Consider the following 271212-nt stretch of genomic DNA (forward strand, 5'->3'; position numbering starts at 1 on the left):
ATACTTGATGTTATCCGTCAGCTTCCAGAGCATTTTCATGGGTCGGCGGGAGAGGGTCCGATCCCCCCGGCTCGATGCTGCGGAGCGCGGCTGAGCTGTGCAGAGCCGCTCTGCACTGAGCGCTCGGAGATCTCCCTCTAATGGCAGAAACTTTTCCCTTTTGCAGCGCTTTACCCGCAGCCGGAGCGCCTCATTAGCATAGCGACCGCGGCCCAATTGCTCGCCGGCTCCGACCCGCGCCCGCCGCAGGTACGGGGCCGTAGGGACGGCTCTGCGCCCGTGTGCGCCCACCGCGGGGGGGAAAGGGGCCGTGCTCTCGGGCGCGGGGCGTCCTCTGAGCTTTTCCCCCTTTTACCCCCCAAAACCAGGCAGAGGGGAAGCGAGGTGCGACCGTTTGCAGCCTGCGGAGGTGGCTCCTGCCCTCGGGGTTCGATGTCACCTTTTATTTTTTGACGGATTATTGAAAAGCCGCGTTCTTTCGAGAACTGTTCTCTTCTCCTCCGGTCCCGGTGGCTGTTCTCCAAAATCCAGCCCCAAACCCTACACGCCACACCCAGACAGAACGGCGAGGCAAAAACACGGGCAGCCAAAAGCACACTTCTGCGAACGCTACAGCGCAGGGACGGAGCGGTGACACCAGCGAACTTCGTCTGTTCCCTACGCGGAGCGCTCCGTCGGCCCCGCACGCTCTCCCTCCCCCGGGGCCCCTCTTCCCTCCTCCCCGATCCCATTCATTTCGCTCCCCGAGGCGCCATCCGCTCAGACGCTGCGTCCTGCCTCGAGGAGCCCCGGTTTACCCCCAGCGCCCAACCCCGGGGCTCCCCCCGCTATGTACCGCCCGGGGCAGCGCGCAGCGGGCTGCGGTGGGGGCACATCTGGGGCAAAGAGAGCCTAAGTGGGGGTTCGTAACCAAGCCTAAGCTGGGTTAGTGCGAAAGTAATACAGATGTGTACGCACACACGTATCTGTCCCATTTAGATCGCTTCTACTCACCGACCCCCCTATAAAGGACGCCAATTTCAACTGTAAAAGTGATTAAAAATATATTTGTGCTCACTTTTTTTTTTTTTTTTTTTTTTTTTTTGTCTTTTCCTCCAGTAAGGAATAAAGCAGCGAGGAGAGAGATCGGAAAAGTCAGGAGCAGCACAGGCAACCGAACCCACCCAACCCTTCCCCCCTCCGTGGTCGGATCACGCGTGGGAGCGTCCCGTCCCGTCCCTCGATACCCAACTCCCGTCCCACGTAACAACCCCCCGACGAAATGGGGCAGCCCCCCGTTACCTGCCAGTCCCCCATCTTGGCGAGGACGGACATGGCGCTGCGGGCTGCGGCTCCCGCCGCTCACGGGCTGCGGGGAGCGGCGCCGCCGGCTGAATCCTCCCCTCCCCTCACCTGCACCGCGCTCACCTGGGCCAGGAGGGGCCGGCAGCTCCTGCCCGCGCCTGCGCGATGCCGCCCGCTGTTCCCCCCCCCAACCTCCCGGCTCCCACCCGTGGATTTTTTTTTCCCTTTCCCCTCGAGGATTCAGGTCTGATTTCACGCCCCGAGGGAGAAGGGAGAAGGAAGGGGGGAAGGGGGGGCCGAGATTTCCGCCTCTTTACGCGTAGTTAAAATGTGACTTTTTTTTCTTCCCCCCCCCCCTCTCTTTTTCGCGCACCGCCAAAGTGTATCCGTGGGTGGGGACACCCTTCGGACCCATCCCTTCGCTTCTTTTGCACCGGCCCCGCGCTGCGGTGTCCTCCTCGACTGCCCCGCAGCAGCGCCGGTGAGCGGAGCTCCCCGGGACGTAGCAGGAACCGGGCGGGCAGCGGGGCCGCAGGGAGCGCAGCGGCTCTTTCAAAAGACACGTGCGGCTCTTCCTTCTTCTTCTTCTTTTATTTTTTTTTCCTTTTTTTTTTTTTTTTTTTTTCTCCTCTTTTTCTTTTTTTTTTCTTCCTTCCCCTCCCTCCTTCCTTTCCCTCTTTTTTTTTTTTTTTTTTTTTTTTTTTTTTTTTGGGTGCTTCCCATGGAGATGCCTCTCGGATGCGCACCGCCCGCCCTTTATTTGCCTTCCCCACCCCATCCCATTCCCAGCTCAGCTCCGTTCCGAGACTCCATCTCTGGGGCCGCATCCTTCCTCTGAAATCGGATGCGCGGTGTTGTGTTGTGGGGCTGCCCCTGTTCGGAAAGGGGCTGTAGGCTGCTGTTCGCTCGAGCAGAGAGCGGAGCAGAAGGAGGAAAAACTGGCCGGGCATTAAAAAATAATAATAATAATAAAAGCGTAAAGAGGGATAATTAAGGGAAAAGGGAAAAACAAACAAACAAACACCCACGTAACCCGGGAAGTTCTGTGTGCATCCGATGGTGCGAAGGAAAAGGCAGAAAGGATGGTGAGAAGAGCCCTGCCGCCTCCACCTGCGGCCGTTCCCAGCTGTCAGCTCCGCCGGAGCTTCTTCTCAGAGCGGCCGTTCCGCTGCGCGCAGCGCCGGCAGTGCGTAGAGACCCACGCGATGGGCAGCGGAGGGACGGGGCGAGAGGAGAAAGACGGAGAGGAGGAGGATGAAGATGAAGATGAAGATGTGCTGCCGGGGGTTAACGGGGTTAAATCTGCATCCATTTTCTTTGTTTCAGTGTCAAATGAAGAGCTTTGAGGTGTGACTGGAACGAAACTTTTTTTGGAAGTGAGATGAAAACTCTTTGGGAGAAAAAAAAACAACAATTTTTGTTTGTTTGTTTGTTTGTTTGTTTCTTCTGCACGTGGGTCCCGTCTGTCCTTTCATATTTATTTGCCTGAACCAAGCAACCCGAAACAACCAAGCAAGCGAAAGCGGGACGGAAAGCAAAGTGAAAATGGAGCGCAGGGTTCAAGCCGGGCGCACGCTGAGGACCGCCGTAGTGGCGCTGCTGAGGACGGTCGGGTGTCAGCAGGAGACGCACCGCACAGCGGCGGGGACACCCCGGCCCCGCACCACCCTCGCAGTCCGGGCCACCCAGGGGACAAACTCCTGAAAAGGGCATCCCGATGTGCCATAAATCCATCCTAAAGCCACCGAGAGCGTTTTGATTCCAGAAGAAATCCGGCTGATATTTATTGGGATCCTGTTGCTTTTCGAGGTTTTGCTGTTGTACATTTCATTTGTTAAACACGAAGAAGCCCCACAGAGCTCTAAGAGAGGTGCTGCACTTGCAGTTCAGGTATAGAAACTGCAGTGTGGGTCATTCCAACTTCTCACACGTCCTCCAAAATGGCTTTTGCACCTGAACTGCAGGCAGCTGGTTGGCCATCCACCTCACGGCTGTACCAACCATGCCACTGAAAAATAACTTCCAAATACTACTACTACTACTACTACTAATAAAGTTTTAATTTTTAAAATTCTGCTTTCATTTTTCATCAGCAAAATGGTTTGTTGAAACGATCAGAAGGCGGTACGGGGCACAGTCACGCTCCAGCATTATTAGGTCCCTATGCAGTGTTGTGCTTGGATCAAGATTTCAAAGGTATGCCATAAAACCTCAGACAGCCCTCCTCCCCCAGGGATATTTATCTTACACATTTAATTGCTCAGTAAAACAAATTCTGAATGCGTGTGCTTGTATGGAGAGGGTTTGGATCGGTTAATTTCAGTACATCCGCTGTTCTGCGGCAGCTCAGCGGGTCTCTGCACCAACATCCCTGGGACTTGGGATTTTCCATTGGTCCTGTGAGGAGGCAGGAGTCAGTGATCCTTGTGGGTCTCTTCCAATTTGGGATAGTCTGTGATTCTGTGACTGTGGGGAAGCAGAGGCTGTGCCCAGCTGTGGGCTCCCATCCACCTGCTGAGCAGCCCTCCTCATAACGCTATCTCCTGGCTAGACATGAGGATTCAAGAAGAAAAACAAAAGAAAGTTGTTTAAGGATAGGCCAAATCCCTGCTCTGCTGAAGCAAATCACAGCACTCCACAAACCTGCAAGCAGCAGAATAGGGCTCCTTCATCTTGCTCTGGTATCACATTCAGACGGTCATTTTTCTAATGGATTCCCTCTCGTTAACAATGTGCAACAAACCCTCAAGAGATGCAATGCTATTAGTTTATCTGCCTTGCAGATAAGTGAAAGATAAGTAACACCCCCAAAACCTGGCAGCTGATTTGGTTCAGATCTAGGAAAAGAAACCATAGGTCCATCCTAAACTGACCATTTTGCTCCCATTGCCAGAAAAGCAATATTCCATTAGGTGGTCAGAATCCCTGCAAGAGGTCCCTTCCATTCATTGCCTGACAGTGCTCTCCCATACCCAGCCCTGTGCACTCCCATACCCAGCCCTGTGCTCCCCCATACCCAGCCCTGGGCACCCACTCATGAAGCTCCAGCTTCCCCTTCCACTCACACATTGACTGCATCCACCCCAGCGTGGCACAGTGCACTGGAAGTGGGATTTCATTCTTTAGTGCATTGAATAAATCATCCTAACAATTCCAAGACGTATTTACGAAACAAAGCCTGGCATTCAGCATGGCAGATTTTAAATAAAATCTACTTTGATATATCTAAGCTAACACGAGAACTGCTGTCTGCAAGGCATATATTTTAATGCGTCAAATAATTACAAAAGGGCCTATTACTGGAAAATGGCTGTTGGAGGCTCTGATGTCCATAACAATATTAATCTGCAGAAAATACTCTGAGTGACTTTTTCAACAAGGAGCTTCCAAGGCTGGAGCCTTTAATCCAGACCAGCTTGCGTGCAGCTGCAGAGCATTCAGCCTTTACCATCAGGTCTCACCATTGTCCCAGCACACCCCACGACACTCCATGGCATTAAAGCACCGCTGCGTGGCCGGAGCGACTTGTCACTAAGATGTATCACTTGGCAGAGAGCAAAACAAAACAAAACAAGAGAACAGAGTGCAGTCTATACCACGGCTCCGGTTTGCTCAGCTCCGTTACGCTTTGTGGTGTTTGACACCAGCTCACTGCCGAGCCCCCACGCCGAGGTCTCCTTTCCTGAGGCTCTGGCGCCCCGGTGTGTCTCGGTTTTGGAGGACTCAGCAGCACCACACAGCTCAGTGCTGGGAACGCAACACTTGGGCATGCGAGATTTCTATGAAGACAGCATGGAGATGGTGGGCAACAGTCTGACTGCACACCCTATCCACCCTCCTTCAGATCCAGCCCTGTCCCCTTGCAGCTTCAACCAGAGCCTGGTGACAAAGAGGCTCATGTCTTAAAGCAACAATTAGAATAATAGAGTTTGAGTTGGAAGGGACCCTCAAGGGCCATCTAGTTCAGCTCCCCTGCCATGAACATGGACACCTACAGCTCCATCAGGTTGCTCAGAGCTTCTGAGTAACTTACCCTGAGTAACTTACCCTGAGAGGCATCCACCGCCTCTCTGGACAACCTGTGCCAGTGCCTCAGCACCCTTATGGTAAAATACTTCTTCCTTATATTCAGCTTAAATCTCCCCTCTTTCAGTTTGAAACCATTTCCCCTTGTCCTTTCACAACAGACTCTACTGAAGAGTCTGTCCCCTTCTTCCTTACAGCTCCACTTTAGATACTGAAAAGGCACTTTCAGGTGCCTGGAGCCTTCTCTTCTCCAGGCTGAACAGCCCCAGCTCTCTCAGCTTGCTCACGTAGGGGAGTTCCCATCCCTTGCATCATTTTTTAGTTCCTTCTCTGGACGTGCTCCAGCATGTCCACGTCTCCCCTGTACTGAGGACTCCACGTCTGGACACAGTGCTCAAGGTGAGGCCTTACCAGCGCACAGCAGAGGGGCAGGATCACCTCCCTCGACCTGGTGGCCACACAGAATACAGAATCACAGAATCACAGAATAGCCAGGGTTGGAAAGGACCTCAAGGATCGTGAATCTCCAGCCCCCCTGCCACATGCAGGGCCACCAATCTCCACACTTAATACCAGACCAGGCTGCACAGGACCCCATCCAACCTGGCCCTGAACACCTCCAGGGATGGGGCATCCACCACCTCTCTGTGCAGCCTGAATAATGTAGCCCAGGATATGGCTGGCTTTCTTAGCTCATGAGGGTTATCATAATCTTTTCTACATCCTCCCTTGTATCTTTCAGTATACATGAAGTACAGATTTGAGCCTAAATAAAAGAAGTAAAAATAAAGCATTACAACTATCTTATACTCTTGAGGGGTCAGATTCACACAGTGGATGGGCATTACTGCCCCTGTGGGAGATGCCTATCTGTATTTCTCTAACAATGACTGGAACATAAATCCCAGTGTTCTTCAGGAGTAAAGGCAGAGGTAGAGGAAAATCAGTTAAGAAATATAAGAAAATCCTAATAGTATTTGCTGTGATGTCCCGCATAATTATTGGCTGTGGGTGCCCCATCCCTAGAGGTGCTCAAGGCCAGGTTGGGTGAGGCCCTGGGCAGCCTGAGCAGGTGGGTGGCAGCCCTGCCCACAGCAGGGAGTTGGAACAAAATGTGGGCTTTAATGTTCCTTCCAACCCAAACCATTCTATGATTATATATCCCTTATCTTGAAGATAAGTTGTACACAAAGGAATGAAGAGAATGGCCTCAGGATACAGGTGGGCCAGCTGGACACAGAGGAAGGAGACCAAGACAGCCTGAGTTCTGCTGAGATTTACTCTACCAGAGGTCCTGATATCAATGGGCTCTGCTGAAGAGAGTCCTCTAAGCTTTTGCTTTCCTGCCTTCCAGCTGCTGGCACTTGCTTCAAAACATGCCAGGGATGTGCATGTCTGAGGGGCACGGTGTTTGTTTGGGACTATTCAGAAAACACACGTGCTTTGCAAAGTGTCACTGGAAAAACACAGCAGCAAACACAGGCAGGTTATCGCTTGCCCTACAGTCAGCATCGCCTGCTTTGCACTTAACCTCACTAACCTGGAACAGCCCTCCCTGACACCTGCCTTGCCCTTCCCAGCCATTAGGCAGATGGCCCAGCTGTAGGACACGTAGCCCTGCCCTGCCTTTATGTATGGGTGGGTGGTGGTGATGCCTTTGTTTCCCACCTAGGGTGCTTAGCGCTCTTTTCACCAGCTCTTCTATGGCAGCCTCCCTTGTCCCAATACATCTGGTCCCTAAGGCTGAGGGGAAGCCATCCCAAAAGGTACTGCTCACCCAGCCCTGCCTTCTTCTGCTCTCACAGTTCGTAGAATATCGAGTTGCCTCCCTCTGTGAGGCATCCTACTGAAGATAACCAGATTAAAATAACCCTGGAGAGGGTTGCCTAGCTCAGGGGCCTTGCCTAACTCCATGCTCCCAGGGTAGGGAATTAGGGCACTTGCCCCACTGCCCACTTCACCACTGGGGATGGATATGGGCAGGTCTTAACCCCTGCCTCTTGCAATGTGCTCTGAGATATGTTTCAAAATAAGCTGCTACTTGCTTAATCCTCCTCCAGACCCGTGGAGGAACCTGAGCTTGGCTAACAGTCCTGTGCTCATGTGGAGCCTCCCCAGAAGGAGAACCTTTCCCCATGAGCATGGGAGCCGTGCTCCCAGTTGGTCCTGGTGGCACAAGTGATGTGAGAACGTCCCCATCTGAGCACACTGAAGCTGTTCTGCTTGCCTCCATTTGATGCTCTTCCTTGGCAGTGCGAAAATAACTTTATTATTATTACGATTTCATTTCAGAAGGCAAGAGTTGATTGCAAAAGCTCACGGTTTATCCTGTGGGTGAGTGTTGGCCACACTCAGCAATGAGATTTTAAGCCCCAACTTCCTATGTTAACAGGCAATGCACTGGCTTGTCTCTGTTTACAGGCAGTCGATTGAGCACAAGAACTTAGAACAGGAATGAAAAATCATCCTGTTTGCATCTGCAACAAAATTAGCCCCATAGTGGATGGCCTCCTCTGCTGAATTACAACATGACTGAGCCCACACTGGGGACTGAAACGGAGTCACGTGGCTGGTTAAGAGCAGCATTATTAGGATTATTATCGGTGGCTGGATCAGGCCCAATATCATGCAATTATTCAGTACCTTTAAGTTACAAATAGGTGTGACAGAAGCAGCCTGAGTGGCTGACAGCAGAGAGTGTTTGGCCTTTCTGGCCACCCAGCTCCCTGCATGCAGAGCTCAGAGCACAGACAGATGGTCAAGGTGAAGCTCACCGCTTCATCTGGTCGGAGGGATTTCTATCTCAAGCCACTCACTCCAAAGAAGAGCTGGCAGAAGAGGTTTGGTTCCCAAGCTCCAGATGCTGTGGGGTGAAGCTCAGCACCTCGGGCTGTGATTTTGCATCAGGGAGTTCAACAGCAATAGCAGATTCACACCCTATTCTCCAGCCTCATGCCTTCTTTTCTCTTCTTTTCGTGAAGACCTGCTGGATGGATTTGCTTTGGGGAGAAATAAAAGAAAAAAAGAATGCAGCCCTTTGCCTTAAGCAGATATGTCCCTGAATCTGTTTCCAATCTGGCCCACCAATCGTGCAGCTGAAGGACTTGGGGACAGCCAGTGCTGCTGAGAGACAGTGGTTGAGAAACCACAGCCTTACCTTATACAGTAATGAGCTTTTTGTGCCTCCTTCCATTCCTGCACCTGAAAAGCATTGCTGCTTCTCTGCAAGAGGCTGTCCTGGCCTCCTGCAGATGAGATGGGCTCTGCTGGATGCTGGGCTGCCCCACAGGGAAGGAAACAGAATTCACGTATGGAAAAGCACGTGTGTACACATAACATTGTACTACACGTGTCTTCAGCTCTGAATTTGTCCCACCAGTTTTACATACAGCAGAAAACACTGCCTCTGTACAGTGAGCGCCGACCCACCACGTACTGGGAGCGAGCCGCTGCTGCACACACAGCTTAGCAATGCGTTAACACGTTGTAAAAGGCCGTTTGATCGCCACGGAATTGCAGACGAGCTAAGGACAGAAAACAAGCTGTGATTCACAAATGACTCATTTCAGCGCTTCTCTCCATTGCAGCAGTTGCAGCAGGCCCTGAAACGAGCCCGGCGCGGTCCCCGAGCCCGCAGTGCCCCGATCACTTTGTGCAAAGTGTAAGTACTGTTCTAAGGACTAAATGGAACGCGTGGGTCTCGGTCGTTCCCATCAGGAATTCCCGCATTTAAAGTATAACATAAAAGTGAATATTTCTGCCGTTCGGCCCTCACAAGGAGGGGGTCCCGAGAAATCATCGCGTGTGTGAACGGGCAGATTGAGCCTTCGTGCTTTTCCCGTCGGATTTAAAATCGCATCGCTGATGCAAGCTTAAAACAGCCCTCCCTGGTGCGCTCCCGCGGGCTGGACGCGGCCCCGGCCACGCCGGCCTCACCCCGCAGGGCTCACGTTTCGTCCCGCAGCGGAGAACCGCGCCGATGCTCGAGCCAACATTGCCATCCAGTGGCACCGCGGACAAATGACACGGGAGAGGCTCGGCAGCGGCTGGCAAGCGTCCTGCATCGGGTCAGTCGCTACAGGCAGCAGTAAGACAGGATGCCCCGCATCACTCAGAGCACACTAGTGCAGCTGCATCCAGTACGCTGCTTGCCAGCAGCTCGCAGCTGTACAAGATGTATTGTATTGCAAACAGCGTAGCGTGCAGGAGCATGAAGGTGATTGTTCCCCTCTATTCTATGCTGGTGAGACTGCACCTCTAGTACTGTGTTCAGCTTTGGGCCCCTCACTATAAGAATGATATTGAGGCCCTGGAGTGTGTCCACAGAAGGGCAATGAAGCTGTGAGCACAGATCTTATGGGAAGCAGCTGAGGGAACTGGGGTTGTTCAGTCTGGAGAAGAGGAGGCTCAGGGGAGACCTTATTGCTCTGTGCAACTCCCTGCAAGGAGATGGTGGTGACGTTAGGGGTTGGTGTCTTCTCCCAGGTGACTGGTGATAAAATGAGAGGGAATGGCCTCAAGTTGCACCAGGTTGGATATTAGGAAAAATTTCTTCCCAGAAAACAGTGGCGAGGCACTGGAATAGCCTGACCAGGGAGGTGGTGGAGACACCATCCCTGGAGGTGTTTAAGGAAAGAGCAAATGTGGCATTGAGGAACACGCTTAGAGGGCATGGTCAGGATGGATTGGCAATTGGACTGGATGGTCTCAGTGGCCTTTCCAAACTTAACAATTTTATGATTCTATAAAAAAAATGTAAGCTTTCTTTTCTAGAAAACGGAATAAGTTGATTTGGTCTGGGCTTTGGGACATATCCATCATCTGCTAGATCTCTGTGTCTTGGCTGTGCTGCCATTTCTGCTCCTCCAAATCAGCTGGGTTCCTCTCCCAGCCCAAAGGAGCCAATGCCAGACATTCTGCATTGTTGTAACTTAGGGGAGAAATCAGTTCCGTTTTAAGTAGTTGCATAAGAAGAGTCAAAAGGACTGATTGCTTCCTGCCAAAGCTGGGAGTACAGCAGTGAGGTTACTCCACCTCCTCTGAAAGGCATCTGTATGCCAACAGCAGGCCTGGTTGGAGGAAGAGAGCAAAAACCTACCTACCTTTGTGTAGGAATGGGGACATCAACAGAAATGGTGCACCTTTAGACCCAATGTAATGGCATGTAAAACACCATAAATTTAATGCGTACACACAGCAGCATCGCTAGAGCTCAGTCCCTAAGCAGGCTGGATATTAAACTGATCAAAGTGGTAATGAAAGTGGGAATTACTCCATCTCAGCTGACACAAGGCAGGTGACCTTATTAAAAAATATGCCAGTGTATTTAATGGGGTAGGGCAGTTTCTTGGGGAATTAATGATTAATGTGGCTATAACTTTGGAAATCTCATAGCTAACGCCCCTATAGTGGAAGAGAGAAAAAATCTCTCTTCCACTATAAGAAATGGATGAAATTCTTGGGCTGGGACAGTCTGAATGCAGGTGCATGGATTCAGCTGAGAGGTGTCCCATGCAGATATTGGAAGCTGAGGTCTATGAAAAAGCAAGGAAGCAGGGCAAGCAAACCCAGCACATTTCCTCACACTCTTCCAACCTCCAATCACTTGCACTTCAGTGTCTTCCTGTGATGGATGTGCTTGCTGTGTATTCAGGAACAGTCCTCTCTCTTATCAATATCCCAGCTACTTCTTCAGTGCACCTGTGAGTAGAGGGAGCTTGCTGAGATTTATAGAATCGTTAAGGTTGGAAAGATCACTGAGCTCATCTAATCCAACCACCAACCCTTCCCTGCCATGCCCTCTATCCATGTCCCTCAGTGCTACATCTACCCTTAAACACCTCCAGGGACGGTGACTCCAACACCTCCCTTGGCAGCCTGTGCCAGTGCCTCACAACTCTTCATAAGAAGAAATTTTACCTAATATCCAACCTGAACCTTGTCATCCCAAATCCAGCAAGAAAATTCTCTAACTCCAATGTGGTGTTAGACAGAAAGAATCCTTTATTCCGCATGATACCTACTGGGCGACTTGATAAACAAGCACACTCTCAGAGTTCAGGTTCTACATTTAAATGTAAACAGTTAAGACCTACATATGCAGTACATTGGCATTCATATTCATTATTTTCTATTGGTATATGCTAATGTCCCTCTGGGCTTGCATGGTAGCATCCAGGATGGTCATACCCCCACTTACTTCATCCTCATTTTTGTCCACCATCAGTTTCACCACTGAGGCTTTTGGCTGACATTTAGCTGTTTTTTCCCAGCTTGGCAAATTCCCACTACTTGTTAGGCCATAATGAGTAACTTCCAAAGCAGTACATGTGAAAATCCAAAGAAAATGTCCTTGTACCTGGCGAAATGCAGAGATAAGTATTGTATTATGATTCCAGTGCTTCTTGTGAAGCAGAATTAGGCTGTTCACACACCAAGCAAAATTGAAACAGAAAGTTTTAGAATTAGTACTCAGTAGTACTTGATCATTAGTACTTGATTCTTCTTGCTAAATTAATATATTGGTCTTTAAACTAATATATACTGATCCCTATTGCTAAACAAACCAGCCTGTATCAACTTCCCCTGGCACAGCTTGAAGCCACTACCATTCATTCTGTTAGGAATATGCTCTGCTGCTGCTGCTGCTTGCTGTAGGCTTGGGGAAAACAGGCTTTTCCACACATTCTTTGCAAATAAAAAGGAGTATAGGAAAAACTATCCCGAACATAAGCTAAGGGTTCAGGCCAAGGAGCATTAGGAATGTGAGCAACAGGCAGGAAGCTGTAAGTAAGAGAATTTGTGCCAAAGCAGAACAGGAGAAAGATGCTAGGAGAGTTGTGAGACAGCAAAGTGGAGCTACATGTTAAATGGGATCCAGGCAAGCTGCAAAAAGATCCGAGAAATTGCCATTAACTAACTCATTACAAGACTTTGAAAACCCATGTTGGGGTTCCAGCTGCCAGGTGTGTGTGGTAAGTGGCAAACCCAACAAGAAAATCCTGGTCTGAGAAAGGCAGTTTTGCTGGAAGGGACCAGACAAGAGGAGTCTGGCTGCAGAAGCTGAGAATCATAAAATCATGGAATGGTTTGGGTTGGAAGGGATTTTTAAGAAGCTAAGGAATGTGATGTTGTGCAAAAGAGGTTTCCAGTACTCTTCTAACCGTCTGATAACCTCTAGTGACCCAATACAAGGAGACCAGATTGTCAGCGTCAGAAATACCATCAGGGGCTGCTTTGGACCTCATGGGGCCTGGCAATTGCAGTCACTGCCCTTCCCATAAGAGGGCCATAAAATGATTGTGTAAGCTGCAGAACAAGAGACAAAATGAGCACTAGCCTCCACCCAAAGCAAGGGCAAACAGAAAGGTGCTTGGGAATGAGAAGCATCTGGGAGCTGGTGGCTTTAGCTCAGTGCTGTTTTGGGTGTAAGACAGCAGAACTAGCAGAGAATTGGGAAAAAGGCTTAAGAATGGATGTGATATAGAGCCTGAAGTAGACTGGTTCTGAAGAGGGTGATACTGGTTAGTTGGTGTGAATGGCAAAGACAGTGGGGGAAAAAGGAAGACTGTCTTCAGGTCAGAAGCATTATGAAGCACAAGTTTGATGCTTACAGTGTGAGATTACCAGCAGACCACCAGCACAGTTTGCTTTACCCAGACTCTTGGTTATATAGAGGAGACCTTGACATACAGTAAAGCCTCTGAAAGGAAAATGAGGCAAGGGAAACTTATAAACCCAAGACAAGCCTTAAGAAAGTGATACTTAGGTGCAGCAAAAGGAGCTGTTTTCACTTCTGGGAAGAAAAATGCAGCTGTGTCATACAGGCCAACTTCCTCCACAGTTTGACAGCCAGCCTTTGTCACTGGCCACAGAAACGTTTGCCATTTGCGGGTGGCTCATCATGACTCACCAAGAAGCTGGCAGGCTCTAGCAGCCATGGCTGTCTCCTGTGCAGAAATGGAGTGGAAATATCTGAACTACAGAGAAACCCAAGAAACTCCCCAAAAATCCACCCCTCAAAGCTTATCCTTTAGCTACAGAAAACTTGCAGCTTCTGAAACTGAGACTCATAAGTATGGCTTGTGCAGGAATTTCATCAAGTTCTTTTTCAAGGCTTAATAACGGGTCTGACCTGGTAAGAAAGACTCTCAAAGGTCAACAGGTGCCTACCAGGAACCTCTGAAAGATAAGTCACTGGAAGAGTAAAAAGATGAAACAGGCATCAAACTGTTTTGTGTGAAAAGATATGAGAGGTGGAACACATGCCAAAAAGTCAACTGCCACAGATTTATAATTTAAGTGCTTTTCCTTCCTATTTAGGGTCAATCACAAAATTATTGCACAAGCACTTTTTCCTTCCTGAGTGCTCCTGGACTATTTTGAGCTTACCAAAGTTGCAGTGTAATGGTAACTAGAAGAGATGACAAGCCTATTTCTAAATGATGACAGAGTTCTTTTGTTAGTGTTTTCTTACAATTCCTGGGTGTGACAGGATCCCCAGGCCAGCTAAAGCCAAGCAAGGTGATACAGTAATAGAAACAATCAGAGGAAATAGAGAAGGAAAGGAGCTAGAAAATCACCAGGTCTGGACCAGTATGACCTGTAAAGCAGCTGAAAAAGCTGTGCCCAACCTGCTCCTCAAAACCATCAAAAGAAAATTCCAGCCTCTTCAGACCATCTAATCTACAGTCACCTGCTTAGCACTACAAAGCTTCTCTAATGTCTGATCTTCACCTCCACTGATGCTATCTATGCTGATTAGTTCTTCTATCCACAGAGAATGCGGAGAATCATAAAATCACTTGAGTTGGAAGGGACCCTTCAAGGCCATCTAGTTCAGCTCCCCTGCCATGAACAGGGACACTTAGATCGGGTTGCTCAGAGCTCCATCCAGCCTCACCTTGAGTGTCTCCAGGGACGGGGCATCCACCGCCTCTCTGGACAACCTGTGCCAGTGCCTCAGCACCCTTATGGTAAAATACTTCTTCCTTATATCCAGCTTAAATATCTTCTCTTTTAGTTTGAAACCATTTCCCTTTGTCCTATCACAACAGACTCTACTGAAGAGTCTGTCCCCTTCTTCCTTACAGCTCCACTTCAGATACTGAAAAGGCACTTTCAAGTCTCCCTGGAGCCTTCTCTTCTCCAGGCTGAACAGCCCAAGCTCTCTCAGCCTGTCAGAATCAGCTACTCCCTTTCATATTTGCATCAGGCTTTGCTCCAAATTTTTATATATATACAAATTATATATATATATATATATATACAAACACAATGTTCAAAGACTTTCTGGTTTTTCTGATTTTTTTTTTCCCCACTAGATAAGTACATATTATTTCAGTCATTCCTGACAGATATTTTCCAGATCTTCACGGGCTTTCTGCTTGTTCTGCACCCAGCAACAAGTCGCAGAGCCAGAACTGTGAGCAATGCAGGCAGCAGGCTGTGGGCAGCTGTGCTTTGCAGATCAGCTTGCTCGCAGCCTGCAGGTGGAGTCGTGTTCTTCCTGTGACTGCTGGGGCACCTATAGTTGAGGACAGACTCCCAGTTTGTGCAAACAGCTGAGGCTTAACACTATGCATCTTGGAATTAATTTTCCTCCAGCAAGCCAGGCCTGTTACTGGCTTTGGATTACATCTGTAAGTGGTAGTGCTCAGTAGAAGACAAAATCTGAAAGCCCCAGTGGCCAGACTTCATGCTCCCAAAGGTTCATATTTGTTAAGTTAGTAAACACCCAAATCCATTGTGAGCCATCTTTGGGCACTCCTCTAGTGCAAATAATAGTAGCATGAGTACATTTGTGCTCTGCTGTTATGCACATCAATCTGCATTATGAAACCTTATCTCCATGCCTTGTCTCTACCAGTATAATCTATAAAATGCAGTTGTATTTAACAAAGGAACACCAGTTTCTCCGTCACAGCTAGCCTGTCCTCTATTGGAACATATTTAATTACAACTCACTTTTCCTGCACAAGAGGATAGATGAACAGTGAGGAGGATGCAGCGCTGCTGCTCCTGAGCAGCTGGTGAGGGGTGGTTTTTCACACAGGTAAGTACAGGTCCCCGCTGGAAATTAATTGGAAAAGGGATCAGAAAAGCACTCTGCATTGGAGCAGTCGTGTTTAAGTTGAGAATTGTGTGCTCTGCTGGAGACCAGAGAACCTGACACGCTTCTGCTTTCTTTGTATTGAAAAGCCTGCTGCAAATTCAGGCCAAAAATGAAGTTCCCGCAACATCAGAGGCTCTGTGTTTGAAGCCTGGGAGCACTGCAAGATGATATCAGATGCGACCGTGCGCTGTCTGGCCTTTGGTGTTTGTGCAGACAGATGTGCTCATGTGCTGCATGTGATTAGATTACTTGATAGTTTTAGTGAACCATGTGAGCTGAGCTAGCATTTCCCTCGATGTGTCACTTCGTCTCTCCTCCCACTCGCTGCAAGCACTGCCGCGATGTGACTGTCCGGTGTCAGCCCTGTGCCTGCCTCGGAGCTCCTTTTCAGGTAGGTTTGTGCTTTCTTCCTTTTGAACAGCCACTTTATTGCTGGCTGGCAGGTGTGGGAATGCTCTGAACAGCAGAGAAGGGAGGGCAGGAGAGGGCAGATAGAAAGAAACTCCAACTGTTCCTCTGCCTGACTCTGCTTTCTCCTTTCCTGTGGTACACTGTGGATACACACCTTCTAGCTCAGGCAGGGCATATAAGGCACAGGATAGAGGAGTACACTGCCAGGCAGAGCTGTTTCAAGAGCTTTGTGGAGACTGTGCACATTGCATGGCACTTAGGAGCAGCACAAGACTGAGGGAGTTTCATTCTGATGCGAGGAGCGAAGGATGGGGAGTGCCTTTATGTGCAGAGGATGTGGTTACCCGGTTCAGAGGATCTGAACCAAAAAAAAAACCTGAAAAAAAACCCCCAAAACAGTGAGGAGAAATTGCTTGCTTGCAGTAGCCTCTCTAGATTTTTAACTGGTGCTGCTTCAGTCTGCCAGCTTTGTGTATGAGGGATGTGAAAATGAATGTCGTGATACAGATATTTCTGTCCTAACAACATAATAGAAAATGCCAGATAACCCCAAACAGATGTAGAATATGTAATGTTTGTCACTACTAACCAGGGCCAAATAGGAATTTGCAACCATGATGTGCAAAGCCCATGCACCTTGCTTTTTAATTTGCTAGCAAATTAGCTGAAACCAATTACCTATATTGATTAAGCCAGAAGCATTTTACTAAATGCTAACTATATTCCTAGGATAAAAACCCTTGGTGACTGGAAAGGTCTGTTCCCATTCATCCCCAGGGAAGTCATTTCAATAGCTAATCTTACTGCTGAGTGTGTTTCCACTGTGTGAACTGTACTAAAATCTTCTTTAATGCTGCAATGAGAATTGCCACAATGAAGGTCCAGGGAACAATAAAAAGAAGCTGCGCTGCAGATCTAATTCAGCAGCAGATTTAGCTCTACCAGCACTCCTCCTATATAGCCTCTTGAAATGCATAGTATAGTTGATCTCTTCTGCCCAGTAACACTGTTTTTGCATTCAAAATATGCCAAGGTCGAATACAACCCACGCCATGAGAAAACATAGATATCATGGTTTTTTTCCATTGCAGTTGCTCACGTGGCTTGAGTGCTTTACTTCTTCGTTTCCTTCCTCTCTGTGTGCATGAACATGTGTGTGATTTCTGCCTGTAACCCAAGGTATGGCTATTCTTTCAGAGGAATCATCACAAGGTAGAACTAGTTAGAAGCAAAAATGAAACAAACAAAGCAAAAACAAGACAAAACAAATACTTTTGATAGCTTGGATTTCCACGGCAATTATTTGCATATATGTTTTCAGATTTTCAGATACATGCATATACATGTATACATAAATATACATAGTTCTTAAGTCCTCCTCTTTTAGAAGCACCTGAGCTGAGTTTCAACAAAACCCAAACACTCTGGAGGATCTCAACCTTTGGTACTTTGGAAAAGTTGCCTGAGCTCTCTGCCATAAACTGAGATATCCCCAAGGAAATCCTGACTCCTGCAGAACAACTGACACACCTTCTCCCCGTTTGTGTTACTGAGGTGTTTGTCTGTGTTTACTCCTATAACAAATTATTAGGAAGTAGCAGTGTTTTGAGGTCTGGGCAGGTCTGTGCACCCTGGGACAGCATTCACTAATCATGTGTGAATTTTCCTTCACGGTGCTATTTGCTGTGTATTTCTTTGCTAGAGTTGGACAATGATGTCAGCTAAGTATTCACCTCTTTGAATCCTCCCTTAACAAGCTCTACTGTTGGGCTGTGATGGCATTTTCCAGTTGACTTCTTGGCAGCGTCTGGCTGTTCTCCATTATTGCCTGGGACTTTTGCACACCTCCATTCCAGACCTTTGTCTCCATCAGAGCCAAGTGTTGGTGAAGAAGACTACACTGGAAGAAGCTCAGCATGACCATGACTGCTCCTACTCATTCTTGACTCCCCAGAGAGAAGTTGCTCTTGAAGAAACTGCAATATATGAGCAAGCTTAACTTCCAGTTCTGTCCAGTGTTCTGCATTGGTGAATCTTCTGAGGGACATTCTGGGCACAAGTATCTTCTGTTACAGCTTATCACTGGACCTGATGGGGCTGAAGCCACTGCAGTCCTAAGTAGCTTTGAACTGAGTGTTTGGGATCAGGATGGGAAGAAACAGCCCCAGAGGGCACCAAGAAGAATCTGCCAGTGCCTGAGATAGACTGTGTACACAAGTTGGATGGTATTTCCACCTTTGCACTGTAGCACATTGGATTGCCTAATCAAAGCATTTATTGGTGCAATCTCAGATAATCTAACATTGTTGCAGTGTTATCTGATGTTGGATAAAGCTTAACACGATGTTGGAAAAAGCTTAAATCCCCAAGAAGTGCTGTTTTATGTCAGGAGATCCACATTAGCAGACTCACAGTTGGGAGTGTTACCAGTCATTTCACCTCAGGCAGAGTCACGCCACAATCTCTGACTGCATGAGTATGGCAATGTACCCGATGCATGCATGGCTCTCAGAAACAAGAATGTCTTGTTAGGAAAACAAAGGTTAGCTTAAATAGTTTCAATAGTAGGAACCAAGCCTGGTTCCTTGTAATGTGTGTAAGCCAGGAGCTCAACACAACTAATACACGACAGAAAAAATTTTGCATGTTTCAAACGTACATATGAATAAAAACATTGCTTCAATATTGTTCTGATGTAATTCTAGACAGAGGCAAAAAGATTCTTAGGCTTCATGCAAACGAGTGTTGATAGCCTTATATGGTGTGCTGCACAAACCTGTCACAATTCTTGAGCAGCAATGACTGATGAAACAGAAAAAAAGTTCCTATAAGTGAAAAAGAAATAAGTTATAGAAAAGGTAAATCTGAGGGTTTTTTTTCTGTTATATTGCACACATAGGTGTTTCATGGCTGGTTAATTCTTAAAAGGAGAGGGAAGAAGGAGCAATTAAGAGCAAAGCCACAAATTGTATTCAGAGGTAACAAAGTACATGGTAATTATTTAAGTTGGTAATTATGTGATATGTCTGTTTAATCTTTAGGGTGCTGTGGAGGAACTTCTGTCAACAACACGGTCTTTACTTGTGGTGCTCCCACATCAATGATGACTACAGATCTATATTAAAATCAAGACATCAGCTGGATACTGTGCATTGACCTGATGGATGCATTCTCCAGCATGAACCAAGAACAGAAAATGAAATTAACTCTTTGGGGTGTCTGATCTGACCTTCTTGTAGGTTTTCACATGTGACTTCTTTTTCAAGCAGCAATGAGTGTACTCAGATATTACTTCTTTGTCGTCCTGATTTTCAGTGTTTCCCTTCCATTTGTTTTCTATGCCATTACTATACATGCACAAAAATCTCTCAGGAGGCTCAAGTTCTCAGTGAGTTCAACTTTAGTAGAAGACTGTAAAGCACTTACTAAAGATAAGGTGTCCTTTCTGAAGGAAAATGCTTTAAAAACATCCTTCAGAATACTCAATTGCACTGAGTACATCACACAGAATCACTACATCACCCGCGTGCTGTCAGCCGAGGAGGCGGCCTTCCCCCTGGCCTACATCATCACCCTGCACAAGGAGTTTGAGACCTTCGAGCGGCTCTTCAGGGCGGTCTACATGCCCCAAAACGTCTACTGCATCCACGTGGATGGCAAGGCGCCGGCCGCCTTGCAGCAAGCGGTGCGGCGCCTGGTGGGCTGCTTCCCCAACGCCTTCCTGGCCTCCCGCACGGAGCGGGTGGTCTATGGCGGTGTGTCCCGCCTGCGGGCCGACCTGCACTGCATGAGGGACCTGCTGGCCTCGGCCGTGCCCTGGCGCTACCTGCTCAACGCCTGCGGGCAGGACTTCCCCTTGAAGACCAACTGGGAGATCATCCAGCATCTGAAAGCCTACAGGGGGAAGAACATCACTCCCGGAGTGCTGCCACCAGCACACATCACTGCACGCACCAAGTATGTGCACCGGGAGCAATTATATTCTTTCTTTTCCTTCATGCTGCCGACGTTTGTACGCAAGGCTCCTCCACCACACAACCTGACCCTCTACTTTGGTTCTGCGTACATTGCAGTCACCCGGCCCTTTGTAGAGTTTGTGCTGCAGGACCCGCGTGCCATCGACTTGCTGGCGTGGTCTGAGGACACCTACAGCCCCGATGAGCACTTCTGGGTGACGCTCAACAGGATCCCAGGTGAGCACACTTTCTGTTTAGTTTCCTGAGGATACATGCCCACAGTAATGGGTGTACACACAACATACACACGCACTTCACACTGACTTTAATTAAGTATACATCGCTGAATAGAATCATAGAATCATCCTTCCAGTTGCCGGGAACAGTATTGAGAGGAACAGGCAAAGCCAGCTGATCCACACATGGCCCTGAGGCTGATATCATTGGCACAGTTTTGGGTTTCTCTATCATGAGATGATCTACACAATATCGGGGCTGCTGGCAGCTGATGGGATGCATCTTTCTTAGAGGGGGAATAGGATTTCTGCACAAGAATTAACTGGGCTGACTGACAGAGCTAGATTGACAGAACTAGATTTGAAGGGGGAAAGGGATGAAATCAGACTTGCCTGTGATAAGCTATGGGATGGCATTTCAAAATTTGAGGGACTGCATGCCGGTGAGATCCTTCAGTCTGCTCTTGAAGTGCTGGGTACAAGGAAGAAAATTTGAGATGTTTCTATACCAATGAAGAACAAACAAGAGGAGTCAAAGCCTTGTTTCAGTCCACGAGCAATGATATCATTGGCATAAGCAAAACCTGGTGGGCAGAGCCCTGTAACTGGTATGTCGTGATGGACAACACTGAGCCCTTCAGTAGGGACAGGCAGGGCAGGTGATGCTGGGAATGACTGTGAAGGAGGGGCTGGGCTTTACTGAGCTCGTAGCTGACAATTGCATGGTTGGGAGCTCTGAGCAAATAAAGTGGATATCACTTTTCCCCTGCTATAGGCTACCCAGCCAGGATGATGACACTGATGAACTATTCATTAAGGAACTAGGATATAGCTCTAGATCAACCACCCTTAAGTTTATGGGTGACTTCAACTTCCCAGGTGCAATTGAGAATGCCACACTGCTAATACATAGAGGTCCAAGAGATTCCTAAAATATCTTAATGATAGCATCTTAATGTGCCGTTTCTTTACTAAGGGTGAGATCTAAATGTTTACTGACCCCAAAAGAGGAAATTTCCTCTGCTCTTTCACTTCTCTTCAGCTTTACATGAGAAAACGTATACACAAAATGTATGAATTTAAAGATCTGCCACTTTTGAAATAGAAGTGCCTGATATGAAAGCCTTTACTTCTAGATCTTTGCCTGAAAGAGGCAGACTAACATCTGACCTGGAACACCCAAGGCTGGGACATCCCTTGGTCATGTACATCCTTCCACAGAATTGGTGAATGGTCACCTGTAGTAAGGGAAGTCGGGGGGTTTGCAGGGAAAATGCTAGGCCAGAATCGCTTTTATTCCTCATTTGTGCAAGAAGCTTACAGCTGTGAGTATGTGTCCCAGAGAGAGGAAAGAAAAAAAGAAAGGCTCCCTACGTCATTTTTGCTCATATATCAATGATTGGGATGTAATGAAAAGGATGGATACTTTTATTAGCAAGTAGTGTTTTAAATCACTCTCAGATTTCAAAAGTACATCTGCACCATCCTGACGGCAATATTTCAGTTAGGAGCTGAATAGCAGACAGAAAAATAAGGACAGTTGGCATACAGTATACCTCAGGTAATGGCAGACATGTGGCAGGTAATGCTGTGAGCCAAGCTAAGGATACAACCAAGGCAGATGGGAGTTCTCTTTGTGCAAGCAAAGTCACATAAAAAATTTAAAAACAAAGAACTGGTTGATGTGGTTCATTAATGTGTTAGCATTGCTACCCAGCATTTTCTGGTATTATTCTTGTCTCATACCCACAACCAAAGGACATGAACAAGATGTTCCTTGAGAGCCACCAGCTCTCACGTGACTCTGGAATTACTGCTGCAGATAAACTGAAGTTTCAACAAATAGGCCTACTTTGTTGTTGTGGTTTGTTTGCTGTTTTTTTCCATCTCTATATATAATTTATCACACACCAAGCTTCTCACTACAGCAAGTTAATCACTCATTACTACTTTGGTAACTCTCGATTCCTCCATTGTTTCTAGAGATACTCTTGCAATGACCTTTTTAGCAGTGCATGCATCATACTAATGTGCCACTGTGGTTGAGTTTTGCCTCCCAGAATTGTTTCTTTTCTTTTCTTTACGTTAATGCCCACCCTTCAAAAGACACATGTAGACAGAAAGGCAGAAGCTTTTTGTATGATTCCAGTCAGTGACGCTAGTTGAATAAGCGATGCTCTCTAGAAGGAAGTATTTTGTATCTATGTCTGCAGCATTACTCATATAACTAACACTTGTGCTTTTGTTTGCATTTTCCGTTCTTTAATGAGGTTTCCTGTTTGAGCAAACACTTCTTGTAGAAATAAGGTATAAAAAAAAGAGATTTTCCTGTAACTGTTATTGAGTCTTATGCCCACAAAGCTGTTGCAATCTCATAATCAAAACCTTTGTCTCTTGCCAGATCTGCTTAAGGAAGATGTTGCAATGCAGCAAATACACCTGCCTTATGGCAGAATTTCCAGAAAAAATATTCTTGTCCTGTATCCTCCATTTAGGCATTACAGTTTATCACAAAATATAGGATTAAAATATGGTTAAGTCTAGATGCAGTCTTTAGCTGTTAATTTAAGTGTTGCTTTAGTGCAAATTTTCTCCTACTGAAGCCAAACTGCTTTACAACCAATCTTTTGCTTTGCACTAGAATACTACATAGTGATGACAGAGTAAGGAAAGACATGACTTCAAGGCTTTCTGAAAAGCCATCAGCTAATAAATGGACTTGCACTCCTTTGCCTGATTCCCCAGTATCTTTGTATCTATCACACACTGGTGTAACAGGGTTCAACGGGCAGCTCCTTGGAAAGCAGAAGCAGAATTACAGCACTTTAAAGAAGTGTTTTCATCTAAACACAAACTCATCTGACCACAATGAAAGTTGTGTTGCACGTGTTGAGAGACAAACCCTGCAGCCAGCTGCCAGCCTAGGCAGCGGCACTGGAAGACACCAGAGCCACGGATGCTGGAAAAAAGAGCAAGTCCTGAACAGCAGTGCCTTAATTCAGACCGCTGCCTTGAATGAAGCAGCTTTCAACATGCTTCTGTTCCCCGGGGTTTAATTTCCTTCTCAACGAGTTGTGAGGTCTGCTTTAAAGCTTCCCAATCTTGAGTTCATTTTAAATCCCACCCTTGCCTACCAAATTTACTGTTCTAGAGCCTAGATGGCACCACAAGGACAGACCTCCTCCAGGGTCAATGAGCTGTTAACGGGCCTTACCGGCCCGGCCCCTCGGGCTCACTGCCTGCCGCCCGGCAGCAGTTCCAGCCCGCAGGCCCCGGCCCGCGCTCCCCGTGTCAGGGCCGTGCAGTGCCGGGCGGCCATGCGGCGACGTCGGCTAGCGATGAGTCTGACGGTGGCTGTGGTACTGCTGGGTGCCGCCGCGCTGCTGAGGCGCCGTGGAAGGAGCGGGGCAGGCGCTGGTAGCTCTGCTGAGGGCGCGGCGCTAGAGCGAGCGTGTGGCACGCTGCTGGCCGGGCAGGCTCCCAAGCTGCAGGATGGGGGGCTGCGACCTGCGGCCAGGGACGACTCCTGCAGCAAGTACGTGTCCCACAGCCACTACATCACCCGCGTGCTGTCAGCCGAGGAGGCGGCCTTCCCCCTGGCCTACATCATCACCCTGCACAAGGAGTTTGAGACCTTCGAGCGGCTCTTCAGGGCGGTCTACATGCCCCAAAACGTCTACTGCATCCACGTGGATGGCAAGGCGCCGGCCGCCTTGCAGCAAGCGGTGCGGCGCCTGGTGGGCTGCTTCCCCAACGCCTTCCTGGCCTCCCGCACGGAGCAGGTGGTCTACGGCGGTGTGTCCCGCCTGCGGGCCGACCTGCACTGCATGAGGGACCTGCTGGCCTCGGCCGTGCCCTGGCGCTACCTGCTCAACGCCTGCGGGCAGGACTTCCCCTTGAAGACCAACTGGGAGATCATCCAGCATCTGAAAGCCTACAGGGGGAAGAACATCACTCCCGGAGTGCTGCCATCAGCACACATCACTGCACGCACCCGCTTCATGCACCTGGAGCAGGGTGGGAGCAACGTCTCGGGGCTGGTCACCCCCCAGGTGCACAAGGCTCCTCCACCACACAACCTGACCCTCTACTTTGGTTCTGCATACATTGCGGTCACCCGGCCCTTTGTAGAGTTTGTGCTGCAGGACCAGCGTGCCATCAACTTGCTGGCGTGGTCTGAGGACACCTACAGCCCCGATGAGCACTTCTGGGTGACGCTCAACAGGATCCCAGGTAGGCTGTGGGGTCCTGTCTAGGCATCCAGATGGTTTTGTTACTAATCTCACTAAAATAGACTGATGGCAGAGTGTCAGCTGATTGTGGTGGTCCACCACAGCTCTCTTCACCATGGAAGTACTTCTCAGTGACGTTCACCACTAGGTTGTCATCACTCCTGCAGGTTTATGTAGAAGATCACCCTGATGGGTGATAGCCTGTGTTAGCAACACTAGTGACAAACCACGGATGATATACTGAGCAATCCCAAATTTATCTTCCTGGGGATTTCTTCACTTGGCCACACTGTCTTTTGGTGGGAATGGCACCTATAAATGGGCAGCGTGGTGAGTCCAGTGAAATAATAGCTTTTCTGCTCAGCCAAGCCTTGTCCTCCAATGGCACAGGCCTGAAATAGGCTTAGGTTATAGCAAGCTTCATTGATGTTTGAGCTGTCTATGTTAAGGTCTTCCTGGTGTCCTTGAAGAGTGGAAATGGACAGTCCCTGCTTTGAGGAATGACTCTGTTTTGTCATATTGGCTCTTTAGTCCCACGTGTATTTGCAAGTAATATATTTGTGCTTCAAAAGCCACTGTAGGGATTTGTGAATTTTCAGATCCAACTGCACACCTTTGTTCATGGAAGAGAGGGTGTGCATATCTTGCACCAAGCCTGGAGTGTTTCCCAAACATAAATATCTGGCCTCAGAGTCCAGCACAAGTTACTATCATTTTCAGTATGTTCTACAGAATCACCAAAGGTGATTTGTGCACTGTTTCACTGTTTTGAGTGGATTTATGAAGTGTGTCTTGGTCAACCTGATGTGCTGGGTGAGGGTACAGAAGGATTTTCTGTTCACCAGCCTAGAAAGCACAAGAGAAAAGCTTAGATCAGTTGATGGTGCAGAAGTGTAAACTCATCTCCTTCCGTAAAGAGAGCTGCAAATGAAGAAGCATAAATTGCTATTGAAGACTGACTACCAGCTTGGCTTTAATTGGGTATATCCTGGAATTACAGGTAAAGGACTTAAAATTTCAGAGTAAATCAGGCAGCCTTTTATCCTATTGTATTTCCATCTGAATATGAGTTTATGTGTGATTACAGAAATGCAAAAGCAGTGGCTCATTTTGTGTAAGATAGAGATGTCTTTCTTGATGATAGCTGGTAGTTGGTGCAAGAAGGAAAGGGAGTGGACTCCTTTTTTGAGCCAGCGCATGCAGATCAACTCTCATTGGGATTTGAATGGCAAAAAGAAAAAAAAAATGAGGAAAGGAGAATCTTAGTTGAGGAACATATTTTGCTGTGCCCTGTGGTTGTGGTCAGTGTTCAAAACTGGAGTGTGTTTTTCCTACCACCACACCTGTGTCTGTGTGCTCAGCACAGTGAAATGCTACTCAGGGGAGAGGACTGGGCTTTGCTTCCCAAATGGTGTTTTGCAGCCACCAGAACTGCACTGGTGTGTTGTGAACTCAGCCACAGCTGACTGGAAAAACGGGCCAGCCCCTCCAACACTTTTACTTTCATTTCTTCCCTTGGCGCGTACTTCAAATTCACTTATTTTGCTGCAGATACTTTCAGATTCCTGTCACATACATGGGTGATCCAAGCCGTGTGAGATGAGAGCTGAATAAAAGTAGAGTGAGGAGCTCACACCTGAATTTATATTAATGCTTACCACCAGCATAACTCTTCAGACAAAGTGTTTTATTAAAAGGTCCTGAGAACGACTTCTGAATATGAAATCAATTGGTAAGGATTTGACAAAGATATAAAGGAAAATGTGGTAAACCCATTTTTTTTTTTTTTTTTTAAGTGCTGAGCTATGTTATTCTTTACTCTTTAATTAACTTACAAAAATGCCTAGTTTACTTAATTTGAGAGCTGGTGAACAACCTGAAGTCAGTAATTTTGTATTCCTAGAAGGCAGTGCCTCCCATTGTTGTTGTGGATGTCCCGAGGTTGTTCCTGTTTTGTCAGTCATCTTTCTTCCTTCCTGCAGCCTCAGCATTTCCCAGAGTTTATCATCACACCACGCTTACTGCCAGCTCTTGTGAGCAGGTTTCTAATTTGGAATGACAACGCATGTCCCAGGCCGTTTGAAGAGCATATCCCCTGCCATCACTGCCTCTTTTTGTCTTTTATCAAGTGTTGTCTCTATGTGAATGCTTTCTGCCATAGAATAACATCTTCTGAAATTTCCCCGGGACAAAATCTCACTTTGGCATGTTATTTTATTTGATAATAGGCCAGTACGCAGAGGAGGAGAAACAAGATTGTGATGTTCTGCTGGCAGGTATCTCTGTTTATAGAAAACTGCTGCAGTGTTTCTGCTGTTGGATCAAGTGGTGATATTTGAAAGCACCTATCCATAGTTATGAAGAAATCCCTACCTTATGAGGAACGCGCTATCCTTAAAAACCCAACATAGAGAAAGAAAAAGGAAATAAAAACCAAAAACTGATGCTTAACTTTTCTCCCATCAAATCTCTCAAAAACAGAACAACAAGAGTGAATAAACCCTTGACAATTACACAGTGCCTTTCTTTGGGTTCACTTTTGCCCTTCACTGTGCTCTCTTCAAGCTCACAGGCAAAACAGTTGTTAGGTTGCAGTTACTGTGAAGATATTGTGCTTAATGCCACTGGGGAAGGAAACAAAAGAACCAGAAACTTCCTCTACTTTCATCTTTCCTTTTCATAGAACACTGAATTATCACTGGTTTGATGAGCATTTCAGTTACCATTTCAGCACTGAACGTGGCTTCTTATTTGTTCTCCCATTGCTATTTGAGATTATGGTTTACAGAGCTATTAGCAGATCACCTCTGTTAGGATTGCAGCTCACTAGCAAAATGAATTATCTAGATTAATACACAGTTTAAATGACACTATGAAAATCAGAAAGAGGGCTAATTGCTACTGAAGAAAAAGGGCAGAAGTGAGGATTAAAATACCTGCTTTACTTTTCTTAAAACTGTATTTGGTGGACTCAGGTCCTACAATTCCAAATCAAGGTGTTTTGTTCAAGTTTTAAAATGCTTGCTGTAAACTGAGGAAAATTACTGTGTTTTTGGTATGTATGTATGATAAGTATGTATGAAATAATATTGCTGCTACTCAAGAGACTGCCAGGGGAGGGAGCTGCAGCTGCAGCTTGCAGCTGCCTCACAGTGCATGGGGAGCAGCCAGAGTGATGTAAATCCTCTCCTCCCTGACCAGCGCTACCAGTCAGTGCTGTTACTTCTACTGCATTTGTTAAAGCTCCTGACTTGCAGGTACTCCTACGCTAAATTCTTTGCATTTGAGCAAGTTACTCTTTTCGTCTTGTAGCAGAAATGCTGTCAGGGCTTGAAGCACTGATTGAGCACCTGCTGAGAAGGCAGGGCCAACCCAGAGGAGCTCAGGTGCAGGCAATGCACTGAGTGGAAGGGGTGGAACCAGGATCCACGCCTTCCCAGATCTCATGTTAAAGGTTGATGGAAACAAGGGTATCTTGTTTAGAGGTCCTTGCCTACCTGAGGTCTTCTGAAAGTAAGTTGTTTCTTTCCTTTATTTCTATGCTGCATTTGCACAAACTCTCCCTTACTGCAGCCTGTGACCTTGCTGTCATTGCTTCACTTTCCATTGTGTTACATGCCTGTTTTCAGCCTCATTAGAGGAATGCAAAAGCAGCATCTGTGTTTTTGTACCTGCTGATGTACTTCTGGCTCCCCACATGTTGCCTCTTCTGCCATTTGATAACTTAGGTGCAATACTATGGTAATTACTTGCTAGGCAGGAAAGAATAAAATAGGTTGAGCTTTTTGTTATAACCAGGCAAATAAATTATAGGCAAGTGTTTGTGTTACAGTGAGAAGTTGGTGCTTTTCCAGCTTTCCTTAGTGAAGTGTTTTGTGTTTTGGAGATCTCCCGTTACTGACCTGAATTCAGTATTGCAGTGCAGATCAGGTGCAGAGGTTTTCCTAGCTGGAACTATCCAACTATCTCTTGTGTTCAAAGGCCAGTGCTTCATTCTATGGCAGCCATCTCTTTGTTATAGCCTAGAGCTGAAGGTACTGCATTTTATCCCAGTTCCATGGAGAAAAGTCCTGGAGAGGAGAGGTAAAACCAAACATACAGATGTTCAAAAGAGTGACAGTGTTATTTTCTGTTACCTAACTGCAGGTGTCCCTGGGTCCATGCCTAATGCATCGTGGGAAGGTGAACTGAAAGCAGTGAAGTGGATTGATATGGAAGATGTCCATGGAGGTTGTCACGGTAATGCATATATTCTTCCTCAGTTTTCTTCTTGTTCATCTAGTGAAAAACTTGATTTCTTCCTGTAGCCCTACATAATGCAAGTCAGTTCTTAAGCAGCAGTTAATCAGAAGTAAGACGTTGAAAGCTTTGTCCTTAGGTACTGAATAACAGTAGCCACGTTAAAAAAAAGCAGTTAGAAATCTAGAACAGTTACTTCTTCATCAGGAACATTTATAGAATACATCAGAAAGGAGGGTGTGTAGCAACGCTTAATGCTTACAAGAGTTAGCTGACTGTTTTCTTCTAAGTGTAGGGGAATCATCTCGTGGGTGATGGGGAATAGCCCATGTATAATTGTAACTCACAGCATGGGGACACAGAACCACTGATGTAGGCACTGATGCCTGCTGGAGCCACACTGGGTAGGGAACCTCAGGAACTGCAAGCTGACAATGTTTAAATATTGAGGTTTTCCTGTTTCATATTGCTTCATGATGTAACATTAGTGAGTTATAATTTCTATGGCACACTTAATTTTTTTGGTCACTGATTTGTATTTTCTACGATGCTACTACTTTTGACATGTAAAAGTGAGAGGAAAATAGATAAAGTATTTCATAAACTTTTAATTCGTTGTTTGTGTTGAGGAGGAAAAAAAAGTATTGATGATTTCAGTCAGCTTAAATTGCAGCGGTTTCACGTTATTGTGACTACACCAAAATAAGTGACATTGCACCAGTATCGACCCATGTTATTTAGTGGAGAATCTTGCATAAGTAAAAGGATCAGTTCCTCTTCACTGACAGAAGGAAGTTTCCCTCTTTGCTGTGTCTCAGCCTTGTCTCAGAGTCTCAAGTAATAAAACTTCTGGCCTATCTCCTTATTCAGGAATTATGCTTATTATTTACTCATAAGCAATTTCCTTCATACCATTTTGTTGTTCATACTTACACTGTGTGTCTAGTAAGCCTTTTAGGACATGGTGTAGATTTATAGTGGCTTTGCAGATAAAACCTATCCAAAGAAAGTTTTGGATCCATAAGCATGCCTGTAGAAAGAAAACCAGGTTCTGACATTTCTTTTGTTTCTTTTTAATTTTGCAGGCCATTATGTCAGAGGCATTTGTGTATATGGAACAGGTGACCTCGAGTGGCTTTTAAACTCCACCTGTATGTTTGCAAATAAGTTTGAGCTCAGAACATACCCACTGACTGTGGAGTGCCTGGAGCTGAGACATCGAAAGAGAACCTTGGCACAGAGTGAAGTTCAGGTGGAACCAAACTGGTATTTCTAGCTAGTGAAAACCCAGGATGCATCAACAAAAGTGGTCGGAATTGCACCAGAAATCTAATTTCTGTTTTGCTGGAAGAACACATTCATCCAACAGGTTTCTTTAGGATGTGCAATAGTTGCAGCTCAGGTCAGCTTGTCTCACTTTGTCTGCAAATCTATCTTTTCACTTCACATTTGGAGACCAAAATGTGGAAGATTCCAAAAAGAAGCAAGTGGGCACAGCTCTTTTTACAGCTGCCCTGTTTGTACTTTTGCAGTTTTTATGGCCTGTTGCCCATCCCTAACTTTTTTTTCTTGCTACACTGACATTGCTGCCTGTTTCTATAAAAATGTATATAGAATCAGGCATCCTTGGGACTTCGCATTACCTTGAAGACAAGTAGTGTGCATTGGTAAGCAGAAAGATAACAAGTCACAGTGAACAAGACCTTAAAAAGAGGAACACAATTGGTGGCCATGCATGCAGCTGCTGGTCAAAGATACACAAACTTGGCTCACCAGGGAAGTACTGGGAATGGGAGAAAGGTGCTGAACTGCTGTTCTAAAGTCTGTTCTTTAAACATCTGTTGGTTCAAGGTTTGTAGGAGTATAGCACCTTTTGCTATGCAAATGGTTGTAGATAGAAAGGTCTGATAGGCTTTCAGGCACAAGAGCTCTTTATGAAAAGTGAAGTCTTATTTATTTGTTTCGCTTGGCCAACTAATAGAGCTGGAAACCGACTGACACACAGATTTTGGCCTGCCAAGTGTCCTCAGATCATCATAGATAAGGACACAAAGGGAGGGGGAGAGCAGTGAAAAGGGATGCCGGGACTGAAAGATCAGTAGTTGAGCTTTGGCAGTAAGTCTGTAACTTTGTGTCATGTTTTGACAGGGGCTGAGCCTCCTTCCCAAGCTTACTTCTTTTGAGTGGTTGATAGGTGTAGGTAACATTGAGCTTCACAGCCCTATTTTTGTTTCCCGATTGCAGCCACCAGAGGGAGGCAGTCAAATAGCCGAGCTGATACTCGTTCCTAAGCCTACCTAGCCCTTCAGCATGCAATCTCCGAAGCAGAATTGAATGGTTCTTCCTGCAGTGATGACAGGCTGTATTCCTGGGGTTATTTCAGCACGTTGGATGACCCGGTTAGCAGCACGGTGGAGCACCTTGGCTCAAGCAGTGGGTCCTGAACAGCATCTACTCCCAGCTCCGTTAAACCACCGCTAACTTCTGTGTCCTTTTCTTTTCCTGACTCGCCACCATTTACAGCGTCGCTTCCTTTTTTTTTTTAAACGAATGTTACGCTTTTCTGCAAATAAACCCTTTAGTTATCATTGTGCGACTGATTTCTGGGCACGGCCGGTGGCGGCGGCGTTGAGCTTCCCGCCCGCGGCCGGAACTCCGTGAGGCGCCGCTCCGCCCCGCCGCACGCCGGGAAGCGCCGCGCCAAGGTCAGAGCGGGCCGTGGCCAACCGCCCCCAGGCTGCAGCGGGCGGCGGAGGGGCACCGCACATGGAGTACGACTGGGTCGGCTTCGGGTACGCGGCGCTGGTGGCCTCCGGGGGCATCATCGGCTACGCCAGGGCAGGTAGGCTGCTGTTAGCGGTGGGCGAGAGGAGGGAAGGTCGGAGCGCGGGGTTCTGCCCTTTGAAAGGGCTGCCTGCCTGCGCGGGGACGGAGGGCTGCGAAGCGTCTTACTAATAGGGAAACAAATGCAGGTTGTGATTTGTGTTGCTTGCTTTCTTGAAGGCAGCGTCCCGTCCCTCGCTGCCGGCCTTCTGTTTGGTGGCCTGGCAGGGCTGGGTGCCTACCAGCAGTCCAAAGAGCCGAAGAACGTGTGGCTTTCTCTTGGTAAGTGCTTGGCATCCGAGTGTTGACACTGACGGCTGGAGCACCTCCACTATCAGGGCAAGCTGAGGGAGCTGGGCTTGTTCAGCCTGGAGAAAAAAAGGCTGTGGGGTGACCTCATTGCAGCCTTCAGTACCTAAAGGGAGCCTACAAACAGGAGGGAGTCAACTCTTTACAAGGGTGGACAACAGCAGGACAAGGGGAAATGGTTTTAAATTGAGGGAGGGAAGATTTAGGTTGGGTGTCAGGGAGAAGTTATTTACAGAGAGTGGTGAGGTGCTGGAACAGCTGCCCAGAGAGGTTGTAGATGCCCCATCCCTGGAGGTGTTCAAGGCCAGGTTGGATGGGGCCATGTGCAGCCTGGTCGGTATTAAATGGGGAGGTTGGTGGCCCTGCATGTGGTAGGAGGATTGGAGCTTCATGATCCTTGAGGTCCCTTCCAACCCTGGCCATTCTGTGATTCTATTCCAGCTAGCTTGTGTCCCTTTATTTGTACAAGTGCTGTGAGCGTTGGCAGGGCTGCCTGCCCATAGCTGGGAAGCATTTGTGCCAGAGCTCTAGCTCCTTGCTGTACTCTCTCTGGGAGCCATGCTGGGTGGCAGCTACATATCCCCACTGCCAGGTGAGGTACTGTGTTAAATTAATTCAGGCACAGGGGAATCGTGTGGTAAAACAGCTGCAAAGGAGCATTTTTAAGCTTAAAAATGTTTTAATGTATGCTGTGGAAAGAAATCTTAAATCTACAAAAGGAGGGAAAGAACTGTTCTCTATTGCTTGTCCCACTTCTGTTGCTTACAATAGATGGGACAAGAAGCTGTAGGCTTAGCTTGCAGCAAACCTTTTGAGGGAAGCAAAAAAGATGAAATGATAGTGGAAGGTGTTGGGAGGCATTGGAAGAGATCAGGTGAAGCTTAAGGAACTTCCATTGCTGCAGGGCTTCAGTAAATGGTCAGGTCAGTGCCTGTGAGGAATTGATCACATCTTTGTGCACTAGGTTGAACTCTTAGAGCTCTGTAACCACATCAAAGTTTTATTAGCATTTAGATATTACAAGGATTTAAGGCTATTTACAAACAACAGATCTTGGTCATTTTGCAATGTGCTGAAGAGCTTTATGGGATCCCTGGCAAACACTGCAGAGGACCAAACTGTGTGGTGAGTAGAAAACGAGGTGCAACACACACAGCTCAATGTGAAGCACAGCTGGTTTGTGCACTCTCTCTTCCTGTGTGATGTGTACTAGGAATGGCCATGCATCTCCCATCTCCTGCGCTAGTTTTTAGACAGTATAGTGAGAGGAAGATGAGTTGCTTCTGTACTTCTTGATTTTTGGACGTAGACATAGTGGGCCTCTTGAAGGCAGCATGATGTCCTGGCTTAGTGTAATTCCTTATTCATCTGTTCTATTTTATGAGGTAGTGAAAGGATGAGGGGAAGTAGTTTTAAACTGGAAGAGAGTAGACTCAGATTAGATATCACAGTTTTTTTTCTTGTGTGAGTGAGACACTGGAACAGGTTGCCCAGAGAGGTTGTGAATTCTCCTTCCCCCAAAGCCTTCAAGGCTAGGATGGATGAGAGGTTGAGCAACCTGGCCTACTGGGAGGTGACCCTGTCTATAGCAGGGCGTTGGAAATGGATGCTTTTAAGAGGTTCCTTCCAACCCATACCATTCTCTGGTCATTCCATGATTCTGTTTCTCTGCAGCCTCCTGTGATTTGCAGTTGTGGTTCCAGCTGAGCTTTAGATTGCTCAAACTGCATCAAATAGGAAATATAATAATATTTGACTTCCACACAGTAATCTTTATCAACCACCCTAGCTTTCTAGCAGTTTTTAGGTTATCCGTATTCAAGGAAATAGTCCTCTTCCTTCTGCAAATAAATGGATATTGAGGGAGTGTTAGTGATTTGCACAGAGGAGTGGAGGTTATGGGTGATGAGGCAGTGTTAGTAGCTGGTTAGATGTACTCATTTGTAATTGGACAGTGGAGCAGGCTTACCAAAGCTGCCATAAAGCTTACAGCTGCTCTGCTGCTTAACAAAAATAAGTAAAATATTTGCTTTTGAGGGGAAGAGAGACACATAGGCCTGTTGGCACTGGCAAGTGTGTCACAGGGTTATAGTGCCGCACTGGCACTTCAGACCCACTTCCCTGAAACTGTTCTGACTGGGCTTCTCTTATCAGTGGCATCTGGAACCTTGTCTGCTGTCATGGGGATGAGATTTTACAACTCCAGAAGAGTGATGCCTGGGGTCATTGCTGGTGCCAGGTACTCACATCTTCTGTTCTTGTCTGTGTTTTGAATAAGCATTTTATTTAACTTACACATTGATTATATTGTGTTCAAGAAGTGTTTAGATGTTGTACTGAGGGACATGGGTTAGGGGAAATATGGGTGGTAGGTGGACAGTTGGACTGGATCATCTTGGAGGTCTTTTCTGACCTTGGTGGTTCTGTGATGAGGATTTTTTTAATGTTACTTGGTAAGTTGTGTGAGAAATGAAATCTTGTGTTGTAGTCCACTAAATGAATCATAACGTTTTCTTCTGTGGTGGTGTTTGAGAATTTTCCCCTATCCCTTTCTTTTGTTTCTTCGTGCTTTCTTCCTTTCTTTTAACAAATATTCTGTTCAACAGTTTATTGATGGTTGGAAGACTCATGTTGCAGATGATGGAAAAGCCACTTGAGCCATAAGTGAACATCACACCACTTGAAAATACATGAGTAAGAAGCCTGAAAATGCCACTGCCTGAATGCACTATATAAAAAAATGTAACAGACACTGCTGTCTGTGCACTGTTTTTTCATATCCTTATGTGTATGGGTCATGTCTTTGAATGAGAGAAATTGAGAACCCTTGTTATGTCTTCTGAAGTGGTATTCGTCTCAACAGCTGCACTGTGAAGTAGGAAAATGAGTATAGGACTAGTTCAGCTTCTTGTCCTGTAGTTTATGCAAAGGTCTCTAGGCCCTTGTGTGCAGACAGTTGTAGGAATGAGCCTTAAATATACATCTGGACTTGTGCTTGTAAAACCCGTTAGACTGCTGAAACAATGGGACACAAGTTGGACTAGATGAGCCTAGATGAGCTTGGAGGTCTTTTCCAGCATAGGTGATTCTAAATTGCCAATTTATCATTGATATTTCCTGTAACATGTCAGCTTTTTGTCACCTTTCCCTCCCACTTCCCTGCCAGCTTATCTGGTCATCGTGTTTGTCGATCAGGGACTTCGTTCTGCTAGCACTGCGTTAGAACCTTGGCCTAAAAACACAATCATGAAGTAGGGGGTTAAGTTTCTAATGTAATGCAATGAAAGTAAACCTGTTACTTGAAATTATTTATAAGGAAAAGTGCCCAACTAAATGTAATTAATTTGACTTTTACAGATTATTCTTTGTAAGAAATAAAAAATGTACTTCATTAGGTAATGCTGAGTCGCAGTCATAGCACTTGTATGAAAATGTTACTTTAAATAAACCAGCCAATGTAATATTATTACAAATTTCCTTTCTGCACAGCTATTTTTTTCTTTAATCATTCACTTGGACTGATACATTTAGTGCCTCTTCTGTAGGTAGTCTGGATATCTCTGTGAACATGAATTGTCTGATAGCCCTGTTCCATTCCTGGGCACACGCACCTATAAATATTACTTGAACTGGGGAGAGGAGAGACAGAAAAAGCAGCATACGGTCTTATATATAAGACAAGTATTACATTAAAATCTTAATTTTTATTTTTCTGAGAGAAATGTTCTGTTTCAGATTTCGAAAGACTCTGTGAAAGTTTATTTAAAGACTAAAGGACTCAGATGCTTCCCTGAGAAGTGCTCTGTTGCCTGAACTCATTCTAAATATAGACTTAGGATGCAGAAATAATCCTGGGAGTTATGCATGGATGGTAATGTATCCCTTTTCTGGTCTGGTTTATCTTGTGTCTGTTTTTGCACAGGACCTGAGCTTCGATTTCTTCAGCCTTTGTTTTGGTGGCCAATACTGTGAGTCTGAAGCAGGGGGGTTGATGTGTTGGAATAGTAAGGCTTTGGGGCCTCGTTTGCTCAGAGTTCTCTAAACATCTGGCCAATACCATAGCAGGAGTGTGATACCTTGTGGTTTGTTTCCTTTTTACTTCCTCTTTTCCTTCCCTTCTTGTTAAATAACTTTAGTCTCTGGAGATGGAGGGGGAAAAGCACCTGGCAGGGAGCAGCTGGTTTCCTCACAGGAGAAAATGATCTGGGAGTCAACAACTTCAGCAGATGGTTTCTTTGTAAGTTATCCTTATAAGTGTCTAATTCCAGGCTCTTGACCCAGCACTGGTTATCAGGTTGTCTGAATGTGTTTGCTATAGCTTGAGAAGGCTAGTAAGCTTTGTATTAGGAGAGAAAAGCTAGAGACTTGTGTGCTTTTCATCCACTTGGAACTCCATAAGCATTAGGTGCATTTCTGCACTGACAGTGTGTATCAGTGAATCAGTTATAGTGACTGTACAACACCTACTAGTGCCTGACTGCTGTTTTGTCTTGTTGCTTGCAAGAAGAATTTCTTAACTCTAGTCATGCTTTGATCGTAGACATGTCAAGGCAGTTACAGTTACATCAGAATAATTTCTATGTTCACTAGCATGTTGTAAGGACAGTGTGTTTCTTCTAGCTCTATTTAGTACTGCCTGTTCCTTTTTCTGCTCTAGGTGACTTAGCTTTGGACACATCATTAGCTAATTGCTTGGTTAGTGTGATCTTATCTAAGTTACTGGCATCTACTACCAGGGATGAGTGATTAATTTCTCCTGGATTTCATTAATAAAACTAGTGTATTTATGAACCAGAACTGTTCTAGAAAGTGTGAGGGTGGTCTTCATTTCTACAGTGAGTTACAGATATATTCTACAGCTACAATAAGATATGCCTAAATAGCATATGAAGATCTGTTAGTACTAATGGAGTGACAGGTATCTGAGACAAAACCAATAGTAACTGAAGTAAGTCTTCTAGTGTGTTACTAACCAGTTATCCAGCTCTCTACAAATCACTTCCAGTATTAAAGTAACATTTTCTTTTGGTATTTGTATTTTATTTTTCAATGCTACTGCTTCAGTTTAACTTCCAGTAGGTTATATAGCCCAACTATTACGGCACGTTAGGTCAACAGCAGGAACTGAGAACTTTATATGCAGTTTAGAAACAAAAAAAAGTTATCAGCAGTTTCACATCTTTAAAGAACATACTCGTTTTGTATTTTAAAATGGCAGGTTTAATATTACTACCAAAACATCTATTCTAAACGCAGCTGTGAACAGAAGTAGCCTAGATCAACATTAAAAAAATATATTTATTGTACACTGCAATGCCCTTTGCAAGATATTTCTGTAAAACTTAGCATAGGTGCCAAGGAAAGTATGACGTGAGCATATAAACATTGAGGTATTGCATTGTTAAAGCTTGTATGTGGTCTTACATACAGGACTTAAGCTGGCTTTAAAGATCTAAAAGAGAAAGTAACTTCTTAGAAAAGCAGCTTTATTTCCTCCCTCACATGATTCACAGGGCTTCTTTGAGTTATGAAGAAGTCTGGTTCGTGTCATCACCCAGTAAGACGGTTACCAACCACTTAGGCCTTTTTAAATTCACCTTTAGAACAGCTGATGAGACTGGGATTGGATTCCTTAAAATGTTGCTGTGATATACCTTTGACAAGGGAGATGTAATTCTCCACAGATCTTCAACTGAAAGTGGTCATAAGCTAATTTTAACAGTACAGTCTGGTTTTAAGTTTCACTACAGCTCAGTGAGGTAAGTGCAGCATTCAGTACTTGCTTAGCTGTTTTCCAGTGTTGCTACTGGGATGTATTTTCAGAGCTTCCAGGAGCAGGAATTGTCACTATATTGCTTCTGTCCAGCTACAAGGAGTTCTCACTTTATTTACACATTACAGACCCTGAGCAACTCTTTAGGTACAAGCGAGTTCTGAAATCCTTGGAGGACACTGATGTTCTTCACAAAGCCCAGTCTGTGCTTTCACTTTGATATTTCCCAGAAGGAACCAGTGTATCAGCTGGGAGCCTGGAGCTGTTCTGCTTTAGCCCCAGTTCTAGCTGCTTGTGACCTAAGCTGCTTTCATGTACAGTGGTGGACTTTTGCATAGGGCAAGAAATTAAAGCTCTTGTTTTTAAGACTGTGCTGATAGGAAGTCTTCTATAGGAAAGTGCCAGGTGAAATCTACTTCTCATTACTTCTAAATACGTGATAAATTTGGCAAGATGTGTTGTACAATACTTAATGAAATCCTACTTAATAGCCAGTATTTTAAATAATGTGATTTTTTTGGTGTGTGTCCATAGATAGTAGAACACAAAGTTGTCTGTTTCTGTCTTTACTGTTGCATAGGTCTTAGGAAAGATTAGAGCAGATAGGCATTTCAGGCAGGAGAACTGTGCAGGTATCATGTGAGCCTCGTTCAAGATGGTATTTTCTATCTGTGTCCTCCATACTTAGCCATCCAGTCTGTTCTTCCATGGACTGGCTGAATTGTTGGTGCATGAGTTAAAATATTCATGCTTTTTGCTGAATTGTAAGTAGGACCTGCTAACTGAGCACGAGCAGCTTTGGTTTTCCAGGAATAATCTGAAAGGAACAAGAACTTGGAATTAATGATGACTAAAGTAGTATTTTACTACTGCACAGATGTGAATGAGAGTTGAAGGATGACTTGTGGTACTCAGAGCTATTAACACATCAGAGACCAGACTGTCCTTGTTTTCAGATAAGGCTGATGTTTCCTAGAGTTTACTTATCTTACTGGTAATTCTCACTTATTGGATACCTGTTTTGCAGCAATTCCTGCAGACAGCACTGAGACAGTTGTGGAGCTTTTTACTGAATTTCAATCTCCTATCGCAAAACTGCTGTAGAAAGGAAGTATTCTTTCTTATTTTTCTCTAGCACTTGAATAAGCACACAGTAACAAACCCATGTTGTTTGGCTTTTACTTCCTATAATGTAGCGATGTCCACACTTTCACTCCAGAAAGCACTCCTTTCATATTTCATGGCTACAAGAGTACTGTCAGCTACTGGGGTGACACTCAGACTTGCATAGCTAACAGTGGGATGAAACAGTGAAAACCTGTCTTAAATTACCACTACTAAAGCTGCAGAGCAGCCCCGTAGAGCTAATGAAGAACAGAACAGTTTATTTTAATACAGTGCTTGTACTGTATACATAACACTACTTGTGGATTTACTGAGTCATCTGAGGGAAGTATTTACCTTTTCTGGGGTTGTTTAGCATACTGTAAGCATGGTTCAGCATTATTCAAGTGCATTAAATGGCATTATATTTAAAGACTCATGATTGTCGCATGCTGCAAGAAAACCTCTGTCAAGAAAATGCCTCTAAACCAATTTAAATACGAATATTTTTCTATTTAAACCTGAATTTATCTACTTTTCATACTGGTGTTAAGAAACATCTTGGCATACACATTTTTCTTACCAGATACAGATGGAGCAATAGGAGCCAGCTGTATCCGTTGTCCAGCTGATCCAACTTCTTTCTTATGAAAGGAAGGGATGTATCCTCCTGATGGGTTGTAAGCAGCGCCTCCCACAAAGTCAGAATTTCCTGTTGATATTACAGGAGGTTTTAATATTTTCAGTTGCATCCATGAAATATGCATTTTCATAGTCACTTCATAACACACTTGCATGATCACAAGAATAAAGAGTGAGTGGTGTTCTTCCCCAGTGCTTGTCTGTAGGGAAGAAGTATGTATCTGCAGTGCAGCAGCAGTGAAGATAACAGAGTAGTATGACCAGTTCCTTAATACTTTCATTAAACTTACATTGCCTAGCAAGAGTTTGCACTAAAATTCAATATAAGACAGGATCTTACCTTTTATTTACTGGAAGCAGGTTTTAGCACTTCAGTCTTGAAAATCAGCATGCAACAGTACTCTTGTGCTCAACATGTATGACCTACATCTATCTAAAAATGGAACCACAACTCCTCTTGTGGTGCATCACTTGAAGTTGACTTAGCCAGTTCCCTGGCTAAAGGCCTGCTACAAAAGTAAGATCTAGTTCCCCTTTGTTTTGAAGTCTGACATTTGCTGTGCTTGGCTTTAGTTCACAACTTTCTCTAAGGGAGTGTTGCCTTGGGAAGATGAACATAATCATCCTTTCCAATCCATCATTAGGAAGCTAAGAAACATTATGCATTTACGCATGAAATTATTACTGAGGTTACTGTACAGCGGTGTGAAATCAACTCAAATATTTAGACTGTTCCAAGTGGATTTCTTGTCTGTCATCACCTAGACACTCTTAAAAAGCTGTGTGATAGCACAGTGTTTGAAGAGAAGTGCTTCCATCAGGATGGTTCCAAGAGTGGTTGATAAAATATACAGTGTGATTTGACAGTTTGTTCTCTTAAATCACTGGCCCCAGTGCAATCCCAAAACCCTCCTCCTCACACTAACACCCTCAGTCTTCTGTGCTAATGTCAGAATTAGTGCAGTGGCTCTATAAGGTGCAGAACTGATCATCTACAAACCACAAAAGTATCCTCAGCTAATTACAGCTGTTTTGGGTCATCATGTACCTCTTCTTGCCCATAACCCCACAGTCCTGTCAACAGGTGGGTCCCTAGGTGGCTTCTGATGCCAGGCTTCAGTAGAATAAAGGATGACACAGATCCTGATGAAAAATAAAACTTTAATAAGGTACTCAAATTACAACTTCCTTGGAGTTGTAAGTTCTTCTCCACAATTTTGCCTGAAAAACAAAAGCAACAATTTTGGTGTTACATTCCCTTGTCTGCATAAACATACATGCATGTATTCCCCCACTTCCTGATCTTTTCACTGGGACTGCTTCATAAGGTATAATACTGATCTGTCAGAGGATATCTTAAAATTCTGAAATCTGAGACCATGACAAGCCTTAATATAACCTCAAAATGACTCGTTCTACATGTTTCTTAGCTGCAGCTCTGCAAAGCTGCCTGTCAAAAGTTTTTCAACTGCTTTTTTTTTCTTCTTCTTACCTCTTCATATCTGACGTTCTTTATGAACTCTTCTGCAGAAAAGGGATAAGCACAGTCCAGAGGAACAGGCTGGGTGAAACTGAGAGGACTGAAGGAATTGTCTTTTCCTTGGACAGAAGGAAAATAAGAAATTCAAGGCAAAGTTATGACTGCTAACATTTCAAAACCACGCATTGAGAGGTATGCAGTAGGTCATTCCTTACCTCTGGCAACTGCCATGCAAAACAGAAGTTCTTGCTGTAGAAGTCCATCAGGCATCAAGGAGGGCTGGCAGCAGATGTGTAAGCAAACACAGCTGTGTGCCAGCAAGTGTAAGCATGGTCTGGGCAGCATAGCTCAGTGCATACCTGATTCTTCTCAAGGGATGAAGCCATTGAATCCTTCATGCTGGGCAACAAGTTGAGAAAAAACTACAAGTAGTTGCAAAGGGATACAGTACACACCTCAGGTGCCAAAACGGAGGGAGAGGTGAAACATTACACCTTTACAATGCTTGCAATGAGGAGTGTGTTCAGATATGAACATGGCTGCCTGGAAACCCTAGTTTCCATCTGTTTACACTGAGGTTAATCAATCAAACCTGTGCAATCACAATGTGTAAATAACAATTAGAATGCAGTCAGTGGTGCGAGTGGCAAGCGATATTAGGAGCAAGCATTCCTTCAGGGATGCATGTTCCTCCTTTAGGATCAGTTCTTCTCCAGAAGGAAAGTTATGAAGTCACTTACTGGAACATTCAGATGTTATTTAAAGGCATTTGTAAGTATACATGTAGTCACTTCATTCTCTCAGGTTTCAAAGAGTGTACTGAAACAATCCAGGTTAACATGAATGAGTTAGTCTACATGTGATGAGAAATTATCTGCCCTCCTTCAGCATAACACCACTTAGTTTAGGTGCAGATTCAGAAGGGAAACAATTTTGCCAGTATGAAAAACAAACAGACCTTACTTATATGGCTATTTTCTTACTTTGTCTACTTCTAAGAGTAAAAATCAAGGTAGAAGCTGTTTTTCACACTACATTACACTGTGCTAACTAAGATGGACCTCTGCTGCTTCCCTGCTGCTGCTGCATATCACTGCATGAGTTGCTACCCCCTAACTCATAGGGCAGCAGACCCTGCTTGGTCTAAAAGCAGACATAAAGAAGAGAGCAAAGTTGGACAAAACACATTACAATTGAAAATGAAGGATGTGATCTTTTGGAATCTGCACTGTAGGTGTATTTTTGGGGAGAAAATGTAAAACAAATATGAAATGTGCAAAAAGCCAGGTTATAATTGCTGTAAGTTACCTTTTGGATCCTCTAATTTTTCATTCAAACTTTCTTTGCATGATAGCTTTTCAATGGGTGTAATTAAGTTCTCTTCTGTAGATAAGGAGAATGAGAGAGAGAGAAAAAGATGGAAAGACAGAATTTTAGAGAAAGTATATGAAGAATCTGGTTAGGTGATACCAAAGAAATGAGGAAAAGCAGAGCAAGAAAGAATACCTGACACTGACGTAGCTATAATTTCATGTACCCCTTTAAGTAACATCTCCTGCTTTTAAAACTGTTTTCATTCATTAGAAAGTAGCTCAAAAAGTAACTAATTAACCAACAATGCAGTCACATTATAGTCATACCAATGCACAATTCACAAGTTCAAGCATTAAGGCATATTTGCAAAGTTGGTCACAGCTTCACCATTCCTTACAAATAAAGCTTTTGTAACTATTTGTTCTTATGTTATTTCACCCTAGAGCAGCATTGTGAGTAAAGAAAAAATAAAAGCACGTGAAGAAACTAAACGTAGTTATTTAAACACCAAGCAGCACAGTGCCAGCTTTCAATCCTATCAGCATGAAAAAGGAATACATACATCTACCATATTACTCTGGTCAGTGGTCCAACTACCACAGTTTCCTCTGTGTCTGCCTTAAGCGCTGTTGCCTGCCTGGTACATAAAACCTTAGTGTATGTTATTTAAGATATCAATGGAAATAATGCTCAGTGTTTTCAAACACTTTTTGTTAAAGATGATTTTTCTTTAGCTTTTCAGTAGATAGCCATAGTAAGACAGAAGTGAGGTTTTACCACTGGCATTGACCTAAGTTTGTTTATAGCCCAATTCAGTACATAGCTGTCTGGCTTACTAATACATACTTATGGAAACAAGCTCTGCCTTTTTCTGTCTCTTCCTATGCAAGAGTATTTTGTCAAAATCAACTTACTTTAAGGCACACAGATCTAAAATTTCTGAAACCCAGAAAACATTTATGATTACTGTAAAAAGTGTTTTATTCCATCCTTCCAGTTGCTGCTGTTATTTTTCCATTTCTTAAGTGCTCTCCATGATTTCAAATGAGCAACTTAAACTTCACCTGACTTCCAAAAGGAAAATGTTTTGATAACAGAGCTGGGGGGCTACTAAAGTTTTATTAAAAAAGCATGCAGCAGCTGCATATGAACAAGCCTCCTGAAGTTCTTGTACAAACACATTAGGTCAGATGGTGTAACACTATAGTGTACAGAAACACAGAAGAAAGACTGCTTACCTTTGGAAGGCCTCAGGTAGGCAGGGACCTTCAAATAAGATACCTTTCTCTCCACTATCAACCCTTAACATGAAATCTGGGAAGGCACGGATCCTGGTTCCACCCCTCCCAATCACTCAGTGCTTTGCTTGCACCTTGAGCTCCCCTGGGTTCCCCTGCCTTCCCAGCAGGTGCTCAATCAGTGCTTCAAGCCCTGACAGCATTTCTGCTACAGGTGGTCATTAGCATTGATGCTGGCAGCGACTCGCGCTGGCTTCAAAACTGTTAGAGTGACAGGACTATGTAGTGTTCAGAAGGTAGATTTCAGTCTCAAGTCCTATGCTTACCTCAGTGAAATCTCAGATAAGCCATTGTACTTGTTTAAGCCTTAGTCTTCACTCTGTAAAATGCTGATAAGAGCATTTTCCACAAAAGCTAGTACAAAAGGCACCTCACTGCAAGCTCCTTGCTGAAAGTGAGGGGACTTCCCATCTGCCAAGCTGGTATCTCTAGCTGATGTTAGGCAACACCTCATTTGTTTTCATATGTGAGACTGCTGTTTCATAGTGTTCCACATCACACTGACCAGGCAGTAGTGAAATCAAGCTATTTCCTTAAATTATCACAGTGAGCTAATCAGCTTAAGAGGATTACAGATAAAATTTGTCCTGACAGAACTGTATTCTAACAGCTAGTCTGTGCTTCCTTTATGGTCTGAAAGCAAAACACATAGCTTAGGTATGAAAAGATTACTTTGAGTCTCTGTTTAAATTAAGAAAAACAAAGTTGGCCTATAAGCAAATTAATTAAATAAAGTATGATGAAAAACAAGGTGACTGCTGTTTATTACACTTATACCTGTATTATTTCTGTTGAAAGGCAATCCTTCTCCAACATGTGTCAATGGCTTGGAAAACAACTGGTTGTTCCAGGTTCCATGAGATCCTTCTTTATTGATTGCTACTAAAGAGACAGTCTTAGGGTTTACACCTTAAAAAAGAAATTATGGCAGATGTTAATTTCCAAACATAATTCAACCCATGAAAAATCAGTCATTTCTAGAACAATAAAACAAAACTCTATTTCTCACATAACATAAACATTATTAGTGTAAGTCAAAGGACAACATCCATTGGTTAGGTTATATTTCTCAACTGAAAATTAGATACAGTGATTTTAGAACTCTTGTTTTCGTGCATTCAAGACAACTGGTAGTTTTACTGCAGTTACTTGGTGTCTGTAACATCATAACCTTATTGATATATAAGACCCTCAAACAATTAGCAGAAATGAAATAAATATATTGAAAACAAAAGTTCTCAAGGCTAAAAATAAACTTTCTTCAGAGGATAAGTTTAAAAATAGGACAGAGAAGTTCTTGTTACTTCAGCATGTCATGAGCATTAGTGAGTTAATGGGATTACACAGCATGAAAGCAGCTCACATATCCAGTGGTAACAGAGCTATATTGATATGGATAAATAACAAATATGCTCCTTGGAACTATTATTAAGTGCAGAAATATATATATTTAAACTACTATGCCACTCTCATTGAAAACTAATAAAAATAGGGAAGTATTAGAAGCATACTTCAAAATATAAGAAGTGTAGATTAACTTTCTGTTTGTTACCTTTAGATAGGAAAGCTTTTTTCCCCTCTTTTGGGCAAAGTGTTGAGTCTTAGGGCATCCAATTAAGCACTGAAGAAGTGATTTCATACTTAGAAGTTATCGCTGTGCTTACGTGGGCATCTTTCTCACTTCTCAGATACATTGCTTATGGTCAGTCAGGATATATTTCCAGGTGTCCAAAAACTGAGGGTTTTATATGTTGCTGGTCATAAGAGCTTGTGTGAACATTTACACTGCACAAGCAATGTTGATCTCTTTTCCACTTATGCATAGCCAGGACTTTCTGTATTAATAGTGGAAAGATATGTTCTTGGAAAGGCATTTAGTCCAAAATTTTAGCTTGAGTAGGAAAAGAGAATTACCCAGTGTGAAATCTGAAGTTTAAGTGTGCTATATATAGATTGTTCACTGTTTGCATTTTCCATGACATGTTGACTTTTCCCCTTACCTGGCAGGTATCTTGATTGTCTTAGATAGTACTGTTTTGCTGTTGTATTGGATCTTCCAGAATCATTTCTCATTACACCTTTATTTTCTGCTCCTGGCTGGGTACAGTGTGAAGCTTTTGGTTCTGGCACACTGAAAAAAAATCAAAATGTTCAAGCTGTGTAATCAACAAGTCCACCTTAGAATGCCATGAGCTGAGGCTGGCTTAAGGATGCAGTGCTCTTCTCTTATCCTGCTTTCATCAGTAGACTTCATTCCCACAGAAAGTAACAGCTAAATCTCATATCTCATGAGAATTTTACCTGACAATATGAAAGTGGAAGAAAAGAAGTGTATACAATATATAGACTTAAAAGTAATTAAGTAACTGTGGCAGAACTTCCCCTAGCCTCACTGACATGGGAAATCAGGTACCACTTCAGTAAAACACTGTTAAAAACAAGATAGACACCTATGTGATGGATAGAATTACAGATATTACTGGTGCTACATCAACACCCAGCTCAAAGCTGGCCTGTTCACAGAGCCCTCTGCACTACTGCAGAGTTTCAGCAAGTTAATTTTTAGCAGATCTGTTTTAACCAATCTATAAATCTGCTGATCACTGTGTACTAAAACACATTTTCTATAAAAGTGATTTTATAATGCCAAGACCTACCTAAAGAGACATTCCTTGTTTTTCTTTTCTTTTAACAGTGCAATGCTAGGCTTCTTTGAACACGACATTCCAAATTCAGCATCGTCCAATTCATCCCAGCTGTCCACAGCCTTTGTCAAAGTCTGACCCCATCGTCTCCTGCAACTTTTAGCACCCACTGTGCCATTCTGAGCTGCTTGTTTCTATTTCAAATACGAACAGAAGAAGAAAAAATACAACTCTAATTAAATTCTAAAACTTTATATTTTACATATAGTTGATTACTACTGCTTAAGAACATGGGAGGATTTTTTTTTTAAAACCATCGCACTGTACCTATTTTGGTCATAACCTTAATGATTTTAAGCACAAAATATATGACAAAGTTGGTAGGTATTTTGGACTGCCAACTTCCAATGGCTCAAACCTAGCTGACATACTCAATTAACATTCTGTTTGAAGGCCCAGTTCAGCACTCAAGCTCTGTTGCTGGTATCCTGCTGAACTCACACTCTTACTGGTGGTACAGCAATTGTATGAAGCTAAAAACCTTACTTTTAAGAACTAAGAAATTGCAGGTCCATGTGATTACAGGAACTGCTCTGTTTGCAATCAAGAAAATGAATGCCATAAAAAAGGCAGCTTGGATGTGTTTAAAAGCAGTTTGGATGTGGTGCTCAGGGACATGATTTAGCAGAGGGTTGTTAGAGTTAGGGTGATGTGGTTAGGTTGTGGTTGGACTTTTCCAGCCTGAGTGATTCTATGACTCTAAAAGTTATTATAACAGACTGCAAACTGCTGTTAGAAGGAAAGCAGGTATGTCTAACCCATGGCCCAGCACAGCTCACAGTGCAGTCTATGTATAAGTGGCCCAAGACAATCCCACTTCTCTCAGCACGGCTCAGGCATGCCAAGAAGTCGGACATCCATGAAGTAACCTATTTTTCTCATTTGCTGACAAAATTTCAGTATGTGATCAGTTACATTCTCAAAGTCCTTAATTATCTGACTGCTTTTTTTTTTATTATTATTATTTTATTTTTTTTAATAAGTATGGTGATTTTCAGAGAACAGCCACATTGAATACATTAAGAATTTGTGAAAGAACCACCTGTCTAAGTTAGGTACTTACTGAAGACAACTTACCCCAGATGAGTCTTTATTGATAGCTGGAAAAAATGGCTGCACCTGTGTCTGCTGCTGTTTTGATACTTGCTGGTTAGCTGTATTCTGGGGCACCTGAATTTGCTGGAGAGGCTGGTGATTAGCCTTTGACAGAGACTGTGGCTGTGTTTTGTCAGGTTCCTCAGGTGAAGACAGAGGCTCTGGCTTGGATACAGCTTCCAGTTTGGGTAAAGTTGGCTTTGGTTCTGTTGGCTGCACTGGTTTAACAGGAGTCTGCTTCTCCAAATTTTGTGGGGGAGGTCCTAAAACTTGGCCAACTTGAAAGTAAGGGTACTTCAGTGCCTAGAGAAGAAGATATGACACACTAACTGTACTTCAAAAAGTTGACTTTGGTAACTTCTTTGAGGATGTGAGCATGTTTCTGAAGCATTTGAGTGATCTCTACCACAGTAGTGAAAGACAGATGCATAAGGAGTTCATGTGTAAATGTTGTATTTATCCAGCTGTCAGTTCTGCACTTTTAGCTTTCTCTGCCATACAGTTTAGTAAGATGGATCCACCTGTACATTTAATAGAAGTCTTTTTCTTCCTTCTGTGTTTGAAGTCTGTTTTTTTATGTGCATTTTGCATTTAACTCCATTCTATATTCACACAGTAACAAATTACAACTTAAAAACAGGTTGTTTCTACTATAGTAAAAAATTCCCTATTGCATGCTTTCCTGCTAACTATATTACATATCTTACAAATACACCAGTTCTTCCTGTGGAACAAGTTCTTCTGCTATCTCTGGGTCAACTCCTCTTTGTTAGTTCTCAAAGAGATTTCTTGCCTCAGCTGTTCTTGAAAATCACTGCCTTTGTACACCCTTCTATGAAAACACTTTTGGTTTTTGGTTATGGATTGCTGCTTCCTTGCCAACTCTCTTGGGCAGAACCTGGTTGTTTGCTGTCATAACGTGCCATGCAGCATTCTGCATAGAGATGTATAGCACTGCACTACAGTTTGATCTCAGTGACTGTAACAACACATATGCTTTATAAAGCAGACAGATATGGTTGCTGTGCTTTGCACCTCCTCCTTAACCACTTCTGGATCACTTTCATCATGTCCACCTATGATAAACTCATCACCTTCCTTTTGTTTCTCAACTGCACTCTCATACCTTCTAAACAGAATTGCATTAGCTATACATACTCAAAAACAAGTAGAATGTATATATCTTTGAAATATCTATACCTAATTTTCTAAAATTAACCTAGGAAAAAAACCTGTGACCTTGGTGACTTACTGACATGTTCTTCTCAAAGTTCTTCCCTTATCACTCAGTACATTGTACAGCCCATTTCCTAGTAAAAAAAAAACCACTATCCTGCACTCTCCCTACTGCATTCCATCTGCAACTTCACAAAAACAAAGCTTTGTTTTCAGTGTCTCCCAATGAAGTGTTCAAAAGTGTACTCTAGCCTTCATTATGATGACAATCAAATTGTATTTCTGCATCTACCAATTTTTGCCAATGCAAGACAATGCAGTCTTGTCCTTATAATTTAGGTGCTCAGACCTGGCTTGCTGTAGGTCTCTTCTTTGGATTCCAGTTCAGCATATCACTCATAAGCTGTATGGCTTCACTGCTTGCATTTGGGATGAGAGTTTTTAAACTGATAGGGACGCACTGTGGGAAACGGAAATTCATGGCAGAAGAGAGGTGGTATCCTTCTGGCCAGTCACTCTGTTTAAAAGGAAAGAAGAACAAGTTTAAGAAAAGACTAAGTGTTTGAGGGATTAGATCAAGTTATATTTTTCTGTAGCTTGAGTCGTGCTTGGCCTGTGTAGCTCCTTCCTGTACAGTGAAAAACAAGCATTACTAGTTTTCGTTGCCATTGCTGTGGCACCAGTCAATTCAGCATCAGTCTCAAGTGGCAGTCCTTCTTCTGTAGGTGAAGGGGGAACTGTCTTTGTGCATACAACACTTGGATGTACACTCTGAAGGAGAAGAGACTGCAGTAGGTATCAGGAACAGCTAAGCACATCCCATCCATTACAGAAATAAGCTTGAACAGTTGATTTCTATGTACTTCCATCATGATAATACCAGAGGTGAGGCCCTTCTACCCAGCTGCATGGAAAAAATACAGATCACAGCCTGAACAGGTAACTTGCCCATGAGAAAGGGCTCATGTTTGGTTGGGAACACAAGTAAACAGCCTACAGTTTCTGCATGCAGCTAGAAGAAACCTGCTTGTGAGAAGTTCCTTGGCAGCTGTGACCAAGTATCCTTGCTTTCCACAAAGGATCTTTCTTACCCTGATATATGATGCATTATTGTCTCCTGCTGTTATATATATGGCCACAGTACTGAGGGGGTTAGGCTGGCTGCCACCATTATCTGTTGGGGGGGTAATCCTAGGGTGGACTTGCTACAAGCCTGCTTCTCTTACTAATGAGGACTCAGCAGAGACTGACTGGCTGGCTAACAGCCCCATTAACACAAGTACTCCCTATTAAACTGATGATTATTAACTTGCACCTGTGTATTTTCTTTGGGATCAGTAAAGTTTATGCAGAAGCACTGGCTCTTTTGCATTACAACACTACCATGTTTGTGCAATCATGATGTGGACAGATGTGCAACCATTCAATCTATCACTGACTACACCAGTAAGACATTCGGTGATTTAACTATAACCAGACATTACTGCAAGAGGAAAATCATGATCATAATATGAGAACTTAGTGGGTTTTTGTGTGAGAGTGTTAAACTTTCAAGAAGTAAAACCTGAAGTCCTTGGTTGCTTGATAATTGCACTGTTTGAATACAGAATCCTAGGATTGGCAAAGATCTTAAGAGATTATCTAGTCCATGCTCCTGCCTCTTCTTCACAGGTATTATTATCACAGAGTCTGCAGTTCCACAGCCATAACTGCTATAGACAGTCTATTGCATAGACTAACTGCCCTCCAGAAAAGGAAAATACACGTTTCTGTCGTAGCAATACCAGACCATTGCTGAGTATGCTATCATCCTTGGATACCAAGAAAAACTACTGCTTTTGTCTCTAAAACAGCCTGTTTATAAATTAGGTGTATTTCTTGTTCTTTCTTTCCACCTTCCTTTTCAGAGGCTAGAGAAGATCAAACAATTGATTTCTTGGATCTTGGATTTTCAGGTTTTTCTCCTCTGGTCTCTGAAACATAGAACTCTTCATTGAAATGCAAAACTTATAAATGGAACAGAAAGATTAGCTTGTATGTCAATGGACTGTACTTCTTTCTCTACGCACTGATACGGTATTTGTTCCAACACAACACTGATGTACAATGTATTATACAGCTCCTACATCTTCTTCTGAAGAAATATTAGCTGGGTAGTTATCCTCAACTATTTAGTCAAGAATAATTAGAACTGCATAAGTACAGCACTCAAAAATCTTCGGTAATATGTAAACTGCAACTAGTCTTATAGGAAATTCTGAATTCTGATCTTGTCTTCTAACATACTCAGTCCTTCCTTGCCTGTTATCTGCCAATTTACAAAGGAAAATGTATTCCATCAGTAGGCCTTCAGTCCTGCTCACCACACCATTCCTGATCCAAGCCAGGATGAAATAGAGCAAAATAGTTCCTGTCACTACTAAATATCATTAAACAAAAGCCAAAAGCAACCAAATCAACCAACAGAAGTCATCAGCATGGTATCACAGACTTAAACCACTAAAAGGAAGGCAATTTGGAACAAAGACAGCTTCTGGGCATAACTCCTGTCATTCCTTACAGCAAGTTAATGGAATAAATGAGTCTACATATAAATACTCAATTCATTAACCTTATCTGCAAAAACAGAGTACTAAAAGAACTGCTTGTGTTTTTCATAATACAGATAACACTTCACCATAAACAAGTCATTATTTGTGGTGATCAATTGTATTATAATATTTAAATACCCTTGTTACACAGCGATGTCCCTGAAGAATGCCTCGGCATTGTCATAAAGAGATAAAAGTTCCAGGACTGCCCAACAGACGACAGAGGCACAAAGCAACTAATTACAGCTTTCTGATCTTAAGAGGGCTGACTTACAGCGTCTCTAACCCGCGAGCTCTTTCCAAGAGGCTACAATTTTCTCTGAAATATTCAGACTCCTTTCTCAAGCAACCAGCTACATGCTTCTTTTCAGCAGCCAATAAAGTTACAGAGCCACACCAGTGACCTCAACGCTGCTCGGCTACACTTTGTTAAGTCTCCCTCTGATCTGCTTGCATGCCCGCAAACTGTGCTATGCACTGAAAATGTTCCAGAAGCCCAAGTGTTGTTCTCTTTCTTAGATAATTTGATGAGCTGCTAAACGTTCTCATCCTAGTCTTGTGAGCTGCTCAAGAAAGAATTAACATCTGGGTTTGAAAACTCAATTCTTGAAATACTGCTACATATTACACATTACTCCTGATGCATGATTGTCACAGAAAGCACTGTTTTGTATGTAACAGTTTTCACTTACTCATCCAGTCTCAATTTTCACTGCCACCAGTTATATGTATCTCATATACAACTCCACCTTTGACCTTTCATACTCTGCTCTCTCATGAACTTGCACCTGTTCCCCAGAACATTCTCTTAGATCTTTTCCCATCACTTTAAGCTCCTAGCTAAACTTTACTTTAGTTTTAAGTTTTCTGTTCCTCAATTCTCTACTGACAAGAGCTCCTCTACTGTATGAGAGCTACACTTTATTTTATATTAGCACAACACCAGTGGTTTTCCACAGCTAGAGACTTCGTTCAGTCAGTAGTTTCACAGGTATCTATTTACCTCATAATACATCTGTCATCTCTGACCTTAGCCACCACAGTTTTCTTCTGTAAACATATTTTTATTATATTGCTTTTTTTCTTTCTTTCTTTTTTCCCAACTGATTCAAAATTTGGAAGGTAAGCTTATTTCCTTTTATTCCAATTGATTCTGAAATCTCCTTACTGTTTCATTAGACACTGCAGTGTCATGATGTCTGTCCCTGCTTACACACTCCCTTTTTCTTCATCCTACTTTGCTTTCTGCCATCACATTCTTTGACTTTTGTCAAGCTGCAGTGTTCATTTTCTCCCATTCTTGGTTTGCACTTGTTTTGAGCACTTCTTAGGAATTCATTCTCTTTTGAACATTTTTTGACCACTCCTACAAACTCACCGACTCACCTTTCCAATCTGTGTTTCTGTGTGTCTCTGTGCATTTCAGCTGTTGCATTCTGATTAGTTCATGTCTTTATTCAGTACAACTCACAACACTTGTAATTCAAGGATTAAGCATATTTAGTTGGTACGAAAAAACCCAACACGTCTTGCAGGTAACTTGCAGGAAGTATTTGTTGTGCAAAACAAACTCATGTTCATATACCCATTTCCTGAAAACTTTAACAGAAGTAAATACAACTGTACACATTTTTACATGCACTACCCAAATCTCCTGTGTAGGTCTTAATTAATTTCTGATAGAGCTAAATATCTTGAGAAATCATTCTCCTTCATTGCTTTGTCGTTAAGGACTCTATACAATGGATTTGTGCTTGAGATCAAGTATTTCTTCTATGCTTAAAAAATAAGAAAATATCACAATTCAACTTATTCAGAGCAACTTCCACAAGCCCCAAATTCTAGGTACCAGCCTTGAAAAACTGGAGTTTTGGCAAAGGAAAATTAATCAGTTGTGGCAACATGAAATCCTAAGACTAGGGGGTTTTTTTTTTGGTTGTTTTTTTCCAGTTCTTCTGATGTGCATGTCTTTAGTTAACTAAACAGCTTTATCTGACTTTCATCACAGAGCAGCACAGGATTGCACATAATAGCAGGATATAAAACAGATGCTTATACAGTACAGAAGTCCAGTATTCTGTGCCTTAGCAGATGTTTCAAAAGACAGAGTTGAGAAAACTTAACTCTGCAATAAAATTACTAAAACAGACTACATGTATGTTCTGGAAGTGCAACAATAAATAAATAAAGTGATTATAAAATATTGAGTAAGTGCTATTGCATGAGTTCTAGAAGTCTTACCTTCTTTGGAGTCCCTAATACTTGGCAAATCTTGAAAATTTCATCTACTTCACTTGTGCCTGGGAAAAGGGGTCTCAGTGTGTATAATTCAGCCATGATGCTGCCAACTGCCCATATGTCAATAGGTGAGCTGTAGATGGATGACCGCAGCAGAACTTCAGGAGCACGGTACCTATGAGGATGGGAAAAGGAGTACATAAATTAAAACAGTCATCAGAGAAAGGTAGTTCATTAATGCAGTGTATTAATTGCATCCTGTACTTACCACCTGGTGGACACGTAATCTGTATACGGTGGCTGAGATCTCAGCTCTCTAGCCAAACCAAAATCAGCTATTTTTACAAGTTCTGGACCAATACAAAGAAGGTTTTCAGGCTTCATGTCTCTATGAAAAAATCCTGCAGGAGATTAAGGAGAAATTATGGTAAATTGTGTAATTATTTCTTAAATAGCAAGGTCCAACAATCATCCAAAATTTTGGCTTTTTTTTTTTGATTCAACATAACTGAATGACAACCCCTCTCCCAATGCACACATTTAACCTCCGGTGATTATTACACCACATATTCTTTAATTAAATTTAAAAGATGTCTGTGTTGTGCTCAGGAATGCTAATATTAGTAATTCAGGCACATTACGTTTCTTGAATGCTTAGTGCTGGGCTGGCTTTAGCAGCTGTGTACCTGGAAAGCAGGTAAGTACTTGAGCAAATCAGTTCTGCTGGTTAATTAGTAGGCAAGATCTCTTTATAAAGCAAATTGATATTCACTTACTACACAGCATACTTACTTACAGCACAGCATACAATTTCTGCACGCAAAAACTGACAACCACTGTGAGCAAGTGGCTGAAATTATTACAGTGAAATGCAACTGCTTGAATTTACCATCTCTCTTATTGCTAGATACTTGTGTAGAAAGCAAAACACTAATACAGTAACTTAGAAATGGCAGTTTTACCATGTATTTTAGCTTTCTCATGTATTTCATGGAGAAGGAAGGAAGGAAAAGAAAATGCTAATAATCAGAGAACAACACATGACCTTGATCAGAAAGACAGAAGCCATCAATTTCTGGCTATCTGACAGCACCAAATGGAACTGAACCCATCAACAGGCTGTGCCAGAATAAGTCAAATCCCATCAGAAATCACTTTGAGTGAAACCTTAACTCTCTTTGGAAAGCTTTAAGGATACCACTGTCATGTGAATGACACATACAAAATAAGAGTGAACTAAGAGAATAGAAAATAATTTCTGAAATGCAAAGGAGTTCAGTGTCAGTGTTTCAGAATGCAGTTTCCAGATGTATATTACACATGATAATCAAAAGTGCTGTGAAGCTTTTGTTGATGCCACCACACAGCACCTTTTTTTTTTTTTAATGTGCTTGTAATTGCTTGAATAGTCTCAACTCTTAAAATATTTCAATGCAAAATGTATTTGATAAGGAGATTATTTGGATTTTTAGTGACCAAGTTACAGTTAAATATCTTTTATGACTAAGGATGCCATATTAGTTATGATATCTCAAGACAGGTAAGAACTGCCATCCATGAGGTATAAATGCTCTTTAAATAGATCTTTCTGGAGTAACAGATATGCACAGCACAGCATTTGAGCTTCCTCAGTTTGTTTATTCATACAGTATCTAAGAAAAGCTAAAAGTACTAAACGTGGAACTAACAATATCCAGTGTTTTCAAAAAGAAAGCATATCTGATTATAAAAGAGGTAACTTAGATGTTGTTTAAAAACACCATATTTGAAACAGTCTGGAAAAATTTTTACTAGAGATAATTAAGAGCCTTTGATGAATATTTTTATTCATTTTATTACTGTGCATTGTCTTTTTTTTCTTATGGAAGCGTTATACAAGCAAACTCCAGTGTCAAACCTACCGTGTTTATGGATGAAAGCTAACCCTTGCAGTATCTGATACATCATGTTTCTGATGACTGACTCAGGGAACAACTTGTTTCTGCAAAGAAAGATTAATAATTTCACATAATTAAGAGACTGTTTTTTCCTGTGAGACAGAACACACATTTCCTCATTTTGCACAGTGTGTCTCAAACAGATTAAAACAGACCTGTTAAGTTTTACATACATAGACTCACATAGCATATGTCAAAAATACTGCTTCCAAGCCATAATTTTGCTCACTATCTTTACTGCAGAGTGACTTCTCAGCAGAGATGTCTACTTGCAGATGAATCTGGCTGCCCTGTACTATGCTTGACTAAATGAATGCACACACTGTATCAGAGCAAGCAACTGCATAGCACCATTGTATATGTGCTACCCAGTGGTGCTCTTATGGAAGCCTGAGCAAGAGCTTCCATAGAAGCTTCCAAGAGCTTCACGTCAGTGAGCATCACACTAATGTTGCTAACAGCTACTGAAAGGCTTTGTGCACAAGGAGATAAAGGTACATGACAGAACCTGAAGGAAACACAGTAAAGGCAAAAATAATTTGAAGAAAAATATTATTAAAATGGCAAGTCCTAACCTACAGTCCACCTGAAAGCATTGCTTTGTGCTGTTTCTCCAAGACTACCACATCATACAGCACATGTAATGATCTTCATGTGCACTCATGCATGTTCACGAGAAGATGATCACCCCCACCTTAAGCCAAACCCATTAGCAAAAGCAGAATGAATGGCATTGGTCCAATCCTTCATATATTAATGAAGGCTAATAAAGAAAAAAGTATTTGGAATTTCTCTTTTGGCTCAATAAATACGAAAGACATGCAAGTTATCACACGAATAACTTCATAAAGTCTTACTCCCAGGAATATTACAATGTGCAATGCTGTTATGCTAAGCAGTGCAGAATTTTACCCTCAAATAAGCAGGTGCAGCAGATTCTGTTCACATCAGAAGCACTGCAAGAGCCTCAAAAAGAAATTCCAGTATGTTCTTCAAAACAGGCTAAGAAACATACATAAAGGATGATAGCACACTACTTGTTCTCTGAGAAAGACGTACCTGTCCTTCATCAATTGATAGAGATTTTCCTTCATGTATTCAAACACGAAGTAAAGGTGATCATTTTCTCTTATGACTTCTTTCAATTTTATTACATTGGCATGATTTAGCTTCTTCAGGGACTGTTTCAGAGACAAACACAGGGTTTCAGATAACTTGACATTGACTATCTCCTTACCTGAGCCGCATGTGTACAATGTAAAAGTTTCTAGTAAGGAATTAACAGAACATACCCATCAGGTAGCCTCTAATTATCTTGTAATCTCTCTTTTCCTAACAAAATAGCATTTTAAATTAATTTCAAAATAAAAGTAGCAAATATTAACAGCTTAAAATTCTCTTTGTGGGGATTACATCATAGCTGAGGTGAAGAATAACACAAGAACTTAACTGCCTAGAATGAAAGGCCATTCTGCACCTGTAACAACTTTTGCTTAGAGAACTGAGTAAGAAAGCCTAGCAATTTTTTTGTTTGGATCATAGAATTACCAAGGTTGGAAAAGACCTCCAAGATCATTCAGTCCGACCGTCCACATACCACCAACACTGCACACTAAATCACATCACTCAGTACAACATCTAAACATTTATTGAGCACTCCAGGGACTGTGACTGTACCACCTCCCTGGGCAGCCCATTCCAGCACTTGGCCACTCTTTCAGAGAGGTTTTTCCTAATATGTAACCTGAATACCCCCTGGCACAAATTAAGGCCATTCTCTCTAGTCCTGTCACTAGTCACACAACAGAAGAGGCCAATCCCCACCTTGCCACAACCTCCCTTCAGGTAGTTGTAGAGGGTGATAAGTTCCCCCCTGAGCCTCCTCTTCTCCAGACTGAACAATCCCAGCTCCCTCAGCCACCCTCATAAGACTTGTGCTCCAGACCCCTCACAGCTTCGTTGCCCATCTGTGGATGCTCTCCAGGGTCTCAGTGTCTTTTTTGTAGTGAGGGGCCCAAAACTGAACACAGTACTTGAGGTGCAGCCTCACCAGTGCTGAATACAGAGGGATGATCAGTTCCCTGCTGGCAATGCTATTTCTAACACAAGCCAGGATGCCGTTGGCATTCTTGGCCACCTGGGTATGCTGCTGGCTCATGGTCAGCCAAGTGTCAACCAACACCCCCAGGTCCGTTTCCTCCACCCAGACTTGCAGCTGCTCTGTCCCAAGCCTTCAGCATTGCGTGGGGTTGTTGTGGCCACAGTGCAGGACTCAGCACTTGGTCTTGTTGAACTTCATACCATTGGCCTCAGCCTGGCTATCCAGCCTGTCCAGATCCTTCCATGGGGCCATTCTACCCCCCAGAAAGATAGACTGCCAACTTGGTGTCACCTGCAAACTTACTGAGGGTGCACCAGGTCATCAATAAAGATACTGAACAGGACAGGCCCCAGTACTAACGCCTGGGGAACATCACTCATGACTGGTCACCTGCTGGATTTAACTTCATTCACCACCACTCCCTGGGTCTGGCCATCCAGCAAGTTCCTTACCCAGCAAACAATGTACTTGTTCAAGCCCTGGGCTGCCAGTTTCTCCAGGAGAACACCATGTGTCAAAAGCTTTCTGTTTTTATGAATAAGGATACTCCCCCTTGCGGGTTTCATTTCTGGAGACATTATGTCCTATTTCCGTTAAGTTAAACCTAAACTGTGGGTATTCAAGTTATGGACACTCAATTCCTCTGTTAGGGAGTTTTGTATTTACAGAAATTCAGAGGCCTGAAACATGGGACAACTTGAAATTTAAAGCAAAGTGTTCAAGGTCAGGCTTTATTCTGTCACTTGGGTAGCCAAGATTTCCAGTGTTTTTAAAAGTGTCCCAAATACATGATATGAGGACTGCCTAAACACCTAGAAACACATGCTAGAGTAGGCTGGTAAAACACACAAAAAATGTCAAATTAATTGTCTTCTCTCAAAGACAAGAGGCTTGGCTACAAGACATGGCCACTGCATGAGAATGGCAGGATATTCCACAAAGCAGAAGCAGCTCTAGGAGTTCCAGAAACCCACAGCTTTTGGAGTCTGTGACTCCCACTTAAAAAGTTCACTGAGTTTGGCCTGATGCTTGTGCGTAGTCTAAGCCCTTTTCCTTCAGACAGACCTAACCAGACACTTATTTTCAAGTGTGGTATGTTCACCATTTTACCTTGACTTCTCTCAAATTCATGCACTCATCCCATGAATAGAACTTCCTTTTCATTCTGAAATAAAAGTCAAAGAAAGTGTTTACAGTAACAGAGGATGCTTTGAGAACAAAACAGGATCCAGCTATGCTATGTTCTTAATACAGCACTACCTCTTTCTTGGACCAAATTTAAAACATTCCACAATACCTTTCAGCAACATAATCAAAGCAAACACAACTCTTACATTTATTAGAAATTTAAAATATTTCATGATTGACTGTTGCAAACATTTGTAGTTGAGTAGTTAACAGGAGACAACTTATACTATAAAGTATTTCTAAAAGCATCGAGGATGCACAATCCTGTTGCATCACTTGAATTGTGCCCCTAATAAGGAGGACAGCAACAGTGACACTGAAAATAAAACATGCATTTTGAAACAAGAAAAGCTATTTCTTTTTGCCCAAGTCACACATTCTAGGAAAACAAGAAAACTTGAGATCTGCAAAGTATCTTAACTGCCTGAAATTATAATTAGTCAACTGTACAGATCAGTCCTTTTTTTTCAAGCCTATTCAAAGATATTAATAGTGAAAAAATAATGTCATTTTTTTCAAGCAATATCTATACATAAAAGTATTACACTTGTACATAGACTGTTGTATTTATTTGGAAGTCTTAGGTAAAAATATGGGTAATTAGGTGTTAATCAGATTTTGGGACTGGGTTGTGAATGCCATGTCCTTTACTGCATTTCTGTACAGTTCTAGATCCTACAGAGCAGCTATTTAAAACTAATATTTCAATTAAGAGGCATTCATCTTCATTCAAAACTATTCCCTTTCTAAATCCCCAACCTGAAAAAAATAATTAAAAAAAAAAAAAATCACACAAAACAATTCCAAATCCTGAGATACCAAGAATGGAAAGCATTTCTCATAAAACATTGCTCCATTTGCCTGTGAGTTATACAGATGAACGCATCTCCAGATGTATTAGAAGGAAGTATGACCCACACTCACTCACTTAAGCAACTGATTTAAATATTTTTTAAAAGAGATTCTTTTTTTCTTGTACACAGACTGCACAGAGCAATAAAGTCAAGATCTTACATCTTTCCAAGTATCTTTACTCTGTGCAGACGTTACATACCGTTTGATGGCCACAAGCTCTCCTGATTCATTGCTCTTTCCCATCAACACACTGCCATAGGTGCCATCACCCAGCTGCTTCATGATTGTGTAACGGTTCATTTTTTCTTATCCAACTACAATTACTAATTTATGAAGTTCTGGATGTCTTCTGTATTTTTGAAGGATTTTTTTGCCTTTTGATTTTTTTTTTTTTTTTTTTTTAGAGAAATCTTCTTCCAGATAGCCTGAGGTTGCTGGATGTTTCCTCATAACAGAGCAGGATGGTCACCGGTCTCCTCTGAATTACATGTATTTTGAGATCCACTGAGAGGTAGAAGAGCATGGTAATTCTCAGCAGACCCTGAAGAAAAAAAAACAAGTGATTAGGCAAATATGTAATTTTATGGTGTTTTAGGCAAAAGACACCCTGTAATTTCTTTATAACAGTGACCTGAAATCTATTTGTGTTCTTTAAAATAGAACACCTCAGTATGACTAGTTACTTTAAATCCTTCAGGTGCTGAGTCTAGGATTAGGGTCACAGTAAGCAACAGACAGGCAAGATTACTGTCATCATTCCCTACTCCTACAGAATAGAAGAAATTTAACTAGACCCAGGAAAATCTAACAACTGCTCACTGCAGCATTTATTTACTGTAACCTAAATGCTTAAGTACCATCTACTGTTAACCTAATTCCAGCATTATCTCTATGTATCTGGTGTTTAAAAATCCAGAATAACTCAAGTGAGTTGACATGCACTGTCAGCCTACTTCAGCAAGAGATGCAAAATTCAGCATGCAACTTTATCCTCATGCCAGAATTAGCTACAGGTTGGTAAGGCTGTCCAAACAGATTAAGGCACTCAAACTCAGTAGGTGACAAATCTCAGGCTTGAGATTTACAGGTCTGGCAAAATGCAACAATAAAATTGGCCCTTTAGGAGCGTGAAGCCAACAAGCTGGAGCAGGCATCTGCTCAGTAAGAGAAATGCCTGCCCGGAAAAAGCACTGAACCACCTCTTCTGGTTGATGTACCAGATGTCAGGTTGGTGCAGAAGCCTTTCTTTTACTTCTTTGCACCCCTTTGCCAAGTCCAGTTCCAGCTGTGCCTTGTCCATCCGCACACAGCTTAGCTGTGAAACTTCAGGATGTTCCTTCAGAACTCAAATAGAAATGTCAAAATCGCTCTGTGGAAAGGCATAAAATCACACAAAAACTACATAACTCGACATCAATATTTAAGAACCATAATACACATCACATACATTCACCATAACATGAATGCATGCCAGGCTCTTCTACTGATGACTCTCATGAACAAGTTGACATAGTCACTTATGTTAATAGTCTGATAGTGATAGGACAAGCAAGAAAGGTTTTAAACTAAAAGAGAGAAAACTGAGGTGAGATGTTAGGCAGAAATAATTACTCAGAGGGCAGAGAGGCACTGGCACAGCTGCCCAGAGAAGCTGTGATGCCCCATTCCTGGAGGTACTCGAGACCAGGTTGGATGGAGCCCTGGGGAGCAGAGCAGGGGGGGCAGCCCTGCCTAAGGCAGGGGTTGGGACTGGGTTGGGTTTTAAGGTCCTTTACATTCTAAGCTGTCCTATGATTCCACGTTTCCATGCTCTAGACAACCAAATTTTGCTACAATCAACATCTGCACGCTTTGTAAAGTTATCATAATAGTTCTGTCTCCCAACAGATGGGAAATCCTATTGCAAACAACAGCTTCTTTTATACTCTTAGTGACATGCTGCCTATAATCTCCTCACACGGGATTACGGACGGATGAAAGCAGAGGACAAATAGAGGACAAAATGCAAACACTGGAAACCATCCACTGCTTTGTGTAAACTCAGAAAATCTGAACTACTACGTATTTTCTAATTTTAAGGAATACTACTAGTGATTTTAAATGCCTGCCTTTCAGTTTATATCAGAATTAATAACAGCCAACTATCTGCATTTCTGCCATACCTGAAATAGCCACAACCAAACGTTCCACCTCCGCACATTAAACGGGCTGCCCACATTAAAACACAACCCGAAATACACCACTCCAACAGAGAGCGCGGGCAGGCAGGGAAAACACAACCCGGTTTACACCAACCTGTCTGCCAACGCGGAGCTCAGCAGCCCGGCTCACAGCGAGGCAGGGCGCATCCCACACACGTCTCTAAGCGAAACATCGCTCCTAACCCTCACCGCTGACCCGCGCCTCCTGCCCCAGCCCCGCGCCGCCCGCTCACCGCAGCGCTCCGGCCCGGCGCCGCCAACCTCGAACCGCCGCCCCGCCGCTTCGCCCCGTTGCCGGGGCGATGCAGCGAGTGAGCGGGGCCTATGGAGGGACACGCCCCTCCGTGATCACGTGGGAGAGCGGGGGGTTAAAAGCCTGAGCCAAAGGCTGATAGTGGCTGTTAAGCTGTGATGCAGCTGTTTGCTCGCTCTTCTTACACGGGAATGTGAGCACAGTCACTGCTAATTTCCTGTTGAAAGAGTCCTCTTTGAGTGTTGATGGTTGGCTGGAATGCTAAGCATCATGGCTTGGAAATGGCTTTGCAGGCAGTGACAGCGGGTGTGCTGTAATTAATTGGTGTTGTGTGAACTTCATTTTGCTTTTGTTTAGGTTATTTTGGATTAGGTTATTTTCCCACTGATGGCTGCGTTGCCTATGGATTCCTGCAAGCCCATGGAGGTGCCGTATTGAAATACCCTCCCCTTTTTGTTCAGCTTTAACCGTAGTACTGCATTAACAGCAGCTGACTCCTTCTCCCTTTGTTCAAGAGCTGGAAGACCTCAGAGGTCCAGGGCTGGGACAACACCATGTGCTGTCCTCACTAATTCTCAGGTAGGTGGGCTCTAACACCCCGGGCTAACTTCTCGCCCTTGGGAAGAACTGTGCCAATCCTAAGGCCTTGGTTCCTTTATCTGCATGTTGCTGCTGCTGATAACGATGGGAATCACAGATTGGAAGGCACCTTAGAGTTCCAACCCTGTGCCATGGGCAGGGCTGCCCCCCACCTGCTCGGCTCCCTAGGGCCCCATTGAACCTGGACTTGAACACCTCCAGGGATGGGGCAGCACCTCACCGCTCGCTGAGTAGAGAATTTTTTCCTGATATCTAATGACATGAATGACACACGAGCTTTCAAAGGTGTATGGCTCGTCTCCTCAGAAGATGTACCCCTGCAAATTTGTTGCGTCCGCCTGCATGGCCCAGCTTTGTGAATGGGAGTAGCTCATTTGTATTAGATAACTCCCCCCAAAAAGACACAGGGGAAAACCCTACAAATCCAGAAAGAAACCCCAGAACCCACTCAGGAAAAAGCAAGAAGCAAACTCAAGAGTTCTGCCCCGCTGCACCATTAATGTCTCCAGAGGAGCCCTGCTTCCCGCTACTGCCTGTGGAGATGATGAAGGCCTCAATGGGTGCCTCAGCAGAGATCAACTGCTGAGATCAACAGAAGCACTTAAAAAATTGTTGAGCAGCCTCTTGTCTCTGGGAAGGGATCCTTTATACACCCAGGCTTTCAAGCCTTGCCATTAAAAGGCTGCTTTTTGATATAAAGGACATCCTCAGCCTGGGGACAGCTGGTGCTTTCCTCAGCAGGGCTCTTGTTGTTGGTGTGAAGCTGGAGCCACAGGTGGCTTAGTTCAGAAAGGGCAATTCTTCCCTTCCACAGCTACACTGTGACAGCAGGAATTGGTTTGATGTTAGGACATCTGTAGGCAGCCCAGAAACCGTGCTTGAGGAGCACAGTGAGTGGAGAAGCTACTTGAGGACTGAAGGGAGCGCATCTTTCTTCAAGGCTGCTGCTTCACTCGAGAAACACGCTTTTAAAGTCAATTCCACAGCTCTATAAACCAGCAGGGAGGCACTCGATTTCAGCTTTTTGTTACAGGAGCTGGCATTGCATTCCAATTGCTGTATTTTGGACAGAAAACTATGTACGACACCGAATTGAATCCATCTGCTCTTTTATCTGGAAAGGTTAAGGCATAGGTACATTGTCCCAGACACTTGTAGATGAAAAGCAGCAGCACAAAGAGAGGCTGCAATAATCTTCAGTTTTTATTTGAGGGCCACAGGTGATACAGTGAGCTAATTGCTACCATACCTTTGTATTGTGCTTGAACAGCTGCTGTGTTTATTAAATCTACCCCCTAAAAGTAGCATTTTAACAGTTGTCTGCATTTACTCAGCTGATGTACAAAGTTCTGCTTAAAAGGCCGTGTTTTGAGAGCATATAGCATAACAGGTACAGCAACAAGCTTTATACCGGTATATTAACAGCACAAAACCCCCACAGCTTCTCCTGGCATTTTTAGCACATCTGAAGGTAGAGTCACAGTCATCTAATTTCCCCAAAGCCACAAAATGGGGTACCTTACATCTTTAAAACTCTTTGACTTTGAGATCTTCTATGAGTCTCTTTCCAGTCATTTTGCTGGACCTTAATTCCTCTCCCCACCTATATCCCTATTTTTCTTCTAATGTTGGGCAACTTTGTCTTAATTTTTCTTCTACTCCCAAACCGACTTGCTATGTTTGAGAGTACAGATAAGAAGTTTCAGTTCTGTGTATAGGTATGGTGTGCATGTTTCTGAACCCAAAACTTGGTTCAAATTTTCTGGGCAGCAACTTGCCATTTGCTTAGCTTAGTGTGTAGGCTAATTATCTAACTAATGTTGTTCACCTGACTCATTTCTGTAATCTAAACCACCTTGTAGAACTGCCACAAAAATTTAAAACGAGCCTGGTGAGACAGACAGCAAATACACTAGAAGTACACTGACGTAAGCTTGATGTAGATGAATTCATTTAGTCACTTGATAAATTCCAGCTTCAAGGGACTTGAGCTTTTAAAATGCTGATCAGTCCACTGCTGAATGTTGTTGGTTAATCTGCTGTGCAACTGCATTTCAAGTACCAGACTATGTGCACTGTTCTCATAAAAGACACAAGGTTTAAAAAGCTGTACACCAAATACAATGACTAAAACCCAAGTGTTTGTACACCATACCAGACAAATAAGTTTTTGTTATTAATTTGAAGACAGCACTGGAAGGTTCTGCACATTGAAGCCAACTGGTGAACCACTTGTGTTGGATTATGTGTTGTTTTGTGCTTAAAAGCATGTTTATTAAAAGCATACAGTAGCATGCTCAAAAAAGCAAAAATGTACAAAAATATTTTCCAAAATATTTGAGTGCCTAAAAAGTTAAAATACTCAGTAAATAATAATTGATGCTGTCACCTCAACCAAATCCCTGCATGCACAGCTTTCTTGCAAGGCATACTGTTCTGGTTTCATTAAACAGCACTAGACAGCAGCTTCCAAAATATGTAAATTGAAACCAGCAATGCTGTCTTCTTCTGGGCCTACTGGAGAAGGGTTTCATTAGCTGAGAGCCAAGAGCTGCAAGTTCTCAACTTTTCTTTGTTAATTTTGGTTTTTGACCTCTTGCTTTGTCGGTTGCTTTATTCCCAGGAGAACATCACTGCTGGGGGAGTAGGGGGAGTTAGGAATTGCTTGTAGAAGTCCCTTGGAGGAAAGAGAAAGACCTAATGGTGAGGCAGGGAGAAGAGTAGTAGTAATTGACAAGGTTTGTTCACACTGACCTGCTGCTTTTAAACAAAAATGCAGTTTCCATGAGGGTTTATCATTTCCCTAGCCCACTAGTTTTTGCATTCCTTACATAGATCACAGCAGGTGGATAGATCATTCAGATAAATTATCCTGCAACTTGTCTCACTCTCTTTCTGTTGGTTGTAATCTGTAGCCACTTCTATTTTCTTTTTCAATTGCCTGGGGTGTGTTTTCCTTTCCTAGTTGGAGCACTCTCTCTCCAACCTCTGGCAGGAACAGTGGCTCTAAACAGATCACAGTCTCCATTAGAAGAGTCTGCTTTCTTCCTGAGGTGCTTTGTCTCCACATCACCGTCTCCCAGTCATGTCTGGACATTTCATACTACTTTAGAGGTACATATATTGATTTTTTTGGGGGGAGGGGGATGGGGGCATGGGGAATATGCTTCAGTTCCAGAAAGCAACAATGCACTGCTTTCTCACACCTCCTCAAATCTCAAACAACATACCATTAGCGCAACCATTGATTTCTCAGTTGACCATCCCAATAGAATGTAGGTAACATTTAGTCAGTATTCACTACTCTCAAACCTTAAGGCTTGTCCTTCATGCTCAGCATAGCTGTTCCCCAGCGGTATCCCGTACCGATAGGCCTCCACGCTCTCCACTGGTTCAGACTTTGTGGTGATTGGGTCATGCTGGTAGAGCAATGCCGACTTGATCATCCCAAAGTCTTCCTGAATCTTCATCCCTGAATAGATAGTGCCTGAGACATTTTCAGCCACATGTGTATAGCTCTGAAGGTTTTTCATGTCGCAGAGGTTGTCGCTGTATTTCAGCATGGATGGCTTGTAGGCCTGGTAGGACACTTTTGTGGTGGTTGTGATGACAGTCTGTAGCGGTGGGGCCATGGGAGAGGGGCTGGGACCGTATTTGCTGGAGTACTCACCACCATAATAAGGGTGGTTGGTGTTTGTTTGCATCTGACCATAGTCGCTCCTGTCTCCACTACCAGTTTTCCCCCAGATTGGTTTCAGTCCATAATGCCTACCAGTATGGTCAAAGCTCTTGTCAATGCTGGTCAAGGAATTATAGTGAGATCCATTCAAACTGATAGGGTCTGCATCAAGGGGAGGATTTGCTGGATCTTTATAACATGATGGGTAAGGGCTGGAGCTAATGAAGGGAGGAACTCCAAACTCGTAACTACATGGCCTGGGCACAAAGATCCTCGGATTGGGGCACTTCTGGTATGGCAACAGCTGATCCTCTTGGAAGCTGGCCGAGTCATAAGACATCTTGTAGAGGTCGGTATTTTGCGGCAAAGGGTAAGACTGAGCTGGAATTGAAAAACTGGTGTCTGTGACAATGCTGACTCTTTCTGGGACATCTATGGAGGGCAGATTTTGCATGTTACTGACATAACCACTGCTATCATGGTATCTTCCAGCCTGGAAAGGATAAGAGCTTTAAGATTCAGGAGTGGATTCTGCCTACAGTGCATATCCTGACACTTGGACTACTGATCATTTCAGTCCCAAATAAACAAATGTAGCATGGTATAAAACTTTGTGTTGTCCTGAACTTCCCAGTATGTCCTTCTGACAACTTTTTAACTGACTCAAAACCTTGACTTACCTCTGAGTTTAGAAGTCTCTTTTTCTGGGAATGCTGAGAAGACAACATATGCTTCTTAATTGCACTTCGTCTTGCCTCTGCCTCCAATTTACTCTCTGGTCTAGGGTGGTCATGGACTCCTTTAGCCTAAATAAGGATAATCAAAGAATGATATGTGAATTGCAAGTGGGTAAGAGAAAAAAATGCAGTAATAAAATGAGTGGTATCCATGACATATCCGATAGTCTTGCACAAGAGAGTTCAGAGGAGAAACTAAAGAACAAGGAAGGATTAAATTTAGAAATAAATTAATAAAACTCAGTTGTGACTTGCAGGTAGAGAAAAGGAGGAACTGATTTAGGAGAAGCCAGTGATTACTGCAGAGCTGCGAGACAGAATGATGAAGGAGCAAAGGCTCTACCCATGCCTAGGGATTCAGAAGTAGCTGATCAGAACCAAAGGGGTGATGGTGGGGAAGTATTATAAATTGAGTTTTATTGGTTTTCTGCACTCAGTTCTGCTTGATAACATCTGCCACTAAAATGACAATTTTAAAGAGGCTGAGATACACACCCTGGAAAGCCATCGAAGAATGAAATATCTATTGCAATATTTGTGAATACACAGATGTACCCAAAGCTATATTCACATATGATAAAATGTATAATGCATGCCGCTATTACACTTTTCTAAGTGGACCTTCATGTAGTCCCTAACACAAACTAGGAAACTTAAAACTGCTTTTAAAATGCCACTGTTTCTCAGATAGGTGTTAACTTCTAAGTGAGGAAGTATCAGCAATTTTGATAAAGATCTTTTCAGTCTTTGCATCTGTACAACAGCATATCTCATTAACAGGAATGATAAATAACAGGTGAGAATTTGGAAACGTCATCAGTTTGCTTCCATTTACTGACTGGAAGAATAGAGTTCACTGGAGTCTGGGTCAGGGAAAAAAAAAAACAACAACACATTCAGCAGAGAATGTCATCCCAAAACAGAAGCTTTTCTGAAGTTTTTGTCCTCACATGGCTTAAAAAGAAAAAGCAAGAAATCAATATGAAGTTTCAAAACAGTTTTCTGAATATTGTTTTTGTTTTTTTTTTTCAGCAAGTTTTAAAATCCTTGTAAGAATGTTCTTTTCCACGTAAAATGAATTTTTTACATTAGGTCTTAAGTGAGATTTTTCTCATTTTTTAATCTTAGCAGAAAATAAATCCTTGGGCCCTTGTTGAGATTCGGTCATCAGACACACGCCGAGGTGTAGGGCAAACCCTGTGTTCCCATTTGTGTAATGCCATCAAAAGAACGTTGGACGTCTATGATGGTGTTACAGCAAAGATGGAAAACATTAAACTCAAGTGTTTTTAAAAATACACTGCTTTTTTAAAAACACAGCCAAGTGCTGCCGTTTGATTAGTTGTGCCCATGTTTATAATGCACAGGAATCCATGCATGAACTAGAACTCCACCATGCTCACTCCATCCGTGCACTTATATGTGTATATAATTTGAAATGTGTGCTTTTTACCTGGAAAAATATTGCTTTGCCATCCAGTCTCCAGAAGTTGGTGACAGGATAGCCACTGTGCCCGCGGCAAGGGATGAGCTGCAGGGCTGCATTGCAGTTCGGACAGGCTTTCTCTGCAAGTACAGATAGAGAAAACACTGGTTTGGAGGGAAGGCAGAGTGCAAGTACAGTGCACTTCACTGAGATTCACATTGAGGTATGATGCTGAATGAATGTATGAAATAAACAAGCTGCAGAGTTCCAAACCTAACCGAATGGTCAGGACTAGAGCTGAAGACTTAACAAAAGCTAGCGATGGAGAGCATCATAGGCCCACTTGTCCTTAGTTATTTACAGGCATACACTGACAAAATTGGGAACTAAATACATCCCTCGCACTCTTCACAACGCAGGCAAACACACGCAACCCGTGCAAAGCAGACTTTCAAGCAGGCAAGGCCGATCTGTGTTCAGAAATCAGGCCCAGCCGAGGGAATGAGGTCCCCCGCATCCCCTCTCACTTTGCTGCTTCTGCCGCGCCTTGTCGCAGATGGCGGGCCGCAGCTGCAGCCTGGCCCCGCCGGGCAGGGCACAGCTCCCTGCACACACCACCACTCCCAGGCAGGACTTTTTCAGGATCTGGCAGTTGTGGTTGTTGGTGTTACGCATGGCCCAGCCGCTCAGGTGCCGCTGCGCGTTCTTCTCCTCGCTGGAGTAGATGAGGCGCACGTAGCCGTCCGGCCATTCCTGGAAGGCATCGAAGCGCTCGGGCTCCTGTGACAGGGAGAGCAAAGGAACATGAGCAGAAGGGGAGACTTGATGGCGGCTGAGTTCTGCTTTCTGATGACAGTGACAGGACCCGAGGGAATGGCATGGAGCTGCACCAGGAGAGGGTCAGGTTGGGTCCTTCACCAGAGGAGTGGTGGGCATGGAGCAGGCTGCTCAGGGCACGGCCCCACGGGCTGGAGGTCAGGGAGTGTATGGGCAGTGCTCCCAGGCATTGGGCTGGATTTGGGCAGTCCTGTACGGAACTGGGAGTTGGACTTCAGGATCCTCCAACTCAGTCCCTTCCAGCTCAGCCTGTTTTATGATCGTGCCACCTTGGGGTTTTGTCCCAAGGCTTCTTTCTAACACCTCTCAAGCAGCAAATTTGGAAACAGCGGAAAAGTATTTTTTAAAGAATAGCTTATTCAGAAAGAGCCTGTAACAAGTGAAATGCAGCCTAAGCTTCCATGCCTCGAGAGTCAGGAGCCATTCTCTTTTTGCATGATTTCTTCTCATAAGGAGCAGCGAGGCAGTGGCACAGGCTGCCCAGGGAGGTGGTGGAGACATTGTCCCTGGAGGTGCTCAAGAACCGTGTGGATGTGGCACCAAGGGACATGGGTTAGTGGGCACCGTTGGGATGGGTTGGTGGTTGGACTAGAAGAGCTTAATTGGTTTTCCAACCGTAATGATTCTATGGTGACCAGTAATAAGAGGGTCTCTTGCCACCAATGCCCCTGCACAGTGAGGCTTGCCCAGCTGTTGGACACTGCCTCATTACCAGCACCCCCTGGCTGCCCACCACCTGTGTGCTCGTTGTGGAGCTGTGCACCTGAAGACTGAAAGCTTCAAGTTTTAGTTGGACAGCGGTTGCTTGAAGTGCATCCATAGCAAGTAGAACAAGGAAAGAAAAGAGCAAACAAAAACCTCCCAAAACAACCCACAAACACATATGTTCCACTATATCAGTAGTGGCTCAGAGAAAGAATGCTCCCATTTGGGATGTCACCAACTTGCTGGCATTCCTCATCAAAATGTAGTTGCCATAAAAATTAAGTAACGCCTAATATTTTCAACTCCAAACTCAGCAAAAATAACAATTTCCTGCAGCGTCCCTTTAACACACATATACAGCACATGTGAGCCATCAGGGGTTTGCAGAATTAACCCATTCTGTAGCTGCACGTTATGTGTAAAATTAGATGAAAAATAAGTGGCTTGAAAACATATTAGGAGCTTACAAACAGAGGGAAAAAAAACAATCATTTCCAAACACATTCAATCAGACGTGAGCAAACAGGTACAATATCCAGATGCCTTGGATGATATCAGCAGAAAACAGTCAACCTTAGATTCTTTGGACGTGCTTAACAGGGGAAAGACAGAGAAAGGAGGTCGTTTTAGGAGCTCGCACACAGCTGGATCAGACCGTGTATTAAAGCACTACGTCCCACCCGCAGCCATACCCCGGTACCTGCGGTAGCTTGGGGTCGTTGATGTCCCAGGTGAGCTTCATGCTGGGGGCAGCGGCGGGAGGCGGCTCCCGCTTTTATCGCCTCGGGGCGGCCCGCACCTCCCGCCCGGCCCCCGGGGGCGGCCCTGGGGGTGCTGGGGAGAGGGGGGCTCCCCGCCGCCTATGGGGGGAGGGCTGCGGCCCCCCGATATCGCCACAGCGGCGCGGGGCTGCTTGGAGCGGCCCTGGGGGCTGGTTTTGCTGCAGGTTGGGAACTCTCCCTCTGAGAGAGCCATCGTGGGTTGCAGTTAATTAGGAAGTTACACACGGTGGCTTTTTAGGGGCGAAAAACAATCGATGCTTCTTCTGTTAAAAAAAAAAAAGGGGGGGGGGGGGCGTGTTATTTGTTTCAGTTCTCAGAAACAGAAAGGTTAAAAAAAAAAAAACACAACGCTTTTGTGATGCTGTGGGGACGCTGGGTGCTTCGTGCTCCCGTAATGCTTTAAACGATCCCACCTGGCCAAGGGCTTTTCTTGTTAGCTCCTCTCCCCTGGGAAAGGCACTCCGTTTCCCTCTCTAACACGAAATAGAGCCGGCCCTGCAGCCGCACCGAGACGGGATGCAGGTACGGTTTTGGGGAGAGGTGGCTGCGAGCGAGGAAGATTTTAGTTTCAGCCCTTCTCTAGCGGTGCTGGGATTCACGGCACTGCGGAACGCCGACGGTCGCTTCCCCCGGGCGGTGGGTGGGGGAGCGCAGTCCGGGCCGGGACTCTGTGGGTCTTAGAGGTCCCCAGAAGATGCTGAAGTTTCGTTTAGGAAGTAGAATGAGCCTTGGGGGGAGGATACGGGGACTGAAAGTTTGTCGGGTTTTGAGCAGAAAAGTGTTTTATTTTTCTTAATTGTTTGTGCTTCCTCTTATTTTCAAAGAAAGGAAAACAGTGAAGGACGGAGTAGAGAGATAAGGAGCAACATGGCAGCCCATGCAGAAGACTACGTAAGGAGTCTTAAGTACATCTTTAGTTTTATTTTGCGAATGTCTACCTGCATATAGTTACTTACAAATACTTGGTTATATGAATGCAGCAGCAGAGCTGTCAGTTATTTAACGGAAGTAAATATAGACAAAGTCTTCAATTCTCCAACTTTATAAATGGCACTGTGAGTGTTTTCTCATAATCAGTCCTCCAGTGCTTCAAATGTTTGCTTCTGTTAAATCTCTGCTGTGTTTGTTTCCTTTATCTCCGCAGCTCGAATCACTGCTCATTGATGCCTTTAAGGGGAAGGGGTACCAAAAGATAAGTGACCTGCTGCAAGAGAGAGAAACAGACACGCTGCAGAAGTACAGCAGCTCTCTCCTTAGCCAGCTCGACAAAGCACTGAGAAGGGTGAGTACCACAGCCCGTGTACCAGAGCTGATCTTACCCACCCTGTAATGCTGCCTCTGCTCCCCACGGACTGGGATGGCAGAGCGCAGCTCCACGTCTTTCCACAGGAGCTGGACAGGAATGACTTCCACAACGTGTCCCTTCTGCTGAAGTGCATCCAGCTCTACTTCAAGAGTGATCTCCAGCAGGGGACGAGCTTGTTCATTGAGCAAGGACTTGTAGAAAAGATGAGTATAACACCCTAAGCAAATTGCTAATGTGACCTAAAGTTGTTTAATATCAGGGGAAAGGATTTGTAGTGAGAGCTAGAACATGGCTTATATGGTTCTGCCAAAAACGTATATATATTTTTTCCAGATATATTTCATGAGCTGAGTGAAAAAAATCTTCTACCTTCCTGACACTGTTTTCAAAGCAAAAACTAATATTATGGTTATATCTATCACCTGACTTAAAAGGACTGTTGTTTCTTTTTTTTTTTTTTTCAAGCTGACAGTGAAGGGAGAGAATGAATTGATGAAGCTCATTTATGAAATAGTAGAAATATAATAAAGAGTAGAAACATAATATTTAACATATATAAATCATATAATAGAATAAAATAACTTTAAAAGAAATATTCTGGTTAAATTTCAAGTGCTGCAGCAAAATACTGTGTTAGTAATGGAACTAATGAACAACTTTGTGCTTTTATAACTTCAAATGCTGGATATGCTCTCTAAGCAGGTCTGCTTTAAAGTTTAGTGCAGGATCTGCATTTAATTTGTAATCGTGTTTTCTCTAATCAGCACAGTGCTGCTTTCAGCTGGCATCAGTTGTAGCAGAAGAAAGGCACCTGTGTTTGAGACTAATGATGCCAGGCTCTCATAGGCTCTGTTAGCAGGGCTGTGTCCTCAGCCCAACTCACTGCACCATTGCTTTGTAGTGATGCTTTTTAGGGATATGGTAGCTCAAAATTTCTTTCCAGATAGAACATTAACCAGTTCTTGCTTGTCTGATCTCTGTACCTCCAGAGATGCATAGATTTGTAGCTGCTCCTAGGTGTGTGATGCTGCTCAGTGTCTTGGCTAGCATGTATTTGTAACATCCAAAATCAAAAGCTTGGAAAATCTCTTATGTGTTATTTTACTTCCAGAACTTTTGGAGCAGGTAACTTTGTAGCAGCTGTGATGCTGCAGAGCAAAAGGACAAGGGGTCTCAGGCACCAAGGGCAGGTGCTTTGTGACCACAGAGGAGGGCAATATGGGGAGGAGAAGTGGTACAAGTGCTGCTGAGTGCTGTGAGTGGCAGTGTGTGCAGGTGGCAAACAAAACTCAGCTCTTTCACATCATGTGGCTTTTAACACAGTATGGGGCTGTGAAATGCAGGCGTTGAGAGCAGTTCTGTGTGCATAACTTTTGTTGCAGATACGTGTAATGTAAGGTTTACTAGCTTGTCTTGCATGGCTTTAACTGATTCTCTTAATTTTTACATGGTATCCTGGTTTGAAAGAGCAAGAACATTTGTGATCCTCATTGACCCAACTGAAAATAGTTTTTTGATGGTACTTCTGGAAGACTTCTTTGACTCTGCATTGGTATGTGCATGTATTAAAGGGAGTAGAAGGGCTGTCTTTTACTGTACAAGATAGCCATCATTCACAAACAGTTTTCTATCAAGTGCAAATGCTTTTGCTGAGGTGGTTCTGGCTGTTTGTCCCTGTGCTATTTGAAACAAATGATTTACTCATGAAGACTGGTCTGTCATTTAGTACTTGTTTACAATATTCACAACTTTAACCTTACTATAACACTCATTCCAATAAGGAAAATACTCCAGATCTCACTGTCTGCACACACGCTCTTGGGTATGTGTGTGAACTACTTGTGTGTGCAGGCATCAGCCTAGCTGGTTATCTTATTTACTAGAGCCGTGTATGATCTGATTGCAAGAATTAGATCAACTGCTTATGACTTGTTAGCTGTCCCTGGCTGCAGCTTGATTTTCTTTTACCATCTCCATATATATATAACTTATATATGTATAAGCAAAATCGGGCCTTTTTGTTTCTCCTTGAAATTATACAAAAAGGCTCCATAGATAAATTATTTGTCAGTTTGATGCCTTTGTCTTTCTGGCTCATTTCTTCTGTATGTTTTCACTGTGGACAAGGTGATGGTTCTGTGTTTCTTTTTGTTATCTTTGTTATTTCTGACCATTTTTTTTCCCCCAAGTGACTCCAACACTCTTCAGATACTGCCTGCAGCAATACTTGTGGTTGAAGTGTGTAAACATAAATAGTGTTGTAATGCAAGGGTGCCCATATGTGCACCCAGAACGTGCTGGGATGTGGGTTTTGCAAGAATCAGAGGGTGCTGCTGAGTTCCCTGTGGGACTGGGTGCCCTGCTCCTTTGTGCTCTCTGTGATGCTGGGTAACCATATGTGACAGCTGTCCTGGTTGGCAGTGCTTTAATGGATGTGGGTGCAGCAGTGTTTTAGGCTATTTCAGCCCCTGAGAGGTGGGATGGTAGGGACACGAGCACTGAGACACTTTGGCTACTGCTGTTCTTGAGTTGCTGTATGCTAATGAAAACTTCCCTTACTTCTTCATTAGGTGATTTGCAAGTGCAGTAACGAAGGTCAGTATGTGTTATCTTTCCTATGTCTTCTGAATCTCAGCCTCAGGAGCACATTTCTTAATGCTATTTGAAATCTATCCCCTCCCTCCTCTCCTCTTCCTCCTCCTCCCTGTAACACGTACTTTAAAATCTCCTAGTCTCCTTCCAGTTCATTTTATTAACATATATACCAGAGCACAAAGCACTTTCATTTTTAAAAAAATTTTCTTACGCTAAACATACCAGCTGTGGTACCTTGTTTAAATGGCCATCATCAAGTATTTTGCTCAGCAAGAGGTCCTGCTGAAAGGATGCCAACCCACATGCCATCCCTTTGCAGACCAGTGTGGTAACTGTTCCCCCTTCCCCCCCCCCCATAAGCTCTGTTGAAAGCTGAATCTGTGACTGGGGCAGTTTTACTTCTTCATGAAAACACTGCAAACTGATGTTGTTTCACTTATCTGTAATGCAGATGTTCTGCTCATTGCTAACTGCAGCCTTGCAAACTCTTTTCGTAGGGAAGAAGCAGTTGGTGAACTTGTTTCTGCCTGAGCTAGGGCGTCTGGTGACAGAAGCAAGCGTTTGCTGTGCCCTGCGGCAGGAGGTAAGGCCCACGTGTTGAGAAGAAAACACAGGTGAGTGTGTGTGACTGAGTACAAGCGTGAGAAATACCTAACTGGCTTCTTTCTGTCCCTGCTCCATCCTCTGCTGGGGGAGAAAGGCTTTGAGGACTCTCAACTCTATACTTGATAGCATCCCACGTGAGAGCAGGAAGAAACTCCCGCTGTCGGAGGAGGTGTGTTTCCTTACGTAAGTGTTCTCCAGCCATTGCTGTTGCAGGGATGGTGGCATTCAGTTGGGCTGCAGCACTCTCTGGCTGCATGGGCACAGATGAAGTTACTGAGCTTACTATTGTGTTTCATACATGATTTTTTTTCATGAAGTGATGTTCTGTAATGTTATGCTTCTATTTAGTCTGTTAGTCCAACTTTAGTGTTTTAAATCTTGTTGTGTTCGGTTCTTTCAGGAAGGATCTTGCCAAAACAATGCTGGAGGCTGGTGGTAAGAAGTACTTAGTGGTTATTCTTAGCAGCAAGGGTTCTCTGCCTTCATCTGCTTATTTAATGCAGATGGGTTATGATTTAAATTATTTCCTTGTAGGTGGTTGATTTTAGGGGAGGAAAATCTGATGGTAATTTCAGAAGTCTTATAAAAATGATTAGATGCAACAATTGTGGTTTTTCTAACTAGATTTAGTGATTCTTATTTCCTAATAGGAAAATCTAACATGATACATGTAGAAATGTAATGATGAAGGTAATTACAAAATGTGCTTGCAGTTATTCTTAAACGAAACAAAAAACAAAGCCAACAGATCCAAACTTTAACCACAGACCTCTATGTGAACAAACTGCAGTTAAAGGAGTTTTATTAGCTCTCAAATCAAATCTTCATTTAGTTCTCCCCTAGTCACAGCACTTCTGGGGCAGTGGCTGAGTCGCATTGCATGTGCCATGATAAAAGCGTGGTGGCAACAAGAGTTTGCTCTCATCCTCTCCCTGCTGTGCAAGAACATCCCCCAGTGCAGCTGTGTGCAATAGCTACTGCATTCTTGCCACCTGGACACCCTCCCTGCTCACCTTTACAAGAGTTACTGTCCCTGGCTACTCGACACTATCATTTGCCTGGGTAAACCCAAACAGAGCTGAGGAATCAACTTATAGAGCGTTAGTGTAAAAGTAGCAGTACTGATCCTCTGTGTTGCTGGAAGGGAGTATATTTATCCTGTGCTTATGTTTGCCATGTAGATTATGACCTTCAGGTTGCCCTTTCGGAAGCACTCTGTAGGCTAACGATAAAAAAATGGAGAGATGACCTTGTTAACCACTGGTTTGAAGATAAATATCTTGCTGAAGCTTTCAAAGAGATCAAGGATAAAGAATTTGAGACGGTGAGGGTTCTTATTTTGAAAACAACATATTTGACAAGACTGCATAGGGGCTGGTTTTGTTTGAGTTCAGTCAGGATGTCCTTGGAAGATGTTCCCAAAGAGCTGATTTTATAAATATGAAATTACTTAGTTATTTGTGGAAGGTATTTCTTTCTAGCCTGACAAATATAAGAGAGAAGATCTCTTCTTTCCAAAGTGCTTGCTTGTATGTTTTATGTTCAGAGGCTGACTGGTTATACATTGGGTTGAACCCTCAGTAGCAACCTGGGTTTCTTTTTGCCAGTGGCTTTTGTTGCCACACCAATGAGTTAAAAGCTTTTAACTGGAGTAGAAGCTATAGATCTCCAATAACCTATCACTTTTTCCAAAGGAAACACAGCCTGATTTTTATTATTATTTTTTTTAATACAATGTTATTTGTCTTGAAGGACTGCAGGAAATTTCTTAACCAGTTAAATGAAAGGCTTGGGGATAAAAGAAGGTAAGCTGTGAAGCAGGAAACTGAGCTGCAATCCATTTGAAAACTGTTGGGAAAAGTTGTTAACTTGTGTTATGTTCCACAAAAATGATTTACATCACAGGCATGAATAATTAAGTTGTTCTTAAGAAAAGGATTTTATTCATTCTAGTCGTGGTTCTTTGGAAAGCTGAAATTCATGAGGTATCACTTTGTTTTTCCCCTAAGCTTCTCTAAACTTCTTGAAAGTTATCAAATTTTTTTTGAACAGTAAAATTAGTAGCCAATCTTAATGGATTCAGCTTTCAGCAAGTTTGACTGATGTTGAATGTGTCACATGAAGTCTGCTTTTCTTCCAGAGTCTATTCATTTCCTTGCCTGTCTGCTTTTGCTGACGTGAGCCAGGTAAGAGGTAGTAGTGCTGGGTTGCATTATCTACAGCGCTACTGCGGTTCTTCGTGCAGAGTATGTTTCTTCATCTGATTTTTTTTCATTAAAGAACTCTATTTTCCAGAGTACAGCATGTAACTCTCCATTCTAGTTCAAAAGTTTGCTTGTTTGTCAACCAACTCCTGACTTACTGCTGCTGACTTTGCTTTTGTGTCAGCCAAATGACAGAGGCAGCACTTCTTTTCACGGTGATGACTGAAAAGAGATCTAAAATGCATCAGAAGGACTCTGATTCCTCTGGCAGGGCTCCTCCCAGGCTGCTAGAAAACAAGATCAGCTTGATGCCCATGTAGGAGAGGTCACAGTTGCGGTTATAAATTCTCCAGATTGCTTTCTAAGTCTTCAAGTAAATGTACATATTTGTGGCACTGTTCCTGACAGTTGTACCAAAACAAAACAAAGTCACTAAAATGCTTTGTTGAAAGCTGGTACTGCTGCTTTGGCTTATCTAATGTGCTCAGAAATCCAGAAGGCTTCAGAGCCTTTACTTGATGCCAACACGCAGGCATTTGCACGAGGTATTTCCTTTCACTTAGCTGATGTACAGCCCTGTTCTGACTTGTTGGGTATGACTAGATGAGTGGTAGGCTTGCAACTCACAGGTTGATTCCAAGTTAACTTTCTGGGAGGCATACGTATGTGTATATGTAGGGCAACTTTTTTCCAATTTCATCTTGTTAAAGAAAACTGAGAATGTCAGTTATGTCAGAGGAAGTGACAACACCACTGCCACATTTTCCCAGGTAAAGAAGCCATCAGATGAGAAGCTGGACAAGTTCTGGATTGACTTCAACACTGGCAGTCACAGTGTGACTTTTTACATAGATAGTACTGAGGTAATCAAAAAGCCCTGGCAACCCTGAGTTAGCCTAATGCAGCAGGTTGATGTTCTATTGCTGATGTGTTGGTTTTGGTTCTCTAAGGGTGTTCTTTGGGACTCTGTAAGGCTGCAGAAAGAAGCAGTCAGCTGTTACAGTCTGAAGGGTAAGACTTGTCTGCTTGCCTTACCTTCTGTTTGTCCACAAGTCTGCAAGGCAAAGGGAGCCAATGTAAAATATGGGAACTCTTTGGTGATAGTGATGCCTTCCCTTCTTTATGCTGAGTAATTTGATCACTTTGCACCAGCACTCCCTATGCTGATTTATGGCTTGTGCTTATGTTGAAGATTGGGTTTTCAGTGGCCTTTCACAACGGTTGATTGACTGGTGTGAGTGAACAACTTCACTAGCCACGTCAGGCTCTACAAAAATTCATTTTCTGGATGATGCTGGGGGACAGCTACATTGCCATTAAAAGCAGAACCAAAACAGTGACTGAATGCTTGCCACCAGTGCTTCTCTGAGCCTCACTAAGCTACTGCATGCATAGATGACTCTTCCATGTTGTATCCTGCAGTGGCAGTAGAGAAGGAAGAAAGGTTTGCCTGTGTTGTTCAGTACTGTGCTTTTCACATGCTTGCTTGCAGTAAGGCTCTGTAAGTTACTGAGGTGGTGAAGGAAGCAGGTTGTTCCTTGCACCCAGTCAGGATGTATTGAGGGATCTCATCTGTAGCTATGAGGGTAATGGATGCATAATCACCTGGGCCCAATGAGAAAGAAATGGATGGGCAATGTAACTGGAAATGCCACAGGCAAGGTGTGAAAGACACTGCCTAAAAATTAAAAGAAAAAAACCTCACAAACACAAGTATTTAGGATGATAGACTGAATGTCTTGGTCTAAAAGAGATCTGACTTTTGCTTTCCCTACAGAGGATGGTGGAGAAAAGATAGTCAAAATTTATATGAAGATACCTGCTACTCTTAACAAAACAGAAGTAACAAAAATCAAGTTACATTTCAGTGCTGAGTATGAAATCTTTAGTATACTTAAAAAAGTCCTTGGAGATGAGAAAATGATGGTAAGCTCTTAGCATTAAGTTTCTTTTTTTTTTCTTTACTAAACTGTGTTTTATTGATATATGATTGGTGAAAACACCAAGTGGCTTTTTTCTGACCTGTTTGTTATGTATTATTCTTCCCCTTGAGATTTTGTGGCACTGAATATGGCTGTTCTTAACTTTGACCTGAAATAGATAGCAGGCACTTCATAGGAAAAAAAACTTATAGGGATTCTAATTTATGCTTTAGAAGTGGGAAAGGTTAAACTGTCTTATTAATCAGTTGATTGATATGGTTGCTTCTGCTGGATTTTTTGAAGAGGTAATAAAGCCTGTTGCATTTAATTGCCTTCCTTGAACTGAACTGTGAACAAGTTCTCACACTCGCTTTTGCACAAGTTGAACAAACTGTGACACAGAAGCTGATGAAAAGAGCAACTACAGGACATAGACTGACTTTGTAGATACTACTTTTAATCTAAACAGTAGAGGTTTGTTTTTTTTAAGTTTGCTTTTATTGTATAATGGAAGAACACAGGAGGGTGCTTTTCTTTGATTATTTATCAGTTTGATAATTTCTAATACATTTAATTCATCTGCAGACCGTGGGATCTACAGAAAATCTTATGTCAGAATAAATAGTTGCAATATAGTGGCAGGGGATGAGACATTTCCAAATGGTCAGCTTGGCAAGTGTCCAATGGTTTGCTGCTGGTGATTAACAGATGTTAATTATGCTGAATTAGATAAAGGATTCTACTTTAAGGTCATTTCACATAAGATTCCTTCACGTTAACAGACAAACGTGGGTGAGGAGGAGCCCATCCGCAATGAGAAGCAAACCAGGCAGAGTGAAGAAGGTGATCCCTTTTGTCATTGTTTTATTTTATGGGATTTAAGTTGTTCAGTTTCAAAATGAGTATCTTCACTCACGGTCCACTGCTTGCAATTAGCCACATTAGGAAAACAAAAAAGGCAGGGAAACAGCTCATGGAGACTGGATGTGTGCACTGGCAGCTACAGCGTGTTTCAGTTTTCTTCAGACAAATATCCAAAAGAGCTGCTTCTAGCTGCAGATATGGGATAGCAATTCTTTCAGTACTCCTTCCCATTTCTCTCCGTTTATAACCCAAAGTAAGCACTAATGGAAGTCCTCCAGGTGCTGAAGGCACAGGTGAGGAAGCTCTTTCATCAGTGTTCACCTTGAATAATGTACTCAGGTACAAGGTGGACTCTACTCAAAGCAATCAAGCAGCACAAAGGGTAGGATGTAGTTTGTCTGTAGATAAACAACCTTTGTAGTGCGTTTTGGAGAATCTAACAGTAAAACAGATAGTGGAAGTTCTAGTCTGGTACTTCAGTGGGATACAAGAGGTTGTGCCACGTGTTGCAGAGCTAAGGGTTAAAGCAGTAATTGCAGTAATCTTTGTGTGTGATGAAGGGTAGGCTCAAGATGCTTATTTATTGAGCATTTCCATTCTGCCCTTGGTAACTTAGGCTTTTTTAATGTTTTACTAAGCGTGATCTTGATGTTTGTCTAATAGCTGGTACTGTTACACTTCTGCATGCGTGCTTAAGAACAGAGAGGTGTATGTATTTAAATGTCATGAAGATATTCTCATCTAGATTGTTGTTCTGCAGTGACATCTCAATCCAGTGTTCTACAGAAGAAAGATCCTGAAAACTTAGAAAACGTGGATTCCGTAGCAGAAAACTTGATCTCGCAGCACAACGAGCAGTTAGTGGGCACTGTAGCAGTGAGTGTTTGGTGTATGGCAAAGCTGTCCTTCTGTCTCCTTTTTCTTCCCTCCAGTTTTTCACAAGAGTAATTAAAACCTTCTTTCCAAGAGGCCTGGTTTGTACTCAGAACTGACCTATTTTTAAACTCCACCTTTCTTATATCAGTGGGAAAGTCAGCCTAAATACTTGTCCCCAGATCTGAAATATTGGCAAAATGCTTTAAAAACAAAACAACAACAACAACAAAAACCAACCCACAACTTCAGGACAATGGTGGAATGATCTGTGTGGTGCTCACAGTATCACTCAAATATAACTCAGACTTATTGTATGCGACTAGCAATGATCGTGTACTGCCGCAGGCTGGCACTGAAATTCTGATCTTGTAAAACAAACAAACAAAAAAACCTGAGAAAACCCCACTTTATTAGTCATAAATGTGCTCTGTTGCTGGTTTCATGTCTCCAAGCAGGAAACTTCTAACTCTGTTGTCACCGTGACTGCAGTGAACCAGCAGTCTGGCCTGGACGAAGCTGACCAAGGCTCAGGTCAGGCATGGCTCTCTTCAGTTCCTTAAGCGTGACCCAGTTAAGTGTCACCTGGGTGACTTGGTGAAGGTTCTGCTTTTGTGGGCTTTCCAGAGAAAGCAGGCACACAAAAACATTTACTAGTTGCTCCAGAGAGTGAAGCTGTAGTTTCCTTGTCTCCTTCAGCAAACAAGTCCAAAACTCTATCTCCAAGGATGGGTATGAAGTCTAGGTAAGTGTCTTTTGGAAGCTGGAAGGTGTTGGCTTTTTTTTCCTCCCCTTACCTTGGGTTAAAGTGCATGTGATTATGAGGTTTGTTTCATCAGTTATGAGATGAAAAAAATAAACTGCTTTGCCATCCTGGTTAGCAAGGTGATACTGCCTCTCATGCCTAATTTAATTAAAATGCAATGTAAGTGAATGCAATGTAAGTGTATACCTTATTATTACGCTATACATTAGTATAGTGTAATAATGTTATTACATAATACACTAGTATTACAGATAGCTTAATTTCTGTTGCATGCTCAGTTCAAAGATATAGCTGCTTGTAATAAGGACCATGATTTTTGTGGAAGATGATGTGAAATTGTGTCCACTTTGGTGTTACTGATACCGTTTTTCAGAGCTGTGAAGGACAGTGTTATAGTTAATGAGCTGCTCTTCTATAGAGGAGCTTTTGTCCCTATGCACATGCTAAACCACTGCTTCAAGGCTTATTGGTACAAGTTCCTTTCCTCTTAATACTTCATGAATGGACTCTGGGCTTTAAAACACTATCCCCTCAGCACTGTGCTCACTCACGTATCCTCCACAGTGGGAAGCCATCAGAAGAGAAACTTACAGAAGCATCAACGCCCAAGGTATGTTTTCCTTGATACTGAGTGAAGACACGTGAGGCAAGAGATGAGATGTTCTGGTGTCTTTCTTCCATGTTTTTGTCATACTTAGCCCTGCACAATGAGTTCAAAGCTTCTAAACTGTTTCTTTTATACCCTCAATACCCTGTCCCCGATTTCAGCATCAGAACTGCCATGCTTTCTGGTAGGAATGAACTACATAGCTACAGCTAGGCTGTTGTTGGGATAGGAAGGCTGTTGTTTCCTGATATTCCTGACCCCTACTTTTATCAGACTTTAGGTTGAATATGTGACTCTGCATATAGCAGCTTTTGATCCCATAACACTTTTCTTTTTAAAAGGTTGGTACCTTGGAAAGGAGAACCAGAATAAAAGGTTTGGTCAAGCAGAAGACTGGAGGCAGGTATGGTGCAAGCACATAGTGGGGTCTGGTATCCCAGATGGTTTTATCTCATAGCTGCAATAATGGAACTTGGCTGTCATAACAGGATCCCAGTTGTTTGGTATCTCGTGTCCTGGAGCTCTGAGATGGCTTTTCCTCCCTGCTGTGGTGTTGGTTGTGTTTGGCTTTGATGTGTGTCCTGTCTAATCCAGTGATTCTTAGTTTATAAGACATGCTTGGATGTGGATAGAAATAGAAAAACTTAGCACAGAATGTCAGCATCACTGCGTAGTCTGTGTTCTAAGTTTAAGTACCTTGGTGCTCCCTCCTCTTCAGAAAACAGGAATAACAGTATCAGGCTGGAATGGAGATGTGATTTAAGCGCAATCGTTCTGCTCCCTCTAGAGCTTCATCTGAAAATAAGCATTTCTTTCTAGTAAGAAGTCTTACTGAGAAGTGTGATTGATTGATTGATTTTACTCTTTTTGTCCTTTTACTTGTGAGAAAAGGAGAGTATGCTGTGTGTTGAGAACTAATTGTAGGACTTTTAAAGTAGCTGTTATTTGTGAAAAAAAGAAAAATACCCTTCATTTTAAGTAATTAAGGGCACAAAAACTAAATAAGAAAAGTGATTAGGGAACAAATGTTTAAATTTAAACTTCCAAAAGGGAATTAAATACTGGGAGGAACAGGGGGGTGAAACTCGATGATCATTGCGGTCCTTTTCAACCCGGACCATTCTATGATTTGAAAATGTTGTTGTTGTTTTTAATTTTTCTTGAATGCTTCTAAACTTATCTTTCATTCATGACTTTCTCCTACCACGTGCTAAGGAATGATTTGTATTAGGCATATGACACTTATTTAATTATGAACTTCAAGTAGTAAAACAGTTTGTTCCCCTCCCTCAGTACTTCTCAGTGCCTTTGGGTGACTGCTCATGGCAGCCTGCCACGCTGTGTTCTCTTGCAGGAAGGACTGCTATGACTTTGAGGTCTCGGACTCTGCAAGTCATGAGAAGGTAAAACTGAGGCAGCTCTCGGGCTGTTCTGAGCTCATGGTTCAGCAACTACCAGAGAGCAGAGGCTTACAGTGAGGGAATACATTTGATCACAGATGTGCAGCAAGGGTGGGTGTGCTCACATAGCAAAGCAGGCAGATTGTATTTCTCTTTAGTGTTATACTTAAGGAATGGTTTTCAGGAGTGGGAGAACTGCTACAAACTGGACACCATCCAGTCCTCTCTGCTACCACTGGGTGTCAGCATGAAATCTTGCTATGTGATACACAGCCTGATGTCCTGACAGCTCCATCCAAACTCCATCTGGGTAGAACTGCTCTAATTTTGGAGATGATTTTACAGAATAAATAAACTTTAAGACAAGCGTGTGTACATTTGATTTTTTTTTTTTTTTCTTATTAGGTTTCTGAAGCCAAAGAGAAGGCTTTCAGGAAGAAAAATTATTCACAAAATCAGAGGTACAGGAGCACCATCCATGAAATGCTTCTTTGTTGTAAGAACAGCTCATTGCCTTAGTTAAACTGCTGAAACTTAAGATTAAGAAGGCTATGGTATGTTTCCAAAACAGTTCCTTACTTAGCTATCATAGCACCTGCAGATGTTGGATGTCACCTACAGCAGCATTTAAAGAGAATCTGAAAATGTGAGAATTACTAAAGAGAAAACTTATTCTTGCATACTTTGGTAACAATAACACTTGAGCTCTCAAACTGATTTACCTTTAGAAAAATATTGAAGTCCTCTGCCTTTCATTTAGATGCTAAATTTTGGATATTCCCAAATTGTGACTCATAGAAACCAGACAAAGGGAAGGGATAACTGGCAATAGAAGTGTTGAGTTCTAACTATGAATTTATCTTACTATTGATCTGTGTGTTTTTGTAATTGATGAATTACTGTTTATTTAATTTGTCAATAGTGCAATTGATAAATGAACTAGTAGTAGTGGCTGTGCATGAACAGCTTGCTGGTATCATAGCATGCACTGCTGTTGCTGTTTAGTTGTGAGAGGAGGCAGGAAGATGTTCTAAGCCCTGTATTAGCAAAGGCAAGTATCTGTCTTTGTGCTCCTAGTGTTTTTATGCAGCTTGAAATGCTTCAGGTGGGGAGCAAAGAATGAAGTAATTTCCTTTAGAGGAAAAGAATGGCTGCTGAGCTTTCTGGGGAGGGGCGGAGGGGAGCTGGCTGAACAGGACTCCTAATGGTGTCTTTCATCTTAGTTACAGGAAGCATCTCTTCTCTGAAAGCAATAATGAAAAAACAAGCAACAGTGAGAGTGAGAAAAGCTGGATCATCAACTCCCAGAAAGAGCCACTGCCAACATCTTTCAACTACACCCGGAAAAGGCGCAGGGTGAGAAGGAAATTAAAAGGTAGGCTTGGTTCACATCGTGCATGGTGAGCAGGTAACGCTACAGGTTTTCTTTTCCTTTTCTTTCTGGCGTTTTTAGCCGTGCTGCAAACCAATGGAGATGGCTCCCAGTTTGTATTGCTGGTAACCAGGTAAAACTTTCTCCCCACAGTACTTCCAGTGTCATCTCCAAGCAGCGGCAATGAAAACCAGATGGAAGAGGTGAGGGGTTTGTCATGCATAGATTTAGAAACAATATTGATACAAAACGTGAGCAAGTGAGTGGGAGCCAATGCATTTGAATCATCTTCTCATATTGTTCTAATGAACAAATGCCAGTTAGATATTGCTGATGCTGTTGGGCTGCTAGAGACTGAGGATACAAATTCTCTCCTTTCAGCTATATCTTCTGGAAAGCTAGCCATGAGTTATATTGACAGACAGCAAGTGGACCAGGCATACATAAAGCAGAATAAAACACAGTTGAGCAATGCCAGGCTGTTCTAGTGCCCAGCTGTTAGGTGCTGTATCTGAAATGTTTTGAAAATGGTCCTACCTGAACGCAGCAAGTATGGGAAAAGTTTCTAGAACTTGAAGCTGCACTGAAAATGTTAATCTTTCCCTGGAAACCTTTTCTATTTTCTCTTGACTGAAAATGCTTTGATTCTGCTGCTGAAAAACTTACTACAAAAAAATATACTACACAGCTTTACTGGCTAAATGCAGAACTTTAGCATGCAGGTAAGTTCAGGGCACAGCATTGAAGAGAGCTATCAGTTTGTGTTAGGTACACCTTGAGGTTTCTGCTCTTACAAATTCTCAAAAATCAATCCACTCCAGAAAGACCATTTGTACTGTTTAAAGAAAATATGTACTAAGACTTGGTTTTGTTTTAGCAGAGAACAGCAAGACGAAAAGATGAAAAGAAAGTGTCAAGGAAAAAACACACATCCACCTCTAAGGGTGATGATTTACCTACCGTGGATCTTGCTGGTATTTCTTTTTATACTGATGTCCAGTGTATTAGAAAAGTGCTTTGCCTCTTCTCTTCACTTTGCCTCATAAATGTTCCACCTGGTAACATTTCCTGTAGTGACTGCAAGGCCTGACTATTGTTGGTAGGTGAAGTCCCTTGAGCAGAGAGAGCAACAGCTGGGGCTGTTGATCTGGTTTCTGTGGAAAGGATATGCTGTGTTTGTGCTACCTTACTCTATCCAGACTGCTCTGCTACCTGTACTTAAGTGCTCAAGTATTGTTTCTTGGAAGAAAAAAAAAAAAGACAGCTCCCTTCAAGCATTATAATTTAAAACTTTAGGGGAAAAAAAAATAGTGTGGATATTAATACAAAGGAATTGGCATTTTCTTCTGTGTTGGAAAGCAAGTATTGAACACAGACAGACTGTGGCTTGTATTTCAGGCTGAGTTTTCTTCTCTATTCTGCAGTGCTGATTAACTTTAAAAAAAAAAATTATAATTTTAATGGTAGTTCATGTACTCTGTAAAACAAATGATGCTCATGGTAAAGATGCACACAGCATTTATTCTGGTATGCAGGGAGCTTTACCCATGAAGTATGGATGGTGTTATTCATATGTCATGGTGAAAGTGGTCACAGACAGGAGTGGCTGAATCCTTTGGCTACCTTCTCACTCAGGTGATGTGCCATCAGAGGAGCCCACATGGCAGCTACTGGATGTGTCTATGGAGGAGCACTCTGTTGTGGAGCAGGATGTGACACAGGTTCTGTATGCAGTGCTTGAGTTCTCCCAACCTACCCTCAGCCAGCTTCTCATCTGCAGGCCATCCATGTATTGTGTGATTTTGCTTAATCTGTAGCCCCTGACAGCTTGCCTGTCTCCTGGATGCTGCCTTATTTTCTTTTCCATCTCTCCTTAGAAGTTTCGCAATGTGCCTGGTGAAGAGACAAGAGAAGAAGAAAGCTTTAAGCGGAAGGACTCGGGTACGTTGGTCTTAATACGATGGGAGAGCTGGTTAAAAAGCAGAAAGGGATGTTGAAGGAGTTGTCAATTTCTTTCAATGGCCAATAAGCAGGGAGGTTTTTTGATATTTAAAGGATGCCTTTTGCACAGGAAATAGTTTCAATTTCTATGTTTTTAGTATTGTGGTAGGCTATGGCAAGATGCTTTTTATATAAATTCCTGAATTCATCACTGTATGGAACAATTGAGTCATGGCCTGAACCACTGACTGATCACCTGGGGAAAGCACCAAGTCAGCCCTGGGAGCACAGGGTGAAGGCAATTCACCTGTGTGAACAGAACGGGTAGAGCCCGGATCCACCTCTCTTAGACCCTATTTAAGGGCTGACTGCCACTTGGAGATGTTGGAGATCCCTCCCTTGATTGCCAGAGAACTAGCAGCGTAGCTGGTCAGAGCTTGGAGACTTACAAACTGGTAACCTGGGAGTAAATATATGAAACAAAAGAGTAAACCCTAAATCTAATGATTTGGAGGTGCAGTGCAACTGTGTAATTTAAAAACAGATGACACTCTTCAGAAAGCTGTTGACTTTCTTTTCCCTTAATCATATAGACATAGGCAGTGATTATGAAGGTAAATGGTGGCATGCACTGATGCTTACTGAAGCTGTAGCTTTCTTAGGACTTGAGGTAAGGACTTGAAGTGAAACTGAACTTGCACAGACTCAAAACTCAAAACTGTTGCACAACATCTTTGTTTTTGGAAACAACCAAACTTCATGAAAGTCAAGCAGCAATGGGCTGTCTTCATCCTATTACTGTCAATGCAACTCTGAGAAGAACAGTTTTAAAGTTATGGTTGGGAATATGACCCGAGTCACCGAAGTGCAGATTTTGGACGAAAGCACTCTCTCTTGGGGTGGCTGTGTTCATATGTCAATATGACTCCTATCTGTCCAGCACTTGCAGATTATACTTTCACTGTGTCAGTGCCTCTACATAAGTTTGAGGGAACGTAACTTCGAAGGCTTGCTCTTGATCGTTGTTTACTGTGCAGTGTTATGGTGGGAGAAAAGCTGATGCTATATGAAGGCAAAAGTGGGGTTCTGTTCAGAAATGCCAGGTGTGGTCTGTGATGGCATCTGATCACATACTCCATGAAGCCTGAACCTACCCTGTGCTGCTGCAGCATGTTCCTCATGGCCTCGCTGTCCCCTCATGCTGGGCTCCACCACCTTCCTGATCCCTGCCCTGTGGAGGCCCCAAGAGGCTCAACCACAGGCACCTCACTGACCTCAGAGAAATGCAGCAAAAAAAAGTCACCCCTTACACAGAATGTGCAAGTTTGACTTAAATACAGGCTGCCTCTTCTTGCTGTGTTCCCAAGGGTGTTTTTAAGCTAAAAGCAATTGTATAGCAAGGTTTTGAAGATCTAGAAGAAGCAGCTGTTGTGGATGTTCAGTCTTTCTCTCTCTGTATTTGTTACTTATTTATGTATTTTTTAATTTTTAAAGTAGCAGATGGAACTGCTTAGAAACAACTGAGCATAAGCAGATTGTCAGCTTGGGATGGAGAAGAGTTTTTCTTGGCCAGAATAGTGAGACAAGAAATAACCTCTGAGATGGAAATACAGTAGTTTTCTAGTTAGCTGCATAGTACAGTCTGGTTGACAGCTTTTGTAGGGGGAGACTTGCTGGTAGAGTCTTGTCCTGTGAAAGTGTGATGCCACACACTAAACTGAAGTTGCCTGCTTTTCTGCAGCATTGGTAATTCCAGTAGTGCTTTTTGCTTGTGTATCTAATAGGCATGGCTACTATGTGTCTCCTGGTAAAGAACAGGAGAACTGAAACCTCTCCTCTTCTCCTAGATGCATTAAGTGGCACTGTTGTGAAGAAGCCCAGGTTTCTCAGTTCGGAAACCAAGCACTTGTCCTCTGAGTCACCCTCTAAACCAAAGAAAGTTTTGAACTCAGTTGAGAAGGAAGAGCAGATGAAGAGAGGTAAAGTCAAATTGGCACCTAAGGTGAAGTATTGAAACGTTTTCAGCTTTTTTTTTGTTGGTAGACATCAGAGTCATGTGAAAGCTTGAGGGGGGAGAGAGATGTGGTGGGAGGATATCCTCTCCAAAAGTCAGTGTAGGAGAAGGCCTGTCTTATGGTTTGCTCACTGGATGCCACATATTTGGAAATGTAAGGAAATCTGGGGTTCCTAACCGTGATCTAGTCAGGTAGTAGTGTTTTCTATTCTTTCTGAATAGTGATTGTCAAGAGTTATTAAAAATAATTTCTTTTATAGAAAGCATACAGATAATGGACAACCAAACTGCAGTTATTGGGTAACTGACCTCTGTCATCTTGCATCGTTATCTGTAAATATGCTGCTCTGTGATAATGAAGTTGTTGTTTACATCTCCCTGTAGTATCACATGGGTTTGTTTCCCACTAGGGCCCCCAGCGTGGTACTAACCAGGCACATGCTTTCTTGTAGGTCAGGAGATGGTTGATATGAGCACTGCCTTTTTTTCCAAGATGCAGCACAAAGATTTTGGTGATTCAGGAGTGATTGCTGTATTTGAAAGTTTTACCAACCAGCTAAAGCAACTGTTCTGGGTAACTTGCACTTTCTTAATGTGTATGCCTTGGGTGGTGGTATTTTGGCTGTGGTGTCTGTTATCTTGAAGCTCTTTCAGTAGCCCCTGTACTCTCAGAAGTGCTACAGGAAGTGTAAGGAGTGAATAAAGGAAATTTTAATCAGGTTCTTCCTTTTTTCTTGTTTCTGTGCTGAAAAATAAGTTTGTTTGTTTGTTTTTTAAGGCACTTTGCACGCTCTTGTTAGAGGAAAAGAATCCAAGTTTCAGAGAAACTCAGAATAGTTGCAGTGTGCCTAAATCAGGGACATAAATAGTTGCCCTCATGGACAAATATCAGAAATATGAAAGCTTTGTTTTAGAGCACAAACTCCATAGGTTTCTACTAATGAAAAATAGGAAGCAATGCAGACTGCATCTAGTCACTGGAACACAGGTAGATCTACAAGGACGTGTTTGTATCTCCCAGATCACAGGTTTGCAGAGGTGGTGGTTTCTCAGTGAGTAATATGTATGCTGCATATTGTTGGTTCACTCACAGTGTGGATGTACTTGAGATGCAGTGTGGGGAGCCTACTGTTACTGTCAATTTAGCTTTAATGAGTAATGATGGCATAAACCCAAGTTTAGTATAAGAGCATGCTATCAGAAAATCTTGTTATAAAGCTTTAAACAAGCCAGGCTCTCACCCTATCAGATTTATATGGGATTGACACTTTGTACCAGGCAGCAATCCTGGAGCTTCTATACTTTTAAAAATTATGTCAGTGTGTGTTCATGGAAATGTTTTGCAAACTGGATTTTTAGGCTTGGGGCTGTACCACTTGCCTGCTCCTAATGGTGTGTTCTGTTGTCAGTCCAGGTACAAAGAGATGGAGATGTCTGCACAGAACACACTGAGGACTTCTGAGAAGAATGTTTCAGCTCTGCTGAAAGAGATTCACAAGTGCAGGTGAAGTGTCTGCTGAATGGAAGCATCTTCAGCTCTGTGCAAACTCTGATTTCTTACAAAGAAATGCCTCTTTGTGAGAGGGCCTGACCTCTATGGTTTTTAAGGCAAAGTTGGTTGTCTGTCTTTTCTGTAAGGAGAGTTTCAGAAGCATGGCTTCATTCCTCTTCTCTTTTAGAGGTACAGGAGTTGGTTGATTTCAGTGCAAAGAATGCTTGAGTTAGGAGTGACTGAAGCTATTGACTTCTTGTCATCATCACCGTTAAATAGATCTGTAGAACAAGGATTTTGAACTTAGCAGCTTCTCTTGGGATGTTTCAAGAGAGTGAACAAAGGAGGCAGGCTGATTCATTTTAAGAAGTGGGGGAGAAGTACTAGGGGGGGTTATTTATCCATGCTTTGTTATACAGCCACTTCTGTGGATTGTCTCTGTGGGGGGTGGGGGGGGGGGAAGTCAGCTAAAGGACTTTCAGGCAGTTGCCCAATGGGCTTTGCTACCCATGAATTTGCTGTAAGCAAAATAAAAACATGACTGAAGTTACATATAAGCCTATCAAACCTCTGTATCTGCTACACTTTGTGGGAGTTACGATAAGCGTAGTATGAAATAATGTCCTTCGTTTAATAATTGTACTGGGAACTCTGCTGTATGCTCTGTGCTGAGCCCCAGGACCAGCATGTAGCTAACCAAGCCTCTGATTTGGTGTGGGACAGCTATTTGTGTGCTCTGAGAGCAAATCTTCTCTGTTAGTTTCAGCAAGGAGGTCTGACTACAGGTGGATTCTGTGCTGAAGGCACATGGGGGTGTCCACAGCTTTGCTCTCCTACACCCTGAAGTGTTGAACCTGTCTCTGTTTTCTATCACTAGACTGAACAAGCTGGAAGCCTTCAAGAAGATTGTTGTGGAAGAGCTTGCCAGCCTTGAGAAAGATACTCAGATCTTGAGGAACATGGAGAAGGATGCAGTGGTGTGTAGTACTCCTCTTGTGCCAGTTCCTAGAGTGTCCCTTCTAAATTAATGGGATTTTCTTTGGGCTCTCTTTAGGACTTCTGGAACGCACAGCTGCACAAACTGAATTCTTTCTGCAACCAGCAGAAGCAAAGGTACACATTTACCTGTTGTCCACGCTGCTCACAGGTTCTCTGGTGGTTGAAGTTAGCCTGAAGGTGGTGTGGCACCTCCACTTAGTGCTCATTGACAGAGTCTTTGCAGCCCATGAGGACCTTAAACTGCCACTAGGACTCAGTGAGGGATTCTGCATGGGAGGTTGTGTATGATGGGCATGCACTTGGAGAGGTTGAGTCTGGAATGCACACCATATAGAGTCACCATATAGATCTCTATACAGGGATCAAAGAAGGTGACACTTCTGTGTTTAAAAATAATAATAATAATAAAATAATAAAAAAAGCTGATGTTACCAGTGCTGGGCACAAAGCTGTGAAAAGGATAATCCTAAATTTAGTTTTTTATTGTTAAATATCACTGTTTTATCTGTAAGCAATAGATGCCTAACAAACCAACTCATCTCAGCTAACTTTCCCCATAGAATTCAGTCTGTTGATTCAGCCCTGGGTGAGACAGCTGAGAGTTTTGCCAGTACAATTGTCAACACCACAGTAAGTGCCATTTCTGTTTAAAACTGAGTGTTAAATTGTGCTGAGAAGGTTCTTATTGCTTTTGTTATGATTGGTTTAATTGGGGAAATGGGAGGGAAAGCAAAGTGGCCAAAAATCACTTGCCTAAGGGAGAAGATAAGGACGAAGACCATCATGTGGTGATACTTTTCCTTAGTACATAGCTGAGGGATTCCTTTGTCCACAGGTTCTTTTGGTGTTGTTAGGGATCCTTGTAGCTAGTTAGGGAGAAGATTCCTTTATGAGCACTGAGCTATCAGAATATAGGGGTACAGAATTGCCCCTGGTTAAGGGACTGGAAGAGCAGCAAGCACATGTGGAATTAACAAGGAGGTTACAATTGCATCACGGGAGCTGCTCATCCTGCAGCACCTTATTCCAGGCCAGGTATTAGGCAATTAAAAGCTGAATTTAAGTATTCTTAGCTCTCTGCAACTCTTATCTTGCACAACATAAAAATCTGTACAAACTTGAAATGTTTTTCTTACCTTTTTTCTCCCCTACAGCACCATGTCTCAATGAAGACTGCAGTAGAGAATGGTGTATTTGTTGTTCCTTCTGACTAGCAGCCCTCTGATTCACTGGAGTGTTTGAAAATGCAGATAAGATGATCTTGTGAAGGAGATGATAATCTATTTTAAATGGAAAGAAAAATAGGGAAAGAGAAAATAACATTGATAGTGAGCTTTTGTTCTTATTTGGTTTAAGAATAGCTTATGCTAGTTGAATTGTTCCATTTTGACCTGTGTCTAAAATGTTGTTCCTGCAAAACTGTAAGATAGGCTCATTAAATACCAAAGAAATAGAAAATGAACTAAGTATAGTGACTGCCAACAAACTGATGCACATGGGCCACTAAGCTCTGGACTGCAGAGAAGAAAGCATGAATGGATCTACTGGATTTTGGCCATGTGCCTGGCAGCATTCTGCAGACTAAAGGGCAACAAACCTGGAGCATTGCAGACATAAAGGCAAGTGAAACTAGTGAAATTATTTCTAAATCCAGTAATTATTGCTTGCTGTACTTTGTACTCTCCCAGAAGCCAATGTTAGGATTAGATAAGTAACACCAAAGGTCTCTTGAAAACGAACAGCAGATAAACTGTGCTATTTAACATCATCCTCTCTTTCAACAAGTTGGTTTCCTAAATTGCAGTTGCTCTTCACAGCATTAAATGCAGCTTGTGACAAACTTCACTTGTGCTGCTGCATCTTAATGAATGTGTGGGAATGTGGCGTGGTTCCAAGCTCTGTTTCTACCTACTTGCCTTGCAAAACAGACCTCATGTTGCTGTGTGAGTTAGAAGCAAGGGAATCTCCCCTGCACACATTGTGCCTGCATGGCAAAAGTCCAGCTCTGCCAGAGTTGTTTCATCACTGAAAGCCTTCAGGTAGCTGTGCTTGCTCCCTCTCAAAAAGGTTGCAGTGTTATACCTGAACTGAGAACAGTGAAAATCCACAGCTGCTATTGCTGAAACACTTCCTGCACGTGTAGTGCTTGTTCCTTTTGCTGAAGTATTCCTGGGCTGGTGTGAGATAAGGCTGCACTTCCCTTTATGTCAAGGGGTGGCTGGTTCTTTCCAAGTTGATTTAAAAGCAAAGACTTATTCACTCCTGCCCTTCCTACAGATCCAGAACCACTGGTCTGCCTTCTACCATTTGTAATGTGTGAAAGACTGGAGCTGCTATTTTGTGACTGCTGGTTTGCCTGCATTTCCTTGAGGGCTGTCCCTGGTTACCTGACTATGGTGCATCCTTCTGCTGCTCTGCAGGGTCTTTACAGCAGTCACTGAAACTCTGCTTTTGTAACCTGTGACCTTGGGCACTGTCACCTCCTTTGAGGGACAGACGTTGTCTTGCCTGGCTTAGGCTTGTTCACCTCCTTCAACAGCATGTTCATTGTGCAAAGGGAAGGTTTGACACAGGAATCATAGTGAGAAATAAGGGCTCTCCCTGACTTAGGGATCTTTTTTTTTTTCCCCTCAAACTATGATAGCAATGACCATTCATTTCTGAGATTCTTTTTGGTGGTTTTACTTGTTCTCCAGGTTAGAGCAGCCAAGCATGTAAGTTTTTGTGAGCACAAGGGAATAGATGTTGCAAGTTCTGTTTTGCTATGTCTCCCCACTGTTGGTGGATGGTGATAGAACACTATTTTCATATCACCTATAAATGTAAAAATAGGCATGTTTCTCATGTAATTATCTGTGGTAGGGCACTTAGAGGAATAAAACTGCTGCATAGTGTATTTCTTGTTGAATCCCTGTGTAATCTGTTAGTAAAAAGTTTGGAAGGTGTGTTGAGCAGTTCAGGTGGCTTGAATAAGGAGAAAACATCCTCTTTCACTGAAGCATGTATGCAACAATGGTAACTTTTATTGCTTTTAATTATTTTACTGGACTCCATAAGGCTGCTTTCCATGTTAGGGTAGGATGGGAGAGGGGGCAGAGCTGCCATATAGCTTAAATGATACTTTCCCCACCAGTTCCTTTCTATCCTTTTATATGAAATGTTATCTACTGAGCAGCATAACAAGTTAAGCCTGACAAGCTCTGAACAGCCTGAGCTGGGAGGGTGTGCTGGAAGCTTTGGTCTTTCCCAGTGGTCTTCACATTTGTGTCAGCAGCGCGTACAAGTATAGACAATATCTGGGTCAGGAATGGTCTCCTGTGTTTGGACAGCCCATCTCGTGCCATTTCCCATGCTGTTGGGTCAGTGTGGTAGCTGAAGTCCATTTGGCTTCTGCAGGTGATGTATTGCAAAATGGCCTTGTGCAAGTTACCCTAAAGTTTTCCACAAAAGATCTGTTTGCTGACCCTGGTTTTTCTGTTGTTTGTTTGATTTCTTCTGAGCTGGTCTTATCACTTACTGATGCTTTTCATCAGCTCAGTGGTGCTCTTGTAAGAATTACTGAGTAAGTTACTTTTTTTTTTTTTTCCCTCCCTTTTTTTTGAAAGTAGATAAAGCTCAATTTTCATCCTGTTCTTCTGAGTGAGGACAACAAAGATGAGTTTCACCCCTGGGTGCTGAAGATGTGTGAAGGCATCAATATGCAGAGAAAAAAGCTGGAGAGATAGAGTGTGTGTTCAGGACAACTACTTCATACTTGTTAAGTTCTTGATCAGCTTAATAATAAACTCTTAAAGGCCCTGCTGTATCTTTTGGGGAATGATGCTGGGCCAAGTTCTTGTTTGTCTGCATGCTTTACAGTAGTAAAATGGGCCAGCCAAGGTCTGGACTTGTGCTGCCCATTGCAGGAAGCTGTATGGCACTGTGACAGGGTGTCTTCTATAACTGGAATACACTGGCAGAGTGACCAGGAGCTGTGTACCCACGCTTGGCCTGCCTGTGGTCAGCTTGCCCTGCCCCTGGCTGTTTCCACAAAAGTGGTGCACATGTTTGTGTAGTGAAAGCAAATGCAGCAATAGGAGCCTTCCTTGTCACGCAGACTGACTTTTATGTATTGCAAGCAAGAGTCGAGAAAACATTCCCAATAGCCAGTTGGTTAGGGGAAGCCCTACAAAGCTGGGGCTGAGTGCACAGCAGCAGCCTGATTTCTTTCCTGTCCTTCTGGTATTCATGGAAGGACCTTCCAAAAGCTCATTTTTCTACCTCTTCATTTCCCATTATCCAAAACTAGCAAACCAAACTCAATAGCTTTCTCTCTTTCGTTTTGCTTCTCACTCCTTCTGCACATAAACGTGCCCTGTGGTGAGCCCAAAGCTGCAGGGCCAGGGTTTGTGCATTATCCTCTGTACTTTCAATGTGAAATAAATGATATTTTTGAGATTGTTTTCAGTTGAGACCTGGTAGCAGAAAAACTGAGAGAGGCAGAGTTAGAATCAATCTGAGAATCAGATGACCTGGCCAGAAAGTATGAGCCTTGAACAAGCAAGTTGTTCACATGCTGGCTTTATTTGATAGGTAAGTTTCTGCAGGTAGTGGTAGAGCATGGAGATTTAAGAGGTCTCACCTTCAATACCTTGCAAGATTAAAATTGTGTGAATTGTTTTGATAGTTAAATATAACGTTAGGTCAGAATAGATGCAGTGTACATGGCGTTTCTGTGGATGCCACATCTGAATTTGTAAGTTGGCCAGAAGTCTTAGAGATGGATAAATGTAACTCCCCAAACCCTGGTGTCACTTTGAGAACAGCCCTCCTTTCTGAGCAACTGTGATTCCTTGCAGGGCATTACAGCTGTGAAGAAGTTGTGTATGTACCTTGCGGGTGTATTTGGGGATTTTGATGTATTTAGGGAGGATGGGTCACTTAGTTTTATTGATTGGATTGTTTTGGAGTAGAAGAGATTTCAAAATTTGTTGCCAACATAGTTTTTGGTAAGTAGACATTCAGGAAAACAACTGTAACAAACTGCAATGCAGATGATGAATGACTGGTGGAAAAATTGCTGCGGGACAGTTTGGTGTAATGTTTGATCTTTCATGGATCCTGTGTAGGTGATGCTGACACCTAACCAAGGGAACCGTATCTGTGAGTCTTTAGGTCTGCTTCTGTGTAGAAGCACCTTCCCTGGGCTCGAGCACTCTACAGGAGGAGGCTGCTGTTGGCAGCAAGAGGCCCTTGTTACACCCATCCAGTAGAACAGTAACACCATGTGGGAACTGCACCTATACACAGCAAAAGAGAGTTTGTGTAGGAGAGAGGAGCAAAACACCTACTGAAGGACTACAAAGATGTCAAATGCACAGAGGTTGTCATTTTCCATGAATGCAGTTTGAAGCATCCCATGAATGTGTTGCCTGAAGCCCTGATAAGCTTGTGTGTGGGTAGGAGCAGCTTTCAGACCAGTTCTGTGCAACCATCAGCTCCTACATTGCCTTGCTCATTCTGACTCTGACATCAGCTTTTTCCATCCATGATGACAGGCCTTGCCTCTTTGTGGTCACATCTAGCACAGGGGCTTAAAGCAACATTCCAAACTGCTTCAGTAAAGTTGGAGATATTTTTGTGATGGCTTGCTTGCAAGCTAAACATTTTTTTAAAACTTGTAATATCTTTTATTTTTTATGACAATAAAACTCTAGACTTTTTTGGTTTTCTTTTTGTGTGAGACAATGACAGTCTTTTCTTTTACTGTCCCATCTGAAATTCCATGGCTGAACTGACTCCAGATTCCCTTTTTTTTGTTGTTGTTGTTGTTAGTTTCAAAGAACTGCTGGAGTGATGTTTTCTTCCACCCCCTAGGAAGCATGTGTCAATTAAAAATCTCTCTTAGTTGCCAACTTTGTGCACCAGTACCAGCCACTGGAAATTCATATGCTTCTTCCTAGGCCGTGTTGATTGCTCCTTTATTTACTTTTTTTTTCCTCCCAGGTAGAGCTCTTAAGTGAGCTATTTTAAAGCCTTTATGTAACAAAAGCATTAGGCACAAGAAAGTGTATTACTAGAAGGGAAGCCTGTACCCATTAACAGGGTTCCACAGAATGGTTAAACCAAACTCCTTTCCTCTGCATATTGGTATGTTTGGAATGCATCAACCATGATTTGCCAAATATGCCTCGTTATGCCTTCATGCCTTCATACAAAGCAAAATCTAGAGGTTTCATGCTGTTGGTGATTGCCTGCTGTCAGGTTTGTCTGGATGTGTCTGCAAGGCCTCTGTGCTCTGGATGGAATCAGCAGCTCCTTCTGGTCTAGCATTGCCTGCAAATTTGCACAAAGCGCCTTCTAGTCCTACATCCAAGTCATGCATCTGAATAAAAAAACCAGAGGAATGAAGACAGGAGCCTGCATTGCATTTTGAGCCACTACTAAGAGGTAGGGCTGCTGTACCGGGGCAAGGGCATTCAGTTTGCAAAAAAAAAAAAAAAAAAATTGAAGAGGAAGTGTAAGAAAAATCCCTTGTTTGCACACTCTAGGAAGCCTCTACCTACCAACATCAATTGTGTGTATGCATTCAATGTGCAGAAATACCACCTGTCCCATCAATGAGGGCAGAGCAGAGCCAACACCTGTACGAAAACCACAGGGGAGTTTTACAGCAGCGTGAGTGGGGCTGGTGGGTGGTTACAGAGGACGTCTCTCACTCTGAACTGAATGGCCTCCAAGCTTATGAAAAATGAGTAGTCTCAAATAACTATTTTATAGCAATTTTGTGTCTTAAATGGAAGGGAAACACTCTGATATTAAAACTTGTTTATTTACATTGTTACATTTTACAGGAAAATCGGTTTAAGAAGTCACTGCTTCTTTTTCTTCATAGTTGCAGCATTTTGAAGATGTTAAGACAGATTTGAAGGATTTAAAATACATCTTATTCCAGCCTTCCTGACTGGCCTGGATCTGCAAGGTGAGACCATCTTGGTGGTGGTTGGTTTTTTTCTTCCTTTCTTTTCTTTTTTTTTTTTTTTTTTTCCCCTCAGCCCTTTGAGCTTCAAGTAAGGCATTTATTTTTTTCTTTTCTTTCTTTTTATGAGGTTTAAGCAAAACAAAAGACAATCAATTCCTGTGAGGTTTGTTGCCATAATGTACTTTAACTTTTAACGTGCTTATGTTGTCCATGCTGGTAGTTAAATACCATTTACATTGAAATGTAAAAGGACTCTGTTCATCCTAATACCCGTGCTTGGACATGCAACCATTTGTTGCCTTTCATAGACAAATGGTTCAGCTGTTTGCCTGGTGTTCTGCTTTGCTGGTTCTTATGATATTCTCTGCCTTTATGCTTTCTAGTGGTGGTCCTTGTCTTATGCTGATATCTGCAGAGGTTGGAAGCTTCTACTGGTCAAACACCTGTTCTTCCCCCAGTCTGTATGACTTCTTTATGCCCTTTCCTTGCTCTCCATAAGCACTTACTGTGGCTGCAGCCATGCTGTTACCAGCTAGGCTGGCCAGCCAGCCTCTTGTCCTGGGACAAGACTTCCTCCCTTTGCACCTACTGTCTCCAAGACCCCCATGAAGATCAGCTCAAGGGGAAAACTGGCTCGGGATGTGGAGAAAGATCAGAGGAACAGGACTTGATGGAACGCTTCCTCTCTCTGTGGGTCCATGCTGCTGTTTGGTTCCCTGTTTTGTTCCCTGCTGGCTCTCAGACACATGATCTGATTTTTTGGGTGGTTCTTTGTAGAGTCAGGAGTTGGACTCAATGATCCTCAAAGAATCATTAAAGTTGGAAAAGACCTAAGATCATCTAGTCCAACTGCCAACCCTTCCCTACCATGCCCTTTAACTGTGTCTCTTAGTGACACATCTACACATTTCTTGAATACCTCCAGGGACTGTGGCTCCACCAATTCCCTGGGTAGCCTGTGCCAGTCAACCACTCATTAAGAAGAAGCTCTTCCTAATATCCAACCTGAACCTCTCCTAGTACAACTTGAGGCTATTACCTCTCATCCTATCACTAGTTACTTGGGAGAACATGCTGACATCTCACTCTAACTTCCCTTCAGGTCACTGTAGAGAGTGATAAGGTCTTCCTGGAGCCTCCTCCAGACTGAACAATCTCAGTTCCCTCAGCTGTTTCTGTAAGACTTTGGATTACTTAGGATCCTGTCCAACTCAGGATATTCTACGTTCTGTTGTATTCTATGGCTTTGCATGCGTGGTTCCTTTCCTTTCTAACTGGGATCCCACAGGGTGATGGGAGGGCTGTCGTGATCACAAAAGGGTTTTTGTGGAGAGAATTTAAATACACCAGGCTGGAGGAGCCCACAACTATTTCACTGTGGAAAAGGGGAAGGACAAGAGGCTGTGACTACTTTGTTAGAGACTTTGAAGGGGGCTAGGTTAGAAAAAGGCACAGCAAAGGTTCCCAAAGCTAACCTAAGCTGTTTTTAATTTGTAATCGTTTAAGTGGGAAGTAAACACAGCCAATTGAAGCAGCAGCACTCTGCTGGGTTTTTTTGTTTGTTTGTTTGTTTGTTTTTGTGAGACATGGCATCACAACTGCAGGCTGGAAATTGATTTGCTTTCCCTACTGTAGAAAGTGCAGGAATTCCTTTATGATGTACTTGGCTCCTTTTGAGGTTTACTTCAAATGCTTCCTTCACCTTTTGTGAATATTTAGCACATTTTTTTTTTTTTTTTCTTCAGATAAAGTATTTGTATATGGTCAACTTTGAGCATGTTTACACTCCAAGAACCTATCTTCTCTAAGTTGATGAGCTCCAGTTTATTCCAAAATCCATTTATCATAGAATGGCTTAGGTTGGATGAGACCTTACGCATCATCTAGTTCCACCCCTTTGCCATCCAACCTGGCCTCAAGCACTTGAAGTGATGGGGAATCCACAACCTCTCCAAGCAGCTGTGCCAGTGCTTCACCTTCCTCTTAGTGAAGAGTTCCTTCCTAATAACTAATCTGTATTTCCCCTCTTATAGTTTAAAACCCTTCCTCCTTGTCCTATCAGTATCAGACTGTAAGGAGTCGGTCTTTCTCCTCCTTATAAGCTCCCTTCAAGTATTGGCAGGCCCCAGTAACATCTCCTCGGCACCTTCTCTTTTCTGAGCTAAACAAGTCCCACTTGCTCAGCCTGTCTTCATAGGAAGAAGTGCTCAAGGTGTCAGTCTAGCAGAGCCCTAACCTTTTGAAGACTCTGAACGTTTCCATCCAGTGCTTTATAAGGTGTTTTTATGCCAGCAGTACAAATCACGAATATTTTCTTTTTCACGTGAGAAAGATGTTGGCCTTATTGTTCTGATGGTGTTCTATGACAGGGCAAATAAACTTACTGTGTTAAAACTTAAATAGCAATACATTAATGAGTGTCTGGTACAAATAACCGGTAGATATAATCAAATAAGTTTTAAGCTAAAGCCTGTAATTCAGTCTCTTGTTTCATTTTTTTCTTTTCTTTTCTTTTTTCTTAGAAAAAAGAAGATCCCAGGAAGTACTGTACTTATTGTGCTTTCTTATTGTTCAGGAATCCATTTGAAGCAGCAAAGTAGTTCTTATGGAATCCATTCTTGACTTCTGTTGTGACAGGGGTTTCCTTTGCAGCTGTTCTTGAAGGTGCTTTCTGGTATGTCTACAAAAGCAAAATTTTGAGTAGCTAGTTGCATTTGTTTAAAGCAATAAAAGCTGAATACTATTTCTGGTTAACTGTAAAATAGATGCCTAGTGTTTGTTGATGTGGATATACACTTGCTTCACACTTTAAGAGAACAGCATTAGTTTTGCTGCTGCACATGATATAACCTGACTAGTATTACCTGTAATACTTCTTGGTGTCAAGAAGGATTTTAAGCCTTTCTCACTGGATGTTGTATGTATGCAGGCAGGCTGGAACAGTCCTTGCTAAAAACGTGTATATTCACATATAGATGTGAGTGTGAACTTATTTTAAGTACTGACCCTTGTTCTACCTGTTTGGCATACGGTTTGCAGCAAGAGCAATCTGCAAAAATGTTTTCCCCCTCTCCTTGTCCTTCTCAAAAGGGGAAAGAGAGAGAGAGGCTGCTTACCTTAATGTAGAAGTTAACGAAGAGGATGACCAGTGTGGCCATGTAGGAAGACTGGAACATGAGGCAGCCAAAGGGAAACCCACACGGCTTCACAGCTGCACTGAGCGTGTGCACAATGGTGAGCAGGAACTGGATCTGGAGTAGAAAGATCGTGCCTGAATGTTTACTAAGGAAGGACTGACACAGCTAAATCCTGTGTAATAACCTTACCTAGTTCTGCTCTTTGAAACTTGGAGCGGTTCCTTTCTGAACACGTGAATGTATTGTGAGGGTTAGGTTAAAATGATGCTCTTATGACTTTAAAAAAAAAAAAGATAATGGAGCTGGATGTTTCCAGGAGTTTTTAGGTCAAATGGTTGGCAAAATGAAAGCTCTTTTAATAAGGGATTGTTATGTCTTCTAGGCTGTGTCATGCAAGTACAGTGTTGTCTCTGGGCAGAAACCTGAGAAAACACTGGAGACTTGAAGCAATAGCTTTACAAGTCTGAACAGAAAAAAGGAAATCCAAGGTGCAAGAAGGTTAGACAGATTGGTGTTAGTCAGGGACAGGGAAAAACAAAGTAAAAATGGCAGAGAAGGGGGGGGCTGTCAATGTTTAGGGCTGTGAACCACAGCTTCTATCTTGTTGTCCAAGAGCTGTTTATGTCATCCTCTATTTTATAGTTGTATCGTAGTTACATATCTTGTTAGAAGGAATCTCATTCTCACTTGAATGAGACACCAATAATAATAAAAAAAAGTGACAATTTTTGAGCATCATTCCAGTTACTAAATTTTACTGGGCTGTACTAATGAATTGACCTTCATAATAGCTTTGTTATAATTTAATGCTACAAGTGTCAGTATTTGCTTGCCATTCCTTTTGCTCCCTCTGGCATTTCTGAAGAATTTCTGTCAATTAAAAATGAAAGCAATGTAGACACATACCAGCTGTGCCTGGGTGAGGTATTTCTTCCACCACAGATACTTTCGCATAGAAGGGATGACTGACAGTCCGTAATAGGAGTACATGAGCACATGGATAAAGCTATTCAAAGTGGGTCCAAAGAAACCTATAAAAATGCAATGCAGAAAGCATTTTATGATATAAGCTGCTAAAAAGCGACAAGATGTCATTACTGTACACAGGAGGTGTTGCTGAGTAATGTTCACTTTGTGCTGTGGGTGCATCTCAGCTTGCCATTCTGATGCAGCAGTGAGTGCTTTACCCTGTCTCTGAATGAAGCTTACCTGCTGTGACTTTATTGTCACAGCAATCTGAGCATTGCTCTTGCTTTATTCAGTGGCTAGTTTTCTTATTTTCTAAATTTTCTTATGAACTCTGATAAGGCTGCAGGGAGCCTCCACTTGTACAAAGCCCTGGAAAAGTGTGTTATGAGACACTTGAAATAGTTATCTACCCTTTGGTAAATGGTCTGTGGCCCTTCTCCACTTCAGCAGGGGAGATGAAGCTTGTTGTGGTGTCTTAAAAGCAAAGTCACTTTGAATTGCAGAATCATTAAGGTTGGAGAAGACTGCTGAGATCACCTAGTCCAACCATCAGCCCATCGCCACCATCTCTGCTAAACCACATCCCCATGTGCCACATCCACGTGGTTCTTTAAACCTCCAGGAACCTCAGTGACTCCATCTCTTTCCTGGGCAGTGCCAGTGCCTTACCACTGTCTGAGGTCAGTGTTGTAAAATATGTTAGATCTAAGTGGAATGACTCTCAGAAGGCTGATGTTTCTGCCATTTCAGTGCGAAGTGTAAGACAGCACGCGCCAGACAGAGCTGCCCTGTTCAGAATTCAGGTAGTAGTTTTGAACCTTTGTGTATCATTCATTACTTGTCTAAAAGTTGTTTGAAGAAATGTAAACACGGGCAGTTGTGGCAGCTAAGTGGAGAATCTAAGGCGTAACATTTCATTTCTTTTTTGCACTGAACTTTTAACCTTGCTCTTAATTTCACTGAGATCTGCACACGTTCAGCAGTTCTGAATGACAAGCTGTGAACTCTATGCTGTGCTGTAACCCAGGGAAGCACTGGCTTTGCACAGTGCTGTGATTCCTCTCCAGCTGCTGGTGGTGCATCCCTCAGGTGATGGACAGAATAGAGACTTACTTTGCCCACAAGGTATCCAGTTCAGAACGCACCACCAAATGTTAAACATTGTGGCATGGTGATACACGTGGAGGAAGGTGATCTGGCTGCTTTTCTTCCTCAGTACAAAGAAGATAGTGTCTGCAAATTCAATTACTTTAGAAAAATAATACCACCATAGCACCTTGGCTACCTGTAAAAGCAAAAACAAAGCATCAGGAGATCAATATCTGTCCAAAAAAGGGCTTAAAAACTGCTGTACTTCATCATTAGGTGCACTACTCTTCCAAAGGCATCAAAGTCATGTTGAAGGAGGAGCACAACCTCTGGCTTGAGTTTTATTTCTCTTTGAAGAATGAGGCAGTTTATAGAGAACTGATCACTCTTAAATGTGATTATCTAATATAAATTTACAGTTAACAATTCTGAATGTTTTTACAGTTTAAAAACATACTGTAATGACGGGCCTTATAGTCGTTCCATTTGTTTGTTTTAATCAAAGATGTTTTTTCTTTCAAGGATGTTTCTGTTTAAATTTTCTTGATGATGGGAAAAGGCATTTAACTGACATTTTCCTTGCCGAAACACAAATTTTGAAGGCTGAAGAAAATCATGGGTTATCTAGGCTCTCCCCTTCAAGCTCTGATGTTATCTGGAAAGCAATAGGGCTGAACACACAGACTTGCTGTGATGCAGAAATAAGGTTTGAAATTAGAGATGAGCCAAGGCAGCAAAAAGGGATCTGGAGTTTTCTAGAGTTTAGAGTTTGGCTTGAATGTATTTCCATCTACAGCTCAACATTGCAGGTGACTGATTTTTCTCCTAGGTTTTAAAATGATCCATATACTCTCCATAGTCAGCACAAAAATATACATAAAACATTTGTCTATATGTATATATATGTATACACACATAGAATCATACACATACGTGCATATGTGTGTATGTATACACGTGTGTGTCCTGATGCATGGCTTGTAAAAATGCTCCCTGCCATGCTTTCTATAGTGAGGATGCATCTGCACCGAATCAGGAAGTAAACATCTGTTTGCAGCAGGACTGCTGCTGAGGCTGAGTGCTGTCTGTCCTCACCCGGATGTCAGCCTCCCCAGCGCTGTGGAGGTTCTGGCACTGCAAGTTGTAGCCTCCTTCCCACGTGGCGAGGATGAGCTGGAACAGAAAACACAGCAGTGATGTTTGGAAATAGACAAGGCAGTCCTCCCCTTCTCCTGTAGCTGTTGTGAAGCAAAACAACGTCATGAGAGTATTGTAAGTTCCCATTCATTCTGTAAACTGATGCTTGCAGACCAGACAACTTGCTAGTATCTTCTGTTTTACACTTGCAAAGGCTTCAAATTCTTTTGGAAATATGGACTGAAATAGTGCACCTTTTACATTTCTCTGGCTTTACAGCCTTCCAGGCATCCATGAATATCTCTTGTTACTTAGTGCAGTGATCCTTACTCTAAAGCTCACGACTGAATATTTTACTGTTTCCTGAAGCAGTATGAACAGAGCTTGACAGACCTACTAGTGAGGAGACCCTTGCTGTCCTTGAGAAAAATCCCAGCTACCAACCAAGCAAACAAAAGGTAAATGCAAAGAAGTGCAAAAGGAAAAATATTTCCTTATGCTATAAGCAAATCTCCGTACTGTATGTTGTTAAATGCAGGAAGAAGGGGAGAGTATATGTGGTGCTGAGTGGAGAAATGGACAGACGACCAATTTCAAGGAGGCTATCTACTATGTAGAAGGAAAGCAGCTCACCTAATGGAAGGTACAAAATGAGCCAGGTACGTATCTGGAAGAGAAGCTGGGAACTAGACAGGGGGCATTCAGTTACTAGGTCTCTGTTTCTCTGATATGAAGCATATTATTCTTACTGGCTCAGCTGTGTTCCTTTTCACATGGTGAATGCTCTTACAATTCTTTAAATGTGATGGTATTGTTTATAGAATCACAGAATGGCCTGGGTTGAGAAGGACCTCAAAGATCATCCAGTTTCAACCCCCTGCTATGTGCAGGTCACCAACCAGCAGACCAGGCTGCCCAGAGCCACATCCAGCCTGGCCTTGAATGCCTCCAGGGATGGGGCATCCACAGCCTCCTTGGGCAACCTGTTCCAGTGTGACACACGGGAGGATTATATCTCCTATCTTGGACAGCTTTTGTATGCTACCTTGTATGATGTGATAAACCTCATCATATGAAATTTTGCTCTTGATTTCCAGTAATGTTCTACGAAAACCTATTTGAAAAAGTAGGTGAGATCAAGTGCTGCTTGGTTAACAAACTGGCTAAAAGTTGCACCTAAATGCAGAACTCAGGAAGGTCATTAGGAGAGACATGGAGAATTCAGAGAATGAAACCCGAGCTATGAGGATGATGTGTCCAGCAAGAACTGCAAATGAGAGCAGCAAAGTCAGCTCCTCAGTTCTCTCAACAAATACTCTGATGAGGGTAGAAGAATGCCTGGGAATGTAATTCTACCCAAGCTGCATTCTAATTTGTTCAGAAAACTCAGTTACTTTTGTCCTGATGCTTCACTGTTTTGCACAGCCTTGTCAGTGACCTTTTGCTGTCCACATTTTGCACTTTCTCCTTTTTTTTTTTTTTTCTTTTCCTCCAAATGATAAGAAAGCATACCTCATTTCTTCTGATTGCTCTTATTGTTCTTTTCTTCTTGCTTCCCTAAGCTTACAATGGTCTTTTTGTCCTAACAAACTTCAAAGGAGGCCATCAACTCAAGTACCAGTCCTTGTTTCTCTGCTAAATTTAGGGTTGCTAACTGCTTGACAACTTGTGAAGGACTAAATAATTATTTGTTACAATATTAAAGTAAGTCATTTTGTTAATCTGTTGACTTCTGTAGCAAAACTCCAGGACAGTTGAAAACAACTGGGATCTAAAACGATTTTTATTTTTTTTAAACTTTCCTCAGGTCTTCCAATATTCAAGCTCTATCTGCTCTACTTTTTAATATTTGCACAGTAAGGAAGCACATGTTTCTCTTTTTAGGCATTATAACAATGAAATAAATACAATTTTTATTTCAGTTTGCCTTCTGTTATCCTGGCATCATACTGAGATGTCATCCCAGTTGCAATGTGTAGGGCTGAAAATGGTGGCCCTAATTATGCTAGCATTAAGCTTTTGACCTTTCTCTGCTCTCAGAGAATGCAGAGAATGCAATTCTTGAACTCCTGGAAATCCTCCCATCATCTTGGTACTTATGATCTGCTTTCAGGTCATAAATCTAATTCAGAAACTTCAGACTTGCTGTGCATTGAACTTTCAGCTCCTGGAAAAATGAAAAATAGAGGCAATCATGATGCTTTTTTCTAATCTTGCAAGGTATAAGAATTTTATTCTGGTCTCTCTAGAAGCTTGGTGCACTGGGCTCATAGTACTTGTGCAATTCTGCTTTATTCCTTCAGCACCCAGCAGGCAGCTCTGACTTTTGCTTTGGATTGACAGGTCTCACATGCAAGACCTGCTTACTCACACAGATAGGTTACTTGCTTACAATCCTCGCTCACCTCCTATGGACTTGTAGTAAGTCCATGGATCTACCTGAGGATAAAGGCAGTTGAGACATCACGCCACTCATATGCTAATGACACATCTCTAGATCTTTTTAATCTGACCTAGATGGTCCCAGAGCCCTGGTTTTCTCAGTGCCCAACTGACCAAGGACGGGTGGAAGCATGACAACTAGCTGAGATTTAATTTAAATAGGACAGCAGCAATAGTGCTGGGGAAAGCAAGCTAAGACACTGATAGAGATTGTCTTTTCCTCTTAATGATAAAGAGTAACATCATGGGAGTAGTTTCTCAATTCAGACATCAGCGTTTGTCTGCCTTGTTTCCAGGCATAGTTCAGCAACAAAATTGTGAAGATTTCAACCTGCAGGTCTATGGAGTGTGGTCTGAGAGCTGGCTTGCCCATGAATTAATTTTAAAATACATAAAGACTAGACTGCTTTTAACATTAAGCTGGTTTCCTCTTCACAGTTGGCACCTTTGCAGTATTAAGCATAGATCTGTGTAGAGGAAAGGCATATTCTTGATTCAGTGAAACTGTTAAAGGTTTTGATTTTTATTAAGATGACAGTAGTTGTTTCATACATGGTACAACTTGAGAACTCAAGGGATTGGTTGGACTTGCAGTTAATGGAGCTAAAATTGGCCCTGAGATACCTCATGCCCTTGGTGTGATGCAGAAAGCTTCTGGATCAGAAGTGGAAATCTGCCTTTGAAGATTTAAAAACATTTTGTTAAGAGCTTTTGCTACAACCTCTGACTTCCTGCCTTGAGGTTGCATGATTTGGCTGCAGTTAAAGGACTGTGAAACTAGGTTAGGCACAGTGAAGAGCTGAAGAATTGCAGCACAGCTATCCCCATCAGTTGGTTTATCATGTTTCTTATTAAAGCTAGCATATTGGACAGTCTGCATTTGGGATGTACACCTAACACAGACAAGGTCTTTTTCTTTTGAACATCTAAGAAGACATCTAAGTACCCACTCCATTCTGAAGCTATCACAAGAAAAGATGCGTGGCATCTTGTAAACAAAACCAAGAAGAGAAGTAGAACAATTTGTTATTCATCTTTATAACAGAGCACATTGTTTTGTGGTTTATCTCTGTTACAGAGGTCAGAGTTGGAGATGAAGTGGGAGGATGGAGGAATAAGGCCATTGTTATAGATCTCTCTAATTAAGAATTAATCCTAAATCATACTCACTGGAGAGATCAGCTGTGTTTACATAAACTACTGTGGAGAAGGCTCTAAATATAGGCAACTCCTGTCTTAAAGAGCTTACCTTCCATTTAAGACAGAGGGAGTAGGAGCCAGAGAGGCTTTGGAAATGAGGTGTTTTGAAATGTGGAGACACTATACCCTTACTACTGAAGATTTCTGTCCTCCTGTTCAGTGAAGCACCAGAACAGGTTGCCCTTAGAGGTGGTGGATGCCCCGTCCCTAAAGTCATTCCAGGTCAGGCTGGATGGAGCTCTGAACAGTGTGATGTAGCTGTAGGTATCTCTGAACACTGCAGGGGAGTTGGATCAGATGGTCTTTACAGGTCCCTTCCAGCTCAAATAATTCTATGATTTGCCTGTTTCCCTTCAGAAGGGACATTCAAGTTCCTCAGGCAGGTCTGCAAGTCTCAACATCCACTGTGCTCTTTCACAGTAAAAGCTGTGAATAGGAACCAGGCAAACAGGCTATTCAAATAAACAAGTTATTCTATACAGAAACTCTATTATGAAAGAGTGGCTTCTTCAATGTACAGCCAGCCTGGCCGACAGTCCAGAGCTGTAATGTGATGCAAGTCAGCAGCCTCCAACTACAGAGGCCAGGTCTGAAGGGACTTGTCTGAGGACTCGTGCAAATTAGTGACCATCTGCAGTGAAGTTAGCCTTGTGAAGGGCGATGAGGCAACTGGAAGGGAGCCCGGCTTCCTGTCCCCTCCCTGGAACTGTTCAAGGCCAGGCTGGATGGGGCTTTGAGCAACCTAGTCTAGAGGGAAGTATCACTGCCTACAGCAGGGGGATGGAACTAAATGGTCTTAAAGGTCCCTTCCAACCCCAACCATTCTGTGATTCAGTGCAGTTCCTACAAGGATATGAAGGCAGCAAAACACAAATTCACTTAATTCACCTGCAACTTGCCAAATTTCTTACTCACTTGCTTGTGGCAGGCCAAATCAGCTTATAAGGGGTAGGGAGCAGTATTTCTCAGTACAATCAATCCTTTTTGTTGAGTTTTGCTACTAAAGACAGATATCTGTATAGATTATCTGTTCAGAGTTGTAAACACTGAAGTGTTAATGTAAATTCTGGGGAAAAATCAGTATGAAGTCATCAGACCTTCCAGCGATAATTGGGCTTGTTTCTTAGTTCTGGGCCTCATCCTGTGCTCTCAGATACCCAGAGTGACTCCAGAAGTCAGAGGTTTGACCAGGACCAGCTCACAAGGTCCCACTTCACCTCCAACTCTCTGTCTACTTCACAAACGCACAAATCTGAATTGCTGTTTAGCTTTTTGACCTGGTCACTCATCTGGGGTTTAGCTCAAATTAATTTAAAACTTGAAACCTTTTTAGGGTTCTGTTTGGCCTCTGAGTGAAGCACAGTATCCTGACCAGCTAAAAGAACAGCCTTGGTTTTCTCATGGAAACTGCTGTGTAGTTGAGAGCCCGTAAAGCAAGAAATGCTGAGAGAGCTGCACAGGCAAGAGTGTGTGATGTCAGCTCACACCTCTTCAGATCACACTAACACCAAGCAGAACCTTCAGCCCAGGTTTCTGATGCTCTGAGTCGTTTTTTTGCCAAGTCAAAAAGTGTTTTAGATTTTTTTGTCTTCTAGTGTTTGTTTCATAGCTCCCTTCTAGTTCTGAAAGGATCCTGATTTCTGTGAGCAGTCCTTCCTGATAAACACTCAGGAAATAATCTATGAGACGAGACCACATTCATCCTGCCAGTGCCCAGAGCACCCACTCTTGGCTCAAGTGGCAGGTTTTTATCATCTGTCTGATGTTTAATGTTTCTGTTATCTGGCCATGTGATGGAAGCTTTTTAGTCAGGACAGTAGAAAAATACCATTGAATTGCCAGTATAATAAATCAGTACCAACTCTCATGTAAATCAGTATACATTTAAATATGGGCATTTGTTCAAAACAATAATTCCATCAACAGTCATGCAAATGAAAAACAATCCTTGAACGTACTTGTGTGCTGAACAATGAGGTGTGGGCCTGTTTTAGCTGAGCAACTGCTTAGATTCAAATCCAAACTTGTAAACGCTGCCCTGGCAGTGGTCAGTTGTCTCCAGGGATGGACTGGAGCTCAGAAAGGACAGTTGAAACTGGCTGAGAGCTAATCTGGGGAGGTACTCTGCAAGTCTGCCCAATTGCTATGTGCTTGATGTTAAATTTACTTTGCTGTTGATATCAAATTTCCTTGTAAAATTATGCTTCTAAGTTTTTCTTTTGCTAAAAAATGTATGTTTCTCACCTTTGTCAGCTGTGCTGCATTGAAGAACACTTACCTCTATGAGCATGTACAAGGAGAGCAGCGTAATCCCCAGGTTATATACAATGAGGTGAGCCCTAAGGGAGAAAGGCTGCCTATTCTTCATGAACTTGTTGCCCAGCCATATGCACAGCAGGTATGCCACAGTGAGGAAAAAGGTGGGAAGGTAAGAATCCAAAAGGAGCCATCCTCTAACTCTGGAATCTGAAAAGAAATGCATGCAGGAAGCAATTAATGTTACAGTAAAATACTGCTAAAATATGGCAGGTCATATTGTGAAAAGCCTGAGAGTGGATCTGCCAAGCTCTGCTCACCTTAAGAGCCATCCACTGCTATTTCCTCCCCTATGTGGCATGCTAGTTCAGAGAATGTGGTGCAAGCCACACAAAAACATTCCATAGCAACCTAAGGTTGCTTTCACTTCCTCATTTTAGCAAGAATGAGAAAATGAAAAGAAGAAAATAATCCTGTCTGCCTTTTAATTAATGTGTTAACTTAATATTTAGTTACACCACACCTTAGCCTGTTAACGGACGGACAGCTTGAAGATAGTATTAAATATGAAGTATGCGTGAAAGCTTGTCAATTCACACATTAACTTTGCATTTATGTCCATATGAAAGTAAAATGCTTTTGCTGGAAAACATTTCTACAAAGTTTTTTACAAAAACATTGTATTTAAAAAAGAAATTGCAAATGATTACTTTGACGGTTGTCAAAGATATTTACTAATGTAAAAGCATGCTTTCTCATGGTTTCTGTTCCATTTGCCTGATTCTGGAATGCAATATTAAGGTCAAATCCTGCTTGCCTTACTCACACAAGTAATCTCATTGACAGTAATCAGATAGTTCAGTGTGTATGAGCAAAGCCTAATCCTGCATGCCAATCTGCAGGGACTGTTCTGTTGCCCTATGGGCAGCTGGATATCATAAGTAAGAGAATTTTTTTTTCTATTTATTTTTTTCAACGTGGAGCAAAATTTGAAGTTAATTCATCACAACAGCATTCTTTGGGCACTTATCTGAGGAAATAACAAGGAGCATCATGGTTTTTCAAAAAGGCTGTTCTAAATCTGTATGTGAAGAAGTAAGTTAGAGAGAAGCTATTGTGCAGTTCTTTCTGCTTTCAGAAACTGTTCAAAATTTAGTAAGTTTTATAAAAACACTGACATTATATTAATTAAAAGGTGTTAGGTTAAAGGACAGGTGTTCACAGTGCATGAAGAGAGATGTATTTTCAGCCTGTGTTTCAATCCAGTGCTCTCCTGGTTTTGCTTTTTCCTTCTGGACTCCGAAAACAGCTCCTCTCTCTGGTAGAGGAGAGGTGTATGGCTAAACCAGACACGAAAGCACAACCATGTATTGCAAAGCACCACCCTTCCTGAAGAGTGGCCTTGCTTTGCTGTAGGTTATCAATGTAGAGAGCCTGTTTTCTATTTTCAGGTCTCAATACCTATTTAAGGTCATCTTAATGTGACCAACTGTGAGAGTAAAATGCTTCCAACAACCCTTTCAAAAGTGACAAGAGGTTTGGGAAGCTCTGGAATGGATGTTTTTGAGGTAATTCTGCTCCCATGTGGCCTCTAAACAGGACACAGAAGTCAGAGGACTGGTGAAGGTTGTATGTGTAAGAGATGATGTAGTGTATATCTTAGGAGTGAAAGGGTTTAACTTATTTAACTGGTTTCTCCTAATTGAAGATGAAAAAAGCAGTCATATCAGCAAGAGTGCTCTCTAGAAAAGATCTCCCCATTGGAGGATACAACGTTTGGTTTACAAAGCTTGTTTGCCCAAAGGCCAACTGGTATCAGATAAGTAAGCAGTATGTTTGCTCAACAAGGAAAAGCAATTAGAAGAGACAAGAATACAAATTAAACAGTGCCAGATCTGTCCTAATATGCCCTCAGAAAGCTAGGTTTTCCTCTGCAGTGAGTGGCCACAACCATGTGGCCTGATCCATACAAAATCAAAACTGCTCGTGTTTGCTCAGGTCAGCGTGACAAGTTTATGATCTGTTTCATTTTCAGGTGTCTAGAGAAATTGTTAAAACCAGTTTCCTTACTGATAGTTTTCCTACTTGACCTTGGTACCTTGAAGGGTAAGATAGTCATCAGTAAAAAGCAGCCAGAGAATCCTAATCGTTTTGTTTCCGTGTCTTTGAATCACAAAAGTGGGAGGTTTTTAAGTGGCGGGAAGGCAAAGGAAAGGGACTGTATTAAAAAACAAAACAAAACAAAAAGCTGGAGTATTTATATTGACTGGCAGTAGGATACTCTGTGTTCAAGGAATACAGTATCAATGAGAGGAAGCATTATTTTTACACTGTTGAACCCATCCATTATCTGAATTTGAGACTACTGCAGTGAATAAAACCACAGTGTGAAAGTGCTGGATGACAACACGAGTAGGAGCAGGCGCACCCAAGCTGGCTGTTCTGTGAATAAGCTCATTCACAGCCACTGGCCACGATGTGCCAGGCTTTTGGGGCGAAATCTTGGCTCCTTTGAAATGAGTGGCAAGCCTCCCAGGCTCTTTAGACCTATCAGTCTTTTATCAGTGAGGCTGAGAAACGTTTTGATTGAGGTCACTGCATAGCTTTGGCCAGCTGTTGTATGAGTAGATTCTGATCTTTTCAGATGCTGAGGGTAGATGGTTCTGCAGCAATGCTTTACTGGTGTTTATATTCAGTTGAGTAGAGAGAGCGCTCACTACTTTATCCTACTTAGTTAAAACATGTCTATTCTTTTGCTTCTTTGACAGATTAAAAAAAGCAGCCCATTAACAAGATTTGGGTCCTACAACTCAGTGCTGCTTTGTGTAATGCTAAATAATATCAGTAGAACATGAAGGCCCTGAAAAAAGTTTTTTTTTTTTCCAGAGCAACATGTTTTTTTTCACTCTTAATCATTTTGTCTTCTGTATAGATAGTCCATCCAGGGTAACATGGACAAAAATCAATTTGTAAGACCACTTCTTATCAAGAGATGCAACTGATAAGAATGTATGCATCTTCTGTTCCCTGATCCAAAGGACTTGGTCTGTAAGGTCGAATGTAAATTTGATCTAAATCTGTGTGCAAAGTCCAGCTGGCAGTGAAAAGCACAAGCACAAAAGAGACCTTCATCTCAATCAAATTTGTATCTTTGACAGCACACCCCTTGTTCTAATTGTGCAGTATTGCAGTTTGTGTTAATCTGGTAACTACAACTGTGAGCAGAGATTGCCTCCAGGAACACATGCCTGGTTTTGTCCCTGATTTGGCATCAAGTAATGATAACTATAGCCAGTGTTGTGATTCTCCTATTTCAGGAGTTGCTACCTAAAATATAGACCACATATATGGGACTGATTTGAAAAAAATAGAGCACTGATGTTTATTTGTAAGCTGTCTTGTTGCCGAATGAAGTGGGTATAGTACATGAAAACTCGTGCAGAGAAAGAAGGGGGATCACTTGTTGCTTTTAGACAACTGGGAAAACTCTCCCAAGAATTCATTAGATTTTGGTTTGCGGGGCCATTCTGTCTGATTTAAAACAGTTTGCGTATGACTGTGAATGATTTATGGGTGTAAACATTTTGGAGGAAGCTTTCTTACACCTGAAATGCGTGATGCAGCATCATTACACAACCAGTTCCAAATAAAAGAACATGGTGAAGAGGCATGGAGAAACAAATGCTATCTTCAGCATTTATGTCTGGAGAGGGATGGTGATGATGGTGATGTACTTGGCAAGTATTACAGATGGTACAACTGAAGTGCTTTGTAAAAATCCAAAGAGATCTGTGTTGGACTCTGTGTTGGACTGACTACAACTTGCCCCTTCAAAAAAATCTATTCTGAACCAGTGAGGAAAGAGAAGTGGTGGAGAATTCCACTCCCAATAAAAAAAACAACAACAGTACTTTTATGCTAATAATCAGGTTTTGATTTTTGGTACTATTAAAATACATTACTGTAGAGGCTGTTAATTAAGGCAGATAGAATGAGTTTGTTTAATTGCTTCTGCTGCGGTTCCCAAGCTGTTGTTTATTCACTAGAAAGCTTTCTTTCAAGCTCTGCATCTACAGCAGAAAGGATGGAAAACATTTTGTACTCAGCCAGACAGCAAAAAAAAAAAAAGAGAATTTATTGGTTTTAAGAATGTTGCAGTTTTCTTTCCCTTCTCCTCCTAAATAAGCAAGAACTGTTTCTGCAATTTAGAGAATACTACTGCAACAAAACATATCATCCATCCCCACCAGCAGCAATTTTGGCTTTAAGCACTGTTCCTGAAATTGGACGCCCTGAAAACCAGGCCTACCAGCAGCAGGATTGCCTCACAAGAGCCTTCCCTGATGGCTGGGTCTGCTGTCTAAACTCTTCTCTTGTTTTTCACTTTAGTTGCTTGGCCCTGTTCTAATCTTAATCCTGATTTTTGACATTTCCATCCTCACCTTGCAGTAGCCCTTCTCTTTCTTTCTGCAGTCCTACTTCAGCCCTGGCTCTAACTGTTGTTACGGCTGTTACCTGTGCTCTCTTAGGACTGAAACTAGGCACCTCCAAGTTCTGCTAAACAAGCACTATGGTCATTCAGGTTATTCTCAGCATCAAAAGATGCACCTGTTCTTTCACACCCTCTATCAGGTTATTGAAATTGTGGATGTGATCCTGCAAAGTGCTAGAAGTGCTTTATTGCTGCTGTGCTGAGCATCCTTCTGAACTATGCTTTTGTTTGGTAGATGGGCCAAACGATGCCTAGATTACTGAGTGTCATTCCCCCAAGAACAGAACTTCCACTTTCAGAAAAATCAAAGTTTTCATTTTTTAAATTTATACTGAGATGCAAAGCTGAAATCTTATTATATTTTCAGAAACAACAGACTCTAAAAATTAGTGATATTTGTAAGCTTGAAAAAAAATGTTTCTTTTTTCTGTTTTCTTTTTTCATCTGCAGTATGATGTGACTGGTTTTAATTTGTGTTACAGGTAATACATCAAACAATCAAAGCAAGAAATGAATTGGCTTTCTATAAGTGCAGAGCTTTGACAGAATTCCTACAACAGTGTTATTTTCCTGCCTAGGAATATTTCATGATTCTGCCTAGTTCATATTTTTCAATTTTACAAACTATTCAGAGAGAAAACGTTGGCTGTTGAGTGTTTCTAACTATCAGAATATTTGAGTGGTAATCTGGATGGGCAAGGTTTCCTAAAAGGACTGTAGGTGGAGCAGCTTACCTCGAGGTCCAAACATATAGTCCACAAATGCATTTACTTCCCGGTCAAAAGCTTTCAGGTGCTCCTAAAAATAAATGAATACATAAAAAATAAAGATATAGGATAGAAACATCTTATAGCTCACATGGACAATACAATTAAACAAGCAATTAACGTGGCAAAGAGCTCAGGTATTTCCAGGGTATGATACATCATGTCTCCTGGAAAAAAAACCAAACCTCTTTAAAGATGAAATGAGGGCAGACTGTTGTGTAGATGACAATAAAGGCCTCGCTGCTGGAAACCATGTTGGAAGTGAGGTTTACAAATGAACAACAATCATCACAGCATCCGTGATGGATGTTGTTTTCTCTCTTGTAAATATCCTTCTCTTTTATCTATCTATCTATCTATCTATCTATCTATCTATCTATCTATCTATCTATCTATCGCTTTTATTTTGCTTCCACAAATGAAATCACTGGCAACTCCTTTGGTAAGCTTCACAACACTGTATAGTTGTTCCCAGACTAGCAGCAGTGTATGACCTGAATACACCGTTGCTTTACTCGTAAAGAAGGAATGCTTTGTGTTGAGCAAACTGAGATTTCTCTAAATGAGGTACTGGGTTCCTGAAGAAAAGTTGGGAGGACATTTCAGATCTCCAGTGATGAAGGTTAGGTTGTGGAGGGGAGGCAGGCAGTGGAAGCAGGAAGAGGAGGGCTATTTCACTGATTGTTTTTTGAAGTCACTAAAGATGTGTCACCTGAGCTGGCAGGCTTTAACATTTGTGGCTGTTGGTGACTGAGTAGGGAGCTAAGCTGTGATCACTGCAGTCTTTCCCTCAGTAGGCACAGAACAGGCTGCCCAGGGCAATGGTCATGGCCCCAAGTGCCAAAGTTCAAGAAGACAGTGCTCTCAGTGCTTTAATTTTGGAGCCAGGAGTTGGACTCAGTGGTCACTCAGTGGGTCTCTTCTAACTCTGGAATATCCTATAATACAGTATCTCCACAGTGGCTTAGGATGCAGCCACCGTTAGTAATCTGTCTCTTAAAGATCCACGTTTGCATGCTGGCAGGTCCAGGTGCTGGGTTCTGGTCTGGGCAGGAAGAAATCCTTGCACTCCCCTTGTGTTTCCTCCCTTCTCAGAATGTCCAAACATATTTCAGTTCTCAGGATGCCCAAACTGAACAGCTTTTATGCAAATACATGAGTGCAGCTAACATCTTCCAGGGAGTGAGAGGTTTTGTAGGATCCCAGGCTGAAATGCTTGGTTTCTGCAAGATGCTGCTGTGCTTACCTTAACTTAAAAAGAAATACCATCACCACCCAAAACAAAGGTATATTGTTTTTCTCTCCAATTATTTCTGAAAAAACCTAATTATTATTAATATATACATATATTTATCAAATCTACTTTAGGCCACTTCTAAGTGGAAATTAGAGACAAACCTCTTTAACCAGTTCAGTGGAGGAATGAGATTTGTAGAATTATCATTAATAAGGAAGAGCAGAATGAAGGCCTACAAGATCACAAAATCATATAGAATCATAGAATGGCCTGGGTTGAAAAGGACCATAATGATCATCTAGTTTCAACCCCCTGCCACAGACAGGGTCACCAACCACCAGACCAGGCTGCCCAGAGCCACATCCAGCCTCAATCCATAACACTAGGACTGCTTTTTGCACAGCTTACTGATTTCACCGTTCTAGCTTCTGATATTTTTTTCCTCTTATGCTTGGCTAGGATGAAGAGACAGCATGTGGAAGAGCTGAAGCAGTTGAAAGCTAAATCTACCTCCTTATGTGTGTGCTGAAATGACCCAGTGGGGACTTGGACCAGCTCTCAGCTTTGCTCCAGTCTACCCTCATTAGGACTGGATCGATGCAGTGTCTGGCTGGCTTTTCACAGGTAATTTGAAATGTCCGTAGGTCCATCAGAATAAATAAGTGTACTTCTTAAAAGTCTCCCAGCGTTTGCTTCCCCTTTAGTTCTCTCACAGCTTATTCTAGATTTTGGGAAGAAAAATGAAAAACACATTTGTTTGGCTGTCTTATGGATTTAAAAGCTGTTAAAGACAATACGTTTGTTTATATAGCACTACAGATTTGGGGGAAAAAAATGTAGATGGTTCTGTGTAAGAGGTCTGTCACCTTTCTGTTAGTTCCTATACAGAAGACCAGACTATATTTCAGGCTTTTAGAACGTGTCCTTAACAGTGCCTCTAGACAGGTTAGATGAAAATGGCATGCTTAAACATGATCTACTGTATTTTTGAAGATAAACAAATAAAATTAATCTGCACATAGCTACACGCTCAGAGGACATACTTCTCTCTAGCAATTCACTATAATAGCCTTTATCAATGAAGGAATTTGAGCTGTAAGGCTAAAGATTAATATGTGTTCCATGATTTCCCTTCTGTAGTACAGGGCATCGCTCTGGGCATTGGCAATGGTGGCAGTTTGACAGGATTTAGGATAGATTAGTGGTAGACCTGTATACCTACACCTGAAAAAAGACATTAGGTTAGTTAAGCAAATCAAATCCCCCATGTGGAAAGATGGAGAGGGAAAATAAAGCCAGAGATGATCATGCAACACAGACATTCCTTATGAGTTTCAATATTTTTGCAACAGAAAAGGGAATAAGTGACTAACTTTTTTGATCCTTTGAGAAAGACTTAAGTGCAAGAGCAGGAATGGACAACAGGCTAGGGAAGCACCACAGGTCCTAAGACCCCATAGCTGCAGCTGCAAAGCCTTTGGAAGGAGAATTTGACCCCAGGCATGGGATCTTCACAACCAGGAAAACTCTGAAGTTTGATATTCTGAAATTAAAGGCTTCTTCATGTTCAGAGACAGCAACACTGGTCTAACACTGGCAACTAAGCTGGAATGATGAACTTTTATTCAAAGTGTTCTTAGAATACGTAAAATACTATTACAGACAATAGCCTTGATTAAAATACAAATAATTATTAATTACTAAGTATTATTAAGCATATGCAAACATGCATAGGTCTGTGAGGTTCTTTTGATTAGGTGGATTCTAAATTGCTTTATGAAATGAATTTCCTACAGATGAGTAAGCTGCATTCAATCTTGCACTGCCTGGAAACCTTTTATATTAGTGGTTTCTTTTTTCAAGCAATGGCCTGGAATGGTGTTTAGTATCTCAAGAAGTCCAGGATGATTTGTTATTTGTTCTTACACAGCTGTGCAGAAATTAAAACACTCTTTACACAAAAAAGATCTCATTCCAGGCTTCAAACAGAAACCAGGAGTAGGTGCCAGCTTCTGGAAGTGAATGTGATATTTGATGCAACCATGATAGAAAAAAATATATGTTAACTGTATGATGATTTCTTTCCTCTTATTGAGATGGCATCTTTTCCTTAATTCCCTAGAGATTTCTGCTCCACAGCAGTACTGGAATTAATCTGAGTTTATCAGCATGTTAATAAAACTTATTTTAGGCACCCGCACGTATTTGAATGCAGAGTTATTAAAGAAGTAGCGGCTGCAATAGGGGCTGAAATGAAGAAATATATAGACTAAGATAAATCTCAGGACTGCAGTGTAACTGCTTGTAAAATGAATTGCTTATCTTTTTATTGACTTGAGAATTTAAAATCAATCTGGAACAAGGGTGTGCATTGGGAGACATTTCTTCTTCAGAAGTTTGTTTCAGACCACTTTGGGCTTTTTTGTCGTCTTTATCTCTAATGATTTCTGTGTTTTATCTGTAGAGGAGAGCGGTGGAGATAGATGAAGCTGAAGGCAGAAAGGTGAGCCAGAGGCTGCAATGGGGTAAGGGGAAGTTAGGTGAAACTGGGAGACAGGACATCCAGAAGCTGATAGTAAAATGTTGCTTTATGCAATTTACAATTAATTTATGGAGCTTTCATTGGAAGAAAGACCTAAGAGCTTTTCTTAGATCTTTTTTAGCATTTCAGATTAATGATTTCAAGAATCAGAAACTGGATTCTGTACTTGATATGGGAATTTCTATGCTGCACATTCCTGGATATTCATTCAACTCTGATGACTAAGGTTAAGGGATAGCCTACACTACAAAGTCTTAATCAGCCCAATGACTGCCACAGCTCCTAGAAGAAGCACAGCCCTCTCAAATAAAGGTTGCTGCCCAAAGGACTTTTTTTTTGCCTGTGCAGGATACATATATGTGGGATGATTTGGTAGCAGAGCAGTCTTCCTGTTTGATTCCTTCCTAACAAATGGCTTTGCAAAGCCAGCAACATATTTTCTAACTGGACTTGTCCTAAGAAAGAATGTAACTCAGTGTGACAGCAGTGACCCACACCATTTTAGAACAGTGCAGAATTTCAGGAAGGATAGTTCTGCTAGTGCTCCAGGTCCATCCAGAGCAGTGCCCATGTAATACATGAACAACATCTGCTAGTGCTCTTGTTTTGCAGAAGACAACCAAAAACAACCAATAGAAAGAACTGCTGATGACTCCATCTAAAGACGCAGTTATTATTTTACAGCTACAAGAAAAGAGAAATCTGTGTCTTTGTTTTGGAAACACAAGTAGTATTTGTAAAGGTATCAGCAAAGGCCGTGTTTTGTTTGAAAGCAATTTATCTGAATTTCAATATTTTTCAACCAGGTTGTATTTTATTCCTATTGTTTTCTCACACTTTGCAATATATGCTCCGTTCTGCTGCTAAAATTTGTATGTGTATGTGCAATCATCTGGGACATTCTTCAGTTGCTGTTATGAAATTCAGCACTTTGTGTGACTACGAGGACAGCATCCTTGCAGCCAAGGGTTATTTCTACAAATATTTGGAATAGAGGTTGGCATCCTATGTGACACTGATAGCTTGCAGGCCTGCTGGTTATCTGACTGAATAAGTTGGTGGCAGAGCTGAGCCATCACATAGGCTGCTTTCTACATTTTCTCCTGAGGATGTAGAGAACAGCTGCATGAAGAGTGATTACAGCCAAAAGTGCTGAGCACTTTCTCCTGTGCTGATTTAGTCACCATAGAGAAAGCTGAGTTGCTAAAGGTATTGAGGGTGAAAAGATAAGAAAGAGGACGCCGCAAAGGAAGACTCAAGAATATTGCCTTGATAGCTGCTTAGCTTACACTGCCTAATGGGACCACTGTGTATTCAGTGGCTTCCTCAATAAGCAGAAGAGCTAATGATTCACTGTATGAAAAATGAATGGAAGAATGCAAGGTTTGTTAAGCAGTTAAAGCTAAATGTAGCCTCAAGTTTTATCTTCAGCAGGTATGGCAATGGGGCTCCCCAGGTGGCTAGAATTTGAATAATAGATATTTTTTTCTGAAATATTTTGTCTAGCTTCTCCTCTGATATCAGCATTTAAAAATTAGGATGCTTGTGTCTAATGGTTCTCTCATATTGTTGCTGTTTGGAGACATTCACTGCTTGGTTTAGCAGTGCCTTCAGGAAAGGGGGAGGCTGCCAGTAGAACCTGCAGCAAGCAGAACACTGGGTCTGCCTGAGTTTCCAGGAGCTTGCTAAAAGGTGCTGCTCACACAGCAAGCTGAATTTTTTCCTTGCTTCCTTGTCTTTCAGTTCTGCATTCTCCCTGCATCTTTTCAGGGAGAGTTAAATCTTCAAAAGGGTCAGTGGTGCAGTTTGCTTGCAAATCTACCTTACTTCAAATTACCTTCACTAGGCCTGAGCTTGTAGAAAAAAAAACATGAACAGGAATCTCACTGTGAGACCTCTAACAAGGATTCACCAAATCTAGTCCTCATTGTATGGATTGAAGACTGCAGTATTTGTGCCTGCTGGTGCTTGGAAATAAGGATGAGAGGATGTGGCCCTGTAGTGCAAATTCCTGCACGGCGTGCCTGTGCTCTGCAGCCAAACTGCAAAGACTGGGGCAGGAGATCTGCAGTGCAGGGAGCACTTTTTGTTCCTTCTTTTCTCCTGCTGTTTCTTATTGCTGGTTCCAAAGCAATTGGATGCTGCCTTCAGTGACACCACATCAGCTGGTAACTTTGTGGCCTGAAGATGGAAAAACTGCGTCCCTCTGTGAAACGTGAATTTGGGTGTCCTGCATGCAGAGAAGGACACAGCTCTCCTTACAAGCCCCTGCTTAGACATTTCACAGCTTTCAGGGAATTACTCCCAGAGAGCATTAATAGAAAAAGTAGCCCACAAACAACAGGGCTCTGCCACAAGGCTCAATGGAGAGGCAGAACCCTTCAGTGAGCTTGCTTGTTGCCCCCCAAAAACGTGTGCTGGGTGAGGGTCTCTCGAAGGATGCTGAGGGTTAATCCCTGAGACAAGCGCTGCCATCCAGACTGCATTTCTCACTCCTCTCCTTTTTTGTATGGGTGGAAATCAGTGCCTGATGTGGTTTGCAATTGTCAGTGATGTACTTTCATCACCGTGCTTGGGACAAATGGCTTTGTCTACCAGGAATGGATGGGGGCTTGGTGGTAGAGGAGGGAGCATGATTCCCACCTCCCTGTTGCCTCTCACCCAGTGCCCTACAGTGCTCCATCTGAAAGAGAAGGCTCTTTAAGAGCCTCCAGTGAGGGAAAATACGGAGCTAGAGCAGTGCAGGGTAAAGCGCTCCCTCTGACTAGGGAATTGGAAAGGTAGGAACCTGTCTTTCCCTGCAGGTAGCATGTTGTCCTGGAGCAGAAAACAGCAAACATCTGCTTCAGGAGGTGTCTGCACTTCAGACGGTATTTCACCTGATCAGCTCAGGCTGGGGGAGACCTACTCAAGAAGGCAAGTTATGCTGGTCTTTCATGCAACAGGCCTGGCTTAGGAGTCTGAGCTGCTCTCAGGTGAGGAGCCAACATGCTCCAGGTTCATCACTTCTGGAGAAATGGCACTGATGCTTGGGTCCCCTCTGCTCTGGGGTTTTTGATTTTTATTTTTGTTTAACAAGACGTTTCTTTTCAGCAGGCATTTTGCAGTCCGGCTCAGTGCTACGCCTTCTCAGCCCAAATCTGGCAATGAAGACCCAGGTGGAGAAATACCTGTCTTACACCCTCTGTCAGGACTCAGATCAGGTCAAAACACCATCAGTGTCAAAGGTGAGTATGCTCTATGAGGCCAAACAGTTTCTCATGAAAAGTCATTACTTACTTACAATGTTCTTTAGGACATAAGTGGTGTTAGACTATCCAACTTGCTGCAAGTCATAAAAAATACACTGTTAATTTGTCACATAGAATAAGGTAGGGCCTGTCTATTGACTGTATTAGCCACGCTACTGTGAGACGGCAATATCATCATGAGACAAATTTTACTTACAAAATTAATTATCTGTTTCATTACTTTAAGGACAAGGAAAAGGAATCTGGAAGCTTTTTCCGGTGTTGGTTTGTTTTTTTTCCCCACTATAATTTCTTGGGTTAGCATAGAAGCATTTTAAGAACCAATTAATAATCATTTGCTTTCCCAGCATCTATTTATAATTCAAGCACTTGAAAGCATGCAACCTATTATGTGGTTCTCATTGTTTTATGCTTGAAAAATGTGAAGTGGTCATTCTCTCCAGGATGGAAAACATCCTTTCTATAATTGCTCTCTATGGGATTTCCCTTCTACAACTTCCAAACTTTTTTTTTTTTGCTCTGTTCATTATAATTGTATTAAGTAACCACTAAAACAAAACACAGTAATCACAGTGCTCCAAATAGAACTCATCTGGTCTTAAAAGAAGAGCAGAAAGAAAGAGTGGCTGTTGTGGTCCTCTTTGCATTGTCAGTCACGTGCCATCCTGAAAACCACATCTTTATATTCCGTCCACTTGCTTGTTATCAGAGTTTCAAAATGAAACTGTCACCAGAGCAGATCAGTGCAATCCTTTTAAAAGTAATCTCCTTGATTCTACCTACTACACAGGGGAACATCAGCTTAACTTGTAATTAAAGTAGATTTCTCTAGGGAGACCTTAGACGTGGCCTGTCAGTTCCCAAAAAAACAGCAGCAACTACTGACCTCGTTTTTCCTGTGCTCTACCATCAGATACCATCAGATTTAAAAGGATGGTATGAACTGAGATGGGGCATGATTCCTGACAGTGACAGGTCTGTACGACTGTGAGAGAAAAAATAAAAAGGGAGAAAAAGTTCTACCTCCCCCTACTTGAGTAAGTTGCTCTTTCAGGCAAAGCATGAGCCTCCTGGAACCAGTCCTGGCCTGAACAAGACAAAGTTTCCCTGGGAGCAGGGAGGTTCTTATGTTACAGGCAGAGCCTCAATGAGGTTTGCGCAGAGGGGATCATTACGTTAGTTGCTTCCTTATTACTCACTTCAGCTCTTGCTGGTCTTTCAAAGGGCTGAGAAGATGGATGGGTATCAGAACTGGCTTTACATCAGCCTGTATGGTTTACCATATCTGTTCCTGAGCAACTACACTTGATGAATGATGCCACTCTGAGCTACTTAATGAAGGAGCAGTGTGTCACCTTGTATTGCATAAGAGCAAGATGGACAGCTGCACTGTGAGAAGCACAGAAAAATAAGTCCACCAGCACAAGAGAGGGCAATTGCTATCCTAAGGCTTTGCATTGACCAGGATATCTGTTTTCAGAACAGAATATTCCGCAAAGCCTTGTCTGTGTAAGCAGCTTCTGCTCCTTAGCTACCACACACGTGGCACATACGTTAATGCCAAGTTTTTTGCAGCAAAAATCCAGCATCCCAAATTTTGACCCATGCACTGAATTAACAAGATGGAGGCAGAGAGCAAGTGGAATGGTAGGGAGATTTACAGTAAGAAGTTCACAAGGCAGCTCACTTTCCCAAGTATGCCATGCCATGATAGTTCAGTTTCCCTCACTATTTTCAGATTTTGTCACTGCACAGCAGCTGATTTTGAGAGTTGGCATGACTTGTGAAGGGCTCCTCTTACACTTGGCATACATGTTTGGGCATTTATGTGGAGAAGGCAGAAGTTACAGACAACGTGTCCTTGCTAAGTACTGCATCTTTTCTCAGTTTTCCATTGTAACAGGCTTTAAAATGAAAGATGAATAGAAGCTCTTAAACCTGCGCGCAGGATCTCATGGCTAGACAATGAACCTTGCAAAAATAAAGCAAAAACAGCAATAAAAAAACACCCAGTGTGTTTTCCCACAATCCTGGCAGTGCAGTGAGACAAAGGGTGCTCTATGCCTGAGAAGTAAGTTTCTTGGTTGCCGTCCCAGACGTCTGCAATGTAACGCCGTGTCCCCACCGTGGGGATTAACGTGCAAGGGACTGCCTGCACCTCCTGTTACAGGCAGGGGGGATCAAAAAGGATTTTCTAAAGTGTGTTCCCAGAGCAGGGCTCTCCAATACTGAGCAGTTTTGCCCGTCTCCCTTCAGCAGCTCGTTCTGGTGCTGCAGCAAAGGGTTAGGAGCAGTAATCTCATGTGCTGGAACAGGATCAGACAGATGTTCACATGCTTGGTTAGCTTTGGTAGTTACTTCTCTAGTTACTATAGATCCTCCAAACTGCAGTCCTTCTGAGATAAATTCCTGTTTTCCTGAATTAACATGTTCTAGAGGTTAAAGTTAAGCTTTCAGATGTGTACGAAGTGGGATTAAAGCCCACAAAAGCACATCTATATAGTAATGCCTATATTATTTTTATGCCTAAAAATGCCTATGCATTTTTTTTTTCCTGAACCCTGTAATAGATGTTTTGTTTAATCCTCGTGATAAAGCTACTGAGATTAATTCTACCCAGTTGTATTTCCTTTTTGGAAAATAGCAAGTGTGAACAAATTCAAACTGGGTGAACTAACTTCACAATGCATCAAAATGCTCCATCCATTGAATTATACAAGATATAACCAACAAGTTCTCCTATTTTCTTGCCATATGAGAATGGACCTGGAAGAAGTAGGAGACCTAAGAGGGAGATTGCGTATTGCATAATTATATCCCAACACTTTTTGAGTGAATGCTGAATGCCACTGGGACCAGCAGAGCTGCACATGGGCACAACGGCCCATTCGTCCAGACTCACTGGACGTACTGCTAGAAGTGGGACCTTAGTACTTTAATTTCTCTTCAGACCTTGTAATGAAAGACTCTGGCAGAGCAGCCAAGTGCTGCAAGGTAGTTGTGGCAGTGTCTTTAGCTGAAGGTGCTTTAATTGCTGGCCTTAGAGAAAGGGCAGAGCTGAGCCAGCTGTAAGAAACCAACCAGTTTTTTTTCCCTATTCGAGAGCATGGTTATAAGTAGTGTAAGATACTAGAAGATGCTGGGGCTAAGAATAAAGGAGGTTTGTCCTGAATAGGAGTAAAATTGACACTCACAATGTGTTCTTTCAATTTTTCTCCATTCAGAGACTGGTATGATAAGCCATGTTGTAGCCTGCTTCAGCCACATCCTTAAAAGCAACAGCACTCAATTTACAGATCTGTTCTTACAGTTAAGGTGAAGGAAATCTGATTATATTTATCTGCCTGTTAGAGAAATTAAGTGTTAGTGTTCTGCAGTCATTTGCTACACTCTTTTTTGCCGCCCCAAAACAAAGATACTTGCCAAATGATTCATAGGGATGGAAAAGGAAAAGGGGGAAGGAAAAGAGTGGAAGAGGAGGAGGTGTTTGCAGTATGCTGCTGTGGATTAGAGTTCAGATCCAAGCTTCCAAGATTTCAGACTTAATCTTGCAACACACGCAAAGCCTTTCAATTTCACTTTGAGGTCGTTACCCAAATTCAAAACCATCAAACTGCTGTGTGGGGAATGCAGGCACACAACTCAGTCCTGGGAACTTTATAGTTATGAGGGCAACTCATACTGGGAAAGAAATGCAAAATTTAAGGATGATGTATTTGTTTATAAAACTAAAATCTGCACATTAAACATAAACTCATAAGCTTCAGATCTGTTTTATTTAATAAATTCTAGTGTTCTGATTTATTGGAGTGATACTAGTTTTCATTTATGATTTAACTGCTGATTTAAAGAAGAAAAGCAAAAATAGAAAAAAAACCTAAAGATTGAGCATGTTGTGATAGCTAACACGGAAAGAACGCAAGCCCAGAAGGCTTTCATTGCTTCAGCAGGTATGTTAGGCTGAATATGAATTTTGCTTTCTTCATTATGAATAGTATTAAGAGATTGGCCTTCCTGGCAGGGGCTTTCACACAGCTTTCTTCATCGTGCTGGGAGACCACCTGCTAGGCTTAACCTAAGCTGACCTGAGGGCTGTCCAATGATAGGACAGGCTTCCTAGTGAGGCGGTAGATCCCATGCTGTCAGTGCTCAAGAGGCACTGGGACAACGCCGTCAGAACTACTGACTGTTCACCTGAACTATTAACCCTGAAGTGGTTGGGTGGTCGAATTTGATGATCTTTGTAGGTCCATTTCAACTGAACTGTTCTACTCTATCCTGAAGTTGGGAATTCCCATGTGACTTCTCACCTACATGAAAAAAAACACTGTACTACACTGACTGTCACATCCCTCTGGATGGATTTAATTACCACTGAAAGTGCCGTAGCAGTTCTTAGAGACACTGCAAAGTTGGAGGTCATGTGGAAAAATACTGGTTCCATCAGTTGCTAGGTATAGATGAGGTTCAGCACTGCCTGGAGTAGATAGATAGCTATTAAAAGGAAAACAAGGTTGCTGGCAAGGTCAGCCCAAATTGAGACCTGATATACATCACAGGCACCGATCAAGTCTCTAGTGCCTGTTTCCAGAAAACGAGCTCCTTGTGAGCTCAGGTTTCCAACAAGTGAAGCAGATGTTCCAGATCTCTTTACTTTTGCTGTTTCTTCAAAGAAGCAGCATCATTTCTTATTTTGCTTTTCAGGTGTGTTGCTGGGAATTACGTTTTGAAGAAATGACCATTTCTTATAAGTAACTATAATAAATGCATTCATTTTAAGTGACATGTTAGAAGTAGCATTGATGGTACCTAGAGCTGATGATTCAGATGATTTAAGTATCACTATGTATATCCTTAAAGACACAAAATGGGAAGCTGCCTGTCCTACAGAACAAATAAAAGTAGAATGAAAAATAACTAGCAGGCACAGAATAACTATTAGACAGAAAAATCTGTTGTCTGACAGAAGTGGAAAAGGTAATGATGAAAAATCTAACTATTAAATATTGTAAGGTACAAAGGAATTAAGAAAAAAAGCAGCAGCAAAACACAGTGCACCTCTTTTGAAGTCTGTAGGATTTGTAAATGCAGTGGGGTGGCAAATGTACAATAGCAGCGAGGGTTATTCAAGCAAGTGAAGTAAAAGAAATGCAAATACCTGTAATCTTTAGAACAAACAATTTACTTAAAATGATTTATTCCAGCAAGATACTAAGACAGAAATCACTAGGTGGTGTCTGAAGATGTCCTTCAGGACTTTTTCCAGCTAGGTGTAAGCACTGAGCCATCTGAGGGTTCTAATGGAATTGAACGCTTCCTTCAGCCTAACTATACACATTTCTTCTTTAACATTCAGATACAATTTTTTGTTGTATTAACTTGAAGATCTGAACAATGGAATGTTGATCATAGTATGTCCCAAAATGGCTTATTGAGTCAAGTGCAAGATAATTTCAGGTAATAAATATTCAAACCTCATCTAATTCTGGAATTCTGGAGCTGAGGAATGAGTTCATCATGGGAGTTTAATGATCTCATTTTGCTTTTGGGGTCACAGAGGGTCATGTTGCAGTGAATCCCTTGTTATTTAGCTCAGTATTACTTTACATGACATCACTACTTCCACATTAGTGTGTCCTCCTTCAGGTCCACCTTATTGCAGCCAGTGAGAACTGCCAAGCATTGGTGTCTACCAATGCAGTCATATTTGATGGAGAACATGTGAAGGGTGGGGACAGCATAAAAAAAAAAAAGGAAGGCACACGAAGCCCCAAATTTGCTGAAGACTAGGAGACTGATAAGGGTTTCTTTGGTTTTAGCTTATCAGGATATTCCTTATCTGCTGGGTGCTTAGGACTTGAGTATTTCTGAATGCATTTGTAGTAAGTGGAGCCATGAGCTGTGAGCCAGAATCTTGAAATACAAACCCTCTTTTGCACTCATGAAAACACATCTGGAGGGAAAATGATACAGCGCTGTGTCGTTTCTCCCTTTTACACCTGTTCACCTGAGTTTGTTCTCTGGGTTAGGCTTCAACTTTGCCATTTGCAACAAAAACACTCTCTGATCTAAATTCTGCCATCTCTCAAAGGTGTTGCAGCAGGAGATGACTTCCTTTTGCACACACTAAGTGAGAAATCTAGCGTTTTAGACTTCGATCTTAGAAAAGATACAATCAAGGTATTATTTTCTTTGAGCACGGATACGTTATAATCTTACCATAGGCTACAGCTTACACTTGATTAAAAATAAATTTGTTCATAAGAAGTTGCATTAAATGTAGTCCTGAGGATAAGTTTCAATGATATCGGGTGTGAAATAGCACGATGCTGGTAATTTAGTAAGTGTAAAGTGCAGGAGGGGAGCGGTGCTTTACGCTTTAGGGTAAGCTTGGGGGATATTCTATGATATTCCTGAGTTTTTCATTGTAAGCAAAATAACTCTCATCCAGTCTTTTATCTTTCAAGGTTGGTTGGTTTTTTTGTTTTTTTTTTGTTTTTTTTTTTTTCAGATACCATTCAAATGCAAGCTTACAAAATCTCCAGCACTAAGGAAGGAATAACTGCACTAAAAACAAAAGGTTCTCTATGTTGCCTTTCACTGAAATGGAAAGCTATTGATATTTCTCAGAGCAATAAACTAAATGATACTTCCCCCATTTCTCTGCACAAATTGCCTGATTTTGAGCCAATATTCAAATGTGTTTCTGCTCTCAGAAATCACAAGGTGTGTCTCAGCTTTCCAGGGATGTGTGAGTATCCTGTGATGCTTTTGACACATAACAGAAAAATAAAAATCTTAGGCTTCATAATTAGCCTTCTACCAGAAAAGAGAAGCTTGGAAATTAAACAGTATACCATAAAACCAGGAAAGTTATATACTTTTGACTTCTGTGGTTTTTGGCATGGACAGATTCATGATGCTTCATCTTTAAGCTTCCAGTTAAAGCCATTTGCTCCAGTATTTGGAAAGGAAAAAATCCAAGTGTGCTTTTGAGGGTCAATCCAGCATCCTTAAATACCTTTTTCAAAGGAAGGTGCTGATTTCTAGGGGAAGGTTTGCATTTCTGAAGCAATTCATGTGCAATGCACTTTGGAGGGGGAAGACAACTGTGCTGTTATCGAGCACACCTGTGCACTGGCAGGCTTAGAAGGCATCTGTCATCTCTGCTTTCTGAAAGAGCAGAAGGTGGGGAGAAGAAAGAAGTTTATAAACACCTTCTTAATCTGAACTGTTTTTTTTTCGTATGCTTTTTCCTTGATGTCTTTTTCATCATTGGAAATTATGAGGTTTTTGTGTTGCTTCACACATGGCTTTCTGTCGATATTAAAAGGCACATCTCAGAAAGAGTGTAGGCCAAGCCCTAGTTTGGTTCCAGTGGGAACCAGTACAGTCAATATTCCTTGTACCATCTCCTGTGTAACAGCAAAATGACACTGGGATTCTATCCCGGGAAGAGGAGTAAGGAAACATCATCCCTGCTGAGAGAAGAGATGCAGATGTTTTTACAAACGATGCACCAGGATGCTTTCTTCAAACTAGAAAAGTTCCTGGATTTGTAAAGAAGAGCAGCTTTGAGCAGTCACTCCATGTATTTCAACTATGAGGAGAGATGAATAACAGATCAACAAGCCTCAACAAGATACAAAACTAGACTTTGTGTCATTCTCCTTGGAATTGCGTGGACTATTGACAAACACGGGAAAGAAAATGTGTGTCCATAATAAAATACTGTTCTGCCACAAATACCAAGTTTTAGCAGATGCAGAGCTCACACGACCTCACACCTGACCTTCTGAACTGCAGTAGAAGTAACTTGGCTCGCTGCAACCAGTGACAGGAGAGCAAGTGGGTGTGGATGGTGCTATTCAGAGCTGCCTTACTGAAGGATGTGCCAGTTCCTTGGCATGGAAATCACCCTGGATGACTTTGCCAGCCATTTATTCCCTGCCAGTTTGAGAGCACATTACTTCTGGGAGCAGTTTTATCCAGCCCAGAGTGAAATGCAGGAAACGAGGTATTTTTTACTTTGTTCTGGCTGTGAAAATGCACGCGTAGTATGGGGAAACAAAGAAACAGTATCTGATGCATGTTTTCCAAAGTGTTAGATGAGAACACATCACAACACTTCAAGAGGAAAATATCTTCTCCTTCTGTTAACTGCGGATTACTTTTTCCTCTCTTTTTTTCCCTTAAATCCTTGAGAGCAAAAACCCGGATTTCAGATGTTATTTCATGTTTCTGACTTCAGTTGTGATGACAGAAGACTAGGTGAAGAGTGGAAACGAAGTGACGGCCAGTTTTCCAGTTTGAAAAGGAAGCCAGGAAAGAGAGCATGGGAGTCTTTTCTCCACCACCTCCCCCTACAACTCTAAATTTACCAATTTTCAAACCTTAAATGAGAGCAATGAACTCCAAAATCACCTCTTTAAAGGGTATGGAACCCCAGTAAAAGAAAACAGTCTGCTGGCGCGGGATAAGAGGGTGCACAAACTAATGAGTGCCCTTCCTGCCTTAATGACAACAGTAGGTATCCCAGAGTCTAATCCACATACAACCGGAATGTTGAAGTCCAGAACTCTTAAACCACCATGGAAACATCCGGACAGCTGCTTCTCTCCAAGCAAAATAGAAATGCTAATGACTGTGCTGCTTGGTGAGGCTCCAACTACACCATGTGTCCGTAACAGCATGAGCTACTGTCACACAGAAGAAATAAAAGCAACTGTAGACTTCTCTTCATCTCTGTAGGGTACTCCTCCAGTTAGACTGGCATAGTACATTGCCTTTGCTAGCAGCAAAGTGTCTTGGATGATAACTAGGGACTGGCTTACTTTAGCAGGTCTTTAAGAACTGAGAAAAGAAAGGTCTGTTGAGATTCTGGATGCTTGATTTTAGAATAGTTATTTGAAACTCGGCCACCCAACTTCCAACTGCCATTCCTTGCTGTGTTTGGCCTTCAAATAATGACACAAAATATGAAGAATTTACTGTTTCATTTCCATATCTGTCCTCCTCTTGGGGAAACGAAGCAAAATGTTTTCCAGCAATGATGAAAACAACCTCATCTTTTTGTCCTCTAATTACATATCTTCATATAGCTATTTCTGAGACATCAGGCTTTATTTCCTTCACTTTGTGACATCTGACTTCAATGACTGTGTACTGCTGTCAGTTTTGACTGGGAAAGAGCAAACACAGTGCAGTATAAAAGTTATTAGCTGGAGGAATTTAAGATGAAAAAAAAAAGAAAAAAAGCAACCCACTTAGTTGTTGTTAGAGTGACATCTAAACAGTGCTTTCAGTATTAACGCCAATGTAACTGAAGGTGTAAAAAATGATCCCTCATCCCCTCCAGAATTAAAGCTTTGAGTTTCTCTTTGTTTCTGTTTGTTATGCTGTGTTACCCAGGTATATAAGTACCTCCACAGAAGACATAAATACTGACTTGATTTCATGCTGAATCCTACTTGTAAGCTGGGCAGCGGACCTATGGGTAAAGATGAAGCCAGGGTGCTTCAAGTATTTAGCAAATGGTAAGGCAAGGCATGCAGGCTGCATGCAAATAATGGATTTGTAAGCTCAGCTGTTGCCAAGCTCTTACAAATTGGCTAATAAATTTGAAATGCCTGAGTTAAGCGTGTCATTTATAATGTGGCAGTGCTGCAGGACCCTGACTCACCAAGTGGTGCTTCTCTGGTGTAGCAGGGGAATGCTACGTATGCCCTTCCACAGCACCTTCACAAGGCAGACTCATCCCAGCAGCTCTTGGCTCTGTGGTACACTTAGTTTTATCCTCCTAATTTATCTCCATCCTTTCTTCCACGACAAATCAAGCTGCACTTGTGGCATATTACTTTATCACTAAATATGGATTTGAGTCTCAAATTACATGCGTTTGGATCTGATCAACTATTTTCTTTAATAAAAATCAAGAAATGCTATTAAACAAAACTAACATTAAATGAAGTACCTGACAAACAATGGATATTTGTTTCTTTTACAGGTCACAGTGATTGTAATGAAGATGCAATGGCCAGTCTTAAAGAACGGGGGGAGTATTCCTAGGGAAGAAAGGAGTCAACACCAAGGCCGGGATGCAAGTTTATATAACAGGTATTTATAAGAAGCTGTGCAAATAAGAATTTACTTATCAAGCATCATACCCTGACGTGATGGCCATGGTTCTTGGAAGAGTTAGGTATCCTTCATCAATCTCAAATTACACTGGTTGCCTAAGTTTCTTAGAAAACTTAAAAAAAAAAAAAAATCTACCTTCTATCTAAATAACCCATCTGCACCTGGACTGTTGTAGAGCTACTTGAACCTATTAATTACAGTGTCATGCCATCCCCACGTTTATGCTTACCGTAGTGCTATCTAGCCTCTTTGTAAGCATTAGTTGCCGTGCACTGTGCAAGGTTACACACTCTCTCACTCCGTAAATGTGGGATTTGACCCCACAAAAAATATCCTGACAAATCAAAATTTATAATCGGTTTAAAGTTCAAGGGTGCAGCCAAATCCTTAGCCAGTGTAATTTGACCTAGATCCACTGAAGTAAGCACAGCCATATTGAACTGCATAAGCAGAACTGTCCCACTGTGGTTGCCTTCATAGTGTGGGGATAAAAAGGAAACACTGAAAGCCTCACAAAGACCGTTTTGTGGCTTCAACAAAATGAATTTAAGAGTTGTTATGCTACATTCTATAAGTAATAGCGATGTAATGCCTATGGTGTTGATGAAACTCTTAGAGTAGAAGGGACATTAGTAACATATACCTGCTTGTGCCACTTCAGAAAGGGATGATAAAATAGTGTTCATACTTCTTGGCATAAAATCTAAGGTTATTATTTCTTTGCTCCTGGTACTGTCAGTAGCATCCTCCTCTCTTCCCTCAGTCAGCTCCAAGACTACCTAGACACTCATGGGCTGCAACTTTTAACCCTGTATTAGTTTCATTGCAGCAGTTTTCATCAAAAGCTTGGGTTTCATCTTCAGGCATTAATGCTCCCATGACACTCTTTCAAACTTTTAGAACCAAAGCAATTCTACCAAATTGGTCATTTTCCTCTCAGAATGCGCTCATTTATGAATAATGCAAAATCTAAGCCACTTTTCAGCAATAACAGATAATTGGAGATAGAGGAGAGCAAAAACTTGCTAATAGAGCTCATGTGTAACTCTGAACACATGTATCTAGCCAATGCTGCCAGCTGTTCAAAGAATAATTCAAAGGTTGAATGGAACAGCTCTAAGAAACAGAAACGATAGGTTAGGGAAAAGTGTCAACTATAATTTCCATTAGCAGGAATACAAAGTTGTTGATATTTGTCATTTTTTTATTTGTACCTATATGATCGATGTCATCTCAGTCCAAATGAGATGAGCCCAAATGAAATACTTTACCTGTTTCAGGCTATTCTAACTTTCTTTCAAGCTGTCTCAACCTGGATATTACTTGTACCAGTCAATGATAAATGACACACATTGCCTTCTGGAACACCAGTTTTATCTGTAACTGTAATCATTATATAATAAGAGAGACGGTATCAATGGCTGGTATTTCAGGCTTTGTGTAGTTGTAGTATCGTAGAATTATAGAATGGCTTGGGTTGGAAAGGACCTCAAAGATCATCAGGTTCCAACCGCACTGCTGCAAGCAGGCTTGTCAACTGCTAGATCAAGTACTAGATCAGTAACTTAGTCATGTTTTGTTTTCCTGTCTTACCCAGCACTATAAGAAATAGCTCTTCAGTAAAATAGTGGAAAGCCATTCTGCAGCTCCTAGGAAGTGATGGCACTGAGCTTGCCAGACTTCAAGAAGCATCTGAACAATGCTCTCAGGAATATGGTCTGATTTTTGGATGGTCCTGTGTGAATCTGGGATTTGGTCTCAATGATCCTCACGTGTCCCTTCCAACTTGGGAAATTCTATGATTCTATAATTCTATAAATTTATGTACCGTTTATCATAGAATATAGAATGGCTTGGGTTGAAGAGGACCACAAAGATCATCTAATTTGAACCCTCTGCTGTGTGCAGGGTCACCAACCACCAGACCAGGCTGCCCAGAGCCACATCCAGCCTGGCCTTCAGTGCCTCCAGGGATGGGGCATCCACAGCCTCCTTGGGCAACCTGTGCCAGTGCTTCACCACCCTCTGAGTGAAAAACTTCCTTCTAATATGTAACCTAACTATTAAATACCTCTGAGTGGACTGCAAACACACTGAACAGGAGAAACAAATTCAGAATTACAGAAGGTGACTGTTAGGAAGAGGACTTAACTAATGGAATTGAATATCATTCATATCTTAGCTGATCACCGCAAAGGGGATTCCAAATTGATTTGTACGTGTGAAGGGCAAAAATTACAGTGTATATTGCAGAATCATTTGGGAAAAAAGCAATGCTGTTAAGTTGTATGAAAGAAGAATCAGGCTGTGAAGAAATCATGCCACCACTTCTGATACAACAAGCTTGGACGGGGTATTCAGCCCTGTTATGCCTTGGAGCGCAGAACACGCGCACGGTGCTCTTGGACTGTGTAAGGTCAGCGCTACGCTTCGTGCCTCGCCGTTTGCAAATGGGATGAGGTCCTCCGGGAAGTTACCATGACGGCACGACACGATGCGCTTTGCAGAGAGTCTCCTACTTGCTAAACAGATGGCTGCACTGTTCCACTTTGACTCTCCTAAACGTCAGACTGGAACCTAAAACTCCATTGTTCATTCACTTCACTACGCGGAAAAAAAGAAAGTGTGCCACGGCAGATTGTATGGCTAGTGCGGGCGCTTTGATTATCATGCCACCGGCAGTAATCTCTTTATGTAAGCTGCTCACACGCGACTCGAAATAGAGAAAAACGCACCTGCTTGCAGGCAGGGAGATAACGGAGTGCACCTACCGGAGCAGCCCCCGCACGCTTCCAAGGGGACGGCGCACCGCCCACCCCCGGCGCCCCCCACCCCGCTCCTCCGGCTGCCTTCCCCGCTCCCCGCCTTGCAGCCCCGGCTGCCCGCTCCCTCCCCGCGGCCAGGGCTCAGCCTGCGGTCTGGGCTCCTCTCGTGTCCCGGAGCCGCCATTTCGCGGCCTCCCGCACTCACCATGGCGCCGCGGCTGTGAGGCGCTGTCCAGGGTAGCGGCCCGGCTCTGCCGCCGTTCCCGCCGCGCCCGCCCTATAAGGCGCCGCCTCCGGCCCGCCGCGCCGCCTCCCGGCCGGCAGCCCGAGTAGTGAAGCCCCGCCACCGCCCCGCTGTCGGCGTGGAGAATGGCAGGACGCCTCTGAGAAACGGCGGGGAGGGTTCAGCCCCGGAGGTGTCGGTTTGGGAGCGTGCGCTCGGTGCCCAGGCACTCGTACTTGCCCTGACCTGAAGCCTCGGTTCTTCCACGCGCTGTGCCAAGCTGAGATCGATGTCCCTTCTCTACGTAACTGGGGCAATGGGTAGCCACGTGTTTGTTTAGGTTGGCCCGAGAAGAGGTGAAAGAATGGGAGCTACTGGCCCCCTCCGTGACGGCTCAGATACTAAACAGGAGAAAGGGAAGGGGGGAGGCTTTGTGCCTGTTAGAACAAAGACAACAATCTACACCTTCTAAAGTGATTTCTGATCTGAATGCAAGCAAGGCGTTGTATCTCCTATAAAACATTTATTTAAACTCCATCTGGAGTACTACATCCAGGACTGGGCTCCCCAGCTCAGAAAAGAAGTGGAGCTATTGGAGCAAGTCCAAAGGAAGGCCACAGAGATGATCAGAGGGCTGGAGGTCCTCAGTGAAAACAAGCTGAGGGAACTGGGCTTGTTCAGCCTGGAAAAGAGAAGGCTGTGGAGTGACCTCATTGTTGCCTTCGAATATGTAAAGGGAGATTATCAGCAGCAGGGAAACCAACTTTTTGCATGATTACATACTGATAGGGCAAGGGGAAATGTCTTTAAACTAAAGGAGGGGAGATTTAGATAAGATGCCAGGGGGGAAGTTTTTCACGAGAAGCTGATGAAGTGGCTGGACAGGCTGCCCAGAGAGATTGTATATGCCCTGTCCCTGGAGGCATTCAAGGCCAGGCTGGATGGGGCTCTGAGCAGCCTATCTATTGTTTGATGTAGCAGCTGGTGAGCCTGCCTGTGGTGTGGGGGTTGGAACCTAATGATCTTTGAGGTCGCTTCCAACCCAAGCCAGTTGATTCTGTGATTCTATCAAGGCTTATTGAAAATGTCTTTCCCCCAGTATTTAATAAAACAGCCTTTAGTTTGTGAATTTAAAATAATCATTCCCAAAATATTAAAATTATCCATTTTAATTTTATTTTTGACATAAAGAATTGTCAACAACAACGTGCCACACATGACAAAGTGCTTCCAGCGCTGTCCGCTCCGTTCTGGTTGCTCAGAATCTAGCCAAGCAGAGCTCAGTGACCAGCCTTTCCCAGAGCCAGGAGCACAGGCCATGAAGCAAGCCAAGGGACCGTGTGCAGTGTGCAACAGGTGGCACCTTCACAAACTAAAGTGTGCTTGATGCATAAAGCCTGTATTGATCCAAAACGTAGCACTGATGTTCTAAACCTGAAATCATTCCTGAAGAGCTTTGTTCATATGCTACTCTACTTGCTTTCTCTTGGCTCTAGATTCAGATACACCAAATGTAGTGAGAATGGCTAGCATCCCAGTGCTGCTTGCCTGCCCAGAAGAGATGTGCCAGCAGTCTCACGTGTAAGCATGTCCTCGTGTAACATCTAGCCCACTCTTACAGACTCAAGCTTGTTTGCTTGAGCTTCCAAATTCCAGTGTGTTAGTCTGTACCAAAGTACCAGTTCCTGAGGTTGACCTGCTAGCCTTTCCTCCTGTTCATCTTTTTACTGTAGTTTCAAATACTAAAAACATCATTAAAATGGCATTATACAAAGAAATAACAAAATTGTTAGCTTTTGCTAACTGATTTCATGTAGTCTTGTTACCAACAGTTCTTAAGCACACTTACTGAGAGTTAGCCCAAAAGCCTATGACATTAACTTGGTAATTCCCCATAACATCACACTTAAGGTGCGTAACCAGTGTTCTCTGTCAAGAGAATTAGAAATAGAGCTGATGAGACAAGAATGATCACCTCTTCCATTTGAGGTTGCTGCTCAGGGAAAGAAGGTAGTTTTTTCAGTGATTTGTACAGGTTCTGTTGACAGGGCAAATTTGTGAGTCCTGACTTTTAATTCCAAGTTTTGAAGGAGATAGTGATGAAGTGCAGTGATTGACAATGGTACATTGTCCATCCTGTTTCCTTCTAAGCTGGAAACAAGTGGGACCTGATAGCTCCAAAGTCAATGCAATTCAAAGGTGCCCTTCCTAAGATGCAGAGATGCCCAAAGCTTGACTGGATACAGCCCTCTGCAACCTGGACAACTCTGCTTGAGCAGGAGGTTGGATCTTTGCTGCCCTTCAGATGTTCCTTCCCACCTCAGCCTTTATAGGTGGCTTCTGATAACCAGCAGCAATCCCTACATCAGCAGAACTCAAGTTAATGCCCTGTGGTATTTCATCACGAACAGCAGTTATGTAACAGCATTGTCCCTGAGCTGTTTCAATTGCCTCCATTTACTCTCTCTGTTTCTGAGGAATTTCAGCAGTTCTGTTTTTCCACACGTTGACTTATTTTTCTGCCTGCTCTTGCAGCAGAACGTGCTGTTCAGCAACCACTCAAAGATAACATGCCTGCCACATGTCTGCTATGCTCGGTGCCTGGGATCCAACCAAATGCATGGTGTCACCTTCCATGCAAAACAGGTGAATCCAAACCCTGCCTCAGCACACAGAAATAATAGAAAACTTTTTTTACAATGTTTTTAGTTTTTGAAACGATAGCTGGTGCAATATGCCTGTAAATGTAAAACTAAACATTGTATTAAACTGCCAGGTGTGGGATTGTAAAATAAAAACTAAGCCATAATATATGCTGCAGAAAGTATTAATTTGAGGGATTGCACAGCTTTGTAATATTGTGTTTTAGCACCCTCTTTCGGAATAAAGGAATACTTGCAGGTATTCACTCTGCTAAAGCTGGAATGCAATTGCAAAACGTCCAGGAAAAGTCCCTGGCTGTGCTCACAGTTATAGTTTAATTATGCAGCCTGGTATTTTATAAATTTCCACAAATAGAATCTCCCCATCCATCTCACACTTAGCATCTTCATATAAATAGTCTGTGTTGCTCATTTAAATCAGCCAAGAACCAGGAAAAGATTAGTGGCTCTGAACCAAAAACTGAAGGTAAACACAAGAGACTGTGCTTAGACACTCTGTTGTTCATTGTCCAGATATCTCTGGTGAGGGTCTGACGGTGGTAGCTTGCTTGGAACTGCACAGTTTCTCTCATACATTTAGGATTATCATAGTGTACAGAAGTCCCAGCTGGGGATCATTGCCCAGCTGTGTTGAGACCTACATTAGGAACCACGTCCTTCTTCAAGGAGCTTATAGAATGAGGTAATGCAGAGGGAAAGTGGTGCACCCAAGCTCTTCTCTGTCTCCTTCCCTGGGAAATAGTACTGTATAATGTCAAAAGTCAGGGCATTCTGGGTAGAAGATAGGGCTGCATTCTGCACTTTCTGCATGACCTATTACTACTCAGCCACCTTCTTGGGTAACTGGGTCAAATTTGCAGTTTTGGCTAAAGCATTTGGTGTGGTTGCCAGTTACCTTTAAATACATTTCTTTTGCCAAGATAAGGATTTAAAAAATAGGACATAGTAGAACAAAAACTGCCTGGATTACTTTAGCTTGCTCATCTTGTGCATATTCATTTAAATAAGCCTTATTTACTTCAGTAGCCTTTGGCAAGACTCCTCCTTCATTAATGCACACAGTGTATGATAAATGAAAAGCAGGCTGTGAACGATGCAAGGGTGTTGAAAAGGAGAAAAGATAATCTCATTAAGTGTCTGAAATTCTTTAGGAGGACTAGAATACACTGATTATATAACATAATTTTCATATGATAATGGGTCAATCATTTAAATATTTTTATTTTCTAGAGCTAGTTAATGATTTTTTCTTCCTTCTGCTGTTGCCTTAGGGTAATTCAATGTAGATTTGTCAAAGTGCTGAGCACTTACAGCTGCAACTGACATCAGTGAAAACTGTGCTACAAATAAATTAAATGCAAGCAAAACATAAAATTTTCCCCATATGTGAGCTGAAAAGAAGGCCAAAAGGGGCAAGTCCAAAAGCAGTTGATACTTAGAACATAAGTTTCATTCAACCTGAAGAATGACAGATGAGAACATCCCTCATCTTGTTTTGCAGCACAAACATAAGCACTGGTTAACTGATTGCTGTGAAGGAACTGGTTGGTCTGGGTACATTGGCTTTCACACCCTTTAGATAAGGACTGTGCCTTCAGAAACTGGATTACAGCTAGTCTTTAGCTGGCTTATTTGCAACACTGCATGTCAGTGCTGCTCTGTGAAATCCATGCCAGATGCTGGGTTATTGTCAAGTTAGTTGTCCTGCCCCATGGTATATAATAAATACACACATACGATATTATTGGCTTGTTGTTGTTGTTGCTTGTTTGTTTTTCATTCAGATAGAAATCTTCATACGTGTTTCATTTGACACAAATGTGGTCCATAGGAAAGGCTTTATAGCCTTAGGTAAAAATCAGATAACTAAGATTCTATTCTCCAAATGATTGGAGGAGGAAGTGCTTCTCCTTTTATCTCGTGGCTTGGTTAAAATGTAACATCCACAGTTATCTCTTCTCTGTGCCCATGAGGATTTGCTTGTTTAACTGTTTCAACCATAATGCCTTTTATACAGCCTTTTTTACTGGACAACTTCAGTCCTACATCAGTATTGACCTCCAGCAACAACAGGCCACTGAAAGCAGAAAGTCTGGAGCACAGAAGACTTGCTTCTAGTAAAGGAGGACCAACTTTGGGAGAGCATTTCTTGTAGTATAACTTGAGAAAGTTTTAATTGGCAGAAGATGAATGTTTCAGACTAGCTAGTACCAGCAACCAAAATGATATCAGCTTCAGTTTATGAGCTAGTTCTTTCAAACTAAGAGAATTTACTATTTGGAGCTGGCTTACGTTCAAGCCTGACACCCCTTCATTTTGTATGTTTGGCACGTTTAAATAAAGCTAAGGTTTTCCACACTGAAGACATGTTGATTAAAAAGCTGTCTGCCTGTGCAGTGTCATATGAAAAATGTAACTGTTATCTGCTTTCATCTTTATTTCCTAGCATACTGCCTTGGATGGTATCATTGTGGTGTATATTTATCACTCCAGGATGACTTCATACCAGGATAATTTTTTTTCATCAGTCTGTGGGTGCTGAGGGGCTCTGTGATGTGGTTTGGGGACGTGATGTGAATTAATTAACTACTAATCATAAAACTGTTTGGAGCTGTATAACGATGTATACAGCATTTTTGAATAGCTCCAAAATGTGACAGCTGTTTTACAGGACAGAGAACATTCCAGTTCCATACCCATAGAATTTGCTCCAACCACTCATGAGAAGTAAGGAATTAGAGAAACAGAGCAGCGTAGCTAGGAGGGAACTTATTTATTTCTTCAGAAGTTAATATGGTGGTAACTGTTACTGCCTTGTTTGTTTGCAATACAGAAGAAATCTTGCTTAAGCATGCATGTAACAGTTTAGAATGAAAGATGAGGAGACATGTCACAGTATTGGGTTATTGAGACACATCAGGAAAGGTGTTTCAGGTAGGACAACGCTTGCAAGATGTGACAGGTGGGTTTGGCAGGGCATTAACCAAGGCTGGGGCTGCTGGGAGAGAAAGGCTGAAATGGGAAGATGGAACTCAGGTGCTGAGCTGGTGAAGTGACAGCAGCTTTAGGTAGCTGAGTGGGGGATTTCAAGGCCAGGCTGGATGTGGCTCTGGGCAGCCTGGTCTGCTGGTTGGTGACCCTGCACACAGCAGGGGGTTGGAACTGGATGAGCATTGTGGTCCTTTTCAACGCAGGCCGTACCATGATTGCAAGGTATCCTGAAAGGGGGATGCAGGTGGGACACTCAGTGGGCAGCAAAAGCACAAATTTTGGTTTCAGTTGGAAGGGGGGATTTTATATAAGAATATAAAAGAAGAATACGAAGGGAAGAAACACGAAGGGAAATGGACTGGCTTTCCTGCGACATCCCACTGCAGCAGTGACATCTTCACAGCATCGTACAGCAGTGGATTTAGTACACGTTTTATAAACGTTAGGAGTGCCTCCCGGGCTGGAAGGGAAGCTGATAACCGTACTGCGGTGCTAAGGGCGAGGTCAGAGCCGACCAGGAGCACCGCCCTTATCGCAGGGCTCCTGGTAACCTGATTTCTCTGAGGGAAGGCAGCTGCAGCGTCAGCAGAGAGCACGGGCACCAAGGTCACGCGGAACTGGAACCGCAGCGGGGTGGTGCGGGTGTAAAAACGCCCCGCTGTAACGCCGCACGCAAACGCCGCGCACCGAAGGCGGCGGCGATAACGCGGGCACACACTCCGCCCGCGGGAGCTCTCTCGGCGTCGCGGGGCACGCTGGGAATTGTAGTCTGCGCTGCCTTCGGAGCCCGCCCGCCCCCGGGGAGCGGAACTACGTTTCCCGGCATGCTCCGCTCTCCGCGCGCGTCACCACGCCGCGCTCTAAAGCCCGCCCCGCCGCCGGCTCGGCTGGCGCTGGGCTCTGCCGGTTCTTCCTCCGGAGCGGCGGGCGGCCGTGTGAGGCGCTGCCTTCGCCCCGTAACCTTCGGGCTTTTGTCAGTGCCCAGCGGCGCCGCCGGTCCGGGTCGGGCCCTGCGTGAGGGGCGAGCGGGCCGCCGGCGTCGGGAGTCGGGCCCCGCTCGTGGCGGTGGGGGAGGGCCCGGCAGCATGTGGCAGAGCATCGGGCTGACCCTGCTGGTGATCGTGGCAACCCTGGCCTGCGTGCTGCTCTTCATGCTGTGCGGTGAGTGCCCAAAACGGGGCCGGCATCTCTGTGCGGCGTGGTCGGAGGCGTTGAAGAAACGTGTCGGTGTTGTACGGAGGGACGTGGTTCGGTGGGAAAATATCGATGAGCTGGGGGGGACTTTTGCGAGCTCTGTGTTTCTGCGGCCTGTCTGCTGTGTTCTCAGCTCTCCTGGCTCATCTCTGTACCGTTGCGCGAGGGGATGAAAGGGTCTGATGGAGAGCTGCTGAGGGAATTGAGATTGTTTAGCTTGGAGAAGAAGAGGCTCAGGAGAGACCTTACTGCTCTCTACTGCTGAAAGGGCGTTGTGGCAAGGTGTGCCCTCTTCCCCCAGATAACTGGTGGTCAGACCGGTGGCGATGCACAATGCAGCAGAAGTTGTTCAGATTGAATATTAAGGAAGATTTCTTCTCTGAGAGAGCGATGAGGTTCCGAAGCAGATTGTCCAGGGAGGTGGTGGAGTCACCTGGAGGAGGTCAAAAGCTGTGTGGATGTGGCACTGCGGGGCATGGTTAGTGGGCATGGTGGAGTGGGTTGGCAGTTGAACTTAATGATCTCAGCGGTCTTTTCCAACCTTAACCATTCTGTGATTCTGTCTTGGCTGGAATAGGCTGAGAGCAATGCTTGGTTCCACATATAAAAAATAAACGAAGAGGAAAAGGGGACTTTCTGGAACGTGTACTTTCTAGATGTAGAGAAAAAGGTTGTTTAAATGGCAGGGACAACTTTTAGAGGTCTTTTGGAGTTGTTGAAAGGAAGCATTGATGTAGTGTGTGTGGGGGTGATGTGATCAATGTGTTGAACATGGAATTCAAAAAGAAGTAAAAATGAAGGCCACCAACACTGAACTCAACTATGCTTCAGTATGAAGTGTTCCTGAGATTTAAAAAGTGACTGCTGGTGGATTTGTAAGTGATTTTTGAAAACACAGTGAGGCAAATGAAGACTGCTGACACCTGATGCTTAAAAAAGTTGGTTGTACTCAAAGCTGTGAAGCACTGTGGAAAGATTTTGCAATATCAAGAGATTGGATAATGAAATGATAGGAGGAATGCAGTGTTAACATCTATGGTACTCTAAAAGTAATGCCTCTTATTTGTTTCCATGGGAGCTACAACATAAACAAAGAGAACAATAACACTGTTTGATAGAGCAAATTCTTAACTACAAACCACTGTTTTCTAATGTGGACACCACCATTAACTGTGTGTTTTCACCAGTCATGAACAAGAGCCTGGATGCTGCACTCACAAAGATCTACGTGGAAATCTGGAATGTGACTTGTCTTTCACATCACTGCTGGCAGTGCTGAAACTCATCACCCACCACCTCACTGTGCTCACATCCACTGTTCAGTCTCTAGGTGTGTTCAGCTAGCGTTGGTGAGTGTCATGGGTGCCATTTTTCCTCTGCATGGAGGAATACAATGGTGCACCTTTGCTTCATCTGCACTTCCTTGGTGTGAAGGTTAAACCACTGCTGCCACACCACCACCATCTGCCTCTAATGTCAGGGGTCAACATCATAAAATAGGAGGCATTTCTTTTGGAACAGCGCTTGAACCTAAGCGTGCAGTACGTGCATCCATAAATTATGTGGGATAATTAATATAGCAGGTTCAAACAGAACAGTTACTATCCTGAAGAAAGGATTAGCAGGGGATTAATTTGTCACTGCAAGCATTCCTCTGAAATATGCTGATTCTTTGTAGAAAGAAAGTAGGGAAATCCAGTGTTAGATGTTCAGTGTAAAATAGGAAGTGCTGTTATACTGCTACAGGGATCTATCGTGTGCTTATGTCTCCACCAGTCTGTTTCACTATTTAAAGGAAAAAAAAAACAAGAGTTTTCTTATGGAGTTGTGAGAGTCATGTAATGATTTCTGCATGAAGAGATTCTAAGTAGGTTAGACCTGTCTAGCCTGGTAAATACATGGCTGGGGGAGGATGACAGTAATAAAACCAAGGAGTGTGTAAAAGGTGATCGAGCAGCAGTTGTTCAGTTGCTTTGTTACTGAGGAACTGGAGTGCATTATGTTAAATGATCAGCCAACGGGCTTACCTAAGGAAAAACAATTCTTTTACGCAAGGGGAAAATGGCAAGCTTGTTAACAAAGTATTTTGGAGGCCAAAACTTTCACCTTTGGAAGCTCATAGAAAAGAGGTTTATCAACTTATCTAAGCCATACTGTCAGTGTTACGATATCAGAGCTTCTTGCAGAGCCTGCCAAAACACACCTAGATGTTAAAGATACTAAGCACAGAAAGCTTTTAATGGTTTGGGGGTGGTGCACTTTGACTGTTGCCCTGTTAGAAGTGACTAGGTGGGGTTAGGTAGCAATTCATGCTGTGCTGCTGATGCTTTTTTTTCCCCACAGTGTTACACTGCATTTACTAATTAGTAGTGGGATGCTTCTAGCTTTTGTGGCAAGACTATTAATGGGAAATATTTGAGCAGAGGTTGTGTCAAGGCTGCTGTTAGAATAACTGGAATATAAGCTACCTTCAAGCTAATTGTGGCTGTGATAGGTGGTTTCTTATTGCCTTCTTAGCTATAGATCTCTGTTTTTTACAGCCTGCTGGTCTCCTGAGGAGATGAGTGCTCTGTGTGACAGGATATGAGTGCATGCCAGCCAGTGAGGCATAAAATTAGTTGACAAACCTGACACCACAGCGGTTGGATATAAGCTTGAGTAAACTTAAGCTGATAAGAATGTTTTATAGCCATCTGATGAGAGGTATTTAACAGTCTCAGAAAAGGGCTTACAGGTTCAAGAGACTGAAGAGCTGTCACTTGGGTTCTGAGTGGCCTATATAGAAGGACTTGAGGTGTGAAAGCTTGCAGAGAGCAATGGATGGAAGCATCCAGGAGATGTCCTACGATGGTGTGAATTTGTTACGGATCACAAACATGAAATCCTTCCCACTATTGAAGCTTTCACAGCACACATCCCATCGAGTTCAAAAGTTTTCTGAAGATAAAAATTCAGTGCACAATATATTGGAAGTTATTAGGATCAGTTCATCAGCCACGTGAAAAGCAAATGTTTATGCCTGAATTAGGCTTTTGTCTCCAGAAATACTTTGAATAAGAGACTCGATTTCTTCTATTTTACGCTTCTGGATGCTTGCATTTGCCATTTTCCATGTGGATCTCAACTTGGTAAGGATGCAGTAAGGGCTTGCAGCGAGTGGAATTTGTAAACTGAGCACATTTGACACAGAAACCATTCAGAGACTATAACCATAGCTGTTTTTCAGTCGCTCTTCTGAAAGTGGGCCAAAGGTAAATTGCTGCTTCTTGATTGCCATCCTTTCAGACTGCTTTGCTCTGGTTTCTCTCATGGTCTCATCGGTTCAGTGCTTTCCTTGCTCCTCTACAGCTGCTAGGAGTTCACGCAGAGGGAAGGAGATGGGGTGAAACAGAAGACCAGCCGAGGTGAATTCCAGTACTGCTTACTGTGTGTTTGTTTTCCCAACGGATTAACATTAACACGTGGGGCCAGCTGAAAGCACACACATGCCTTCAGTGCAACACACAGGTGTGCTGGTCTGATCTGGGGAGCGAGACCAGAGGGGTGGTGTTGAAGAGATGCAAATGACCTTAAAACAAAGGTTGTGTGACTCAAATTGCAGGTACAGGAGTGCAACTTGGTTGCAAGTGGAAAAACATCAGTCTTAAATTCTGCCTCAGTAAATTTGGTGCTTTTGTCTGGACAGTTTTGTGACGATGTGAAATGAGTCAATTTCAAAAGATGAGCAGAGCTGTGCCTGATTAGGCTAGCAATAGAGAAGGCATCTTTTTATTTCAAGCTGAGTTTTCAACCTGTTGAGAGTGGAAATGGGGCCAGAACATGTTTCCTGGCTATCGGTCAGCAGAAATGTGTTAGAGGATGCTAAACTAAGCAGGTGAGAGCTTAAGGAGCTGGGTGGACCGAGCACTAGATCAGCTGGCGTCTGCTGTGAGTGCTCTGAGCAGTGCATGCCTTCTTCAGTCTAATCAGCTTCATAGCTGAGTACTCTGGGGCAATGCATCTTTTTAAAAGGCACAGAATTAGCAACTTGGCTGTGTCACAGAGGATATTAAACACAGAGCATGAAGCAGAACTCTGCTTTCCTAAATGTCGTGTCAGCATCTAGAACTGTGCACTTTCTCTTCATGGATGTTAAGTTTTTCTGTCATGGACGTTTATGTATTTGAATGCAGGGCTCACTCAGCCTGATAACAGCACAGCCCTAAATTAGCCTTTGCTGCTGGAATAGTAGTATCCTATTTTTAAATCAGCGGGGACAGAGGTAAAACTATTTTGCAAGACTGCTCAGGAAGTTGATAGTGAAGGCAGAAATAGAAGCCAGACCTCTAAACTCATGCACTGTTATCGCATCACCTTTCTTCCCTTCTCAGCGAGCTGTATTTTGTCTGAGAAAGCAGAGGTTACTGCTCAGCAGTGCTCCATATCACTTGCTAGAATCATAGAATCATCGGAGTTGGAAGAGACCTTTAAAGATCACCTGGTCCAACTCCCTGCAATGAACAGGGACATCTACAGCTCAGTCAGGTGCTCAGAGCCCTGTCCAGCCTCACCTTGAATGTCTCAGGGATGGGACACCCCCACCTCTCTGGGCAATCTGTGCCAGTGCCTCACTACCTTTTTTTTCTTTTTTTTTTTTTTCCCCAATTAGTATTACTCCTGTTCTGTTCTTAGGCAGCTCTTCTGTTTGAATCAGGAAGATGGGAATACACTCCAATAACGACATTCCTTTCCCTTCGAACTTCTGCTTACAGGCCCGTGTAAGGTGCATGAAATCAATGGGTCTGAGGCCAGTGCCCCTCACCTCCTGGGGGGAGTAGCTCAATATTTAGATCACATTGCTTCTCGCCTTTCTCCAACAAACTAGGAGTCGTTGTGGGAAATACAGGAAAGGTGACTTTATTGGTCAAATCATAAGATCTGTTCACATGGTGATACCACATAGATGCGTACTTGGGAGTCCGGGACGGAGGTTTTGACTAGCAGTCCCAACTTTGCTAACAGAACACATTGCATCATGATTTACAGGAGGGGTTGATGTGCTGAGGGCATAGTGCCAAACGTGGCTTAAATGTCTTTGGGCAGCATCCAGCTGTGGCATTCAGAGCGAGACAGCTGCTCCCTGCTTAAAACTTGGCAGAGGCTGGGAGCTGCTGTTTTGCCTGAATGCAAAGTACCGGCTGTTGGCAGGGTGTCCAGGCTCTCTGGATTCAGATATGGGCTGTACCAAGAGTTGGAGCCCTGGCTTTGCATTGCGGTGATGTACGGTTGTCCTGGAGGACTGATTGTGATCAAGTATTTTGTGATGTAGTTAAATCACTTGGGCTTCTTCAAACAGCCTGCCCAAACAGACCAGCAGTGTTGTATGTGCAAACTGCAGTGTCAGCCACTTGTCTTATGTCAGCTTTTTCATTTCTTTTTTTTAAAATACATCATGTAATTTACTAAGTGTAGAACGATGTCTGGTTACAATTCTGCTGCATGCTTAAGAGACTGAAGAATCAATGCATTGTCATCAGATGTGGAAGTAACTCGGTACTTTGAATCTGCCTCCAGTCTTCAGTTCTTTGGGAGTCTGTTTATGTCTAAGAAGTTTCTGATGTGCTGTGTTCAGTACCTCCCAGGCAGCAGGGTGTCGCAGCTGAATGGGCAGCTTTAACTGTGTTTTTGTTTTGGATGTAATTTTTTCTTTTAAACTTTCCATGCAAGCTGGCACTGCAACAAGAACAAGTGAAAGAAAGGAATCTTTCTGCTTCGATTACCTTATACCTCCTCATCTAGGAGATCTTGTGAGTCTTTGTGGAGGCAGTAGGTTGTTTTGGGGGGAGGGCCATGCCTTCATGGAGTGTAATGTTGGAAAGTTGAGAAAAGAAGATGGAGAAGCAACAGTGGATGGGGACATATAATCATAGAATGGCCTGGGTTGAAGAGAACTACAATGATCATCCAGTTCCAACCCCCTGCTGTGTGCAGGGTCACCAACCAGCAGACCAGGCTGCCCAGAGCCACATCCAGCCTGGCCTTGAATGCCTCCAGGGATGGGGCATCCACAGCATCCTTGGGCAACCTGTGCCAGTGCCTCACCACCCTGTGAGTGGAAAAACTTCCTCCTAACATGGTGGAGATGGTAAACTGAACTTATTTAGCAATCTGGTCTAGTGAGAGATGTCTCTGCCTGTAGCGGGGGGTTGGAACTTAAATCTTAAAGATGTGATATTAAAGGTCCCTTCCAGTCCCAACCATTCTTTTCCAAGCCCAGCTGTCCTTCCTGCAGTCCGTGGAGAAGCCTCTTGTCCCTTTCTTTTCAGTGCGTGGCATCCAGGTTCAGTTCACTTGTCTCTTCCTGCTGGTCTGTTTGGTTGTTGGCTACAACCAGTTGTGCTGGCCGGTTGTCTGCAGTGTCCTGACTCTATCCTAAACTAGCAAGCTCTGCAGTCTGTTTGTGATACTTGGTGCTTTGGGTTTCAGATGCTGTGACCTGTCTGAAACCAAACATGGGGGGGGAAATGCTGCTGCTGTTGTAAAGAGCCTGAAGAAAGAATACTTACCATCTGTGCTTCTTTTCTTCTGAGTTGTAATTCTGCATTTTAAGTGGCTTGTTTGCAGTGATAAAGGAAGCATATAATGCACTTTAACCTGCCAAAGTTAAATGCCTTCCTTACTGGTGTATTTATTTACACCGACTATACTCAGGTCATGTTTCTGTACAGTGTCCTACAGCATCATTTTTGAAAGCTCCTGAGTATTTCTGCTTTGTTCCCCCGTTTTGTTCTCTGGCAGTAATGCATCTGTTTGACATCAATTCACCTTGCAGGTATCTTAGATAGGATTTTTTTTGAAGTGGGCAGTTTGTGGCTGAGAGTTTCACCACTGCCATAGGCTCAAATAGACTTGGTAGGACATCATGCTTTTCATTCACTTGTAACTGTAGCATCCCAGATCTGTCAGCAAGTTGTGGAGTCAGACACACTTGTGATGGTTTGTAATATTCTGCTTAGGTCTCACTTTCTTGTTTCTTGTGGTCACTTGTAATAGTTTGTTTTGTTTTCTATGTGGTCTGGAAATAAGTGTGGCTTTTGGGGATTTGATTCCTTCTTAATGAGTTCTATAGCTATGAGAAAATGCATTGATTTTTCGGAATTTACAGAGCGCTGTGGATCCAAGAGACCTGAAATACATCTCAGTGAAAATGGTTTTCAAACAAACTGTTTCAATTTTTACCCCTCGATGTGACACAAAGGCACCAGATCAGCCACTTGCTGCTTCTAGATGCAGGGGTTTTTCATGCATTTGTCAGACATCAGATTTGGTTGAGTCAGAAATAATTTAAAGGATTGGATGTCAATGGAAAAGGAAGTACTTGGTGTAGGATTTGCAACTCCCCAGTAGGAGAGAAGTTGAGGAAATGAAGTCTGCAGGATGTGAGTATTCTGGGGCAGAGGGAAAGGGTGGGATCCTGCTTTGTCCAATGTTTGTAATGGCTGTTTGTGTTGGCATGACTCCGGCTGCAGAGGAAGAGGAGGAATCAGGGTGCTGTAGTTACACAAGTGCCACCTGTTAGTGCATCCTTTGCTTTGTATGTTGCTGTTTGTCCACGCTCAGAAGACCTTGTGTTTGTGTAGATCAATAGCATAAGCTTGAATGGACCAACCTTCTGATAGGAAAATGAAGTATTAATTTAAAGCTCAAAGACCAATGGTTCCTGGTACTTCAAATTGTGCTTATGTATAGTGTACTTTTGGATCACAGCTTGAATCTTATCCCGCTTGTCCGTGAAGGGACAGTTTATGTTAAGCGACATTTAAGGGCAGTTAAGGGACATTTATGTTGTTTGGATTATGAAAGTTGACTTGCTAGCTAAACGAGAAGGGATTAGCATTAGTTCTCAGTGTGGTGACACTTGAGCATCTCTATCAAAGAACTTAGATAAATGAGACTTTAATAGGAAGGATCTGGGTTAGATTAAGATGTAAATACATCTGCCTATGAACAGGAAGGGAATCAACTCTTTGAAAGGGTAGATAACAGCAGGACAAGGGGAAGTGGTCTGAAGTTGAAGGAGAGAAAATTTAGCTTGGATGTCAAGGGAAGTTCTTTACTCTGAGAGTGGTGAGGTGCTGGAACAGCTGCTGAGAGAGGCTGTGGATGCCCTGTTCTTGGAGGTGTTCAAGGACAGGTTGGATGGGGCCCTGGGCAGCCTGGTCTGGTATTAAATGGGGAGGTTGGTGGCCCTGCTTGTGGCAGAGGGGGTTGGAGATTCGTGATCCTTGAGGTCCCTTCCAATCCTGGCCATTCTATGATTCTGTGTATTGAATCTAGCATCTGTATTTTAGATGTGTTCATGCAAGTTCGCTTCCTCCTAACAGTTGAGTCCTATGTGTATGCACTGGTGTAATTTCCTACTTGCTGTTTGCTGTGGCATTGCGTTTAAGTATATGTTCAGGTCCTAAGAGCTGGTCCTAACCTGGAGCTTAACCATTTGCTTTGGGATGAGGGCATGATCATGGGATGAGAGACCTGATCAAACTGAATTGATGCTTATAGGACAGTAGGAAGGACTGTGTGTGTGTGTGTGTGTGTGTGTGGAGGGGCAGGACGCAAGGACTGTTGGGATGGAGAGTAATTAAGATGGCAGCCAATCTTTCTCTGTTTTTTCTTTTCCTCCTTGTATTTCTGACACGCTCTGCCTGAGAGCTGACTCGGTGTGTGCAAAGTAACTGAGCGGTGCCTTCTTTCTTTGTTTCCTGCAGGCTGGTATGTGGTCTGGCAATTGTTTTTGTCTAAATTCAAGTTCCTGAGAGAATTGATAGGCGATACGGGTTCCCAGCAAGGGGACAACGAGCCTTCGGAGACAGAAGCTGAACAGGAGACTCCACCCTCACCACAGAGAGGTAGACAGAAATCTGCTCGGCAGCGAAGGGCACCTGCAGAAGAAACAACTTAAAATAGTCCTTCGAACTTCTGGCTAACTATGAATGGTTCGGCACCTCTGCACTGTGTTGTTCAGTGGTTTGCTCTTACTGAAAAACTGACGTAAGAGGTAATATTAATACCCGTGGACCTTTGTTCTGGGCTGTCAATACATACTACTTTGGGTTCAGGGAGGGCTTCAGCAGCGAGTCAAAGAATACTGAAAGAAATGAGGTGGAGAGAAATCTCCTTCAGAAAAATGCTCAGCTGCTGTAGCTCTTGTCCCTGCACACAGATGAAAAACAGGTCCTGGACCATAGGCTTAGCCTCTGCAGTTGTCTGAACATAACATACATTTCAGACTTGAAACAGTTTCTAAATTATTTTTCTTTACAGCACTGCAACTACATATAGTGAAATTGAATTTTATTTCTTTAGGTATATATGAATATATATATTTTTTCAACCGTGAGAACACGTGATAACTTGAAAAGTGGTTGAAAGAATATCCTGCTTTAGAAAGTATTCTAAAGTGAAATTTTGTTACTTATATCTGTGTAAATGAAATATGAGAAAACAATGTTAGATTAACACCATTAAGAAGTTTTGGTTATCTCCATTAAAAAAAGGAATTGGGTCAGGAGACCTGTTTTCTTGGTTTTGACACAAGAAGGGTTACAGGTAGAACATTTCTGATAGATTTCTTTGTTCCTCCTGAATCTTTTATTTGAAGTCCAACTTGTGCTGGAAAGGAGAAGGTGCCTAGATTATATACTTATTAGCGACCTGTAGTGTCATCCTTGGCTTTGGGATACTAAGTATTTCTCTTTTGAACACTTTTACATCAGGTATCTGATACCAGGTGTAAGTCTTGCCCTGGAACCAATTAAGGCATTCTGACCAATTTAGTAGGTATCACTTTAATGCTTTGGTATGAATTTGGTACCTCATGTTTGGTGGAGGACTTACTGATGTTTATCAGTAATGAGCAGTTGCTCCTTTTTGAGAGTGAGTTCAACAGTGGTTCTGACATTGCACTTCAGGATTTGGAGATTTGGTTCTCTTCATCAACCTTGAAGACTGCATGAGATCTTTGGGAAGAGGACATGGAGGTCCCACCTCTCTGCGTGTGTGGAGGGGAAAAACTACCAAAATGTCTGCTTCATTAACGGCTTCACTTCTCTCTCAAAACTAGATATTGCTTCACTGTGTAAAAACTACTGTTTATCAGGACAACAAAATTGTACTTTGAGCTGTTAAGGAGTTTAAACTATGTAACTTTCAAAGTTTGGTTTGCTTGCATAGCTAAAAGCAGCAACATTTAATCTTTTTCATTAAGTACACCTTTATTTGGCAAAAGACTATTTCTCTGGTGCCTTTGTTTTAATTTGTCATCTGTGAATGAAAGTTAATGAGAGCATTCACTTTGCAAATGATTTGGGTGTTTCAGCATTAAAGCACACAAAATTAGTCTGGACCTTCCTTGGAAGTCTAAAAGGTGTTGTTTTAGTTGCTAGCATGTATATATAAGCATGCTTTGTATTACAGGATTACACTTTCAAGCATGACTAGACAGTGCTACGCTCACATCCTTGAAACACACGTAGAAATACAACAGTCTTATTCCTCTGTCCTCACTACTGACAAGGGAATTCCTAATAATGTTTCTTCACGAGTAAAATTGCTATCTGTTCAAACTGAACAGAAGCAATCCGACTCTTTTTTCCTGCTGCTTTCTGTTGTTTGCCCTGTGCAACTTAATGTCACTATATTCTTGTACCTGTTTATCTTCACACAATGAGGTTTTCAGCTCAGCAGTGATAACCAAGTTCTGGAGCACTTTTCTTAAGAAAAGTGTTTACCATTTCTGTCTTTGAGCTTTACTTATGTGGGCTTGCAAGTGAGATAGTTCTATTTTTGGTCTTGATGTGGAATGTTAACGCTCCACTGCACTTCTGCCTAGATGTAAGTCCAGTGAAGATGGCAAAAGGCTCATGCTTTGAGTATCTCCAGCTGAGATAAGTAAGTTAACTCGGTCTCTGCTTCTCGTAGCTGTGAAGAAATGTGAAGTTACAGCAATAAATATAGCTAGCCAGAGCAGCTCTAAGGGAATAAGAATCAAGACTCTGGAACAAGTTAATGAAGGAAAATCCATGCAGGTTTGAATGCTGACAATGATTAAATATGCAATTAGATAGTAGTTGAAAACAAATGGATGTGGAATCTTTGGATGGTTCATCTGCTCCAGCCAGACAAATCCCTTTGTGGTTTGTAAGTGTACATTTCATTCCCAAAAGCTATTTTCAGTCTTTTTTTTTTTTTTTTTTTAAACATCTGATGCTATTTTTTTTAAAGCTGCTGTGACATAGCTGCCAATAATGGTATCTGCCTAGTGTAGAACATTCACAATCTTATTAGTAGCAGCCCAAAGGCTTCTATTATGAGGTTAGGAAGACTTTTGTAATACTGGTATTTTCTGTCAACACACGGTTTTTTTTTTTTCTTTTTCTGGAGAGTCTGTAATAATATCTTTGTGCAGGGCACTTCATGCAAACCTGTAAAATGAAGCTGCGTGAGTGAAAGCACGCTTGTGATAAGACCTGGGTTGTGATTGCTGGCAGTCCAATATACTCATGTCTTTCAATATTTTTACTGGTGTACTTCTAAAATGTTACTGGTGAATAAGCACTTAACTTTGAATGGAACCATTCAAGTCCGAAACCTTATGAAGGCAGCAGGTTATGTATTTGAGCTTTTTTGTTTAGTAAAATCTATTTTTGAAACTGTTCATTGCCTTATTGCAGCTGTTCTATTGAATGTACTTCGGGTTGATTATTTTAAATATATTCATATCACTTTTGTTGCAGGGGCTGTGTAACTATTGAATAAGCAGTGATTACTTGTATGTGGCAGTTAATTAAACAGTTAATGTCAGGAAGGCTGGAACAAATGCAGCTTGGACTGGTGGAACAAAGTAAGAAAAGTATTGTTAAAACATAAGAATGTAGACAATTGCTTCTGACTGAATTGCATAATTCAAACCTGTTAGTGAGCCACTATGGCTGTTATCATGGTGATCTGATGTTTGTTCATAAGGTTAATTCTGTGCAGTTCATCCACTTAGCACTGCTGCTGTAGCTATCTGCAGTAAACACCATATACTGTCCAGCAACTTGTGAGCAACTTGCTGCTTAACATCAGGTTTTACACTGAACTAGACCTCTGTATGTACTCCTGTCTTGTTTGGAAATGACCAGCATAAAAAAGGGTTCTGTGTGGTCATTTGCTTCTTCAGTGTTAAGATACTGTACCTAAAGCTTCTGTGGTTGTCTGTTTTCATCATGTTAACTGTTTTAACTGACTGTGCAGATTAAAAATAATAATAATAATAAAGTAACCAGACTTGATACAAGTACTTGATCAGAGTGACTTTCTGCCTTTTTTTTTTAATAGCAGTTTTTCTTTAGACTGCAACACCACAAAAGAAGACTAGTCAGAAGCTGGATTCCAACTAGTGTGGCTCCTACAGTGACTTCATGATGAAAACCAGGTTAGTATGCATCTTTTTAGAGTGTGTGTGTTTGGAGGATGGTTATATGTAAGTGGGAATGTTCAGGGATTGATGACTGGCATCAGACGGTTGCAGAAAAGCAAGCAGGTGATTTAGTGGATGCTGATTGCAAGAAAGCATGGTGTATCCTTTTCCAGAAGGATGGATCAAGCTGCTGCTGTGCAACTCTGCCCTGAATTCCACAGCAGGCTGTGCTAGCTGGTAGTCCTCCTTCCCCACAGGTACTGGTGTGCTGTCCTTGAGATTTGCATGTGGCTCTTATCCTGTATGATGAATACAGGTAGTTTCTGTAAAACAGGCTGTGCTTTATCTTGTTTGGGTTTCATATGAACATTTTGCCCTAGGATTAGACTAGAAAAGAGTTGCATAAATATGCTGTGTTTTATGTTAATCCTTAAAGACATGTATTTTAGTGTATTCCTCATGAATCAGAAGCTCTTACATTAGAATTGTAGAATCCTTAGAGTTGGAATGGGCCTTTAAAGATCACTTAGTCCAACTCTCCTGCAATGAACTGGGACATTCACAGCAACATTAGGTTGCCCAGGGCCTGATCCAACCTGGCCTTGAAAGTCTCCTTGTTGTGAGTATATTATCTCTGGTATTTTTAATCACAAAACGAAATTTCATTGTAGATTTCATATTATGATTAAAATTTGAGTGGAATGGACAGACTGTATGTAGACTGTTTGTGAAAAGGAAGAGAAGGGCTTAGAATCTAGTCTGGGGCTTCCATTGACAAGTAGCAGTGCTAGTCTTGCCCTTTAGGCAAAAGGAATTGTTAGAAGAACCTGTGGATGGAAAAGCAGCATCATGGAGCAAATGGCAGAAAGTCAAGCTTCTCTAAACAACAGCTTTAAGCTTTAAACAACAGCTAGGAAAGCAGAGATGAAATAAAGGGGCCCTGCGATGAGGTCTTGATAAATTTTAGATCTGGGATGTTGACAACTGCATGAAGTTTAAGATGGAGTTAAACTGCAGCTGGGATGTGACAATTCTGACTGTACAGACAGGCTGGGGATGAGAGGCACAGCCCCACATAAGGGATCTGAAGGTTTTCTTTCACCAGTAGAACTCAAACCATTCGGAGGACAAACATCCAGTGGGTCTGTGCTTTGGTTTTGTATGTTTTAGAAATGAGGACGTTGTGTTTGATGTCTTAGCTTTTATTCTCTTCCATCTCTGTTCCCAAGGCTCTTCTGCTTTTGAAGTGGAAAATGGATCACAAGTACTCCTTTCTCTTAGTGTAGAGACCCTATTATCTAGAGGGGAATGACACCAATCATCTTGCTTTGGGGTCATTGTCAAAGCACTGTCCATCTATGCTGCTTGTGATGTACCTCTCTACTAGCATGGCTTATGCATACTGCCACCAGGGCTCTGGCAGTGTCCTTGAACAGAAGGAGGAGAGGACATGTCCTGTATCAGGGAGCTGTGGTTTGATAGCTGTTAGGTTTATTTAACAGTTGCAGCGTTTAATTACTAGAGATGACGTTCACTGCAACATCTGTTCTTACAGTTCCCAAAGGATTCAGATACAGAGAGCAGACTTAATTTTCCTTTTCCTTGTCTCTGGTTCCAGGGTGTACTTGTATTTCCCCTAAATGCTGCAGTAGCAGTGTGGATATCAGAGCTCATCCCTGGCTGGGCTTCTCAGACAGGTGAATTGGTTGCAGGACAGGTTCTTGTTCAAAAGCCTGGCAGATTTTGTTTTTAGAGTTGGATGGAAAGGGAGCTCTGGGCCCAACTTTTCACCACTAGATGGCATGGGCCTTCAAGCTTTGCTCTAGTGGTCACACTGCGGGAGAACTATTGCGTGTGCCCATTGGGGCCAATGTAGTTGTATTGCTCTTCACTTGCTGTGCCTGCTTTTAGCAATCCTCTTGGCTGGGAAGGATGAGGGAGTGGCCGTTCTGATTTGGTTGCATACTTCGTGCCAAAAAAGCCATGAGCCACTTGCAGAGCCCCAAGCCTAAGGAGGATCGTGCTTTATTTGTGGCAGAGGACAAACACGGTGTTTTGTTTTGTCAAGGAAGGTGACCTTAAAAATGGATCATCTGCCTTGAAGGAGGAGATATCAAAGTACCCAGAGGTATCTGCTTTTCTTACCATTCACCACAAATAGAAGCAGCACTTCTTTACCTCTCAAGGTTATGAGCAATGTGTTGCATTGTGAAGACCAGCTTGAAGGAATGATCTTGTTCTGTTTTTTGGTTTTCTTTTTCTTATTTTCTGCCCTAATCGTAGGACCAAACTGTCTGCTGTCCAGGTCCCTTCAGACACAGCCCACAGTTGCATCTCTCCCACTGCTCGCAGTTTCACTGCAGGGCTGTGAGGTGGAATGCTGGCCCACCAGGTCTGCCCTAAATCCTCCTTATTACTGAGCAGCTGCTCTCCAGCTGTAAAACAAAAGCTCATGATTAGCTCACTTAATGCTAACCTTGCAGGAAGGATTTTAATATTAGGCTTGGGGAGAGAGCCTTGTCACGTTTTGTTTGCATTGAAGACAGGAGTCCTTGAGAAGAGCAGTGAGATAAAGAGGCGGTGGGAGCTGTGCTGGCTGGTGACTCATCCTGTTGGTTCAGGCTAGGGGAGAAGCAGGGAATGTTTTCTTGCAAAGAGTTTGGAGAAACCTGCATTTCCTTTGTGCCCTTTGTTTGTTAGACAGGAGTAATAACAAATCCCTTCTACCAAATGTAATGTTTACACTGAGAAACAGCCTCAAGCAGCTTATTGTAAGTAATTGTGTAGAGGTTTTGGCAATGGGACCTTGTGGTCAGCCTGGTACCAACACCTGGGGGAGAGATGGGGGTGCTTATCTCATTAATGGATCACAGCAGGGCTGTGTTTACAGCTCTGGGACTCATTACAGCAGTTCCTACAAAAATGATGCCAGCTGCCAGTGGGGCTGTGCTCATCCCTTAGGTAGATCTGCATACTGTGAGCAGTGACAATAGCTGCAGGTGAAGCACTGAGGTGCCATGTGCTTGTTTCTTATCAAAAATTAACTTTGACATACAGCATGATAAAAGCCAAGTGAGTTCTCCCTTTCTGGAATGCAGGTTAATTACAGGTACCAGTTTCCACCTCCTGAGATAAAAGGCTTTTATGTGGGCTGCTTCTACCATCCTTCCTAAAATCAAAGCGCAGGGTGGAAAAACAAGTCCATTTTTCTTATTCATGGCTGCTCACTCTTGTGCCTTTTTATCTTTGAGCTCTCTGGCAATAAAGCCAGGCTGGAGGCACAGCATAGGGGTGTGCCCCAAAGCCTTATACCTGTACAAAAAGTTTTGATGTGTATTGCAATTCCATTCTGTGAGACACTCTAGAACCAGAGCGGGCTCCTGTTCTCTTCCCCTCTCCTCCTCATCCCATCTCTTGCAGGTTTTTCTGCATGTTGCTTCTGGCCTTGCACAAATACTGGGTGCTTCTGGGACATTGTTTGTGTGCCTTCCCAATCCCAAGTGGTTCAGGCAGTGCTGGCTGTGGGACTGAACAAGGCAAAGTCAGCTGAGCAGGGAGCTGTGAATGGCTGCTTGCTTTTGTGCTTCTGCATTAAAGAAACAGCTCCAATCATGTTTCTTGTTACTAAGAGAAATTGCAGTGAGCAATTAAAAAAAATAAATAGGCTGAGCTTTGTGTATCTCCTGACATGTTGTCTTCCCTTGTTCTGTGCTTGCTGCAGTCAGCTCTACATATCAAGTTGCTGCTTGCAGGGAAAGAAATAGGGTCCCTCTTTGAGCTCAGAAACCTTTGGCAGGGACATGGTACATGTGCTGGATTTGCAGCAGCTGCAGCAGTGTTCTTTGTGCATGGGCTCTGCAGGTGCTGGGCTCTGCCCTCTGGGAAGTCATGGAGGCAGTAATAGAAGGAACACACCTCTAAAGGTAGTGCTGGCTAGGAGGACTGAGCTTGGAGGAATGCAAGGGGACAGAGGAAAGCAAGCAAGCTGTGCTGGTTAAGGTAGAGCAGGCAGCCTGCATTTGAGGTTCAGCAGAGAGAATTGTGTGATCAGAGAATTTTTTAAGTTGGAAGGGACCCTTAAAGGTCATCCAGTCCAACTTCCCTGCAATGAACAGGGACAGCTACCCAGGGGACAACAGGGACAACTGCCCAGAGCCCTCTGGGCAGCCTGGTCTAGTGGTTGGTGACCCTGCACATTACAGGGGGGTTGAAACTAGATGATCCTTTTCAACCCAGGCCTTTCTATGATTCTATGAACTACAGCCATATCAGGTTGCTCAGAGCCCCATCCATCCTGACCTTAGACGTCTGCAGGGACAGGATCTTTCACCATCTCTTTGGATAACTTGTTCCAGCCCCTCACTACCCTTACTGTAAATAAACCAAAACAAACAAATAAAAAACCAACAAACAAAACCCAAAAAAACTTATATCCTGTCTAAATCTCCCCTGGAGGCAGAATGGGCTCTGGCACTGTAGTGGGAACACTAAGTCACAGCTGGAATCAGTGACAGAACACCTGGTGGGAAGGCAGGGCCAACCCAGTGGAGCTCAGGTGCAAGCAATCACCTGAGTAAACAGAAGATCCTGGCTCCACCCCTTCTCAGATCTCATTTAGGGGTTGGCAGTGGTGGTGAGGGTATCTCGTCTGGAGATCCCTGCCTGCTGGAGTACCTTCCAAAGGTAAGATTTCTTCATTTGTTTCTGTGGCTGTTGCATTTGGGCTCATCCTCATTTACTGCAACCGCAGAGTGCCACCCCACTGTTATCACTGTACTTTCCATCATGTTATAGTGTTACAGGCACAGAGCAACTGCAGAGGCTTGGCTGTAAGCAGAAGGATGGTGCTTCTGGTGCAGGAATGCTCTGAAGCGTGCTGGCAGGAGATGTAGGAGGGAAGTATCCCAGATGAACAGATCAGAGAATGCTCTTGAGTGTGAGGATGCTGGGGTGTGATCTGGTGAAAGTGTGAGAGCTTGACTCATATCTTCTGCGTTGTCTTTGCTAGAACGGCAGGCGGAAGATTTGCTGAAGCTGCAGCCATACAATGCAGGCACAAATGTAGCAGCTGTGCAGTGAGAAATCCCAGAGGCAGCAGCAGGGCGTTGTTCAGGATGAGGTGCAGTGAAGTAGTTCCTGTGGGCCCTAAATCTGGATATTATTATGGTGGACCAGAAAATGTCCTTGAAATCTGCTGTTTTCAAGAGTGACCTTTCTCCCTCATACAGCTTTTTCTCATGGGCCATCACTTGGTTGCCAAACAGCAGCAGTTTGTTAGCAACAGCCCAGGGATGCCATGAACTTTTTGCCACAAGCATGCAGCCAATCCCTGCCAGTCATGAGCTTCATTGCTGTTTCTCTCACAGCTGTGGTGTTTGACAGGAGGGCAATGCCTCAACAGCAGGGAAATGGGGAAATAAGGTTTGGAAAAGATCATCATCCTTAGAGCCGTATGGTTGTTTCAGGTGCTGTCTGGAGCCTGGCATGCTCAACTCAGCACACGTTAGGAGAAGTAAAAGCAAGAAAAAGACCAAATGTTGGCTTTTTTATTTAAAAAACAAAACAAAACAACAACACCAAAACAACAACAAACCAACCTAGACATGTAATGATTTTAAAATGACTCTACGAAATAACAAACTGTACTACAGGCTTATGATTAATGTTCTCCTTTTGAAAAGCACAAACTACTGACATAACAGGTATGCTTCAAAACGCCTTCTCAGTTTCTAAGAATATACAACGAAAAAATGAACAAGGAAAACCAAAGCAATCCCAAACAGCAAAAGTACAAAGTAGGTTCAGGCAGATGGTTTTTGGCAATTGGCTGTTGGTTACAGTAAGACAGCCAGCATGTGGCACTGGGGCTGACTTTGGTGCTGCTGCGACTGTACTACCTCCTATCTCCAGGCCTTGCTGGGGACCTTCTGCAGACTTGGGAAGGGATGGGATGGCAGTTAAGAGCAGTCTTCTCTCTGAGGCAACACATCAAGGCAGTAAAATATCACACACTGCTGGAATGGTTTTGTTTCAAGGCAACAAATCCCACTTGCAGTAAGGCACATGTTTAGATGTGGACAAGGAAGCTTGCAAAGTTAGACAGAAGTGCCTGTTCTCTTGGTGCTCTTGTGCAGTCTGAATGCATCAATGCAGGACTACCCTGACCTATCACAAGACAGTCGTGTTTCTCCTTCCAAGGTGCCAGAATCACCTGGCATTGATCTAAGCTAGTCAGTTCTGATTACCTGCTTGGAAGAGTGGCTTCTTCTACTTTGAGGACCAAGGACAGCTGGTGTTCCGGGACTTAGTTTTAGGGAATACAAAAAAGGAAAGCAAGAAAAAGGGTGATGCAAGTTTTGGAGCAGCCAGCATATATAGAATTTCTAAAGGAGCCTGTAACTCTGAATGGTTTTTTAAGGGTCTAAGTTAAAAGTTACAAGTTGGGATTGTGTACCCTACTGATGGAGTGGCCTCATTAAGACAGGAGGTAATTTCTGGCAACAGTGTAGTGCAGAAGGAACAGTAGCTCTGGAACAAGTTTTGGGGGAAGAAAGCCCAGTATTTGAATAGAAGACAAATTTGCAGTGGATGCAATTAATTAGCAAGAATGTCTTAGAAACTGTACTCTCTTTTTTTCCTTCATCAAACTCAGTTTGCTCTATACAGATGTTTAATTATTTAGTATTTCAAATTCAGTTATTTTCTTCCCATATGAATGACAATCCTTACTCTAATGCTTTTGGAGGGATTGGTATTTTAAGATGTTGCACATCTGCCACCTCAAAGATGAGCCCAAGTAATTTTCTCAGGATAACTGAGTCCACAATGAGCACAATGGCTACATTTAATTGCCAATGCAAGGATATATAAGGTAAAAATGTAACTTCATGTTGCTAAGACTCCGAGTTTTGAAAACTTATCTTGTATGATTATTAGAAACAGCAAAGTTTAAATGCCACGAGATAACAAAAATATACAATTCCTTCCTTTTTAGAAGGTTCTGCTTCTTACATGGCCTCGTATGGCCTTGAAATGCTTTTCTCCCAAATACCGTATGCTTTGACTGTTGCTTGCTGCAGCTGTACATGTATACTACTCAGAATGATTGTATCCTCCATATATAACAAAATAACAGCAAGAAGAGTTAATGAAATTAACCTAGTAATTTCTAACAAGGGAAAGGGGTTCTATGAGAACCATTATGATTCATGGATTGCTACAAGCAGGTTTCACAACCAAGTCCATGTGCCAAAATTAAGATGGAATGGATCTAGATGAGTGCAGCAGTTAAATATACTGAAGAAATAGCAGTATATACAAAAGATATGCACTGCTTACCCGACGCATACTTTTTAAGGTGCTTAATGATGTTTTGAAGAGTGTAGCAACATATACATATATGAAGGGTATACATAGCTAACTGTATGGTAGGAACATAATACAGAGCCAGATATTTTCCCAGATCCCTGATTTCATTAGATTCTCTAACTCATAAGAACGTATTTAAAGCATTTCATGTAAAATATCTACACAATGTAAATGGGGATGTCCACATAAAAACACTCCAGTTTCTTTGATAGCTTGCCGTTCGCGGGTTGGGTTCAGCTTTGTTTCATAAAGATGCCATCTGGACGAGCGAGAGTTTGAACAGCTGTGCGTGGTAGGACAGCTCTGTCACTCGGTTCACCATCTCCTGCAGTGCTGCTGTGTGTGGGTAATGCAAGGCCGCCATCTTGGTAGCCGTCACGATGCTCTTCAGCAGTTCGCACAGCTGGTCGCTGGAGTTGCGCACCTTGCTGCGTATGTCCTGGGATGTCAGCTGCCTCGTGAGCGTGTCCCCGATGAACACCAGTTTGTGGGCGCTCAAAATGACAAGTTTGCTGTGAGCAACGAAGATGCGGGGGGGCTGCGAAGCGCTGACGCAACTGAAAAAGGCATCGATGGTGTTGAGGAGGGAATTGAAATGAGTCTCGTATTGGTCAGAATAGAACAAAAGCGGCTGTCTGTCGTGGGAGGCAATAGTGCTGTTGGCAGTCTGCAGGGCCTGCGGTGGCTTCCATTTTGAAATGTCGTTCTCCACAGGCTTTGTGATCTCCTGTTCCAGCCGCTGGAACTGATTGATCTGAAAGGTGAATAAGAAGTGTCTCTTTAAAGCCTGTTCCTGTAAGATGTTATGTATTGCAATTACATCTGCCTCAGAACAGCAGTGGGTACCCTAGGGTATCTTACGCTCCAAGAAAACTATCGTATGTCTTTTGAAACATACTGGAGAGCGAGGGGTGCTTTCATTAACAGAAGTCCAGGCAGAGGTCAGAAGATAAAAACATCTACACCACTTCATCTGTGTTCAGAAGCCTACTGAATTTACAGGCTGCTGCTCATGTGGAGTATGCTGCAATCAGAAGTGAGAGCTGGATCTGAGTGGCACTGACACCTACGCAACCTTTAAAAGCCAGCCATCTCCGTGGGATTTTGAGATGACAAACCTTCAACTCTCAGCTCCTAATTACTTTTAATGGAAACAAAAACAAATGGGAAATTAAAGACACAACGCTTAAAGTGATGATGAAGCTGAAGTTTAATATGCTCAGAAGGTGGGAGAAGTAGAACATGTAGTCACTGTCCTCTCCATCAAAAGTGGGGGGAATGGCCATGTTCTCAGCTCTTTTGTTTCTTCCATGTAGAATTTTCTGCCGTGTGTGTGGCACTGCACGTTTTTGTTCTTTGCATTTCTAACTCCCTTAATTTTGGAGACTGATGGGCACAAATCTTGCTTGGAAAAAAACTAACCCAGGGCTACTTGTTAGCCAAGACCCAATACCTTCCATCTTCACAATATGGCACCTGGGACTTCCCAACTGTTTGTTCTGGCACTCATACACACCTCACAGCCACGCTGTTAACAGTCGCACGCTGCTAAGGAAAGGGCCCCTCCTGCTTTATTTGACCAGTACTCCTTACGTGCAAGGAACATTACATTTCCATGTGATTATTGCACCTGAGCAAACATACCTGATGGTGTTCTAGCTCCATTTTGCTCTGCTTGATGATATTTTCTTTTTCTAGTAGTTCCTTCTGTTGCCTTTCAAATTCTTCTTTCCCCTGTTTTGCATAATGTAAAAAGACAGTGATAAATAAAAACCATTCCTGAGCTAAAAGACAACCTGTAGGCCAAACAGCAGGCTTCTTTGCGAGGGCTTTTTCACTGGGAGTACACCCCTGAGAGCTCAGAGGAATAAAAAGGATAGTGGGGCAAGGGCAAAAGGCTACTGCTACTGTCTGTGCAACAGATCTATTTGAGAGCAAGTAATCACCCAGGTGATCTTACTCTTGAGTGTGTCTTAGTGTGACAATTTGATTGCAGCTTTCCTGCAAACAGCTCTTACTTGGTCTTGCACAGAATAAGTTGTTGGCTTTGCCTACCTGCAAGTGAACATAATCGTAGTCATCCATCCAGCTCTTTTCTGAGCTCTCGTTAGTGATATTGTGAGGTTGTTGACCTTTACTCAGGAGAGGAGGAAGAGAACTGAAGTGATTCTGTGTTTTTTCTCCATGACGCTGCACGTGAGGACTGTTGTATGCATACTCAGGAGTGTTCATATTCTCTGGGACGCTCCTGAAACGTGAGCTGCCTGACCCCTGTTTGAACAGGAGCTCTGCGTTGACGCTGATGGTGGTGGTCAGTTGCTTGGCGTCGTCTGGCACTGTCTTTGCCACCATAACAAACCGATCCAGGTCATCACACTTGTTCTGCAGTCTGTTGACAGCGAGAACGTTCAAAGACCAGTTGTAGCTATTCAGATCATGGCTGGTTTGGGTAAGGATCTGGTGAGAGTCCTCCAACCTTTGCACCTCCCTTCTCATTTTGTTATGAAGGCTGATCTCGGAGAGAAAGGAAGCGTTGGCTGCTGATCCTTTTGCAAACTGAAGGTATTCCAGCAGTGACTGCTCTACCTTATCCACGGCAGCGTGAATTTCATTGATGTGTTTCTCCATGTAGCCGTAAGACCGCCAGTCTGCTGTAGTGAAGGCCATGAGGTTATTGACTGCTGTCTCCACCATCTGCTGAAGATGATAAAGCCTCTCTATAGCAGTGTCTGGATCAAGGATTAGTCTTTTGTCCTGTGCAGTTGTTGCTGAGAAAGAAGAATCCTTTGATGTTGTTGAAGATGTGGACATGTTACTCCTTGTGCTTCCCGTGCTAGAGAAAGACAACCTATTCATCCCATCAGTCACATCTTGTAAGCCTTTAGTGTCTTGGAGCATTGGTGGTGGCACGTCATATACACCTTCTCTTCCCTCTGAGGCTAGACTTTCATTAAGTCCTGTCTGTTGTCCTGGGAAAGCAATTCCCCTGGGAGTATCATAAACATCTTTCTGAGGTGCAATTTGCTGTCCAAGAAAATGGTTTTGATGGTTTACGGGGATGTCATAAACACTCTGTTTGTGTGGTGCTCCATCAGTCAATAGAAGACCCTCAGAAGTGTATTTCTTGATCAGTTCTTTCCCAGTTGTTTTGGTGATAGGAGGAGGAATATCATACACTCCTTCTTGTCTTGCACTGTTCCCCACTGGAGATGAAAAATCCTGCAAATTATCCCTCGGGCCTACGTCATCTCGGCATGCAGATGGGAGTGCAGCATACATCTGAAACACAAAAAGCAAACCATGAAAACTCTGGCTAGAACAGCAAAACAATTTTACATTTTCCGTGTGCCAAATAAAATGCCTGGATGGAAGATCTGCCATTGAATTCCATGGAGTCAGACACTTATCTCAAGTTTGAAGGAGCACCAGCTTTAATACTTCACATTTTAGGGTTGTTTTTTTTTTTGATGCACGTTCTCACAAGCAGCAAAATCCAAGAAGGCAGGATGCTGCCACAAAGATAATCCAGGTCTAATGACCAAATCACATTACATAACACTAGAAGTTTTGATGCAGTGCTTCGCTATATCAGTTTTAACGAGCACCTTAAAAGCTTAAGGAAATCTTTCAAGTTCTGAATCTCATTTTCCTTTGGGATCATACATAAACTTTGGTCACTCAAGAAAATACAGGATCTTGTGGAAACTTATGACACTTACTCCTTTGGCAGGTGGTACATCGTAGACTCCTAAAGCTTTTGCATCTCCGGTGGGAACTGGATGTGCAGTCCCTTTTGCTGATGTGGGGGGGATGTCATATATCTGAAGAAAAAATAAATTGGACAGTTAGGAAATACACTCTGCAACTGAGCGAATGGCAGGCTGGAGAGATGAAGTCACAACTGACTTCCATCCCAAAGGTTAAATCAAGGTCAGTTTATTACAGATGTCTGTTGGGGTAAAAAGGGGAGCAGTATGTTTGTGTGACTAGAACTGATGAGACTGATAGAGATCAGAGGGATGGAGGAATAAGCTTGTAATAATATATGCTATTAAACTCTGAGATTAGGGCTGCCCATGCTAGGACCACTTATCTGCTTCATCAGGTGTGGGTGCTCCTAATAGCAGGGGGTACAGCTGCTAGCTGTTTCAAGTATTCCACTTGGTGGCATGTCCTGCATTACAGTGGGTTCTTGGTGTGGTCCAAGGCTAACTAACACCTGAATGTCTCTCACTCAACGTTTCTCAAAAGTTCCAGCCACTCAGTGCCAGTCTGTTATGTACTACTGGGCATCAGTGATGTTCCCTAGAGGAGCCGTGCTGTCAAAAGAGCCACAGAGAGATGTGGAGCTGTTGAGTTACAGATCCTCCACGCGTTTACTTGGGATGTCCATGGTCTTGGGGACCATGTACCAAAGGTGTTCCCCAGAACAAAGATGTGTTTCAAGTTCAGTGACATGGTGCAGCAGACGTATGATGAAAACAATTCCCTGCATGGTAGCTGTTCATCCAGGAGATAATTTTACCCTTACTGAGTGAATTACTGTCAACTATGCAACAACAAAGTAAGGGGAAAAAATGTTCCCAGGCATTAAGTTTATTCTGTTTAGATATTCTGTTTGATCAGAACACTGAAAACAAATGGGCTTTTTGTGTTTGGTGTGCTGCCAGACCTTACTCAACATCAAATACGACTCTGAAACACTTTCTGCAATCTGTGAAAAAGCTAGTCAACCTAATTAAAACTTGTTTTCTCTCAGAGATAGTTCTGCTCATAAACTTCTGGTAGAAAATAATCATCTTTTGTGCCCTTTCAGTGTGCTTTATTGGTACTTACCCCTTGGAGAGGGCGAATAGGAGGGATATCGTAGGTATCCTTCTGGTATTTGGAAGGGAATTCATAAACATAACCTTGTCCTGACCTGACTGGAGTCACTACCTGTGAGATAGAAGAAGAGGAGGAAACATAAGCCTTTGAAGATGTTGGCATGTTCTCTCTGTAACTGCAAAGGGTTCTCAGTGTAAACATTCTAGCACTATTAACATTCACATTGTAGATGGCAGTGTTAGTAACACCAGTCTACGTGTATGTCTGATAGCTGAACGCTGCAAAAAGCTACACCTGTACTGTTTTTTTACTTTTAGGCCAGTTCTGATGTGGCTGCTTGCTTATCTCCTATTTGTCAAGCACAGATTCTCCACCAGATCTAAGGGAACTTTGTCCCTTCTTCTCACTGACTGCCCTTTAGCACAGACCACACAATGTGATGGTCGCAGCACCCACTCACTGAGATCAGCACTTGGTACACCTTGCTAATCCTACTGAGGTGCCCTTCCATGCTGACAGAGGCTCAAAGTAACAAATCAGGCTCTGGAAGCATTCCTCCTTTGCTCATGGAAATGCTTCCCACCAACTCCAGCAGAATGTCTTGCATTACTGTGCCCCACAGGAGAACATCCTGGATGACAGAGTGTGAGCAATGGCTTTGAAAGTTCTTTACGTAGAAAGGCTATGCTTTAGCTTACCAAAGTGAGACCTTCATTTATGCTGTCTCCATTTGGTTTGTCTTTATTAGTGGCTGAGAGGAAATGTTAAGTCATTCTTGAAGCATACAGTGTAAGAACAGTCTTTGAAAAAAAGCTGAGAATTTACATTTTTGTCATTCTATAGACCATTAGCCCCCATAATGACTTCAAATAAAACTTGGCCAAAAATAAATGCCTTATGTTTTGGACAGCATCTGCGTGGCAGAATTTCAGTATAATGTGGTATATATAAAAAAAAAGATGTTACCTAACCTCCAGAAAGAGCTGGTTTTATAGTGGAAATGCTGACATCTTAACCTCTGCCAGTGCTATTTAGCTCCAACAAGAACAAATATAAATACCATAACCTGGTGCATAAAATGACAAATTACACAGGGCCATACAAGATGTGGTTTTGTGCTCAGCTGGGGAGAATTCTTTACCAGAGCTACTTAACTATCTTTAGAAACGTATGCAAGATGTGAAACTGAGTTTCTGACCACGTGCTCATAGCAGTTTTTGCTATAAGAGATCTTAGCATCCTGGCAAAATTTCAATGCGAGTATCTTTGCTACCTTAACAACGCAGGCTTTTCCTCTTTTCACTTGCTCTGCAAATATTGCTGTGTAGTTTTTGGCACTGTACCATGAAACAGTCACTGGATTTTTTTCCCCTTAGGGTGACTGTCGTTACCTGTTTGGAATATGGGTCCCATTCAATTGGGAGTAGCCCAAGGCAACGTTCTTCCCTGCAGTGCCAGCGCTGCACTGGCTGTGAGGTCGTGGTAGGTGAGGGGGGAAGGACAGCTGTGGCAGGTGAGGAAACACAGCGCTTCACTGGAGCTGCTTCTCCTTGAATTAGCATCAGAGGACAGAGAAGACAGAACTGAAGCAATAGGATGACCTCAGTGCTGAGTAGGAGCGTCCCTGAGAGGAGTCCTGCTGAAGTGAGCGCGGGATTGATGGGGCTTAAAAAGAACCTAAAAATGCATTGAATTTACTGAGTTTATTTCTTCCCCTCAGACTTACTTACTGCATTGTAAGAGAGATGTAAGTACAAAACTTTAAAGCAAGTTCTCCCTTGTGGTACTGGAATTTTACCAAAATGGATCACTGCAGACACTGTCCCTCCCTGGCCCTCCTCATGTAATCCTGGGATTATGTTGTTTGCCTGAGAAACTTTTAGCTTATGTCAGCACCTCATCTTCATGATATTTCTGGCCTGTGAGGGCCAGAGATCAGACCAGCACAGCTTGCATCCCTTTTTCCTTCAGTTGGGTGCTGCCAGTCAAACACTTTCCACCCAAGTTAGGAACAGAAGGACTTGGCTTTAAGCAAAGTATACTGTAAAGATCCGAGGGTTTCAAAATTACAGCCGTGGCCTTACTTCAGTAATAAGCCACTGAACTCTTAAAGCAGGAAGCAAAGTGCAGCACCTCTGTAGAAGCTTTATGGCACCTCAAGTTCTTCAACATTTGCACAGCAGTATTACCATGCAGCTGCTGTTATTCTTGTTGATAGTCCTTGGAGATGATCCCATTTCTCAGAGAAGGCCGATGTACCAGATGCTGTATGAAAGGCTTCAACGGATACAAGGCTGCTGCTTTCATTTACTGTGCTAAAACAGCCTGAGAGCGGCCTTTCAGTATCTAAAAGGTGGCTGTAAGAAAGAAGGGGACAGACTCTTTAGAAGGGTCTGTGGTGACAGGATGAGGGGAAATGATTTCAAACATACAGGGAAGATTTAGGTTGAATTTAAGGAATAAGCTGTTTGCAGTAAGGGTGGAGAGGCACTGGCACAGGTTGCCCAGAGAGGTGGTGGATGCCCCATTCCTGGAAGCATTTAAGGTCAGGCTGGACAGACCTCATGGAGCTGTAGGTGTCCGTGTTCATTGCAGGGGAGTTGGACTAGATGGCCTTTAAATGTCCCTTAGCTCAAACGATTCTATGATTCTTTGATAATGGAAGCCTAAATAACCACACTAAAGCTAGAGTGGTCAGATGAACACCAATTTCACTTAGATTTTTGACACTTTCGCATTTGCTCAGACTTGACTAAGCTGACACAGTAGTGCCCCAGGGCCACCCCTTTATTTGAGTGAAACAAGCCCCTGCTCTGGGTGTTTCTGGGTGACAACAGCAGTGAGAACTATAAACATGACATACCTTATGTGGGGTATTTGTGAGCACAGCCCGCCTACGTGGGTGACTGTGAACACAAGACCTGAGCTGTCTGTAGAGCTGCGCTTAGCAGTGCACTGTACTTAAGGTGGCATTTATTTTCCAAATAAAATTGCCTGAGGCTTTTATGTCTGCTCATTTTTAGGCTTTTGAAATAGCAAAGACACAAAATACAGTTGTAAAAAAAAAACAGCAACACCCAGCAATAGCCAAGGTCTGTTGATAATATGAAAGACAACTCTGTTCTCCTAGTGACTCAGGTGTATTTTCCTGTGTGAGGATTATGATCCAGTAACAACATGTTCTGAGTGATTTCATCATAAAATTCCCCACAAATGCTGATATGTTCTGCGCTGAGTACAAGAACATTTCCTGTTGTACCCCCGCTCCTCTTCCCTCCCAACACTTTGAACTAGGTTAAACTTGCCTTCTGTTGGACTGCTTGTTCCCAGTCAGATCAGAACAGAAGCTGCTCATCACCAAAACATACCTTGAGCTAATGTTTTGTTACGCTAAGTAAAAGAATCATAGAATGACAGAATTGCTCAGCTTGGAAAAGACCTTCAAGATCCTCAAGTCCAACCACAGCCTAACCATGCTACCCTAACTCTAACAATCCTCCGCTAAATCATGTCCCTAAGCACCACATTTTAAACACATTCAGGGATGGTGACTCAACCCCCTCCCTGGGGAGCCTGTTCAGTGCTTAAAAGAATGCCCATGCTGCCTGATGAAATGAAAACGTGGAACATTCCCTGCAACTCTCATGTTACCTGAAACACCAGTATCTCGTATGGGAAGCTGGGACATGGGGCTGTACCGCTTCTTCTGAAGGATGAAGAGGGAGGTAGCAGGGTGGATGAACTGAGAAAGCCATCAAACCCAGTATCTGCAGAAGCAACTTTTGATTTGGGGCTATTCACCCATAAATACGTTAAATGAACTTGCTGCTTCTGAATGGGATGCTCAACCCTTTCAGGGCATTGCTGAACTAGACAGCATGGTTTTGCATGTTTGATGGCACTTTAGTTTTGAAGACGGACTTCAGAAGGAAGGCTGTGGCTGCAAAAGGAAAGGTGCCCTTTCTCTCACTTGTGAAAAAGGACTAGCAGCCCTGCCTGGCATTTAGGGATTTGTTTCCCAACAAATGTCACTGAACTTCAGACCACAAGACAATTCCTTTTTGTCTTATCTCCTCTATTTTAAGAATGCCTGTGGTTATCTGAGTTTAAATAATCCTGCATTTCAAACCAGCAATTTTCCTTGTTTACGTGTTAAAGGAAACAGATGGTGTTCCCACAAACTATCCAGCTCAACATTCTCAAAACATTGTTAACCACTTAATCCATGCAGAGCAACTAACAGGGACCAGGTTTGGCTCTGGTGAAACATGTAATGGGCCCACTTTAAGCTTTCAGTACTGAAAAACGAAGGCCACTGAACAGAAAGTTTGTTCTGTTCTTGCTGTAGACCACACTCTTCCAAAGCAATTACTTGAGCCTTTTCCATGCCAACTGCATGCTTCTGACCAAGAAAAAGAGCTGAACGTGCAAGTACTTTGCAAAATATTGAGCCCTGTGGTTCACTATTAAAACCCTCTTCCTTAAACATAAGGAAAAAAAATAACATTCTATTTCTTCCGGAATTAAAATTGAAGTTAGGTTACAACAGAGAACATTCCTAACCAAAGCAGTAACAAAACAGTTCTTGTGTTTCCTGCAGGCACACAAAACTGTAGTTTACATTGTTTAAAGATTACATAGGACAAGTAAGCCTACAGAAGCCAGCTGAATTCCTCTGGATTTCAGCAGGACTGTGGAGGCAGAATGCAGCCTCTTCTCAAGAACTGAAGCACTCGATGTACAGAATGATGGGAAATGTGCTTTGCTGAGTTTCACAGGTAAGAAAACCAAAGCACAAGTATGCTGAACAACTTGCCCCAGAATCACCTGATTGCTTTTAAAATAGATGAGTGCTCTTCAGAGGTGAGGAATAGAAGGGATGTGTGGTAAGATGTTATAGTCATGCTTTCAATCTGGTGGTGGATAATGATAGGACAAGGGGGAATGGTCTTAAACTGAGACAGAGGAGATTTAAATTAGATATTGGGAAGAAGTTTTTCACACAGAGGATGGTGAAGCACTGGAACAGGTTGCCCAAGGAGGCTGTGGATGCCCCATCCCTGGAGGCATTCAAGGCCAGGCTGGACGTGGCTCTGGGCAGCCTGGTCTGCTGGTTGGTGACCCTGCACATAGCAGGGTGTTGAAACCAGATGAGCATTGTGGTCCTTTTCAACTCAGGCCATTCTGTGATTCATTCAAGACAATGTGTTACTTTTCAGCTCTTTCTGTTTTGCTTCACCTGTTTAGGAAGCCAGGTGTGTCTACTTAAGCTTTCTGGGGCAGGGGAACGGTTATATGGCTACATGGGACAGCAAGAATGTTGTATTTCAAATGAGTATCTGAACAAACTGGGAAGCAGGCGTAAGCTCTGTTCTTTCTGTTGAAAACACAGTGGTTTCCTCTCCTGGCTGTATCAGGATTTTCAGCAACTGATAATGCACTTCCTGTAAATAGCACCTGTCATATCACTCAGTATTGTCTGGTATTTTCAGTAAGCAATAGCTTTAACTTACTTACTTGCTGTACATGGTGATACCCAAACGTTTCCAGCTGTTTGTGAACAAAGGTTGTGTCTTCATTGTCACATGTGCTAAGTATGCTTGCACTTACTAGTGTTTGTTTCTGTGAGTTGCTATAGGTCTTACGTTCAACAAACCGTAACACTTTAAGCTGGACAGTGAACAGCCACCAGGCCACTGTAAAATGTTGTGGTGAAGTATTTTCTGCCATCACCAAAATGCTGGAAAGCTTTTGATCAAAGCTAACAAGCCTTGAGAGGAGAGGATGCCTATAGAGCCACTTCTAACGCGCTAGGTTTGTAGATACAGCTGTGAGTTGTTTTCTAGTGCTCTGAGCCCAACCATTTCTGCAAGGTGACATAAAATTGATAGCACCAACTGCGTTCTCCTTCCTGGGCTCTGCTTGGTAATGTGGTTATCAACACACACAGTGACACTGCAGCTTTTGTGCAGGCTGCCCACAAGTGGGTGCTTCCCAGTGAGTTTTCTAAGAAGTGAGATTGAGATGTGTGAAGATAAGGATGTGTGACAAACACAGCTCAAATACAGCTTTGATAGAGAATTTGTTTCTTGGTGTTGCATGCATCTTTACAATGCCTGCTTATGTCTCCTATCTTTTGTGTCTGTTTGTTGTCTGTGAACCTTGCTTATGATGATCTCCTTTTCTGCTCTAACTGTATGGACTAAGGGCTAAAGCATGTCCAGATGTCACTGACTCACAGTGTGTGAAAATGCCTAACTTTACAGACTCAGGGCTTTAAATGGAAACTTTATGATGTGGCTTGGAGTGCCTCACCAGTAGATATCCAGTCTTAAAACAGTAAAAATAAAACTACTCCATGGTACTGTAATGCAAATAATAACAAGTTGAAGGAGGGAAGATTTAGGTTGGATGTTAGGGGGAAGTTCTTCACAAGGAGAGTAGTTAGGCCCTGGAACGGGCTGCCCAGGGAGGTTGTGGATGCCCCGTCCTTGGACGTGTTCAAGGCCAGGTTGGACGGGGTCCTGGGCAACCTGATCTGAATGTGGATGTTTGGAGGCCCTGCTGGGCAGGGGGGTTGGAACTACATGATCCTTGAGGTCCCTTCCAACCCGGGTGATTCTGTGATTCTGTGAAGTAACAAAAGTAGATGCTACTTTTTTTTCTTTTGAGGTCACAGTGCTTCAACAGGGTTTAAGGAAGTTTTGGGTAGTGATTCCTGGCGATGTGAAACTGAAGTCGTGAAACCAATTTAAAAATAAAAAATAAAAAGTGAAATCACAAGCTGGCCTTGATTCCAAGCATGAACTACTGGTGATATGGGTAGAGAAAGCAGCTTTGCAGCTAGGCTGCTGTGACTTTTTAACTCCTGGTCTGAGCCTTTCCATAAACCAGCACACAGAAGTCCATTACGCTATTCTTCAGCTTTGTATTTTTTCCTGTATCTGAAATACAGGCTTATTTAGTTTCCAAGTGACTTTGTTTTGGTTTTTTGTTTGTTTGCTCTGTTTGTTTCTTAAGTTATGGAGTTACACAGATGACCTAAGTTTCCACTAGCATAAAATCACAGGGCTGCAGTAAGTGCAGTGGAATGGTGCTGATTTGCATCAGCTGTAGTTTTGGATCACAGCGCTGAATTTTCTGCTTGCCGCTGGTGTTCGTGATCACAAACTGAATGCAGTTGCAAAGCTCCATCTTTCTACAGACCCTACTGAGTTAGCAATAGAAGGCAGAATATAAGATCAGCAGTTTTATTTTTAATGATGCTTTCATGACTCAGTCCTGCCCTCACTCGCATCAGCTCTGGAGTTTTCTGCCAGTTGTGTTCTGAACAGCATTTCTGCTTGCTTCAGTGGAACAGGCTTGGTGCTGGCTGCCCTTGAACAGCAAAGCTGACTGGGAAGGGGTACTCCCAGCTTCTGAAGTCATTCTTGCTTACAAAATCTCATTAAAAAGAGCCAAACTAACACTTCTGGGGATATTCCACTTTAGAGAGGAGAGGAAGCACAGCATGTACCAGTTAGTAATCAGCACTATCAGCATTTTCAAGGGAACTGTGAAATAGGATACTTGTCCAAAGCTCTTAGCAAGAATTTTGCCAGTGCCATCCCCATGACATCTACTCACTTTAGACAGAGTGATGTAATTTCTGCACGTGATGGCCAACAAGGCCAAAGAGCTGATGTGTCACACCACTGGTGACACAACAACCGTGCGTTCTGGAGTGCTGAACTACTTGTTTGTGGAGAAAAAAGTCTGTCTAAATTATTGTGTGATAAGCTCTTCTGGTGGAGAAGTACACGTATTTGCTAAGGTGATCTTTGGAAACCTGTGATCAAATTTGAGCATGTGTTCTCATTAACAAAAAGCTCGTGGCAAAACTTGGCATCTCAGTGCTTCGGTAGCTTGCTCCTGCCAAATACCTGAAGCAGATTCTTGGTTTGTTCATCTCAATCTGTTTGGTCTTCTCATTTTATTGAGGTTCCAACATGAAGAACACTTCAGCAAATGCACGCTTGTTTCCTATGTTGGTGATACTTTCTCATCTCAAAGACAGAAGCCTAAATTTAGGGCAGGTTTGGAGGACAAGAAGGAACAAAGATGAAGCGCTGGGGCACCTTGGTGGAACAGAGAACAGTCTTGCTGTTGTGGATGACATGAAATCCTGAAGGCTTACAAACAATAAATCAGTTTGGTTAAGTCCAGACTATCTGTTTTAATTCTTTTGAGGACTTCCATCTCACAAGAAGGAGGAAATAATAGAAATATTAAATTTCTAGGTAGAAGGTAGGAGAAGGGGGAGAAAAACAGTCTTCATTTGGAATATGTTGAAATCAGATGTTTTAATGACATTGCTTCTCTTAAAATATTTCATTTCTTCATTTGAGACGTTTCTCAGAAAAGACTCTACTCTGTCAACAGTTTCAGTTTTGGCAAATTGGCATTTCCCAGTGGGAGGAAAAACTGGTTGTGATGGAGCCCTGTTGGTTTCAATTCCACAAGACCACTCTCAGGGGTACACATTAGCAGAATAGTGAAGTGTCCCTCCATCATTTAAACTGAGAATCATGCTTTTCCGAGAGAAGCAGGCAAATAAAAGCTCTCGTTAGGAAGAAGTTCATCGTAGTTCATTTGTAGATGCTCCCTGACTCATAATCTACATTCTGGCTCTATTTCTGTATTGGATTCCTTAGGGCAACTGTTCAGACAAGCTCTCCTACTGACTGGTTTTTACATTCACATAGCTTGTTTTGGCAAGTTAATGGGAAGTACTGACTCTTTGTAAACATACATTAATGCAACAGGCAATTAGGGATGTAGGTAATGCAGTGATTAGACTAGGCCTCAGACAGGTCTGACTGTGCATGTGAATAAAAAAGTTGTGATAAGACCCAACAGGAATATGTTAGTGCTCTTTAAGAAGTGAGGATGGACAGTTTTACGGAGGGTTTTTGTCTCGTAGGCCTAACTGCATTAATTTCACTTTAATTCTATTTTAGAGGTGTTTTGGTAGAAAGCTTCATTTAGATTTAGAGGTTTTTGAAGGAAAAAAAACCAAACACAATATTAACACTGCTATTTAAAAAACAAAAAATGCTAACATTTCATGCCAGATCTGGAACCATAATCTTTGGATGATAATTAGTTTTCTGCCAAAACAAATGCGTACAAAATCATGCAGGACCTGCAAAGCCTCCAGTTACCCATAGAACTGTATTTCCTGACCAAGATGAGTCTTCATCCATCCATTTCCCATCTCAGAAATGGTGCTTCCTCCTCATGATGACAGTCGCTTTTGGAAGAATCAACTTTCCATTCAAGTTTTCCAAAATGCTCAACTGCTGTTCTGCTTGAGTGTTGGTATTTGCGGGGAAATGTTAATTACCCAGACATATTATTTGGCTAATCTGTTTTCAGATGTAACCAAAGATCCAGTTAGTTCTAACTCTCAAGAGGGAACTCATAAGCCTATATTATTTACTTATTAAATTTAAGCTAAGGTTTGATCCTGTGCTTGTGCCTGTGCAGGCAGATTTGTGTCCCCAGGGAGCTCATCTGTTGGTTGAGGCAGCAGGACCGGCCTTATTTCTGATGCCACAGGGAAAAAATGATGCCCTCTGGTCTACAAACAGAGCTGATTAAAAAGAGCCCTGTGCTTAGGGAGAAGCAGGGAGTAATGTTGAGCTCATATGTTTACTCAGCCTAATAAAATGCAGTTTTTTCTTAAAATAGTTCTCTAGAAATCACACTGGTGACTAACCACGGCTTACTCAGATGTGTGGATAAGGTTTTCTTCATTTGTTGCTTTGCATGGAGACTCCCACAGATAGATTACTGATACAGGGCCTGTGCAGTTAAAATGGCACTTCTCCTATTAATTCCACGTGGAAAGTTACAAGAGACATTCCCAAGTCTAAGGATGGAGCTGTGTGCTGCCTTTACCATTCAGTTTGCACTTAATCTGAGAGAATTTCATCCTTTAAAGCACACTTCATGAAAGAGAGCCGTGAGTGCCGAGGAATGCATTACAATTCCTGCAGCACTCAGCAATTCTGCTGTGTTCTCAGCACTTTAACACTGAAACAATATTTTGTTACGAAGGTTAAAAATCCCCAAAGTGGAATTTACAATGTGAAAGTAATAGGAAAAGAGAGATGGTAAGACGACTGCTCGGGCCCTTTGCGGGAACTGGATCACAGGACTTTTAGATTCAAGGGTAAATGGGGACATTATTCTGTCTTGGAATACAAAAACATTGTTTTTATGGGAGGAAGAAGAAAGCTTGTTGGCAAAATGTGTCTGCCACGCTTAAAGGCAGCCCTTTACTTTGCTAAATGGATGCGTTTTCATGCTTTGTGAATGTGAAGCTAGACAAGCAAAAAGATGGTCAAGGAAAGGCAGGCTTGTTTCTGGAGCACATTACACACAGCTGTTTGTACCCTCCCAGCTAAGACAGTACTTCTTTAACTGGAAGGAAAAACGTCATAGCACAGCTAACTGACTCTGCTACTGAAGTCTGTGCCAAAGCAGTCAGGGTGGTGCTACTTGTGGGGCTGCGTTTCCACTTTCTCATGGATCCATCCAGAGTGACTCTGATTTAAATAAAGACCATTGGGAAAGAAGGCCTATTCCCTCAGCCTGTGCTTTACCCAAACCTCCTGCTGAAGGCACTGAACTCTTGAAAAAGGTGAAGGACACAGGATGGTGGGGTGTGAAAGGGTCTGCCAAGGGCGTGTTTACACTTGGAAATAGGCCAGGGATGTTCATGTGTGAATATGAGCTCCTTCCTCGTCTGCTTCATCCACCTTTACAAAGGCGGATAAATCCAAGTGTTTCCTGAACTGTAGAGCTCAAGTTTAAAACAAACAAACAAAAGTACTGGAGAGTTCCAAGTTGGCATTTGTCTCCATTTATCTGAGTTACTCGGGTCCTCGTGGGAGCTGCACGTCACGGCTGATGTCCGCTGCGGACCTGTCTCTTCCCCACTCGAGCAGCTGCGGTGTGTCAGCCTCGTGTTCTGTTTTATGCTGAATCCTGAAAGCTATTGGTTCCTACAGAAAACTTTCAGAATTTGTTGCAATGGCTTTCCAACGTGCAAAAAATTTCCCTGAAACTTTTGGCTAACGCTGTTTTCAGGATGGCTGGGACAGTAGAGCAGATCACTTAGGGAAACACTGAACTATGAAAAGAAAAACCCTGAGTTATGCTGGTGATGTCCTTTAATCATGACTTCTTGCAAGGATTTCAAACTAGGGAAAACTGTGTGTAATTGCAGATGCTAAAGACGCTTGGTGCTTTGATAGCACCTTTCTCAAAGGATTTTTTGTACAGAATGAGTTCCCTTATAATTATAGCCACATGTTTTGTAGATGAGATCACTGAGGTGCAGAGATTCTCCAGACTATGTAGAACTCTGCAGCATGGATAAAACCCAGGTTTCCTGAATAGCAGGTGTGTCTGAAGGTTCCTTCTCCTTGCTTGTTGCAGTGAAAAGTGAGTAAGGCTGAGCACAGATGGGAGAAATAAACTGCAAGATGCAGCTTTTGTATCCTTAAGCTCCCCAAATGCTCTTTATGCTTAAGGGTGTAACTGTTTTGTGACCGAACTTGCAGCAGAGCAACAGAAGCTTGCAGCTGAATAAGGTTAATTTTAAGTCACTCTTCCTTATCTGTGTCATTTGTAGAGTAAGTTTTAGAAGGTGGCATTTTTATTTGATAGAAGAAGCTGTTAAGAGCTGTGTTGTTATCAACTTGCTTGGCCAGAATCAATTCATCATTGTAATCACCTGCCTCAGGACTCCTTTTTGGTTTGCTTTGCCTTTCTGATTAACTAGATGTTTGTTACCTCAGTGCAGCTTTATAACATGCTTGCTGTTGATTTACTGTTACCTGAGGCTAGATAATTACTGCCTGACAGCAGTTCCTGAGCTTTGCCTATAAAAAACCGGTATGGCAGCCAAACCACACATTTGCACACACACACAAAACAACAACAACAACAAAAATAACAGGCAAATGTGCACAGAAATGCATAGGATAGAAACTGCTGTTGGCCCTGCTTGGGGTAGTGTTTAGGACACAGTCTTCTTGAACTGCTGCTGTGAGAAAGGAGAAGGCTTACATATGCAGTGAGTGTAAAGTAAAAGCCTTACAACTTCTATAGCCCTGCCAAGATGCACAGCTTGCTGACCAGCTGTTTCTGCTAATGGAAGAAAGCAGAGTGGCTCAATTACGCCGTTTGGGCATGTGTCACAAGTCTTGAGGAAAAACTATTAATCCCCATGGAAGTCCAAGCAAAGTTTCCTTGAATCAAACATTCAAGATTTTCCCTTTTCCTCAATACTGCAGACTGTTCTTACAGATTCCTAGAGGAGGAGGATCAGGAGGACAGGCTGTTACCTTGTACATAGGAGGCAAGTGCTAAAGTGCTTCTCCTTGGTTAGATCTGCTTTCACAAAGGCATTAGCAGGGAGTTGCAGCAGCTGCTTTTGGTGAGCACAGCTGTAAACACAGCTTTGCAAGGTTAGGCTGATAAAGAATGGAGTATTTTCTTCTTTACTTTTTGCCTTGCTCTTCTGTTACTAATAAACCTACAGTTCTTTCTTGTTTATCATCATTTCAGTTCCAGTGGGCTCTTTTTAGTCTAAACCAGAGAATTCCAAGGGACTAGACAGATGTCTGCCTCTAATCAAAGCAGGACGCTGGAATGAGGTTTGCCATCCAGCAAGCCTGCCACTACATACTGAGCACTGAGACTTGGGGCTCATACACCAAATTAACTGACTCAGGATCAAAGCAATCCCATCCTGAGCAACAAATGCTAGCCAGCACTAAGCACGTTGATAGCTGCTTTGCTCAGGGTAAACTGCTTTATAAATAGGCATTTAATTTATTCTAGAGTGGTCAATTCACTTGCTTTTGTGTAGCACAGCTCACTTCTCATAGTTTGCAAAGAATTGAGTGAAACAAGTTGTAAGCCAGATAATTGGTCTTATTTTTCTATAGATAGTGACTTCAGAAAAATGCATATTCAGATTTTCTGAAAAGTTTCTAGGCATAAACTTAGAGAAAATAGGTGCGTTAGCATCTCTGATTTTTCATTTCCACTAGAAGTTTGCATGACTGCCATCTGTTTCAATTCTGTGTATCTAGGGTTTCAGCATGCTCCACGTTGCACCCAGGCTTATGCAGAATGCTGTAATAATTTTGGGGAGCTAGAGAAACAGAGGGAACATGGAACATGAAGAGATTTTTGTATGCAGAGTGACACAAACACATCCATTACACCATGTATGCTATGCCAGTGGTCATTTATATTTTCTAAAAGGAAAGTAGCTGGTCAGTACATAGCACTGCATGTGAGCTAGCATCCTGGGCTTCCCATCTTACTCTGCACAGCTCTGCAGTATGGTGCACCTTGTGTGGCCTGAGATAGCTAGCTGAGGTATCTCTGCACAGGACTGTGCTATTATATGCACACCAGCACGAAAATGCAAACTCTCCTTTGAGTCAGCTGACTGTTTGCTGGCTGTCTGGTGACTGCTTTGGTGGGTGTCTAAATACTAATGTGGATAGATAAACCACACTGCCCTGAGAAAGGTTTAACTGTATCTAGCTTACAGCGAGAGGATGAGAGAGATGTGGATTTTCTTGGGTAACAATTGCTCCAACAAAGATGTTGCTTGCAGAAAGTGCAGTTTGCTCATCTTATTCTCCTGCATGTCCTACACAGCATAACTGTAGAAAAGCTGAGCAAACAAAACTCTCCTCTAACTTGATTTGGAATGATTCCATAGATTTTTTGCTCTTGCACAGGAGAAGGAAAACAGTCCATTTATTTTTATTAATGAAAATGAAATTATAACGAGGAAATAAAAGCATTAGAAGAACTCTTCCAAGTGCCTGACAGACCGAGTTTAGGGGCTAAAAACAAACACCACAACCCAAAACAGACTGTCTTGCCAATATAAATCAGGAGTTGAAAATGTGAACTAGTCAACAAGTTGCTGACAGAGACATCCTCAGCTCATCTAACCTTAAGCTCTGTAGGTAAAGAAGATGCTAATTGCCAGAGCTGCTGAGGTGGAAATGGAGGGCCAGTAGGATAACTTCTTTTTGGCTGGAAGGAGCCTGGAAGGTTCCTCATACAGATTCCTCTGCTTCCTCATACAGACACACCTTCTCTAACACTTTCAGCCACCAACGCCCTGTTGCCACCTATGTAGGTGGCACTGTGTACCAATTTACCTGCAAAGGTAAAATGAGGTAAATACAGGAGATGAGGAGTGAGATGGACAACAAGCACAAGAAAGGGGCTCAAGTGCTGGAAGGTCTCTCCTATGCTCACTGAAGCCTTTGGAGCTTTCTGCTGTTCCAGTAATAGCTGTACTGTGTAGCTGCTGCAGCTCCCACTTTTAGTCAAGAAATCTGCATTTTAGCTACAGATAAGCATCAAATTAATTTCTGTAAACTTCAGGCTCATTACTAAAACATCACTTGTTAACATCCTCATGCTCCTTCTTTCTTCCAAGTATCTCGTCTCAGCAATCATTGCTCTATCTTTGAAGTTTAGGTCCACTGGGACTTCTCCAGCAAGGCAGAACATCATATTTAATTAAATAAAAATTACTGGGGCAGATGATGTTACTGTTCATTAACTTGTGGGAGAGTTAGTCTCATTGCAGCAGCCCTCCTTTGAGTAGATAATGCAAGAGTGCCATATGCCAGATGTGCTTCAGGCTCCTTAGAGAGAGCCTGTAAGGACATAGGATAACACACTTTCCTCACCTTCAGCAGCTGCATGCTTTACTGAGTTATGAAATAAGCAAGCCATTAAGAGCTGGGCCTTTTCCTCCCATAGCAGTAAAGTTACAAGCAGGGAGTGGGTAAGTAGTTCAATTTATTTATTTATCCTTCCTATGTCTTAAGTCCGTAGCCTAATCACTGTACAGTAACTACATCACTGGCAATCAGCACAAGCAACGCACCTTGGAGCTATGACATGAAAGTAAATGCACTCACCTTGTTAGTCAGAGGTGGACCGTCAAGGCATCTCTGCGTGGAAGGTGGCACTTGGTAGATATCTTGCCCTGCTACACCGTGTCCAGTGGGTATTTGGTAAATTCCCTGATTCATATGGGAGGGAGGCACCTGGTAGACAGGGTCCCAGGCTGAGGCATGTGAGCTTGGCACTTGATAGATCTTCTGCTGGTTGAAAGATTGATGTGTCAGTCCTGAATTGGACATATCTTGGCTGGAAGGACTGTCCTGTACCACTGGACCTACCAAAAGCTTCACGCGGTTGCCTGGGACAATGCCTTGCCGGCCATGCAGGGAGCACAGCCACCATCCTTCGAGGCCTTCAGTGTTCTGCTCTATCACGGTCAAAATGTCTCCCTTGCGGAAGGCCAACTCTTCTGCACATTCGGGGACATTATCATAGAGAGCTCTTGCCATAAGATTCTGTGGAAAAAGATGGAGAAGAAAAACAAATGAACAAACGTAGCAGACTCTCTCCAAAACTTCAAGCACGTTCCAGGTAGAGAGAAGAAAAGAACTGAATTTGACCAAGTGTGTAGGAAACCAAAATAACAAAGAACATGATGCAACTTAACACAGGATTCCTCTTTCCTAAGTTGGAGAAGTGAGATGCTGATGTATTAGCAACTCTGCCAATTACAATCCAGTAATACAGTGTCCAGTGGAAGCTCTTCGAATGGTTTCTTTCTTGATTCTGTCTCACTGCTCTCAGCTCTGAGTGTTCTTGTTACTTGGGGCTTGCAGCCTCGCTTCCCTCCATGGATTTCCCTATTAATGTGTATGATGCATGTATTGCTACAGCTAGCTAGTTGATATTCTAAGTCCAACTTGAGCGAGACTCCAAGTGATATAAACTGTGGATCACATGATGAGGGGAAAAAACAGCCTAAAATACAACAGAGTCTACATCCACTTGAGGCCTGTGAGGTTCAGATGTCTTACTGAGAAGTGCCATGTCTTCTCATGGATTGAACTGGCTCCTTTCCACTCTTGCTGCAGGCCTGTATGGTGTGTTTCAGTTCCAAATTATTAGCCAAGCTTAGGTATTCAGTGGAAAGTAGGCAGGCAGTACATGCTGACATTCTTGGATTCCTCACAAAGGCTGCGAACATTTCATTTCTTGGCTCTGGTGATGTTTCCAAATGTCTTGGCAGGAACTGTTCTATGCCTGCCTGCTTTTTGGTGAAGGCAGTCAGCAGAGACAGTTATAAACTAATTGTAAGCACCTGAAAAAACACAGGGAGCCCCATATCTGGAGCGTTCCAGCTAAAATATTTGGATGCAAGACACAAACCGAAATGGTGCTAATCCACTGTAAGATAGGATATGCAGCTGTCTTGAAAGTTTATCTATCATAGGGACAGTGGCAAGTACAGGTCAGTGTTTTATCTATCATATTTATCCTCCCTCTTGGACATAGCACTTTTATTTTCTTCTCCACTTGTTACATCCTTTCCTGTTGTTAAAAAATAGTTTAATGATTCCCCATCCTTTCTGTGCTTCATCCATTTGACCATGCTCAGTTCAGTGTTTCTTAAGTGTAGCATACACTTAAGCATACAAACAGGAGGCTGGACGATGGGCTGATTGGTGGGTGAAGAGAGGGAAATTTGAGTATCACATAAAAGGTAGATGAGTATATTTTTCTCAAGACGTGGTACTGAAACAGGGTGTATGAGATCAGTTTTTTCTTCTCTGACTGGGAGATCAGCTTTCAAACATATGGGAAACACTGGCTTTGCCTTTCATCAGCATCATTAAGGAGGTCAGTACAAATTAAGCTCTGGACTCTGGCAGGACTGCTGTTTTGAGCTCAGCACTACGAGCCACAATTCTGAGTGAAGTTTGCTCCATTCGTCAATCAACAACACTGAGAAATACGCATAGAGAAAAAAAGCACAAAGCAATTTTGCCCATGCCTTGGCAGAACTTCCTTAGCATGGTTAAAGACAGTCGTCCCACTCTTGCTCTCTTGCTGGGCTGAATTTGCTGCTCAGCTGAGCTTTTCAATACGGAAAAGCTCCTGTCTAGTCTGGATATTCAAGTTAATCTCTCATCTTCCTACATTTCTTTTGAATACATCTTTCACACAAGAAAGCTACTAAGATGACTGGCTGTGTAACTGACAACTTAAACAGGGCTTTTGCAGAGAATGGTGTTTAAAAGAGAATGAAAAACACAGCAGGTCCACAAAATGAGCAGGCTACACTTACGATAAATGCTTATGCTCCTATACTTTGTTGGTTTAGGGTATTAAAAAAGCCCGATTAGCTTCTACATCACAGCAGTTCTCAGAACAAAGAATGGGACAGTGGTACAATTAGAGCAGATGAAAGTTCCCATGTGAATTTTTTTTTCCAGTTGCTCATTATCTCTGTCCCAGTGACCTTCTGACCACCTGGCATGCAGCATGTTAATACTTTCTGGATGCGTTTCAAGAACTTTGCTGCAAATAGCTTCAGATTCTTGTTGTCAGAGTTAACTTGGGCACCAGCATGTGAATTATACTAATTGGTTGCTGCTTGTTTCACAGCAATTTTCCCAAAGTCTTTTGAATGGTCATGTCACCAGCATCAGTCACTGATGGAGCAGTAAAGTAGGCTAAATATTTCTCCATGTAAGCACTGGGACCAAAAACAACACTGCTTCCTTGCCAATTACACAGTGCTCGTGCTAAGCAAACCTCCTGTGCTGAGTACTTCCCCGACTCTATTCTTTCTTCACACGATTTCTCAATGCAAGCTGCAGAAACAGTGTCACAAATGTTCTCATTAGTCAGCATAGTTGGCCTTCAGGAATAAAAAAGCAACACAAAACAGTCACCACAGAAGGTCATCAGGAAAGCTTCTGAAAACCACAAAGCTAACGTTAACCTGCTGTGGCAATCGAGCTGGTGGTCTCTGCTTCTCCACATGCAGAAAGAAGTTCCAATCAAAGACTCTCCTCAACACTTGCAGGCTTTAACTGCCCACTGATTTGACAGGCTTGACTAACCTTGGGATACTGCAGGCATCTGGTCACATCTCACAGCATACCATTTGGCTCAGACACTGCAGAGGGTGTCTTAGTTTCAGCTGGAACTGAATTGTTTCCTTCAGAGTGTCTGCTATGATGCTACATTTTTGGTTCTCAGAGAAAAATAACGTTGATAGCATTGATAGCACACTGATGTTTATAGTTTCTACAAAGCAGTGCTGTACAGAGCCAAGGCCGTTCTCAGCAAATGGCCCAAGGAGCTGAAAGGTTATAGGATTAGGACAGCTGACTTGAACTGGCCAAAGAGACAATCCATGCCATCTGACATCATGCAAAAGGAGTTCTGAAAGGGGTGGGAACTCATCTTCTCTCTTCTACTGCTAGGGGAGTTAGCTGGGCACTGGTCAGGGGGTGGTAAGCAATTGCTTGTGCATCACTTGTTATATGCATTCATATATATATATATATACACACACATATATAGTCATGTCTATTATGCTTTTCCCTTTCTCTGTCTTAGTGAATAGTTACAAATATCTGGAATTATCTGGACTTGCCCTTAGAGGCCTGGTTCTATTGCTCATTTATCTGTGAAGCACCAAATAAGCACTAACATGTAAGATGACAAGGCAAAGGCACAGCAGAGATCTTTTTGCACGACCAAGTGCTAAAAGCCCTCAGCCATTTCCTAAAGAAACTGGCAACAGAGAAAGGGCTGATGAGAATCTTGTCCTGGAGCTTGTTTATGCAAATGTAAAATTGCACAAAACTCCCTTTATATTTTCAATATAAAAAGAAAAAAAAAAGAAAAAAGAAAAAAAGAAGGATGTCAGATTCAGAGCTACAGATTCAAGTTCTGTAATTTCAAGAGAGAAACAATCCGATCCTAGGTAAGGATAACCTAGGCTGTGCCACAGAAATCAGCCAAGCTTCATGAAATGAACTGAAGAGCTGTTACAGCCTTCTTCTAGGAAGATGAAGGATGGTCCACCTAATGAAATGCTGTATGCAGTTGTGCTCTCTTTGAAAACTGAAAGCACCTGTGGTCTAACTACAGTTTTGTTCCCCTGAGCCTTGTGTCACAGAAGCCACGCTTCAGTTCAATGACAGCTTTGACTTTCTTTGAGTGGAAAGATTCAGTTTGACTTTTGAATCCTCGTGTCTTGTTAGTAATACTGCAGTGTTTGAAAGCCTAACACAAGGTCAAGCTCCCTCTGTGTCAACATTCTGTACAGACAAAACAGACGCACAAAAATTCAACCTAATTTTTTTAATTCTATCCCTAGCTCCATTAGTTGGATCTAAAACCAATATGAGCCTACAGATCTGTTAGATGAGCCCTGGAAAGCATCCTCTCTCCCAAACTTACAGGAATCAATGCTGTCATCCCCGCAGCTGAATAAAAACACATGAAAATACCCTGAAGAATACGATCTGCTTTGGCTAGCCTTCCCTGCAGCCAAGGGGACTGACAGAACTCTGTTCTTTGTGGTCTGAAGGATGAAAAAGCTGCTTGTTAATGAGGCTGAGCGGCAGAAGAGGGAACGGCTAAAGAGAGCGGTGGAAACATCTACACTTTCTCTTAGAGTAAACACAGCCAGTGACGTGGGTAACAAGAACGTGTGAGGTGCACGCAGCCGTGGAAGTAAACACGGGAATAATAAATGACACGCCATGAGATTAAACACAATGGTCTCCTTAAGCCTGAGGGCTGCGGTGCCAAGCTCCTCGCGCAGGGCTGCCTCAGCCAGCACTGCCATCAATGAGCGCTCATTCATGGGAAAGGTTCGGCCGACCGTGAGCTCAAAGAAGTTCAGTCGCTTCCCTCAGAGGTGCAATCTGAGGACGTTCCATACAGGGCTGTGTGTTCTGACTTCTATTCTGGTGGTTGGTGGTTTTTTTCTTTTTACTTTTTCTTTAAGTATTGCTTCTTAGGCGTAGAGTTTATGTGAAAACAGAACCAGGGAAGTCATCTTTTCTCTTATCTGAAAAGAGGTGGGACCCCTTGTTTCTATTTCTGGACAAACAGCTTCTTAAAATTCCAAATGGCATCTCTTCTACGTTAAGATAGCTTAGGAAAAGGAAGGAAGAGAGCAACAAAAGAAGGAAAGCTGGGAGAGACACCCTGAAGGAGCGGCTATGCACAAACCAGTATCTTTGTCTCGGCTGAATCACTCTGAATTCACCATCACAGAGTATTTTTGTACAGATTCTTGTCTCCTTTTGGTTTTCATTATCCCTTGCTTCTGCTTTAGGTTTCTTTAAAGCAGATCATAGCTATTAAAGCATTTATATATCCTTCTATGGTTGCAGGCCTAACAGTAATGATTTGCCCTTGAGAAGGAATGCTCTAAACATCCAATAAAGAGCTACATTCTGAGAGAAACCACTTGTCTACAAGCAGTATTGGTGGAAAAGGGTGAAGTTCATGCTCTATTGCACCTTCACATGAGAGAGCTTCACTGCAAGAGCCACTGGGCAGCTTAACATTTGTGCTTTTAAGTTCCTGTCTCCCTTCCTACTTCTTGTCTCTGCCACCGAAATAAAGAATCTGCTGTTCTGTGTTAGCAAGGAAAGAACCTGTTCATGCATGGTAGGTTATAGGGCTAGCTCAGTAAGCAACCTTCCACAATGCTTATCTAATACAAATTGAGATAGGTCAGAATAAGCCACTCTGCCTTGGAAAATGTCTTTTGCTGGTCTCCTCAAATAGGGAACAAGACAGGTTTTACATTTACATGGGAAATGGACTGCAAAATGGTCCCTTGCTGCTTGCTGGTAGCAGCCCACAGGCTGGTAACAGCTGATTGTCAGCAGCAAGCTGGCTGCAGGTACTTTGTTTTATCTTAAGTCAATAGTTACACCACCGAGGAAGCAAGAAATGCTACCACAACTTGTATGAAACGGCTTGCTGCAGCACCGGGGTGCTGCTGTTACCACAGTTACAGGCAGGCAAGCAGAAGGGCTTTGAGAAGCCCTTAGCATCCAGTTCAGACTGTGGTTCTGAACTTCAAGGACTGAGCTTCCTTGGCTCACAGCTAAGGACCAAAGAGGGAGCCTGGTTGCAGATGCTCAGCGTCGTAACATTTCAGACAAATGCCACGGTTGCACTTTTTAGGCTCTCTCTTGCTTTTTTCCTCCTAAGAAAACAAGCTTGCTTTTAGGGCAGACACTTTTCTGGTTAAGTGTTACTAGCCAAAATAATTATGAGTCCTGTTGGCTGGAAATTAAGGCAGTTTTCCATGTACAGATTTGGAAGATTGACTTTACAGCTAATGAGAGAGCAAGCTAGGAGGCAACAGCCTGAGCAGAGCCCTAATAAGGACTGTTCTTCCACCCTGAATATACTCGTGGTCTGGTCCTGTGCATTTCTGGAATGGAGGCTGCCAGTCACGCTAGAGTATGCCAAGCTGTCTGGAAGTTGTGATGTGGAAAATCTTGGGTCTGCAGAAGGGAAAGGCAAGTGTCTTATTTCAGAGATCCACTGAGCTGTCCCAGCTCTTCTGTCTGGCCTGAACTGCAGTTTGCTCCAGGCTGCTTTCTGTAGTGTGATCAGTTACGCAGTAATGCTAAGAAGCAGGAATGTCCCCTCCTTAATGCTTCACAGTGGGGTAAACCAAAGAGGGTGTGATACCTGTCACACTTTGGCTATACACAGTTTATGCAGGCACAATATTGCAGCCAGGAGGGGTGGCAGGCAGCTAGCTCTCGGGCACTTCATGCTCCCCCTCAAAATGCTGAGGTAGTCGATCAGTTTTTCCAAGATAGGGATTCAAATGTTAAGTAAACACACGAGAGACCAAAAGCTCTCAGCTCCAAGGACATTTTTGTTTCACCATAGCTATTCCATTTTAAGCAAATAGGAGACATTGGTGTGTGCAGGCTTTTGCAGGCAGTCAGCAAAGTACTTTGCAAAACTTTGCTTCTCTGGGCAACCCATTCTTGTGCCTCCCCACCTTCTGAATGAAGAGTTTCTTCCTAACACCTAACCTAAATCTCCCCTCTTTTAGTTTAAAACTATTCTCCCTCTTGTTCTATCGCTATCAGACACCACAAAAAGCCTCCCCCCCTCCTGACTGTAAGTTCTCCTCAAGCTTCGGAAGGCCACAATGAGGTTTTCCCAGAGACTTCTCCAAGCTGAACAAGCCCAATTCCATCAACTTTTTTTTTTACAGGAGAGGTACTCCAGCCCTCTGATCATCTTAGTGGCCTTCCTCTGGATGTACCACAAACACCACTGTATCATATAAGACCTGTGCAGTGCATGGTGAGAATTCAGGGGGAGCTCAGCAGAGGCAGAGACTCCTCCTCACCTTCTGCTTACCCTCTTTGCAATGGGACCGAACAGGCCATAGCTGGCCTAGAAAATGGCCTGCCTGAGGCAATGTACTTTGCTCAGCATCAGGGAACACCCATGAGATTCACAGACTGCCTCCGTACTGTCAGACCACCCACTCTGTTTTGGAGCTATCATAGAAGGCAGATCTGGTTAGTGACAGCACAATTTACAGTGAGGCGGAGCAGTGATCCACTGATCACGGATCCTGATGTTATTCCCCTGTCCTCTTGAGTTTCTGGAATGCTGAAATCCCATTTTCTTTGCTCTTTCTGGGAATGCAAAACACATCCCCTGACCTCTTGCATTCAAGACCTGCTGATATTTTGGGAAACTCCACCACACCTAACTCACAGTTTTCTGTATGGTATAACCAGTTTCCTTTCCCCCCACCCAAGGAAGGGTGTGATCTAGCTCCATGACTTTAAAAAGCCTTTTCAAATCTGTCTGAGGGCTGTGTGCCTTCTGTGACATCAACGGGAAAAAAAATACAAGAAGAAGGGAAAAAATAAAGCATGCAAACAATAGACTCGGTGTAAATATGATCTCACTGTGATTAAACCACAGTACATCAAAATCAAAGAGCATGTGGAAAACCTAACCTCCTTCCCTCAGGCAAGCAATTAAAAACTTACTGAAAGGAGACTGGATGATGAATGTGTAAGAACTGAAGAAGCAAAGCAGAAGGGAAAAAAAAAAAGAGAGAAAGAAAGAATGCAAAAACGTGTGTTTTGAGTTCTCAGTTTTACATTTTCTGGCGCTGGTGAGCAGCCTTCTCCCAGACAAATTTTCCTTAAAAGAAGCCCCTGCTCCCAAGTTTAACCCTTCCACAGACAGTGCCTTGGGGAAACAATCACAGCTCAACTCTTGAGAAACCACAACTGTGTAGCAATGAGACTTCAGTACTCTTGCAGGCTTTTGTCTGATGTCTTTGACTTTGGAAACTATGATTTATTGGTTTTACTTCTAAAACCGAACCAGGAGGTGCTCCTCCCATCTTTCTCCTAAAGTCTCCTCCACAGAAGGGAAAGCCAGCCTTCCCTGTAACTTTACCATCACCCACCAAGGTCAGTACAGAGTAGCTGCAACTTGTGGTGATGCCCTGAGAGTCCAGGTTGCCAGCAGCACAGCAGGGGACAGGAAAGCAAATCTGATTGCTGGTCAGAGGTTGGGAGGGCAAGAGGGCCTGGCTAGCAGATGAGGCACAGGTCCCACCTGGTCTTCACCAGACCACTTGCTAAAAGCCAACAAGCATCCCAGTACAGCTCAATTTTTGGCAAGCTGACATTTTCTAGGGAAGCAGTTCCCTACAGATGAAAGCAAGGGAGTGTGTTTTGGCTAGTAATAGTTACCATGCTTATTCTCAAATTGAAATAAAACTTCATCTGTGTTCTCGACTGCATGAGAGAACGGTTCATGTGAAGGGCTGCAAATGAGAGGAAGAAGGATAAGAAAGGAGAGAGGGAAAAAATGAGGCTATATCAGCTTGTAAACAGGCCTTTCTATAATAATAAAATGCTTAGGGTAATAAATCAACTTTTATCTGAATGTAAAGTCCCTAGGACAAGGGCATTCATCAACCTACTACTGCAAACTGCATGCTAAGCAGGCAATGTACACTTCTGGAAGCTTTGCACTTAACTCTTTGAATTAAAAATAATAATAATAATAAATCCTTGAAGAGAATCACAGAATTTTCATTCAAGAGAGCTGTGCTTTCTTCCCACTGCCTACAAGTAAGCCAGACTGGAGGAACTGAAATCCAGTCCTAAGATGGCTCAGCATTTTTTGAGATTAGTTGTGATCAAATGATTCACATTATTTCATCTGCTGAATTCTTCAGCTCTGGTGTAAGCTGTCCTGTTTAAGAAAGGGCTTCTGATGTGTTGACTGCATTTCTGTAGAGTTAAACCCACTCTAATTATTTTTCCTTTTCCAGGCAACATAATCCATTCTGACTGCCAACGTAGCACCTTTAGAACAAATACAAAAATGGAAAGGCAGGAATAGGCTTCATCCCTACAGAGGAAACAAATATGTACAGCTTTTGTCATGCTATGCACTTGAGTTACTAGGACTGCAAACTACAGCTTTAGCAGTTCTGGTTCTTGTCAAACACAAGCTGTGTCCAAATCTGCTGTGGAAAAATGAACTCCTTAAAATTAAGACAGTTTCCACTACTGTAATGTCTAGACCAATAGGCAAAAGAAAAAGGTCACTTGCCAAGAGTAGCCTGTGATAGGCAGCAAAACGCAACGGCTGTACTCTTTACTGCTGTAAAGAGACCCAGCTTCTCTGATATGAGAGCTGCAGCCATTTACAGGCAGCAAGGAGTACCTTTAAATGCAGCTTTACTTAGCAGTAGTCTCACTTACAAATATTTATGGCGTGTGTTCAGCAATATTTGTTTGGCAGTACGGTCCCAGAGGACTGTCTGATTAATCCTGCTGCAGACCTACTAGAAAAGCATACTTTGGCAGTCAGAATACTCTTGTAACAGATGAATATTCACTGCTTTCCTGGGTATTCAGAGAGCTTGTATTCCATCAAGAAGCATCTTATAAATGGCTTTCAAATTTATAATTCCTAACACAACTGAATGTGGGCTCTTAGAAAGACAGATCGTCTCTCCAGAAGTTCACCTAATATCTTTAGTAATGGCAATGAAACCCCACGCCTCAATCACGTTTTTCTACCCTACACAGGCAGGCAGTTCACAGATAGGACACCTGACTTGCCCAAAGTTGGCCAAAGAAGCCAAACAGATACACCCCATTCCAGTAGTTGAGTGCAGAGGTTGTGTGCGAGTCAGAATTTCCTCATTTCAACTTTTACTCAGGTCACTCGCCACACCTGACCCTAATGCAATGACTCTGGTATTTGTAATGTTGAATTGCCTAGTGCCTGTTGCTTTACAACCAAATAAACTTTTCCTGAGACACCACACGTAGGAGGTTCAATGTTCAGTGATAAGATATCAGTACAAGTACAATCTTTTCTAACCCTGACTGTTACCGTGCTAAAGATTACGAGATTCCAAAGGTGATGCTGTACACAGCTCTAGGAACTGTGGTCCAGCTGTTAGTACTGAGGTCACTGTAAAACTTCCAGACTTCTCCAAACGCAAGCCAGCATAGTGCAAAGTGGTGGCTGTTGGCTTGGAAGGGCTGCAAAACTTTCCTTCTGCCCTTGATTTTTTTTTCCTTTGCAGATGATGTTTCCATGACACCTTGCCTTTAGGCAGTTCTCCTGCTTTCTGACCTGGCAGAGCCTCCTCTGATCAAGTCTTTAGATGGCATGGCATTGTTTGGAGTAATTAATGTTGTGTCAACGCGTCTCAAAGCAAAGTAATAGTCCAGTGTATCTGCATTCTTTAGTAGACACTTAAAAGTGAAGTGAAACCCTCAGATAAGCAAACACCCAATGCCTCTTATAACATCTAGGGTTACATTGATTTGGAACGACCAAAAAATACAAGGAAGACTGTTCACATGGCAGTTCTGCTTCCCATCTTGTACAAGGAACTACTGGACAGAGACAAACTGGACAACTAGTTCTTGATGAAACAGACTTACTAATGAGCAGCTGTTAGCATAAAAACACAGAAGTTCAGAAAACATTCAAAAAAACCCAAACTGCATGCTGCTGTCATCTGTAATGCTTAGTCATGGCTCTTCTCCTTCCTCTAAAACAGGTCCTGGACATCTCTAAGCCTCTTTCTCCACTTGTAAAATGGAATTAACAGCATCTTGCTACCCTATGAAGTCTTTGGGACTGCAAACAAATTCCGTCATGAGTTTCTCAAATATTCTGAGATATCAGGCCAAACACCTCTCTCAAGTATGCAAAACCTACCTAAACTGGAGACATACAAAGCAGTCCATAAGTCAACTGGACAGCAAAGAGCAGCAATCTGAAAATGACAGTGATTTTCCATCCATCAGGAAGGAGCCGGTCCTACTGCTACTTAGTGCTGCTGATGCTAAATGCCACCTGGCCTGATCCTGCCAAACTTTGTCCATCACCCTCTGTACACACACAGCAGAGAGAAAAATCATGAAGCTTGCATTGTAAATTCATGACTGTAACAAAGGCAGCTTTCAGTTTGCCGGTTTGTTTCTCTAATATGTTTTTTTTTCCGAGGTTTTACAGCTCCTATTTACTTCTAGGTTTGATTGTCACTCTGTGATTGCTGAGATACCAAGGAAAGGGAAAAAAAAAAAAAAAAGAAAACAAAGAGGACTGGTTAGTAAAGTACAGGCAGTTCTTTTCCCTTTACATGGCCCAATGCTTGAAGTCTTTCATTGCCAGGGTTACAAGCAGCTTTTCACAGGCATTTCTGGTTGGGAATATAGTATTTCTTCCCAGTGACACTATTTTGTTTGTCTTGGCATGCAAGCATTGTAATCAAGTCTATATATTACAGCACTGTGCCTAAGCACAAATGGCAGGCATTTCAAGCCCTATTTTCTTAGGTTTCTTCCTTGCCCAACAAATTATCTAAAAATAGATAATCAAGACCTCATACTTTACATCTACGTCATTCCTTTTGGCTTAAGTGAGGTAGGAATGTAGTTGTTCTTTTTCTCTCCTCTTTCACCATTTGGAAATTTCAGTAAACAGATCAATCTTCCTTCCTCCTTTCCCCCCTCTTTTTTGTCTCATTTGTGAACAGCCAGCAGGCCACAAAAGCCTTGTTATGATAATGCTCCCGTCCTTTTGCTTGTGTTACACTTGTATTACCAGAGACAGGACATAGAGTTACCAGGCAGAGAGAACCTCTCTCATCCATGAAATCTTTTCGATCACAGTTACCCACAGATATTTCTGTTGCTACAAGCTGCATTTCAGCTGTAACTGCTTCATCCTTGGAATCGCAGTCAGGGTTTCGTTCCAGAAGGAGTGGATCCCACCTTCCAAATGCAAGAATTCTGGAATGGCATCCTGTGAGAACTCAATGAGATGCAATTTTGTGGTACATGGAGGCCATCATCAAATGAGGAAGAGCTCAGGTATTGCCATAGTAGAGCAGCACCCTACAGGAATTAGTTTCTGAAAGTAGCTTTCAGCCCAGTAGCACTAAGAAATGCCAACAACCAACCCGTATGTATTTGTTGTGCTCAACAGTTCCTGTCTTCCCATGGCTCACTTAAAATAACTTTGTATTCTCCAGCATTTAATTTGAACAGCTGAACAGGCCCTAACCTGGGGTCAGTTATGTCCTTGGTTTACATTCACATCGTCAATGAATTTCACACAGTGTGCAGAAGATAGAAGCGTACAGACATCTAAGGTTAAATTCTGAACTTGCTGAAATCCACAGGAACGTCTCACACTGGCTTTCGGGGGACTTGGACTTGAGTATTCTCTTAGAAGAAAGTTTAAAAGAGTGGAATGAAGAATAAAAGAACTTTGGGTGAAAGAATCACAGAATTGTAGGGGTTGGAAGGGACCTCCAGAGATCATCAAGTCCAACCCCCCTGCCAAAGCAGGTTCCCTACACCACGTAGAACAAAGAGAAGGAACAAGTTTTCATAACATTTCTGAGTGAAAAAGGAGAGAAGATACAGAGTTAATAGCAGAAAAGAACTGCAGACCAGAAATGACCCCAGGTTAGTCACACTGAAAGTAAAGACAGTAGTGCTGGAGAGATGCACTCAGGGTCTCCCACACAAGCCAGTTCCTGATCTGCCCAACTCTTACAGTAAGAACCTCAATCAGTTCAGTAAATACGGCCTTATCTCATAGATTATCACAATGAAAGTCAAGAATGACAGCTCCCAAAGTAATGCCACCTGGAGAACACTCAATGCCGCACCTGGACGCTATGTCACCTCTGAAGTGCTGGCATGTTCCCAGGCACGACATGATGTGTTCTGTTCCTTTATTTTCTGAATAGAAAAGCGCAAGACTGTTGTTTTCCCATGGAAAAAATGAAGACAATAGAGAAAGAAAATAAGAGAGACTGAATGAGCAGGTATTTTGTTTATGTTACTCCAGGGGTAAGAAGTAGATCTAATGATGTTTGTCCTACTTAAGCAGAGTAAGGAGCTACTTCACATTTCCCAGGGAAAGTAAACACCCTTATCTGACAAGGTTTTTGAGGCCCAAACTCTTCCTGTATTTAAGGCTTGCTCTTTCTTTGCCCTGTCTTGAATTACGTAATCACTTCCTCAAACCAAAGTGTTCATTCCAACCAGACAGGGCAAGGGAATCATTGCATAGCGGGGAGGACTTGGACATTTTAAACCACTACCTTATTAATTCCTATTCCAGCAGTGTCACTGTGCTGCATAAGAAGTGTGATCCTACAGCGTAGGAAGGATGGGTGGTGACAAGACAAGTCAGAAAGCTGTTACGACTAAGTAGGACCATTATTTTGCCATTGGGACGCAAGTGTCACTCAGTCACTGACAGCTGGAACGCATCTCACGACGTCTGCACTGACAGCAACACGCTGCTCTATTAGTCCCAGTTGCCTGATGCTTTGTGGTAAAGCTTTCCTAAGCAGGTACGGAGTCTGCCTGAAGCAATCTGAGGGGCAGAGGAATTCGATCTCAGCCTTGCAATGAATCGGCTGTCTGCATCTTATACAAATCCCCTTTCCTGATCATTCTTACCACTGAGCCGCCGGCAACTTTGAACACGACTTCTGAGCTTTCCAAGTTCGGGTCTGAGAGCTCTGGAAAGTTTGGGCTGAGCTCAGAGACCCAGGGCAGAGCTCCTACGAGATGCGTGTGCCTGCATCTCTTTAACCCAGCGTCGCAGGGATGCGAGCTCTGTCCAAGTTCAGCCAGAAGACAGGCTTTGCTTCCAAAATCTCCGAGTCTGTAACATGTGTGACACTGCTCCGTCACTTCTTCATTGATGCCAGAGTTATTTTTGGCGGAGAAAGGAAGGTTTTTCCTCCCCTCCCCTTTTTTTTCCAATCGCACAAGATTACGGTATGTCTGCACGGTAATCTAATGCGATCTAACGCAGAACCTTGCCCAGACGGCTTCACGTAATTTTAGGGTGAAACTCTCCACTTCTGCGTCTTCTGAAGAAAACTCCAGGAAAAGGTCCAAATCCCGGCTTTTATTTAGCGGTGGAAAGAGGGAGAAGCTACCCGTTCGCCCAATTCTTTTCAAGTAACGAGTTGTATCGTTTTCGTCAACGGACCACCCCGACAAAAGGGGATAACCAGCTCACGGCAAGGGAAGCAGCACCACCTGCCCCGGTCACCGCACACACAGCCCTATTCTGCCAGCACCGCCGAAAGCAAAGCCCCTTCCCTCAGCAGCCGAGCGCCCCCTCCTCTCCCCGCGCTCACCTTGTACTTCATGGCTGCGCTCCGGGACGCCCCGCCGCTCCGCGCTCAGCGCCGCATCGCCAGCGCTTCTCCCCGCCGCGCCGTCCGCCCCGCCGCCAGGCTACCCCGCTCATTTGCATAGCGCTCTCCCGTTGGACGCTGTCGGAGAGGCGGCCCCGCCCTCTGCCGCTCCCCCGCGCTGCCCCCTGTGTTTCTCGCGCCGAGCGGAGCGGGTCGGGCCGGGGCTGCCCGCCTCGTGGAAGGGCCCGTGTGGTCGTAAAGCCGAAGCGGCCCGTGCTGTGCGCGAACAAAAGGCCTCTGTCTGTGGCACCCGAGCCTCTGCCTGTCGCCGGCAGATCTCTGGTCGTTGCGAGGCTCAAAGTGCCCCGGAAGCGTCCCTCAGAATTGGTCTTGCTTGCCACTGGGGTCAAAACGTCCAGCGCTCGCTTTGCGCGAGAAGAGCCGCGTGTTTAAACTGCAGGCAGACGCCGGAGGACGGATGGCCTCAGCCGCTTCGCTCATCTCGAGAAGGCCACTGGACAATGAATTGTCTCCTTTTCGCCCGCGCTGGCCCTTAGCCAACACTTCTAGGCCGCAGATGGACTCAAGACTATTTCTAGTGGCCTAAGGACAAACAGCAAAGAATAATCTTCCACTACCGGACCGCAAACATAACTTCATTCCATAGCACAGTGATATCCTTAAATTCTTACGCGGCTAATCCTCTGGAGAGGGATCCTATTGCCGAAATGGCTTCAGAGCTTGCAAAGAATGCAGTACTTTTATCTGTAATCTCCTTCTCCGCTCTGTCGTTCCACGATAAAATAAGCACTATACATGTTCACTGATGTTTCTTTTTCGGTACTGTTTTCTTGCCTGCACATGCCCTGATAGTTCATCAAGTATGTGCGCCGTGACCGTGGTCCCTATGCAGTGCCATGGCTTTGCCGGCTCCTTGGCCTCACGTTGCCTGTTTACACTCTTCTGAGTGTATAAAAAAAAAAAGTCTCCTAGGGTATTTGTGCAAAGGGCAGAGAATGCAATGGCTAAAGTGGTGGCGTGGTGTTGGACTGGCACCCAAGTCCCATTCCCTGAATAAAGACTGTATAATGTGACAGCCACCCGTTCTGGCACCGTTATCACGAAAATGAATGCATTAAAGGATGTATGAGTGCATTAATAAGGACTGGGTAAGTAGCAGAGACAAAAGCAAGAAAAGTAGAATCATATTTCTGACTTCATCTATGTTTTTATGCAGAGTGCGTATGGTTTCCAGTCATCCCACCAGTGCTGATACTTTTCATGTAATTGGCGTTTTCCCTTTTTATGGAGGGCCTTACAATCAAACTACGAAACCTATGCACAGTCGAGAAGCTGTGCCTCCTGCTTTTGTTTTAGCTTGTATTACTTTTGATGTATTTGAAGTGTCCCTGACTGATTTTAATACGAGGTAACAGGTGTGTGAATGTAAAATTCCGGCTGGGTTGTTCCCTTGTATTTACTGTTTTGCACGTATTGCTCTCCACAGCTCACATTGAAAACTTCTAATTAAATGATATGGTACTGTAATGAAATTTTAGGCATCATATCCCAAAAGTGATTGATGCTGATAGCTATACATTATAATCGTAATTAGTATTTTACAGGGAGGAAACAAGATTGCCATCTCACACCGCCTCCGTGGTAAAGCCCCGCTGCTCGTTTGACTCACGCGTCCTCCCTCTCTCACCTCCTCCATTTACAACCGCAGCTTTTCTTTGCTCTTTGAGTGGGTCCTCAGTTTCCCCAAGGTGAAATACTCCCTCTGAGTTACATGTGGCAGAGCTCGCGGCGTGGCAGAGCTCCCCGGTCTATCGTGAATATCAGGAATTAGATATAGCTTGAAAGAGAGATTTGTAAATATGATCCTGTAACCTTGGTGTGTTACTATAGAAAGTGATGATTGTGGAAAGTACACGCCTGTGGTCAGTGCAAGCACTTTGCTTTCTGCGACGACCTTGTTGACGGTTGATGCTTTTACTATGTAATACTGTATTTCAGACACAGTCTTGGAAAGTTTCACATTGGTTGCCTTGGATAATCAGCTAAATTATACAATGGAACATGCTGGCGAGGAAGCCAAGACCTGGCTCTGCTGATGTCTGTGTTGTAGAGGCAGCTTGAACGATGCTGCCAGGATTTATAACGATGGGGCCCTATTGAAGTTCTCAGGAGGGCAATTCATGTAATGTGTCTTTTTGCTTCACAGCCCAGCAGTGAATTGAATCACTGCCTCATATTTTATGCTGCTGCAATTTCAGTGGAGTAGTAAATAGGTTCTGTGACTTTGCCTTGTGCCTGCATCAATGGCCTTTGTTTCTTTGCTTTTGCTGAGGGCAAATTAATATTACTCTCTACTCATTCGGGCAACCCAGTGTCCTCACACACCACCCCGGTGAGCTTATTACTTGCTTTATTGCTTGCTGTGCCACTGTTTGGAGTCCTCTCTGTGCCCTCCAAACTTCCAGCTGAGTGTATTTGAAGTGGCTGGGGATCGTCAGCAGGTGAAACGGCCCTGCAGCCAAAGGGGTGCTTGGCCAAGATCTGTGCTTACCACAGCCCTCAGTGTACAACATGAAACAGAGCTGTGGGCCAGGCTGGGAGGGGAACAGCCATTGAAACAAATCAGCCAGCTATCACCCTGTGACAACTGATAGGAGATGAACACGAGACAGATATCCTGCTCTGAAAGGTTACTGAAACAAAACTCCCTTGTTCTGCTTTCCCCATGACACAACCTAGGAAAAGAGAGGCACAGCAGAGTGTCTCCCTCACAGTTGAGAGAGCCTTTTCAGGAAGGGTCTGTGAGCCTGGTGTTTTGGAAGAACTGAGTGATCTTTTTTTTCCTGCACAAAGCCAAAGCTATCCTTCGGTTCTTGTGCAGCATCTGCATCACTTCTTGCTGTGATACTTGGCCAGGGGATTAGGATTAAAATTAATTTAGTTGTAGTATCACTGCACTTCATGAACCAAGGAGAGCCTTGATAATCAATCTTGATTCTATCACCTGTATAATACTATGCAGAATGGTTCAGCTGGTATTCAGTGGACAAAATTTCTTCAGTATAGAACAGTTTTGTATACAGAATGGTGGAATTTGCTTGCTTGGAAAAATCTATGAAAAGAAAATGAAATGCTGTTTCCTGAAAAGAAAGTTGACAAAAATTCACCACTGGTGTGGGCTGGGTTCTATGTCTGTATGGACAGAAAGGCTACTGCTCCCATCTTAGGAGGAAATAATGAGAACAAGACTCAATTCTCATCCAAAGAAGGGAATATTTTGCATTTCAGTAGATCAAAATAAAATCTGCTCTGTTTTCCTCTGACTAATGAACGAAATCTTTTCAAGCAAGCGGTTTATTTCATGTAGCAGAAGCCTGTCTTACGGCACAAGGTTACACAGTGATCCTTGCCATGATCAGATTTAAATGCAAAGCTCAGATTGTGGAAGAAAAAATGTTAGTAAAACATGCTAATTAAAAAATGTTAACTATCTTTTTAAATGGGACTGTACCATTCTGCTTAAGTTGCCTTTAAACTGCAGCATGAGTTCACTTGCCTTGGCTTATAATTCTACATTTCCTTTAACATTTATGAACTAATCCTACAGGCATCCCACATCTTTTTTATAATGAAGCACAAAAGCTGCTGACATTCTCAAGAAGGGCATTTTTTGTGGTGTTTCTTCAGGAATTGCTCGTTTAACTCTGTAAGTCAACCATCAAGGCCTTGCTTATTGAACCTCCTTCAGATAAAGAGAATAAATGCAGCCCCCCCTGTCCCCTCTGTTTTGCTTCAAATGCCAACCAGAAAGAAACACATCGGTGTCCTCCCACCCAAAAGATTTAAAACTGAATCCAGCCTTTGTTAGCCTGAGAAATCATGGAAGGCAATTGTGGTTTAGATATTCTGGCACTGGGTTATCACTAAGCTACCAGCCAGATCCAGTGAACAAAAAAAATTCAAAATCTATTCCAGTTTAACATAAAGTATGAAAGTAAATACTGCTACAATTTCCACTTGTTATTTGAACCAGGCAGTCAGGTTCTCAGGAGGAAATGAACATGGGGAAGGGAAACAGAGGAATGGCTATTAAAACAGCATGAGGGACCCATCTCACTCTAGGGAAAGGAAAGGAGAGAATGTAAAATCAAAACAAAGGACATTAATGTCTGCTCTAAGGCCGAGTACTGACTGCAGATGAGGATGGAGGAAAACAGGCCCGTGCAGCACAGCTAGCCCAGCAGAGCATGTGAGTCAGCCAAGGGGATTCACATCCTGAGCAGCATGGGCAGGAACTTCTGGAAGATGGCAGGAATTGGAGCTGAGCTGCCACCTGTACTGTGAGAAGCCAAAACAAGTAGGAGCCTTGGGAACATCAGTCCCATTGGGTGTGAGAGATGGTAGAAGCTGGTGCCAGCGTAGGCAATTTCTGCCCTTCACAAAAGCTGCAGCACAGTGGCAAACCGGGTTCCTGGCACCCTAGGACCTGGTGGTGCTGAGGAGGCAAGAGGAATGTAAGGTATTTAGGAAAGGCTCGGGACAGAAAAGAATGTCAGGATGCAGCGTGCACTGGCCTATTCCTTCCAGAGATACTGTAAAAGGCTTATTCATTTCCCAAACAAACAAAACAGTCTTAACAGTTGTGCTGGTAGAATACGCTCCTTTATTTTCCCTTCTGGCACTGAATGTTTTTAATACATGAGTTAAAATATACAGGCTTGCTTCCAGACGTGTGGCATGCATGCCATTCAACCTACTGATGCCCAAAGTGGCATTTTTTGTTTTTCTTAGAAAAGATGAGAAATAGCACAACTATGGAAGCTGCAAAAGACTTCTGTTCTCTCTAGTTCACTCTTGTGTCCGTGACATATGATAGATATCATACAGGGAGATATGCTTAGACATCATAGCTAGCTTAAAATGAAAAGAATGGAGAACCAGAGTTGCCTCAGATGAGAAATTTCCCCGTAACTTAGGCGTTAAGCTCTTCATGCAGTCAGTCAGTGGTGTTAGCATCAAAAAGCTCAGATCTTTGCCTGCGCTTTCAGTCTGAGCTTTACCCAGTTTGGGCGAAACTCTAGAGCTGAGTATTAAACGTGGAAGGTTTTCCTTCTCCCTCACTGGCAGAACACACACTATTTCAGCTTGGCAAAAATTCAGAACTGCCCCTAAAATGAGGTTCCTTCTGATTATAAATTATCCAGTAGTTTTACACATAATCCAAGTAATTGTCCTTTGACTGGACTAGGCAACCGTGTCCATTGCAAAGCCTGGGGGGTTTTTTGTTCTTTTCTTTTTTTTTTTTTTTTGGTCTCTGCTTTTAAGAACCTCCTATCAAACATTTCCCATGCTTATTTTAGCATAGGTGATCTGCTGTTGTTGTATATTCTCACTTTCTCTCTCCATCTCTCATCAACCGGCCTTCCATAACACCAAAAGCATTTTCTCTGGTAGTGCCCCTTACCAGCAACCAGTTCATTTCAATGGGAGGAAGGGAATCAAAAGTGAAAATGAAATAAAATGCAAATTGGGGATTTTTAAAAAATTCAGTCCAAAGGGGAAAGTCCTGTTTTGCCTTTATCACTAAGCTTCCCATGAAGTCCCGACCTGGAGGTGATTTAAGGGTTGAGGAATTGTAGGGAAATTTGCTTCTTTTGGATGTGTTTGGAGGGAAAATAAGAGGAAAGTGAGCGTCTTTCCTTTCTTTTGCTTCAGCCACATTTGTGGAGACTCGTTGATACCCATAACAGAGAAAAGCACGTGAAATATCTCACACTGACTTGTGTTTTTCTCCTCTTTGGGTGTTGGTGTTTAAACTCTCATCTCATCCTCAGTGCAAATTTTAATCTTCACAAAACTGCCAAAAATGGTTATCTTTGCTGCCATCTGTTTATGGTCTGCACTCCCAAAATCATTCCTTAAAGGAAAATGACTGATTTCCAAACCCCTCCTCCTCTTCTGTTATTTTTAACAAGCAATTCAGTCCAATGTCATTTAAAGAAAAGCTCATTGCTTTACTTTGTGTTGCAGGATTCTCAGGAAACAATACTAGAAGAGAGGGAACGTGGGAACTCTGTTCCTTCTCTTTTCCATTGCTGTCGTTCATGCACTCCGAATGCTTCCAGCAATAGGGTAGCCAAAGATGGGGTGAAAAGGACAAAGTGTGTTCCCATTGGCAAAACTTCCTTTGACTTCACTGGGACCAGGATTTGGCTCACACTACTCATCACCCCAAGCTTTGGCTTGGAATTAATTGGCTCCTCTCAGCAGATTGTCTCTGCCGAGGGAAGCAGCACTGCAGATAACTCAGCTGTCACACGTATCCACCACTGTTATTCTTTCACTGACTTCAGGCTGGATACTGACTGGCTGAGCTGATAGAAGCACCTGTATCCAGGCTCTGTGAAGGGAAGGCTGCACGTATCGATTTCCTGATCTCTCCTTCAGCATCTACGTTCTCTTTTCTGTCTTTGCCTCTGGATTTGTCTTTTCTCACGCATCCTGATTGACTCATGTCTGCTCCTGAAGTCTAATGTGGGCTTGAGTCATGAGGCTGACGTGAAGATTTGACTCCCCACCTCCTCACAGTTCAGCCCTTCTGGGAGCTGTATGGCTTTTATGAAGCTACTTTCCAAGAAGAGGCATAGCTCATTTTTTGTGTCATAAAGCCCTGAAGTATATATGTCTGGAAGCCATTGCTATAAAACTCTTGGATATGTCAGGGTGTTAGTGAGGCTGTCCTTTTGCTTCACAGTTTTGAGACAGTGTGTTGGCTCTGCTTCTCTGGTCAGTAAATAGGCACTGTAAAAGAACCACTCTTTCTATGAATAGCAAGGCTTTTGAAAGGGCTCCCAGCTACTGTGGAATGGTTCCATAATGGTGTTCCAGAAGCTATTGTTCCAATGAAGTTCATGGTATGGATGAGTATTCATGGAAAAAGAAGATTGAGAGGGCTGTGCAGACACAATCCCCTCTCCCCAGAACACAAGGAATGATCAAACATAACTATCTAGCAGGGTAAATGCGGGCTCAGAAACACAAGAGTCAAAGATGTGCTGGAAGAGCAGTTTTCAGGTGTTTACGTGTAGTCAGGGTCAAAAGGTTTTGGCTAAAGCTGTTGGACTTTTCATTTCTTTTTCCTCTTTTCTCAGAGATAGGTCTTCTGGTACAGACAGATCAAAAGTCAGAAAGCAGGAAGAAATGCAAAGATCTCATATGCTGAGTCTTAGCCTGAGCAGATGGGTGAAAGAAAAGTCTGTTGGACCAATCTGTATTTGAAGGAACAAGAACCACTGTTTGGAGGAATGGAGAAAAACATTTACTTGAATTTGTGGGATAAGGAAAGATGGGTAGAGAAACAAACTGTTATTAATCAACTTAATGAGAGAGGAATAGTCTCTTATTAGGATAGGAACATTAGGGATCCCAAAGTACCACACACCTCGTGAGGATCAGTACAGATGATACCCTTTTCTGCCTTTTGAAAAATCTGTTATCTTCCTTACTTTGCTATTTGAAACATCTCACACTTGGTAAATAACAAAAAATGCTCTTCTGAAAGATCAAATTGCATTCTGGTAGCAGCCAGGATAACTTTATGAAGACAGACAAACTTTTGTTAAATCAAATAAATATATATATCACACCAGAAAGTTATGTAAGATTCTATTTTAAAATCATCTGGTCCTAATTTACTAAATTTACTGCCTCAGAGCTAATGCCAAGCTGCTACATTTGATTTATAGAAATACTTTAGCACATTTTTCCATCAGGCTATTGTAGAATATATTTACTGCCTTTTTTACTATTGTGAAAAAAAACGCAGACTTTCTGAAGAGCTTACTGATAGTTTCTCTCAGGATGCCAGGAGATATGCAGATAGTAAACAATGCTGTGTGCTTAGGAACATTCCATTCGATTTTCAACTCTTTTTCCATCTTTCTTCTTTGCAATTGAACAAAGTGATCCATCTGGTAAATGGATGTTTGAAAATGTCCAGTGAGTGCCAAACCACTTTTCTTAAGCACAGACTACTTTTTTTTCTTCTTCAGAAAAACATTTAAACAGCAGCCATACTATGATGCATTACTAACCATTAAAAAAAACACATACAAAACCCAGACAGCGGGCGGGAGGCAGCTGGGGTGGAAGAAAGCTTAACAAATATTCCATTAAAAATCTATCTAAAAATATATTGCTAAACAACCTCTTTTTTTTTTTTTTTTTTCTTTTTTCTTTTTTAAATCCCTTTTCTTTCCCTGAAAACTGTCCAAATGGGAAATGACTGCTAGGGATTAAAACCTAAGTCCTGTATTCAACAATTCCATTGGACATGTGCTTAACTTTACGCATGTGCTTTCATTTGCATGCGTGCTTCACTGAACTGGATCCTTGATGAGTCTTTGTCTACTTCCACAAGAACTCTGTGGTCAGGACAGTTGTTTTTTTGAAGGTTTTGAGAAGTTGTTAGCTTTTTTTTTCTTCATCCTGCATCCATCTCCCGTGGAACTCACCCCAAAGATGCAATGTGCTCTCAGGAGTTTTGGATGGAGCTCTGGTTCGAGCCTTTCCGTAATTTTTTTCATCTCTGTACACTGAACCCAGAAGTGCCAAAATACCAAAAGCAAAAGGAATTTTTCTGGTATTTCCAGCTTGAGCAGAAGGAGGTTGTATTAGACATCTCTTCTATAGTAACTCAGACCAATTCAGATCTAGTCTAATGTCTAACCATACCAATACTAGATACTAGTCATACCCATACCTCTTCTTTGGAAGTCCCCAGATATCTAAACTACCTGGAAATTTTATTGCCTGCCTTCATTTTCATACCTTTCTTTCCTCATCCATCTCTACAACTACTCTATGTTGAGTCTCAGATTCAAACTCTGAGGTCTGCAAACCAACTCCCTATCTTTAGCCCATTTTTGAGTCCATAAAATCCATCCCATTTTAAAGCCTAAATATCTGAAAAATTTTGAAGATCAAGGGACTGGAATTTTTTTGTGTTGATGCAGCAAAACATTGGGATCTGAAAATCAGCTTCAGAAAAGCGTCAATGCTTTTGAATTCTCTGGTCTCGAAGACAGTACGTCCTGAAGAGCTGGGTTTGCACGACAGAGCACTTCAGTGAAAGCATGAGGGCATTTGTGTAATCTTGATCCTAGCAAACCTGACTTGAATTTGGCTACGGCTCTGAGACTTCATCTGTTTAGTCTCAAGATGGAGAAGACTTTGTCATCTCTCCCAGTCATAAAGGCAAAACTGATGTCTAGCTGATATCCATGACAGTGTTGCACATTTGTTTGCTTCTGACATCCCAAGAATTGAGGGCATTTCAGTTTGGTTTTCAATAAACAGGTTACCAGGCTGTTGTAGTTTTTGTAGTTGTTACGGTTGTTGAAGAAGGACTGTCAGAAAGTGGGAACTGTGTTTTGCCTACTGTCAAAGGCTCCTGCTGTTCACCAAGTACAAATCTACCGAATCTTCTCAAATGCTTCTGCCATGTAGATGCTTGAGAGCCACTCATAAAGAAACAAAGTGACATGAAAGGGAAGTAGAAAGGTCACAGATGGGAAAATAAATGATTCAGCTCTCGTTTTTGTAGGCTGGCATTTGTGTTTGCAGGTCAAAGTCAGTGTAGAGTTGTAAATGTTCTGTGTTCTGCTCTAGAAAGGAGGTAAACGGCACATAGCAAGCAAAGTACTAAAGGCTAAATCTAATCTGACACCCCATGAAAATGAGACAATTGTGTACTAGCTGGTTGAGGTCCAGAGATGTCACCTCCCATTACTATCATTTGTTGAGTGGTTGCCAACATTTGTCCATTTTCACAGCCCCATCAGTGCTATAGAAGAGTATTTCTGGGAGTTCTCATCATTCTGAGGAAGAGTGGAGCTTTGTTTTTTCTGGAGCTAATCCCCTTAAACCACTTCCTCTTCCTATTGGAGTGAGGTTTTCTTAATGCCTTTTTGTATGTCTTGTTTTGTTTTAATGACCACTGCTCTTGGGGTTGTTTCCAGGTCTCCCTGAAAGGTCAAATCTGCTTTTCTCTTTGCTTGCCATTCATAGGATGAGTGGCAATTGCTCCTCCTGCCCCCATCCCTCAGGCTTTTAGGCTGCTCTGTTTGCTGACCTCAGTCCTATTCTTTGAGGTTATTTCACTATTTTAGTCTTCAGAGGGAAACAAACAAACAAACAAACAAGAAGAGTTGAGTTCTGTAAAAACTTGTGAACTTATATCTGTTCCTGCTTTTATTGCTACTTCATCCAAATACCTGAGTAAATAAAAAGCATGTCTTCATCTGCTGATGCTGCTGATACAGTGAAAGACACCTGATGCAGACAAGCATTTTTCCCCCTGCAGCACTGGACAGCTTTCAGCCACTCTTAATGTTTGTTTTTTTTTCTCTTGCAGAGCTTGTTCTGCATTTTAGAAAACAAAAACAAACATGTGACTTATTTATCTAGTTGTGGTTCTAGAGCTACAATGTATTATTAGTAATTACACGTCCCCAGATAATCTAAATTATATCGGGCATGTCATTTTTGTAGATACATGTGCTGTAACCACTGATTAAACTAGCCATACATGCTGAAGACCACATCTGTCTTTAATTTGTGCAAGACCTCGGTGGTGTTGAGGACCCACAAGCTGTACTGAAGCTGCTCAGTTTCGTGAGTGATTACTGCCGCTGGGACCAGTCCAAATGATAAAGCTTATGTTGGAGTAGGTGACAGTTGCATTCATATGTGTAAGGTAATAATTCTAACGTCCTATGTGTAGATAAATTCAAATAGATGAACTCTAGATGCTCACCATGAATGATGTAGTTAGAAATGGAAAAATCTGCCGGGACATGGAAGGACAATTTAAAAGTGAGTGCAGCCTTCAAGCAAGAGCTACTTCCTCTCTAATCAAGGATCTGTCTTTTTGTGACACTGTCAAGTTTCAGAATTCAGAGCTGAACAGAGTGATGAATTTTGCATCTCTCTTCATCACTTGCAAACGTTTAATTTGAAGGGTTTTTTGCTCATATCATGCTTTCCCTGTTAGAGATTTTCTCTTGAAATCCTTTCCTGCTAGTCATGACTAAAAATTCCACTTCAAAATTTCATAAAAGAATTAATTGCAGAGCATGCCACTATTGTACCAGGTGAGGTTAGAAAACAAGCGTTCATATGTCGATATGAACTCCCTTCTGGACTACAGCTGTGACTGATGTGAGTAAAGAAGCACAGGAGAAGAAGCTGGGTTAGGTGTGCTTTTTAGAAGAGGAAAATGAAGGAAAGCTTACAGATTTTTCTCTGGTACATGCTGTATGATGGCAATTCTGTGTTGCTGGCTGTGGTAGAATCATCATCGGTATTTTGCAGGCAGGAGACCAAGGCATTTAGTGACTTATTGATGATGACACAAAAAGTTCATAGCAGCTGCAGTGCTGGCAGCCATGAGCTGAGCAGCAAGGATAGTTGGATACCCAGCTGTTACAGCATGGCCCAACAGGGAACATATATGATGCTTGAAGTAGTGCTGTGTCTTTTCTGGATCTCTCCCAGTGTATCCTTGACTGTATTGTAACACTACAAGTAGCAACTAGTGAAATTTTCCTTGCTCTTGGCTCCGTGTCCTTTTCAAAAATCAAAGTGGTTTGGAGCTTCAGTTCACTTAAGCACGTGAATATTTGAGGGATGGATTTTCAAAAGTAAATGTGGGTCCAGCAGGAATGGAACTGGGTTGCCTAGGTAAGGAACCTATGGACAGGTACCTTAGACTGACATTTAGCTGCTACTCCAATAGATCCTGCCTCATGACGCCCACTCTCATGCAGCTTGCTGAGAGCTGGGTGCCTGAGCCTTCTGAATCCAAACTCTGAATATCTGTTGGGATTACAGACAAGATATCTAAACAGCCCGGCTCAGTGAGCTGGAGTTTGAGACCTGCATCTCCCTGTCCACAGCATTTCTTCTGGCAGAAATGAGATACGCAAAGGAGAAAACACATAAAATAATCATCATAATCTCTTCAAAATATGTTTGAGCTCTTTCCAGGTAAAATTTTGATTCAGAAATTCTGGGAGCGGGAGAGATTTGGTAGTCAGAGTAATAGCAGTAGAAAAATCCACGCCGGTTTCTGATTCCTAGGGTTCAGCCAAGTGAAAATTCATCCATTGTAAAATTGTCAAGGCCTACCCACTTACGCTGCCATGACCTCTGTCATTTCTATCTCATAAACAAAATGTGGCCTCTTCCATGGTCCAGCAAGGAGCAGACAAAGATTCACTGCAGACAGGCATCTCAGTGCTCAAAGTAGCCAGTATGATTTCTCCCAGAACTTCTGAAAAGCCTGTTAATTTCATGCAAGACGTGAAGAAGACAAGGATATGGTAGAGGGAAATCACTTTTTAGCTGTTATTTGTTTCTTCTAATTTGTACCATGCTTAAAAGCAAAGACTCCTACTACATTACCGATTCAATAACCTCTGCATCAATACCTTTCTCTCTGCACTGACACTATTTTGCTAGCTACAGCTTCAAAATGTCTTTTCTAGCTTTTTTATTTTTTTGAGAGCGAAATCACACTTTACTCTGAGAGTTAGTAGGTCATACACTCACATTCTGAAAGGATGTGGTTTTTCTCTGTAGACTGTTAAGCAGAACTACATCAAAATGGACTCTGACAGTACCAGTGCCAGTGGTGACAAGCACAGACATTTTATGGGGGCTGAAGGGATGGTGATATTGAGAGCACCAAACCCTGCCTTACTTTTGAAACCTTATGTACACTGCCTGTGAGTGTGAAGTCTTAACCACATGGCCAAAAGAGAGCAGCTAGAAGGCTGAAGAGCAGTGCAATGGCTCTCAGTGCAGTTGTTAGTACAGCTGGCCCTTACTCATACTGAATGTGTGTAGCAGAAATGCTAAGTCACGGCCTGAACCAGTGATTGAGCACCTGGTGGGAAGGCAGGGCCAAACCAAAAGAGCTCAGGTGCAAGCAATGCTCTGAGTGACCAGAAGGGGTGGAGACAGAATCCACCCCTTCACAGGTTTATTTAAGGGTTGGCAGTGGAGGTGAGGGTATCTTACTAGAGATATCTCCCTAGGTGGGGCTTTCTGAAGGTGAGCAGCTTTTTTCCTTTGTTTTTGCGTCTAGAGCTGCTGCATTTGAGCTTAACTCTGTAGCCTGGGACTCTGCTATCCCGTTGTCATTGCTGTGTTTTCTGTCATGTTATATTGTTACAATGTGCCACTTTGATAAATCTCTTTCCTTCTCTGTGGAAGGTACCTAATCAGACTTTACTTCCTGGCTTGGCTCTATATCTGCAAAGCTATGCTGTACAAGGAATCCTTATATGGCACCTTTCTATTTGCCAAATATGTATTACATCTGTACTTGTGCTTGGGAGGTCTAGTCTGTGTTCTGCAGCTTTAGAAGGCCTTACTGTGCTTATGGATGCTGCTTTCTGTAACCAATTCTCACTGAGTTACGAGCTCCTTAGTAGACTCCTCAGGCATGTAGAAGAAATACAGATGGGGGACACTAAACCAAATGTAGGTAAATCAGCTCACCTAAAGCTTCTTCCAAATTCTTTCACATTTCATAGTCCATGCCTCTTAATGGATGAGGACCAAAGGTTTTCTGCCTATTTTCCTGATAAGTTTTCAATGGATTCACAAGTTGAGAAGAAGAAGGTGTTCACAATATTGATGATGTTCTTCCACTTTGTAGCAAGGAGTTGGTGCCTCCTGTGCTAGGCAGTGGGGGTAGCCTTGATCTGACCAGTTGTGCACAGCTGTGCAATTAAAACATCCACCTATGCCCTAGGAGTATCTGCTGTACCCACTGCTGTTGGCTGGTTTAATACAAGATAGTACCTTGGTAAATCTACAGCTTCACCACACTTGATGAAACTGGAATGCTGAATGTACTCAGCACAGATTTATTTCTTTAATACTACCACTGAAATGGCGTGTAATTTAGAGAATAAATAAGTAGCTGTATAATCTATAAGTCCTTAAAGTCGTGGTTTGAAAATCTACCAAAGAGAGATTCTAGTGAGATATTTGACCAACAAATTAGTAAACTCATCTTTAACAACGAGCTTTGGAGATTGTTGCATAATTCCCACTCTCCTACCATGTAATGAGAGAAGTGTTCTTTCCCTAAAACCACCACCTAGCTACAAATTGTGATTTCATGTCAAGGAAAAAATGACAAATTAAGTGGAGCAGTTAAATATGTTAAATTTTAATAATCCTCAAAACCATATTGTTTATACTGAAGTGGCTTTTCTTTTTTTCCAGCAAAAAATGTGTGAAGAACGGTCATTATGCATAGGGTTGGTTTCTTTTACCCATAAATCTTGTTTGTGTGTGAAGCAGAGGCTTCACAGTGATCTGCTTTTGGGCATCATTTTGTGTGGGTTTTTAATGGGATATACAACTGCATCAAAATGGCTTCTGACCTGAACAACTCATCATTTTCCTAGTAGGGCTGGAAGCCCTGTGTGACCCTCCTAACAGAAGGCTGTGTTTTACATAGAGGAGGTGTTGCTGCAGAATTTTGGTCCTTTCTGAAGGTAAAAAGGTTGGGTCAGCACAGACTTAATACTTTGGAACTGTTAATTTAGATCAGGGAATGTTTGTACTAACCCACTGAAAGAAACATAATGCTTTCTCCACCTATTTCTTGGAGTGCAGCAGCAAGGCAGTTTGCTGCACTGCTGTGTGTCTTGTTCCTATCCAGTATAACTTTCTAAGCTCAAAGAATCCCAAAAACAGTTTCCCTCACCTTTCCTCCAAGCTGGCAATAGTTGTGTTGCTCCATTTTTGCAGTTTTGTGTGCAGTTTTGACAATTTGAAACTGACCTGTGTGTGTTTCGCTGAGCTTTGTTACACTAATAGTGAAACTTAATGTGGCATAACAGTATCAATATCTATTACCAGACTATTCTTCTCCCTAAATATTTTCTTAACACTGTTAAATTTCAAATAGTTTCTGTCAATCTAGCATTTAAATGGTGATAAGTGCAGCAGCTGTTACTGTATGGAAGTCCATAAGCAAGGTTAAGTCCTCTACTCTCTCTTCTTCATTTGTGAAGTATCATAACCAGTTTCAGTGGTACTACTCATCAGCTGAGGCATTTCCAGTAAGAATAACAAGATACTGGAATTTTTACTTTCAGATTCCTGCTTTTGGTAATCTAGTTTCTAATTGATAACGAATATTACAATGCCTATATGTGCACACATTATGAGTTACTATACTCATTTTACAGTTTTCACAGAATCATTCTATTGAAATCATAGAATGGCCTGGGTTGAAAAGGACCACAGTGATCATAGAATTTCAACCCCATGCTGTGTGCAGAGTTGCCAACCAGCAGCCCAGGCTGCCCAGAGCGACATCCAGCCTGGCCTTGAATGCCTCCAGGGATGGGGCATCCACAGCCTCCTTGGGCAACCTGTTCCAGTGCTTCACCACCCTTTGGATGAAGAACTTCCTCTTAATATCTAACCTAAATCTCCCCTGTCTCAGTTTGAAACCGTTCCCCCTTGTCCTATTACTATCCACCCTTGAAAACAGTCATTCCCCAGTTTTTCCTGCTTACAACTGATAGTTAAAACATTTTTCTGCTTTCTAAATACAGAGAATTTGTCTTAGCAGAGGAAGTAAATACTGTCTCTGCTTCACTGAGAGAACTGCTCTTTCCTTACTCATGTTGGTTAATCTCATCTTAAATTGTCCATTTAGAATATTCTAATTGAGAAAGGCTGAGCAAGTCTGACCCAAGTGCCTGGATTGATCAGTACAGTATGCAGTTTTGCTGCAAGACTTCAAAGGAAAAGGAATGTGAAATGCTTGATGTTTGTTCCCTACTTTATGCCACTTTTTACTGATTATTGAAAGCCTGAGTTGGACATTGCAATTTAAAAGGTATTGTCCTGAGTGAGGGAAACAAATGGCTAAAAATTCTTATTGTTTTTCACTAATGACCCCTGAAACTTGATTTATATGGATATAAATAAAGCTCCATTTGATGTCAACTGCAGTCTGAAGAGTGAACGTAAAAAGAAATATCAGGCTTGTCCTGAAAGGTAAGAGTTAACAACTAAAGTCAGTTCAATTTAGGAACGGCAAGCTTTCATTTCCCTTGGGATACGAGCCGCTCATATCCAAGCATTATGAAGTATGGGGAGCATATCTGTGTTGTTTCCTTTCATGGATTTACAAATAACTGCTGTTTTAGGGCACAGAACTGTTTAATCTTGAATATTGTGTTATTTTTACGTAAGCCAAACTGACAGAAATTGGCTATTTCTATTCCACTGTTAAAGGGAGCCTTTAAGACAATGGAGAAAAATACTTTCTTTTCCTTTCTGTTCATGCTGTATCTGTGAGAACTGTCTGTTTCTTGTTCTCAGATATTAAAAATGTGGGCAGACAGCATGGAAAACAGCATTCCTGCATCTTTTTAGGCCTGCCTGGCTAGCGAGGGTACCTGATCAGATGTATGGTATGTAGAATCAAATGAATACAGTGTCTTGAGGGCAGTGGTACAACAGTAATGAAAGTGAACACACTTTGTGTTTTCAAAGCCATATGTTTTCTGCAGGTAATGATACTGAGTCAGACTAAAAAACAAAAATGTGCTTTTAGCATGGAATTGTTCAAGTTTTGCTGGTGGAGATTTAAAAATAAAAATGCCAGATGACCTTTTTCTATGTAATAGATTCTTTTCTGGGAAAAGAAACAACATGCTTGTATTTTGGGGGTGTTTCCACCTAATTTCTCTCAAAACATGAGGAAGCAGTAGGGTTTCTAAGGTCTTAGGATGTACCTCATTCCCAGCTGTGAAAATAATATCAGTAGTGTTTTATTCTCTCTTCCTTCTGAGCTTCTAAAAGTATTTTCCAGCACTTCTAAATGAGAGAATAAAAGCTCTGTAGGAACAGGGAGGTGTTTTCTTTATGTTCCTACACCCCTGTAGAAATGCAAGCTGTTGATACACTTCTCCCTCTTGCAGGGAATGTTTAGGCTGTTAGCACCATCCATTCCTTTAGCCTGATCCAGTGATCTCCATTGGACTTTCTGCCACCATGAACACAAGCCACTTGAAGACTGAAGCTTTGTTATTATTCACCAAGCAGTTTATTAATGCAGATTAGCAAAACAAGATTAAGACTCTTTCCCAACATCTAGAAAAACAGTTACTGAGCTCTTAAAGAAAGGCTTTAAAGACCTGTCCCTGATATTATGAATATGACCTCATCTAAAATACAGGCTGCCAAAAAGGAGGTAAATGGAAGCACTTACAGGATACTGTAAGATCTGGAACTCATCCACAGAAATGCAGTAAGGTATGTTTAAATACACAAGAATCTTCCAAATATTTGGAAATTTGAGTAGGTAGCTTTGGGAATGCCTGTAAGTTTAATACCTTCCAGATCTGCCCATCACATCTGTTGCCAAAGTTTAATCACAACAGGGCAGAAAGAAGCTGGCTCATGAAGCGTGTAGGGGTGTTCTTATGTGCAGACAGATCATCTCTTTTTTGCAACGTCCCTTACAAATCCCCAATATTTTCAATGTGCAGAATCAGCTTGTATCTGGGTAACTCCTGTATAGGGAATTTCTGCATTACAAAGAGATGTTATAGGCAGTATTACTTTGTTATACATCAGTGACTTCACAGATAACTCGATATTTTGCTAGACTGTGGATGAGCTACCAGCCCTGGTTCCCCAGAAGGCAACTGTGAGTTTCTTAAGTTCAGAAAAATGGTCGTCAAGTTAAACCAGGGTAAGTGTAGGTTGGATATAGGGAGGAAAAACTTCTTTACACAAAGGTTTCTTAAGCACTGAACAGGCTCCCCAGGGAGGTGGTTGAATCACCATCCATGGATGTTTTTAAAAACAGTTGGGATGTGGCGCTTGGGGACATGATTTAGCAGAGGGTTGTTAGAGTTAGGATAGTATGGTTAGGTTGTGGTTGGACTGGAGGATCTTGAAGGTCTTTTCCAACCTGAGCAACTCTATGATTCTATGCACACAGTCAACTTTCCTAAGAAATACATGCAAGAACACAGTCTGGCATTCCTTAAGCTTCCACTTCCTTTGAAAACCAAGTGCTCGCACTCCCCACAGCACACACGTGCAGATTGACAGTGTACTGCTTGGAGTGCTATTTTGTCCTGTTTCACTTCTATGTAGGTTGCATTGGTAATTGGCTTTAGGAAGGGAATTTGAGGGAGTGCAAGCAAATGTGTGCAGTTGCTCTAATGCCTTCAACATGCATACTGTTGCAAATCCTTGCTTCCCTGCGTGTTCTTTTGCTGCTGAAGTGCATGAGTTATTTACACAGTGCTAAAGTAGGACCAAGCTAGACTGCTTGGCTAATGTGTAGTTCACTGGATCCTTCCAGCAATTGAGATGTGTAATTCATTGCAATTAATCAACTATTCAGTGTGATGGAGTAATGCAGTCTTTTTTACCAGACAGCAGATGAATGACAGCTCTTCCTGTGCCTGGAATGTTATTGTGGTGGACTCTTTAAAAAGTTTTGTCAGCTTAAGTATAACAAATACACTACCGTTTGCCTTTGGTTACAGAATAACAGCTAGGCATTTACCCTTGTTATAGAGAACCATAATTACAATCAATTACTAAGTATGCAAACATTTTGTATACCCGATGGATTTGGACCTATTTTCATTCCAGACTAATTAGAAAGCTACATGGTAATCTCCAGCCCCAGGCTTTTCCTACACACCCTTGAGTGACTGCTTAACCTCTCCCTTGAAAATAAACAAAATACTGCCACATCCTCAGCTCCAGATGGAGGCCAGTTGATGTGTTGGGGTTTTTTTTTGTTTGTTTTTAGTGATTCCCATTTCTTTCACTCTACAGCATTGTCTGCTAACTGCTGGCTTCAGTGGGAAGTTCTAACTTTGACTTTACATTTCACTATTTCTAGATCAAGTTAATGTTTTTCATGTGATAGGAGAGGAAGAAAACAGCTATATTTGAAGCAAGTACTAGTTAGCTGGCTTTAAGACAAAAAAAAAAAAGTCTAGGAGTTTAAAGTACTGAAGCAGGTATCTGAGTGCAGATGGAGACTACTTTCTTGTATGCTTTCCAGAGCATGGAGATTAACAACTACTGGACTTAGTCTAGGGATATCTGCCCTGCCTCTAGGCAATCACAAGGTCACTTTAAGCACTAATTTTCTAAGATTAAGCTCAAGTTAGCTACAATGCTGAACTGATTTGTAGCAGTAGTGGATTAAGTTTGACACAGAGTGCTTGCCCACCTTGCTCTTCCTGTGTCCCAGAAATAAGCTTTGTGCCTTTTGATAGAAGGGAGGCTGAGTACTCATAGTCTCCTCTTGAGCATGGGTTTGGGGGGGGGTTTCATGATGAAGCCTGCTGTAGGACCTGTGTTATTGTGTGTGAGGCACCAAGCAGCTTTGAGGTGGGTGAGAGAAGGATGTTCAGTATCTCGGGCTGAGTTCTATGACAGAGGACAGTCACATCACCTGATATGCAGCCTCAGCCACCTGATGTGTTGGATGCCACAGCAGTAATGCTTCCATGAAAATGCAGGGAGTCTAGAATAGTTCTTTCTCAAGTTTAAGTGAAGAGCAGGTGGACACTTACAATCTCAGCTGGTGTGTGGAATGGCACACACAGGTTGGTTGTAGGACAAATATGTTTTGGGGCCATTGGAGAGACCAGAACTGCTCATATCCATTTACAAAGTTAGGCAGCCTGCCCCAGCCAAATTACACTGCTGTAGTTCTCTGTATTATGTTCTTTTTTCTTTTCTTTCTGTTCTAGCATACAGAGAGTTGTTGTGACCTCAGGAAGAGCTGTTTGTGCAAATTACCAGGCAGATCCTTGGTATATACATTCCAAGGATTCATAACTCGGGCAGAAAAAAAATACATCATCAAATTGCTCAAAGGAACTTGTTTAGGGTGGCAATTTCCTTGCTGTATTTCAACTCTGTCTCCAGCTATTCAAGCTGTCTAAAATAAATCACTATTTTTTTTCTTGTATTTTCCTAACAATGAGGGAAGTTAGATCAGTTTAACTTGTTTGAATTCTCTTTTCCATTAAAACCAAATAAACTGTCTGCTTTTGCTGGCAACTGTACCTTAAGTCCTGGACACGCAAAATGTTTCAACGGGATTGAAGAAGCATTTGAACTGGGAGAAGCCAAATAGCCAAACTGTCTACCTGCCAGTGGAATGCAATGCAGGCTGTTTACACAAACCAAGCCTCACGTTAAAGAACTTGAGTGAGAGGTGAGATCCATTCCTTCCTCTGGAAGCTTTCATCCCTCGTTGGAGGGGTGCTCCTCATTCCGGACAATGGTGAATCCACCAAAAATCAACAGTTGTGCTTTTTCTTTTTGGCAGCAGCTAAATGTATTTGTTTTTGAAGTAGTGTTGGTGAGGAAGATGTTTTAGTATGCATGGTATTAATGCTGTTTCAAAATATCACCTCTGTATTCATGCTAAAGTAAGAAGTTGCATCCATGAGAGGTTGAGACTGGCTTTTTAATTACAAGCTCCAGTTGCTCTTTTTCCTCATGAGGCTTCTCAAATGAAATAAAGACACTACTTAGGAGTGGGAGACCAAAGGATGTTTCTGAGCTAAAAGGCACGCAGAATAGAATTGGCTTGTCACCAGCTTGCACTGAATTTGACAAATGAAATTTCATTAGAAGTGCAGGGGTTGTGAAACTGCCAGTAAATAACTGTCTCCCCAGAGTCTCACACATTTTCCAGAGTCTATTTTTCCTTTGGACTCCATCGTGTCAGCAACAGTATTTTAAAAGCAAGACATGGAGTAAAAGGTTAGAGGTAGAATTTAGTAGATAATAAAGGTCAAAAGCATTTTTTTTCCCAGGAGCTACTGGAACTTAAGCAATTATTTTATCTTCTCTTTCTCTCTCTTTCACTTTCTTTTGCAGTTCTTTCACTTTCTTTTGCAGTTGTTACCATAAATAGGCCCAAGCCAAGGCCATGAACCTAAACAAATTCAGAGGTGGTTCCAGAGTTTAGTTTTGTAGCTGACTGCTTTCTATGCAACGGACCACAGCAAAACCAAAACCTCGTTCCATCCTCGTTCTCCATCCCCATTCTCTGAACAGATGTGGAACTGTGTCAGACCCAGACCTGAACCTCAAGGCTGATGACCTTCTCTTATCATCATAATCATCCTTCAGCAATTCAAAATATAATCTAAGCCCATGTTATAGCACCAAGATGGGAGGTCCAGTGATAGATGCAAAGTGAGAGAACACAGCTTCCCCTCAGTTGCAGGGTCTGTATCACCTGTGTCTGAAGTGAATAGCAGCATCTCCAAATGGAGAGTTGTGTTAAAGTAGATGGAGGTACTCATTTTCTGGTTTCCCTTTGAAGACTTCGAGAACTTGAGAGTGTGTGTTTTTGGCTAAATGCATACCTTCTGCTGTTAGAAGGACAGAGCTGGGATTTCAGCTCTGTAATTTCATGGAAAAAATAAATAAAATTACTGGGAAACAAATCCAGCATATCAGATGCTTCTGCTGGTAATATCAGCACTACTTTGCTGCCTTCTCTTAACAGCCTGTATTCCATTCATTGCTGTTGTAAACAGAAGTCACTGCACTTGTATTTTACAGGAGCTTAATTTATGTTATAGGGAGAAGAGAGCCACATTTTGCTCTTCCAAGTTTCCTAAAGCTGCAAGTGCTTGCAGAACTGATGTAGAGTGTATTTCTAGTGTAGATGAAGTTGGACGACTCAGTTTCTTGGTATAACTTCTATTTTCTGGAATCTTAATTAGAACTTTCAAAAAACACTGATAACCCAGCTGTCTTGCCTCTGCTCTCGGTGTAAGGTAATCCTTGATGACCTTCTGCAAATCCCTCTTAATTAGCTTTTTTCCCAGGGTGTGCTATTCCATCAGATGATTGATGCATTAATCTTACTGTATTTGCAGCTGCTTCTTTTAAAGATGGAATTTTATGATGAAGTTTTAAGTCACAGAAATCTACAGTAAAATTTCACCCTTAGGAAAGTCTAGCCTTGCTTTTTTGGGGGAAAGTGAATCTAAACTAAAAGCTTGCAGATAATATTGCACAAAACAGCACTCATACACAATGTGCTGCCAGCAGTTCTGCTGCTTAAAGGTAAGTCTCTCTCTCTCCTGCAATTTGAATCAACAAGTTGATCACAGTGCTATTGAACAAGTTGGCAATTGCCATGCCACTGTACTGCTCACACTGGAGGCAGTGCCAATGTAATTAACATTACCAAGGTGTGGGGTTGTGGCATCAGATATATTCCTTATTATTGACAACTGAGAATTAATTTATGCTGTTTACTACCGAGAAATAATACAGAGCAATTAACAGAAGAAAAAATTTCCAATTATAGCACTCAATATTTATCATGATATTTGATAGAAAAGAGCTATGTGAATGTAAAATCAGGGTGATCTTGCTGAGTTTGCTATATCCTGCACGTTACCTGTTGTAAATTTGATCAGTATTTGGATCTCAAATGATGCTGGGGAAAGTTCAGAGTATGAGACTGTGTAGTTAAAATATTGCAATCCTTACCAGGCACTAACTATATCAGCTGCTATGTGTGCTACTAAATGAAGTCTTCTGCAACTGGTATCAAAATATTTTCCCTGAATCTTCTGTTTGAGGGGGAAAAAAAAAACAAACAGGAAAATGCACTTTTGCTATCATCAGCATTCTGAATGACCTGAGGGCTGATGGTGGGAAAGATGGCAAGGGTCAGGGTGAGCAACTGGTCACAGGGTGCCTGGGGATCCTAAAAAGAGGAGCTATCAATGGGTTTATCTGCTCTGGTGGTAATGTGGGCACCAGCAGGTGTCTGAGGGCTTACAGCTATCCGTTCCTAGGTGGAGGTTAGGGACAAACTTTCCCTCTGGAGAAACTGATGGGTTATTTGTGACTGAGTTGGGCAGCTGGTTTTGATGGAAAACTCCAGACTAGATTTTGGAAGAAGTACAGTGATTCCTGTGTGCTCCAGCTGCCGCGCTGCATAGAGAAGCTCTGTCAGATGGTGAAAACACTGGGTGAAAGATCTACCAGTACTTTCTTACGATAGCTGTATATATACCATACAGTTAAATGCAGACAGTTGGTTCCTAGGAGGCTCTACAAGCACTGTCATTTGCAGATATCATTGTAAACTCAGGATGCTTTGCAGCATGGCAACCTGGGCCCTTGAGCTGGGAGGACACCTCTTGCTTGGAACCAAAGGGAAAAGATTAGAGGGCTGTGGAATCGGATGGCAGAGAGATCTGAGAGAGTGGTTGCAGAGAAGGGTTCAGCAGTGGAGTTTTGTACTGTGGCCCACGATGTTCTGGGAGCCAGTAAAGATTTCTGAAGATGTTTGCTTGGTAGAACAGCTGCTGCTTGTTTCAGTTAGCTTGGTCTCATTTCTAATAGGCACCAGATGAAAGTCTGGGGCAGGATCTTGCACGCGTCTTGGTATTAAGGCAGAAAGATAGGCCTGACAGACTGAGCTTGCATCTCTAGGTCTGTCCTGGCAGTGAAGGGAGAGTGGCATTACCCACCAAATCTGTTGTTCTGTTTTGAGCACCCTTTTGTGTTTTGCTTGGGAGAAACATAAAATGTCCTTCTAGATGCCTTGCTGTCAGTCTCTGTTCAGTGTTGCTGAGGTCTTCTTTTGAAAGCAGTTGAGAATAATCAAATATCCATTGCCAGTAGCGGGTAGCTTTTCTACTAAGTGATCGTTAAAACATGTCAGCAGTCCTTGATTGATAGCAGACAAACCAAGCTGCTCTCGTGTTCTCTCCACAAGTCTTTTAAGTCTTGCTGACATGCCCGGGATTTGAAAAAGCCCAAGATGAGAAGTGATAACTGCTTGTAAACACCCAGTGCGGCCACACCTTGCAGTGCCTGCAGCTTGAGGGAGCAGATCTGCCGATCTGTATCTGCCCTTAAATTCCAGGAAGCAAGTCACTGGTAATACAACACAATGACTGTTCTCCATCTGCAACCAATTGCTGTTTAACTAATGATTTTAAGTAGAAAATAGCCACAGTCACCTCTTATTGGGCCTTTGAATAAACAGTGGCTGTTCCTGAATGCTTCGTTATCATGGAGGATGTAGTCACTACTTTTTCTTTTTTTTCTAGGTGTTTGCAACTGCTAAGGATGGCGTAGCTCTGGGCAGGCAGGTGGGACCCATTGGGTTATGGCCATTGACCTTTGCTTCTGTGATGGAGGGGCAAGTGCCTCTGCTGCCCAGTATGGACCAATGCACTGAGCTGACATCAGTGAGGTAAGATCTGCAACTTAGTGAAGGAACTCTTTAAATCGGTGGCAAATAGCTTTGGTGTCAACTCGTGGACAAGGAGGTTATTCACCCTGTCTGTAGATGCCACCCTTAGTTTGTGTGGCATCTACAAACTCCAAAACCCTGCTCTACTTAAGTGGAAAGTCTATGCCCCATATGCAAACAGGGCTCGGCTGGTCTCTTAAAGCAGAATGTTATGCCAAATAAGTAATAGTAAGCATAAGTGAGTGGGGAGGAATAAAATTAAATAAGACTCCTTGTAAAAGTATTCTGGAAGATGAACAGGAAAACAAAGCTATTAATATTTGTATACAGGTTTGGTGGATCTGTGCTCTTTAATGGCATTCTAGTGCTGCTGCTAAGAAATGTGTTAATTCATGGGACTTCAGTAGCTGATAGATACCCTTGTTTTAAGATTAAAGTAAATAAATTGTAAAGGTATTTTCAGAGAGCTACTTCACTTCTAGTGTGCTTTTTGTTAGTTTAAAAAAAAACAAAACAAAACAAGAATTCCTAGAAGAAAATATTTATGCTCATTTACGGAAACCGAAGCCTTACATTTATTTTTGTTTTGAAAGGCAAATATTTACGTGCAGCTTGAGCCTGCCCTGCAGGTGTTGTGGCTGGCCCTGCTCACCTGAATAGACCTGCTCCTGCATGCATAAGGGTTGCAGGTGGCTTACCTTACTGCATTTATCTTAGTTTCATTCTTTATTGGAGGTGTTATAGGTTGGTCTTTCTTATGAAAATGTGTTTGTGGCTTGAATTAATCTAGAGGAACTGTGAAAGAAAGGGGGGCTGTTTTGTTCTGTTTTTGCCTTTCATCCCATTCCCTGCTAATTGCTTCCGGCAGATTCTTTGTATTTACCTGTATTCAGCTTGCTATTCTGGATTCCCCCTCCTCCAACAGAATATTAGCACTGATTATGCATTTCGAGTGTGTTTTATGTAAAATGGCTCCTTACTGCTATAAAAATGTTCAACTTTGGCTGTGACAGAAGTGTTGTAGCTGCTGCATTTGTGAATCCTAGTGAGCAACCCTACACAGCAGTAAAACATTGAGCAGAGGCTCTCTTTAGTTGTGTGAGGCACTATTAACGACTGTATGAGCAGTCAGTGCAGCTGGAGCAGCCTAACCCTTAACACCCCAGTTACTCAATGGTTGATGATCACAGCAGTTGTGCCCCTGGTTCTCCCTTCTGTCCTTGGCCTTGTTAGTTGCTGATACTTTCTCTGTTTGATCAGGGATCATAATGACAGCTTCTCCTTCATCTGCATCTCCTGTTCTCGTTGCTCTCCAGGAGCTTCAGATGCACCCAACATGTGCAGTGTTGTACTGGGAAAGAGAGACCTGAGCCACCTGGGGTCTGGGAGCTGCTGGCTTGGGCAAAGGCACAAAGCAGAGCAGGCTGAGGCTTTTTCCTCACTCTTGTCTGCCAGCACCTTTTGAGGATGAATCTGACATGACTTCTGCACTGAAGAACAGCAAATGCAGGAGCTGCTCCCAGAGCCTTCCTTGAAGCATTTCTTTAGACAAACCACGGGTGCCCAATGTGCACTGCTGAGTTGCTTTGTTCAAACTACTTAGAAGTTTGTATTTTGTAAGAAAATCAAAGCACTTGGTATTTTTCCTCAAGATCTGTTAGGAGATACTCTGTTTTCCATGCTGCTTCACTGAACACAAATCCCAAATTTCTCCATGGTAATTTTAATCACCTAAAACTTGGAACACAATGTTCCTGTCACGAGGTGTGTTTCAGGCAGTTGCTACTTCAGACCTTATTTTGCTAGCTTTCAGTGGAGGGGAACACAAACGATCCATGTTAACTGGCAGTAGAGGCTAGAGATGGGAAACTTTGGCCCCTGTGAATGAAAGTATTATTCATGGAGAGAGGTGTAATCCCCAAAATCCAGGCTGGGAGAGCTGCTGCTCAGCTGAGGCCACTTTTCAAGCCTGTAAGGCAGCTGCTTTCCTTGTAAACTGAGGACCTGGGTATAAATACATTTTACTGCACCTTTAAAGTACAAAAGAAAACAGATGGCTGAAAGTACTGTGCTCTCTTGTCAGCTCTCACCCTCTTTATGTGGACTTGTTCCAGCCCTCCCAGTCTTTGTAGGTTTTAAGATGGTTATTAATCTTTATTTCCATCCCCCTCTTTTCAAGGGGCCTTTGCCTATCTCTGTCCAATGCTACTGCAACCTGACTCAAAACCTGATGATGATGCTGACCTGAGATTAGCTATTGTTTGGAAACCCTCGTAATTAGTCAGGGTGTATCTATTCAACTGGAAGCCGCAGATCTCATGCAGGAGCTGAGGGGCTGAACAGTTCACTGGGCAGGCAGTGCAGAGCAGCTCAGGTGGCTGTAGGACAAAGCATCAGGAGATGCACGTCAAAAACCTGTCACTTGTGGAGGATGTCCTCGGGAAAGGCATGTTGTCATGCCCTGGCATCGATCTGCATGGACCAGGGTGCTTAGCTGTATTATCTCGAATTGCAGAAGCAGATAAAACAGTGGGGGCTGAGTTAAAAATCAAAAGCTTTAAATGAAATAAAATGCTGGTTGGTTGTTTCTGTTTTCTTTTTCTACAAAATGTGGGAGCTGGCAGGGTGCTGTAGAAACCTTACACATGTTTCAAGTCCTGTGCTTCAGAAAATGTATTGTGCTGGCAAAATAGGACAGCAGAAGGAAGGCCAAGAAAGGTGAAATATTGATGCTGTGTGCTGCAGCTTGTGGAAGTAGAGGAGGAGGTGTTTGATTTGAATATAACTTGTTTGCAGGGTGTCTGAGCCTGCAGATCAGTTCCAGCTAGGGAAGAGGGAAAATTTCTGCTGAATGGAAGGAATAAAGTGAGTCCAGCTGAAACCTCCCTGAACTGAGGGAGTTACTTGCTACCTTTCAGCTCCTGTGATTTGGCAATATTCCATTCTGCCTGCAGTTTCTTCAGTGTCACTGGGTTTTGTAAAATCCTCCTTAATCCAACACAGAAATATTTTATGCGACTGCATCCAGTGCAGTTCTGTTTTGCTTGATTTAAATGAGTAAGTTAAATCTCAGTCTAGACGGAGTGCTCTTTAGCTCTAGTGAGTCTTGCACCTGAGGAGATGCATCATCTATGGGTATGTTTCTCATTTTCCCGATGAGCCCAGGGGGATCTGCACCCCCAGTAAAATTCCTATCTGCACGGAACTGCCTTCCACTCCTGATTTATTCCTCAATAAAACACATAACGAGGAGAAAATGTTTAATTGTATAACTGCTGTGACTTTTGTGAGATACTTTTCTGGTGGTTATTTATGCACTTGTCTTCTTTTAAAGAAGTATAAAGACCCATTACTTTCATTTACAGAGGGAAGAGCAAAAGAAGAGGGAAAATCAAAATTGGTGAAGGACAAGAAGTAAACCTTGAACTAGTGTGGTTTCTGAAGAAGGTCTTTGGTTAAAAGATCCACTAAAATTATGAAGAATTTCAGGCTGAATTTCAGATCTTAAGGGCTCCCCAGAAAAAGATCCCTTCTGTCTCCTAACAGACCAAGCCAGAAAACAACCTCCAGTTGGGGCTGTTTGATTTTGAATGTTGGAAAGCACTTTTTTCAAAGCAGTAGCAAGTGAAATATTCTTTTATGTTGCCTATGAAATCTCTGATTCTGACTACTTCTTTAATTTATTTCACCTTTTCAAAATTGCACTGTGGTTTTCCTTTAAGATAGCTTAGGGGCTGAACATAGTGTTGGATCCAAGGCATGCAGGCCTGTCTTCAGGTTTCTGCTGTAAGGTTTCTACTTGCTACCTTGTTCTAGTGGCGACAGGCATTTTGGCAGCATCTTAAATGCTCAAGTGGTGCATGCAAGATAAGAAGACTCCAGGATAATTAGAAGGAGTGGGCTATTGGGAAGTTGGCATTATTTACTTAATTACATCATAAGCACGCTTCCTTATCTTTTCTATTGCCTGTGTAATGATGTAGCTCCAAAGCTTGTTCTTTAGGGGGTGAAAACTGAGGAGCAAGGTTAAGCTTGTTGTTGAGCTCCAATTTAGTCTCATTACTGATAAAGTGTTTATTACAGAATGGGAGTCAGTGCTGACATGTGCTTTGTTCTGCACAGGGCTCTTGCCTCAGGGGCTATCTAGGCTTCAAAAGAACGGGTGTGTGGTAATGCAAAGACGTGCCTACATATCTGCACACAGGGTTGATAGAAGAGCAACGTGCTCGGTAGAGCTGTACTTACTACCAAGGCTTACAGCACTGCTGCCTGCCCATTCGGTTGCAACCAAACCTTATGATGAAAGCCCGGCCTGACTTCTAAACAATGCGGGTGTTCAGTCAGTCTCAAGAAAGAAAGCATTTTTTTGTTGAACTCCGTGAATAGAAAAGCAGTTACACTTCTATTAAAATGGCTTTTGACTTTGTAGAAAGTGAAACTTACCATTATCCGACGTGTTTGGCCTCCACCTACGGTATGTTAATCAAAGAAACATAGGAGCTTTGTGCATCGTTGATAGCTATCTCTATAGGAAATCCAGTGTTGTAGTAAACCATCTGGTTCTTGCTTTTCCCAATTGTTCCATTTCTCTTTCAATTCCAGGATTTCCTTGTTCCAAACACTTCTTCACAGACCCAAGCGCCTTTTTCTTTTTGTCCCTGTGAAAGAAAATTTCAATGAAACAGAGATGAACCAAGGAGGAAAATGACTTTCCATTTACTTTTTATGGGTTTTAATAGCTTGCTTTCATTTAATATTTCTGTGTTTTGTTGTTGTTTTTAATTGAGACAGTGCCTAGGAGCCAGACCACCATTTGGATTATGCAAACATAAAGCGAAGGCTGATCTCTATGCTGCAGATCATTAATCTGAATTTAACTGACCGATCACGCTTTCAGAGGTCATTTTGGTTTGTTTTTCAAACCTGCCTGTTGTCTCAAATTACCCAAACGTCACACTGTTGGGGCCCTGTCCTTATTCTGATGGGGAACACGCGAGCTGCTACCGCGCTTTCAGATGCTGAGGTGACTGCCTGCTGACAACAGGTTCCTCAATGAAAATGTTCTGAGATGCATACTTTTCCAGAGAGACCTTGGCTGCACGAGAAGGAAGCATAGGAGTTGTCAGCAAGTAGCTGTGGGAAAATTCTGAGCTAAGAGGGCTTCTCCCCTCTTAGGGAGTGAAGTTTTAGATGGGCTGCAGGAGCTGAGAGGAGCTGTTCAGCTTTGGGATCTTCTCCTTTTTCCAGGGGAGGAAACTTTGGAAATGGAGCACATTTACTTTTTGTGTCTTTATTTTTGAAGCTCTCAGTAACGTTCATCACTTCAAATTGCAGAAAAATGATCATCACAAACGACCATTTCTCTTGACTTGTTGAAATCTCTAAGATGCGGCAGTGGCTCCCGACCTTCCGCTATCCTCTGTAGTGTACAGAGAACCCAGGAGTTCTGTGTGACCACTCCATCAGCATTTTTCTAGAGAATGCAAATGCCTTGTCCAAAACCTATGGAGGACAGAAGCTCAGAATGAGGTAGAAATGATCACCGTCTTAAAACAGTGCTGCTGACACCTCCCCCACCCATACAAAGCAGACAAATAATGGCGCTGAGTAAGCTGACTGCGAGACTGCCAGTAAAGGTTGCACAGCAGTCGCCTTTCTCTGCTCCCAACAAATGAGGAAAACGGATGTCTTGGCAAGGATTTTTCCCATCTGTCTGGGTCTCAAGTGCAGAAGCAGCACTTCTCAAGGAAGAAAAAGATAGCATATTTTTCTATGTGAGTAGCAGCCGCCTGCAGGGTGGCTGGTTTGTTTGTTCCCTCTGTCCCCTGACTTCTGAAACATGTTCAGCATGTTGAACTCAGTTTCTCACCCCTCATCCAACATGGAGTGGAGTTAAAGAACAAGATCAAATTAACATGTTGGGGTTATTGCCGTGCATTTCAATTAATAAGTTCACTCCTTTAGTCCACTCTGAGGCATACAGTTTGGCTATATGTTTGTTTTGCCAAATGATACTAGGAGCAAAATGATCCTTCTGTGATGTGTGTGGCTTACCAGAGTAAATTGTGGTAGTAAAGATGATGGAAAGACAAATCCAATTAAAATCCTTCTTAAAATAAAAATGCTAAAGAGATCCTTGTCGGCTGTGTTTAAGGAAGAAAAGCAAACATAGAGTCTTAATCCCCTCTCCTCTGAAGGACAACATTGTGCTGAAAGGGCTGACTGCTGTTCTACATACTGTGTGTTTTTATTTTGTGCCCTTTCCTAGCAGTGAGGAAAGAAAATAAGGTGCAACCCACATGCTGTCCAGATCTGCTGTAAGGCATTTTCCTCCTTTTGCTGCATAATGAACAGGCACTCTATGTCACTGCTTCAAAACAGGTTATTTATTCTTCATGTTGAATTCCCCTTTCATTTGCTGAAGGACGCAGTCCTTGCAACCTGAACAGGCAACAGTAAGAGCAAGCCTCTGTGATGTGAATGTGAAATGACTTGCACTAAGCCTGGCAAAAAATCAGGGGTGGTACTAGGAACCAAGTTTTTAGCTGGAAAGACCCATCCAACTTGCTCTGCTGAAGGAGGAGCTGGTCAGAGGAGTCGTGGTGGTCAGATGCTTACATGGAGAGGAAAGTGTTAGTACATAAATGTGAAGAGAGCTGAGTGAACTTGGAGAAGAGCAGGGGTAGGTGGCTGACTTGTCAACCTTGATGAATTGGCTTCACTGTTCAGAAGGTGCATGGAAGGAAGCTGAAAGGCTGCAACAATCATGGAAAAAGTGTGCTTAAGTTATAGAAACACTCAAATTGTTCTGGCAGCTGTAGAGCAGCAGGCAGTCAGAGTTGCCTGGTTCTTCGGGCTGGAAAATGTTTGTACCAGACTTTGAGCAGGTAGGTGGATGTTCTTGGGGTCAAACTGCAGGCACAGATCCTGTAATTGGTGCCCGCTCATCAGATGAGGGCCACTCCTGTTGTCACATGAAACCAACCTCACCTGATAGTTGCTTCTGAACTGCAAGTAGGGAAAGGGGCGCTTGAACCACCCCACTTAAACCATAAATGTCTTACAGTCTGTTTAGCAGGCTGGAAGATGAGTGGTTGAGCATTACTCCAAAGGTCATTCCCCTTCGGGGCCTGGAGGAGCAGTCTGGGCCATGTGTCCTTGCTCTGTAAACTACCTCACCTTCCATAGGAGTGTGAAGGATCTTGCTTTGCTATGGGTTCTTGAATTGGCTCAAGTAGAATGGTGCAAGCATTCCTTTCAGAAATCCATTTCACAAGTAGAAATCTGTTATTCCAGTGTATTCTAGAGTATTTGGAAAGTGAAGTTAGAGGCATCCTATTAAGGTTTGGTTGGAGATATTGATGGTACTGATAGTGCTTGTTAAAAAACTGATGCCAAAGTTGAGGTGATCTGTATGACCTTTATTTGAGGTCCAATCACTTAAACTATAAAAGCTTTTCTCCCTGCTACTTCTTCTATAGTCACACCCTTTGTGTTTCCATTTCATGCTGCGTGGTCTCAGGCCTTACTTTGTGCAGTCTGTCCTCTTCAGCCCTGAGTTGCATGGTTACTTTTCTGTATGGCTACCTGATGGTGCTGTTATGCAGGTGCCCACACCACGTTCATCTCTCTAGTGAGGAGAGGCTGTGTTCTACAAGGAGCAGAGAGGGATGAAATTCCTTCAGCATTGTTCAGGGCAGGAATTGGTTTGCTTGCCAACAAGCATCTCATTTGAGCCTCCTTTTTTTATTGCTGTTGTTCATGCTTGCTATTTCAGCAAAGTAAGCAAAAAAAACGTTCAGTGTAATTCATTGGAATTGGTGGAAGATGAAGTGATCTGTTTGTGAAGCTTAGGGTTAAATAAAGTGATAAGCATTTTGTGGGAACTGCAGTGCTTTCAGGTGCATTCTGAAGTTATGGGAACTTTTTGATATTTTTTTTAAATAGAAGGCTGTGATTTTTCTTTCCACTAGCATTCACTATGTCAGCAGTGTGTTATGACTTCTGCAACAAATACAGCAGGGCCATTTGAGATTTATTAGAGTAAAACCCCTGACTAATACTTAATTTACTGGCAGTGAATGAGGCAGTGGATTTGTGTGGAGAAAAGAAGTGATGAAATGCACGTGGGTGAAGGCTGAAGCTAAGAAATTCAGGTATAAAGGCTGTTTGTACAGACTTAATTCAGGCTACTTGACTTTGTAACTGAAATGTTCTTTTAAGCTGTAATCATTTTTGGTGCCCCAAGTGCTGGAGTGAGATGTGCCAGAGAAGGTCTGGAGTTTGAGTACATACACACCTATATACACATACACTCAAAATGTATATATTATTCTTCACCCCATGTGTAGTGGTTCTTCTTCTTCAATCAAATTGTGTCCGTGCTTAGAGATCTGAGGTGGGAGGGACCTGGGCTACCTTTGTATTCCCAAGAGCTGCAAGCGAGCAGACTGATGCTTCTTGATATCATTTGTTATCTTCTCCAAGCAGCATGTGTGATAGCAGACAATATAGCTGGGTCAACAAGATCTGTCACCGAAACATCACTTCTTCAAAGCAGAAAAGCAGTTTTGGTGGCTGCTTGTGTTATTTCATCTCATTCAATCTCAAAGAAGCAGCTGTCAGCACGTGAACTGCTGATGCATGGTGCTTAGTTCTGGTGGTAACTACTTTGCCCAAGATGAGGAGAGGAAACTGAAGATTCATTTTCTGAGTCTTCTGCTTAGAAGCATGAAGTTTGTGTTTCCAAGTCAGATACGTATGGGCACTTCAGGCTTGTCCCACGTGCCTTGCAGTGCAGTAAGTATTGCTGATGCTCTGCAAGTAGCATGCAGATCCCAGGCCATGCTGTGAGCTCCCAGAGCAAGCTGTTGCTAAGTACTGCTAGTTTGGTGCTCAGCAGAGAAGCTGGCTTGCATACTGGCAGCATTTGGCAGCGTCTTTACTGTCTGTTACAGAACAGCCTACATTATAACACAGGCAATTAGAACAAACAGGTGCAGGCTCTGAAATAAGCTTCTGTACCATGCCATTGCTTGAAACTTTCTGATGTGAGCTGTTGCTTTGGGCCTCTCTCAACATATTTGCAAATAGTGAGCAATTTTAGAGAGTCTGATTGGGATTGAGTAGTTCAGCAATCAGAGCTCAGTATGCACTGGGCCATGACCACACTCAGACACATCACTTTGGGTGGCAGTGCAAAAGCTGGAGGCATGTCTCATCACTTGGGTTCCAACTATATTCTGCTGAATGAGCTGCCTAGGGATAATTACCACACAAATCTTGTAGAAAAATTTGCAGCCTCGTGTTATCTGCAGCACTGCGGATGGGACATTTGCCACCCACCAAGCCTTTAGCAGTGCCATGGCTTAGAAGGAGGTAAGTTGTGAGCTGTAAGAGGTCATAAAGAACCTAAGGAACAGCAGACGTGAGTTAATGTTAAAGTAAAACAAGCAGAAAAGTTAAAAGCTAAAGAGAAATAAAGCTTTGGCTCTGTGTTGGATTTGCATGTATCAGCAGGAGCTCTCATGTTCTGATGTAAGTGAAGATTTAGCCATGGGTGGCAAAGCAGAGCCTGGGGGAGGTAACAGCTCCTGGAGCCATTCATCCCATGTGTGCCAGGAGCCCCCTGGGTTCTGCCAGTGGGCAGACAGATGTCAGCCCACTCCTGCATTAGCACATGGGCTCAACTGAGCAGGGCCAGCTTGGTCCTGCAATAAATATTTTCACATTTGGCAATAAATGAGCTATAGAAGTTGGCACGTAACCAGAGAGCAGCTTCAGGCACCAACAGGGCTCTACTTGGATAGTCTGTAGGAGAATGGTGCTCCAGCTAGTGCGAGCACTGTACTTGTACACAGGATGGAATCACTTGATGATGGCAGTAATGATCAGAAAATCATCGTCAGAAGCTTCTGCTGCCTATGTAAACATAGCCCACAGCTGTGACTGTGTCTTTTGCCTCATGATACACTAGTTCACACTTGCTCTATCCCATACCAAGGGCAGAAAAAAAGATTACAGATTGTGAGCTTTCTTCTTTGCACCAGCTTTGAAGCCAAATATGTGACATTTCCTCCTTGAGATAAGCATTATGAACAAGCTTTTTGGAGATAAGGCACGACAGGCACCAAACATTTAAATTTATTCCGCTTACAGTGTGAGGAAAAGCTTGCAATTCCTCTCAGGGATTTGAAATGATGATTAGATGATGGTGGTAAGGCATATTTCTACAGTTCTAATTGAAAGCTCACTGCAACTTGTATTTTGTTTTTGGCAATGATGCGTCTGCTCTTTGAATTAGAAGTTGTAAATGTCACTTGGATTTGAGGGAGGAGGACAAATGATCTAAATAGTTTGGTTGTAAGATGCTTGGGTGCACAGTCATCTAGATATGAAATTCCTAGGAGAAGGAGCACGAACTTAGAGATGTAGAGGGATATAAAAACTGTCAGAGTCAGCAGGACAGTGACTGATCTCATCACTTGCCCCCCTGACTGTTGATGCCTGTGTTCCCTCTACTGCAAGAGGTGAGCTGAGAACCCTGAATGATTCTCGGTGTAAGCAGTGATTTGCACTGGTCTTGAGCATTAGGGCACATATGCATCAAGAAGCAAAAGCTCATTCTGGAGGGCAAAAACCACAAGCTCCTCCAGTTTTGTCTTATGCAAACATGTGAGTAACAGCTCTAGCTCTTTACCAAACTGGACCTCTTGGACCAAGTAGGCAATCGAAGACTTAAGTCTCTAAATCTCAAATTGAGTAAACCAGTTTGGACTTCAGTGGCCAGGATGTTTGCTACCCCTGCTCTGTGCAAAAATGTATGCCATGGCTGAGGTGGGTAAGGGACTTAGCCATCATTCAAACACCGTGAGTAACAGTGGAGTAGCTGCCTTCAGCCACAGAACTCCTGGTTCTGTTTCTCCCAGCTGCCACAAATGATTTTCCATGTGATATTAAGAAGTTGAAGTGCTTAAACATTAGTGGAGGGGACTTCTGTCCAAGGTGATGGTAGATTTTTAGTGCCCAGTCTCATGAGATGAATGACCACTGATGAAGTAAATCGTGGTTTCAGCTGTCAGGGCTGTAACTGCAGACAAAAGGACTAGTTCAGACTTGTGTTCGAAAAGAAAAAACAAAATCCCAACTATAAGCTTTTATTGAAACCAAATGTGCTTGTAAAAGGCAGGAGTTACTTAAGAAGATGCATACTTAAGTGTGCATAGTTAAGTGCCAGTTGTCAGCTCTTCATTTGAAGCCCTATAAATAACTCCTCATCCATTTCTGTGTTGCGAGACGCGCATGTGATAGTAAGAGATTATCTTGGACATGCCTTCCTCTCAGCACCCATCCAATTCTGCTTCAGGAGGATCAATTCATTCCCTTTCTAGTTTGTTTTCCCCTGGCTTACTGCAGTGCTATCAAATAGTCAGAATTCTTCCTGCTGACGATTTGCCAAAGGATAATTGCTTTCAGCACTGGGATAAACATGAAAACACTACTTGTAATGTCCTAAGCCGTTCATTGGCATGTGAGTTTTTGTTTTTGTTGGTTTAGTTTTCAGTCCACCAATCACAGCAAGTTACATCCCTCAATAAACATCTCACCAGTATACCAATTACAGTCATCCAAGTAGAAATGTGTACGTGCTGTTTGCTAACAAAAGAAGAGCACGCCATTTGGCAGCAAAAGCTTTCAAAGCTCAACAAGCTTCTGACATATAGTTGTATATATATATGATTTGGAAAAAAAAAAAAAGTTCTGTAAACTATTTTCTTTAATCTTGACCAATAATGAAAACCATTTGTTTGCAGAAACTCCTGTGCTGCAGCACGAGAGGCTCGCCTGGAATGCTGTGGCTTGGGAGGAGGATGAGCTCATGGCACAGATGGGGAGGTGAGCACCAGGCAGCATGCTGCAGCCAAACAGTGCAAGCAGGTAATGGTGGTGTTTGGTTTTCTCACATACAGAAACAGCTTTTGAGAGCTTTGTGCTCCAGCAGCTCTGCTGCAGAGTGTGCCACCCATGGGAGATGGTATGAGGAACTGACACCTGGCCTTGACATGGACCAGTTCCAGGGGAATTCAGCTTGTGAGAGCACTAATTGCTGCACAGACTGGGCCCAGGGCTTGTACCAGTTCAGCTTCGGGTCTGGGATTCCAAAGAGTATTTCCCTTGCTGGGTCATTGAATGTTTGTCATGTTTATGTCGGTACAAGGCAGAACGTGGTGCTAGGGGCTCTCTCCAGTGGTATGCCCTGTGCAGTGCCTGGTTTTCTGCTCCTCCATCTCGCCTCAGATATGTAGGGCCATGCATGGCCATCTGATTTCAAGAATGGGAACAAGAGCTGTTGTGTATATTGCTCTGAGCCATTCGGTCTTGATTAGAACAGCAGTTAATGTGAAATTGATGCACTGTAGTTCATGGGTCCAAATAAACCTGCTTCACTGCAGTTTGGTTGCAGAAAGTTAATCTGGGCAGACGTTGAACAGAAGGTCATGTCTTTACTGCAAATATGAAAATGTCACCTACTGGAGCACTGTGGAGAGCTATGGCTCCCATTTTCCAGAGGTCTGTCACTGGAGACAATAATGTGTGCAGTTGCACCTGAGACCAATTTTAAAGGAAAAATGTTAGCAGCAGATAAAAGAAGAGGTGACAGTGTGTTGCCTTATCAGCCACCCTGGCTGCACCTGTATAAATGTGTGATTGCCCTTACATGGAACAAATGAGAAATAAACCTGAAACACTGCTTCCCAGTCTTTCCCTGGATCAGTCCCCTCCTTCTGCAGGGACCACGTGCCTTAGGAGGAGCGAATCCACTACCTGTGCCAGCTCTTCCTTCATATGTGCAGACAGACAGCCTGACAAGAGAAGCAAAAGGAAGGCAGAGGAGTTGGTAGCTTGTGCATCTCAGAGCTGTTATGCCACAAGCACTAGACTTAGCAAAAGGGCTGCTGGAAAGCACAATAATCTCAGCCTCTTCCTTTATATCCTCACAAGGTAATGCAACATGCGGTCTGGCTTCCTGGTTACTGACATGCCTGACAAGTGGGATCTGGCTTCTGACCCCACCTTCTCCTTCTTGTCCTGTGGCCATTTGCTGTGGAATTGGACAGGGCTTACAGGAGGGAAGCTGGGAGAAGTCTGCCAGGGAACCTAACAGCAGGTGCAAGCCTTGGGAGCGAGGATGAGAAGTTGCCCTTCTCCACACAGTGCATTTTTCAAATGTGCTAAGTGATTTACACTGGATGAGATTGGGATTTGTGACCCAGTGGCCCTGGCAGTGCTCTGACATGTGTGCATGGGCAAAGAAGGCGGTCTCAGTACTTCTGCTTTAGTTTGCCAGCGGTGATAAACTCATAGTTGTATATAAACACTTTTTTTTTCTTTGTCGGACAGATGACAGAGAAAAAGATTCTGCATTTAGAACAGCAGTGCAAGTCATTTTCTGGTGACACTGCTTTTCTAAGCGTGCTTTTCTGAGTGTGGAAACTGTGGAGGTCAGATGAGTGCCTTCCTGCTTTTGCAATACCAGGAGGTTTCAGTTTACTGAATCGTTTCCCTGGGAGACAACACAAGGCGTTTGACAGCTTTGTTAGAGAAGTTGCTTGAAGGTGACTTTCTCCAAATCATTTTTGTAATAAACAAAAAATCCTGCTTTGTCTCAAATTAATCAAATTAATTGATTTTTTTTTTTTGTAAATTTGTTGTAAATTTAGTTGTAAATTTTTTCTGAATTTGGAAGGAGACATTTTGATATTTTTGAGTGGAAAAACAATGGCCACAATTACTTTTGTTTTGATGCTTGACCTTATTATAAAGAACAATGAAATAAAAAAAATTTTGTTATACTCAAAACTTAAATAATACAGTGTGGGGGAAAAGGGTGATGTTTTTCTCAGATTTCTTTATTTTTGCATTCTTTTTTTTCTTCAGACTCATTCTTTTGAAACCTCAAATATTTCTCCTATATAGTATGCAGCCCTATTATTCCCCTGTATGTATCTAGCCCAGTTTATAATGGACTCAGTAGAAAAACTTTCTTTAACAACAGATAATCTTAAAAATGTTTTCCAAGGAGGGAAGGAAATCTGACCCAGTCAGCCCTCCCATGGAATTACTCAAAGCAGAGGCCTTTTCTGCATGATGTGAATTTCTGCCTTCTTGATGATCCTTTCCAGAAAGCATTCTTTAGAGAAATGGATGGTGCCTCTGATCAGAGGGATCTGGATATGTGAAGGCCATGGGATGGTAGATGTGAAGGATAGAATGTGCATGTTAGTAGGTTGGTGCATCTTTGAGATCTTGTAGTGGACACAGGACGTTCTAGGGCTTTCCATTGATTTAGGGTCACCAAGTGGGATTGAAATCTCCACCTGCCTGCTCTTTATCCTCAGCAATGCTAGGTGGTCTGAAGGCACCAGTGGGAGAGGAGTTTTTAGTAACCCTGATGAGATCTCAGCAGTGAGAATTTGTTGTTGTTGTGGTTGAACTCCTCTGCGCTCCCACCTCCTGCAGGATTTCAAGAGCTCTCCTTTCTGCTTTGGTGCTGTGTTCTCCTGCTTTCTTCCTTCACTGTTTTATCCTTCCTGTTCTTACCTCACAAATTCTGCTGCTTTTGTTTTGAGTGCCAGCAGTTAATGAGGACAGTCCCATAGCATAGGGCTTACTGTGAACAGACCCTGAGCAAATCTATTCCTAAAAGCATGGGCTAGTTTTGTTTTGTTTTTGATTACTATTTGTTTGTTCAGCACTGAACCGCTTAAATTTCCAGCTTAAACTTTTGGAGGTGTGTCAGAGATGTGTACATGATGGTAGGACTGCTGAGAGCATCTCAAAGGATTTGCGCTGGGAACACAGCACAGGCTGAGCTGAGAGAAGCTTTCCATAGTGATGCTCTCATGCTTTCTCTAACTCTTCAGAGAGTGGTTCTCACCCTTTCTGTAATTGAAACAAGCTGACCAGAGAGGTGCCTTGGGGCAGGTCGGCATGCCTACTGTTATTTGAGGGATGCCCTGTACAGGTTTTCTCTGCTCTGTTATTGCCCTTCCTGCTGGGAGGAAGCAAGCTCATTCAAGAGAAAGCACCGGGGCGGGTTGTGGGAGAGGAAGCATGTTCCTGACAAGGAGGAAGAAGGTAGGGTGGAGACCGAGGCTTTGTGCAAAGACCTCTTGGAAGTCCCTTGATCATCCTCTTTCACAATTCTTAGTGCCTCCTGCATGATTCCAGGAAGTCCTTAACTCTTACCTAGTTCCCAAACTACTGCCCTCAGTAAGAAAAATAACACTTAAACCAAGTGCTAGCAGGTCTACAGAAACACTGAGTCTGTGCTGGCTTAACTCCAGCAGCCAAGGACCACCTCTTGAAGGCTGGCCATCACAGAGTAGCCCTGTAAGCTAAGCCAAGTGAGCAAATCTGTGTGGAATGGCTCCAGCGCTGCAAAGACTGCTTCATGTTTCTTTAAGCTCAAAAGCTGGAGAATTCAGAGCCAGTACTAAATATTTGTTCCACTTTCAAAGCTGAGCATCAGGGAGCCATTCCTTAAATAGTGAATGTCTGTTCTCTGAGCACAGATGTGCTTATAGCATAGCTCTTGCCAGCATTTTCCCTGCCTCATGCTTTCCACAAACGTGCATATAGATTTCTAGCCATCCATTTTTACCCTTTAAAGATGGTGTGAGGAGTAGTGGTTATTCCTTCTCTGATACAGGTGGCAATAATGTTGTACAAACTGCTTTCGGCCTTAACTGGTAAAGCTTGCCACACAAGCTATCCTATTTCTTGTCAGAAGTGATAAATTGGACACAGTTTTGGAGCAGATGAAAAGTTAGACAAAATACATTAGTCAAAGACACTTCAGCGTATCGGTTACTCTCCTGTGGTATGCGGGTAATAATTCAGTTCTTAAAACCTTCCATCTGGGTTTGGGAGGTCACCTGAGTTCCCATTGCAAGAATTTAGCACTGAGTCAGTGTGAGGTAGCAGTACTAACCTGCACGTGAATTGATAGATGGCTTTGCATTGCTGTCTGTGTAACTAGAAACAGCAGCTGGCTCCAGCCTGGAATTTGGGATCCTGGTCTCCACTAATCCATCTTCCTGGAACATTCACATCATGCACTATCACTTCACGCAGGCAGTCAGTCCCAACTTAACTCAGCTCTATCCCTTCTTTAAATAGCGTGAGCTAGGCAAACCCAAGGTGTTACCTTGGGACAGCTCTCAGAGATGCAACAAGTACAAGCTGACACGTCCCAAAGGTCTGTTGTCCACTCCTGCCACCTTTGGTGGCTGTGACTTCCCAGTTTATGCAATGGGCAGGTTGTCCTGGAGCTTCATCTCTTCAAGGAAATACAATAAGATCTTGATGTAAGGAGTCAAGTCTTTCTATACCTCCTGCATCAACTTCCTTCCCCAGCCAAGGTTTGGGGAAAGGCAAGGGTGAAAGTTTTCAGTGTTTTGACCGGATTTTCTACTACCAGTTTTTTGTTCATTTGCTTTCAGCAACTCTGCTTTTGCTTCTGAGTAGAAATTTTATTTCTAGCCCAGGAGAGAGGACAGTATGTAGTCAGAATGGCCAAGACAAAACTACAGAAATTCCTACTGCTGAGATCTCTACTTCGTGCCCATTTACCGAACTTTTATATCTATCATAGTTCAGACAGCAATAATAAGGTCAGGCATCAAGATGTTGAAGCCAATAGCAGCCAGCTGAGTCAAATAAAGAAGGAAGAAATAAAGATGGAAGGAGTGACTCAAATAGTTGAAGAGCATGAGATAAGCTGATAAATTCTGGGGTAAAATGCAGGATAGGTGATATATAGGGGTTAAAAGAAGATAATAAAATTAATGGTGATCAATATAGTTTTTGAAAAGTGTATCATGTCAAAAATCAATGTGCTTTTTGTAAGTTGTCACCTGTTTATTTGATAATGGTAATGGTTTTTATATTTACTTAAATACACATTTCTATATGAATTTCTATAAAGCAAGTATTTTGTTCCAGATGATATTTGGAGTCACAAGAAGGCAAGAAATATAGAAGATGAATTCAAGACATTGAATTGCAATCTGGCAGATAGTCAAAAGTGCTAAAGAGATTGCAAAGGGGGAATCATTTAGAAAGGACAGTTTTGACAGATGCCCCAAAAGTCTCAGTCCTTGGCTCAGAGCTGCTCAGTCCCTTGGTTTTTGGCATGAGAACAAATACTGTATTTCATTAGGCAAAGAACATGATGATACAGCCAGTGATGAAGTGATTTTAGGACAGCGTCAAGGACAAAACTGTTTTGTCTGATAAACTCATCTCATAGAAACAATGTGCATTTAAACTGCTGGTCAAATTCAAGGTATTTTCAGACTATAAATGTGCTTTTAGTCATACTATATAGACAGTGTTTTGCAAACCAGTGACTTAGCCAGGCCCGTTGTTATGATGGGCAATCAGCTAAACACGCGCTCCCTCTGTGATACAGTACACCTGAAAGCAAATGCTACTGTCTTGTTGAGTAAAGGTCAAGGAGGTGATATTTCCATGTGCACCACGTCAATATTGAAATACCAAGTCTGCTTTTGGTGTTTACACGTTTTAAAGGGATATTGACAGATGGACGGAGAACAGAGCATGAGCATAGGTTGAACCGTGCTGTCTAAAGAGAGGTGAAAGAGGCTAAGTCTGTGTAGTTCGTGAAAGATGAGGTTTGATATTCTGCCACTGGTACCAAAAAGCAAAGGGGTATCTAATAATTAATTAGATGTTGAGGGTGGACAGATTCAGATTAGAAAACAGGCAACTAAAAATGTCTTGTTTTCAGTGTCAGCAGCCAATCACTTACTTTGGGATGCTGGGTTTGCCTGTCAGGTTAAGTCTATCAGCAGCAAGAACGGAGTCTTTTTGAAAAAAGATAGGATGCTGGTAAGCAAATTTGTGTGAGGTGCATGTGTTATGATGAATGGTTTTAGCAGTTTTGAGTAAAGACAGTGAATGTCTGGAAACAATCCCAGTGTTACAGGCAGTAGCGCAGTGAAACTTGGTTTGATCTGAGCACTGCAGGTAGAGATGGCAGAGCAGGCAGCAAGAGTCGTCTTTCAGCTTGCAAACTGAGGGTGAAGCTCCGTGGAGATGCTGCTGCTAACTAGAGCAAGCTGCCTCGTGTACCATGTTTGGCTCAGTCCTCTTGCTAACTTGGAGCCTTTCAGGATCTAACGAGCCCTGAAGTTCTTTCACTGTAGCTGTTGATCTGAAGACAGTCTTTCAAAATGATGGTGAAAGAATAAAGTTCTTTAATACAAAGGGAATTAACAGTGTGCCTCTTGCATGGGTTTATGACACACTGATTATTGATTGATTACAATTGATTACAATTGATTTTCAAATCTGGCGTGTCATTCAGTATATAAATCTTGTATAACGTCTTAGCTGCCAAATTAAAATCAGAACAAAGCATGAGATGAAAATTCTGTCTAGGTAGACATTTTATAGGTGATAATATAGCAGTAAGTGCATTGCAGTCATTGGAGAAAGATAGAAAGGGAAACTCTTGGCTCCCTTGCTGCTACTCTGTGGGAAAGAGAAGTTCTGATAAAGACTGAGAAGTAACCAAGATGCTGTACATGTATACGTAAGGATCAGAACAAACTTCTTGGTCCACAGTGAATTGTGAATCCTAGTTTTGGGAGTAGCAGCTGGTCAGTGACTAAGAGTACTGGCTTATATGCATGCAAAGCAAAAATCGTCGTCAGTCTGAAGCTTTCTTCTCACTTAAATGTGTTAGCAGTTCAATCATTAGATGTCTGTCTGCACTGAGATGCAAGATGTGGCATCTATACGTTAGGCAGTATTTACAGCCTGAAAATCTATTCCTTGCTGGCTTAGTGAAATATTCTGTGGGCTGGAAGAAGTGTGGTAGCAGGCATATCTATCTTTACAATATGTTTTAAATGAAGCAATTGCATTTTGAAGAATGTGCTATGTGGTGGGGATAAAGTAGGAGTGAGAGTCAGGGGTCACTGACCTCTCTGATAGAGAGGTAGAAACTGAAAGAGAGGAGTAGAGAGTTGTTAATCAACATAGAAATAACTGACTTTTTCATAAATAGCCTGCCCCCACCACCACTGAGATCAGTGTGGGCAATTTATGAGGCCCGTCGGGCATATGAGAAGCATAACGATGTAATATTGTGTAAATATCTGTCCTGTATGTGAGTGACTTGTACTTGCTGAGGCATCGTGGGCCAGAAATGAGTACCAGCAGCCACTGGTACCACTAACACACTCAAAAAGCCGCTGGATCCCTTTTGAAGGCCTTCCTGTTACTTCCAACAAAAGCAACAGAGAACAAGCTTTTCTGTTACAGGTAGCATGTAATATATCTCATCTTAGTTGTGACTGTTTGGAGGCTGGAAGAAGCTTGACTTTACATCTATTTTTTGCTTAGATAAATTTCCAAAATTGGATAAATTTTACCTGTAGAAGGACTTCTGAAGTCAGTATCATTGTGCTTATGCTAGGATCAAAATTTTGATGGGGTCATTTTCTTTTGCCATGTGTTTGTCTTTGCAGCTGTGCTAGCCAAAGTGTAGAGAAGGTTTAAGAGCTGTGGTCGTGCATCTTTCTTTCATAGCACTTGCATTAACATTTAGAAGTTGTCTAAGAGGCATGGTTTCCTGGGGAAATACTGGTGGAAGGTGGATGGTTGATCTTGATGACCTTGGAGATCTTTTCCAACCTTGGTGATTCTATAGTTGCCCATATGCTTGATCTGATTCATGGGACCTATTGATAAAGGCTTGTTTTGTCAAAATTGCTTGCTTGTGTTGGCATTCCCAACCACTGTATCAGCATCTCACAGAGGAAACTCCAGTGCTGACTTGTTTGGGTCAGCTGGGGAATTCAGCACTCTGCTTGCCCACACTCATAGGCCGACACTGACTCTTTGTGTGACCAAGGCAAGTGGTATGGCTCAGAGGCAGAGGGATCAGCCACGATAAAACTAAGTAAAAGAAGTGGAAACGTGGACAGAGGGAGGTGAGATCTTCAAACAGCACCAAAATGAGTGCTGAATGGGGCGGTCAGCAATAGCCAATAGGTTGGCATATTCACTGAGAGGATACAGGAGGTGGACATGCAGCATTTCTTCAGACTTATGTACTCAAAAAGCTGTCTGTTATTTCACTTTCCCTCATGCAAGCTAATGTTTATCTCCAAGACCTGCTTGTCACTTAAATCTCTATACTACTACGCCTCCATTACTGAGGCAATGAGAGAGGTTGTTTTGCAAGAAATGCTTAGGGTGGATTGACACCGATTGTTTTATTTGTGGAGGCAAAAAATGCTGAAGACTGAAGGAAATAACTGAAAGAAGAGGAAATGAAAGCTTATTCTAATTTCCAGCCTCAGCACACTACAACCCAGGCTACACCCGTTTTCAGAGTGTGGGAACAATGCTGTCTGTCATCTGAAGTCCTTTGCCCTTTTCTGTATGATGTTTCCCCAATGAGGGTGTGTGTGGGGGTCACCCAGCCTTCCGTGGCTCAGGCTCAGCTCAGGGACTGCACTGCAGCAGGGTCCTGGCCAGGGTGAGCTGGTAGCAGCTAAGAAGAGCAATCCCACCCTTCCTCCCACTTTGTCGGCATCGCCTGCTGGGAGCAGCCGGCTGCTGTGCTGCTCTCTGTCCAGCCTCCCACATGGCTATTTTTAACATGGATCAGCATCTCGATTCCCTTCATGTGGCCTCATGCTCTTGCCAGGAAAAACGGACTGTGAAGCTACAGAGTTAACCTCAGCATCTTCAGTGAGAGCAGGCTCCCTGCCTGCCACCCATCTCCATCTGTTCTGCATGGCAGCACCCCCTGCATGGACAATGTCCCGAGGTCAGTGCCTGGCACGTATTTCTTTACCTGTGCTGGAAGCCTTTCCCAAAGTAATGTGAAAGGCTTTTCCCATTTTTGTGGTGCATGAGTACAAGCTTATACTGCTCAGCGCAGCATGTGTAGGCTTGGGATCACTGAAAAGCTATTCTATCCCACAATACATGCATTACTTGTAATGTCTGCTAGTAGAGTCAGGTATTTTCCTTTTCATGAGAAAATCATGCTTTTCATTGTGAAATTTCACTCAGTTTCTTCCTATAACCCTCAAGCCTGTAATACCCAAGACAAGAAAGAATTTCTGCTTGTAAATAATTAAGATTACAGAACTGTGGGAATAGAACTCTAAATGGGAGACTGCACCAGAAGTGCATTTCTGTGTGGAGTTTGAATACTTTATTCCTGAGTCTGACTGTGCTGACCACAACAGGCTCCAAGCATAATCCATCCCCCAGCTGAAGTCAGTAGGGGTAGGATCCATCCCATCTCACTTGAAAGGTCAGCACTATACACGGCTGTATCCAGAGCAGTCAGACAGACTCCCTTTGTAGTCAGGAGAGTAAATGTGTTTTGGCACTCAGTCAGAACTATTTTAGATTTCTGTCTAAAGATGTGGACAGACTTCTCTTGGTGGGCGGTCAATCAGTTGCCAATAATGAGTTCAGGTTTGGATATCTACATCCCAAGGCAGCTGATATGTACCTTCAAACTTTCCACTTACTGGCTCCAGATCAGATCTTGGTAGATCAGCATTTAGTCCTGACTGCTCACGTAATTGTGACAATGACCTTTTGAGTTGTTGCTTCATTACATCTTGAACTAAGTGAATATGATGCTAGTGGAGATGCATAATTTACCAACTCTCTGCATTCTTGCCAACTGTTCAGTGATGTCTGCCAGCTTTTCTGTGACTTTCATGACAAATTACAGATTACAGTGCAAGATTCACAGAATAATTCAGGTAGGAAGGGGCCTCTTGAGCTCATCCAGCTGCACCTAGCCAAACTCCTGCTCAAAGCAGGAGTCAGAACAAGTCACTCAGGGCTTTGTCCAGTTGATCTTTGAAGTCATCAAGGCTGAAGACTGCATGACCTGTTGCTGCTACTTGCTCCACTCTCTGCTTGGCTGTGCATATGGGGAAAATTACTTTCCTCACATCGTGTCAGAACATCTTCTGTTGCAGCACACAGCAGGCACTGCTGGCTCTTCCAGGGCTCCCAGGTCCCTTGCAGCAGTCAGTTGGTCTCCCACCTGTGCTGTTTGGTATGATTTTTGGCAAAAAGCATCAGAGGGACTGGGAGTTGTGGTGAGAGTTAGCAGTCATTATGATTATTAGTTATCATTAAGCCATGTATTTAGAATAACGTCAGAGATCAAAAGTTCATTGGTATTTTTTGGGAATATTTTCCTAAAACAAAACGCTCACTGGCATTTATTATTTAGTTGAATCCTGGAAAAAAAGAATAAGGAGTCTGATGTGGAAACTTTAATAGCTCAAATAAAAAGAACAGTTAATTGTATTTTGGGAGATGTTGATCTTTTCTTTTTGGCATGAAAGCTGTGAAGTGCTGAGGTGCTCAGGCTTGTTGTGTGCAGGCTTTTCTTGTCTTTCTGGCACTCAGCAGTGCAGCATATGAACAACCTGCTGCTGCTGTTGTATTCAGCCTTGTGACTCCCTTGCAAAGCAGGAATGAATTGTACTCACTGTTTGAAAGGGAGAAGCTCTGGTGCAGAAACTCAGACACTTCTTGCCTAATTTTAGCTGCCAGAAAATCAAGCCTCCAAACCCAGGCTGGCAAACCACAATCCCTCCAGAAAGGGAGAAACAAGTTTCTCAATTGATTCCTTCACTTAATCTCTCTCCTACCTATTTCAGAATAATTAGTCTTAATTACTGGTTTTTAATCAAGGCCTGAGGCTAAAATCTCAGCTTGGGTTAAGTTTGGATATTACCAGGTAAGTGCTTCTCCCTCCAACTAGCCATGGGGAACATAGAATCATTCTAGGATTTTCTCCAAATTAAGCAATCCTCCAGACCATCCCTTGTGTTTCCTGAAAAATACCTTGGAGACACTGGGGCCTGAGGGAGGTGGTGAGCAGACAGTTGTCCCTCTTTTCCATCAGTCTTGCTTTTGGCAGGACATTTGCTCTCTGCTAATGTAGATTCATGGTTGCTGGGGAGTTGGGCTTGATATTTCCATTCCTACTACCTTGCATCTGTGAGTGGTCTCGGCAGTGGGGCAAAAAACACTCCCATTGTAAAGGACACTGTCCTATGTCAATGGAGAAATATTGCTCTTTAGCTGATAGGGTGCTTGGAATTTCTTTCAGTAGAAACAGTACTAAAATACTCCTCATTTCCACTTCTTTGCTGCTGATCTTGACTACTAATTTCAGTGATACACCTCTGCGGGCTTCTAGGTGAAACCCAACTGCAGGCAACTTTTGCTGGAGGTTAGGGCTTTGGGTTTTTGCTTTATATGGTTCTCAAGAGACGAGCTGAATTCTCACACTGGGAGTAAAAATTAACAGTGTGTGTGCAGTACAAAGCAAACTGATGGCATCCTGGGACACGAGCTATCAGTTTTATATCTAGCCTGTGGGGGTCCTGGCTGGGTTGCACTATTCACAGGTTTGACTAAGAGAGCACTTCAAACAAAGAAACTTCAATACGGAACAGAATCTTTGATCTCGTTTTCCTGCATATTGAAAAGCTCTCTTGCACAATCAGCTCATAGCAGCAAAAAGTGCTACAGGCTCCTATTCCAAGAGCCAGCCCCTGCCCCAGCTTTTCCTCAAAGGCGCCTCAGTGTTTTGGGTAGAAGAGTTGTGCGGTAACCTAAATGACAGCAAGTCTCAATTAAGATTTAGTTTGGAGGTTAAAACTATTCAATGATTTAGTCTCAGGGATTAAGGAAAACAAAACCTTACCGACGGCTGGATAAAATTCGCATTCCTTTCAATTGTGATCATCCTACATCAAGGAAATGTTTGAAATGCTGGCAGTCTCCTACGATATGCCTGTGAAAGTTATTATATTGCTTTGAGTGATTTCAGAAAAAGGAACCAAAAGCTACAGCACCAATGTGTTGTATAAATCTTCGTTGGGTTCACTGCTGTTTTTATAAAAATAGTTTGATCAGTGCTGGGTCCCAGTGGGTGACCTTTAAAGAGACCACATCACATGGAGGGGCAGAGCTGTAGATCTCCACCTCCATGCTGGCTCTTCACAAGTGTGCCTCTAGACAGCTATGTCATCTCTAGCCATAAAATAAACTGAAGAATGTCTGTGTTGCTAAAGAGTAAAAAAAAAGGAGCCCTTTCCTCCTCTCTGCTGGAGCAACCACGTCCCTAGGCTGCAGGGTGAGCTGCTCACCTGCATGGGGGAGTAAGGGAGCATGAAACCTCCCTCTTCCTCACTTTGAGTGAAAGGGTCCTGGGACAGAAGTCATAGTTACATGGCACCTTTAGTCAGCTGTTTAATTAGTGTGAGAACAGTATTATTTGCTAGTTACGTCTGTCAACAGCAAACTCTTAATCCTGGATGAAGGGGAATGATTTTCAGAGGGGTCTTCTGAAGCATAGAAACTCCTAGGATATGTATATGGGATAGTACATCCCCAGAGATGCTCCTTATTCTGAGTATTTATGCTTAAAGGAGTAGTTCAGCATGACATCAATGGTGAGGGGTTTTTTTGGTGAGACTGTACATCTAATACTTGAACTAGGTAAATTATGCATTGATTATTGTGGTGGAAAATCTGCTTAGGCATTTTCTTTCCTTTGTCTTCAATGTTTCTTGTTGTTGTTGCAGCTTAGAAAATCTTGTTCTTGCCTCTTTTAATCAGGAAGCTGAGCAGAAATAATCAACACTGTAGTTACACAATGGTGACTTATTTTTAGAAATATATGCCAGGGAAACATGAGACAAAACAAAATTCTGCTGGGGTGTCCTGTGTTGAGTCACTCAGAGATTTGTTTTGGCAAATAAGAGTTCATCTGATGGCACTTGTGGAACAAGCCATTACTTGAAGGAAGATGAAGTGTTAATGAAAGTGGATGTGTTTCTTTTTAGCTGCATTTTGGATTCATGTCTATGACAAGGAGCAGCCAAGGCTCTTTCTGTACTTGTCAATCGCATGCTGCTACGTGGTGGCCAGTTACTCAAACCAGATTGCTCAGAATGGTTTCATGGCAATCGTTTGCTGTCAGAAATGTACGTTTCCAATCAAGAGCTTTTCCCACTATTTTTCTTTGGGACTTTTATCCTAAGGCTATTAAAATGTCTGTGTGAGTTCAGGAAAGCTCTGTGATGAAGGTACAGAGATGAGGATGCTTTGTGGCCACATCCTCCCCTGTGAGCAAATTCCTGCACCGTCACAATATGTCTCAAGACATGACGTGAAACTGATGAAGAAATGACAGGCTGATGCATCACAAGCAGTCAGGCCAGACAAGGCAGCCTCTTTCAACTTAACAACCAGAGTAACTGAGTTCAGTTTTTGCAATTTGGATGATTCTGTAAAATAAGATCCCTTTCCCCTTCTTTAATTCTCTTCATGATCACATGAAAATATACTCTCTTCAGCTATTTTAGTCCTTAATACTGCTTTTCATTATCTAGAAGAACCCTTCAGTTCTTTTCTAGTAGCAAATGATAAGAGGAAAAAAACTACCATGGGGAAGGGGAAAAGAGCACAGACCAGCTCTGGTTTAAGCATCCATTAAAAACCACAAAATCCTCCAGAGTTTTTACTGTCCTAACTGAGCACATAGATACTGCAGTCATTTCCATACAACAGGTGATGTCTAGAAAGCAAGGTTAGGCTTTCTATGACAGGTAAGTAAAAGATAAAGCAGCAGGCATGCACTTGTTGGAATGCCCAATTGGGCAGTGCAACCCCCAGACAGCTCGAGCACTGGATAGAAAGATCTCCATCAGTGGTTGGAGGAAAAAAAAGCAGATATTTATCTGATTTTTCCCCAGCAAAACTTATTAGCAGCTGGGTTTCATCTAAGCATCTGCTGAGGTGTTGAAGGAGATGGTGTTGCAGCTGAGCTGTGACGAGCGTGTCACTTGTGTCTTCCTTGTTATCCCAGGGTCTGTGCTCTCAGGAATCTTTCCAACAGGAATACTGGATGGATCATTTACAGAGCATGCTGTGCTTACAGCTTTTTTTCTGAACTGCTCTCAAGTGCCATGCAGAAACAATCACTGTGTTTTAATCAAAGGGATTGTGAAGATAAATTGAAGATTTTTTTTTTTTTTTTTTGCCCTGTTGTACAATGGTCTGTCTATATCTCCTAGGAATCTTGTTATTCAGACTTCTTTTATTACTGCTGAGAGTGGAGAATTGTTGGCCTGGCCTTAGGTGGGTTGTCAGAGGGTCTGAGAACAGCTTACCAGATGCTTCAAACCAAATAATGGCTAATGAAGTCCTTGTTATGCCATTCACAGACAAAGAATAGTCTCTGCTTTTCAGTTTGTTCCCCAGATGCTGTTGGGAATGTTTTAAATATTTGGTATTCATGATATACTGTTTGGTTAGTGTTTGATTCATTCAAATAGTTTTCTGCTGAGTAGCAAGAACAATAGTTTCCAGTTTCAATTCTTGAAAGTGCAAATGTAATATTTCTTTGAAATGCTGATATTTGCTTAAAAGATGCTGCTTCTGGTAAAATGCCTGCCATTAAGCGTGTTAGTGAACTCAGAAAGTAGTCTGTTCTAAAAGAGCAAATACAGGTGAAAGAAAGCCAGCGAAAATGATTTTGTTAAAAATAACATCTAAACACACACAAGCAACAACAAAATGCTGTAACCTACAACCAAAGATATTTTGAGAAGATGTGGAATATCAACTATTCTTATCAGTTCACCCGCCGTGATTACGTGGGACAAGCTCTACCAGGTGCAGATAAAACCCATAGGTTTGGATTTAGCAGAAGGTAGACTCGATGTTTTAGTGCTTTGGGAGGTGTTAGGGCAGCCAGCAGATGCATTTTCAGCAATAGTCCCTTCAGGTCTGTGGTTCTCTGTGGAGTACCACATAGATTGGAGCTGTGGTAGGAAAAAAACTTGCTTTGGGGTTGATTAGAATGACTGGCAGAAGGAGCTGATGGGATGGTTAGGAGAGTGAGACACCTTCCCCAAATTACTTCACTCTTCCTCATCCCCTTTCCCTCTTGAAACACCAGATTCTCCCTTCCCTATTTACACTCCTCTCCCCTCTTGTTGCAGGCTTGAATTTTGAATGCTCCTGCTGCAAGCTGCTGTGTTTCACTAACCATCCAAGCTTGGTCCCAGCCCATTCATTCATCTCCAGTACCAGAAGCAGACAAGCCAACAGCACCTGGTTTGGAGGGAGTGTCAAAGCTGTTCCTAGGAGGAGGCAGTGTGGCTTGTCTGGTGAAGCACAAGCTGTTGTTATCTGCCTTACTTTGTTTTTCTTAGTAGCAGACCAAAAAAAAATCCATATTCCAGACATTTAGCTTCAGCACAACACTCCCTTGACCATCCTTGGTCAAGCTTAGGCTCCTGTTTATATGACATTCTTAACAGCACATGCAGTTTTAATTGACCCTGTGAAGATCATAGAATCATAGAATCATAAATTGGCCTGGGTTGAAAAGGACCACAATGATCATCAAGTTTCAACCCCCCGCTATGTGCAGGGTCACCAACCACCAGACCAGGCTGCCCAGAGCCACATCCAGCCTGGTCTTGAATGCCTGCAGGGAAGGGACATCCACAACCTCCTTGGGCAGCCTGTTCCAGTTCATCACCACCTCTGTGTGAAAAAATGTTGCTTCAGAGGAAGCCTTGGCACCATAAGTTGAATTTTCTATCTTTCTGTTATTTTCTAGAGAGGAGTGGTTGATACAGACTTCAGCAACTTCAGCAACCTACAGTGAGGTAGCTGAGGGTTGCTTTTTGTGAAGCTTGACCACTGTGCAGGTGTTTCCATCTTTGTGTTTTCCTCCTGACTGTGTAGGGACAGGACAGTAAAAGGACTGGGCCCTTCTTTAGTAATTCATGGGGTGTTGCTCATCTGAATTACACTCTATGAGCATTTTATCCAAGTATAGCTTTTTTACTGAGGCAATGATTCCTTGAAATAAGGTGAAAGCAGCCAGAATGATTCACTTTCTGCTTACGATACACAGTGTCACCCAAGGCATATCCTATTGCTGTATCCCATCGCCCCAGCTGGTGTTTCTCAGAGGCTGGCTGGGTGGTGCAGGAGGCCATGTCATATTTCCTGAGTGTTTGTGTGCAATCACAGATGAGCAGTGAACATCTGCAGAAAGTGAAAGAGCTGTGCACCGCTGACACAGCTTTGCAGTCGTTATTCAAATAATGCTCGCAGATGCTTCTTAGCTCGTTTTTTTTTCTGCTTCTTAAATCCCAGCAGCATTAGAAAACACCTTGTCCAACACCACAGGCTAACAAAGCAGTGATCATTTTCTCTCAGAGTGGTCAGGCACTGGAATGGCCTGACTAGGGAGGTGGTGGAGTTGCCCTCCCTGGCAGTGTTCAAGAGGTGCCTGGATGAGGAGCTACGAGATGTGGTTTAGTGCTTGTGGTAGTGGTGGTGATGGGAGGACAGTTGTACTAAATGATCTTGTAGGTCCTTTCCAACCTTTTGATTCTGTGATTCTATGTTATGTTCCTCAGCCATTATGAATCATGTATATTAAGCACACACACACAAAAGCATGATTGAAATTCAGCCGCATGAAAATCTCTAGGCTAGAAAGCCTAGGATTGAACAGGAATGTTGAAACAGGCCTATCTACCTTTTTGCAAAGACCAATCTCTTCTGTCTTGAAGACTCCATTTTAAAATTATCTTTGAGCTTTCTCACATGCTAAGGCTCTGTTTAGAGAACTGCCACTATGCCTTGATGTATCCACAAGTGCCTGAACTAGACTTCACTGTATATTCAGCAGTAAAAAGGAAATGAGAAACTTCCTGTCTGATAAATACAATAGATGAGATAATTAAATGCTGATGATCTATTTGGTTACATATAGCTTCCTTGGAGTAAGGATGGCCTTCTCCAGAACAGTTAATAGTGTTTCCTCAGCACAGCAGGTGGATGGGCTTTGGCCACTCAAACAGCTCTGCAAATAAATCCACTGCTGTCAGGCAGCTTCCTGGTTCACCTTTGGAAATGATTACAAGCGAAACAAGTCTCTGTATAGAACTTAGCAGTAGCAGAAGAGTGGCAAGAGGTAAATTGCAGCAGTCGGTTGTCAGTCAGAAGATATTCCTCCAGTGAAACAGCCTGTGGCAGTAAAATGGCAAATAATGCAGCCTTCACAGAGCTTGCATGAGCTGACAGGGTTACTCAAACCCCACTATGCTGGTGCTCAGCTAAGCCCAGAGGGACCCAGCTGAGCTCGGGCCATGTGGTATTGCCTCTCAAAGCAAGGGGAGCAGCTGGGGTCACTTACCTGGTCGGGGATGCTCCAGAATCTCTCTGCAGACCCTTCCCAACTTGTTCCTTGGGTTGGTAGCCTGAGAAGGCTGTGTCCTCCCAGTGGTTTGTTGGGCAAGAGTTGGTTGTAAGAGTATGCTTGTACTCGGTCTCCCCTCTTTCTTGTAAAAGAGAAACCGCAAATGTTGTTCTTCCTGTTTTAGTCATTTCCTTTCAGCTTGGAAACCTTGTTTTTTGACAAGATCTCACAGACATTTAGGCTGAGTGCGCCTTGAATAGAGCAGCTCATGTGTAGAGTTCTGCAGTCTCCTTTAGGTACCGCGTTTGGTGTAGCTACCCCATGAAATCGTTTCCAGATATTTTCTCATTTGGCAGCCCTAATTCCTGAGAACGTTGCTTCAGTGCTACAAATTTTGAATATATATACTTCTGCAGAGTCACACTGAGGGCTTTAGCAGAAGGATCGCTGCAGGCTGCCTACCTTTGTGCAGCCCAGCACCAATCTGGGCAATAGTCACAGGCTACAAAATCTCCTGAAGCACCAAAGTACGCTCCTTTCCATTCTTGCAAATGAGTAAGAAGTCAAGAACCTGAATTACTTTTAAAAAGTGAAGGTAAGGGGTATTGGGATTGCTGAGGACCAAGGTTTCTTTCCCATGCAGGGAGGGATGGAGGCTTCCTGTGCACCTCATCATCAGCACGGAGATGGGACAGGACCCCATCTAAATCAACAGTGGGAAAATGGGGTTAGGTGTCTTCAATGACAAAATTCCTATAAATCACAAAGCAAAGAATATTCAGTGGAGAAGAGAGCAAGAGATGATGAGGATAGGTTGACTCCTCCTCATACCTCTTGTGAAGCCTTTTCTTCAATCTCCAGCCCAACAAAAGTAATGCAGGCTCTTCAGGGGCAGTTTGCAGGGTCTGAAGGGAACAAGATATCAGGAAGAGGCCATACATCCATATTGCCCTTCTTCAAGCAGGAGAAAAGTTAATTAATTCAGGAGAATGATGCTAATATCCATCACTGGAACAATACAGAAAAACATTAGATTGGATATAAGGAAGAAGTTTTTTACAAGAGTAGTGAAGCACTGGAACAGGTTGTCCAGAGAGGTGGTGGATACCTTCTCACTGGAGGCATTCAAGGCCAGCTGGACGGGGCTCTGAGCAACCTGTAGCTGTAGGTGTCCCTGACTGTATGAATCCTGTGATTCTATGATTCTATGAATATTGAGTAACTGAGTGCTTGTGATGGAGCCACGGAGTGGAAAAATTGAGCCAGACCTCCGAGGTCAAAAGAAGTGGACAGAGGGGAGAGGGAAGCAGCAGGTCATCAGCAGGAAGTTGGAGATAGCAAGGGGAAAAGGAGTGGGAGAGAGAGGGGTTGATTTATTGCACTTCACTTTTTCAGTCTCAGTGCACATGGCTTCAGAGTGGGATACTCACTGAAGTGCTTCCTGATGGAAGGTTTAATTTATTAATTTAAGGGACCCCCCTCAGTCTGTCCCCAGCTTTGTTCTCCTCTGAAAGGGATAAGCAGCCGCAGCTGATTTATCACCTTACAAAGCTGTTTATGTTTTTGCCTTTATTTAAACTGCCTGTTTGCTAGCACTAGCCATTTCCATCCGTGACATGTTTTTAACATCATCAAATATTCCTAATCTCCAGACTAATCAGCTGCTCCCTTAGGTAAACATGACTGTTCAGTTGCTTGTGGAACATTTTGCTGAAGACTGGTGTTTGCATCAGAGACAGGAGGAACCAGGCCTGCAGCTGGTCATGCCAATATCTTTTTTGAAGTCTCATTTCCCTTGTGCTTCATGGGCCAAGTTGGCTGCAGCTCTTAGTCCTATCAAAGATAATTTATTTTGAAGATGGCAAAATGGAGATTTCAATTTTGGACACAAAGAAATGGTTTGGGCACCCTATTTCCCCCTTGAACAAATCTTCTGTTGCACAGTGTTCTCTCCAGTTGCCTGCCTTGCCCTTGGTCCCGACGCTGTCCTCTCTGCTGGTGCAGCAGGCTGGCACCATGGCTGCTCCTGCACATGGCTGTGTGTACCAGAGTGACTTGATCAGCTTCATCTTGCATGCACACATGAGCCTCTTGGTGTTAATGTCTGTTACCACTGCTGATTTTTCCTTGTTTTGATGAACATGCCATCTGGATTGTCCTCAAGGTCTCGTTACGGGTTTTTAAACAATTTGCAGTAATTTCAAATAGGAAATACTGTCTGGGATGTGGTAATTGCTCCTAGAGAGATACTAAATATTATAGTAAATCCAAGGAAATATATCTAAAGACCCTCCTCCGTGTGGAAATGAAAGGTTATCTTTAGATAAGAGAGAAGAACCATATGCTTTTGCCACTGTGTTTGGAGCATGCCGTTTTCCTATTCAATAATGGCCCAACAGATCATTCTTCCAATGAGTGGCTTGCACCCCTGTTGCAGTTGTCTGTAATCATTTTCCCCAAGTCTAGTAGCTCTATTTTTCTGAGGATATTTATTTCCTCAAATTCTCTTCCTCTATTGAAAGATTTCCAACTGCAGAGATACTGAAAACAGCTACAAGCTGTCTGCCTTGGGTCTCATTCGTCCTTCTCTATCTCTCACACCAGGTTGGTCTCTCTGCTGAGAAAGAAGTTATCCTGATGCATCTGCAGGCATTAGAACCTTTCATCCAACTTCGGCTCGTGTTGAAATTAGGTGAAATGCTCTTCTCACTGGGCTGTAGGGTGAAGCTACAAAAACCACTTAAAGCTGCGTTCCCAGCATGGAATCATAGAATCACAGAATGGTTTGAGTTAGGAGAGACCCTTAGAGATTATTTAGTCCAACATCCCTGCAATAAACAGGGACACCTACAGCACATCAGGTTGCTCTGAGCCCCGTCCAGCCTGACCTTGAATGTCTCCAGTGATGGGGCATTCACCACCACTCTGGGCAACCTGTGCCAGTGCCTCACCACCCTCACTGTAAACAAACTTATTCCTCATATCCAAACTAAGTCTCCCCTCTTTTAGTTTGAAACCATTTCCCTTTGTTCTATCACAGCAGACCCCACTCAAGAGTGTGTCCCCCTCTTTCTTCCAGCCCCCTGTTAGATACTGAAAGGCTGCTCTCCAGTCTCCCAAGAGCCTTCTCTTCTCCAGGCTGAACAGCCCCAGCATCAGGGGTTTGCAGGAAGAGTTGTGGGCCAGAAGGAGCCTTTTACAGTAAATCCGGTCCCACGCCTGGTTTGACGTCCCAGTCTGAAAATGGGTACATTTTAAGGAGTTTTGTGTTCTGCCAGAAAGGCTGCAGTACAAAGCGCTCGGTATGTTTTTCTGGCAGTGGGACAGACCAGCCCAGACGGCCTCTGGTTTGGATGAGGACTAAAGTGAGAGAAAAGACAACAGTGGCTTCTGGGTTGTTGTTTTTTCTTTGCTAAATTGAAAATACGTGTCCAAGGGACACGCTGTATGCACAGCCGTGGAGAATGACACACTGCCTGGTTACAGCAGTGTACAGAGACCTTGTTGCCATACCCCAGTGCACGAGGCTGTGCTGGGCAGGGAGAGGGGCCAGCCTGTAGCTGGCCTGATGGAGTCATTTTGGAGTTCTGGTTCACCTCCTGGCTTTGGGATGCCAGGTACCAGAAGAAATAATAGGAAGAAGTCACTGTGAAATGGGAAAAATGCAATTGGATCCACAATTTATACCAGCTGCACTTTAAATCCCCTTTGGTCTGCTTTGTAACTGAGAGCTTTGGAGGCAGGCTTTCTCTCAGAGCAGATAGATTACTGCATTAAGATGTTCTCTGGATATTTTGTTTATCTGTGCTAAGGTTGAATTGCTCAACATGCACTTAAGTCAATAACAAGCAAACCCAAGGTCTATCTTTAACCACTCCAAATTGTTTTCCCTTAAAATAACGGAATGCATAATTGCTATGGCTTGAGCAATTGTTTACAAGTGTGTTTTGGTATTTTTGGTGTAGGGAAAAGAGGGCAGAATGGCAGGGGGAAGTTGGAGCAAGGCACTTGTCCTTTCCCATGGGACCAGGAAAGTTGGGGCTGCCCTGCAGCCATGAGGTGACATCATTCTGAGGGGAAAGGGCTGGGATGGGGGGCTGCAAGTGTCAAATGCTGATGTGCAGGCTCCTGCTTCCCAGGAAAATACATTTAAACTGGGATAGGTGCAGAGATGGGTAATTAGGTTCATGAAGTGATTAGGGTTTGTTTTTATTTAGGGAGAAGTATTACAAAAGCTTGCTTGTTGTTTAGCTTTTCATAAAAAACTTCAAGGGAATACAGCTGTCCATAGATACTTCAGCAAATACACAGCAGAAGAAGAAGAGATCTGTTTATGCTGAGAGAACACACTGACCCGAGAAAAATGGGTATTGAGTGATTCTGGGAGTGCTGGGAAAAGACCTCTGCAAGTGGGAGAGCAAGAAGGAAGCATTTCATTCCAGAGGAAAGCAATGAAGATGCTGAAGGGACAAGAAAACAAAAGTATGTGGAGTGATGGAGGAGCTGGGGCTGTTTAGTCTGCAGAAGAGGAAACTGAAGGGAGACCTCATCACTCTCTACAGCTACATGAAAGGAGATGGCAGGGAGGTGTGTGTTGGTCTCTTTTCTCAAGTGACAAGTGATAGGACATGAGGAAATTTGCAACTCCCAAGTTGCACCAGAGGAAGCTTTGATTGGCCATTGGGAAGAATTTCTTCACAGAAAGGATGATCAAGAGTTTAAATGAGCTGCCCAGGGAAGTGAGGGTAATTTACCATTGAGGTAATTGAGAAATGTGGATGTGGCATTAAGGGATATTGTTTAGTGATGGTACTTGGTGGTGTTGCATGATAGTTGGATTTGATGATCTTAAGGGTTTTTTTCCAACATAAATTGTTCTATACTTGTATAATTAGTGAAACAAGAACAAACCCAGTTTGAAGACGCAAGTTGAGAGACATGGTATGAACGATGAGAGGGACATCATTTTCAATCTTGCTGCAGTGGTTACAGCAGGGTTCACAATATCTAATGACAAGAAGAGAAGCTTTTTAGTTGATGGGCAGTTTAACATGGGGAATATTTAAGATCACCCCAAATATTTCTAATGCCTCGTGCTTGCAAAGCTTTGTGAACAGTACAGTGATGCTGTTTTGACTTTGCTTTGCTTTGGGTTTATGTAGACAGTGGAAAAATTCTGCAACAGGATTGAGAAGAGTAGCTGTGAAGAAACAGAGCTTTTGTGAAGGGCTGGAGCATGAGTGAGGGCACTTTCAGCAGTGCTGTGCGTTGCGTGCCTTGCTTGTCCTCGTGTTTATTACCCTGTTGTTTAAAATTAATGGGAGTTGTATGTATCTTGTAAGTGAACATATAGGATCATTTCCAAAGTTTCCATCCATTTATTTCTCTCCTAAGAAGAAGCTAATGAGATCTGCAGAAATTGTTCATCGTAAATAAACTCCTTGACAAATATTTGAATGTCTTTGTTTAATAAGTCAGTTGTAAATATTTTTACCATAGCTCAATTGTTACCAGAAATAAGTCAGTCCTGGAATTTACTCCCTAATATGTCAGATCTTCCTGGAATAACTGCATTCCAGAGGTCACATTCTGTAAATTTCTTTCCTCACTTAAATCACTCGCCAGTCTGAAGGGTCCTATATGCCTGCTGTTGTGAAACCCAGTAGCCATCTGCATTTAATCACTTCCAGGGAAAAGAGCTGTATGTAGTGCTTCTGGATCTGTTCTTTGCCTTTGAGAGCAAGCATCATCATTATTCACATTTTATGTGCACATGAAGGATGGCCTCACCTTCCATTCCCAGAAAAGCACAGTGGGGTACTGCTGTGATCGTAACGATCGTTCTTCAGTGTGAAGCGGTAACGTTACGCGTTAATATCATTGCTACGGTACTATTTTGATATGAAGAAAGGAGAAATGCGCAGCACTTGGGCTTCAGTGAGAACAGAATGCTGTGGTTTCATGCATCGTATTGTTTTCTGTAATTTAAGAACTTCCAGTCTGGTTAAAAGTTAGAAATTGGCCGAGAGTCTGGAAAGGGCACAGAGAGGAAAAGGAGAAGTAATTCCTTCGACCAGAAATGTCCAACCCACAGCCTGCACAGCAGCCCAGCTGGCAGCATGGCCTCTCCTGGCGCTGTGATGTGCAGGCAGGGGCTCTTCTCAGCAGAGCGGCCCCCGACAAGCACCCATCATTCACAGCAACCCAACCATCGAGCCAGCCTCACGTGTTGGCTTCACAAAAAACAAACTCCAATATCCACTTGTTGTACAGTTTTGTTTCTCTCTTTTTTGTTTTAATGTTTCAAGAAAAATATGCTGACTATGCTGAGAGATGTGTTTTATGGCTGAGAATTTTCTCTATCAAATGGTGTTATTGTGCTCTTTGTATTGGTTGTAGCTATGCTAGAAATAAATAGCAGGCATTACTTTTGGAGCAACTTGTGTGTATGAGGCCCTAGACGATTCCTTTTTACTCACTGTGGCCAAAAGTTTGGGCACCTATACCTTAAACCAAACTGAAATTGTCACTGTCCTCGGGGCACGACACGACCCAGTTGGCTGGGAGAAGGATGAGGGAGGGAAAAGGGACAGATGGGGCGTGCGGGTGGTGGGATGTTCTTCAGAAGACATCACCTGTATCTACGAGAACCGTTTCACCCTATGTCTTCAGCATGAAAGATATTCAAGTTGCTAAAATGGGACAGAACTGAAGGCCAAACTCCCTTTTGCTTGTTTATGCCACCTCATTTTTCATTAGGCAAGTAAATAGACTCGTTTCAGGATCAGAGGGAAGCAATCACCTTTATTATATATATCACCTTTATTATTATATAATAACCAACAATTCCACAATCATGTATTTTCCTTCTTCTTCAAAGTGTAATTTATCGTGAATATGCAAGCAGAAAAAAGTGCTCATTCTGAACAGCCTACATATATATATATATATATATATATATATTTCCAGGCTAACAGTGAGACAGTGATCCTGGTCATTTGATGAGAAAATAGGAAAGTGGAGGGTCCCTCTAGAACAGACCCCACTTCTTCTCTTTTTAGTATTTTGCATGGAAAGATGCCGAGTTTGGCAACCTTTCAAAGCTTGCGGTCTTTTGGCTGAACTATTTTGAGTCGGGGAGCATTTGGTTATTCTTTGCCCAAATGTCAGCACTTTGCTCTCTGTTAGACGTGTGCAACAAATGATTTCACTTAACCAAAGCCCTGCTTTTCCCCAGGAAGCCATTTGTAGTGGATGAAGGCTTGGCTTTACCTTGAACAGCATCGTGGCACAGCCAGGTGCCTGCAGCAGCCTCAGAGAATGCATTTTCACACAAGCTTCTCAGCAATGCTTCTGACAGCAAGCAGAGCAGCCACCAAGAGCCACAGGGAGGGCAGGGAGAACTTTTACTTAAGGAACCAGAAAATGCTGCCTGTGAGGTTATTTTGTTATTCAACAACTTACCTTGTGAGGAGGGAGTACAATGTTCTCCAGATGAGGAATGAGGATTTTCTGTGTTTTGGACTGATTCAGAGAGGCCCCTCACAAAATACTTGAGAACAACCTAAAAATAGCCTGCTCCACTAATACCAAGGAAACACTTCTTTTTGCCAGGAAACTGCAATCCTATTTTTCATGCCCACTGATTTTGGAAGGCAGACTTACAAGTCCCTTTGTGTCGGGCCCCTTTCTGAGTAAAGAGCATTAGGAAGATCAAGGTTGCTTTGTGCTTTGTTTGAAGAGCTATCAAACAGCAGCAGTATCAGATAATGTGGATTATAATGCTACAGCTCTCCACAATTTTATGCGTTTTAATTACTGGTACAAAATGAATTCCGCAAGATATCTGAGGCTCAGAAACAGGCACTAATTAAACAAAGTGTGGTGATATCTCTGTTTTCCTGAACTGCATCAACCACAGAATTCTCTAACAGGTCAACACAACCTCCTCCTCCCCCTCTGTACTGCTGGTGCTGAGCAGCGCAGCATTTTCATAATCATCTGGTTTATGTAATGGCAGATAAACTCAAAAAGCAAGAAGAAATTGGGCCAGGAAATCCAGTGGCCTTTCCAGAGGCTTTTCACAACCTCTAACACTCTTTACCTCAAATACCCCGCTGAAGTTTTACACAAAGAGCCCATTTTTCTCTTCACAGGACCAACAATGCTACAAAGACACGTTAATATATGGAAAGTAGATGCACAATTGGCATCCCCTGCTCATGGAAGACCTCAACCCAGCCAGCAGTTTGCAGAGCTTGACAGTGAGATAACTCAGTCTCAGAAACCTGCCCTGCTATCCTCTCAGTGCCTTTTTGAGAGCCCAACTGTGCAGGAGCACTCTGATTCTCTACCTTGAGCAAACATGAGTAGGTCTGATCACTGAAGAAGGTGCAACTTTGAAGGATATGTTCACTTTGAGAAAAAACACTTGTTGGGGTGGCAGGAGGAGGGATGATCCACAGGATGTGTCAGGACTAATAGATAAGAGCTGGATGCCCCTCTACCCATCCACATGCTTCAGCCCAGTTTGAAACTGAATGGGATTTCAAGCCACTCATGAAGAGTTAAAATTACTGGTTGCTTCATGCAACTCAGCATGGACATAAGAAACCAAAGGGAAAATCTTCCGAATGGCATACACACCTTGTAGAGCAGCCAGAACAAAACAAAGTCCTATGCAGACTCTGCCTGTCACCTTCTTTCCTTCCATCTCCCTTCTTTCCATGATCCTTAGGGACTTGAAGATCATGGACTATGTACTGAGGTAATTGGGAGATTAAAAGTTGACCCTAGAAGAGTGGAAAAGGGACACAGTATGATGATAAAGAAAATGCACAGATTAGGGAAATGTAGGCTACAGGTTAGCAAGTTATTCCAACAGCCTTCTTCTTCTGTCAAAATGATGGCATTTTAGCTCCTGTCCAGGCTGCTGGCTCTGGGCTGGTGAACAGGGTCGTGTTCATTGGCTGCAGTCTGTTCATCAGCTATGTCCAATATGGAAACTACAGTGCTATATAGATGTGCTGAACCCAAAGCAGCTCTCGTCTAATTCATTCCTTTCCTATGTAGAGTCATGCTCATGGGTAAGAGGCACACCACTGTGATCCATATTCACAGGACACCGTGATATTTCTAGGAGGAGAGTGCTCAGAGGCCGACAGTTCCCAGTGTGCATGTATGTGCCTGTACTGGTGTGCGTGCCGACTGTGCTGTTCTGCAGAGCAGGAGATAAGAATGGGATTATCCTGTGTCTGGCAGCCATAGGCTCTTCAGACCACTCTTTGAAGCATCTGGTGCTGGCTAGTGTCAGAGCTGGGGTATTGACCCCTGTATCTCAGCCAGTCTGGCAATTCCCCTGTTTCCAGGCACTGGACAGAAGCAGACTGTTTTCTAGCCTTGGGTGGCTCGTATTTCTCACCAACACTGACAGCCAAATGTCACTTTCACATTCCCTCTTGCTCCTAGCGCACAACCTCAGGCTGAAGGTCAGGGGGTAGATCCTGGATGTTCCCATGCAAGGAAAATCAATTTCAGTTCACAAAAGACAGAGAAGTCAGTGCAGGAGGTCACAGCATGGTTTCAGTTGCTCTTTGGGTTTAGAAGTTTGAATGAGGAGGTGGAAGGGGGATGAACAAGGAGCTATTGATGGAACAGGGCTGTCTCCAGGCTGGCAGAATGAGAGCGTGAGGAGAGGTGTAGGCAGAGGGGCCATCTGCACTGGAGGGGGACCTACCCCACTGTGCCAGAACCCCAGCCATCCCCAAATCTCACCACTTGCTCTACTTTGTCCTTACTTCATCTCAGTGTGTACTGGGATCCCTACCGAGTTGGGATATCAGATATGACTGGAGGCTTTTTTGACTTTGTGGAGCATTTTGATGCCTGTTTGTCTTTCTGCTTGCTGGTGGGCACATGGAGTTGTGCAGGGCTTCAGGGCTGTGGCACCAAACCTCTTCAAACATAGATGATGTTACAGCTGTAAGGTACACAGCAAAGCACAGTGGTTCCCGAGGCCTGTAGCGGTGCTGTTGTCTTCATCTGGTGACAGATTCACTCTGTCCAGTGCTTTGCTGAATTCAGTGAGTTACATCAGGAGCAGAAAATGAATCAGCATCTTAGCTTGCATTGCCAGGATCTTGGCATTTAGTTCATATTTGGTGCTGCTATAAATACATTATTTGCCTGTGATTTTTATTTACAGATTTTTTTAAGCTCAGCCTCACTTTTCTTTTTTTTTTTTTTTTCCTCCAAGAAAACAAGATGAGTCCCAAAGCACCCACCAACACTTGGGAAGGCAAAATAGCTCAGGCAGGGCTCTTTCTGTCCCCACACTGCCTGCTGCCTTCTCACCATGCACAGAAAAAGCCCAAATGCTCCATTCAACCCAGAGTTGTTTGGAGTTCCCAGGAATTTCACCCCATGACTTTGACCTTTGACAAGAACACTTAATTATTTCCAGCTCTCAAGCCAGGTCATAAACCGGCCCTTTGAAGAAGTTTCCTGCTATCCATAAAGGAGAGCTCCGGGCTCCACTCATTGTGGAGTTTACATTCCTTGAATGGAGGGACTTCTTGAACTGATGGGGCCCTGGGTCAAAGAGTTCAGTGCTTGGGTTTGTTTTTAGAAGAGATGGATCCCTGTTCCAAAATTTGTTCCTCTGTCCAGACTTTATACCTCAAAAAATTTCCCTTTTTTATTTCTGCGCCTTCCCTTTCCTTCCCCTGATTCTGGAATTTGAGATTGCTTCATCATAAAGGCAGAATTTGTCTGCATGATCACGGAACTATTGGTGGAATAAAAACTATTCTTGTTTTCTTGTCGGCAGGGTCACGCTTGGAGACTAACCAGTATTTTTTTCATCCACATACTCTGCAGCAGCTGCTTCGTGCTCCTGAGCCTTGGATTTTTGGCAGCAGCTTTTGGACGTCTCTCTTTTCCCAGCTGACGTGCGGCACACATTCTGTGTACAGCAAGATAAACTTTTCTCCTTTTCTTCTAAGGCTCTTTGTGCACTCCAGTTGGTCAGGGTGACATTTCCCCTTCAGCCAAAAAACGACCCGTGCAAAGCATGAGCTATGCTGGGCTGTGCAGTGAGCTGAAGGCAAGGCATCACCATGGGATGGGACCAGGTGGAGCATCGGGCCAAGCTCTGCTGGCAGTGAGGTCTGGCAGGGAGCACGGCTCTGCCTTCCCCTGGTCGCAACATTACCAGTAATTGCTTCTTTTTCCTTACATGGGGATGTGGTTGGTGGGGACATTCTTTGGAAATGAAAAGGCAGCTCTTGCTACCAGACAACGCTTGCCCACATTTCTAGCGTCATGCACTGTAACACAGCAAAACAGAGCTGAAAAAAAAACAAAAACAGGTTTTTACTGAAATGCTTATTTTTAGAGCAGTTTCACAGCTTTTGCAGTTGTGGGCAGAAACACGGTGCCTGGAGCCAGGGTGAGAGCAGGTTAGCGGCTGAGGGTTCAATTTAAGCATGCGAGATCATAGAATCAAAGAATGGTTTGGGTTGGAAGGGACCTGTAAGATCATCTAGTTCCAGCCTCCTGCTATAGGCAGGGATTCCTCCCACTATACCCAGGTTGCTCAAAGCCCCATCCAGCCTGGATGCTTCCAGGGAAGTAGCATTCATAACCTCACTGGGCAGTCTGTTCCAGTGTCTCACCACCCTCCCAGTAAAGAATTTCTCCCTAACATCTAATCTAAATCTACCCTCTTCCAGTTTAAAGCCATTTCTCCTCATCCTGTTGCTACCTGCCCTATAAAAAGTTCCTCTCCAGATGCCTGCAGGTGTCCTCTGCTGTACACCATGTCTAGAGAATGCCTTCTGCATTGCTCTTGGCAGTGGCCTTTGCAGCCTATGAATGAATTGTGGTTTTCATCTGTCCTTTCCTCTAACTCCATTCTTCCATTCAGGTTTGCAAACAATTGACTTTTTAATTGCAATTCCACACTACCTGAGCAGAATCCTTATCCGAAGGCTGTTCTGTGCTCCTCTAGCAATGCCAAGCTGTTAAACTGCCAGCGTGGTACAGAGAAACATGGGTGTTAAAAAAATCCTCTAATGTCTTTAGAATGAAAACCATCCCCTTACGTCTTTGGAATATTTTCCACATCCTACAGAATCACCAAGTACTTCTGTTTTCTAAAAAGAAAGGAAACCAAACAGCCATTGAATGTTCCTACTCCCTGTAGTTCACTTGGTATTTTAAATACCATCTTTCAGAGCCCTTCTTTTTTAAAAAGAAGGAAGTTTTATGGCATAAATATTTCACTGTGAGGTTAGGAAACCAATGTGTCGGACACTATATTTTCTGACAGTTGTGGTGTATTAAGTCATGGTGCTTTGTGGTTAGCTACAACATCAGGCTGCTGCAGAGCTGCATTTGGAGAATCATGGCTTTCATCCTCTAATTGGGAGGATGAAAAGCATTTCATTATCAGCAACAAGAATATTCTTAACTTGCTTTACTGTGCTCAGGAAATATATATATATATGTGTGTGTGTGTGTGTGTGTAGCTTTTTTGTTGTGTTGGGGTTTTGTGGACTTCTCTGCTCAAAACCTCTGATCTGGTTTTAAAGCTGCTTTACTCCCTGCTCTGCTGTTCTGCTTAATGAAGGGACACAGGGACAAATATTATGTTGGAGGAGGAGGGAGACTCAAAAAAAGAGGGATCTCATTTTCTTCTCCAAATGACAGAGACATACACAAGGTTGATCTCCCAGGCACACCATTGGATAATGCACCAAACTGGCCTCCAGTGGCTTAATCCCAGGTTTTCAAGATGCTTTCCTGAGTAGGGCTTGTGAGGACGCCCTTGGAGCCTCATATGTTGTTGCCAGCAGTTTGTGTGCTGTTGCACATCTTTTGTTCACCTGAGGTAGCCCTCAATACGAGCCAGGAGGTACACCTTGTGAACACCTCAATGCTCCATCATGCTGCACGTGTGCATTCCCCATCTTTTGGAGCAGCAGGAGAAGCCTTCTTGGAAATATGCATATCAGTAGACCCTCCAACAAGTGCAAGATTCTCAGAGTTTTCTTGGTGTTGAGCTGGACCAGCAATGGCTGCGCTTCTAAGACCTCAAGGACAGGGGAACGCTCTGCCTTTGCTTTGGGTTGTTGCAAAACATAATTATCGATGGTTTACAGGCATGTATGAGAGGATAAACAAGGAACTTCTTGACTTTTCAGGGAAGCATGTAGCGTGCCTTTCCTAAACCACCGAGTAATTATTATGCTCGTGGTTTTACAAAGAAAACCCTCAGCTGAGCGGTGAACAGAGGCGTGGTTTCTAAGAGCCACAGCACAGCTCCTCTTACAAGTGCAGGGGATTAGCCAGGAGGCTGCTGGAAGGGAGGCTGCTTTGTGTGTTATCTGCAGATACTGTTGAGAATAGTACTGCCCTGGGATGGCCCAAAGGAAGAATTTGTCCCAGTTGCAGCAGAAGCTTTGGAAATTAGCGGAGTGATACAGCTTGTTTATCTAGCAGCAAAATCCTCTCTGTGCTCTGTGACAATGATAAATATTCTGGGTTGGAAGCTCTACAAAAGGAGCCCTTACAGGTTTTGCAGTCCTTGATTTCAGTCCCCTAGCAAGCAATTGCTTCGAGCTGTAAAAAAAATAGGAGTCTAAACTCTCCTTAGTTAACCTTTCTTCTCTGTCTGTAGTTCTCTGATGCCCCGAGCTGCATTTTCATGTACTTCCTCAATGGAAAGGGAACAGGTGGTGAGAGAGCAAGGCTGTGTACAGCAGAGACTTAACTCTTATAGAGTTTGGAAAGCAGAGAGAATGTCACAGAGGCAGCAGTGGTTACTTGGGCTATTTCACCCTTCTAGTATGTTTTTACCCCAGTGGTTGATAATTGCTAGCATAAGCAAAATATTTATCACTGTCATATTACATCCTTCTCTCTAAATTTGAGAGATATGGATGTGATGGATGGACCACTCAGTGGATAAATAATTGGTTGGATAGTCTCACTCGAAGAGTTGTGGTCAGTAACTTATGTCTAAGTGGAGACCTGTGACAAGTGGAGTTCCTCAGGGCTTGGTATTGAGGCTTGCACTGTTTCATACCTTTGTTGGCAACATGGACAGTGAGACTGAATGCACTCTCAGCAAATGTGCCAAGGAAACTAAGCCACGTGGTGCAGTCAATATACTGGAGGGACAGGATGCCATCCAGGACATGGATAAGAACAAGTGCAAGTTCAATTGGGCTGGAATAATCCTGAGCACAAATACAGGCTGGGTAGAGAATGGATTGAAAGCGGCTGAGAAAAGTGGAGTAGGAGTTGTGGGTGCTGGTAGATCAGGTGGCAAGGCACTGACACAGCTGCCCAGAGGGGATGTGGATGCCCCATCTGTGGAGACATTCAAGGCCACATTGGAAGGGGCTTGATTTGATGGGAAGTGTCTTAACCTATGGCAGTGGAGTTGGAATTGGATGGTCTTCAATGTTCTTTCCAATCTGTTATAGGTTATCCTGGCAGGAGGCTAAGCACCACAGTCATTTGTTTACTCCTCCCTGTCCCAGTGGAATGGGGGAAAGAATCAGAAGAAGAATAAAGAAAGCAGAATTTGTGAGTCAAGATAAAAACTATTGACTAAGACAGAAAAAAAAAGAAGTGGAAAAAAGTGGAAATTTTGTGTATATATGTATATACACAAAATGAGTGATGCACAAGAAATTGCTCACCGCTCACTGACCACTGCGCAGCCGGTCCCCAGGCAGTGGCAGCCTGTCCCAGCACCTCACCCCATTTTGATTTTTTTCACATGATGCCATATGGTATAGGATATCCCTTTGGCCAGTTTAGCTCAGCTGTCCCGGTTCTGCCCCCTATCAACTCCTTGTACCCCCCCAGCCCATTGCTGGCAGGGCAGTATGAGAAGCTGAAATGTCCTCGGCTCTGTACAGCACTGCTCAGCAACAACTGAAACATCGGTGTGTTATCAACATTGTTTTTCTGTTAAAGCCAAAACATGGTATCATACCACACGATACGAAGGAAGAATCAACTCAGTCCCAGCTGAAACCAGGACACAGCCCATGATTCTATGACAAGGGTTTCCATGCTGGTGGTTTTGGGTGTAGTTAATCATGACTGTCAATACAAGAAAGTGTCAAAGGTGAAGCCCTTGAACTCTGTGTTGGCTAAGACCCAAGTATTGCATCTACTCGTTCTGTGTGCTACAACATATCATAAAGCTCTTATCACATACAGAGGCTAGACAAATGCTCCTGAGACAACTGAGTCATGTGATAGCGGCCATGGGGAAGAAAAGCAGTGTTTTGTTGCTAGGATAGTGTTTGTCTTCTGCAGGAGGAAGTGTTGTCTTTTTTCTGATGCTAACATCTTTCCCTGGCAGAACAGCTGGCCTTCCTAAAAGGAGAAACGTTACTCTCACTGTAAAATCCAGTGTAGTCCCTATTTGCTGTATCAATCTATATATAAAAGACCATTAATTCATATATCATACAAACATGCTGAATCCTTTCAAGCTTAGTTATGCACAAGAAGGATTTTTTGGGAGTTAATTTTCACACAACGTTTGGTAAATGCTTCCCTAAGATCCATATAAAGCCTTCAGATCTTTCCTCTCCTCCCTTGCTTGTGAGGACGGTACACTCAGTGTTGTAAAAACCATGTTTTCATTCTGTAAGGAAGCTCTGGTGCTACTGACACCAGCAAGACTTAGAAAAGCAAGTGTCACTCACTCTTTGATGGTGCTTAACTGTGAGGGGCTCATGAGCATTGGTTTTCTGTCCCAAGAAAACCTGTTTCTCTCCTTATAATGAAAGGAACTGAGTAATGTACCCAGTACTGGGCTAGATATTGTACTGTCTGCTGCTTTTCAGCAGATTCAGAGTAAAGCCATTGATAAGACTAGTGACCAAGCCAGAACTTTCCATTAAAGGCAGTATGCTGGGCTTTTTCCACCTGCATAACCAGTGCTTGTCAGGCAACTTGTTGAATGTGCTACAAATCTGAACTGGAAGAAAGGGAAAAAGTAAACTAAAATAGGCAACTCTTGGGATGATGTAGTGACAATAATTTACCTAAAATAGCACCTACTGCAGTGCCAGTTACACTCACAGAATCACAGAATGTTGTGGGTTGGAAGGGACCTTAATGATCATCATGAAGGTCCTGGGTTGCCACCCACCAGATCAGGCTGCCCATGGCCTCTTCCAATCTGGCCTCCAATGTCTCCAGTGATAGGGCATCCACAGCTTCGCTAAGCAACCTGTTCCAGTTTCTCACCATCTTCTGAATTAAAAAATGTTCTTCTAATATCTTATCTAAATCTCCCCTCTTCTAGTTTAAGACCATTCTCTCTTGTCCAGTCACTATCTATCTGTGTAAAAAGTCAGTCCCCCTCCTACTTGTAAGCTCCCTTTAAGTACTGGAAGGCTGCAATGAGGTCTCCCTGAAGCCTTCTCTTCACCAAGCTAAAAAAGCCCAACTCCCTCAGTCTATCTTCATAGGAGATGCTCCAGTCCTCTGATCATCTTCGTGGCCCTACTCTGGACCCACTCCGATAACTCTACATCTCTCCTGAGGTGGAGATCCCAGGCTTGGATGCTGTACTCCAAATGGGGACTCATGAGGACAAAGTAGAGAGGGCAATCACTTCCCTCTTCCTGCTGGCCACCTCTCTTTTGATGCAGCCTAGGGTACAGTTGTCCTTCCAGGTCACACACACATACTCACATCATCCAGCTTTTCACTCACCAGGACCCTCCCGGTCCTTTTTTGCAGGGCTGCTCTCAATGTGTTCTTCCAGTCTGTACACATATCTAGGATTGCCCCAAGTCAAGTTCAACACTTTGCACTTATCTTTTTTGAACCTTATTAGGTTCATGTGGGTCCTCTTCTCAAGCTCCAGGCCCTTTTGAACAGCATCCCTTCCTTCTGTTCTATCAGCTGCACCACTCAGCTTAACAAATGGAATATGTTGTCGGGAAAGTAGAAATCTCCATCATCATCACTGTGAGCTTCAGTATTGTGTTCGGTTACAGAAAGCAATGTCTCTTAAAAACTTTACTAGCAGACCTGACAGAGTTGCTTCAGTTATTCTGCTTATGCTCTCAGCAGCCATGTAGGACAAATAATCTCCTCTTTCTCCTTCACCTCTCAAGCATTTTGCCTGATCACACTGTTCTCCATTTTCCTTGGTGACATGGATCACAGAGGACTCTGCACTAGAGGAGAGATCTGAGTGAGCACAGAGGAGTTGCTGGCAGGTCATGTTGCACTGCCTGGGATATTTTATTCTCTGCAGCTGAGGATGTGGTAACTTGCCTTGTCCCTCAAAACTCTGTTGCATGTTACTGTGCTCCCATCACCCCCAAGGATCACTGCACAGCCTTTTGCTGGGGAATGGCCCTGAATGCACTCTCCTAGTGTCTTCTTTGACCTCTGTGACGTCCTGTGTCAACTCTGTTGTGGGGCTTAGCCATAGGATCATATAAACTTGTGTCTTCATAACTCTGGTAAGAGGGAAGATAGAACCATTTAAGCATTAACTGTGATGTGATGGGCTTAAAGGCTAATTACAGAGAATCACATAATTGCGTGGGTTGGAAGGGACTTCTAGAGATCACTGAGTCCAACCCCCTGCTAAAGCAGATTCTTTACAGCAGGCCACACAGGAAAGAGACCAGAGGGTTCTTTAATACCTCCAAAAAATGAGACTCCACAGCCTCTCTGGGCAGCCTGTTCCAGTGCCCTGTTACCCTCACTTCTGCATATTTGTGTGGAACTTCCTATGTTCCAGTTTGTGATCACTGCTCCTTGTCCTGTCACTACACACTACTGAAAAAGAAGTCTGGCTTCATTCAATTGCCTCTTGCACTTTAGAATTTTATAAACATTGATCAGATCCCCTCTCAGTCTTCTCCAGGCTGAACAGACCCTGATTCCTCTGCCTTTCCTTCTTTGTTGGTCTCCATCCTGCCCTTTCTAGGTGATCTCTGTCTTGTTTGAACCGAGGAGCCCAGAACTGGACATAGTATTCCAGATGTGGTCTTACCAGGGCAAAGCATCCCACACTTTCTAAGCTTCATTACAGGGATGCTGTGGGAGATAGTGTCAAACGCCTTGTTGAAGTCAAGGTACACAACATACTGCTCTCCCCCATCTACCCAACCAGTGATGGCATGGTAGAAGGCTAACAGGTCGGTCAAGCACGATTTCCCCTTGGTGAATCCATGATTGTTTTTGGTTTAAACAGATTATCTTACGGACATTTTTTCTATGTATTCTTTGAGGGGAAAATGCTTTAAAATTTGAAAAATTAATTACGTTTAAAAGCACAGATTTAAATTTGGAGTGCTCCCCTTCCCTGGCCCAGCAAAATAGAGTTATCTGGATTTTTAAACTGGATGATGACTGGGGACAAGGAGACCTTTGTTCTTTCTTGGCAGCACTTCTGGCTGGTGGGCTGTCTTTCTGTAAGCCAGCATCTGAGACTTTCACCTCTTTAAAAGGGTGTTCTGTGCTACCAACCTGCTTGGCAAAGTGCTTTGATATCTATCTGTAAAAAAGTGCTGGGAGTGGAGGGGTGCGATGCCTTCGCAAATTTTGCGTGTTTCAGGCTGGTACACTGCTACACCTTGGAAAATGGGCAGGTTTTGATATCTGTGATTCATTCAGAGGGAATTCTTGTCTTCTTTAAATTCTTCCCTTATTTGTAGGTATTTGCTGTCTGGCTCACTAAGTGGGCCGTTCTCAGACTGTTTGCCACTCTCCAGTTGCTCACTCTCCATGGGATGCGTCACGCTCCACCAGCTCTCACACTCCCAAGGCAGATAAGGCAGACGGAAGCACAGCCCTTGGTTGGAGCAGAGCCCACGGTTCAGTGGGGTGTGGTAGGCAGCAGCTCCCTTCCCATGTGGGATGATGCCTGTCTATGACTCAGGTCAGATAACAGGGCAAGGAGGAGCTGTTGTCTGGGGCAAACATTCCAGCACTCCCAGTGCAGATGTGGTATTCGGCACGCAGATCTTGAGCAGAGCACTACACGTGGAAGGAAGGTAACTGCAGTGGGAGCATATGGAGATCGTTTTATCCATAGCTACTTCCTTGAAGAAATGATCAGCAAGCTGTGACAACACTTCCTCTTTTTTCCCACAGCTCCACTGTATGAACATTTCTATTCAGTGTCCTGAAAAATGCTGTGCTACTTTGAAACCTCCTGCAGGGTACAAAACCACAACCATGTCCTGCTCGTGCTTTCTAATGAATTGGTTTGGAATGTTATATTTGGGCACATTGGCCTCAGTTTGGTACTCAGACTGAAATCTTCCATGAAAGCACGCAGCTGCCACTTGAAGGGAGATAAGTGATTCAATAAATCATCTTACTGTTGTTTCTATCTTACTAATGAAACAGACTTGTATTATATGTCATCACAATTTCTTTGTTTTTTTTTAGTTTGAATTAGAGCTACGCCTTTTTCAGTATCTAAACTTCGGTATCTGCACCAGTATCAAGAGGGGAGCTGTAAGAAAGAAGGGGACGGACTGTTTAGCAGGGTCTGACAGGACAGGGAAATGGTTTCAAACTAAGAGAGGGGAGTCTTAGATTGGATATAAGGAATAAGTGTTTTACAGTGAGGATGGCAAGGCACTGGCACAGGTTGCCCGGAGAGGTGGTGAAAGCCCCAGTGGAAAAATTCAAGGTCAGGCTGGAGGGGGCTCTGAGCAACCTGATGTGCTGTAGGTGTCCCTGTTCATTGCAGGGGAATTGGACTAGATGGCCTTTAAGGCTTCCTTTCAACTCAAATGATTCTATGATCCTTCAATCTTGTTATCATCTCCTGGCATCAGAATTTTGTCCCAGTTCCTTATTACTGCAGCTATAGATAAAGACTTGAAAGTCCTGATCTCCCAGTGCTCAGGATCGTGGCAGAAAATATCACTCTAAGTGTTACACATGGATTCTCTTGTGGGAGAGGAGGAGAGAAATACTGGCATGGGATGTTTGCAGCTAATGCTGCTGCTGGTGTGATGCTGGCAGCCTGTGGCTCCCGGGGCCTATGCAAGCTGTACTTTCTGTTTAGCCTCTGAGCCTGAATTCCTCCATCCCTGTTCAGTCCCTCTGGACTCTCTTAAAAGCCAGCTGGGAGAAGACAAGGACGGGATTCTCAGGCTTTCTCCCCATCTGGCAATGCCAGGAGAGTCTGGATGGCTGTGTCTGAAGAACAGTGGTGTGAGAGAAATTTCCTCTTTTGTCTCTTCCTTCCCGTATAGTAAGTTTTGTTCCCTGAATACATAAATCAGACTTAGTAACAATTTTATTCTCAACACTCCCTGATATTCATCCTAAACTCCAAGCCCACGCATATCCCTCATAGCCCACAGCTTTTTCTGGAGCTGAGGAAAAAACAGAGCTGTTGTCATGGGTTATTTTTACGCAGGATGATAGTGATGGAACAAGGGGAA

General features: G+C 42.9%; 9 protein-coding genes and 1 long non-coding RNA gene across 32 annotated transcripts; 6 read left to right on the forward strand and 4 right to left on the reverse strand.

Annotated features, from left to right (window-relative positions):
- Window positions 1-15619: 15619 nt before the first annotated feature.
- On the forward strand, window positions 15620-31086 carry GCNT2 (glucosaminyl (N-acetyl) transferase 2 (I blood group)). Of its 6 annotated transcripts, none has more exons than XM_052697808.1 (5): window positions 15632-15815; window positions 18877-19577; window positions 23810-24260; window positions 28406-28498; window positions 29584-31086. In XM_052697808.1, exons 2-5 carry the CDS (start codon window positions 19107-19109, stop codon window positions 29772-29774), a joined length of 1206 nt encoding a protein of 401 aa, XP_052553768.1. In that variant the 5' UTR covers window positions 15632-15815; window positions 18877-19106; the 3' UTR covers window positions 29775-31086. The 6 variants fall into 6 exon arrangements, with proteins under 6 accessions (XP_052553773.1, XP_052553768.1, XP_052553770.1 ...); XM_052697810.1 differs by lacking the exon at window positions 23810-24260 and adding an exon at window positions 17538-18060 and having other exon boundaries at window positions 15639-15815; window positions 18877-20028; XM_052697811.1 differs by lacking the exon at window positions 23810-24260 and adding an exon at window positions 17593-18060 and having other exon boundaries at window positions 15639-15815; window positions 18877-20028.
- A 70-nt stretch (window positions 31087-31156) lies between these two features.
- On the forward strand, window positions 31157-35103 carry LOC128087864 (transmembrane protein 14C-like). Its single transcript, XM_052697858.1, has 4 exons — window positions 31157-31340; window positions 31502-31603; window positions 33785-33869; window positions 34237-35103. Exons 1-4 carry the CDS (start codon window positions 31265-31267, stop codon window positions 34292-34294), a joined length of 321 nt encoding a protein of 106 aa, XP_052553818.1. The 5' UTR covers window positions 31157-31264; the 3' UTR covers window positions 34295-35103.
- Window positions 35104-36865: 1762 nt separating this feature from the next.
- MAK (male germ cell associated kinase) lies at window positions 36866-61667 on the reverse strand. Of its 9 annotated transcripts, none has more exons than XM_052697796.1 (16): window positions 61562-61622; window positions 60345-60496; window positions 59327-59668; window positions 58195-58249; window positions 56043-56164; window positions 54948-55027; window positions 53315-53447; window positions 53050-53221; window positions 48567-48734; window positions 47024-47344; window positions 45899-46080; window positions 45242-45372; window positions 44019-44150; window positions 41938-42012; window positions 39091-39219; window positions 36866-38220 (listed from the first exon to the last, which is right to left on the reverse strand). In XM_052697796.1, exons 3-16 carry the CDS (start codon window positions 59425-59427, stop codon window positions 38069-38071), a joined length of 1953 nt encoding a protein of 650 aa, XP_052553756.1. In that variant the 5' UTR covers window positions 59428-59668; window positions 60345-60496; window positions 61562-61622; the 3' UTR covers window positions 36866-38068. The 9 variants fall into 9 exon arrangements, 8 of the variants coding, with proteins under 8 accessions (XP_052553756.1, XP_052553755.1, XP_052553752.1 ...); XM_052697795.1 differs by having other exon boundaries at window positions 60327-60496; XR_008210033.1 differs by lacking the exons at window positions 36866-38220; window positions 39091-39219; window positions 60345-60496 and adding exons at window positions 40264-40370; window positions 40642-40748; window positions 40845-41028 and having other exon boundaries at window positions 61562-61667.
- Window positions 40726-46192, forward strand: LOC128087870 (uncharacterized). Its single transcript, XR_008210040.1, has 2 exons — window positions 40726-40821; window positions 45937-46192. It is a non-coding gene; the product is annotated as an uncharacterized LOC128087870 (long non-coding RNA).
- A 55-nt stretch (window positions 61668-61722) lies between the features above and the next one.
- SYCP2L (synaptonemal complex protein 2 like) lies at window positions 61723-72228 on the forward strand. 4 transcript variants are annotated; one of them, XR_008210035.1, is made up of 5 exons: window positions 61723-65295; window positions 70166-70296; window positions 71172-71238; window positions 71492-71629; window positions 71737-72228. XR_008210035.1 is itself a non-coding variant. In XM_052697859.1 (4 exons), exons 2-4 carry the CDS (start codon window positions 71215-71217, stop codon window positions 71872-71874), a joined length of 300 nt encoding a protein of 99 aa, XP_052553819.1. In that variant the 5' UTR covers window positions 70653-70869; window positions 71172-71214; the 3' UTR covers window positions 71875-72228. The 4 variants fall into 4 exon arrangements, 3 of the variants coding, with proteins under 3 accessions (XP_052553819.1, XP_052553821.1, XP_052553820.1); XM_052697859.1 differs by lacking the exons at window positions 61723-65295; window positions 70166-70296 and adding an exon at window positions 70653-70869; XM_052697860.1 differs by lacking the exons at window positions 61723-65295; window positions 70166-70296 and adding an exon at window positions 70876-71063.
- GCM2 (glial cells missing transcription factor 2) lies at window positions 65324-70571 on the reverse strand. Its single transcript, XM_052697805.1, has 5 exons — window positions 70266-70571; window positions 68551-68803; window positions 68051-68163; window positions 66541-66666; window positions 65324-66353 (listed from the first exon to the last, which is right to left on the reverse strand). Exons 1-5 carry the CDS (start codon window positions 70305-70307, stop codon window positions 65472-65474), a joined length of 1416 nt encoding a protein of 471 aa, XP_052553765.1. The 5' UTR covers window positions 70308-70571; the 3' UTR covers window positions 65324-65471.
- Window positions 72229-72234: 6 nt separating the features above from the next.
- LOC128087827 (synaptonemal complex protein 2-like) lies at window positions 72235-97770 on the forward strand. Of its 5 annotated transcripts, none has more exons than XM_052697760.1 (31): window positions 72235-73205; window positions 74224-74248; window positions 74746-74831; window positions 74949-75037; window positions 75255-75289; window positions 76036-76178; window positions 76607-76659; window positions 76995-77040; window positions 77829-77921; window positions 78009-78069; window positions 78836-78984; window positions 79763-79823; window positions 80605-80720; window positions 81173-81251; window positions 81345-81462; window positions 82048-82093; window positions 82432-82493; window positions 83445-83493; window positions 83896-83951; window positions 84720-84865; window positions 85016-85065; window positions 85743-85836; window positions 86498-86583; window positions 86740-86803; window positions 88651-88782; window positions 89270-89391; window positions 90227-90321; window positions 91187-91286; window positions 91364-91422; window positions 91869-91938; window positions 92463-97770. In XM_052697760.1, the coding sequence occupies exons 1-31, from the start codon at window positions 73071-73073 to the stop codon at window positions 92520-92522; spliced, it is 2580 nt and encodes an 859-aa protein (XP_052553720.1). In that variant the 5' UTR covers window positions 72235-73070; the 3' UTR covers window positions 92523-97770. The 5 variants fall into 5 exon arrangements, with proteins under 5 accessions (XP_052553720.1, XP_052553717.1, XP_052553719.1 ...); XM_052697757.1 differs by having other exon boundaries at window positions 72236-73205; window positions 84714-84865; window positions 92463-97769; XM_052697759.1 differs by having other exon boundaries at window positions 72236-73205; window positions 81176-81251; window positions 84714-84865; window positions 92463-97769.
- A 330-nt stretch (window positions 97771-98100) lies between these two features.
- On the reverse strand, window positions 98101-136162 carry ELOVL2 (ELOVL fatty acid elongase 2). The gene is made up of 8 exons (XM_052697828.1): window positions 135899-136162; window positions 115726-115789; window positions 110522-110709; window positions 104560-104637; window positions 103489-103660; window positions 102313-102437; window positions 101386-101520; window positions 98101-100949 (listed from the first exon to the last, which is right to left on the reverse strand). The coding sequence occupies exons 1-8, from the start codon at window positions 135899-135901 to the stop codon at window positions 100821-100823; spliced, it is 894 nt and encodes a 297-aa protein (XP_052553788.1). The 5' UTR covers window positions 135902-136162; the 3' UTR covers window positions 98101-100820.
- SMIM13 (small integral membrane protein 13) lies at window positions 122198-155091 on the forward strand. 2 transcript variants are annotated; one of them, XM_052697854.1, is made up of 3 exons: window positions 122198-122764; window positions 132795-132904; window positions 151512-151623. In XM_052697854.1, the coding sequence occupies exons 1-3, from the start codon at window positions 122684-122686 to the stop codon at window positions 151543-151545; spliced, it is 225 nt and encodes a 74-aa protein (XP_052553814.1). In that variant the 5' UTR covers window positions 122198-122683; the 3' UTR covers window positions 151546-151623. The 2 variants fall into 2 exon arrangements, with proteins under 2 accessions (XP_052553814.1, XP_052553813.1); XM_052697853.1 differs by lacking the exons at window positions 122198-122764; window positions 132795-132904 and adding an exon at window positions 142441-142731 and having other exon boundaries at window positions 151512-155091.
- A 5628-nt stretch (window positions 155092-160719) lies between these two features.
- Window positions 160720-250881, reverse strand: NEDD9 (neural precursor cell expressed, developmentally down-regulated 9). 2 transcript variants are annotated; one of them, XM_052697765.1, is made up of 8 exons: window positions 250745-250881; window positions 225862-226076; window positions 182422-182862; window positions 167411-167512; window positions 166294-166395; window positions 164630-165853; window positions 164219-164308; window positions 160720-163328 (listed from the first exon to the last, which is right to left on the reverse strand). In XM_052697765.1, exons 2-8 carry the CDS (start codon window positions 225862-225864, stop codon window positions 162819-162821), a joined length of 2472 nt encoding a protein of 823 aa, XP_052553725.1. In that variant the 5' UTR covers window positions 225865-226076; window positions 250745-250881; the 3' UTR covers window positions 160720-162818. The 2 variants fall into 2 exon arrangements, with proteins under 2 accessions (XP_052553725.1, XP_052553724.1); XM_052697764.1 differs by lacking the exons at window positions 225862-226076; window positions 250745-250881 and adding an exon at window positions 197064-197168.
- Between the last annotated feature and the right edge of the window lie 20331 nt (window positions 250882-271212).

This window comes from Tympanuchus pallidicinctus, unplaced genomic scaffold (assembly GCF_026119805.1).
Source record: "Tympanuchus pallidicinctus isolate F22 unplaced genomic scaffold, pur_lepc_1.0 scaffold31, whole genome shotgun sequence".
Classification (NCBI taxonomy): Eukaryota; Metazoa; Chordata; class Aves; order Galliformes; family Phasianidae; genus Tympanuchus; species Tympanuchus pallidicinctus.

Excerpts from the sequence above, each read along its gene's own strand:
- ELOVL2 (XM_052697828.1), bottom strand. Across the intron at positions 103,661-104,559 it reads CTGGGGAGGCTGACATCCGG|GTAGCCAAGGTGCTATGGTG; the intron begins GTGAGGACAGAC and ends TTGCTTTTACAG. Across the intron at positions 102,438-103,488 it reads CTGGATACCTTGTGGGCAAA|GTTTCTTTGGACCCACTTTG; the intron begins GTAAGTCTCTAT and ends GCATTTTTATAG.
- SMIM13 (XM_052697853.1), top strand. The coding sequence starts at position 142,656 with ATGTGGCAGAGCATCGGGCTGACCCTGCTGGTGATCGTGGCAACCCTG. Across the intron at positions 142,732-151,511 it reads GCTGCTCTTCATGCTGTGCG|GCTGGTATGTGGTCTGGCAA; the intron begins GTGAGTGCCCAA and ends TGTTTCCTGCAG.
- LOC128087827 (XM_052697757.1), top strand. The coding sequence starts at position 73,071 with ATGGCTTTAACTGATTCTCTTAATTTTTACATGGTATCCTGGTTTGAA. Across the intron at positions 75,038-75,254 it reads GAGGAGGTGTGTTTCCTTAC|GAAGGATCTTGCCAAAACAA; the intron begins GTAAGTGTTCTC and ends CGGTTCTTTCAG. Across the intron at positions 77,922-78,008 it reads TTTACATAGATAGTACTGAG|GGTGTTCTTTGGGACTCTGT; the intron begins GTAATCAAAAAG and ends TGGTTCTCTAAG.
- GCM2 (XM_052697805.1), bottom strand. The coding sequence starts at position 70,307 with ATGAAGCTCACCTGGGACATCAACGACCCCAAGCTACCGCAG. Across the intron at positions 68,804-70,265 it reads ACGACCCCAAGCTACCGCAG|GAGCCCGAGCGCTTCGATGC; the intron begins GTACCGGGGTAT and ends TCCCTGTCACAG. Across the intron at positions 66,667-68,050 it reads GCAAAGCAATATTTTTCCAG|GCTAAAGGAGTCCATGACCA; the intron begins GTAAAAAGCACA and ends ATCCTTATTTAG.
- NEDD9 (XM_052697764.1), bottom strand. Across the intron at positions 167,513-182,421 it reads GTCCACCTCTGACTAACAAG|GTAGTGACTCCAGTCAGGTC; the intron begins GTGAGTGCATTT and ends TCTATCTCACAG. Across the intron at positions 166,396-167,410 it reads CTATTCGCCCTCTCCAAGGG|ATATATGACATCCCCCCCAC; the intron begins GTAAGTACCAAT and ends TTTTTTCTTCAG.
- GCNT2 (XM_052697808.1), top strand. The coding sequence starts at position 19,107 with ATGAGTGTACTCAGATATTACTTCTTTGTCGTCCTGATTTTCAGTGTT. Across the intron at positions 19,578-23,809 it reads TGGCCTCCCGCACGGAGCGG|GTGGTCTACGGCGGTGTGTC; the intron begins GTGGTCTATGGC and ends CGCACGGAGCAG. Across the intron at positions 28,499-29,583 it reads TGTCCATGGAGGTTGTCACG|GCCATTATGTCAGAGGCATT; the intron begins GTAATGCATATA and ends TTAATTTTGCAG.
- LOC128087864 (XM_052697858.1), top strand. The coding sequence starts at position 31,265 with ATGGAGTACGACTGGGTCGGCTTCGGGTACGCGGCGCTGGTGGCCTCC. Across the intron at positions 31,341-31,501 it reads CATCGGCTACGCCAGGGCAG|GCAGCGTCCCGTCCCTCGCT; the intron begins GTAGGCTGCTGT and ends GCTTTCTTGAAG. Across the intron at positions 33,870-34,236 it reads GGGGTCATTGCTGGTGCCAG|TTTATTGATGGTTGGAAGAC; the intron begins GTACTCACATCT and ends TCTGTTCAACAG.
- SYCP2L (XM_052697859.1), top strand. The coding sequence starts at position 71,215 with ATGGCAGCCCATGCAGAAGACTAC. Across the intron at positions 71,239-71,491 it reads CAGCCCATGCAGAAGACTAC|CTCGAATCACTGCTCATTGA; the intron begins GTAAGGAGTCTT and ends TTATCTCCGCAG. Across the intron at positions 71,630-71,736 it reads TCGACAAAGCACTGAGAAGG|GAGCTGGACAGGAATGACTT; the intron begins GTGAGTACCACA and ends GTCTTTCCACAG.
- MAK (XM_052697792.1), bottom strand. The coding sequence starts at position 59,427 with ATGAACCGTTACACAATCATGAAGCAGCTGGGTGATGGCACCTATGGC. Across the intron at positions 53,448-54,947 it reads AGCTTTCATCCATAAACACG|GATTTTTTCATAGAGACATG; the intron begins GTAGGTTTGACA and ends AATCTCCTGCAG. Across the intron at positions 45,373-45,898 it reads AACAAGGAATGTCTCTTTAG|TGTGCCAGAACCAAAAGCTT; the intron begins GTAGGTCTTGGC and ends ATTTTTTTTCAG.